This window comes from Emys orbicularis, chromosome 2 (genome assembly GCF_028017835.1).
Source record: "Emys orbicularis isolate rEmyOrb1 chromosome 2, rEmyOrb1.hap1, whole genome shotgun sequence".
NCBI classification, from domain to species: domain Eukaryota; kingdom Metazoa; phylum Chordata; order Testudines; family Emydidae; genus Emys; species Emys orbicularis.
Genome location: NC_088684.1, coordinates 140,659,048 through 140,930,908, shown reverse-complemented (window position 1 = coordinate 140,930,908; position 271,861 = coordinate 140,659,048). Strand labels below are relative to the sequence as shown.

Genomic DNA, 271,861 nt, shown 5'->3' with positions numbered 1-271,861 from the left:
AAGAACAGGATCCTTGTATATTTCACAAGCCTCCCTGCTTACTCCATTCCATGTGTGCACATGAATGGAGGGAATGGCACTACACAAAAAGTTAGGCTGGGGCTTGCTACATGTGACAGCGTCCCTTAACAAAGATGTCAGTCCATCAAGGATATTGACTGTTGGCCAGGAGAGTTGCAGGGAACAAATGTGTGGCTTTCATTTCTGCAGCTCAGGCTGCTGTTACTGCGTGCGAGTGACAGCAAATAGTTTCAGTGGCATATATGGTTTGGCTTTGAGAATTAGACCAGGAAAATTAAAGCTTCTTTCACAAGACTACAAACAGTATTTTAAGTAGCTTGCAGAAGATGTTAAATAGCAAAGGTACCTTGAACTTCAACAAAAGTCTCAATTTCATATGGTCAGTGGTGGGTTTGAAGTTAACAGCCAGAGTTACACACAAGGCATATAAAAGAACATAGTACTGTAGGACGTAAAGTGAAGCCTGTAGCTTATTAATGGAACGTGAAGGTCACTTGCAATATTTAGGGATTTTTTTCTTCACAAAATGTAATATTTTGACCTTGTAGAAGTCTGCTTTACCAGAGGGACTGTCCAAAGCTAGGGTAAGAACTTGGCTTTCTGAGTGAGTATGTTGTAGTCGAGTGCTGAATTGCATAATCCAGGTTGACTCAGGAGACAATTGCTCACACAGGTTCAAAGGACCGTAGCTGTAGCAATGCCATCTGTCATTCTTAAAATTGATATGAACTGAAGTAAATAATTTAAGCTTCCTGCATTTGTGTATCTTATTCATAGATCTGTTCGCTGCTTAGTTTTAACAAGAGCTGGAAGCATATGTTCAACTAAACCAATAATGACCTGAACTTGATTTTTCTTTAAATGACAAACTTGAGTACAGTTATTAATGTGTTGTATGTGGGCTATGATTTGTGCTGAGCTATTAATTTGTATTTAGGAATGAAGTAGTAAATGTAGCAATTTAATTCCTACAGTATTTGCTAATTTCATTAGACACCTCAGCCTGAACTGACAATTGAGACTTCCCCACAATGATTTACAAACAAGCAACATTTTTTGTATAGCCCAGCACTACATGTTAGCTAAAGCCAGTTTAACCTCAACCTTCTTTCTGATGTGACTTGCCTCAGCTTATGTTAGTTTAATTTTTAAAAGGGAGGGAGCTGCTGTTCAAGCAGTTTAAACTTGGAAGGGCTGAAGTCAAGGTGCAAGTTAAGATCCTATGTCCTTGTTTGCAGTGATTCTAATGTAAGTGAAGCCCTTAAAGGGGGAAGCTATTGTACCCATCAATTTCCTGGAGAGGAATTGATTTGGAGGTCTTTTTCCCTAATCAACTTGGAAAATTAGCTAGAAATGCTCGTCTAGGTTTGTACAGATGAGATTTTAGAAGTGGGACAGCTGCTTCTCTGGTGGTATATTAAGTATATGCTAGTTATATTTAAATATGAATTGCTACATGGCACAAATCTGATTGAGAACATTGATACAAAGGACCAAAGAAATAGGATACTAAATTAAAGAGCTGTAGTTTCTACAGAGCTGTTTTATCTTGTGAGATTTTATAAATATTGTAAAGTCACTCATTTAGTTTGATGATATGAAGAATAGGGGCTACCCATCCTAATTTTAACGCATGTAGCCTATAAGAATTACTACACAAACTTTTCACTAGTTAGAAATTGAGCAAAATTAACCCCAACCGTGTAAATTGCAGAGGAAGAGACTAAACCAGGGAACCGCATTAAGGTCCAAAGCTCAGCCTGCTAAAATTGAAATATATGTGACTAGACTATCAGATATTGCAATGTATAATAAGAATGTTATGGAACACACTCACTGTGAAGAATTTTTTTTGAATGATTATGGTATGATATCCTTAAAGCATCTCATTTTTGCCAATTGCCATGCCAGTGTCCTGAGAGTTGTATACAGGATTTTCTTATCTCGCTAGATATATTGCAGTTTGATGAAACAATGTTTGTCAGTCTCCTCTCCCAGACTAGTTTATCCTCCTGCTGCTAGCTGGAAGTTTTAGACTGTCTTGTGCTCTCTGAAATGAATGTTTAGATTACTGAGCCAGTAACATTAATTCCGTCCTAACTGATGTATTTAAAAAAAAAATAATAATAACCCTCTTAAAATTGAGCCTCAGATCAATCAAATGTATAGGCTCATCCTTGCTGTTTGACTATCAGCCATATACTGTTTGCATAAACTTGTCTGAAAAGCATTTTTAGTAAAAATGTAGCATATGTTCACTTTTGTTTTAGTGCATATACTCTTCTCCTAATCTATGTGCATAAAGAGTTCAACAATAACTCCTACTGCTGCTCTTTCAAGAGAAGAAATTGCCTACCAATTATTTAACAAATCCAGAGTGTTTTTAAACTTACTGAAATATAGAACTAGACAATTTTTCAGGCAAAGAACTCTGTTCTTCCCTGTGGAAATGCTATTGTATTTGCTAAGCAGGTCTCATTCAAGTTCACTCCTGGAACTTGGTGCAGGTATATTGATACCAGGGTATACAGTAGCAGAAGCATTGTCACAACTGGAAAAGGTTTAAGCCATTCTGTCTCCTCTCTCCTGCCTAGTGTTAGAGTATTGCATAAAAGACTTCAAGAGGAGGCCCTGTGTGTGTTTAAAATCCTGACATTTGCTGCCCTGCCATATTTACCAGTACAATGGCACTTAAAACCTTACCCTGGACATGCTCTAACTAGCACCCTCTGTGTTTGTGGACTAAGTTACTCTGATCTGTGGATATTCTTTGGGCCTCAACTTTTACTGAACAGCAAGATCCAAAGGCAACAACCCTGGCCTCTATTCTACTTTAAATTGTTCAAATGTTTTTAGGACAACCTCTTTATTGGCACAGTTTTTCAAATGTAAGTTAAATTCCAATGTAATCCCCACCTAGAAATAATGGTGATATGCTTCTGGCACCTGTGTGTTAAATGAAGTATCCTTTGACATGCTTGGTTTGCTCAAAGGCGGAGATACACTTTTTAAATTACCATTCATACGGGGGGGTGCGGGTGGTGAAGTAGCAGCTTTAAAAATCTTCACCCAACTTATATTTAAACACAGGAGACAAAATCTGTAGGAATGTTTGAAAAAAATCAGAGCCAAATTCCTATGTTCCAGAAGCAAGTCATGGGAACATGCTGGAGCCTGGTTACTAGACTGCCAAATGGGAGACTAAAGGTGTGTGTATTGCATTCAGTGATGTTACTGTAGAACTTTTAGGACATACCTGAGCTAGCATTGATCTAAGTAAAAATAGCGGTGAAGCTGTGGCTATACAAGCCCATCCAGAAGCCGGAGTCTGTGACCTGCAGCTACCCCATGCCACTGCAGCTTCACTGTTAGCAGAGCTAGCTTGAATAACGTTAGGTCTACATGTGCTGCAGTCACAACTGATTGCAGTGTAGACATACCCTGGGACTGGTGATACCTTCAGTGTGGGATGTTGTACTTCTTTTGTATAGCTCTTCCCTCCAGACCACAGGCAGACGTCAACATGGAAGATGAAGGGGTCTACAGACAAAGTAAGCCACACTAAAGTGGATTGTGAATGCTTAGTTATGGCAAAGGCTAGGTCCTTTAGACATTTACCTCAAGACATGGGATCCCTCCCCAGTGTGAGAAAACTGACAGAAAACCATTGGTATCTGTCTGAATTGAAGGCTAACTTAGTTTCCTTCCTTCTTCAGTGTGTAAATAGAAATTTGAAGTGGCAAATATTACCATATCTTCCCTTCTAGCATTGTTTTCCTTTGCATGTACATATCCAGCTGGCTTGGTTTATGGGGACCATTCTGTATCTGGCTTCCTGTTATATGCCGTGTGTAGTATTTTATAATTTGGGTTTTGTCTTTTGCTTACTTTTTGTATCTCACCCTTTGAATAAAATGAAGTGCCCAACATTAAGTGGAGAGATGTCATGTGAAATTTTCTATTGCTAAATAGATCCTGAGCACATTAGTAGAAGGAGCATTATTCTCTAAAAAGTTTTAACTGAACCCAAATATTCATTATATGATTGAAGATCTAGTGGGAGTCTTACAGACTCAAATCACTGATTAAGGAATACAACTTCACCCTGAGGGCATCTGTAACTTCTATGAATGTAGTAATTGCCATACTTAATCAGAAGAGAGCACTATCTGCCCCTGCTCACTGCTCCAGTTGGAAATAGAACAAGCTCCACAATGGACAATTATAGAATAGCCTGCCCTTAGGAAAGCTTCCTCCTAAACCATGTCACTTACAGATAGGTTCAAGCATTTTTATCTCTTCCACTCTAACCAAATATGGATAATGAATATAGATTTAAAAACCTGAGTTGTAGATACCCAGCAGCTGAACTGGTTACCGGAGGTATAACAGTAAAAGTTTGTAAATACAGCAGCAAAATATACCCCATTCCACCTAGAACCTCATGTCCCCAGAAGTGACTGATGCTGATTGAATCCTACCACGCACTTGGCCTCACTGATATCTTGTAACAGAGTTCCAAAGAATGGAGTCAGACCTTTCAGCGGGTTGGCTACTTGCTCTTGTAATACAGGTCTGTCGCATCTTACGCGCATTTAACATGCGCAAATTCAACTTTATGCGGTCAGCAAAAACAAAAAAACCAATTTAAATACTGTACCTATAGTGTGGGCGATTCTGCCCGCCATTACACTCAATGTAATTTTGACTATACGCGGTTTTCGCTTTACGCGCTGACCGCGGAACGTAACCCCAGCGTAAGATGAGACAGACCTATACACAAGGACATAAATAGGATAGGAGTCCTTGTGGCACCTTAGAGACTAACAAATTTATTTGAGCATAAGCTTTCGTGGGCTACAGCCCACTTCATCAGATGCATAGAATGGAATATATATACACACACAGGATAGGGGCATTCCTGCTGTGAGGTTTTTGTTCTAATAGAACAGTACAAAGCGCCAAGATCATGCCGTTAGTTGTAATTTCTCATAAGACAGCAGCTGAGGGATAATCAAGGTAGTTCACTGCTAGGAAATGCCTAGACAACCCAGTAAGTTAAACCCACAAAAGCAAGAGAGTCTAAGTCTGAAATTCCATCCTCCAAGTCAAACCATAGATATTTGACCAATGCCTTTTTGTGATTTACTGGCCTCTGGTATTCCCCCCTGCAAAGAGAGGAGTCTGAATCTCTCACCAGCTACTGTCGTTCCTTGGTTAGATGTACAGCATTTAGGGTTGCCACTTTGACAAGCAATTGATTCACAATATCAGTGTGAATCATCTTAAAGGCCAGCCTTTGAATGGCTTGTACCTCTGGCACCAAATTAAACTTTCAGTCTTAACAGCTGTGCCAGAGAAAAGCTAACCCAGAGCCTTCCCTATGCATTTAAAACACTACACTTACCCAACTATGAAGTATGGTGAATATATTACTAGCATTGCCTCTCCTACCTATGGCACAGGAGTCAATATGAGGGAAACTACCTTCTCTTAACCAATTACACTGAGCAATTAAGTACTACCGGATATGGCACTGACACTGCTTGGTCCTCTGGTTATTTGCATGCCTAATTCACAATAGTAACTTCGCTCAGGACCAGAATAGCAAGAATGTTACATTTGCTGTCACCTTATAATAGCCATCTAATGTAACCAGACAGATGTGTATTAAGGAGCCTTACAATAACTTGCTACAGTTAGAGAAGTCTTCATTTAAATTATTCTGTTGCACAGAGATCCAAAAGCTCACATTAAGCATAGGAACAGAGAACCTGGCCATATGTATAGAATGGGGGACTATCATGGGAAGTAGTAACAAAGATTTGGGGGGTGGCTGGACAATCAGCTCTTTGGTCACATTCAGGGCTTGTTTTCAGCTAACATGATTCAGGGAAGCTTGAGATTATTTGACCTCTGTTTGGCACTGGTGTGACCATTGCTGGGATCCTGTGTCCTGTTCTGGTGCTCACAATTCAAGAAGGATGTTGATAAATTGGAGAGGGATCAGAGAATGTTAAATAGATTGAGCTCTTTGATTAAACTCAACAAAGAGGAAGTTAAAAGGATGACTTGATTACAGCCTATGGGGAACAAATATTTGATAATGGCTCTTTGGTCTAGCAGGGGAAGGTCTAAAGCAATCCAAGGGCTGGAAGTTGAAGCGAGACAAATTCAGACTAGAAATAAGATGTACATGTTTAACAGCGAGTAATTAATCACTGGAACAATTTACCCCAAGGGTTGTGGTAGATTGTCTATCCCCAACCCTTTTTAAAAATCAAGATTGGATGTTGTTCTAAAAGATACATTCTAGGAATTATGTTGGGGAAGGAGTCAGACTGAGTAATCACAATGGTTCCTTCTGGCCTTGGAATCTAAAACATGGTTGCCAATACGCGTCACACGGTGACTGAAAAAACTCAGGTCCTGCCACTTGGCCTAGGGGAAAGTCTCTTACAGCAGCTGTAGTTCCAATTGAATCTAGTAGAGGGCAGTGATGCACACATTAGCCTGTGAATGCATGCCCTAAGCACTAACAGTTGTCAAAAGAAATTAATCATTGCTTGAGCATAAGTTTCAAGTGGCTGTTTTGACTCACAGCCAAATTCATTCCTAACACAACTCCATTGACTTAAAATGGACAAATCCCGCAAACCCCAGCCTAGAAGCATTGTCAGCTCACTAACCCGTATGAGTAGTTCTCAGTGATTTGCATTACAGATTTTGCAACATCTAGAAGCCACAACCAAGAGCAGGCCACCCTCACGCTAGGGCAGGGTATATACTAGAGCAGTGGCTCTCAACCTTTCCAGACGCCTGTCCCCCTTTCGGGAGTCTGATTTGTCTTGAGTACCCCCAAGTTTCATCTCACTTAAAAACTACTTGCTTATAAAATCAGACATAAAAATACAAAAGTGTCACAGCCACACTAGTACTGACTCCCATTTTTACCATACAATTATAAAATAGATCAATTGGAATATCAATATTGTACTTACATTTCAGAGTGTGTGTGTGTGTGTGTGTGTGTATTATATACACCCACACACACCCACACACACCGAAATATATAGAGCAGTATAAACAAGTCGTTGTATGAAATTTTAGTTTGTACTGACTTCGCTGGTGCTTTTTCTGTAGCCTGTTTAAAACTAGGCAAATGTCTAGATGAGTTGATGTAGCCCTGGTTGAGAACCACTGTACTATAGAATAATACACTCTAAATGTACCTATGTAACAGGTATATGATAGAAGGGGAAACAGACAAAGGGGTGTGTCTAAGGTGAAATAGTAGGTCAGTAGCACAGCTAAGGATGGAACTCAGATTTCTTGACTTATAGTCCAATCCCTGTTCACTTAGGCCAGGCTACCTCTGAAATCTTTGCTTGACTAAACCTAGTGGGATAGCTGCAATGAAGGCAGCATTGGGTCTAGCTCCTGCTAGCCCTTTTATGCACAGAGTGCCCTTTGAATTCAGTCAGAGTTCCATCCACTGCAGATTTGGGCCAGATTTTTAAAGGTATTTCATACCTGTCTGTAATGAGAGAAGCATCTAGTTGCCTAGCTCCCAATGAAATCACCAGGTGCCTATCTGCATCCTTAGGCTCCTAAATACCTTTAAAAATCTGGCCCTTTGTGCTTAGTTGTTGTTCCTCTAAATCTGAAAAATCCATTTATTTGATCGAAGATTTGCTGCTTTTGTCCACCACAAGCTTTTGGGGACTATAAAACAGTGCATCTTAGAACACTTTCACAGCACAGGTATCATCTTAAGGCTTGTCTACACAGGTGCAAGTTCCTCCAATATAGCCACATGGATTTATTTACAAAACCATTAATGTCAGTACCACGCACAGGTGTTAGATCCAATGCCCTGTTATAAGCAGAGGTTATGTTAAGGGATTCCACTCATGTAAATACCAGCAGTGTAGTCAGTGGTGCAAATTTACTGTACAAGAGGATAGAGCCTTAATGGGGAACATTTAGAAACACTCTAGAGAAACCTCTCAAGTTAGATGACTCCCACATGCTCATTCCTATTCATCTAGAACTTCTAACCTGCTGCCCACTGGGCCCCTGCATATTACTCCTTGCCACTGTCACTTCTAGTTCTAGTATTCCAAATCTTGAGTCACGGTGCTTCCAGTTCTCCCCTCATTTATCCTACTCGATTACAAACTGTACCTCTAACAACTGCGGGAGCTTGAAGGGCCAGTGGTCAAGGTGCTATCCTGGGATTTAGGTGCCCTGGATTTCCCTCCCGCCCCCTACTCTGCCATGCTCTTGGTATTACCTTTGGCAAGTCACCTAAGTCCAGATTCTCAAAAGATGTAGGCACCTAACTCCCGCTGAAGTCAGAGTTCGGCTCCTCAGTGTCTTTGGGCCTTAGCTCTGCCCTCTGTACAATGGGGATAATAGCACATCCCTCCCTCACAGGGGTGTTGTGGGGATAAATACACGTAAAGAGTGTTCGATACTCAGATCTCACAGTAACGGGGTCATGGATAGAACGCCAGGATGAGTGGACTAATATTCCATTCAACTTGGGTGCTGGTGTTTGTACATGGACTGCCACGGGTCTTAAAATCTGGGTCCCCAAGATTCGCTAAAAACAGAGAGAATCTGGTAATGTCAGGTGTATGATCAGATTCTGTAATAACTTCAGTGTAACAACAGGGGAAGGCCTGCGCGGTACTTCTACAAGGGGTGTTTTAGACTCAGATTTAGAGACTTTAAGGCCAGAAGGGACCACCATGATCATCTAGTCCAGTGGGTTTCAACCTTTTTTCATTTGCAGACCCCTAAAAAATTCCAAAGTGAGGTGCAGGTCCCTTTGGAAATCTTAGTCTGCAGACAGCTGGGGATCCCTGGACCACATGTTCAAAACCACTGATCTAGTCTGACCTCCTGAACATTGCAGGCCACAGAACCTTACCCACTCCTGTAATAGACCCTTAACTTCTGGCTCAGTTACTGAAGTCCTCAAATCATGATTTAAAGACTTAAAGTTACAGAGAATCCACCATTTTCATGTGTTGTTCAGACAGCAGGAAGGTGTAAAGGGTGTTTGAAACAAGAGGACTGATCTATCAGATCTGCCCAGTTTGTTCATGAGGAGCGAGATCCTCATTCACTCAGCAACAAAGGAACACTCGCTGTTGGGTGAAAAAGTTTGTAAATGTAAGATGAAATAGTGCCCTTACAGGTTAAGACATGCCAATGTAAACAGTTTTAAACAAATCTCTGTCCTGGTGACAATCCAAACACCGCTAGTGCACAAAACAATGCCTTGTCTATACTCATGGTCCAAGCCCACAATAATGCAGCACACTGAAAAGCAAGGCAGACTGATAAGTCCCACTCATCTGCTGTATTGGAGGAGCTTTTTGCTGCTTCACCAGAACACAGCATTGCTAAAGCTAGTGTAGCCAGCCTTAGGTGCATGACCTAGCATACGGGGATGGAGCTTCTGGTAGCACAGAGGTGATGTAGCAGCGCCAGTCCCCATCCCTCCAGTCAGCAGAAGGGGTGTGACCGGGGTATCCCTGTTTGCCAGCTCTTTACAGCTTCCACATAAGCCCATTGGGCTATAACCTAGAGCAAGCAGAAGGCTGCTCTAAATTATACAGCTGGGTGAACAGCAAGTCCCAGGTATGGAGGAGAAAGGGTGTAACACACAGCCCTTGAGTTATGCTCCTTAGGGATTCAGGGGCTGTATTTCCCCTCCCCCCCAGCTTTATGAACCTCTGCGCCCCCAGCAGCACTGGGAAAGTTTGGTTCTGGAAACAGGACGATGCTGCAGAGTAAAACTAATTCAGGCAAGTTTTTACAGTGTCTCCTCCCGGAGGGAGCAGGGTTTTGTTACATGCATCAACCAGTCATTTAAAAAACAAAGCAGATGCCAGCGGATGAGAAACGAAAACATTCTCATTCAGACTCTGATCACGGCTTTACAGGCCTGTTCAAGTGTAGGGAGCAGCAGCCTGTTTGGATTCCTAGGGCGCTTTCTGCCTGTACAGCGCCCACAGCATGCGAGTGAGCGCTTGCCTTCACCTCCTCTGTGGCTTATCTGAGACATGACTCATACTCCTCCGTCATGAGCAGACACCACAGGATCTGCCCCGACAGTTATTTCACATCCTATACATTATTACCCCTGGTTATCAATCACACAGCTCCTGCAATGCCTGATCTTTCCTTGGCTGGAGAAAACACAGCTCATTACTGGGTTTATGCTACCAAAAATGTGGTTTAATTCAATTTCTAGAGTCCTCAGGAGGAGGGGGGTTGCTACGTGGCTCTGTGTGTGTGTGCGCGTAATTCAGAGGCGGTCTCCATGCTACGCTTGCCACAGGGTAGAATTCCACATTCGCTGCAAAACCACTCCGCTTTAGCTGGGGAGAGGGCAGGTAGGGGAAACAGACCGTCTTTAAACTTGACCTGTACAGGGGTGGATTAAAACTCAGCAGAAGCAGTTACCAGCAAAATGCCACCGGACACATCTTCTAACCTAGATCCTTTGCTCAGCACAGCCTGCCTCTCTCACATAGACTATTCCTCCTCCTAGATAGATGCTTGACCCTCTATCCTGCTTCAATCTTTGACCTTCCTTCTAAGCTAAGCAGCCCAGTCACACTCCAGCAGGCAACAAGCCAGCAGCAATCAGCTGTACACCGTTCAGACTCCTGCTGCTTGCGCTCCCATTAATATCCGCAGCCACAGAGCAAAGATCATGACAATCCACCCCCCGGCATTTTAATTGAAGATTCCAGATTCCGTTGCTACACAACATCCTTCTAGTCCCATGGGGGTCCTCCAGGACTTAGGTTCTAGAGCTGTTAAGGAGGATGGATGCTGCTGGGCGTCTGTGAGATTTACAGCCATGCTCGGTCTTTTTTTAAAAAAGAAACCAAACAAGTCTTCCTTAGTCAAGTAGCCCCAGCTGGCCTGCACTGTAGGAGGGGTTGGGAGAACTCAGGGCGTACATATTCAGTGCCAGACAGTTATATTAATGCAACATTCGCACTACGAAGCCAGCCATTTCTAAAGGATTTAGGGGGCTGTGCCGTGCCAGGAATTGCTGAAAGCTGTGCAAATTCCCACCTAACCTCACCAAAAGTCCCAGCAGTCTCACATTTTTTTTGAATCAGGCAAAATAGGGGGTTTTGCTCACTAATCACTTTGCTAAGTAAGGGGTATCAGAGGACTGTGTTTGTTTAGATCAGTCTGGATTACAGAACCACTGCACCATGTAAGAACTTAGTCGGACTGGCAGACTTCCTGCAGGAAGGACTCAAGGACAGAGCAGAACATGAAGAAAGGCCACTTCTGCGGGGCATTGCCAGAGTTAGGGCAGGGGAGGCAAACACGTTACGGAGATGAAACCAACATGGCAGGCAATAGACAGCCATGCCAATAAACTGAAACTCGGCAGGAGTTCCTAGCACTGGACTGTCCAGCCACAAAGTAATAAGTGACCCAAACTCAATGTGAGCTTGCGGGGGAGAGACGGGTGTGAGCTCAACGTCTCGGGACTCTGAACACCAGATCAAGGGTGCGTGTGGGGGAAAAAGAGCTTGTAGGTTTATATGATTAATTCAAACACCAAGCTCCAGGGGTTCTCCTCATTCCCGGTACCCTTTCCTACGTCTCTGACCTGGCTTTAGTTCCTGGTGATAAATTGTAATCAATCCCTCGAGGACAACCCCCTGCGAACTGCACCTGCTGTGTCAGTCGGTCTGCCAGGGTCACACCCAAGCCCTGGACCCGAGCACCATCCCAAGCTGTGCTGCTCAGAACACGCCACGCAGGAGCTGCCAACCCAGCTGGAAAAGTTTCAGCTTGAAAATACTGTTGGACACAGGCGAGGCTGTTTCAATCTGGATGCTGCACAGACGAGTGAGGTGACATGAAGCGACCTAGAAATGGTGCGTGAATACAACATCGGAGCTCTTCTCTCTGAGCGCCTCAGAGAGCAGGATTCGAATGGCATGACGCACACCGTGCCAGCATCAGCTGAGATGCAACTGCCTGAATCCAGGGCTTTTGGGTTGCTCAGCAAAGAGTAACTTGAATGAGAAATGAGGGCCCTGGCCAAAGTCACAGAACCCACCACCAACTAGATTTTGAGGCTCAGACTTGCAATGAGTGTAGCTACAAATAAATCATCAAGAGACCTCAAAGCATTTTACAAAGGTCAGTCTCATTATATCCATATTACAGATGGGGAAACTGAGGCACAAAGAAGGGATGCGACTTGCCCAAGGTCACCCAGCTGGCCAGTGGCAGAGCTAGGAATAGAACCCAGGTCTCCCGAGTCCCAGTCAGAGTTTGAGGCCAGAAGAGACCAGATCATTTAATCTGAACACCTGCATAACACAGGCCACTACGACTTGCACACTAAATCAAATGGTTTAGTCCAGTCTTTTAGTACTCCCCATTTAATTTTCTAATAACTGCTTGTGTGCAGATACAGCAGCCATTTCCCCCTCCAGAATAGCTGCAGTCTCTTAAAAAGGAGATACACACACAGTGCTCTCTCTCATCACACACTTCTTTCCCTTATTCTAAAAAGCAAGCCAGGAGTTCTCAAACTTTGTCACAGTGTGGACCACAATTTAGTAGGGCAGTTGTCTCCTGCAAACCTCCCCCAATTTATATTTGCAGTGTTCTGTTCAGCCATTAGATGTCACTGTGGGTAGTCCCTGGTAAACAAGAGAGAGAAAGCTGGGACACAAGCCCGTTGTGCCTAAGGCTGGTTTTGTGTTTTTTTAAAAAAACATCCTTTAAGAAAAATTCCATATATCCTGACACTCCCCCTCCATATATCCTGACACAGCAGGTGCAGTTCGCGGGGGGTTGTCCTCGAGGGATCGATCACAACATGCCCAACTACAGACAATGATTCTACGGAAAAGTAATAAGGAAAGTCATGTCTTCAGAGTGGCCTTGAATTTAATGCAACAGCTGGAAACAAAGACGAGCCAGAACCATGCGACCAGCCAGTGCTGAGCAGAACAGCAGCCAGTACTTTATGGATAACTGGAGGTTCGTGGACCATTGCTCTGAAACAAATCCTTTTCGACTCCAGGTATGGGGCTGCTCTTTGCACACGGAAAAGAAACCTTTCAAAATGACACTAGAGGTGAGTCTTAACTTGTTGGTTCAAGAAACCCCCTAGTGAGAGGGGAACGAAGAGGTAAATGTGACATTGGGGCAGACTTTATAAAAGGAAGGATCGTCCCTGTTTTACAGATGGGGAAGCTGAGAGACAGGAGGGGAAGCGACTTGTCTAATGTCAGGAATTAGATTCAGACTTTAAGGCCGGGAGGGACCATTATGATAATCTAATCTGACCTCCTGCACATCACAGGCCACAGAACCTCACCACCCACTCCTGTAACAGACCCCTAACCCCTGTCTGAGTCACAGAAGTCCTTAGATCCTGGTTTAAAGACTTCTATTCCCTATGCTATTCCTTGAACCCAGGACTTCCCCTCCCCCCATCCCCTTATAGGAAAGGATTCCAAATTTGAATTTGTATGTTTCCCCTCTCTAGTAACTGGGCTCAGAGCCTCAGATGCATGTGCACATACATGCTTTACTAAACAAGCTGCATTAGGGAGTGGAGTCACGTTCTAAGCTCCATCCGCGTCATTACATTCCCATCGCCTTCCTACAGACTGTATGCTGCCAGCAGCACTCTCTATGCTGAATGGACAGCCCCAAGACTTAATGCAATTCAGCCTTCGGGAAATCCCAGCCGTCTCCAAGGCAGCCTGACACAACTGCTATCCTAAGCGGGTGCAGTTTGCCCAGCTTTGGCGCAAACAAAAACACAAGCCTGCATTCACCAAGGGAGTCCAAGGAGCTGAAGATCCATCTGCACGGAGTACTTAGGCCTAGTCTACACTAGGAGGTTATGTTGAATTTAGCAGCGTTAAATCTAATTAACCCTGCACCCGTCCACACAACGAAGCTATTTAGTTTGACATAGAGGTCTCTTTAAAGCGATTTCTGTACTCCTCCCCGACGAGGGGAGTAGCGCTAAATTCGACATGGCCATGTCGAATTAGGGTAGGTGTGGATGGAATTCGACGCTAATAGCTCCGGGAGCTATCCCACAGTGCACCACTCTGTTGACGCTCTGGACAGCAGTCCGAGCTCGGATGCTCTGACCAGCCACACAGGAAATGCCCCGGGAAAATTTGAATTCCTTTTCCTGTCTGGCCAGTTTGAATCTCATTTCCTGTTTGGACATCATGGCGAGCTCATCAGCACTGGCAACGATGCAGAGCTCTCCAGCACAGGTGACCATGCAATCACAGAATAGAAAGAGGGCCCCAGCATGGACTGATCGGGAAGTCTTGGATCTGATCGCTGTGTGGGGCGATGAGTCTGTGCTTTCGGAGCTGTGATCGAAAAGACGGAACGCAAAGATCTACGAGAAGATCTCAAAAGCCATGACGGAGAGAGGATACAGCCGGGATGCAACGCAGTGCCGCATGAAAATCAAGGAGCTGAGACAAGGCTACCAGAAGACCAAAGCGGCAAACGGACGCTCCGGATCCCAGCCCCAGACATGCCGTTTCTACGAGGCACTGCATTCCATTCTAGGTGCGGCCGCCACCACTACCCCACCACTGACCGTGGACTCTGACGATGGGGTATTGTCGACGGCCGCTTCCTCAGAGATGTTCGCGGACGGGGAAGATGAGGAAGGAGATGAGGAGGACGAGGCAGTCGACAGCGCTTACAAAGCTGATTTCCCCGACAGCCAGGATCTCTTCATCACCCTCACGGAGATCCCCTACCAACCCTCCCAAGGCGTTAACCGTGACTCTGAATCAGGGGAAGGATCAGTCGGTAAGTGTTTTAAACATGTAAACATTTATTTTGAACAGAACAGGAATGGAATATTAACAATGGGTTTTTCATGATTACTTTGCCCTAGGCGCTCTACTTGCCAGTGCAGCTACTGGAAAATTAGGTCAATATGTCCAGGGATAGAGCAGAAATCCTCCTGGGACATCTCCATGAAGCTCTCCTGGAGGTAATTTGAAAGCCTTTGCATCAGGTTCCTGGGGAGAGCGACCTTATTGCGTCCTCCATGGTAGGAAACTTTTCCGCGCCAGGCTATCAGCAAGTACTCCGGGATCAGTGCCTCGCACAGCATGGCCGCATACGGCCCTGGTTTTTGCTGGCATTCACGCAGCATGCGGTCTTTCTCAGTGTCCGAAATCCTCATCAGAGTGATATCACTCATGGTGACCTGCTTTGAATTAGGGGAATGTTAGTTTTGGGACTGATTGCCTGTTCCTTTACATAACTGTAACCGGCGGTTTACAGCCACGCAGTGGAGGCAGGACAGGGGCAGCATACAGGGATCTTTCCCGGGGACAGCCACGAGGGGGGTGGGACAGGGGCAGAGTTCATGCTGGCCGGATTGCCGGCAGCAGGAACTGGCCAACGCTAGGGGCATTGCTTTGAACGTGAAAGGAGGGCACTGCTATAAATTAAGCTTTCAGCAGCCAAAAGTCTACGGCTTACCATGTCCGCCTGCTACCCAAATTCCGCTGTCCTGCCCCGCTTGTGTGATCTGTACTCCAAGACCCCAGGTACTGAATGGGAAGGCCGAAAATTCGACCTTGTCCTGAGTGCGCATGTAATAGGTGCTGTGCATGGTCTTGTTCACAGAGAAAGACTATGTTCATTGTTCACAAAAATGTATCTTTGTGAGGAATTCACTCCCTTTTTCCCATCCCACAGCTGCGAGTGTCTCCCGACCTACCCCGGCATCCCCCTTCCAGAGGCTGGCGCGGATTAGGCGCCGAAAGAGAAGGACACGGGACGAGATGTTCTCCGAATTTATGGGCTGCTCCCGAGCCGAGGCGGCACAGCAGACCCAGTGGAGGGAGAACATGTCGCAATACCAGCGATCACACAGCGAACGGGAGGACAGGTGGCGGCAGGAAGACCAGCAGGCAACTCAAACGCTGCTTGGACTAATGAGGGAGCAAACGGACATGCTCCGGCGCCTTGTAGATGTTCTGCAGGACCGGAGGCAGGAGGACAGAGCCCCGCTGCAGTCTATCTCTAACCGCCCTCCCCCGCCACAAAGTCCCATCCCCCCCCTCACCCAAAGTCCCAAGAAGGAGGGGCAGCAGGGGCCGTGAAAACAGTCACTCCACCCCTGCAGACTGCTCAAGTACCAGACGGGCTCTCATTCCCAAAGTTTTGATAAGTCCTTTCCTTCACTCCAAAAGCACCTCACCCAAGCCCCCGTCCCAGTGTCATCCCCTACCTGTGTCACTGTTAATAAAAAATACGTTTCTTTTAATTACTGTTTCCGTCAGGTTCTTTTAGAGGAGAGTGTGTTTGAAGGGGGGTAAGAGGGTTGGTAATTGGAGAGGACAGTCACCTTTACCAGGGTACAAACACGGGGGCAGGCTCAGCAGCAGGTCACACACACGTTGCAGTCACTAGGCACCATGGTCAGTCTGGGAGGTGGTTTTCATGTTCTGTGGGGGGGGGGCTATGTGAGTTTGTGGTGGGGGAGGGCGGTTACAGATCTTATGCAGCGGTCCTTATCCTGGATGACAGAGCCACGCAGCAGGGGATCTGTAACCGTCCTCCACCGCCACAAAGTCACATAGCCCCCCCACACAGAGTCCCGAAAAGGAGGGGTGGCAGGCTCCATTGAAACAACCAGTCCACCACTGCGGACCGCTCTAGGAGCAGGAGCCTGTCATTCCTCGAGTTTAGAAGCATCCTTTCCATCACTACACCTGCTCCCCACCACAGTCTGCATCCCAGTTTCAACCCTTTACCACGAAACCCTTAATAAAGAAAACTGTGTTAATGAACAAAGTTCCATTTATTTTATTTTTAAAGGTGTGTTGGAAGGGGGGAAACGGGGTGAAGGGGGTATGTAACTGGAGAAGATAGTCAACATTAACTGGGTAAAGAAATGGGGGCAGGTTCAGCTTCTCTTTAAACAAACTTAATAGTCACAGGTTACCCTGCTCACTGTGGAACCTAGCTTTCAAAGCCTCCCGGATGCACAGCGCATCCCGCTGGGCTCTTCTAATCGCCCGGCTGTCTGGCTGGGCGTAATCAGCAGCCAGGCGATGTGCCTCAACCTCCCACCCCGCCATAAACGTCTCCCCCTTGCTTTCACAGAGATTGTGGAGCACACAGCAAGCTGCAATAACAATGGGGATATTGGTTTCGCTGAGATCAGAGCGAGTCAGTAAGCTTCTCCATCTCCCCTTGAGACGTCCAAAAGCACACTCCACCACCATTCTGCACTTGCTCAGCCGGTAGTTGAAGAGTTCTTTTTCACTGTCCAGGGAGCCTGTATAGGGCTTCATGAGCCAGGGCATTAGCGGGTAGGCTGGATCCCCTAGAATCACTATAGGCATCTCCACATCCCCAACAGTTATTTTGTGGTCCGGGAAGTAAATACCTTCCTGCAGCCGTCTAAACAGACCAGAGTTCCTGAAAACATGAGCGTCATGAACCTTGCCTGGCCAGTCGACGTTGATGTTGGTAAAATGTCCCCTATGGTCCACCAGTGCTTGCAGCACCATTGAAAAGTAGCCCTTTCTGTTAATGTACTGGCTGGCCTGGTGCTCCGGTCCCAGGATAGGGATGCGAGTTCCATCTATAGCCCCACCGCAGTTTGGGAATCCCATCGCGGCGAAGCCATCTATGATGACCTGCACGTTTCCCAGGGTCACTACCTTTGAGAGCAGTAGCTCAACGATTGCGTTGGCTACTTGCATCACAGCAACCCCCACGGTAGATTTGCCCACGCCAAATTGGTTCGCGACTGACCGGTAGCTGTCTGGCGTTGCAAGCTTCCAGAGGGCTATGGCCACTCGCTTCTGGACAGTCAGGGCTGCTCGCATCCGGGTGTCCTTGCGCTTCAGGGCAGGGGACAGCAACTCACAAAGTTCCAGGAAAGTTCCCTTACGCATGCGAAAGTTTCGCAGCCACTGTGATTCATCCCAGACCTGCAGCGCTATGCGGTCCCACCAGTCCGTGCTTGTTTCCCTGGCCCAGAATCGCCGTTCCACAGCATCAACATGACCCATTGCCACCACGATATCCACGGCGTGGGGTCCCGTGCTTTGCGAGAGGTCTGTGCCACTCTCAGACTTAATGTCCTCACCGCGCTACCGTAGCCTCCTCGCCCGATTTCTCAGCATCTGCCTCTGAAAAAGGTGGATAAGCTGCGAGGTGTTGACAACGGCCATAACTGCAGCGATGGTCGCAGCGGGCTCCATGCTCGCAGTGCTGTGGCGTCCACGCTGTCGCTCACCAGAAAAGTGCGCGAACTGATTGCCCGCCGGCGCTTTCAGGGAGGGAGGGCGGGAGTGACGGTTGAATGACGGCAGTTACCCAAAACCACCCTCAACACATTTTTTCCCCCCAGCAGGCATTGGGGGCTCGACCCAGAATTCCAATGGGCAGCGGGGACTGCGGGAACTGTGGGATAGCTGCCCACAGTGCACCGCTTCCAATGTCGACGCTTGCCCAGTTAGTGTGGACTCACAAAGTCGAATTACTGTTCTTAGTGTGGATACACACGTTCGACTTTGTAATATCGGTTCCACTAATTCGATTTAAGTAAAATCGAACTACTCTCGTAGTGTAGACATACCCTTAGTGAGACAAAACCCTGGGGGAGGGGCTGGGGAGGTTGAAAAAAGTCTTGGCCTTGCTTCTTGACTCTCCCTGGGCCTGTAGGTTTATGGGAGGGGCTGTTTCCACACGCCCCACTAGTTTTCCTGTTTCTAGGCAATGAATGGAAGAGCTGGACAGACAGATTGGAGACCTGATCCTGCTGCTAGTAAGATCAGTGGTGAGACTACCATTGGCTTTCGGGGGCAGCAGGATTAGACCCTTACCCAGCACTTTTTGAATGTAGCCATTTTAGGAATATCCAAGGGTCCAAAATTTCACCTCTCCCTGTGTGTGACTCCCCCGTAGCCACAGTTGGCTAGAAAAATGCCCTGCCCACCATACTTCTGAGACTTGTTCTTTTGTGGACAACTGGGGGGAGGGGGGAGAGAGGGAGAGAGAGATTTAGGGCCTGATCCTGCAGTCCTTACTTGGGCAAGACTCCCACTGGAGTCCCAGGGATGGAGAAGGGTTCTTTAGCCTAGTTGCACTGATACATGGACTATTTCTGGCTGGAGAGGAAGTCACAGCTCTACCTGCTGCACATTTTACCCCCAGAATTCCTGTCACATTATGTCCATTCTACCAGAACTGAGCACATATAGTGCTCCTTAAAAGGGAATATTTTTCTCACTGCATAGTTCTCCGTAATTAGCTTACGGAGTGAATATTACTGTAAGAGTGGAATTATTCTCCTCCTAGGCAGAGGAAAACAAGCATACCAAATTCTTCTTTGTTTAAAACAAAGAACTAAAACCAGTACAGATCTCGGATCTCAGAAAGCTTCGAAATAATGCATTATCTTCCCTGCTTCACATAGCACCACGAATGGCCTGATTTTCAAAGGGGCCCAACTTGTCATTCCTTAGAGGAACCTGATTTTCAAAGACCGCTTTTTGAAAATCAGGGCCTTTTAAGGCATCTCAAGTGGGTATCTCCAAAGTTAAGGCATCCAGGAGTCACTAGGCACTTCTGAAAAACTTGGACTAAAGATAAACATTTTTATAACAAGATCTCCATTCCCCACTCCCCCCCAACCATTAAAAAAAAAAAAAAAAGATTGTTTTAAAAAGAAAAAGAAGAACATTTGTGCTGAAATGCATCTTTCTTGGCTGTCTCCTACCCCTCTTGGCTTCTAGAGCCCAAGAAACACAGCCGAGGTCAGGAACTGCTTGACGAGTATGCAATGAGATTCGAGGTCAGAGACAGAATGTAGATGGTTTTGGTGCATAACTAAATTTTATGCCCTGGTTTAAATTCCATGCCTTTCCCCATGTTACAATGGCCAGGAAGTGCCTTTGTGGAGCTCTCTTAGGCTTCAAGTATTACTGATCTAAAAGCTGAAATGCAAAGACTGCCTAGCTAAAGGAAAAATCAACTCCAATCAGTGCGACATCATCTCTGTGCGAGAATTTGGAACGGGTTCTTCCAAACAATTCCACGTTCTTCAGGGAAGGGGAGAGGTCACTGCAAAATCCAGGAGTGAAATCCCGGCCTCCTTGAAATCAGCAGCAAAACTCCCATCGACTTCAATGGAGCCAGGATTTCACCCTCTGTCTGTTTAGATGAATTTATTGGAGATGAAAGCAGGGCCGGCTCTGGCTTTTTTGCTGCCCCAGGCAAAAAAGCCGCCGCCGCCCCCCCCCCTGCGGGGGGGGAGGGCGGAGCCCCGGCGGGGGCTCCGCTCTCCCCCCGGCAGCCGGGGGGAGGGCGCCGGGGGCTCGGTTCTCCCCCCCCCCCCGGCGGCCAGCCCCGGCGGGGGCAGGGCGGCCAGCCCCGGCGGGGGCAGGGCGGCCAGCCCCGGCGGGGGCAGGGCGGCGGGGGCAGGGCGGCGAGCCCGGCTGTGGCCCCGCTCTCCCCGGCGGCCCGAGCGCCACGCCGCCCCCCTCCAGGTGCCGCCCCAAGCACCAGCTTGGTTGCCTGGTGCCTGGAGCCGGCCCTGGATGAAAGGAAACCCTGAGGATCTAAACTCCTTTGTTTATCAACAGCATTGGGGCAGGGAATGACAATCCACATTTCCTCCACTAGTAGGCACCAGCCGTGAACTGATGGAGGAGAGGTTTTCATGGTGTTCTCAGGTTGCCCATCTCAGAAGGGGAACAACTAACAATTTCCTTTTTTCCTGTTCAAATACAGGATGCCTCCAATCCACTGCACTAACCACCCTGGGGAGGAAGGAGGGCTTATGGGGCTAGCCTGGGATTCATTCCCTGCTCCTCCACTGCGTGACCTTGGGCAAGTCACTTAGTCGTTCCGTGCCTTAGTTTCCAATCTGTAAAGCAGAGGTAACAGCCCTGCCTCACGGGGTGTTGTGAGGATAAATACATTAATGATTATGAGGTGCTCATAAACTACTGTAACGAGGACCATGTAAGTACCCAAGACAGAGAGATAAACAGAATCCACCCAACAGCTCTAACGTGCAACAGGAATGTTGGTTTAAAAGCAGTAAACACCCCCTGCCTCCCCAACTGACCCTCTGCCCTCCCCAGGAGGCCTTCCAAGCATGCCCGAAAGGTCAATCGATTCAGGTTGTTTCACACCAAGGAAGGCCCCAGGCTCCAGAGCTAAAGGGCCTCCCTGAGAATGCCCTGTGGGCAGCCCTGTCCTTTCTGCCATGAGAGGGATCAGCAGCATGGCGGGGCGGGGCGAAGAGGCGTTTTTGGGTAAGCAGGTTCCTAACCACTCAGAGCTTTATTCCTACAAGAAAACGCTTTAAAAACTCTGCCTGGGAACCAATCGGTGGCCAGCGCAGCTCTGAGAGCGTTGCTATCCCATGTTCCCGGCAGCGCTGGTTGTCAGGCGGCAAGGTTTCTGTGCCAGCTTGCATTACCCAGCGAATTGAAGCTGTGGCGCGCCCCGTGGGGAGCATGTTGCGGTGAGAGGAGCATGGATGACAGCAGCAGGGGCTGCCTTCAAAGGAAGGCACCGTGGGCAGACACAGCTGCACAGAGAGCCATCCTGCTGCAATGGGAGACAGTGTGGCCTAGTGGATAGGGGACTGCACTGGAAGCTAAGAGTCCTGGGGTCACCCAACTCTGCAACTGGATTTTTGAGTGACCTTGGGCAGGTAACTGCCCTGCGCCTCAGTTTCTCCATCAATAAAATGGATCATGATACTGCTCTCCTTCGTAAAGTGCATTTTGATGGAAAGCCCTGTAGAAGGGTACTATGATAATCATGTAAATGCCATGGCCAAACCTGAATGAGCAGGGGTGGCCAGGGACCAGCTCCTGCATGAGGACTTCCTCCCAGGGGTTCACCTGCCTCACTTCACTTCTAGTAGACGAGAGATCACTTGATCATTACCTGTTAGGTTCACTCCCTCTGGGGCACCTGGCATTGGCCACTGTCGGCAGACAGGATACTGGGCTGGATGGACCTTTGGCCATACTGGGTCAGGCCATTCTTATGTGCCTATGTCCCCTCCCAGGGATGGGGTGTCACTGCTCTAGGAGGACAGGCTAAAAGGCAAGAGCTGAGCCTGGCATTGACTCAGTGGGCGAAGCCCGGGGACCAGCTGCTGCCTGGCTCCATGGGGATACCCGGGGGAACATTTCTGGGGGTGCCCCTGAAGAGAACCTTAGTGGGCACACTCCGAATCCTAGTGCCAGCCCTATGAACGACCCAGCAAAGCCCCTGGCACACAAGGAATATCAGAGACAAATAAAGCTGCGTTGGAAGGGAAATTTGATTGCACACACCTCATTGTAAATCCTTCTGAGTATCTGTCTGGGTCACTTACTGGCTTTGGGGTTAGATTTATTCTGTCTGCTTACCATCGCTCTGCATTGCACAATTGGCTGGGGAGACGGAAAAAACCCCAAAGGAACCCCTAACATTTCTACAGAAGAAAACCAGGCTGGATGCCATTTCTCTTTGTTACCAGGAGATCCTGCCTTCTGAAAGTCACCCAAGGCCACTCAGTGATTTGCCCCCTGGCTCCACTCCTGGTGAGAGAAATGCAGCTGGAATATTTATGGCAAGCTCTTGGGATGGGAAAGGAGCAGTTGCTGTGCACACCTCAAGTTCAGGCCTTGGTAACAAGAGACATAGGAAGAATGCTCTTGTGTTTAAGCCATTAGGCTGGGATGCAGGAGATCCCTGGCCCGGCCAGACTTCCTGTAGGCAAGTCACATAGCCCCAGGTCCTCAACAAGTATTCAGGCATTTAACTCCCATTGAAATCAACAGGAGTTACGTGCTTTTAAGGCCAACATTCTCCAAAGCATGCGTCTCTCTGTGCCTCAGTTCCCCACCTATAAAATGGGGGTAAGATTTCATTTCGGTCATTGGTCTTGTTTATTTAGACCAAGTTCTTCAGGACAGGAACTCTCATGCATTTGTACAGCAATAAATACAACGGGGCACAGATCTTGGTTGGTGCTCCCATGATACAAATAACCACCGGATACAGGCAGGTCAGGCTAGTCCCGGCGGAGAAAGGAAGGAGATCACAGGATTTTAATGTTGTTTTAGCCATTGTGTGAGATAATGGTTTTTAAAGGCCCTGTAGATTCACCTGGAGCAGAGTAGCAGGGGCATTTAATCAAAATACGAGAAAGTCCCTCTGTCTTCTCTGCACTTTCACCACATCTGAGCCTCACTCAGGCACGGAGTCTGCGATTATATTGAGAACTTCAAAGCATCAATTGTTTCCGCTCTTCCTGAGTCCTGCCCGGCCCTCAGACTCGCCAGGGAAATGGCAGGAGCTGCATGGCTCAAGTCACTGCAAACTAGACTGGAACAGATCACCCTGGAGTGACCACGCCTGCATCAGCCTGGTGACCTCAGCTCTCCGGTGCGGAGTTATGATACGCAAAACACATCTTCCAAAAAGTGGGAGGAAAACCCTGAAAAGCAGCTGTTATTTTTCTTAGCTCCAAGTTTGCCGTTTGCCTGAGTGAGTTCCTCTCTGCTCCCAAACTGTTCCACCGCATCAGATCACAAAACCCATGTCTAGGAAAAGAAACACCCCCCCCCCCACGCTTTTTGCCCAGCTTATTCCCCTAAACTAAACCAAACAGCAGCCAGTTAGTTTTAAAAGCTCTTTTATGGGAGCCTCTACCTAGGTGCCTTCTTAAAAGGCGTTCCCTAATTCATGGTGGTCCAGTGCTTCACAAATATTCATCACCTCTAGAATAAAAAAAAAAAAGTTAGTAAAGCCTATTTCCTATACAGCACTTTCAATCAGTAGATCTCAAAGCGCTTCACAATCAAAGTTTTTTATCCTGAATGCTATTAGCCCCATTAACAGGTGGCAAACTGAGGCACAGAGATAAGGGACTCGCCCAAGGTCACACAGGAAGTCCACGGCAGAGCTGGGAATTGAAGCCCGGGCTCCCACGTCCTAAGCATCTCAGGGTATGTCTACACTGCAATAAAAGACCCACATCACCAAGTCTCAGAGCCCTGGTCAATTGACTGGGTCCAGGGGGCTCGGGCTGTAGGGTTAAAGATAGCAGTGAAGACATCTGGGCTCAGGCTGGAGCCCTGGCTCCGTGACCCATCCCCCTCAGCAGATTTCAGAGCCCAGGCTCCAGCCTGAATGTCTACACTGCCATTTTAGCCCTGCAGCCTGAGTCAATTGACCTGGGCTCCGAGACTCGGCACCCCAGGTCTTTTATTGCAGTGTAGACGTACCTAGGCAGGTAAGTTGGGGTGTAGAGGAGGAAACAGGTGCAAAGAGGTTTAAGGCCTGATTTCCAGAGGTGCTGAGCTCCAACAACTACAAGTCATTTGAGTTCTAGTCATGCCTGGTGGTGCTTAATGAGATCAGGTCTCCATTGTGCTGGAGGCTGGACATATTTTCTGTTCCAAAGAGCTTACAATCTAAATAGACACAACACACAGAGGGTGGGCAGGGGAAACAGAGAAGTGACTTGCCCAAGGTCACACAGTCCCAGCTCTTCCACTGATCTACTGAATCTAGATCTGAGTCCCTGTCCAGTGCTTTAGCCACTAAATCACGCAAGCAGAAACACAAACAAACACAGAAGCAGAAATCTTGCTGTCCTTGAAAACAGTGGAGTTATTCACTTGGATAAAACAAACAGGATTCGGCTAGAGTATTCTGCCACGCAAGTTACTAGCATTATGTATTGATGTTGTATAGTAACAATACTGACGCCTCCTTTGTCAAATGCTTTGAGAGCTACTGATGAAAAGCACTTTGTAAGAGCTAGGTATTATTAGAAATTGTGCAGAATAATTCCAAACACTCGTAAATCATGATATTGGCTTTAAAATTATGAGATTTGTTTTTAAATTGAGTTTTGGAATCTTTTTATTTGTGGGGTCACAGACAATAGGGGGTCAAGTTTTCAAGCTTCTTTCCTCAGCTGTGGGACTAAAATTATTTTTTTTTTAAATTGAAAGTTGAGATTCTCACATACAGTAGTCACCTGATCCCAGGAGCTGAGGCTTTAAGAAAATACCAAATATCATGAGAGCTGACAATAGTTACGTTCACAGCACACACAAGGGGGGGAGGGAGAGAAACATTTATAAAATAAATAAATAAATGGAGATATCCTATCTCCTAGAACTGGAAGGGACCTTGAGAGGTCATCAAGTCCAGCCCCCTGCCTTCACTAGCAGGACCAAATACTGATTTTTGCCCCAGATCCTTAAGTGGCCCCCTCAAGGATTGAACTCACAACCCTGGGTTTAGCAGGCCAATGCTCAAACCACTGAGCTATCCCTCCCCCACTCTTCCAATGGAACACTGCTTTATCTCTTAGAATTTAGAAAAGAGAACACACAACAACCAATTACAGAGAGACACAAAGCAGGCTGGTCCCTAAGGCAGAAAGGTACAACTCAAGCAACCTTGTTCTGGACAAATCACCCTTTTGAAGACCCAGATCGCATGCCCTCTTGCCTGCAAGCAGGATCAGAAAACCCCTCACAATGTAAAGTGATAGCTTGTAATGCTAACGTGGTTTCCAATACACCACACCCCTAGAGGTACCCAACCTTAAGATGGGAGCACTGTCAACCAGAGCAAACAAGCTGTGAGCCCTCCCTGCTCATGGGGACAACAATTTACCTACCTCACAGCCTAAAGCAGTTTCACGTTTAGAAAGTGTTCAGTGATCCCTGGATGAAAGGTTCTGTTCAGGCTCAGAGATGCCCAGGTCTTGCCAGAAATGAGGGTGACGGACTTTTAGTTATTAAAGCATGTTGCTGCTAGAGCTTAATCCTGGCGAGACTGATGGAGATAAGGAGTCAGTGTGGTTTTCCACTGCAAGCGGAGGGGAAATAGATTACACACCACGTATGTATCACCCGACTGGCTAACTCAGCTGTGTAAAGTCTGGCCGAGCCAGCGCTCCTCAAGGGTGCGGAAAGCTTCTGCCATCTGTGCAGTTCTGGGCTATTAATTTCCCCCCAACACACACTTGCCTGAGCATAGGGAAGGGATTGTATTATTCTGCTTGCAAATCTCAGTTCAAAGACTGAGTGGGAGCCACTAAAAAGTAAAAAAGTTACACTGGGCTGATCCCACAATGGAAGTATCTAATCCAATAGTCCAGTTACATCAATGGAAAAGCTCCCACGGGGGTTAGATCTGGCTCTTGCTGCACAGATCTGGATTTCTTTATCTGGTCTCGTCTGTTTAGATTGTAAACGGTAGAGGGGAATGACTGACTCTTCGGGTACATCTACACTGCAGCTGGAGGCCTCATTTCTCCAGAAGTGGATTAAGCTAAACCGCAAGCAGGCACTTTTGGGGTATGTCTACGTCGCACATTTCCTTTGGCAGTGTGCAGTGTACACACACGAGTCTTCCCCTTAGCACGGGTATAAATAGCAGCATAGATGGTGAGGCTTGGCTTGGGCAAGAAAAGACATCTGAAGGGTGTGGGTACATACCCGAGTACCTACCCTACACGGTTCTCTACTTGCCTAAATCGTGCTGACGTGTCTACTCTGCTCTTTTAGCAGTGTAGCGTTCCACTACCTCCTCCCGCCAGAGCCTTTCACCAACGCGTGTACCTACACACTGCAGTGTGTGGACCCAGCTGGCTTGTCATTGTGGCGTGTAGCTATGCAGACCCTGCATGCAGTTGCCAACGGTGCATGGTGTAGACAACCTTAGGCAACACAGTCCCATAGCGAAGATGCAGCCGACACTGATGGAAGGGTTTTTTTCTGCCAGAGTAGGACCACCACCTTCTGGAATGAGGTTAGTTACATTGATGGAAGCGCTCTTCCATCAGCATAGCTGTGTCTACACTGCGAGTTTTGTTGGCATAGCTATGTCAGGAGTGTGGTTCTTAGCTATACCAACAGGATATTTCACTGTGGGTCAAGCCTTAGTGCAGAACAAGCGTGTCCACATCGAGAGCTAGCACAGAACAGCTGAATGCACTTTAAATTCACACCCTAGCTTATTTTTCAATAGCTTCCCCACGCAGACAAGCCATAACTGACTGAAGCTAAACTGAAGAAAGCCTGGGTTAGAGGACAAGTGTCCACACAGCCTTTTATGCCAGTTTAATTAAACTGGTTTAAAAAAAGTCACATCTTAAGTTAAACTGGTGCAACTTGGCATGTAGACAAGCCCTTTAATAATGAACTAATTTACCTGAGAAGATGGAAAATGAATTACCAGTATATGCTTCCTTACTACATTTTAATTTCAGGTGTGGAGCCCTAATAATAATACCTAGCTCTTATATAGCACTTTCCACACATAGATCTCGAAGCACTTTACAAAGGAGATCAGTATCATTATTTCCATCTTACAGATGGGAAAACTGAGGCAGAGAGAGTCAATGTGATCGGCAGGCCAGTGGCAGAACCAAAAATAGAACCCAGGTCTCCTAAACCCCGGTTCAGTGCTCTATCCATTAGACATCACTGCTGCTGCAGCTTCACTGGTTGGGACCCGAGTTAGCTACATTAAAGCTACGTCAGGTACGTCTACTGCACTGCAATCATACCCAGCGACTGGGATATAGACGTACCCTTTGAATCTCTCCAACTTGCAAGCCCTGGCTCACACATAAGCCAACTGTTTGTATCAAGATCCTAATGCACCAGTCTTCTCCTGAAAGTCACTCTCACTCCCCGCAGCTCAAAGAAGTTGGGAGATTTTCCTGGTGCGTTGGCAGTTGAATGGGACGATTGTTTAGCTTTCTTGTCCTCCGTCTTCAGGGTGGTCCTGCTAACGGGTGCATGGGCAGGGAGCTAAGATACGATCTGAGTTTGCCAGATTGCGGTTCTCCCTCTAAACGGAGATTAGTAAACTCTTAACGTTTCCTGCTAACATGGACACATTAAGGGTTCCCCAGGCTAAACAACATCTCTGCCTACACTTCTGATGAAACTCAGCGGTTAACCCATCAAGTCAAGCAATTCTTCTCTGGCTAGCTTCCAGCAATTCATGCCTCCCTTTATGCTTGCCATATTCCAGTCTGTTTTCTATTTGTTTAATATTTATGTTGCGAGAACCTAAACTGTGCCCAGTAGATTAAACCACTGGTCTGGGTGAGCCAGCACCTGGTCTCTGCCAAAGCATGGTGCTTCAGCCAAATGCTTTTGGTGAAACATGGATTCAAAAGAGAAACAAAGCGAAGGCCAAATCCTGCAGTCCTTAAGCAGGCAAAACTCCCAGTGACTTCAAACCCAGGAGCGGAAGGATGGTCCAGTGGTTAGAGCATTAGCCTGGCATTCAGTTTATTTTTCTGCTCTGCCACAGGTCTCCTGAGAGACCTTGGGGTAGGTTGCCTAGACTCTGTGCCTCAGTTTCCCCAGCTGTAAAATGGGGATTATACTGCAGATTAACTACTACGGGTTAGGATTAAACTAATTCAAAATAAGGCATTCATATTCTAGAATAAGAACATCCACCCATGGAGTTAATCAGGATTACCTACTCCGGAATAACTCTTCATGCAGTATAAGAAGTGTGTCCACATGGGATTTGGTGCTGAATAGCTATTGTACTTCAAATCCAAACCCTAGTTTATTTTGTAACAACTTCCCCACGTAAACAAGCCCATAGTCTAATGCCTTCTCTGCCTATGAAACCATATCAGTGCCTGGAACTTTTGAAGCCTGTTCTCCAACAACTTTCCCAGTAACATAGAAGAGGCCAGTGTGTCATTGATAAGATTCAGCCTAAGAGAAAACCAATCAAGCTCTTTCTGTTGGATGGCCCTGGTGCCTGGCTTTGTGATAATGTGGGATAATGACTTTCAAACACTTTCTGCATATTTAGCATTCCCCTAACATTGGTGTTTATAGCATCTTGTTCATATGCAGGGGTAACCATGAACGAATCGTCCTGTTCTAAAACCGCCTGGTGACAGAGGATGCTGTGAACCTGAACTGAGAAAGGGAATTAAAATCAGCAAAGGGCCAAGCCGAGGTTGATTGTTTGGCTCCAGTCTCTGTTTCAGGGAGTCTGTAAGACTGGGCTGGGACTCATGAAAACATGTTCTCTCCCAAAGCCCCAGGTGCTTCTGTTTCCTCTCTCAGCTAGAAAGGTTGAAAGAACAGTCTCCTTTTCAGCACTGCTGATCCTACTCAGAACCCAGGAGTGTAACTTGCATGCCGGGAAATCCCCATTTAGCCGAACACTTTGGAGCCCCGGTGAAAGCTCCATGCTTGTTTTCAAGCGAGCTGCAGAGAGAGGCCTGAGCTGAGCTACACAGACGACTGTAACAGAGAAAAAGGGAGATTTCGTCATCTACAGAAGCTCCTGCTCATAGGGAGCCCGCATGGAAAAACAAAGCAAAAACAACACACATGAAAGACTATAAGGGACCTTCAAAGAACATCCCTGAGATGGCCTTCATGGCCAATATTCCCTACTGCTGTGGCCATTGTAAATACACAGAGTCTTGGGTCCTCGCAGCTGATAATGAGAAACACGTGGCTCTAACCCTTGAGCCTATAAACAATTGCTGCAGAAGTCCAGAGAGAGCAATATGTATTGTTATGGCAGGAGTCACCAGATGGTGCTAGGGCATGTAGTCCTACAAGTTCAAGAGAGATGCTGTCTTTCAAGGAATACTGTGTTAGTTGTGTGAGGTAGGTTCTCTGGAGGGGGGGGGGGGGGAGCTGTGGCAAGCAGCAAGGGAGTTTGTCTGCCTTAATTGTTCTAACCAGAGTATTTGTGGAGCAGAGCTGCTGTGGGAACTGGGCTTTGGACGGAGATCCCGGAAAGAAGGAATTGCCTGTGTGCTGTTGGTGCCCACCTCTGTTCCAGGACTGGTGTATACAATGTGCAACAACCAACTTACACGAAGAATATACCCAGTATCTGTGCCACTAATTTCTCCATTTCAAGGAAACAGATCTGCCTGGCCCCAGTATCAGCTACTGCTCAGCAGAGGGGAGACAATACCATCACACACATGCTCTGTTGTGTATTTCTGTATGTTTAGTTCATGATCTTCTTTGGGTTTTTTATTAAAGAAAGTACAGTCTGCTGATTGGAGCCCATGACCTAGGGAGAAAGGACCCAAGGTCTATCCTCTGGTTCCTTCATGGGGTAACCTTTGGGCCATTAACTTAACTTGACTTTACCAATCTTTAGAATAGGCAGAGATCCTCATTGTTTTCAGAGCACATCAAGATCCTTTGGAAAAAAGTGTTATGCTAGGTCCCATGCTACCTCTCATGCTTGGGAGAAGCACCCCATAGCCATCTGCAAAGGCCCCCAACTTTTAAAACACTAGCATTTGCCTTTCATTTGTTTCCATGAGCTAGACAGAGTAATCCCAGGGAATTTCAGTCTTCAGATGGAAACAAGACTCCTTTTGTATCAGTAGAGCCCCAAATACCCCTAATGATTAGCAGCCAGAGCAGGGCTTTCCTTGGTCGTTATCTCTGATGTCTTCCATTTCCAAAGGACGCCCTTTCAAACCTTGCCAATTTTGCCTCCAACAAGTAGATAAAGTTACTTCCATACGTGGAGCATTACCAAGTTTCCTCTGCTTGCTATAGACAGAGAATGCTGAGCTATTTAAAGAACTGGCAAACTTTTAAGGGGGACCGATCACTGTGTTTCTTTTTCAAAGACCTCCAATACTCTTGTGACGGTGACCTCTTTCCAAACCACCTTTGCACACGGAAAGCTCCTCAGAGCAGTCACTGGGGCCTAGATGGAGCTACAGCGATTTACACCAGTCGAGCATCTGGTTCCACATCCTTAGTGTGTCTCTGTGGGGCATAGAGCACCCTGCAGGATACCCAGGGAGAGAGTAATATGTTCTACAGGAGACGTTGCTGCTCTCCCCATGTTCTAGTTCTGCTCCCACGGACTTCAGTGGAAAATTGTGACCTTGAGATTCAAAGGGAGCTGGGGCTGTTGCGTCATAAAGAGTTTAGGCCCTGAAATTGGATCCACGTGGGTGCAAAAGTCTTCCCCCGTGGATCTGGGCCTTAAATATGCATCAGTTAGGAGTCGCTCTGTACTCAGTATGACCAATTGTTAACTAGAGGCGCTAACGGAGGATGTCTAGGAGGTGGTTGGCGAAGAACTTATGGGGTGGAAAGGGGGCTGGGAAGGAACATATTTGAAATACCAAGTAGGAGGGTCTTGGCAGTATCTTACTAAGCTGTTTGGCCTGGGCTTGGAGTTCCGGTCAGAATCAGGGAGAGTGCACTCAGAGTGCACTGCATCGTAAGAGCCACATCTGCTAGAAAAGGGTGAGATGGGGCACTTAGATAAAAGCACCTGATCTCCCAGGCATCTCTATCTGTCTCTGTGTGTGTGGGGGGGTGCACCTCTCTATCTGCGTGGGGGGAGAGGGGTGCACCTCTCAGCTTGCTCCCAGAGCCCCAGGGTCAGACAAGCCTCCAGGATTTGAAGCAGCTCACCGAGGACTTGGTGGTGGCTACAGTGCAACGGGTTTGGGTGTGGAGGTACATCGCAGCGGCCGGAGAGGCCTCCTGCCAACAGCACCCAGAAGATGGTAGAGGGCCTTTCAGGGAGCTAAGGGGTGGCTTTTACATGTGGTCTTTGCCAATACAGCCTGGTTCACCCAACTCCCCAGTGAACCATGGCCCTCCTTGAGCATGGAACACCTGGAGCGCTAGAATTCTGGCTGACCTCTGCGTACCAGGACAGGGATGGGTTGCCAAGATCCTGTCTCCCTCTCCTCTTGCACAGGCCCACAGAATCTTGCCCTGGGAGCCACGTCCTGTTGGTGTGAAACCTTCAAACCAGTTCACATCAGAGCGAACAGACTTGTCAGTTTTCCAACCACTTGTGCCCCAGGCCAGGCAAATCGCATAGGGGTCACCTGAACGTTTCGCCCCATTCCAACAGCAATCTAGAGAAATACCTCCCAGGGACCACGCCGCTGTGAGCCAGATCCTGCTTTCCCTGAACTTAATGGGCTCACTTTCCTGAGTGAGGCAAGCAGGACTTGACAGTATATTCTAGCAGGCAAGTTCCTGTTTGCAGGGCCGGCTCCAGCTTTTTTGCCACCCCAAGCGGTGGGGGAAAAAAAAAAAAAAAGAGAAAAAAGCAAAACCCAATTGAGCTGCCACCGAAGTGCCAGCGAAGAGGAAGAGAGGGACTGAAGGACCCGCCACCAAATTGCCGCCGCAGACCCGGACGTGCCGCCCCTTTGTATTGGCCGCCCCAGGCACCTGCTTCCTTCTCTGGTGCCTGGAGCCGGCCCTGCCTGTTTACATTATCAGTCCCACCTAGCTGTCCCAGCTGAGGTCAGGGCCCCATTGTGCTTGGCGCTGCGCGTGCACACACACACACACACACACACACACACACACAGAGATCACCCAAATTTTACAGATGGGGAAACTGAGGCATGGAGGCTTGCTGAACGGTCCATAGAAAGTCTGCTGCTGATGAAGAGATTGACCCAGTCTCCTAAGTCCCAGCTCACTGCTTTAACCACAAAGCACTTTTTCTCACCCTTACATAGAGGGTGAAATTCACTCCTTGGCAGAGGATCAGCAAAATGCCTATGCATGGGAATGGGATTTAAGTAGCGTACGGACCATTTGCTGGCAGTCAGTGGAAAAACTGCCCAGTCACACAGTGCTGGCTCTCTTAGCTTCCTGCTGCTACGTTGCATTAGACACACCTAAAAATACTTTCATGACTGGCCTATTATTTTCCCACCTCAGCCATTGCTGTAGCTACTGGAGAGACGTTCTGCCACTGTGAATGGGAAGGGGGAGGTAATTCACGCAGCCACGCACGGCTGAGGAGGTGGCCACAAGACAGCATCCTTATTAAGTTGTTGGTCTACGAAGAAGGCTTAGCACCCTGGCATTAGTCTGTTTATTACAACATTCTAGCCCGAAAGGGTGAGAACATTTACACTGCAAAAAGTACCCCACAGTACTGAGTCGCAGAGTCCGGGGCAACTGGGGCTAGTGCTCCAGGGCAAGAATGGCCATGTAGACATTCCCACTTGGACTGGAGCCTGGGTTGTGAAAGCTGGCAAGGGGGGTGGGTCTCAGAGCCCAGGCTCCAGCCTGAGCAGGACCACCTACACTGCTTATTTTTAGCCTTGTAGTGCAAGGGATGACCCAGGCTCTGAGACTCACTTCCATGGGTTTTTTTTTTGCAGCATAAATGTACCCTATATATAGATATATATGTCTACACAGTGCAGTAAACCAAGGCTTGGACTCAGGTTTGAACCCAAACCTCCCTTCTGTCCACACACAAATCAGTCTGACTCAGGTCAGTGAGGATTCAGGACCCAGATCCTAGGACCCTGCTGGGATGGGAGAGTCAGAGACCGAGTCCCACTGTGACTCACTTCTAAGCTTCATTTTGCAGTGTGGATGCAGCTCAAGATGCAGACCCAGATCACAAGTTCAGCGCAGCGCAGTATGGATGCGTTAGCATGTCTGTGAGATGCAGGTCCAGCAACTGTAAACCCATGTTTATAATGCAGTGTGGATGCTCAAGTGCGGGCTTGGAAACACACAGTCTACAAGCCCAGGTCCCACAGACCCAGGTTTACAATGCAGTAAAGACAGACCCTAAGGCCCTGATCCTGCAAATGACTGAAAGCACCATTGTATTCACATCCTACACACTCCTGCAATGACACCTGCACAAAATACGCCTTGTGAGGCATCATTTAAAAATTAATCACTCACAGCTCAATAATAGCATGGTGAAATGGGTGTAGCAACACTACATAAAGTAATGAAATTCCCCCCATATGATGTTATTAGCACATGTTCAAAACCACACAGTCCTGACTAGGCAAAGATAATTAAACAGGTCTATCCTAAACAGAAGAGTGTGTGTTTACTTCAATGCAAGTAGAAAACAGGGTCCTCCAGACAGCAGGGGAAGGAAATGGCAGGAGACAAAGCAAATTTGCATTTCAGCAAACACCGGAGAAAAGAAAGAGCATGGAACCTCCTTCACCACCAGACTCCAAGTCGCCTCCTTAACCATTTGAATAAACTTTGCTTTGAGGGATAATCTTCAGAAGAATCCACTTCAAGGGACAGAGAACCCCAAGTTCTCTCTTTCACCTAAGAAAACAAAGGCAGTTGCACCTTTGGCCCACAGGAGACATTGTGACCAAAGAAAGGGTCAGACAGCATCTTGCTGGATGAGTGGGAATGGTAAAGGCCATCTTAAATAAAGCCTTGAACCAAAACTTGCTAGGTTAAGTTTCAGACTTTTAGATTCCTGTTTTCACTTGTATTTGCTTGTAACCATTTCTATCTTTGTCTCGGATACTCCAATTCACTTACAATCCTATCTCCTTTTGTTAATAAACTTGTTTTATGTTTTAATCTAAACCAATCCAGTATTGTGTTTAAACTGAACTCCAGTTAAAGTAGCAATCTTTTGCATATTGACTCTGTACAGGAGCAATGAACCTTTAATATCTGAACTTTCCTGGAGGGGGCTGAACAGTGCAGAACTCATGGTCTTGGGGAAATTGGGGACTGGGAGTGTATCAGGCTCATCCTGCAAGTAGTAACCAAGACTGGTGGAAGCCAGAGTGCAGTTGGTGTGTTGCTAACAAGTTGCTGGGGTCAAAGGTGTTGGACTAGGGCTGTAGTTATACACAGATATTCAGGTACTACAACAGCAAAGCACCCCAAGGGTTGCAAGGTTGTGGGGCAGGCGGTCTGGTCTGGATTGCACCCTGGAATGTACAAGTACAGGGGTAAGCGCGTAGCCCATTGGTAACCGCCAGTAGCAAATATCACCAACGGCTGGTGATGGGACACTAGATGGGGAGGGCTCTGAGTTACTACAGAGAATTCTTTCCCAGGTGTCTGGCTCGTGGGTCTTGCCCACATGCCCAGGATCCAACTGATCACCATATTTGGAGTTGGGAAGGAATTTTCCCCCAGGTCAGATTGGCAGAGACTCTGGGGGGGGGTTCGCCTTCCTCTGCCATATGGGGCACAGGTCACTTGCAGGTTTAAACTAGTGTAAATGGTGGATTCTCTGTAACTTGATGTCTTTAAGCCATGATTTGAAGACTTCAGTAACTGAACCAGAGGTTAGGGGTCTATGACAGGAGTGGCTGGGTGAGGTTCCGTGGCTTGCAATGTGCAGGAAGTCATAGAACAGGGGTAGGCAACCTATGGCATGCGTGCCGAAGGCAGCACACGAGCTGATTTTCAGTGGCACTCACACTGCCCGGGTCCTGGCCACCGGTCTGGGGGGCTCTGCATTTTAATTTAATTTTAAATGAAGCTTCTTAAACATTTTGAAACCTTATTTACTTTACATACAATAGTTTAGTTATATATTATAAACTTATAGAAAGAGACCTTCTAAAAAGGTGAAAATGTATTACTGGCACACGAAACCATAAATTAGAGTGAATAAACGAAGACTCATCACACCACTTCTGAAAGGTTACCGACCCCTGTCATAGAATATCAGGGTGGGAAGGGACCTCAGGAGGTCATCTAGTCCAACCCCCTGCTCAAAGCAGGACCAAGCCAGACTAGAAGATCATGATGGTCCCTTCCAACCTTAAAGTCTATGAGTATCAGAGCCTAACTGAGCAGTCAGTGGCCAGCTAGAGGCAAGGAAGCTTTATTTTATTTGTTTAGATTTAAGATAATAAAAAGACACCTAAATCAAGGCTCCGAGCCCTAACACCCCATTAACACCGCAATAAATACAATGAAATCCTGGCAGTATTAAGATAAGAGGTGAAGTTACAGTCTAGTTAAAAGAGCCAATGGCTCATGAACAGCTTGGGGAAATAAACCAGCAAACTTTGTTTAGAAACAGTGTTGGTGGTGTTTGGCCTGAGCATGACAGATCTGCAGAAGTTCTAATTCTAACCGAATGGAGGCACTTTGGGAACCAAGAGGCTACATCTTCCCAGGCCATTTCTTGCATTTGATTGTTAAAACAATTGCTTAAATTTATGGGTTTGTCTACACAGGGAAAATGAGCGTCATAGCTATAGTGGAATAATGTTTCTGCTTTAGCTATGCCAGTCAATTTCCTCTTGTAGAGAAGTCCTTATAAACACCACAACTAGCAAGACATTTACATTGATTCAGCAATCACAGTCACCAACATCAGGATAAAAGAACGCAAACATGCAAGTGTATTGCTCTATGCTTTTTGCTTTCCAAGGAAGTCTCCAACTAGGAGCTGAAATGTCATAACCAAAACCAGATCGCATGTTATTTCATCTCCCTGAAGCAGTACTGAGACAACACAAAAAATATAAGCACTAAGAACTGCTGGACCTGACCCTGCCAACTGCTGAGCATCGTCTAAAAGCTGCTAAGTGCCCTAAACGCACAGTGACATACACAATCAGGCCCTCAGAACAGAGATGATATAGGGATTCTGAATGTGTATAAACAGTGGAACATCAATTCCTAATAGACTAGGAGGATTGTAAATTATGCCACACATCATATTCATTTCCCTGAACTTCTGTAGAATGGGTATTGTGACGGGTTGGATCACAGAAACCCCCTTGGGAGCTGCCACCCGATGTGCAAAGACTACCCCTGTTCCTGTTTTCCCTCCCAGCTCAGGACTCCAGCACCCTGTCTTGCTGAGCCAGACACTCCAGTCAGCTGCAACACAGACCCAGGGTCTGAATCACTTGCCCCAAAGCTGCAAGTTTACCTGAAAACAGCTCACAGAAGTGTGCTTGTCTTTAGCACTCAGATGCCCAACTCCCAATGGGGTCTAAACCCAAATAAATCCGTTTTACCCTGCATAAAGCTTATGCAGGGCAAACTCATAAATTGTTCGCCCTCTATAACACTGATAGAGAGATATGCACAGTTGTTTGCTCCCCCAGGTATTAATACATACTCTGAGTAAATTACTAAATAAAAAGTGATTTTATTAAATACAGAAAGTAGGATTTAAGTGATCCCAAGTAGTAACAGACAGAACAAAGTAAGTCACCAAGCAAAATAAAATAAAATGTGCAAATCTATGTCTAATCAAACTGAATACAGATAATCTCACCCTCAGAGATGCTTCAGTAAGTTTTTCTCAGACTGGACACCTTCCAGGCCTGGGCACAATTCTTTCCCCTGGTACAGCTCTTGTTCCAGCTCAGGTGATAGCTAGGGGATTCTTCATGATGGCTCCTCTCTCTCCTTTGTTCTGTTCCACCCCTTTATATATCTTTTGCATAAGGCGGGAACCCTTTGTCCCTCTGGGTTTCCACACCCCCCCCCCCACTGGAAAAGCACCAGGTTAAAGATGGATTCCAGTTCAGGTGACATGATCACATGTCACTGCAAGACTTCATTGCCCACTTGCCAGCACACACATATACAGGAAGACTCACAGGTAAATACAGCCATCTGCAGACAATGGTCCTTGTTAATGGGAGTCATCAAGATTCCAAACCATCATTAATGGCCTACACTTTACATAATTACAATAGGCCCTCAGAGTTATATTTTATATTTCTAGTTTTAGATACAAGAGTGGTACATTTCTACAAATCAGATGATCATACTCAGTAGATTATAAGCTTTGTAATGATACCTTACAAGAGACCTTTTGCATGAAGCATATCCCAGTTACGTTATACTCACTTATTACCATATTTTTTCTAAAACTATCCCAGTTACATTATATTCACTTATTATCATGTTTTTATAAAACCACATAGACTGCACAACGTCACAGGTATAACAATATCCCAAAGCATCTTTGGGAGCTACAGTAATTAATTAGTCTGTAAAAAGCATTGAAAATTCCTGCTCAGGCCAGGTTAGGGTAACCAGACAGCAAATGTGAAAAATTGGGACAGGGGGTGTAGGGTAATAGGCACCTATATAAGACAAAGCCCCAAATATCGGGACTATCCCTATAAAATCGGGACATCTGGTCACCCTAGGCTAGGGCATGCTTAGCTCAGGAGATTTTCTCAAATCACGGGCCAAGACAACACCATATGTACTGCAGCTTCAGAGCACACATACAAACACCTTTGGAATTAAGAGGAAAATATCCGCCTTACAGCAGATCCTTGAATCAAGAGACTCTCCCCTCCCCCTTTCATGATCAAATTTGTTTAGGCAGGATCCACGGTGACCTAATAGTAACCTGTATATTGTACAAGATGCTGGCAGCATCGAGTTCTGATTAGGTCTGACTTTACTCTTCTTCAAATATAAAAAAACAAACAATGTGTGTGCGCGTGTGTATATACCCCACCACACACAAATACCACACATTGCTGGGGAAAACTGCTCCAGATTTTCAGTGATTTTTCCACCCCCCTGCATGCAACAGAATTTCTTTGGCAGTGGGAACCTATTCTATTTGCCATTACGTTATCTACTAGTGCATGTTGTATAGACGTGTTTCTTTAAAGAGGGCATGAGCACCACTTAAAACCTCTTGGTCTTAAAAATTAAAAAACAGCAAAGACTCTGAACACATTTTGAATCCAGCGAGAGACTGCCATTGTGCTCCTTACAGAGCTATGAACTTAGCATGTGCAAACTGTACACATTATATATTAGAATTAGAAAAAAAATCACCCTGTTTCCTGCCCAGCATAGAATTCATCTGTTCTTGAGGTCAGAGTCAACTATCCTGGAGGGCTTTTAAAAGGGATAATATTTATGACTCAGGACAACTCTCATAACTATGCCCCCAAAGGAAAAACATGATTCCAAACACCCCTGATGTTAGGGAGTAGGGTGTTCAAATTATATTGCTCAGGCTGTCTCCAGACAATTTGCATGCCAAGATACATGTAGACAGCTCTCACGCTCCAGACTAGAAGATTGACACAGGGGTTAGGAAAGAATTATTCCCCTTCGCACCCACATGGGAATCCCTGGGCAATTGATCATGGGCCCGATCCAACTCCATTGGAGTCAGTGGGAATCTTTCCACTTACTGCAGTGGGCTTTGGCTTAGTTTGGGTGCGCATGTGGGAAGAGAAAGTGTTTGTGTGTTTGTTTGGCCTTCCTGCATGACTGCTGCTGGAGACAGAAATTTGACTCAAAGGCACGATAGTTTCATCTGTTATGGTAAATCCTCAGAAGTGTGGAGCTACTTTTAAAACAAGAGACTAATGGCTCCAATCTGTCTCCTCCTCTAGGACCCTGAGGAAACAGTCTCCTTTCCTTGTAATCTCAACTGCTCTGGGAAACTGGGAACAATACATTAGGGAAGCTAGGAATGATACAGTATAAATTAGACTCACCGCTCACGCTCCTTCAGATAGCGCTAGCAGTCTGTTCTTTGCTGTGCCCCCAAGCGGAATGGGGACTGTCTCTTGCTGCGTGTTAGCTTCTTTGCAGGCTGACATTCCCAGCTGAAAAGCAAAACCCCACACTGAACTACGCTGACATTCCCTCACCCAGCCCAGGTCTGCTTAACCTGGGAAAAGACAGCAGCTTCCAGGAGTTTCAGGCAAACTGTACTAGGGAAGCAAAGCACCACTCCCTGCTACTAGGCAGAGGCAAGCCCAGCTGGGGCTAATTGAGAGACACAGGTGAGTAATCAGCAGTGGCTAACAAGTAGCAGACCTCACAAAGCACAGTAGCCTGCTACAGGCTTTCAAAAGCAGTTAGGGCCAGAGATTTTCAAAGGCATTTAGACTCTTAACTTCTGTTGAAATCCCTAATGTTTTGGGGAACCTGAGCTGAGACACCTTAAGGGGGCCTGACTTGCAGGCAGTCCTCTGAAAATCAGCCCCCCTTTTAAGTGTGAACACTCCACATTACTAGTCAGACTTGGTCCTGAGAATGAAGCTGCTCCATCTCCTCAGAAAACAGGTTAGGGTAGGGCACTGTTCTAAGACAGAGGGGAGAGAATTTATTTGAGACTGTACAGTTCTTTGTGGTTTTGTTTCCCATGCTCTTGTTTGAGCACAGGAAGCATATACAATTTCTAATGCACTCCCCACAAAGTCCCCACCTATTGGCCTCAATGCTCAGTGCAGAGATGAAATGCCTGAGGAAAACCCTGAGTTACAATCAGAGCTGAGCAAGTTTAAATCTCGTGCTAAATTTAGGGCTGGGCCTACAGCCTATCTTTGATAGCCTTTTCTTGTAGATGAGGACAGCTTGCAATTGTGCTGTCTTGTGTTGTAGGGGGAAGGGCTGTGACTTTCTGCTGTCTTTCCCCTGACAAGCCCCAGAAATAAGGCTCCTTGCTCTGATCTGAAGAGCAAGCCACTGCAAGCAGAGTGAGTCTCCTCCCATTTCCTTGCAGTAGTTAGGGTCAGGTATGTTAGATCCAACAGCAAAAACTGGCCTAACCCTGCAGTGTTAAATATGCTGAAGGAAGCTGGGGGTAGGCCATAGAAGACCAGCCAGAGCCCAAATTTTCAGAGATGGCTACTTATTTTGGATGCCCAATTTTTGAGTCCCCACGTGAGACATCTAAGGCCTGATTTTCTGCAGATTTCAGTGGGATCCTCAGCACCTCAGAAAATCAGGGTTTTGGTGGCTCAGGTTGGGAAGGGGACAAAACAGAGGACTCAGAAGGAGGGGCTGTCAGATTCCAGTATATTGGGTGCTATTTGTTAAGCAATGGCAGGGTGTGTGTGAGTGTGTACTCAGCACTGTACAGGATACAACATAGAGGCAATTCCTATCCTAAAGAGTTTGCAGTATGAAAGGCTGCCCGTATTGAATAGAAGTTGCACTGGAAAAGCTGGCGGAGCTTTTAATTCATTGTTGTGGACATTGTGGCAAAAGTGAGTCTTTAGGAGGATATGAACGGATAGGTGGGTTGGAAAACTGGTTCTGGCAGGTAGTCTGCAATGAGGTGCAGCGCACAACCTGGCGCATTACACCCTGCAGCATTACATCCTGCTGAATGGTTCAGGAGAACGTTTGCATGTTCCCAGCAAATTCAATGCTGGCAACAAGACAGATGGAGAGACAGATTTGGCAAAGAATGTTGTGGCTTGTCAATTTGCAAGCTCCCATTCGCACACCGTGTGCAAGGAGGGCCCCTATTCAGCAAAATACTTCGGCACATTGCTTAAGTCTCATTTGGGTATGTCTACAGTGCAAACGGAGGTGCTATTATAGCACACCCATGCTAACTTTAATCTAGAGTAGACATGGTTGGGCATGGGCTTTAGTACAGGTTAGCTGCCTGAATACAAGCCCGCTAGGGACCTTGGGTATGTACTTGGGTTGCTGGCCCATGCTGAAGTCTGTACTCTCATGTCTATACTACCATTGTTACCCATGCTAGCTCGATTAAAGGCAAGCCCACCTCCATTTGCAGTGTAGACATACTCATTGAGGTCAATAGGACTCAAGCACATCCTTAAATTTATGCCTGTGCTTACATGGTTTGCTGAATCGGGGCCTTTGTCATGCCACTTATGCATCCATCTTCATCAATCTCCCTTCATGTCCTCCATGGAAGGAAATATTCTATTAGAAACCCACAACAGCAGAACACCGGTATGCCACATGATGAAAGGGAAGTTTTACATGGAGCAGGTTCTCCTGCTTTTCTCCTAGTGCGTTCGCCTTTGTCTAGTAAACACAACATATAGAAACAGGCATGAATTAGTGTAGTTCTTTAATAATAACCTCAAGATCAGCAAGGGTAATGACTGAATTTAACAAATGACACATGCAACAAACACAGGGAGTAGAACATCATCATTTAAACCTGGCTTAACTGTCTTCTTCCAACCAGTCCTGGGATATCAACACTGAAGTCAATATCAAAAAATAAAGCATGTTTCCTTTCCACTGCTGCATCATTCCCAGCTATTAGCAATATTCTTGACTCAAACACTGCTAGAGTTCTCAAAGAAACTAGACAGCCCCCTCCCCTCCCTTCCAGCTCCCCATCATCTAAATGATGACAGAACATGTTTTGACACGACATGGAGTATCTGGAGAATTTGGAAGATCACAAGGCTAATCTGAACAAAGGCTTCAAATTACAACCAGCAGCAGCTTGTAACTTTTCAGCATTTTGAAATGTTCTTAATCCTCGTCAAATGCTACTGCAGATTTCTTTCAGGCTGTTGGACACAGATTGATGTAGAGCATTGAATATAAAAAATGTACATGAATAAAGAATAATATAAGTCCCAGGCCTGAGTGTCCTATTCAGAGCAAATCACTCAGAGCTGTTCATTGCTATCAAGACCAATTCTATTACTTCTATATTTCTGCATGTGCAAGTGGTAAAAACAATACAAAAAATGAAACCCTAATTCCTGTTGAAACTGCAGAGCAGATGTTTCACCGTTCAGCTCCTTCCTTTTGTTCTGTAATGAACATTTGCCTTCAAATGGCTAGTTTGGAATGACAGCTTTGTAATATGTACAACAGGAAAGTTCTATCGGGAGGGGATACATAGGGTACCATATGTCTGTATACAGTACACCAGTTCATTCAACCTCATTTGCATAGCATTAATTGTCACTGGAAGGCGATGTGAAATTATGGCCAACATTGTCAAACCTGGTTGCCTAAAGTTTCATAAACCTTGTCAACACTACTAAGTTAGGCTGACCCACCTATATCGCTCAGGGGTGTAGAAAATCAACACCCTTGAGCAATGTAGTTAAATCAACCTAACCCCAGTGCAGACAGAGGTAGGTGGACAGAAGAATTCTTCCATCAACCTAGCTACTTCCTCTCTGGGAGTTGGATTACTTATACTGATGGGAGAACCCCTCCCATCAGCGTTAGTAGTGCCACTGTAGCATTTCGAGAGTAGACAAGTTCATAGATTCCAAGGTCATAAAGGACCACTGTGATCATCTAGTCTGACCTCCTGTATCGCACAAGCCAGAAAACTTCCCCAAAATAGTTCCTAAAGCAGATTTTTTACAGAAACATCCAACCTTGATTTAAAAATGGCCAATGATGGAGAATCCACCTTAATTCTGGTTCAATTGTTCCGTTGGTTAATTACCCTCCCTGTTAATTACTCTCATCATTATGAATTCCCACCTTATTGTCAGTCTGAATTTCTCCATCTTCCCCTTCCAGCCACCTTTCTCTGCTAGGCCCCTAACTCCATATTTAGGCACCTCAACAAAAGGAGTCCGATTTTTTTTTTTCAAAAGTGCCCTGCACTTGTGACTCCCCTGGATTTCAGTGAGGTTGGTGGGGGCTCAGCACCTTGGAAACTCAGCTCGCTTCTGCTAAGGTGCCCAAATATGAACGTAGGAGCCTAACTTTAAGCACGCAAGTTCGATGGGTTTTGGGCCCAAGCCTCAGCTGATCTCAATCACCATAGTCCCACTCAGTTGAAGATATGTCCTTTTGGTCTTAATTTCCATTCAGATTCTGGCTTTGGCAAAGGTGCCTTTACTCCCTTCCCTTTCCCCAATCTCTCCACCTGCCACACCTTAGTTATTTCCTTTTCTCTCTTCATATTAATGCAATACAATGAAATTTAGAGATGAGTGCAGCTACCCGCCTGGTTCCCTAAGACCTGATCTTTCATAAATTCACAGGTTCTAAGGTCAGAAGGGGACCTTTCCAATCATCTAGTCTGACCTCCTGCCTAAAACAGGCAGCAGAATTTCACTTGGTCACTTCTGCATCAAGCCCATCATTTCTGGTTGAGCTAAAGCATAACTTTAGGAAAGACATCCCATCTTCTAGTGATGGAGAATCCATCATATGCCCAAGTAAACTGTTCTAATGGTTAATTACCCTCACTGTTAAAAATGTGTGCCTTATTTCTAGTCTGAATTTGTCTAGCCTCAGTTTCCTGCCACTGGATTTTGTTACGCTTTTGTCTGCCAGATTATGTTTCGTGTACTACATGCTGGTTAATACATAAAAGGACTCCATGCTTGTAAACCTAAACTGGCCCTTTATTAAGAGAACTATTTACAGAGATGCTGAAACTGCAGCTAGCATTCCAGCCACGTGCACACAGGCTGACTTCCTGAAGCCTTCTCTGAACGCTTCCCTCCTCTAATCTGTGCTCCTGCCTCCAAGTTTCATGCAGGTTGCTACAGATTAAAGACCCATCTGCTATCAGAAATCTTCTCCTCTTTGGGAAAATTCATTTCAGAGCTTTAGGACCATCTCTTCGGAAACTTAGGGCCACACATTTGCAGGAGCACATGTCTGCAAAGAACCGTGCACCTAGATGTTTTGCACCTGCTGAAAGCCTCTTCAGAACACACAAATGGGCCTCTGCATACATGCACAAAGGTTGGTGTTTGTGCCGTGTCCCTTTCAATTTAGTACCTGCACCTACTGCAGCCCCAGAAAATGTGGCCGTGGTCCTGTGCCTGTTGAAGTCAATTGCAGAACTCCCATTGACTTCAGTGGCACCAGCCTCCAAACCTGCATAATTGTACACCCATAGGTTGATTTTAAATACGATACTGGAGGTAAATTCTGCTATCCAACATCTGCTCTGGTTTTGCTGAGTACATTTTACATGGTCAGGGTCTACTGAAAACAAGTAACTTAGATTACCCGTGGGCACTCTGATTCTATGTCCAGTTAATAACCTGCATGTTCAATGTCTAGTAAATAACTGGTCAATAACCAGTTAATGATTCTGTGTTCAGTTAATAAAAAATAGGCATTTGCTTATCACTAGGTGTTTCTATACACACCCACTGCAGTATGGCTACACACTACCCTAGATCCATGTGCATAACTCCCATTCAATGGATCGAGGAGCGTATATAGCCCATCGTCCTTGTAGTTCAATTAATGCTATGTAAAGCAGGTACTCGTCACTACAGGAAATATTTGTACATTTATAAAAAGCAATACAAATATAAAGAACAAAAATACAACAAGCACAGCTTGATACAATAACATGCCATGAAATATCATTGGCTTTATAATAATTTACTACAACTTGAAAAATGTTCTTTTATCCACACTGGATAGGAAATGCTTCCATCTAACATATGGTAAGCATGCAACAACAATATATACAACAACAATTTGGAGTTTGTTTTTACTCATGAGAAGGATTGTAGTACAGGGATACATTAAAATTATTTTTTTCTGGCCTGATCGAGCTTTTCTGTTACTCTGTTTAAGTTTGGGTTTTTTTTGGGGGGGGGGGGGGGGCTTTTTCCTCTTAAATTGTGGTAAAGAACTTTTTATAGGAATCTGCAAACACTACTTTTAGTCTTAGAGTAGTAAACTCATTTATTTTCCCCCAGCAGTTGTTCTGATTTACTGGTTGACACTAAAAAAATATATTTTTAATGTCATTTGGTTAAAAAATAATTTTCTTTCCAAACTTTTTTGTACCGTTGAGGATCTGTTAAGAGAAATACCTAGCAATCCCGCGGGACGTTATTACACTATTCCCAGTTATTACACTTTCCATCTTCAGCTATTTAACTGGATGGCATCCATCTCAAGGGGAAGTCCAACCAAACCTTTGCAGGGCTTTCCAAGATTTCCAGTCCCATTTGACAATCCTAACGTTGTCTTGTTGAACCGACCGTGGCCAGTACCTGCTACAATCTGAGTAGCGTCTAACCCAGTGAATGTCAAAAGTGGGGACTGCTCTGTGCTGCCTGCAGACAAAACAGTTGTGATGGTGGCTACATCGGCCCTTTCACAGAACAGCCCGCACATGGCTGCAGACCTCAGAGACATTGTGATCCCTGTATGAAGTCATTTGTTCCATATGACATAAGACACACTGACCAAAGGGTTGGTGAGTGCCAACTGGGCTGAATCTGAGCCTGATAGAAGGGACTGTTTATAAAGGTCCCTGACAAAAAATATCCCAGTTTGTTCCTTGACTGGGTCTTTATCTTTATATCTGCTCTGTTCCTCTTTCTTGAATAGCCTTTTCCCCTAGAAAAGCAATATTTCCAACAACACTGGAGTAACTACTTGGCAAAGCGTATCTGTGGTTGAAAAACCACCTGCTTTACATGAGTATGAAAACCCTTCGATATTCATAGAATTGTAGCTACAAAGATGATTTGTCTTTATGATGTGGCAATTTCCAGGGAGATATTCATGTCATGGGAGCTGATCATAAAAGTAAACTAGGGAGGCAGAGGTTTGACTTTAATCTTGATCTTGTCTATTTCTAGCACTGTGTTACAAAGGCAGGTGCTCAGGAAGTTTACTATAGGTTAAAACGTGTACATACGCAGTATTGTAAACTATGGGGGGAGGGTACCACTGGGAAAAAAATAAAAAGAAGGAGAAAACATGGAGAAATGCAGCCAGTGCATTTCTTCGAAGACTGATTCCCATCTCAGGCAACTTTGTGCATGACTTCGCCTTGGCCAACAACTGATAATGGAAGTGACAAGAGCATGATGTAGCCGCACTGTGTCCCTTTGACAAAGTGTATGGGAGACATCCAATGCTTATTCAGGAAAGGAAAACAAACATCAAAGCAGAGAAGTTGGTAAGGCGGAAGGGGGCAATTTGCAAACAAAAAAGGCAGGGGTGAGATTCTGTGAAACTGATGACAATTACAGGATTTAAGAAGCCTAAGGCGATTGCAGTTAAAAAAAAACTTAATAGAACCAACCACTCATTCCCACTTCAGCTGTTTCAGAAACCTTCATTTTAAAATGGAAATGGTCACTGAATTACTCTGCTGCACTCATCAGACAGGCACAGTTAGCGAAGCGTAGTGTAACGACTCTTCTTTCAACCTTCTCTTCCACAGGCTCCTTTGCTCAGTGGTCTCCGGACCCCTACAGCCTGCTGAGAACATGGAAGGCTGATCTTTCATGAACTCTTCTTCTTCAGGTGTGGGGTTGGAGCCCTCCTGTAGGTTTTCTTTTTCTTTTACATGTAATTCATTTTTCTAGTAGTACTTCAGCCTCATTCACCCACACTTCCACATAACAACATACACAAATCCATACACCAGACACCTACTCCAACACCCTCTTGGGAACTAAAGGATGATGGCCCCGTTCATTCTCCAGAACAAAGTCCATTGGGATGGCTGCTTTTTTTTTTTCAGATTCAAAATCAAAGCTCTAACACTCCTCGTTATTTTATCCTGCTGTTCGCAGGCATGTGAGAAATAATCAGCTTTCCATATTAATCTGAAGCACTGCAACAAGAAGAGAACTCACGCAGTTGTGGCAAAGTAGCCCACTGTGATGGCCACCTGGTCTGTAGGAAGCTTTCAGCTGTGGCCTTCACTGTGGAGGATTGCCCTGCAGTCTCTGAATTTTCTAAGAGCTAGTCTAATTTCCAATTTCTTCCAGGATCACTGTGGTAAATCACAGAGGATGGGAGGGCTGAAGTGAACATTAGTGATTTATGTTTCTCCAGTGGCCTCATTTTTGCAGCCCCCTGGATTTTCTCTCCTTGCTGGTTTGGCGAGACTGATGCATTATGGGATTATATATAAACAGATAAAAAGACTAATAAGTGGTTTGTTCTATTGTCACCCATTTCAGAATGTAAAGGCTTCCTATAAACCCCCCCCCCCAAGACAGGTTTGTTACAGTACTGCTGAAAGAGCCCTCTGAATGCTTCTGGAAGAGAGAGGGACAAGGCTGAGCCCCTAGACGGAAGGGCGAGGGGGGGGCCTGGAGGGAGGAGGGGCTCGGTTGGGGGCCGGGGCCTGGGGAGGCGGGGGCAGTGGAGGGAGAGTGGACGATGGGGATGGGGTGGGAGGAGTGGGGGAACTGGGAGGAGGTGGGGTATAGATCGGAGCAGGGGGTGGAGGGTTGTAGATCGGGGCAGGGGGCGGAGAGGAGGGTGGGTGTGCGTGGTTGAGTGGGTATTTCGGCGGTGCCTCAGCATTCTTCACTCGGGTGAAATTGATACAGCGGCCCTAAAAGAGAAACAAAAAGGTTATTGAGCGTGGCGGTGATGTAGGAGCCGAGGGCCATGTTGGTGGGTGCAGTGGTATTCCTACTCACAAATCAGCCGTCTACGTTTATTTCTCTGGGTGCACAGTTGGAGTCAAGGCCCCTTTATGGGCCAGATTCTTAACCCAATCCTTGTGTGGCTGCTCTGAGAAACCCAAAAGGATTCACATCTGGAGTGAACCATGCAGTAGCAAATGCAAGTTGACTAATCATGGATGGACCAGCCCTGCATCCGTGACTCCAGCTCGCGTGGTATTGTGAAAGTGCACACAGAACCATCCTTGCAACCACTGCTCACTGATTCTATTGCAGCCAGCATGTGCCTGTAGCCAGCGGCCATAGCATGTAAGGTCCTGTGAAGGGACATGAATAGGGCCCTACTAAATTCATGGTCCATTTTCATAAATTTCATGGTCATAGCATTTTAAAAATCTTGAATTTCATGGTTTCAGATAATTAAATCTTAAATTTCACAGTGTTATAACAAAATATGAATATGTATTTAAAAGTGGCAACATATAAATATGTAAAGCCCTTAAGCCAGCATCTCTCAAACTGGGGGTCCCAACCCAAAAGGGGGTTGCAAATCTATTGGAGGGTGATGGAATTGCCACCCTTCCTTCTGCACTGTCTTCAGAACTGGGCAGCCGGAAAGCAGCAGCTGCTGGCCAGGTGCCCAGCTCTGAAGGCAGTGCCGCCGCCAGCAGCAGCACAGAACTAGGGGTGTACTTTTGTATACTTTTACCTTATAGTATAGAGTAAAATCACAAAAAAGACCAGATTTCATGGGGGAGACCAGATTTCATGGTCTGTGACTCGTTTTCCATGGGCGTGAATTTGGTAGGGCCTTAGGCATGAATGTCAGCCAGGGCTGAGGCACCAGTGGTTAGAATGCCAGCAGGGCAAAGGAGTATTATGGCTTTGTATTTGTTCCTTCCCACAACACCCACCCCATGGCCACAGAGTTTGGCAAGACCAACCCTGGCTATATCGATGACTATGGCTGGATATCTAGATAAACAGGCATATCTGCTAATCTGTAGGCTCTTAGGACAGCTAGCCTTATGATCAACTCAGTCCACTCATGTAGACATCTGGCTAACAGTAGTTCATTCTAGCTGTCCAGGTGTGTGCATGACCACTATCACCCTGGGATCTCACTTACCCTCCATGAAAACAGATGCAGCCCTATTAAAATACTACACAGATGTCGCTACAGTTTCATACCAGACATTTGCTTATGAGTTCAGGCATGCTTTCTGCCAACACACCCAAAGGACGGGAAATAATCAGTGCAACTCTTCAACAGTGGACCAATATCTCCAGTAAGAATTCCCCTACAGTGTAATCTAGAGGGAAGACAGCTGTGAGCGACAGCCAGATTCAACTGTCAGATCTTGCTAGAAGTGTATCCACCCCCCGACCACATCTGTACACACAGGTGCTACAGACCGTGGGTGGCAAGCCTCTGAGATTAGATTTGAATTTACAATCGGTGCCATCGTGTGATGTAATAGATTTTGCACAACCTCTCTCATTTTAGCAGAGTTAAGGCAAAATTCTTCCCTTCAGAGTTTGTCTTTGGAATATATTCTGCCTACAGATCTGCCACAGGTGACAACGGAACCTACTGACCCTGCTGCAGAATACAAGTGATTCCCGGTCTGAGTACACTGATCCCACGGAGACAAGCCCGGGAGAAGAAATGGGCTGAGAAGTCAAATCATGGATTCAACAATATGGCCAGACTGAGGCACGAGTCAGCCCCCAGAATCAGGAGATAGCTTCAAAATAATGAGAGGGATATATTTGGGGTTTTTTATATTTGCTTTCTGAGCCTTTAGGATACACTTGGGTTACATTTACAAGCTTTTATCTGTAAGCAGGAGGGCTAGAAACCAACTTCTTGAAAAATGAAAGCTGAGATTCTCATGCAATCACCTGACTCCAGCAGCTGGGGCTTTAAGAAAAACACCAAATATCACATGACTCATGATAAAATCTCAAGAGCTGGCAACAATGGTTCATGCTTCCCCTTTCCTGCTGCTGTTAGAATTCTGGCTCAGAATTTTACCAGTGTTCCCCCCCTACCTTTGACTGATACAAAACTCCAGAGCCAAACGCCTTCCCCCTCCACCCCCTGCTTGAAATCTGGAATCTGTATCTTGCATCTATATCAAATATCACTCATGTCCTGCTTCTAACCATTTACCAACTGGACATGAGAGGGAGTATTATTTACCAAAGCTAGTTGCTTGTACCATGTCCTTCCTGAAAGAGACAAACTGTTAAGTAGAATGTCTCCTTAGCCTGCTGCCCATGTGAAGCCAAAAACTGCTTTCTGTAGCTCTGCTATAAAAATGGTGCTAAGTTACAGTTTGTTATGCATTTTAAACAAAACCTTTGCCCTCTAAGCTGTTTAGCTTTTTCTAATAATTTCCACCTGTGAAAGATCCCACAATAAATTCTCTACTGTCGGAATCCAAGTTATTATATTACAGGCTCATTCTTCCAGATATGAACTCATACAAAGAGACACTGGAGGGCTTCTGAGCCCACAGTTTGTTTTCCGTTTAGGGTGTTGGTGTGTGTTGGGACGGGGGAGGTCTGGAAGGTGAGGGGGACTAGGGGTGTTTTGCTTTTCTGTGTTTTTCTCTTTCCTTTTTCAAAGTAAATGTTAGTGCTGGTGAAAAGATGCCAAACAGAACAATGATCCCCGGCAGATGGGAGTGGTTCCAACGCACAGGAATGTGGTAGGATTTAAGGCAACTACATTAGGAGCTCTGAACCCTCTCTGTGCCATGGGGTAGTCTTATTATACCCATTTTACAGACGAGTAAACTGTAGAAGAGGGATTATAAGCAGCTCGTCCATACTATCATATCACATGGCTGATAAAGCAAGATTAGAATCCAGGAGTCCTGAATCTCAGTCCCCCACCCTAAACACTAGACACCACTGAATCCCAAAAAACAAATGCAAGCAAGCTACATGGAAGTTTTGCATCAGATGTCCCTCCACTCCAGACGCTTTGCATTTTTAAAATACTAATGGCCTGTTTTTCCAAAGTGCTGAGCATCTGCAACTGGGTCTCATGCTCTGGTGCCCTGCACCTTTTGCAGTCATTTACACAAGGGGTCAGTGGTGGTAAATGCTACCAGATGAGATTGGAGTATACAACCACCCATGGTGCCAAGTTGCCACTGGGGACAGTCTGGTCCAATGGGAGGAGCGGGTGCTTAGCACCTTTGGCCATCAGGCCGTAGATTTTAATTCAGTGGTAACTGTTTGATTCGTTGCACTGGCACAGGCTGCCAGATAGCGTGTCTTTATTTCAACTGCTGGGTTTGTCTCTTTAATTTTGATGCCTTCTAGTGGGTAGCTGGATATACATGTACCAACAATAAATCAGAAATAAAATGTTCCATTTCCTCCCTCCTCCTGCTCCGACGGCAGGCTGGAAAGGCTGAGAGAGAGGATTTGATGGGCTGTGGCGGCTGAGGGGAAGGGACTGATGTGAAAATAGCTTCAGACAGCTTCTATGCAAGTGCGCTGCCAAAGATATCATCATTGTTTGTGGATATTAAGAAACAGCTGTCTCAATCTTAGACGAGCAGTAGAGGAAAGTGGATTCTGCTCTGAGACTATAAAATACTCCGCACGGCCCACAGTTGAGGACAGCCTGTTTTGTGTGAACAGAGGTCATCTAAAGAAAACTGGGTTGCAGAAAGACTGTCAGTGCACACCCCGAGTCTGCTCTAAACTACACCATGGCTGCAATGGCCATCTGCTGGTAAGAGACTGGTGAAGCTTGCGAGGCTCTGGCCAGACCCTTTTGGCAGAACCCCAAGCTACCTGCTGAAATCAACTAGGCGGCCTCTTTGCGCTTCTTGAATGGTGGGTCTGCTAAGTGAGCCATCAGTGCACAGTGAGTGTTTTAAACTAGTTCCCAGTAACAGGCCTGTATTCATGCCCGTTCTCAAATGTGACCCTGTTTAGACTTGCCCTACAGCATTACAGTACACAAGGAGCCCTGTTTCCCCTCTACCCTGCCCCATGCATTGTCATTAAGGCTACATTTACACTATGAGCTGTGGGGGTGATTCCCAGCTTGCATACACATACTCTGTGCTAGCTTTCATCGAGCCAGCATGCTAAAAATAGCGGTGTAACCGTGGTAGCACGGGCAGCGGCAGGAAGGGGTAGCCATCCCGAGTCCGTATCCATGGGGCTCAGGGGGCTTTGTATTCGGGGCGGCTAGCAATGGTGCCCATGCTACCGTGGCTACACTATTATTTTTGGTGTGTTAGCTCAGTGACACCAAGCGTGAGTATGTCTACGTGAGCTGGGAATCATGCCCCTTCCTCCACAGTGAAGACGTAGCCTTAGGGAATGTCGACACTTCAAGCTGGAAGCTTAAACTCCAGCTCGAGGAGATACACCCACGCTAGCTCTGATAGTGTTAGCATGCTAAAAATAGAGCGTAGCAGCAGCGGCGCAAGCGGTGGGAGGAGTTTGCTGTCCTGAGCCTAGACCCGTCCGAGACACCGGACACATACTCCGGGCAGCTAATCTCTCGCACGGCCATGGATACATTCTATTTGTAGCGTGCTGGCTTGATCAGCACTAGTACGGGACTGTCTCCTCAAGCTAGAATTGATGCCTCTAGCTTGAAACGGAGATACACCCTTACATCTCTGCCACCATGGCGTGGGACACTGCTCTTCTGATCTGGTGGCATTTACTGCCCACTTTGCACAGGAATAAATGACAGCGTGCAGTTTAGGGTAATGAAGAATCAGGCCCGATATTTATAAGACCTGCCCCGGATACAAGTAAACCCGGGACATTACGCTGAAATATTGCACTCTCTTTTGCAAAGATCTTCACTGCATCTGTAACACTAGCTAACAAAGGGGCACCAGATGATAAAGCAGAAGAAGCATCTGAATTGAGGACACCAAGCATGCCCCAGTCTTAAATCATAGTGTCCTTGGTTTTATTTTCTCTCTGCGGGTTGGTGGCTCATCTTTAACATTGTTTTAATGCACTTTGCTGCAATTTTAAGTAAATACTGTGGGACAGGCCTGCTGAGTGAGTGAAAGTCTGAACCCAAGATTAACCAATTTTCTTCAGGAAAAAAACCCCCATAAGAATGTTTTCCTTGTGCTGGTTCCATCTCTCCTGCAATGTAACTTTAGCAGCTTCAGACTATCACTTGCATGGTCTTTGTTTATTTTCTTTATTTATGTTGAAGTATTTATTTTAAAAAAATGGGAAACTGGGCCAGAAAATAATGGGTCGTGATTATTTTGCCCAAAGAGTTACTTAGTTTGGCGATGTGATAGTTTTGTGGATCCGACTAGAACACAAATCACACTGTGGATCAGGACACTGCTGGCATCAGATATTCTTTTGGATCAAGTGGGGTCAAGTCTAGACCCCGGGCTTGGATCCTAAAAGCCATTTTGTTTCTTTGCCAGTTCAGCACTAGAGACTACAGAGAATAACTCAATCCTCAGAGAAGCACGATTCCCTCCCTGATTCCTCCAAGCTCTGGGGGGTGAAGGAAGTAAGTTGGCTACTGGCCTATACCAGTCAGAAATTACTTCCTCCTCTGTGATACCTGGTGCCTTGGGTGGGCAGAGTGATGGTTCCACCTACTCTGGGGAACAGTGGGCCTGAAGATCTGGGGAGGCTGCACAGAGACCCAGAGAGGGGTTCCTACTTCCCCTGGGGTCCCATGTGGGTGAGTCCAAACGATAATTGAACCCTGATCACCTTTGCAATTAGAGCCAGTTGAAAAACAGAATAATGTTTTCACACAAATTTCATCCTGTTTTTTTTCCCCCTCACCAGAAAGTTTGAATTTTGAACCCTTCCACCCAGGTTTATTTGCCTCAGTCTCCTATGTCAGTTGAGCAGCTCCTCTTGCTCCAAACTGCTTGTTAAGAGGCCAAATTCACAGGCAATGTGGTATCAGTTGACTCCCTTAGACTTTTCTCATGGCCACTTACTGATATGGGAGCGGTATGATTGCTCAGAGCTCCAGTTTGAAACTGGAGAAAAGCCTGTTGAGAGTCTTTGGGTTAAGTTTAGAGGCAAGAGCAACAAGGGTGATGTCGTGATAGGCGTCTGCTATATCAGAAGGATGAGGTAGACGAGGCTTTCTTCGGACAACTAACTGAAGTCTCCAGATCACAGTCCCTGGTTCTAATGGGGGACTTCAATCACCCTGACATCTGCTGGGAGAGCAATACAGCAGTGCACAGACAAACCAGGAAGTTTTTGGAGCATGTTGGGGACAACTTCCTGGTACAAGTGCCGGAGGAACCGACTAGGGGCCGTGCTCCTCTTGACCTGCTGCTTACAAACAGGGAAGAATTGGTAGGGGAAGTAGAAGTGGGTGGCAATCTAGGCAGCAGTGACCATGAGATGGTTGAGTTCAGGATCCTGAAAAAAGGAAGAAAGGAGAGTACCAAATTACGGACCCTAGACTTCAGAAAAGAAGACTTAGACTCCCTTAGGGAACTGATGGACAGGATCCCCTGGGAGTCTAATATGAGGGGGCAAGGAGTCCAGGAGAGCTGGCTGTATTTAAAGAAGCCTTATTGAGGGTGCAGGGAACAAACCATCCCGATGTGCAAAAAGAATAGCAAATATGGCAGACGACCAGTTTGGCTTAACAGTGAAATCTTTGGTGACCTTAAACTCAAAAAGGAAGCTTACAAGAAGTGGAAATTTGGACAGATGATTAGAGAGGAGTATAAAAATATTGCTCGAGCATGCAGAAGTGTAATCAGAAAGGCCAAGGCACAATTGGAATTGCAGCTAGCAAGGGATGTGAAGGGTAACAAGAAGGGTTTCTACAGGTATGTTAGCAACAAGAAGAAGGTCAGGGAAAGTGTGAGACCCTTACTGAATGGGGGAGGCAACCTAGTGACAGATGATGGGATGTTAGATGGAGTGGGATCTGAGTTACTACAGAGAATTCTTTCCTGGGTGTCTGGCTGGTGAGTCTTGCCCACATGCTCAGGGTTTAGCTGATCGCCATATTTGAGGTCGGGAAGGAATTTTCCTCCAGGGCAGATTGGCAGAGGCCCTGGGGGTTTTTTGCCTTCCTCTGCAGCGTGGGGCACGGGTCACTTGCTGGAGGATTCTCTGCACCTTGAAGTCTTTAAACCATGATTTGAGGACTTCAATAGCTCAGACATAGGTTAGGGGTTTGATACAGGAGTGGGTGGGTGAGATTCTGTGGCCTGCGTTGTGCAGGAGGTCAGACTAGACAATCATAATGGTACCTTCTGACCTTAAAGTCTATGATTCTATGATGTGGAAAAAGCTGAAGTACTCAATGCTTTTTTTGCCTCGGTCTTCACAAGGGCAGCTCCCAGGCTGCTGCACTGGGCAACACAGCATGGGGAGTAGGTGAGCAGCCCTCAGTGGTGAAAGAACAGGTTAAGGACTATTTAGACAAGCTGGACATGCACAAGTCCATGGGTCCAGATCTAATGCATCCAAGGGTGCTGAGGGAGTTGGCTGATGTGATTGCAGAGCCATTAGTCATTATCTTTGAAAATTCGTGGCTAGAGGGGGAGGTCCTGGAAGATTGGAAAAAGGCAAATATAGTGCCCATATTTAAAAACCGGAAAAAAGAGAACCTGGGGAACTACAGACTGGTCAGCCTCACTTCAGTCCCTGGCAAAATCATGGAGCAGGTCCTCAAGGAATCCATTTTGAAGCACTTGGAGGAGAGGATGGTGATCAGGAACAGTCAACATGGATTCACCAAGGGCAAGTCATGCCTGACCAACCTGATTGCCTTCTATGATGAGATAACTGGCTCTGTGGATACGGGGAAAGCAGTGGACGTGATATATCTTGACTTTAGCAAAGCTTTTGATACGGTCTCCCACAGTATTCTTGCCAGCAAGTTAAAATAGTATGGATTGGATGAATGGACTATAAGGTAGATAGAAAGCTGGCTAGATTGTCGGGCTCAACGGGTAGTGATCAGTGGCTCAATGTCCAGTTGGCAGCCAGTATCAAGCAGAGTGCCCCAGGGGTCGGTTCTGGGGCTGGGTTTGTTCAACAGCTTCATTAATGATCTGGATGAAGGGATGGATTGCACCCTCAGCAAGTTCGCAGATGACATTAAGCTGCGGGGAGAGGTAGATACGATGGAGGATAGGGATAGGGTCCAAAGTGACCTAGACAAATTGGAGGATTGGGCCAAAAGAAATCTGATGAGGTTCAACAAGGACAAGTGAAGAGTCCTGCAATTAGGATGAAAGAATCCCATGCACCATTACAGGCTGGGGACCGACTGGCTAAGCAGCAGTTCTGCAGAAAAGGACCCTGGGATTACAGTGGACGAGAAACTGGATATGAGTCAGCAGTGTGCCCTTGTTTACAAGAAGGCTAATGGCGTATTGGGCTGTATTAGTAGGAGCATTGCCAGCAGATTGAGGGAAGTGATTATTCCCCTCTGTTTGGCACTGGTGAGGCCACACCTGGAGTATTGCATCCAGTTTTGGTCCCCCCACTACAGAAGGGATGTGGACAAATTGGAGAAAGTCCAGTGGAGGGCAACCAAAATGATTAGGGGGCTGGGGCACATGACTTACGAGGAGAGGCTGAGGGAACTGGGGTTATTTAGTCTGCAGAAGAGAAGAGTGAGGGGGGATTTGATAGCAGCCTTCAACTACCTGAAGTGGAGTTCCAAAGAGGATGGAGCTTGGCTGTTCTCAGTGGTGGCAGATGACAGAACAAGAAGCAATGGTCTCAAGTTGCAGTGGGGGAGGTCTAGGTTGGATATTAGGAAAAACTTTTTCACTAGGAGGGTGGTGAAGAACTGGAATGGGTTACCTAGGGAGGTGGTGGACTCTCCATCCTTAGAGGTTTTTAAGGCCCGGCTTCACAAAGCCCTGGCTGGGATGATTTAGTTGGTGTTGGTCCTGCTTTGAGCAGGGGGTTGGACCAGATGACCTCCTGAGGTCTCTTCCATGATTCTATGAGTGTCTGTGTTGGAATACCTTAGTCCTTTAAAACCCACAGCTCTTTTCATAATTGTAGGGATGTTACCCCAACACATGCTAGCAAAATTCCAGTACAGGTCATTGTATCTGGCCTAGTTAAAGTCTCCCCAATGTCTCAATCAGGTATGGGCTGCTTATTCCTTTTGTGTCCTAAATTACTGCCCTGTGCTGTTGGACAGATGCTGCACTGAACCCCTGTGGTGGCTGCTGTTCCATGGAGAAGAAAGCCATATCCCTTACCTCCCTCACAAGCACGTGAGGCTTACTTAGTTGTCCGGAAAGGGCTTCGGACTCTTTGAATGAAAGTTGCTATAGAAGTACCAGGTATTATAGTATCATCATCCACAGCAGCAAATTAGGATACAGCAGATGGGACTTTCAAAGGGTTCCTGCACTGGCCTAGAAGTTTTATTGACTTCATTTGGGAGCAGATAGGCCAATGGTGACCCCTGTTGAACATCCCAGCCCATGTGTCTTTCAATGCAGAGCTGACTCTGGATAGCAGTGCCAAAGCACTAGGGCTAACCTGTCTTGAGTCATGCTTTTTTGTGTGTGTGTGGCTCTCATGCCAGTTTCTGATCAGTTACCCCAGTGTCAATATGGAGTAGCTCCAGTGACTTCTGCAGACTTTGGATTTGAACTGGCATGAAGGAGATCAGAATCTAACTCTCAGAATATCAATGAATCCCCATGACATCACCATGGAGGGAACAGAAATCAGGTTGAGGCAGGCTGGCAATATATTTTCATGTCATAGCTGGAATACTGTCTCAGTACAGAAGAGAGCATCCCCAGGATCTCAGATGAGCTGCTTATACCATTGAATGCTGAAGCATTCTGAGGCAGCACTGCTGTGACTCAATAAATGCTAAGTACTGAAGTCCTCTTGCTCTTAATGCCACATTTACTGCTGCTTTCCATTTACTTTTCATCATGCTACATGACTGCTTGCTAGTTTAGAGAGACAGTGTTGTCTTGGGCTCTCGGTGTTGAACTGAGAGAGTTGGCATTTAACTCCTGACTTCTAATTCTAGCTCCACCATGAACTCATCATGTGACCTTGTGCAACTCACCTGTACCTTTCTGTGGGCCAGATCACTGGCCTGCTTAGGGTTCCCTTTGGAGCACTCTAGCACCAACTTGCGCCTGCTTCATCAGCTGCACCAAGCATAAAGACCTAGCCTCATCTATCCAATAGCTATAATACTACTTTCTTGGGCCCCGATTCAGCAAAGCACTTTAGCATGAGCTTAACTTTAAGGGCGTGCTTAAGTAGATCTCTGTTCAGCAAAGTGTTTGTTAACGGTGGGATTTTCAAATAAGCCCTTAAACTCTGTTGAAAATCCCAGTGTTAATAAGCACTTCGCTGAATACAGATGGATTTAAGCATGTGCTCCATTGCTTTGCCTCAGGGTATGTCTACACTGCAATCATGGAGTTTGACTGCAGCCCAAGCAGACATATCTGAGCTAGCCTTAAACTACATAGCCAAGGTCCTGCAGTAGTGAAGCTGCATAATTACCCAGGGTTCCAGGCAGGCTTGTACAGTGCATGCTGAAGCATGTGCTGGCACGACTTACTGCTCCAGGACCTGAGCTAGTTAATATTTGCCCTATGCCTTGACTGTGTAAAGCAGTAGGGAGCATGGTCCTGGATTTGGTGAAGTCGTATGGAAAGACTAAGGAGTGAAAAAAGAACCCCGGCAAATTTAGGCTAGAACGTGCTTTCATTTTGAGACCCAGCCGCCATGTTCTCCATATAGATTGATGCCTGCTGAATTCATGAATAAAGGCAGAATGTGCTGTGTGAGCTTCAGCTGTGTAAACACAACAATAAATGCTTCTACTTTGCAAAAATATATGAAAAGGAGCTAAGTCAGCAGAAATCCCTCCCGTGAGTATGGTGGGAGGTGGAAGGAAAATGGCAACAGATGCTGATGTCATTTACTCATCTGAATACGAGTGAGTTTGTAAGCTGCTGTTTCCTGTCTACAGAGCGTTTCTAATTACACAGGAGGACTTGCGGCTAGATCTGCTAGCCTCATTGGTATTCTGTTCATGCAGGCATCAAAATTATGAATGTTGAGATTGTTTTTAAAAGTTGAGACTTTCCTTTTTGCCAGTCACTTCATATTTCTAGATCTTATTTCTCATGCAGATCTGGAGCTCTTTATTCAGAGATAATCCCAACACGATGACTCAGATTAATCCCTGGTGTAATTCAACTGACTTCAGTGGACGAGTTTGCGTGGGTATCTGACCAATGTGACCACAACTAGACTTTCAAAATGTAATTAAAATGCAAACTTAACCCCAGTGGAGATTATTTCAAAAAATGGACTCTATTATTAATAATGTTCTGCATTTCTATCACACTTTGGATTCATAGAGCAACTATAAAACACAGCAATCTCTAGGGGGGAGGGCAGCAATCTGCCAGTTGATGAGGAAAGGAAAGTTTCAACCAATGACCTCTTACAGAAAGTATCCAGGAGTATTTATGGCCTGATTTCAGAGGTTGTTTGTGAGTATTCGCCACCACTGAAGAACAGGATATGCACAGTGGATTTAAGGTATCAAATGAAAGATCCTTGCAACCCTGTCCTACTTAACAACAGAGCTAAGTATGTCCATTTCTCTGTTTCAGAGACTAGCAGAATTAAATTAATTCTCATAGGCAGTGAGTGATTTCATGGTTATGGAACAGTCAAATTCCAGCCTCTTTTTGATCTCAGTTACACCCATCTAAATCAGAAATGGCTCCATAGAAGCTTGTGAGGTACAGTGGTATAAAATCTCAGAACCGTCACAAACCCCAGTGCTCCTAATATACCACACCAGATAATAGATTACAGCTTGGGTGGGAAATGGTTTTCCCATCCTGTGAAAATTTTAATGATTCCAAAAAATTTCCAAACCCAAATCAGAACAAAAAAATTGAAATCTTCGCATTTTTTTGTGAACTAAAAAAAACAAAACAAAACACTTGGGGGGGGGGGGGGTCTATCGAAATATTTTGTTCTGATAATTTTGAAAAGTTTCATTTCAATGTTGACCTTTTTTTATATTTAGGTTTTTTTTACTCTAATTAGCTTACATTCCAAAAGGAGAAGTCATTTTGAATCAGAAAAGCAGAATGTGTTGTTTCTGATATGTCAAAATGTCCCATTTTGACAATTTCAAAACTTTTATTTTTCAAACATTTTTCAAGTCAAGACATTCATCAAAACCTACCCATCACAGAAGATTAGGGTTGGAAGAGATCTCAGGAGGTCATCTAGTCCAATCCCCTGCTCAAGGCAGGACCAACACCAACTAAATCATCCCAGCCAGGGCTTTGTCAAGCCGGGCCTTAAAAACCTCTAAGGATGGAGATTCCACCACCTCCCTAGGTAACCCATTCCAGTGCTTCACCACCCTCCTAGTGAAATAGTGTTTCCTAATACCCAACCTAGACCTCCCCCGACTGCAACTTGAGACCATTGCTCCTTGTTCTGTCATCTGCCACCACTAAGAACAGCCGAGCTCCATCCTCTTTGGAACCCCGCTTCAGGTAGTTGAAGGCTGCTATCAAATCCCCCCTCACTCTTCTCTTCTTCAGACTAAATAACCCCCCCCCCAAAAGCCTCTCCTCGTAAGTCATGTGCCCCAGCCCCCTAATAATTTTCATTGCCTTCCGCTGGACTCTCTAATTTGTCCACATCCTTTCTGTAGTGGGGGGGGGGGAAGGGGGCATGAATGGAGGGCAGAAATATAGCCCAAGCTTTCTCCTTATTCCAAGTGAATTAACAGGCTAAGGAAGTTCTTTGTGTGTCTCACTGCAGAAGAGAACTCATTGTTCAACATTTCTCTCACCATGGCTGTGATTGGGAAAAGCCAGATGGCAGTTTTCATACCAGAATGGCTCTTTTTGCAGCTGCATAGAAGAGGGCAAAGCCAACATCTCCTAGGGAAGGAACTGTCAGATCCAACGTCTGGGGAAAATTACCATACTATTTCACAAGAGAGCTGGAGAATGTTTTAACAGTGCTGTGAGCAAACATGAAAAGCTGACGGTGTGTGTGTTTGGTGATGGTGGGAAATGCTGCTTAGACCAAATAGTGGGATGTTAAAATAAACACAGCTTTTGGTTTGCATTTAACAATCTGATAATGGACACAGAAGCACTGAGGTTTGTGCTTGCCCGAGTGTAACCACAAGCCAAACAGGGAGTTATTTAATCCTATAGTACAGGACGGCATGGCTGCCTCCAATGGAATGGTAGGGTAAGCAACGCATAAAGACCCATTAGCACCTAGAACAGTGGGGTTCTGCTCCATGAGTGGGGCTGCTGGGCACTACCTCCATACAAATAAATAAATAATATTCACTGAACTGTTTCCTGGGTCTTAGGGTATGTCTACACTACAGGATTAATTCGAATTTATATAATTCGAATTTAGGAAACCGATTTTATAAATTCGAATGTATTCGGCCACACTAGGCACCATTAATTCGGTGGTGTGCGTCCAAGCTACCATAGTAGCATCGATTTCCAGAGCGTTGCATTGTGGGTAGCTTTTACATAGCTATCCCATAGTTCCCGCAGTCTCCACCCCCCTTGGAATTCTGGGTTGAGACCCCAGTGCATGATGGGGCAAAAAACATTGTCGCAGGTAGTTCTGGGTACAGCCTCCCCCTCCCTCCCTGAAAGCAACGGCAGACAACCATTTCGCGCCTTTTTTCCTGAGTGAACTCTGCAGACTCCATTCTGCATCAAGCATGGATCCCGTTGTGCTCCAGAACGCAGTCTTGAACATTATAAACACCTCGCGCTTTCTCGTGGAGTTTATGCTTACACAGGACCAGAAAAAAGAGGCGAGGAGGAGGAGGAGGCGGCGATTGCAGCGCAGCGACCAGCGTGATGAGGACATGGACACGGACACAGAATTCTCTGAGACCGCGGGCCCCGGTGCTTTGGAGATTATGATGTTAATGGGCCAGGTTATAGGCTTTGAACACCGATTCTGGGCCCGGGAAACAAGCACAGACTGGTGGGACCGCATAGTGTTGCAGGTGTGGGACGATTCCCAGTGGCTGAGAAACTTTCGCATGCGTAAGGGCACTTTCATGGAACTTTGTGACTTGCTTTCCCCTGCCCTGAAGCGCCAGAATACCAAGATGAGAGCAGCCCTCACAGTTGAGAAGCGAGTGGCGATAGCCCTGTGGAAGCTTGCAACGCCAGACAGCTACCGGTCAGTCGGGAATCAATTTGGAGTGGGCAAATCTACTGTGGGGGCTGCTGTGATGCAAGTAGCCAAAGCAATCACGGAGGTGCTGCTACGAAAGGTAGTGACTCTGGGAAATGTGCAGGTCATAGTGGATGGCTTTGCTGCAATGGGATTCCCTAACTGTGGTGGGGCAATAGATGGAACCCATATTCCTATCTTGGCACCGGAGCACCAGGGTACCCAGTACATAAACCGCAAGGGGTACTTCTCAATGGTGCTGCAAGCACTTGTGGATCACAAGGGACGTTTCACCAACATCCATGTGGGCTGGCCGGGAAGGGTTCATGACGCTCGCGTCTTCAGGAACACCAATCTATTTAAACGGCTGCAGCAAGGGACTTACTTTCCGGACCAGAAAATAACCGTGGGGGATGTTGAAATGCCAATTGTTATTCTTGGGGACCCAGCCTACCCCTTAATGCCATGGCTCATGAAGCCATACACAGGCAGCCTGGACAGGAGTCAGGAGTTGTTCAACTACAGGCTGAGCAAGTGCAGAATGGTGGTAGAATGTGCATTTGGCCGTTTAAAAGGTCGCTGGCGATCCTTATTGACTCGCTCAGACCTCAGCCAAACCAATATCCCCATTGTTATTACTGCTTGCTGTGTGCTTCACAATCTCTGTGAGAGCAAGGGGGAGACCTTTATGGCAGGGTGGGAGGCTGAGGCAAATCGCCTGGCTGCTGATTACTCGCAGCCAGACACCAGGGCGATTAGAAGAGCACACGATGAAGCGCTGCGCATTAGGGAAGCTTTGAAAACCAGTTTCATGACTGGCCAGGCTACAGTGTGAAATTTATGTTTGTTTATCCTTCCTGAAAACCCGCCCCCTTTATTGACTCATTCTCTGTAAGGAACCCACCCTCCCCCTTCCCCCAGCTTGCTTTCAAAGGAAATAAAGTCACCATTGTTTAAAAATCATTTATTCTTTATGAATTGATTATAAAAAGAGGGAGAGAACCTGAGTGGGGTTTGGGAGGAGGATCAGCGGGAAGGAAAAGCCCAGTAAAAAAAGGTTAAGAAAATGGCAGCCTTTTGCTTGGGCTGTCCACTGGGGTGGAATGGGAGGGTGTACGGAGCCTCCCCCCCCGTGTTCTTACACATCTGGGTGGGGAGGCTATGGAAAATGGTGAGGAGGTAGGGGGGTTATACAGGGGCTGTAGCGGCACAGAACCTGAGTGGGGTTTGGGAGGAGGATCAGCGGGAAGGAAAAGCCCAGTAAAAAAAGGTTAAAAAAATGGCAGCCTTTTGCTTGGGCTGTCCACTGGGGTGGAATGGGAGGGTGTATGGAGCCTCCCCCCCCGTGTTCTTACACGTCTGGGTGTGGAGGCTATGGAACATGGTGAGGAGGTAGGGGGGTTATACAGGGGCTGTAGCGGCACTCGGTTCTCCAGCAGCCGTTCCTGAAGCTCCACCAGACGCCGGAGCATGTCTGTTTGCTCACGCAGCAGCCCCAGCGTTGCTTCCCGACTCCTCTGATCTTCCTGCCGCCACCTCTCATCTCGAGCGTCTCTCCTCTCCTCACGTTGGTCCCTTCTGTCCTCACGTTGGTCCCTCATGTCCTCACGTTGGTCCCTCATGTCCTCACGTTGGTCCCTCCTGTCCTCACGGTCACTGGCTTCTTTCCTATACTTGCAAACCGTCTCCTTCCACTCATTCAGATGAGCTCTTTCATTCCTGGTGGATTGCATGATTTCGGAAAACATCTCTTCTCTCGTTTTTTTTTTACGACGCCTTATCTGGGATAGCCTTCGGGAAGGAGGAGGGAGGCTTGAAACATTTGCACCTGCTGGAGGGAGTGAAAAAAGGAGAGAATTTTTTTAAAAGATACATTTTTCAGAACAATGCTTATACTCTTTCACGGTGTATACTATTCACATTACATAGCACATGTGATTTCTGTGCAAGGTCGCATTTTGCCTCTTAATATTGAGTGCCTGTGGCTTTGCTGCTAGAGATCACAGACGCAGGTCGGGGCAACAGAATTCACCTTGCATGCTGCCATGGTAAGCCACTGTCTTTAGGCTTCTGCGCCCTGCTTTCCCACATACCAAGCAAAGCCCGTTGTGCTGCAGTTTTCCTGTTAGCTTGTTTTCTGCTGCTGAAGGTTAACACCCCCCCCCCCATCCAATTCTCTGGGATGAGTGCTTTATCCCTCCCCCCACCGCCTGGCTGGTATCAGGGAAGATCCCTGCAGGAACCAAACTAACACCCCCCCCCCACCCGCCATGAATTCTCTGGGATGAGTGCTTTATCCCTCCCCCCACCGCGTGGCTGGTATCAGGGAACATCCCTGCAGGAACCAAACTAACACCCCCCCCCCACCCGCCATGAATTCTCTGGGATGAGTGCTTTATCCCTCCCCCCACCGCCTGGCTGGTATCAGGGAAGATCCCTGCAGGAACCAAACTAACACCCCCCCCCCCACCCGCCATGAATTCTCTGGGATGAGTGCTTTCTCCCTCCCCCCACCGCGTGGCTGGTATCAGGGAAGATCCCTGCAGGAACCAAACTAACACCCCCCCCCCCACCCGCCATGAATTCTCTGGGATGAGTGCTTTATCCCTCCCCCCACCGCCTGGCTGGTATCAGGGAAGATCCCTGCTAGCAAAACGCGAAAAGCTCTGGGCCAATCCTCCCCCCCCCCCCTTGCACTTGGCTAAATGCAGGGAAGGATTTCTTTTCAGCCACAGGCAAACAGCCCAGTAGGAACGGCCACCTCAGTCCCCTTAATTAAATTCCCTTATTTCAACCAGGTTACCCTAAGCGATATCACTCTCCTGAGGATTACACAGCAAGATAAAGAACGGATGTTGCTTGAATGCCAGCAAACACCGGGACCATACGCTGCCAGGCTCTGTCAGGCAATGATACCAGATTACTTGCTACTAGCATGGCGTGGTCAAGTGTCCTACCATGGAGGACGGAATAAGGCTGCACTGCCCAGAAACCTTGTGGCAAGGCTTTTGGAGTACCTCCAGGAGAGCTTCATGGAGATGTCCCTGGAGGATTTCCGCTCCATCCCCCGACATGTTAACAGACTTTTCCAGTAGCTGTACTGGCTGCGAATGCATCCCAAGTGCTCAGGGCAAATTAATCATTAAAAATGCTTGCTTTTAAACCATGTTTTATATTTTAAAAGGTAAACTCACCTGAGGTCCCTTCCATGGGGTCATGGTCTTGGGTGCTGGCTTGGGAGGCTTGGGAGGGTACTTCAGTCAGGGTGAGAAACAGTTCCTGGCTGTTGGGGAGAACGGAGAGCTGGGTGCTCTCTGCCAGCTCGTCCTCCTCCTCCTCCTCTTCCCCTTCCGCGGAATCATCAGGTGTCCCTGATGAGATTATCCCCAGCTCGGAATCCACAGTCAGAGGTGGGGTAGTGGTGGCGGCCCCCCCTAGAAATGCATTTAGCTCAGCGTAGAAGCGGCATGTCCGCGGCTCTGACCCGGAGCGACCGTTTGCCTCCTTTGCTTTTTGATAGGCTTGTCTGAGCTCCTTGACTTTCACGCGGCACTGATCTGTGTCCCTATTGTGGCCTCTCTCCATCATGCCCTTGGAAATTTTTTCATAAGTTTTGGCATTTCGTCTTTTCGAACGCAGTTCAGCTAGCACTGAATCCTCTCCCCATATAGAGATCAAATCCAGTACCTCCTGTACGGTCCATGCTGGTGCTCTTTTTCGATTATCAGCCTGCGTGGTTACCTGTGCTGATGAGCTCTCTGTGGTCACCTGTGCTCTCCACGCTGTGCAAACAGGAAATGAAATTCAAATGTTCCCGGGGCTTTTCCTGTCCACCTGGCCAGTGCATGCGAGTTCAGATTGCTGGCCAGAGCGGTCACAATGGTGCACTGTGGGATAGCTCCTGGAGGCCAATAACATCGAATTGCGGCCACACTAACGCTAATTCGAATTGACAAATTCGATTTTGGCGCTACTCCGCTCGTCGGGGTGGAGTACAGGGCCCTTTAATTCGAATTAAATGGCTTCGTTGTGTGGACGGTTCCAGAGTTAATTCGAATTAAAGCCACTAAATCCGAATTAAAGGTGTAGTGTAGACCAGGCCTGTGTCATTTCAACTGGTAAATTGTTTGGAGGAAGATCAATCGATCAATCTATCCTCATACACCCCGTCATCTATCATCTATCTATCTACCTACTTACATTGGTGTCCATCACCATAATGTCGTGTAGAGTTGGACCTCGCGAGGGGAATTAAATCCAATAGTAAGAGGTTTTATAGCCATATAAATAGGAAGAAAACAAAGAAAGAGGAAGTGGGACCGCTGAAGCATGTAAATGGAGTGGAGATTAAGGATACTCTAGGCATGGCACAATATCTAAATGAATATTTTGCGTCGGTATTTAATAAGGCTAATGAAGGGCTTAGGAATAGAGGGAGCGGGATAGAGGGGAATAAAGGAGGGGCGATTGACATTACAGTATCAGAGGTGGAAACCAAACTTGACCAGCTAAATGGGACTAAATCAGGGGGACCAGATGATCTCCATCCTAGAATATTGAAGGAGCTGGCGCGAGAAATTGCAAGCCCCTTGGCGATAATTTTTAATAAATCTGTAAACTCGGGGGTGGTACCGATGGACTGGAAAATAGCTAATGTGGTTCCTATTTTTAAGAAGGGGAAAAAAAGTGACCCGGGTAACTACAGACCTGTTAGTTTAACTTCTGTAGTATGCAAGGTCTTGGAAAAAATTTTGAAGGAAAAAGTAGTTAAGGACCTTGAGGTGAATGGCAATTGGGACAAATTACAACATGGGTTTACGAAAGGCAGATCGTGCCAAACCAACTTGATCTCCTTCTTTGAGAAAGTAACAGACCTTCTAGATAAAGGAAATGCGGTGGATCTAATTTACCTTGATTTTAGTAAAGCGTTTGATACTGTCCCACACGAGGAATTATTGGTTAAATTGGAAAAGATGGGGATCGATATTAAATTCCAGAGGTGGATAGAAAACTGGTTAAAGGGGAGACTGCAGCGGGTAGTACTGAAAGGGGAACTGTCGGGTTGGACGGAGGTCACCAGTGGGGTTCCTCAAGGTTCGGTTTTGGGTCCGATTTTATTCAATCTATTCGTTACTGACCTCGGAACCGAATGTAGGAGTGGGCTGATAAAGTTTGCGGATGACACGAAGTTGGGAGGTATTGCCAATTCGGAGAAGGATAGGGATATTCTGCAGGGAGACTTGGATGACCTTGTAAATTGGAGTAAAAATAATAGGATGAGATTTAATAGTGAGAAGTGTAAGGTGATGCATTTAGGGATGACTAATAAGAATTTTAGTTATAAGTTAGGGACGCATAGGTTGGAAGTGACGGAGGAGGAGAAGGACCTCGGAGTCCTGGTTGATCGTAGGATGACTATGAGTCGGCAATGCGACGTGGCTGTGAAAAAAGCTAATGCAATTTTGGGATGCGTTAGGCGAGGTATTTCTAGTAGGGACAGGGAGGTGCTGCTTCCGTTATACAAGGCGCTGGTGAGACCTCATTTGGAGTACTGTGTGCAGTTCTGGTCTCCTATGTTTAAAAAGGATGAACTGAAACTGGAACGGGTACAGAGAAGGGCCACTAGGATGATCCGAGGAATGGAAAACCTTTCCTATGAAAGGAGACTCGAGGAGCTCGGTTTGTTTAGCCTAACCAAAAGAAGGCTGAGGGGGGATATGATTGCTCTCTTTAAATATATCAAAGGGATTAATACCAAGGAGGGAGAGGAATTATTTCAGCTGAGTAGTAATGTGGACACGAGAACGAATGGATATAAACTGGCCGTGGGGAAGTTTAGGCTTGAAATTAGAAGAAGGTTTCTAACCGTCAGAGGGGTGAAATTTTGGAACAGCCTTCCGAGGGAAACGGTGGGGGCGAAAGACCTTTCTGGCTTCAAGATTAGGCTTGATAAGTTTATGGAGGGAATGGTTTGAAGGGATTATGTGATTTTAGTCAATTAGTCATTAACGTGCCATCGCGGGTAAAATGAGGGTCCGGCTGTAGACTCTTGCCTGTATGCTCGGGGTACTGCTGATCGCCATATTTGGGGTCGGGAAGGAATTTTCCTCCAGGGTAGATTGGCAGAGGCCCTGGAGGTTTTTCGCCTTCCTCCGCAGCATAGGGCAGGAGTCGCAGGCTGGAAGATTCTGTTGTGGGTGGGTCAGCTTTTGTGGCCTGCATCATGCGGGAGGTCAGACTAGATGACCATATTGGTCCCTTCTGACCTTAAAGTCTATGAGTCTATGAGTCTATGAGTCTGAGTGCTTCCCACACGTAAAAACAATATAAGGCAGTACAGTTCTATCGCATTAATTATTGTTATTTATTTTCTCTATAATGATGGTGGGTCTCACCCACATGCTCAGGGTCTAACTGAACACCCTATTTGGGGTTGGGAAAGCATTTTCCCCCTAGTCAGATTGGCAGAGACCCTGGGTTGGTATTTGGGTGGGGGGGGGGGTTGCCTTCCTCTGCAGCATGGTGCATGGGTTACTTGCTGGTTTGAACTAGGGGTAACGGTGGATCCTTTGTAACTTGAAGTCTTTAAATCAAGATTTGAGGACTCCAGTAACTCAGCCAGAGGTTATTACAGGAGTGGGTGGGTGAGGTTCTGTGGCCTGTGACGTGCAGGAGGTCAGACAAGATGATCATGATGGTCACTTCTGGCCTTAAAGTCTATGAGTATTTGGTCTGAATATGAAATCTAACCTTATTTTCCCCTCCAGACAGCTATGTAGGTGAACTCCTCTTCGACAGACAGCGCCCCTCTCAGTGCAAAGTACAGCCCTCAGGAGGACCAGCCACTCTGTATTACTGAGTTCTTCATTTTTTTGGATTTGTATTGCAATAGCACTTAGGAGTCTATGAATTTATGCTGTATAGAGGTACCCATTTGAAATCAGGGACCCTTTGTGCTAGGTACTATATATACACTCATAGTAAGAGATAGCCCCTGCCCCGAAGAGCTTAAAATGTAAATAGAGAAGAAAGACACAGGGTGGGAGGAAGGGAATACTATTATTCCCATTTTACAGATGGGGAACGGAGGCACTGAGATTAAATGTTTGTACAGCACCTAGCACGTTGAGGTCCTGGTCTGTGATTAGGCCTCCTAGGCACTACAGTAATATAAATAATAAATAATAAGAAGTGACTTGTTCAAGCCTACAGTAGGAGTCTCTGGCGGGGACAGGAATTTAGCCTATGTCTCCTCAGTCCCACAGCAGTGCCTCAAACACAAGACTGCCTTTCATCATACCAGGAAAAGCTTATAAGTACCTCAGCAACATGGCTTTGAATATAAGAGAAGCAAATTCCATCTGCGTTTCTAGCAGGGAGACAGTAGTTAGACCGGCATAATTTATGAATCTAGATAGCAAGCCTTGAGTTAAAGGATTGCTCTTGCCAACTACTCAGCTATGTTTTATTTCCCTTTCTGCAGCTGCAATGCTTCAGGGGACAGAATCACAGCTGAACCTTAGAAGAGACAACTGAAGTAATATGGATACATATTAAGGTCAGAAATTCAGTTAGGTCAGCAAAAATGGAGGTGGTAATTCATTCTAGCGTTTCATTGTTTTTCTAGACAGCGTTGCTTTCAGGCACAGGGCAGTCTGAATTCCTCTGCTTGTAGCATTCCTGCTCCTTCCCCTTTTTCTGCTAGGTGCTTTGGCATTGAACCAGCCAGCACTGCACCAGAATAGCAAAGCACTCAGATGCTCCCATAGAAAGCTAGGAAGTCTCATCTTAAGAGACAGCTGCCTCACCCCGCAAGCCCTCAGCATGCAGAACGCCCAGAAGTTACATGCAGGGAGGATTTGCTTGGCCAAGACTTTTGTTTGTCACTTACGGTGGTGTTAATAGTGCATGGCTGCTAGCACGTGTGTGTGTAAAGGTCCGTGTGGAAGCAGCTGAGAATTAAACTGGACTCTGTGGAGGCTCAGTGGGTTGTTGGTGTCTCCACGTTTGGTCACAATCTCTCTCCTTTAGAGAGCATCTGTTCACCCTTGATAGAGCTGGAAAGCATGGCTGCAGAAAAACAGTGAATGCTCCATCCAAATAATGGCACCATAATTGGCACTTCTACAGCACCTTGGTCCAAGGGTCTCAAAGCTCTGTGCAACCTTGGGCACATCACTTGATGTCTCTGTTGACCCTCCCGCCCTTTATCTGTCTTGTCCATTTGGACTCTAAGCGCCTGGGGGCAGCGGCTGCCATTTATTCTGTGTGTATACAGCACCTGGCACAATTCATAGATTCTAGGACTGGAAGGGACCTCGAGAGGTCATCGAGTCCAGTCCCCCGCCCTCATGGCAGGACCAAATACTGTCTAGACCATCCCTGATAGACATTTATCTAACCTACTCTTAAATATCTCCAGAGATGGAGATTCCACAACCTCCCTAGGCAATTTATTCCAGTGTTTAACCACCCTGACAGTTAGGAACTTTTTCCTAATGTCCAACATAAACCTCCCTTGCTGCAGTTTAAGCCCATTGCTTCTTGTTCTATCCTTAGAGGCTAAGATGAACAAGTTTTCTCCCTCCTCCTTATGACACCCCTTTAGATACCTGAAAACTGCTATCATGTCCCCTCTCAGTCTTCTCTTTTCCAAACTAAACAAACCCAATTCTTACAGCCTTCCTGCATAGGTCATGTTCTCTAGACCTTTAATCATTCTTGTTGCTCTTCTCTGGACCCTCTTCAATTTCTCCATCTCTTTCTTGAAATGTGGTGCCCAGAACTGGACACAATACTCCAGTTGAGGCCTAACCAGCGCAGAGTAGAGCGGAAGAATGACTTCTTGTGTCTTGCTCACAACACACCTGTTAATGCATCCCAGAATCATGTTTGCTTTTTTTGCAACAGCATCACACTGTTGACTCATATTTAGCTTGTGGTCCACTATAACCCCTAGATCCCTTTCTGCCGTACTCCTTCCTAGACAGTCTCTTCCCATTCTGTATGTGTGAAACTGATTGTTCCTTCCTAAGTGGAGCACTTTGCATTTGTCTTTATTAAACTTCATCCTGTTTACCTCAGACCATTTCTCCAATTTGTCCAGATCATTTTGAATTATGACCTTATCTTCCAAAGCAGTTGCAATCCCTCCCAGTTTGGTATCATCTGCAAACTTAATAAGCGTACTTTCTATGCCAATATCTAAGTTGTTGATGAAGATATTGAACAGAGCCGGTCCTAAAACAGACCCCTGCGGAACCCCACTTGTTATACCTTTCCAGCAGGATTGGGAGCCATTAATAACTACTCTCTGAGTACAGTTATCCAGCCAATTATGCACCCACCGTATAGTAGCCCCATCTAAGTTGTATTTGCCTAGTTTATTGATAAGAATATCATGTGAGACCGTATCAAATGCCTTACTAAAGTCTAGGTATACCACATCCACTGCTTCTCCCTTATCCACAAGACTCGTTATCCTATCAAAGAAAGCTATCAGATTGGTTTGACATGATTTGTTCTTTACAAATCCATGCTGGCTATTCCCTATCACCTTACCACCTTCCAAGTGTTTGCAGATGATTTCCTTAATTACTTGCTCCATTATCTTCCCTGGCACAGAAATTAAACTAATTGGTCTGTAGTTTCCTGGGTTGTTTTTATTTCCCTTTTTATAGATGGGCACTATATTTGCCCTTTTCCAGTCTTCTGGAATCTCTCCTGTCTCCCATGATTTCCCAAAGATAATAGCTAGAGGCTCAGATACCTGAAATCTTTGCTGGGCCTTCCAGGCACTCCTGTAATAAAAACAATAATAGTAGTATCTTCTGCCACACCCTTACTATACATGCTACACTCTGCGGTCCTGATCCTGCACTCTGAGCTGCAGAGTCAGACTCTTACACCCATGTGGTATCTCATTGGGTGGGGCTCTGCATAGACACAAGCGTCCATCTGTGTGGATCAGCACGGAGCCTTCTGTAATATTGACTTTAAACACTACAGTTCAGCACAGCATGGTTTGGCCATTGCTCTGGAATGCTGTAGTATTTTTCTCTCCCCTCCATCTATCTTACCGTATTGGCTCCCATCACCATAGTATCTGAGCGTTTACACTTGGGTTGTCACCTTTTTTAGTATCTGCCTTGCTATCTATTATTCCAGCTGTTTTCGGTGATGTTCATGCAGCTGCACAAATAGAAAGTTAATTTGGGAAAGGGAAGTAGCCTGGAAGCATGTAAAGTTATGTGCTTTCCGTGGTAATAACCTGATAAGGTTGAAGAGCAAGATAAAGATAAAGATAAAATACATTTTTCTTAAGTAGAGATGAAATGTGTGTCTCTGTTTGCCCTGGTTTTATATCAACCTGGAAATAACCACCTGGAAAAACATCGACTTCTTAAGATCATAACATAGTGGGACTGGCTTCTGTGTTCCTGAGTTTTTAAAGAGACATTTGAAAAGGTTGGACCTTAATACCATTTTTCAGGGTTTATTAGTTATTAAAGATTTTCATAAACAATATTCCCCATTACGCTGTTGGATGGATGAAAGAAAGAAAGAAAGAAAGAAAAGCTATAGAACTGTGATTTGATTTCTGATTTCAAAAGCAAGCACAAAAAGTTGTTGGATCTACTGGTCATGAAATGAACATAGGTAGTTGTTAAATAGATGCAACCCTTATTGCTCATTTCTGGAAACAGATCATTGACTAGAATGTAGCTAACATTAACAGCTAGGCACGCACATTGGAAAGATTGAGGGAATCCTAGGCTAAATTGTATGGGCAAAAAACTCTTCCCCTGGATCCACACTTTGGAGCTCTGTTGCTTGATTTGAACTCAGTCCATGGGTGGAGCTTCCACAAACATCTCTGGGAGCGATGCGTGGGGGCAGTACAATCAAGGTTCAGTGGATCCAAAAGCAGCACAGTGTCTCCAGACCCTAGGGTGGCCAATTGGCATTTTGCTTGGCTACCAGACCTGTAAGAAGAAATCTTGCCACCTCCACTGCAGCTGTAGTGACCCTCGCCTGCAGCAAATCCAGTGCAGTTCTGCTGCATAGGGAGGGGGTCACAAGGCCCAGAGCCTTTGCAGATGGTGCTCAACAGAGTTCCTCTTTACAGAGGCACTGAAGTGGGGATACTGGGCGTGGACTAGAGTAGGTGGGTGGCTATGCTGGCCAGAGAGCACAACCAGAGGCGATGCTATTATTGGATAGGCCACGACTCTGCAGTCTAGGGGAAGGAAGGATTGTTGAGTTTTTGGATTCATGGAGTTTCCCCATTCCAGGCCCCTAAATCTGTTCAGGAGCCTGGCTTCTGGCACATGATCAGAGTCTGAATGTTCGAAACGTGCCTGATTCACTGATTTGAACTGGCAGTGCTGCACTTTGAAATCATGGCATCTGGAGACGGTTTTAGGAAACTAGCTTCTAGGATTTGTGAGCCAGCCTTTCAAAGAGAGTTCAATCTCTGGGCTGAGGGTGCTCTGTAATTCCTGGAAACAACGCCTGTGCAGAAAGTACAGTCATCCTATGGCTACCTCCACCTCTTCTGGTCAGCAGGCAACTGTTACAACTGTTTTATTTCAAGATAAAATATCCCTGCACTGAAACCCCCTCCATCTGGCTCTCATTACAGAATACAGGGCCTTGTACTAAGTGACATTTATAAGAACCTGGAAAACATTTCCCATGGCATTCCATTCACCTTGGGCATTCAATAAATGGTATATTAAAAGTCTGACCCAAAGTGCCTTTGGAGCAAAGGAAAAGATTTCCATTGACCTCAATGGGCTTCGGATCAGGCCCTAAATAAGGTTCAAATTTTCTGCATTTCTAGCATGTAAAAAGTGCACTTCAAATTAGGGATGAACTTGAAGCTCCTCCCTGGTGTAAATTGGCATGCTTCCATTGAAGGCAATCGAGCTACATCAATTTATCCCAGTGGAGGTCATAAGCACAGTATCCAACCCAGTGACAAGTGAATCTCAACAGGAAGATGGTTAGTGTATTACAGATGGATGGGAGGATGGATCAGGGTAAGAGGTTTCCTCCACAGCTGATCAGCATTCATCTAAAATTTTGGCAAAAAAAGAAGGAAAAAAGGATAAAAAGTTAACTAAACTTTTTGATGTCCCAGAAAAGGTTTGGTTTGGATTCAGTTCAAATTCTGGGTAATGGTTTGGATTTGTACTTATTTTATCTTGCTTGGTTCAAACAAACCTAAGACCAAGACACCTAGGGGGAGGGAGTTTCTTCTATTGCTTTGCAATTGATGCTTTTGTTGACATAAGACACCTGTCTATAATAAATGGCAGATGTAAAACCAATACTTTAAAATCATTAACATAATGTGGGTTCTCAGACTTTTCATGGGATTCTGAAATAGCAAAAGGTTGCAAGGAAACTAGCTTAGTTACATTAGTTTGCTGAAAAGCTAATCCAAGGATATTTGTCGTGGTAGTGTATTTGTATACAGCAGCTTTCACCTTGACAGCCCCCAGAGCACTTTGGTTTAGGACCATGTAGTGTAAGCCCTATGGTACAAGGACTTTTAGTTGTGTATGTACAACGCCTAGCACAAGGGGGTTCTGGTCCCTAACTGGAGTTCCTAGGCGCTACCACAGTACAAATAGTAAATACACAATGCTTTACAAGTGAGAGATGGGTCTGAACCAAAACCCTTCATTCACACACTGCCAAACTCTGGTGTGCTTGAGATCTGGGTCTACATTTTGCAGCTTCAACCCAGCTGGGAACCTACCAATGCTAGCATGAAAAGAAAACATTGGCTAAGGGCAGCAGAGCAAACTCCATTGCTTATGAAAAGTGAAACAGCATGTCACCAGGCTGCCATGTAGCCAAATCCGAGCCTGAGAATAAATCTCGTTTCTCAGCTACTGGCCAGAGCCAGTAGAACTGGGGTGAAATGGCTCATCCGGACCGAGAGAGAAAGAAAGAGAAGGAGAGAGAGAGTCCTGATTGCTTTCACAGCAGCCATATTTGGTTGATCTTCACAGCATCACTGGTGTCACTTCTAGGAAGTTCTAGTCTTCCTTCCCACTGTCTTACTGGAAAGATGCAGCTACTCTTAGAGAAACACCACATGATGTAAAAAAAGAGCTTCCAGATTGATGCGGGATGTTGAGTTTTTAAGCATAAAGCATAACCAACTCCAATGGCTGGAAGGTGAAGGCAGAAACATTCAAACTGTAAATCAGTTGCCATTTTTAAAATGACAGTGATAAATTATTGGAGTAATTAAGGGATAAAGTAAATTCCTCATCACTGGGAAGTTTTGAATCAAGCTGGATGTCTTCCTAGAAGATCCACTCTAGTTCATCCATGAATTAGGGGTTCGATGCAGGAATTACGAGGTGAAATTCTATGGCCTGTGTTATGCAAGAGATGAGACATTTTAGGGCTGGATGTCTGAATTGCACGGAAGTCAATTTACACCAGCTGGGGATCTGGCCCTAAAAGCTGAGTTGTCAGAGTCCAGCAGCATTACTGTATTTAAGCACAAAGTGGGTGACTATGGAATAAGTCAAAAGAGTTTTAGTTGTCTTTATGTTTGTGAACAGGCAGTCACCCCTTCTGGAACAGGAGGGAGTATTTTAAGCTCAAGCTTTCCACTACCAAAAATATTGTGTGTTGGCCCTGCTGTCTTGGAAGAAAATGTAATAGGAAACGACAGTGCATCAAACTGCTCCAGTCATGACGGGCTTGGAGCTGCCTTTGGTCTCACATGACCATGGAACCATCTGAGAAAAGAGGCACAAATCTGCATTTGGAAAAGAAGAGAAAGTTAGGGATCATGTACTATAAAACTCGCTCAGCCAGGGCTGTTCTCCTTCTGCTCCCTTCGGGTGCAATTCGCCTCTGTCCAGAAGGGCCAGCATGAAGGTTACACATCACTTAAGCTGTCTTTAGGATTTGAGCAATGCATAGGCCCTCTGCACGGGGATGAATTGCATCCTCTTTGTAGTCTGGCTGCAGTTAAGGGGGGTGACAGAGACACTGCAGAACAAAGTCTAGTCCAGACCAAGAGTTCTGATGGGTCTTATTTGAACAGAAAGGAGTACTTTCCTCCAGGTTAATGCTTGTTTAGCAAAGGGGGAGGGGAAGTTTGCTCCTAACCAGTGATTGAAACCCTGGAAATAAGACTGAAGTAGGTTGTTTGGAGCTTAGTAGTTTATTAGACTCTGTGACCAGCTCCTGCATAGATAGAAATGGGAGCATTCAGCACAATTAGACTCCTACATAAACATGCTGTGGGATGGTGGCTGCTGGATACCAAACATAAATCTCTGTTTAAATTCAGTCAATCCCTTTTCCATGGGGTTGAATTTCCCAAGAAATCATGAACCTTTTTTATTAGGATTAACACCAGGACCATAAAGAGGCAGAACCTGCTTTGGGGCTGTAGCCCCACTAAACCTCTTCTGTTACACTCCGGCTGCACAAGCTGGGGGAAGATTCAGATGATGACAAGAGGAAGTGGATGGCTCATGGATTCAGATGTTTGCCAATAAACCAATTCGGAACCCCTCTGCTAGTCACACACATTTGACCAATAACCAGTTACACTGTTCTAAAAACACTAAAGAAAGTGGCTGCTGTTTTAGGAAATGGTCCAATATACACAGGGAAAGAAGATAAAGTTTGATGCTTGGGGAGAAGAGCTCCTGGCCTGATGCTGGTGATTAGGAGAGGGCTTATTGCAGACTGGTTTATAGAAGACCATGTTTTTGTACGGTGAATTTGCACTTGTAAATGATGGCCTCAGTTTGGTCTTGCCTAGGCCAAGAAATTGCACCAGTCTAACATAAACTGATTTAACTAAACTAGTTCAAAAGCCTGTGTAGATGGTCTTCTTTCAATGTGATATCTACCTCTTACAAAGAGCTTTTCATCAGTAGATTTCAACTTGCTCTACAAAGGAGGTCATGATCATTATCCCCATTTTGCAGATGGGGAAACTGAAGTACTGATCAAGGAAGTGAGTTGCACAAGGTCACCCAGCAGCAGAGCTAGGAAGAGAAACTGGATTTCCTGAGTCCCAGTACGGTGCTCTAGCCACTAGGCCACAAGGGTTTCTACTTTAGCTTATGTTTCATGCCCTTTCATGCTACCAGAGTGATGTAAAGGGGGCATAATGAGAATCAGGCCCTTAAGGTTATTGCATGATAGCTAATTTAGTCAGTCACTCCCACTTCCCTTTCCTTCAGTCTAAACTTTTTTAGGGTGTAAACTATACATTAACAGTGCCATCTGCTCAGAAGGCCCTTGTCACAAACCACATTCTCCATCCCTGCATAGTCTCTTAACTTTCTTCCACTGGTCTCCTGTTAAATGAGACACAAGTCCCAATCCCACAAGCCCTTTGTCTGCAGGACTTCCATTGGCTTTAAAGGGAGTCCAGTGCATACAGAGCTTGAAGGAGTGAACTCAGTTCTGTCTGGTTAGAATGGTCCCTAGTATATTGATGGCTGGCTTGCTGTGTTTTATGAGCTGGCTATCCTTTCCCCTTCAGGAATATTGATACTGCAGGGAAGAATTCAAGAAAACAATGCCAGAGAGAGTGAGTGAGTGAGTGAGTGAGTGAGTGAGTGAGTGAGTGTGTGTGTGTGTGTGTGTGTGTGTGTGTGTGTGTGTGTGTGTGTGTGTGTATATATATATAGAGAGAGAGAGAGAGAGTAATGAGCACTCTGTTCTGTGGCAGCGCTGTAAGTTGATGAGCAGACGATCAGTGGAGCTTTTGGCTACCGAACTGTTAGTTCCAGGAAAAGAGCAAATGTTTAGATTAATTTTCCATGACTGTATATAATGGAAAACCACACCACAATCACATGAGCAGAGAGAAGGTTACAATTCCATTCCGAAACCCTGCAACCCGTCAGCATAAACCTATTACTTTCGGCGGATACCTTTTTCTGAAGGCAAGTTTAACAATAGTTTCTAATTAGCACGTAATGAGTGTATGTAATGAGATTTTTTTAAGACTGCAGGAAGAAGAGGTATCTAGTAGTTAGAACACAGAGGACATGGGAGTCCAGATCCCTGGATTCTAATCCCAGGTCTGGAAGGGAGTGTGGTCTAGTGGTAAAAGCAGGGACTTGGGAGTCAGAACTCATAGCTTCTGGTCTCAGCTCTTGGAAGAAGTGTGATCTGGTGTTTATAACTGAGAGTGGGATTAAAAACACATGGGTTCTATTCCTGATTCTGTGACCTTGGGCAAATCACTTACTCATCCTATGCTGCAGCTTCCTCACCTGTAAAACAGATGCCTAACTTACATACTAACAATAAGCCAGGACATGACACACTTCACTGAGTCATGGCTCTGATCTACTCCTTTTGGCATATGTGATTGGTCTAGGAAAACAAACCCGTGTCACATGTTAATACTTAATTGACTATGCAGTGAAATGGCCTAGTAGACCCTATTGGAGAGATGTGTTGGAGAGACCTGGGCTCAGAATAAGCAGAGGAAAACCAGAGAATATGATATGTAATTTCAATAATGTGAACACTGAAGTATAATGCTTAGGCAATACCAAAAACGTGGCTTCAAGTATCTGGGTTCCAGATTCCAGGAAAATGGGGAAGTGGAAAATGAGATTAGAGCTACGATAACAAATGCCTGGCTCACACGGCGAGAGATAAGTGGTATATCATGTGACAGGAAGATATCAGTACGATTAAAAGGGAAAGTCTATTCAATGGTGGCACATCTAGTTTTAATGTATAGTGCTGAGCGTGGGGCAACAAGAAGACACAGGTGCAAATGGTCTGCTCCACAGAACTGTGAATGTTGAGATGCGTGGCTGGTGTAAGCAAGAAAGACCATGTGAGATATGCTCCAAGTAACACCCTTAAACAAAAACATCAAGGGAATCCAGGCTCAGATGGTTTGGTCATGCAGTCCTAGACAACTATGTGGGTAAGAGAGTCCAACAGATCAAGACTGAAGAAGAAAAAAAGACTGAAAGGTTGAGCCAAGAAGAAATGGTGAGAAGTCATAAAGGAAGACATGTTAGCATATGGTGTGAAAGAGGATGTGGCACTGAAATAGCCTCTTAGAGTGGACCCCATTTGATGGGATGAATGCAAGGAAGAAGAAAAGTGAAACAGACTAATTCTTCCACCTTTATACCTTACTGATTTCAATCGGACCACTTGAGGAGGAAGGTATTACTCAATGTAAGTGTGGCAGAATCTGCCCCTAAATCTTCTATACTATTAGCAAATAGGTAGTGCTTTCAGAATCTTTTAATTGGATCCATGCACTTCAGATAAAGGCTACTGCTAACTGCTACATTCCCCGAGGTAGCACTAATAAGGTGTCCCCACAATTTAAAATGTACTCTGGTGTGCCGGCAATATTTAATGGGCTTTACGTTTCCTTGTGAACCTGCTGGAAACTGACTTTATGGCAAGTGAATAATGGCTGAAAACTAGTAGTGTGTGATTAACACCGAAACAAATTGCTCTACGGTCCCTAGAAAGATATTTCACCCTGATTAAATCACAGATTATTAGTCACCTGGGAGGTCACCTTTCAGCAGAAAAGATACACAGATATGCGTGTGGTTGGGGTGGAGGGCAGCTTTGAGGCAGGAACTCTTTGCACTTGGTAAGTTCCTATCCTACTCCCCGTGAGAGTTTTGCCATTGCTTGCTTGCCTGCCTCTATTGATAAGTTTTGTGTCCTCTCAGGACCATAGTGTCTAAGTGCTATGGTGGGAGATGGAGTTTTGCTCTGCATTTATAGTTAAATTGGAATAGGGCAGAATATATGTGGATATATATTGTATATATGGGCAACTATGGCACCCTCTGTGGGTAGTCTTACATAATCAGGCACAAAGCCAGGTGGAGTTTTTCTAGCCACTCAAGAAGTACAGTTATTGCTCTGAACTACACCACCTGCGCTGTCTTTATTGCTGCTATGAAACTGCATTTATATATATGGAATTTGTAATGCATATTAAAAAAAAATTGGAAAGCAGGCCCAGGCAATTACTGGGGATTACAGATGTGTGTCGTCACTGACCGCCAATGAGAAAAGTCCAGTTCTGTTCAATACTGCTTCTGTTATATGGCCAAAAATCCCATACCCTGATATGATGTAAGTGGCCTAACTCGATTTGCATGGGTTTACCAGATGCCCGGTGTGAAAAGAAGCCTGTAAATGGATGCAGAGCAAATATGTCACCATTAACCACCTAACAATCTGACCAGCTCAACCCAGGCCTTTTCCTTAAAGTTGGGTTCTGGGGTGCTTGTGAACCCTAGCGCTAAACAGGTCCCCTGAGCTTTCCTGCCAAGGGATACATGAGCCACTGGTGAAACAGCTGGTCCTGCTCAGGTGCATGCAGAGTCAATGGGAGCTACTACCCATTTGCCTTACTTGACTCATGTGAACACGATCCTTGCGGTTTGTTGTCTTTGGCTTTCAGGACAATTGATCCGATTCTTTTCCTGTCTCAGCTTCATAGCGTCATTTACAAGATTTGAGGTTATTTTACGCCACAGGTTCCATCCTAACCCTACAATCAGAAACAACTGATTCTTTGTGTGTAATACAAAAGTTCCCGACACAGATGGTCCCTAACCAAAATCCTGGAGGCCAAATGCTCCATGAACTCTGTGGAAGGGGCTTAGAAAGTTTAGAATCTGCATCCACAATTTTCAGTTCTTTTCTCGTGTGTATTTCTGGAAATTTACTACAGTCCCACAGGACCCAATGACCTCACTTTCCCTTCATGATAATGTAGAAAAGTTCCTCCTTTCCCCAGCTGATGTGTCATACAGTGGCCCTATCCGGGGTGAAATCCTGGCCTCACTGAAGTCAATGAGAGTTTTGCCATTGCCTTTAGTGGAGCTAGGATGTCTGTCCTAACATTTGCCTTGTGACATGTCTGATCTGAGGTCATGTTCTGTCATGTCTGAGGTGCTGCAAATCATTTGTAGTATCTTCCCTAACAATAGAGGAAGGGTATCCAGTAGTTAGGGCTGTAACCTAGGACCTGAGTTCATTCTCCTGCTCTGCCACAGACTTCCTGTGTAATCCCAAGCAACTGAGTGCCTCAGTTCTCTGTCTGTAAAATAGGGCCTTGTATACACTAAAGGGAAAAGTCGATCTAAGCTACGCAATTCGAGTTACGTGAATAGTTACATAAACCTTCACAGAATAGTGTAACTCAAATCGATGTAGCTTAGATCTATTTACCGCGGGATCCACACTACGCGACATCAACGGGAGACACTCTCCCGTCGACTCCCCTTAATCTTCTTGATCACGTGGTGTATAGGAGACAACGGGAGAGCAATCGGCAGTCGATTTAGCGGGTCTTCACTAGACCCACTAAATCGACCACCGATGCATTGATCGCCGCAGCATCGATCCTTCAGTAAGTGTAGACAAGCCCTAGGAATGCCCTACCTCACAGAGTGTGGTGGGGATACATGTATTAAAGATTCTGAGGCACTCAGATACTATGGTAAGGGGGGGGGAAATAAATAGTCGTTATAGATGTGTAAGGGGACTGTTGCCCCCTTACTAACATTCAGTGGGGGTGTTTTGGTTGGCTAGCTCCCAGCACTAAAAGGGGAAGGGTCGATGGCAAATCAGGAGCCTGAGACTGACAGTCCCCAGGAACAATGGGGAGAGGCCAATGCTCCAGATCAGCCTGATTGACAGGCTAATCAGAGGGTCAGGAGGCCAGGGAGGTCCCGTCCTCCGTGTGAGTTGGAATTGCCTGGGTCAGACAGAGTGGGGCCGAGCTAAGGAGAAAGCAGGGGCCCAAGCTGAGCTGGAGAGCAGAACCGTGCCAGATCCAGAGGGGCCAGAGCTGCAGCCCCAAAGCCAGAGCACAGCCAGGACAGAGAGGGGCCTGAGCTAAGTTGCTGGGAGCAGAGCTGCAGCCCCAAAGCCAGAGTTACAGAAGCAGCCTGCAGAGCAGACCTGCCCTGGGAGGAGAGCTGCAGCAACCAGAGCCAGAGAGGCCAGAGAAGCAGCCCAGGGAGCTGGAGGCAGAGCAGCAGCAGCAGCCGCGCTGAGGCAGAGTGGAGCTGGAGCTGGGGCTGGAGCAGTCCGGAGCTGGGTGCGGTGAGCAGCTGGGGAGAGTGAGGGGGACCCTGGCAGTGGGCCCAGCGCAGGGAAATACCTCAGCCAAGAGGCCTTGCAGGCCAGACTTGGAGGGGGATCGTAACCCTGACAGGGCGGGGGCGACGCTGGGAAGAAGGGTCCTGCCACCTAGAGCCTGAGAGCGTGTGGCCACCGCCAGAGCAAGTGTCCAACCCACAGCGTCTCTGCAGCACAGCCAGGGCCTGAGAAGGAGGCCCGGGACCTACAAGGAACAGACTGTGAACTGCCCTGACGTTCCAGAGACACTGCTTGTGATATTCCCTGCCTCAGAGCAGGGTGATGTGTTTCCTTTAACCTTTTCCATTTTTCCTTATTCTTTTTTAAAAGTAATTGTTAATTAAACAACTTGTATTTGCTTTAAATTGTATAAAATGATCAGTGGGTCAGGGAGGTGCCCAGTGCAGAGAGAGTACCCCGGAGTGGGGACACCCTAGCCCCTGTCCTAGGTGACCACAGCAGGGTTGGGGGTCAAGCCCCCCAGGAATCCTGGGCCCAGCCTTGTCGGGGTTTACGAGGACTCTGCCAGACAGGAGAGTGGAAGGGGAGTCCTCAAGGGCAGGGAGGCCTCTGGGTAAAGGAAGTGGGAGCGAGGACTCGGATCCTTTCGCTAGCCCACTTCACCGGGGTAGTGCAGAAGCCAGGAAAGTTCCCCACAATAGCGGGACCATTCCCCCGCTTACATAATTGGCGTCACGAACAGGATCCTATCCACAGGGTCCATCCCATTGGTTTTCTGGTTAAGTTCTAGTAGCACGGTCCGGGCCTGGTTGAGCACCCTACCATGGCTGGAATTGAAGAACTACGAACCCAGTTTGCTGAACTTCAGCGCAGATTATCAGACCAAGCTGAGGCATTACAGCAAGCTAGAACAGAACAGAGAGAAGCCTTATCACTGGCTAAGGCAGTGATAGACCAACAGGCAGCAGAAGCTAAGAAACCCCCTACTATTTATGTCCCACGGGAACGGAAGGTCACAGAGTTTGGTGGCTTCCCGACTAGACCAGGAGACATTACAGTAGAGGAGTGGGTCAAGTCTGTGAAGGCGGCTCTGCGTGTGCTAAGAGTACCTGAAGAAGATCATGTGGACTTCATAGAGGAGCACCTCAAGGGCCAGGCCAAGGCCACAGTAAAGTTCATGGCAGTGGCAGACAAGAAAGATGTGGAAAAGGTATTTGAATTCCTCCTAAAAGTGTATGGAGACAAGGTACCTATTGGAACCCGACTAAAGGAGTTTTTTGAGAAAAAGCAGGAGCCTGGTGAAACTGTCCGGGCATACGCATATGACCTCCAGGAGAGAATGAGCAAAGTGGAGCGGCGAGACCCTCAGCGAGTTCCAGACCCAGATACGGTTCTGAAAGAGCAGTTGGTGCTGGGGCTCCGTGATGACTCCCTCCGACGTGAAATGAAAAGGAGGTTTAAAGAAGAGCCCAGTAAGAAGTTCCATGAACTCATGCAGGCTGCCATTATGTGGTCAGAAGAAGAGGAAGTTCCTGTGGCAGAGGCGGCCAAGCCTAACCCCCATACACGAAGAGGGGGCCTAGTGAATGCAGCTGCTGGGGAAAAGGCCCTGCCCCAAACAGAGCTAACATTGGAAAGCTTAAGTGAAGCTGTCCAAAAACTGGCGGTCCAACAGGGGGAGATGCTGAAAGTGATGACCGAGTTGATGAAAGAAAAAAATCCCATTAGTATGCCAAAGTATCCAAGGGCACCGGGATCCCGAAGAGCCCCACTGAAGGACGAGCTGGGAAGATACATTTGTTACACTTGTGAAAGGCCAGGACATACTAGCCGAGAATGTCCACTGAGAAGGAGAACAGAGTCCCAGGCACTCGAAACCAATGGGGCACCAGGAGCAAGTGGTCCATCTACAGTAGAAGGCCAAGCAGTGGCAGAAGGATTCCTAGGCCTGTCCTTCGTGGAAAATCCCTCTGCATACAGTGTTGAGAGGAACGTGGGCAGTGCCAGCATATCTAGCGACTTCTGTAAGCGAGCATTTGGAGACTGTCTAACTGCTGAAGTATGTATAGCAGGGGTGAAGACCAGATGTTTGTTAGATACTGGCTCAGAAGTCACCACCATTACTGAGTCGCATTTTCAAAAATATCTGAAGGACAAGGACCTGACCATGCACAGCACACGGTTTGTACGTCTAACAGCTGTTAATGGACTGGCAATCCCAGTGGTGGGGTGCCTTGAAGCAGACATAGAGTATATGGGCCAGACACTGCCAGGAAAATGCATCTTCATCCTGAAAGACAAAGCCTCAAAAGGGAGCCATATAGGAGAAGGAGTTCCAGGGATTCTAGGGATGAACATCATTAGTGAGCTGAAGGAGCTACTCTTACCAGGAAAAGGGACCAGGAAGATGAACTGTCACGAGCACTCTACGAAGAATGCTGTGCTGAGTAAAGTACTGGCTCGAGCGGAGAGGCAGAGTCTTTCTCTGGGCCCCACAAGGCATATGGGAAATGTTAAAGTGGGCAGAAAATGGAAGACCATTATTCCTCCTTGGGGAGGGAAGATCCTTGACGAACACAGCTGTGTACCAGGAAATGAGCTGCAGGTGACGAGGGAGAAGGGAGGACGAGTTACCTTTCTTCAAGAAAGATGTGATGGGAGACTGCCAGTTCCAGTTCAAGCGGCACGCCAAGGGCTGATTCCTGCACATGTGGCTAACATAAGGGCGTTGCCAGAGAAGCATCAAGAAATCTTTTCTAAGGATGAGGTGACCAATTATGATGACCAGGTCAAAGGTCACCATGACAGGCTGAAGACAGCCTGGAAAGTTGCTCTCAGTACAACTAAAGACACAGCCCAAAGTAGGAAAAGGACTTATGATAGCAAGTCCAGTGGGGCTCTCATCAGATCTGGTGACTGTGTACCAGTTCGTAGCCGTAGACGCCGGAGATGTAATAAAATACAGGACAAATGGAAGCCAAATCCCCACACTGTGGTCACCCACAACAATCCCGAACTGCCAGTGTACGCTAACCAGCCTGAACGAGGAGGTCCTGAGAGAGTAGTACATAGGGACCAGTTGAAACATTGCACTCTTAGTCCAGATAGGGACCATAGGAGGCGTAGATCAGTACACCCCGAGGAGGCTGAAACCAATTGGGAAATGGTTCTAGTCCCACAAACCGAATACAGAGGGGGACAGAGTGGGGCAAACCCAAACCCTAACGAGAATGGCCAGATCCTTCAAACTGACCCAGTATTACCTGAGGATAGGGAAATAGAAAATATGGGTAACGAACCACCAGTCTTAAGAAGGTCCCAGAGGGCTAATAAGGGCATACTCCCTGTTAGACTTAAAAATAATTATGTTATTGGTTCTATGTAGTGTTTTAATGAATATTGTTATGTATGGTATTAAGAAGTAGATGTGGAATGTTAAATATGTTAAATGTTCTTTTGATAATTGTTAATGGGTTGTTGATATAAAATGATGTGGGTATATGTTGTTACTATGGGGCCCGGATGTACTGGTGTGAATATTGTGGATGTGGCAGTATTTTAGCAAGGGGGAATGTAAGGGGACTGTTGCCCCCTTACTAACATTCAGTGGGGGTGTTTTGGTTGGCTAGCTCCCAGCACTAAAAGGGGAAGGGTCGATGGCAAATCAGGAGCCTGAGACTGACAGTCCCCAGGAACAATGGGGAGAGGCCAATGCTCCAGATCAGCCTGATTGACAGGCTAATCAGAGGGTCAGGAGGCCAGGGAGGTCCCGTCCTCCGTGTGAGTTGGAATTGCCTGGGTCAGACAGAGTGGGGCCGAGCTAAGGAGAAAGCAGGGGCCCAAGCTGAGCTGGAGAGCAGAACCGTGCCAGATCCAGAGGGGCCAGAGGCGCAGCCACAGAGCCAGAGCACAGCCAGGACAGAGAGGGGCCTGAGCTAAGTTGCTGGGAGCAGAGCTGCAGCCCCAAAGCCAGAGTTACAGAAGCAGCCTGCAGAGCAGACCTGCCCTGGGAGGAGAGCTGCAGCAACCAGAGCCAGAGAGGCCAGAGAAGCAGCCCAGGGAGCTGGAGGCAGAGCAGCAGCAGCAGCCGCGCTGAGGCAGAGTGGAGCTGGAGCTGGGGCTGGAGCAGTCCGGAGCTGGGTGCGGTGAGCAGCTGGGGAGAGTGAGGGGGACCCTGGCAGTGGGCCCAGCGCAGGGAGATACCTCAGCCAAGAGGCCTTGCAGGCCAGACTTGGAGGGGGATCGTAACCCTGACAGGGCGGGGGCGACGCTGGGAAGAAGGGTCCTGCCACCTAGAGCCTGAGAGCGTGTGGCCACCGCCAGAGCAAGTGTCCAACCCACAGCGTCCCTGCAGCACAGCCAGGGCCTGAGAAGGAGGCCCGGGACCTACAAGGAACAGACTGTGAACTGCCCTGATGTTCCAGAGACACTGCTTGTGATATTCCCTGCCTCAGAGCAGGGTGATGTGTTTCCTTTAACCTTTTCCATTTTTCCTTATTCTTTTTTAAAAGTAATTGTTAATTAAACAACTTGTATTTGCTTTAAATTGTATAAAATGATCAGTGGGTCAGGGAGGTGCCCAGTGCAGAGAGAGTACCCCGGAGTGGGGACACCCTAGCTCCTGTCCTAGGTGACCACAGCAGGGTTGGGGGTCAAGCCCCCCAGGAATCCTGGGCCCAGCCTTGTCGGGGTTTACGAGGACTCTGCCAGACAGGAGAGTGGAAGGGGAGTCCTCAAGGGCAGGGAGGCCTCTGGGTAAAGGAAGTGGGAGCGAGGACTCGGATCCTTTCGCTAGCCCACTTCACCGGGGTAGTGCAGAAGCCAGGAAAGTTCCCCACAATAGCGGGACCATTCCCCCGCTTACAGATGCACCCAAAATTTGCTGGGAGTTTGTTCTGAATAAGGACTGCACTATATATTGGCACTATATAAGACATCCCTGAGGAAGAGCTGCTCATAATTTTTCATTCAAACCATCACTGCCAAAATTGCCTTTTTCCAAAGGAAAATTTTCATTTCTTTTGAAATTATCCATTTTTTTTTGCTATAAAAATGTTTCATTTTTGGAAAAACAGAAAAATTGTCAGTGTCTGATTTTTCATCAAAAAATCCAGAACTTTTTTGGATTTTTCTTTCTTTAAATGAACTTTTTTTTTTAAATTTCTTTCCAAAAATTTGTCACTGAAAATACTTCCTGTCTTCTGACCAGCTCCACCCTGACAATTTACTCCCAGCCTTTAGTCTATTTGGAAAGTTGCTGCAGAACTACTTACTCCACGTGAAGGAAAGTTTGACTAGACTATTCCATTGGCTGGTTTTCGCCTTCTTCACTTTAAAAAAGAAATCCCTTTATACTTTTCAGTTCATTATATGGACCTGCTCCTCTTCCCAGCGTTTACAGGCATCATTCCTTTCCCTAAGCTCTGCTGAGAAATGTAAAAACCTTCCCAGACTAAGAAATTTTCCTAGTAATTCACGACACTGGAAATTTCACAGTTAAATGCATAGATGGGGCAGTTTCATGCTTCAGTTAAAGTCGCACCTAAGTTAGCTGCTGTAATAATTTTGGTGCTGTAAAACCCCCCCACAGTGGCTGGCATTTATACAATGACTCAGAGGTGGAAACTGCAGGTTTGGGGTGGGAGGGAAAAGGAGTGGGAATATATGAGCCTGCAACCAGACTGAGAATATGTCTTCACTGCAACCAGAAGCGTGATTGCAGCATGTGCAGACATACGCAGACTCACTAGATTAAAGCTAGCTTGGGTATGTCTATATGGGCTGCAATCACAACTCTGGATTGCAGTGTAGACATACCCTGAGGGGGACATGAATAGGATAGTACCACCTTAGAGAAGACACAAGCCCATCAGATCCTCCCATAGTGGCTGTGTCTATGTATCTCCACTCACCTGATGACCCCAAAGCTCTCTACAGACTTTGCACCCTCCTTTACACACTCTGTGGACCACTCCTGTCTCACTGAGAAAAATTCCACATGGGGTAGGCTGTGTTAATGTAACCCACGGGGAAGTGTGCGTTACAGGTCACCCAGTGTGCCTGATCCACGGAGGATATGATTCTGGTACAGGGATCTGTAATGCACACTTATCAGTCGGTGACATCACATTCTGGCCAAGCTCAGTCCCATTGGCAGAGGTTTCATGGGAGTGGTACTGACGGGAGGTTGATGTAGAGAGACAGGCTGTCCTTGTGATTAAGGCATTGGATTGGGACTTAGCAGAGTGGGCTTCAATTTCCCGTTCTGCCACAGACTTCCTGTGTGAGCATGGGTAAAACTCCTAGGAAAGGGAGAAACTACTTGTAAACTGGGGATGATGATGACTGCTTGTCTTATCTGTCTTCTCTCTTCAGATTGCAAGGCCTTCATGGGGGCCAGTGCTTTCTCTGACTATAGGAGGTTTGTTAAGGCATTTACATGGGAACATTTTCCCACTGGGTGCACAGAAGAAGGGACCGATTTCACAAAAGAAATCACTGTTGATATAAAAAATGTCAGCATGCTTGCGGAGACTTGGCTGGTATGGGGTGGGTAAATCCAAAGAGGAGAAGGAATCTGTCCCAACTACCAAAAGCCATCGATTCTTGTATCCCTTTCTGATTTCCTTCTGCCTCTGCCATGGTGGTAGGTACCTCAGAAATAATCATAGCTATTAATTATGAATTATTATTATTAGTAGTAGTATTGGAGTAGTGCCTAGGAGACCCCATTGTGCAAACACATAACAAATAGTCCCTGCCCCCCCAAAAGTGAACCTCTAAGGGTAGTGCTTTTCATCTGTAGATCTCATAAAGCTTTAAAAAGGAAGGGATGTGTCATTATCCCCAATTTACTGATGGGGAAACAGTGATCCAGAGAGAGAAAACAACTTGCCTAGGGCCACACAAGGACAGAGCGTGACTGAAAGCAAAGTCTTCTGTCTCACTGCCTAGTGCTCTATCCAACAGGACACACTAGCTCCTTAAGCACATAAGATAGATGGATGGATTAGAGCCTGCTCACATAGATGGTTGTCCTGCTGTCTTCTGCTGTACTTCCCTAATGACACTATGGCCTGATTCCCATCCCATTGAGCTCAGTGCAAAGACTCACATTGACCTCAGTGGGCTTTGTACCAGGGCCTATTGGAACAAATTAAACCCTGGGGTAAGCTGCCACAACTCCACTGAAGCCAGCTGTTTACAGCAGCTGTAAAATTTGGCTTTAACATCATGATTAGGTTCATAAGAGGTATATCTGAAATACAGCATAGTGCAAAGTTATGGTCCCCATCCTGAAATAGCTCCTAGAGTGGGAACCAGTCCCTAAATCCCCTTACATGGCCTATATTTGAAATCTAGGTTCAGTTGGCCAAACCCTGCTTGGGGGCTAGAATACAAGGTGGGGCTTGGAGATGACACAGAGGCAGTGTGTGAAGAGTGCATTAGACTGATGGGTAGGGATTTAATTTATATTGACTTCAGCGGGCTTTGAGTCAAGCCCTTAATCTCCTATAAACATAACCGTTCTGCTTTCTCCAGTCTTCTTTTCTCTTATAGGTTAGCTCCTAAATTCCCTTATGCACAAGTTCACCGAAGCCACAGAGATCAACTGCCCTCCTCCATTGGCAATTTGCAACTTTTGTGCTGAAGATTTGATGTTACATGGGTGCATCTGCTTTGAATGCATCCCCTAAATATTTTTCACCAAGCTATTAGAAGCTGAGCACTTACTGAATGATATCTTTTTTTTTCTTTTTTCTTTTTTTTGTCAAGAATTGATCTAAGATTCTATTCATATTTCTTTGGACAGACTGACCTGTCATGCTGCACAGAGGCACTTTCACTGAGTTATTATAGTAAAGAGAGCTGGCAGTTTCTCGAGGAGACAATATTAAATGCATTACTGCTGTGACAGACCCAGACCAGTGGGGTACAGGAGTCTGGTAGAGGGCAAATATACTGGTCACTGGATGAGTAGTTTTCTGTTCCCTGAGTGACCAGAGAAGGGGCTGCACTAGAGTAATCAGGAACCTGCTAGAACCAGTTAAGGCAGGCAGGCTAATTAGGACACCTGGAGCCAATTAAGAAGAAGCTGCTAGAATCAATTAAGGAAGGCTAATCAGGGCACCTGGGTTTTAAAAGGAGCTCACTTCAGTTTGTGGTGCATGTGTGAGGAGCTGGGAGCAAGAGGCTCAAGGAGCTGAGAGTGAGAGGGTGTGCTGCTGGAGGACTGAGGAGCACAAGCGTTAACAGACACCAGGAGGAAGGTCCTGTGGTGAGAATAAGGAAGGTGTTTGGAGGAGGCCATGGGGAAGTAGCCCAGGGAGTTGTAGCTGTCATGCAGCGGTTACAGGAGGCACTAGAGACAGCTGCAGTCCACAGGGCCCTGGGCTGGAACCCGGAGTAGAGGGCGGGCCCGGGTTCCCCCCAAACCTCCCAATTGACCTGGACTGTGGGTTCTTCCAGAGGGGAAGGTCTCTGGGCTGTTCCCCAACCCACATGGTGAATCTCTGAGGCAAGAAAATATGCTAATAAGCGCAGGACCCACCAAGATAGAGGAGGAACTTTGTCACACTGCCAACTATTCCGATGCATAGGAAAGATAGAAAGAACAGTAAGAGGCCAATGTGACTCTATCAGGAGCTCTTTAATAACCTGTAAATCAAAAAGGAATCCAACAAAAAATGGAAATATGGACAAATGGCTAAGGAGGAGTACAAAAGAATAGCAAAAGCATGTAGGGACAAAATCAGAAAGGCTAAGGCACAAAATGAGTTACAACTAGCAAGGACATGAAAGGCAATAAGAAGAGGCTTTTAAAATACATTAGGAGCAAGAGAAAGACACAGGAAAGTGTAGGTCTACTACTTAGTAGGGAAGGAGAACTAATAACAAATGAGATGAAGGTAGAGGTGTTTAATGCCTGTTTCACTTCTGTCTTCACTAAAAAGGTTAATAGCAACCAGATATTCAACACAATTAATATTAGCAACAAGGGGGAAGGAACGTAAGCCAAACTAGGGAAAGAACAGGATAAAGAATAGTTAGATAAATTAGATGTATTCAAGCTGGCAAGGGCTGATGAAATTCATGCTAGGGTATGTAAGGAACTAGCTGAAGCAATCTCAAAACTGTTCGAGAACTCATGGAGGACAGGTGAGGTCCCAGAAACATGGAGAAGGGCAAACATACCACCTATCTTTAAAAAGGGGAACAAAGAGGCCCCAGGGAATAATAGACCAGTCAGCCTAACTTTGATACTTGGAAAGATTCTGAAACAAATGATGAAACAATCAATTTGTGAGCACCTAGAGGATAACAGGTTTATAAGTAATAGTCAGCATGAATTTGTCAAGAACACATTATGCCAGACCAACCTATTTTCCTTCTTTGACAGGATTACTGGCCTATAGTGGGTAGGCAGGAAGTGGTATACATTATACATCTTGATTTTAGTAAGGCTTTTGACATACTCCCACATGATATTCTCCTAAACAAACTAGGGAAATGTGGTCTAGATGAAATTACTACAAGGTGGGTGAACAGCTGGTTGAAAGACTGTATTCTAAGGGTCATTAGCAATGGTTCGCTGTCAAACTGGGAGGGCATATCTAGTGGGGTCCTGCAGGGGTCAGTCCTGGGGCTGGTACTAGCCAATATTTTCATTAATGACTTCAGCAATGGAGTGGAGAATAATAAAAATTGTGGATGACACCAAGCTGGGTAGGGGTGCACCTTTGGAGGACAGAATTCGATTTCAAAAGGACCGTGATGAATTGGAGAATAGGTCTGAAATTAACAGGGTGAAATTCAGTAAAGACAAGTACAAAGTACTACTCTGAAGAAGATAAAATCAAATGCACAACTCCAAAATGGGGAATAACTGGTTAGGTGGTAGTACTACTGAAAAGGATCTGGGGTTTATAGTGGATCAGAGACTGAATATGAATCAACAATGTGATGCACTTGCAAAAAAGTCTAATATTCTGGGGTGTATTAACAGGAGTATAGTGTGAAGACAAAGGAGGTAATTGTCCCATTCCACTCAGCCCCAGTGAAGCCTCAGTTGGAGTACTGTGTCCAGTTCTGGGCACCACACTTTAGGAAAGATATAGACAAATTGGAGAGTCCAGAGGAGAGCAAGAAAAATGATCAAAGGTTTAGAAACCCTGACCTATGAGGAAAGGTTAAAATAATGGGCATGTTTAGTCTTGAGACAAGTAGATTGAATGGGGACTTGATAACAATCTTCAAATATGTAAAGGGTTGTTATAAAAAGACGAGGATCAATTGTTCTCCAAGTCCACTGAAGGTAGGACAAACAGTAATGGGCTCACTCTGCAGCAAGGGAGATTTAGGTTAGATATTAGAAAAAAATGTGCTAACTGTAAGGGTAGTTATCTCTGGAACACGCTTCCAAGGGAGGTTATGGAATTCCCATCATGGAGGTTTTTAAGAACAAGTTGAACAAACACCTGTCAGGGATAGTCTAGGACAGGGGTCGAGCCGATTTTGAGTGGCACGCAGCTCCCTGACACGGTCCCGGCCCCCAGCCCCACTCAGCCCCCCCCCCCCCCCCGCCCACCGCTCTTCCCTGCGGGGGCAGGAGGCAGAAGCTTGGTTCTGCGGCAGCCAAGCTTCCCCCCTCCCCTGCTTCTTCCCCCAGCGTGGTGCTTTCCTGCCCCTCCTCCTCTCCTTCCCTGCGCCAATCAGCTGATGGCCCTAGCGAAGGGGGGGGAAGAGCGGCAGCGTGCACACAGCTCTGTAGAGGAGGCAGAGAGAGGTAGGGACGGAGCCTGGGGGAAGAGGGTGAAACAGGGCATATCCCTTCCAGCCCCCTGCCCTGAGCCGCTCAGGGCAGGGGGCTGGGAGCACTCCCATGAGCCGAGCACCCCAGCCCTCTGCCCTGCACCCCCCCACACACACTCCCCAGCCCTCTGCCCTGAACTCCCCCACCCCAACTCACACCTAGCCTTCTGCCCTGAACCCCCCACACCCCCAGCCCTCTGCCCTGAACCCCCCACACCCCAACACACACACAGCCTTCTGCCCTGCACCCCCAGCCCTCTGCCCTGAACCCCCCACACACCAACACACACCCAGCCCTCTGCCCTGACCCCTGAAACACCGCCCCCCCAGGTCTGGGGTCCTGGCCACAGGCCCTACTCAGCCCGCTGCCGGCTTAGGTGAACAGAACCCCAGGCTGGCAGCGAGTTGAGCAGGCTGGTGGCATAAGATCAGCATTTAAATTTAATTTTAAATGATGCTGCTTAAACATTTTGAAAACCTTGTTTACTTTACATACAATAGTTTAGTTATATAATATAGACGTATAGAAAGAGACCTTCTAAAAACGTTAAAATGTATTACCAGCACGCGAAACCTTAAATTAAAGTGAATAAATGAAGATTCGGCACACCACTTCTGAAAGGTTGCCTACCCCTGGTCTAGGAATATTTGGTCCTGCCTCAGTGCAGGGGGCTGGACTTGATGTCATCTTGAGGTCCCTCCCAGCCTTACATTCCTATTATATAATTCTATGATTCCTCTGTAGCATAAGCATCTTAGGCATCGGTATCACAGGCCTGGTCTACACTGCGGGGGGTGTCGATGTAAGATACGCAACTTCAGCTACGGGAATACCGTAGCTGAAGTCGATGTATCTTATTCCGACTTACCTCCCGTCCTCACGGCATGGGATCGACGGCCGCGGCTCCCCTGTCGACTCCGCTACCGCCGCTCACTCCGGTGGAGTTCTGGAGTCGACGGGGAGCGCGTTTGGGGATCAATATATCGCGTCTCGGAGACGTGATATATCGATCCCCGATAAATCGATCGCTACCCACCGATACGGCGGGTAGTCTGGACATACCCTAAGGTAGCTGTGCTGAGCCCATTGCCTATTATGCAGACCAATATTGTCTCATTGTGTCCTTGTGCCCTTCATCTGTCTGTTGTCTCTTGTCTTCTAAGCTCTCTGGGGAGCTAGGCACCTAAATGTCCTTAAAAATCTGTCCCTAAGTGATTTGACCAAAGTCAGACAAAGAGTCAGTCTCAGAGCTGAGAGCAGAATGGACGTCCCCAGATTCCCAGTCTAGTTCCCTAACCAGTAGATCATGCTGCTGCCACATGATAACAGTCTATATACGTTAACTGGACATGTTAGATCTGTCATCATAGTAGCTAAGATGAACATGAAAAGGGCTATCAATCCCCAGGCTTCATGGCCTCAGATGGTCACCAGCGGGGTCAAGCAAAAAGCTCCTTCCCCTCCCCATTTTGCATAATTGTGGGAATTTAGGCCCTGATTCAGCAAAACATGTGAGCATGTGCTTAAGTCCCTTTGAATTCAATAAGATGAGCACATACCTAAAGTTCAGCATGTGTTCAAGTGCTTTGCAGAATCAGGGCCTAACCAGGAATGGCCCACTGTTAGACGGACGATGGATCTATTCCAGTGTGGCAAATCTTATTCCCCAGGTTGTATGAAACATTCACAGTGAAACCATGCAAAGTTGAGGTTTTGGCCTTTCATTGTAACTTAAAGACATAACCTTAATTGGGGGTGGGGAGGATTTGGGGCATATTTCATTGTAAAAACACACTTGAGATTTTGTCAAAGAAATTTTTCACAATATTTCAGAGCCCCATCCTCCTCAGCTAATTAAACACAGTTTGTACCATAGACATTTCATTAATATCTAACAAGATACTAGTCCAAGTGATTTCATTGGAGAATTTGCAAAGAGTGTTTATCTAAAAAACTCTTCTCCCTGTACATTTTGGGTAAGAGTTGTGGCCTCTTTATTTATACATAATTTTGCATGGTCTTGTTATGCTTTTTCCTCCACCTACATGCACAAGTAATGCAAAAGCAATGCAAATTAAAAATATAAACATAATTTGTTCCCAGCTTTAGACTTTATAGGCCTTGTTTGAGCTTCAGACACATTTTTACAATTGACTTCTAAATTCCTGAAAAACATGGAAACACAACTGGCAACTTTCAAGTGCCACTAGTGGGCACCACTATAATTACTAGGATCCTTTGCACTAATGAGAGCTCTCGTCCAGAATGATAAAAGGGCCCAACGTGTTTTGTTTTTTTTTAAAATCCCATCTGATGATGTTTTGACTATAAAAATAACCTCATTAATGCAGACAAAAATGCAAACCTAGTCTCTCTAGAATGCAAGAAGACCACAGGAATCCCACGTTATCCTGACTTCCTCGCCTTATTAGAAACAGCTGTGTCTGTTGGTAACCTCAGACCATTTCCAGGTTTGACGCTGAGGAAAGAATTTCACAACCTCTTTGTGCATCTCAGCTTCTCCGAGTGAATTCAAAACAGGTCTTGCTTGACCCTCTCTTTTCCTTTTGCTTTCCAATGAAAAACACACATCAGAAAGACCCCTGCTATTGTAAACAAGGACTTGCTGCACATTTCGTTCTTGCGGATACAAAGTGGGATGTATGATCTGTCAAGGCAGAGATAAATACTATGGGTTGGATCCTCAACTGATGTCAATTGGCAGAGCCTCAATGGGCCGTTAGACAAAAAGACAGCTTCCAGAAATACTGAGCTCTGATAATCACATGATATTTATGTGTAACCCACACACCTTCTGGGTGTGGTGTTCTGACCCATCTAGTGGCACCCAGACCACTGAGAGAGAGAGGTAAAAATGAGTCTGCTCTACAGCCTGAGCTAAGAGCCAGTTGGCTTTTAGCTCATGTGGTAGAGGCTCATGCACTAAGCTCCAGAGGTCCCAGGTTCGATCCTGCCCGCCGACGATCGGGGTCTGTCGGTGTTACATGTGCACATTGTAATAATGCTGAGTCCTGCCGTAGTTACAGTGCCTTCCATCCCGGAGTCTCGCAGTCCCTTGCTAACAGTAATCACCCTTCACAACCCCATGAGAGGTTAGTATGCTTACCTTCATGGACAGATTAAGGGCCCGCTGCAGAGCCCATCAAGGCCAAGGGGAGTCTTAGGATCCGGCACTAAGGGCTAGATCCACAAAAGGATGGAGGCATCTAAGTGTTACTTAGCTATCTAAGTCTAAGTGTTAGCTCTTCCAAACCCCTGTACAGCTGCTGCCTCGCCCTGTAGGTGCCGAATATTCCTTGGCACCTACCTGTCTGCCAGTGGGCATACGCAAAGCCATCGCGAGGATTCACAAACTAGGTGTTCCCCCACTTATCTTGCCTGCAGGATTCACTCTGATAGGTGTTCTGAGAGCACATCTAACCCATAAAAAGTAAGGAGGAGATGGTGCCCCCCTCCCCTTCAAAATAGCCAGAGCACTCAACTAGGAGGTAGAAGGCCAGGGTCCAAGTTCCTTTTCTGACTCTGGCAAAGGGGGGATTTGAACTTACGTCTCCCACATCCATGGGTATAAGGGTGGCGCCTCCTTCTTTTTTATCAGAAAGGGCTGACCTGGCTCAGTTGCCTAACTCCACGAAAGGGGTCATGCTTCCGAATCCTAAGCAGAGAGAGGCTCCTTCCTCTGGCCCAGAGTCAGGTGCCTAACTCCCTTTGACCTGTGGGGTAAGTGTGGCCTAAAGAGAATGAATAAGATCTCTGGGGTGTGGGAGCTGACAGTGGGAGGAGGCAGCTGGGTTTAGGTTAGACTGATAGTTTGACCGGAGTTAAGATGCTCTGTATATATGTTAACCTGTTGTTAAGTTACTAGCAATGACTGATTATTAAGACTAGTGGATTACTTGGATATAAAACAACACGTGGTACCAGGATTGAAGGATGTGATAAAAAAGAACTGGAAGAAGGAAACTAGTGAAAAATTAGTTTGAATGAAATAAGAGGGATCAATTAAGAGTTCCCACATTTCTAAAAACGTCGAGAAATGCCGCAGAAAACTGGGAAAGGTTTAAAGAAGTGTTTGATTTATTTCTGAGGGCATCAGGATTTACTCATAAGGGAGATGAACAAAAGATTGCCATCTTTCTGAATAATGCAGGTACTGAAGCCATTTCATTATATAATTCATTGGAGCTTAATGTTAGGGAATTCACCACTCAGCATGCGGGCTTCTCAGAATCCCATTCTTAGGTGCTTAACTCTCCCCATGCATTGTATAGGGAGCCTGAGCACCTGATTTGGGGCAGCAGATCCCACTAGGCACCAGGGCGCCTAAACGGTAGGCATTGCAATGCTGAGCCTAAATCCCCTTGGCAGTTCTGACTCACTGCCCCAAAGGATCCCCCATGTATGGTGACCTGATTTCCATACTGACCTCTGCCACTTTGGTTCCAGGAGCACTGACAGGGAGAGACAGGGCAGAACTCAAAGGAGAGCCCAGGCGCTCCTGTCTCCCAGGCCCCACTCCGCTTCCTTCTCATTGTGCATCCACATGTACCCTGGCCATATTTATGTCCCTCTTCTGCCATGCTGCTTACGGTTATCACAGAACCCACTTTAACCAGAAGGCTTTGTTGTTTGTATTACAGCAGCACCAGGAGACCCCAGCCAAGATGAGGGTCCTATTGTGCAAACCCATATCCTAGGCTGGCATTGCACAAGAAGGGTGTGGCTTTTACACTGAGATACCTAACTGGAGAGAGATCTCAATGTAAAATCCTAATTGGGGACAAAGCGTAGGTAGTTTATACCTTGATATAGCTGGTCTAAGGAAACCCCAGGTGGAGGTATAGGGTTGAGCTCAACTAGCTGCATCAAGGTCAATAAAATTACCCCCCTGCCTTGTCTCCACCAGGATTTTATATTGAGATAACCATCACTAGCTAGCTATCCCTATGCACGAGCCACACCTGTTCTGCAGTGAAGAAGACATAGCTCTAGTATGAGACAGTCCCTGCCCCCAAAAACTTATAATCCAAATAGAAAAAAAGGTGGTGGTGGGAGGAAACTGAGGCACAGAGGGATGCTATGACTTGCCCAAGGTCACACAGCAGATCAGTAACAGAAGTAGGCATGGAGCTCAGGTCTCCTAACCAACTGTGTCATCCACTGGACCCCTTACTGGAGTTGACTTCCATACCTATTGCCTACTTGTTCTCTTTCTTCTAACCTATGCCTACTTGTCACAGCCATATGCTGTGAGCTCCTTGGGGCAGGGACCAGTCCTTCCTGAATATCTACCTAGCACACTGCAGGAGTCACCGTAAATACAGTAGAACCTCAGAGTTATGAACATCTCGGGAATGGAGGTTGTTCGTAACTCTGAAATGTCTGTAACTCAGAACAAAACGTTATGGTTGTCTTTCCAAAGTTTACAACTGAACATTGACTTAATACAGCTATGAAACATTACTATGCAGAAGAAAAATGCTGCTTTCCCTTTATTGTTTTAGTAGTTTGTTTAACACAGTACTGTACTGTATTTGCTTTTTGTTTTTGTTTTGTTTCTGCTGCTGCTGCCTGATTCCGTACTTCCGGTACCAAATGAGGTGTGTGGTTGTCTAGTCAGTTCGTAACTACGGTGTTCATAACTCTGAGGTTCTACTGTAAACAGTAATAACTTTGCAATGCAATGCTGAAGCAAGAACCATGAGGCACCCTGCTCATGGACTGGTAGTGCTTAAAGGAACTGATTCCTTCAATGGACTGCTTATATGAAAGTGGTGTCATCCTGGGATCTAGTCCAATTACTTTTCAGCCTCCAAAATAAACAGAGATTCTTTTCAGTTACTTTGCATCTTGCTTTATTTGTTTAGCTTTATACTTTTATGCTGACCGAGTGGGTGTATTAATGTGCCCATGTAGCTACACCAAGGGGTTGGGCATCAACCCTTTTTTGGGAGGGGGAGAAAATGGAGAGAAATAAGGTGCAAATTGCTTTCACAAGGGCCCCCTTGTAGCTCTTAGAAATAACACATGCTCAAGGGTTCCTGTCCGCAAATTTCAAGTGACTCTTTACAAGCTATTCCTTTTGCCTGCGAGGCTCCAAATACTTATCTAAGCCTTTCCTGAGAATACACAGTGCAATGTTTCTCCTGGTAGAGGAAAGACAGGGCTCAGTGGTAATGAATATAAAATGGATCCATTTTGAAGCTACTAGACTCAGAAGAGACCCTGTGGGGCTTTCTAGTTATCTCACTCCCAGACTGACTGACTGAGCCTGCGCTGCCTACGCTCACTACATAGCGTCCGGACCAGAGAGCAATGAAAGAGGCTACTGACTCTATGTCTTGAAGTGGCGCGGCAGATGAAAATATGCAACACTGTTCTGAGAATCAGCCGGTGCAGAGGGGAAAGTGGGCGTGCCATTGCTTTCATTATGGGGTAGCAGGAGATGGCAGACCAATGAGAATAATGAGAGATGGGTCCCGTCTCAGATTTGTATCAGAACTGGAGTTCTTCCCATGTCTGGGAGCGTTTGGATTTGGGGGATCCGCTCAGTTATAAAGATCAGGTCTGGACCCCAGCATCCCCACTGAATGTTCTGCGGGGCGCCCAGCTCTAGGGAGTGTGCGGTTACAGCGGAAGCCGCGGATGAGGACCTCGCGTCTGGTGGAACTCTTGTCGATGGGGTTGTATGTGAACGGTTTCAGTGCACTGCAATGTGGAAATCCCAGGTCTGGTTATAGGGAGCTTCTGCCTGGAGACATGAGGGACAAAGTAACTGCCCTGGACAAGGGGGACACTGTGCTCACGTAGGTGTAGTTTGACTTCCATATTTGGGGAGTAGGGGGCAACTCCAGTCAGTCTAACAGGACTGTGGTTCGGAGGCAAATTCCGCATCTGCCTGAGGCTTGCAGTTTGGATGGGCCTCCCCAAACAAAACCCATGTGTGCTCCCCGACAGCAGCTCAGGTGATTATCTTTGATAGTAGGGTTTTTTTCCTTTAGAGGAGGGTCAGGAGAGAATTTCTAAGCCAGCGGCTGACCTGCCCCATGCAGCAGTAGCGCTAAGCCCTGAGAGTTTGACTGCCTTAAGTTTCCTGCCTTCTGAAGCTAGCAAGGCCCAGCATTTACACACGGCTCCAGCGTATCAGGGCTGCCCTTTCAAACCAGCTGCGGCTCTGCTTTAAAATCACAAGGATCCCCTGGAATCATTGATGCCAGCAGCCTGGGTCTGTTTACTGACCTGCTGGCTGGAGCATTCAAGTACCAGCCCCTTCTGTCAGCACAAAGGACAAAAACAGGATCAAAAACAAATCCGTCATCGAGATCTCTGTGAAATACCCCAGGATTGCAAATCACCAAGCCGTGCCAAAGATTTCATAACCTGGTAAGAACAAAGCTCGTCCTTGCTGCTCCCAGCCACCACTGTACTGGCTGGTCCGAGTGTCTTACTCACAATCACATGCCACAGCCAAAGGTAATTACTTGCCACAGCCCAATTTGCTCATGCCAGGAAGAATCTCTCAACCTTACCGTGCTGGCTAATGTTTAGTGCTGACAAACCCCAAGCAAGAAACACGTGACTGTGAGAATGTGCCTGTGGGTGTCTGTCTGGGGAGGTGTGCGTGTGGGTGAGTGGGTGAATGTGGGGTGTCTGTGTGTGGAATTGTATGTGGGGGGGGTGACTGTGTGGAGAAGTATATGGGAGTGGATGAAGGTGTGGCCATATGGCTCTGTGCACACACATGATGCTGGAACAGTGGCCTCAGCTGAAAAAACAATTGCATGAAAATGCCAAACAGAATGTCAAACAGGATGTACTATCTTCCCTGCCCACTTCTGAAGGGGAGCTATCCATGACCAGGGCCGGCTCTGGCTTTTTTGCCGCCCCAGGCAAAAAAGCCTCCGGCCGCCCCCCCAGCGGGGGGAGGGCGGGGAGGGCAGCCGGAGCCCCGGGGGGAGGGCGGCGAGCCCCGGCGGGGACTCTGCTCTCCCCCCGGCGGCCGGGGGGAGAGCGCAGGGGGGAGTGCGGCGAGCCCGGCCGTGGCCCCGCTCTCCCCGGCGGCCGGAGCGCCGCGCCGCCCCCCTCCAAGTGCCGCCCCAAGCACAAGCTTGGTGGGCTGGTGCCTGAAGCCGGCCCTGTCCATGACGTAAGGACTGTGATTCAAAGGAAGAAACCAGATCAAAGCTCTCCAGCCAGACTCCAGACCACATAACTGTCCTGCCTTCCTGACCATGGGACTCTTGCTGTAGGGTTTGTTTACATCTATGGAAATTTCATGTCATTGTGATGTGATATGTGTTGCAAAGAAAACACACTGTTTGGTTAAGCAGAACTTCTGTGTGCCACTTTGAGCCCTCCCAGGCATCCCCGTGAGGGCTCCTCTGTAGGGCTTCCCCATTTTTCATTTTGAGAAGGGGAATTTTATTTTTTATTTTTGTCTTTAGGGAACATAAACGATTAACACTGACCCTGGGGTGTGTCTGTATTTAGGTATCTGGGAGGCACAGAGAGCTGCAGCCTGGATTTATGGCTGTTTCCACACTGCCACTCCAAACAACTCAGCACTAACCTTCATGCTGGATTTCTTTTCAGCGCTGGGTGCCAATCATACCAAGGCGGGGATGTCTTTTATGAACTAGTGTTTGATGTGTGCTGGCCCACGAAAAGAAGCTAACCTTAAGGTAACCTAGACTATGCTGGGTTTATAACGTCAGCTTCCACTTCCTCCACCGGAAAAATGACCAGAGAACAATAGAGGGAGCTCTGAAGAGATCTCAAAGGGCTTATTTTATTCATTGGCTTTAATTGATTACAAATAATTTTTAATTACATGCTTTTAAAATTTAACTGAACTAGCATCTTACTGTGCTCTCTGAGACCTTCACATACCTGAGTGAATTTAGCCTCACTGGGTGGGGCAGCGATCATCAACTGCACTTTATATATGAGGAAAGCAAAGAGAAGTTAAGGGACTTGCCCAAGGTCACACAGGATGTCTGTGCCAGGTTTTAAGACTCCCAGGTCAGTTCTTTAACCATCCTTCCTCCGAAGGTCAAAACATTACAGTCCTTTACACTGCAAGGGTTTTTGTCTGAGAATCTCACAGCTTCACACCTCTCTTATAGGTAGCAAAGTGTCATGATCCTCCCAATTTTGCTGATGGAGGAAATTGAAGAACAGAGAAGGTAAACAACATGCTCTTGATCACTTACTGAGTCAGTGGCCATAGAGCCCATGGGTATGTCTACACAGCAAAAAAAAAAAAAAAAAAAAAAGACCCATGGTAGCGAGTCTCAGAGCCTGGGTCAACTGACTTGGGTGCAGAGGGCTTGTGCTGCAGGGCTAAAAATAGCAGTATAGACGTTTGGGCTTGGACTGAAATCTGGGCTCTGAAATGCAGCGAGGTGGGAGGGTCTCGGACCCCAGGCTTCAGCCCAAGCCCACATGTTTAGACTGCTATTTGTTAGCCCCAGTCCTGCAAACCCGAGTCAATTACTTTGGGCTCTGAGACTTGCTGCTATGGTTTTTTTTGCTGTGTAGACGTACCCTATGAGTCCTAATTCCGATTGCCTTGTTAGCCACGAGGCTGTACTCAAACTCCCAAAGCAGGAGAATTTATATTGCATTAATTCAATTACACTTTCTCTAAGTGGCAGCATCTACTGTGCTCTCACTTGTTCAACACACGAGTTCTAGGGCTATTTTCCCCTCACTTTAGGTTCAGCCTGCAGCTGAAAAATGTGGCAAAGTTGGATGAACTTCAGGAAATGGCCCCACAGGCTTCACTAAGCATTCGATAAAGCACCAGCGCAGCAATGCCCATAAAATACCCACAGATATGCCATAGGCCCATAACAGGCCTACAGTCCCTGTACCCAGCTCCCATTGGCACAACTGGAAATGCCGCCAAGGAGTGGGCCATATGTACTGCTAGGTAAGACGACGTAGGCTACATCTACACTACAGGGGGGGGTCGATTTAAGATACGCAAATTCAGCTACGCGAATAGCGTAGCTGAATTCGACGTATCGCAGCCGACTTACCCCGCTGTGAGGACGGCGGCAAAATCGACCTCCGCGGCTTCCCGTCGACGGCTCTTACTTCCACCTTCGCTGGTGGAGTAAGAGCGTCGATTCGGGGATCGATTGTCGCGTCCTGACGGGACGCGATAAATCGATCCCCGAGAGGTCGATTTCTACCCGCCAATTCAGGCGGGTAGTGTAGACCAGGCCGTAGATTGTAAGCTCTTTCGGGCAGCGACCGTCTTTTTGTTCTCTATTGCAAGTGAATTAAACTAAACCAAATGAAGGCCACTTTAATTCTGAGAGACAGCATCCACACAGGGGTTTAATGTGATTTAAGTAATCCTCGTTGAATTCACACCTTTAGTTAATTTGGACTGGTTTTTCAGAGTGTCCTTGTCTAGACAAGTTGTTCCACTGCATGGACTTATTGGGATGCAAAACCAGTAAAAGAAAAGCAGGATCAACGCTGTGTATGTGAAGGCGAAAAGTATAACTGGGTTCAAAAAAGAATTAGAGAAATTCACAGAGTTCAATGGAGATAAATTCAATGGCTATTAGCTAACATAGCCAGGGACACAACCACATTCTCTGGGTGTCCCTAAACATCCATCTGCCAGAAACTGGGATTGGGGGACAGGGGACGGATCATTTGGAATTGCCCCATTCTGTTCATTCCCTTTGAAGCATCTGGCACCGGCTATTGTCAGAAACAGGATATTGGGCTACTGTTGGTCTGAGCCAGTGTAGCCATTCCTATGTTCCTATGCACATGGAAGGCTGGACACTGCTCTCAGTTATAATGATGTAGATTGCTACTAACTCCGTTGGCTTCAATGAAGTTACTCTGGATGGAGGGCAGAATCTTTCAACTAGCATAGTTTTAGCTTATCAACGTACAAGATCAATCCATATAAGAAAAAAGCACCACTTGTACTCAGATCTCTAAGGGGAAAGTTCATGCAAATTGTCTGCCATTAGCAATTTGTCGAGTGTGAACTCCTCCCAGAGATGGGCATCAAAATCTAAGCCATTTTTGCAAATTTTACCTTTGAAGGCAGAAAGCCAATGGAAAACTATACAGGGAGCCAAATATTACAGAACTATGGATCAATACCAAAAATATTACATGGTCGTTAGCACTGTTTCTTGTCTAGTTGAGTTTCCTGAAATCTTCTGAATGCTACACACCAATATGAACAAACTGAGCCAAATATGTTCCTGATGTAACACTACTGCACTCAGCTGATTTATGCTAGGGATAAATTTGGCCCTCTGTCTACTAACTGTATACATAATTAGTACAATTCATAGATGACTCAGTTATGCTGATTTAGCTATAAACAGACATATAATTGTGTGGGTGTATGTATACAAACACACGCATATAAAGATACACAACCAAACTACGATAGTGCACTGTTAATGTTGCAAGTTTGCACAATTAAAGTCACAAGAAGTCAGTAAATGCAAAACTTATGGTTTCTACAATTTTATCAGCTTGCCCATATTGCATGTCTTGTATGTACTCTGATATGTATTTTAGAATATCAACTACATATATGAATCTGTGTGTTTTAGCAGAAGAAAAATAGGAATAGAAAACACTTCATACATGAAATGCAACAGTTAACATTGGTATTGGTGCCTCAGCTTGTACCATTTCTCCTTTCACTTTCAAGTAGGACACACAAGTCCATTGATTTTAATGGATTTTACTATCCCGTTCTCTGAAGATGTGTGTAATCATAAGAACACATGAATAGATGCAGACTTATTATCTGTGCTCCTTCCTTCTATTCTATACTATTAATTATTCATGAAGCTGTGAGCCCAGGATCTGCTGTAGACAGAGCAAACATGAGAACAGATATTCCACCCCACTGCATTTCACACCTATCCCCTTCCATTATGGAGAGGTTTTTCATCTGCTAGAAATTAATATTGGAGAACCAACAGCTTTATGAGGTTCCAAATTAAGACACACAAAACCTGGATCTCAACCTCCAATTCCTGAACAGGAAAAACTCCAACTGACTTTAAAATTATGGAGTGAAATCCTGGCCCCATCACAGTCAATGGGAGTTTTGCCATTGACGTCAATGAGGTCAGGATTTCACCCCTGGAGTGTAAGATGGAGAACTAAGTCTTTGAGCAATGAGAAATGCATGTACATTTTTCTTCCGCATCCAAGGCTCTAGATAATTGAAAGTGGCCATAAAATTGTAACAGCAAAACGATATCAGATTGATAGTTTCTGCATAGATGGACAATTGCTATTGCAACGTGATCTATATAACTTAACCGTGTCAACAGGGCTCTGAGCCAAAGGAATCTGAACCCTTATGAATCTCAGTTGCAAACAAAGTTCATGCAAGTGGCTAAGGTTGTTTCTGAGATAGTATGTTGGTATATAACAACAGGGACAGACATCTCCCGGAGACACGACCATTCAGTCCCACCGGAGAAGGGACCTGGAAAGTTTGTGGGTTTGGGTGTTGTTGTTTTTTAAGTACAATAAATGTTATAAAAGGGACAGTACCTGGTCTCCAGGCTGTGGGCGCATCACAGACACACGATCATAGCCTTTCCGCAACAGGACCCAGAGAGCATCCAACTTGCCCTGCAATTACAAGAAATACGGTGAATTATTTTTGATACGCTCAACAAGTGTTTGGTGAATAGCTCAGTTCAGGGGCAGCACAGCTCGGACCTCTATTTTGATTAAACTGAATGCTGTGCTTGTGAAAGGTGCTGGATCATCAATCATGGAGCATGATGTCTTCTCTCAACAGAAGCTCTATCAGCACTTACTGTGGATTCAAAAAATGAAGTTTTCAAAGAGCAATTAGGCACTTGAGTCCTGTTGAAAATCAACAGAAGCTGGGTGACTAACTTCCATTTGTACCTTTGAAAATCTCCCTCAAATCTTACGGGCCACTTAAATACCTGAAAGGGTGTTTAAAGCATGCACAGTTCTAATGCAAACTTCCCCACTCTTCCCCCAGCCTTAACTCTCAGCTGGATGGGGACCATGTTGGGTTGAGGGGTCTCCATTGTCCATTCACTCCCTGGAATCTCTGCTGAGGTTGCTGGTGAAAATGCTATATAAATTCAGGAAACCGATCGGGTGCATTTATACATTCCCCGCCAGTTCCTCTTTCTCTTCATTAACTGGGATGGAGTAGTGGGTTTGTAAGTAGTGATGGGTTTCCTATTAGCAGTGCCAACCTGGTTCTAACTGCTTCCACTCTGCTACACAGATCAGTCTGATGGTTGCATTGTGATATGTGTAAATAACCTGCCTTGGATTCATTAATGGAGCAGAGAATGAAAAACTATTTATCCAACCATCCATCCTCCACAAGACAGCTTGGTCATGACAATATGCTATATAGAAACCCATTTAATCTTTCGTTTTAACTGCAGATTCATAACAGAATATCAGGTTACCAAAGCTCGTGTGCTCATGTCTCTCTAGCTCTGTCCCTTATGCCAAGTCAGTGTCTGTGACTTTTCCCAGCAATCACAAACACCCTTCAAAACCTTGTATTCCTGTATCCTCAGTGTCAGGGCTGGTCTACACTGGGGGGGTGGGATCAATCCAAGATACGCAACTTCAGCTACGCGAATAGCGTAGCTGAAGTCGAAGTATCTTGGATCGAATTACCTGGGGTCCACACGGCGCGGGATCGACGGCCGCGGCTCCCTCGTCGACTGCGCTACCGCCGCTCGCTCTGGTGGAGTTCCGGAGTCGACGGTGAGCGCGTTCGGGGATCGATATATCGCGTCTTAACGAGACGCGATATATCGATCCCGGATAAATCGATTGCTACCCGCCGATACGGTGTGTAGTGAAGACGTACCCTCAGTCTCCCCACAGCTATCAGCCTCATGCTGTAGTACCGTTTGTGGCAGCAATTAACCTCATTGTGTGGTCTTTCTTTGGCCTTAGCTAAAGAGAAATCTTACGTGCAATTGTAATTTCCTTCTAGCTGAAGGATTTCAACAGGGGGAATTAGTTAGAAATAGAGCTGATTGGAAAATGGATTTTTTTCCTGCAGAAAATGTCAAATTTCTATTGAAAAAACAAAATTTTTCAGCTTGCAGCTGAAAATGGAAAATTTTTGGATTTTGGCCTTTCAGTTTTCTGATAAAAAGCCAAAATTTTCCATAGAAAGTAGACACTTTGTGCACAAAAAATAAATAAAATAAAAATCATTTGGTCAAAAACCCAATTATCTGTCAAAAACAGTTTCAACAGGATGCTTTCGAGCAGCTCCCAGTTAGAGGCAACAGATTGACATGTGGGAATTCCTGCCTTTGTAGCACATCTGTGCAATCCCAATAAGGCATTCCTCTATTTCTGATTGGAATGAGGCAGTGAGAAAAGAGGCAAATACTGTGGTTGTTTTCCAGACGAGTTTAACGAGGCCAGAAAAAGTGTACAGCTGTGCACAGCACCATGTGCTCAGAAACATATATTCACGACCCAGGGATTCCCTGCATTGTTGTAATGTTCTTCCTGTCCCTTCTATAAGGGGCCACTCTTCCACTCTCAAAAATGAATCAGCTTCCCTGAGATCTGAAGAAGCGTTTTCCTGAGCGCAGCATGTTGGAATTTTTAATTTCCGGCTGAATGGAAGAGCACAGAGGTATACCTAGCATATTTATCAAACACTCTCTGCATTTCTGCCAATTGAACCTCTCCAGGCTGAATGCATGATACTGGATTTTTCTGGGTACTGCTACAGAAGGATGTTTGAAGACATTTGCAATAAAATTACGGTCAATCCTGGACGCTGCTTGCGATTAACTGAATAGCTGCCAGCAGTACCACACCTTTGTGTGGAACAATTTTTCAGGGAAATCAGTAGAAACCCCTATGCTGGAATCCTTCTACACATGGACTGCACAAACACGCAAGGCTAAACAGAGAGCCAGTTCAGATGATCTTATCCTTATCTTGCTGACAACTTTCACACTAGAGCAGGTGGGAACTTTTAATCCCCCCCCCACACACACACACAGAAAACGGACAATAAAGAAACAGTTTTCATTTTTGAAAAAATTTTAAGTGGAAAAATTTGACTTTACCAATAAAGAATCAATTTTTTTTTTAGTTTTTTAAAACCCAAAAAACCTAAAAAATTTCATCTGAAAACTGAAAGATGTGTAATTTTTAGCTGAAAATATTCAGTTTTCCAAATAAATAAATACATAATTTTCTTGTTGAGGAAAGAGAACATTTTTTGGTGTATAGCTGCAGACCAGTATGGGAGCAGAGGGCCAGACTGGAAGCTCAGACAAGCAGAGAGGGCTAGGGGTTGTATAAGGACAGCAGGGATCATGAGTCTGGAGGAAGTGGGGTAGACTGGGGTTCAGAGCTATGCAAATAATGAATTTTCTAGTTTGCTGCATTTCTCCCTTTCAGCTGGGCAAAGGGATTAGCAAACTGCTCTAAATGCACTGTTTTGCTTTGTTCCTTGGATTATTGAAGAACATAAGAACATAAAATGACAACCAAAATGGGTCTGACCAAGGGTCCATCTAGCCCAGTGTCCTGTCTTCTGACAGCAGCCAATGCCAGGTGCTTCAGAGGGAATGAACAGAACAGGTAGTGCTCAAATGGAGCCATCCATTCAAACTGGATTATACAGCTGATAAATTTTTAAACATCTGAAAGAATGTTTAAGGGGGGGGGGAGAGTCCATTTGGTACCATCCAAATAAGTAACAACACAAAAGTCTGCTGTCTGACAGCACTTAAAGTCCAGGGTATTTCAAGCTACAATATATCCACTCTCAACTAAAGGCAATCCACCTACTGGACAGACGCTCCTGTGGAAGCAAATGTAAAGGGAAGAAAAACTCCATCAGATAAAGTGACAAAAGCCAGGAAATTCCGAGTGAAGGATAGTGCTTCTGCGGCTGTGTGAAGCGAAGGATCATGTGCAAAGGAAGAGAGATGATCACCCCTTAAATGTGAATTTCCTGCTTAACTTTCCTCAAACATCGGTCCTAAGATTTGGTTTTGTGTTCTGCTTTATGAGGACTTTTGTTGTTGTTATTAGATTGCAACACGCACATTATTTACCTTCCATCCACTGAGTGAGGAGGTATTTTAAGCAGTGTAATAAAACCAGAGGGAATGGTATGTCTTGTTTAGCCAATGGAGTTGTGCGCACTTCGAGCACTGGGATGAAGGAATATTTAAGATGAACACCAGGAGACATTTCCAATGGGTGAGGCCAGTGAGTCTGTGGAATATCCTCCCACAGGGAACAGTGGATGGTGATGTGTTATTTTCAAAGCAGACTGGAAAAAGCACTGAAAGATACACTCGAGTTAGCAGTCCTGCTTTGGCTGGGCACGTGGACTCAATGACCTAATAAGTCTTTCCTGCCTCTGGCTTTTGTGATGATGTGAGCACTTCCCTGCACGACACAATGCAAATTCATCTCTATACGTTCATGTTGTCCGAGGAAAAGATTTTGCCAAGAGCAGAGTGGGGTGCTGGAAATTTTTCTGACTGGAGGGGAAGGGCAGTAGCAGATCATCAAGTTCCCAGAAACTGTTCCTTCTTTTCTGCTGAGTTCTCATGGATTGTGTTTAGGGAAAGTTTTGGATGCAGTTATTCCGTCTGCATACATTGTCTTTTGGGGGTCGTCCAGTGAGGGTGTGATGGAGATTAATAACTAAGTAAAGTCTGTTCTACAGATGGGCTCAAGCCACTCATTGCTGTAGTATGTGAACACCTTTCAGACATACGTTAAGCAGCATGGCTATCCTCTGTCCCATGTGGTTCGTTCTCTCACTCACCCCCTTCTGAGGGGGAGAAGTGTGCGTGCAGTGAAGTGGTTTGTTTTGGTTGGGCTTTATGTTAGTTGGTTTGAAATCTACCTGCTGCTCTGTGTTTATCTTATACCTATCTCATAGAACTGGAAGGGACCCCGAAAGGTCATAGATTCCAGCCCCCTGCCTTCACTAGCAGGACCAAGTACTGATTTTGTCCCAGATCCCTAAGTGGCCCCCTCAAGGATTGAACTTACAGCCCTGGGATGGTCCTTAGTTCTTGTGGGAGTTTGTTCCACAGTCTTGCACTGCCACAGCCTTAGCATAAATGAGAATCTGGCCCTTAGCTTCCGAGGCTGCTTTGAGTCGGCCAGAGAGCGTTTGCAGGGCATTCCCACCCCGGGGGATGGGCAAGCTGCCCTGCGGTGTTCCGAGCCCTGCCGACCATGGTCATTGGCCGTCATTCACTCTCTGCGCAACAGAATCAGTCCTTCATTTCCTAGGGGCAGCTCTTCCTTGTGGCATCTGGCAAGAATTATTTTTTTCTTCACCAGGCTAATTATTAAGTAAGAGCGGGAGCGAGGTTTCTCTCTCGCTGCACTCAGAGAATGGAAGACCTGCCTTTGCAGACTTTGTGGGGGCTTCAGGCATGAGTAGGGGAGAAAGCACTTTCGAAGGCTTAGCTACGCCCTGCAAGAGCCGAGGGCCCCATTCCTCAAGTGCATTCTGGCTGCTCTGTACCACTCCAAAGCAGCCCTAAAGCCAGCTTAACCAGCCCCTCTCCACTGCCTAGTGGAACCCTTGGGTAGTGGAGAGATGCTGCCGTGGTTTTTACATTGCAGATAGCATGGAGGGAGAAAAGAAGCACGACTGGGTCTCCTTTATACCGAACAACCCCTTGAGGCAAAGGCATCTGGTGCAAGTTAAAACAGCCTTTGGGTGGACTCCCAGGTCTGGGACAGGGAACTTTACACAAAGTCACTCTCACTGCTTTAACCTTTGCACATGAAAACTCTCTATAAGGCTGTATGAGTGTTTAACATGTATCTACTGGAATCAATCTATAGACTATGTACCTGGATAAGACCTACCTTGATTGGCGTGTACCACCTCCGGGGAGAAGAGGACCTGCGCATGCTATTCCCCAGGTTCCTGGGTTCGGGGAATTCATATTCTTGCTCTGGCATCTTCACTCTAGCATTCTTGGCTTTCTCTAGTTTAGCCCCTTCTTCTGTGGACCCCTTTTCTCCCCAGCGGACCTAAGAAGAAAAACATCGTTGGCATCTTAAAATAGCATCTGCTGTTGAACGTAAAGCTGCAACATTTGAATCTGGATTTAGATTTCCCCATTGTCCAGATTCACTTTTGAGAGAGGGACAAGCTGCAAAGTTTGGGTCTACACTGGAGCTTTGGGTGCTGGGATCTGGGGCTTTGGTTCAGTCCCATCTCTCCTGATTGCAGCTGCAAGGAGTTCCCACTCTGGGCATTTTGGCACATGTAGATGCTGGGTTTTCTAGAAATGGAGAAGATCATTTGCCTCAGAGAAGACAATTGTTGTACAGAATCTAGAGGTCTTTCCATACTTCAAACCTGATTCTGAAACCATCAATCCTCATTCATGCAGGCAGTCCCACTGGCGTCAACAGGGCCAGTTGCTTGAGTTGGGGTTGGTAGAAACAGCAGAAAATGCAATTGCAAAGGGCTAGCTACACCCCTGCGAGAATCCAAAGTCCCATTCCTTAAGTATATTCTGGATGCTCTGCACTTGCCCAGTGGAACAATGATTACTAAACCATTGGAACAGCTCACCATGGGATGGGGTAGATTCTCCATCACTAGAAGTCTTTAAATTGAGACTGGATGTCTCTCTAAGGTTACATCCGGTATGTAGAGTACAGACACTGCATGCCCAGCTAGCATGGGTATAAATAGCAGTGTAGACGGCGAGGCACGGCTTAGGTGAGTAGAGTGCCCTAAACAGCTGAAACCACAGGGTATGCACCCTACACAGCTCTCTGCACATCCAAGCAGGGCCTCCCATGTCTAAACAGCAATTTTTAGCAGTGTGATGTCCTGCTGACTCCCTGCTGCCAGAGCCTTTGTGAAAGACTCCAGCGGTGGGGAAAGGCTCTGGTAGATCCCCGCTGCCGGAGCTTTTCACTGTGATATGCAGCAACACTCAGCAGTGACCAGTGTGGACACAGCCTGCCTTTCAGTGTGGCGTGTAGCTACGCATGTAGTACCTGTACTCTACCCATAGGGTGACCAGATAGCAAGCATGAAAAATTGGGACGGGGGTGGGGGGCAATAGGTGCCTATATAAGAAAAAGCTCCAAATATTGGGACTGTCCCTATAAAACTGGGACATCTGGTTACCCTATCTACGCGCAACGGTAAGTGTAGACATAGCCTAAAAGATACACTATAGCTCAACCACAAGTTACGGGTGCTACTTTATGGCTTGTGTTATGCAGGAGGTCAGACTAGACAATAGTCCTTTATAATAATAGCCCCATAATGGTCTCTTCTGGCCTTGAAGTCAATGGGCTTCATTCTCATTGCCCTGTATCATGGGTTGTCATTGACACCAGTGCAAAGTGAGCGGTAAATGCTACCATTCTGATTGGATAGCGTTTTACTCCCCCGATACACTCATTTCGCACTGGCGTTAAGTTACTGAAGAGTAACAGAAAACAAGAAGGACCTAACATCTGTAGAGCATCAAAGCCAAAAACTCCCAAGGCTCTTTCTCCTTTGTGCTCCATTGACAAATGAGAAAATGGGAAAGGCAGTGTTATTACCTGCCACGACTGAATGTTATGGGCTATTGACAACGTGAGTTATTAAAAACAAACAAACAAACAAACAACCCAACAAATTCCATTTGGGTTTTTATTAAAAATTGATTCCTGACATGCATCCAACACAGTGCGGTTCTGCGGAATTCCCTTCGGGCAGCTCCAGAAGAACCAATACAGTGTTTTATGAAGACAAGGAAAGTACCTTGCACTCCAGCAGACCAATGTGGCTTAGGGCTTGTCTACACTTAAAACACTGCAACTGTGCCAATGAGGTGCTTCAGTGAAGATACTACCTATACCAATGGGGGGGTTCTCCTGTCAATGTAAGTACTCCACCTCCCTGAGAGGCAGTAGCTAAGTTGTCAGGAGAATTCTCCCATTGGCCTATTGCTGTCTACACAGGGGGTTATTTCACACTTCTGAGCAACATAGTTATACTGATCTAACTTCCTTGTGCAGACCAGGCTTTAGATGTGCATAGAAGAGGGCATAGAGCCCTGATTCCCAGGCTGCTTCCATGAAATCTCCTTCTTTCAGACCCTACTTCAGGGCTTTCCACAGAAGCCCAATTTTCTCCCTGTGGAGAACTTGGAGTTCTCAGCCCTTTTATGAGGCCCAGTTATTTCTCAGGCTGTCATCTGCCCCCAATTAGTTCTGTCCTTTTAGGCTGGGAGGCAGGTCATTATGGTTCAGGGAGGCCTGGTCCCAATTCCTCTCAAAGGATCCAGTCACAAAAAAGTGAGAGAAAGTGGTATGTTCTCCAGCAGAATGAAATGAAAAAATGCAGTGTTTGGAAAAACCTTTCAAATTTTTCATTTTGAACAATTTTTGGTGGGGTGGGGGTTGAAAAAAAAATCTTGATGAAAATGGACATTTCCATTTACTAGGAAAGCCATTTTGGGTGGGGTGGGGGTGGGGGGAAATCTGACCATCCCTTATGAACAGAAACTAGTCACTGGTAAAGATAAGCAGTCAACAAAACCCAAGAGAGCAAACCAAAGCATTCACAGAGCCTATTGAAGAACGATCAGCGACTTACACCAACATTTTCAAACATGATGTCTAAAGTTAGGCTCCTAAACCCATATTTCAGCTGGAATTTTCAAAGGAGAGCCTAAGAAGGGTAGGTGCCTAACTCCTATTGAATTTCAATGGGATTCCTGAATAAATGCCCTGATTTTCAGAGGTTCCATATACCCACATTCACCTCAGTGGAGTTACTTCCAATTAACACTGGCATCCCAGAGAGAGAGAGGTCACACCTCCTCTTTGTTTCCCTCTGGGAGAATGACAGAAGGATCTTGTGGCTGAGTTTACGAGTGAGTTTTCCTGGTACGTAAGCAAATATTTATTTACCTCCATCCTTTTAATGCCACCAACACCTCGCCCACCATAGTAAGAAGCATCGACTGTTGGCCACTTCTTCTTAGGAAGGCCATCGTCATCTTCTTCCTATCAAACAGAAAGGAGATAGATACTTTACATCACGGGGTTGCGTTGTCAGTGGACACAAATGGATGACTAAGTAAAGTGCAAACATAGACTGTAAGACCCCTTGACATGGGTTATGTTGAGCCAGCAAAAGCTGTACATGGGTTAGCTTGCTGAAGCTAGCTTGAATCTAACTAGCACTGGTAGCAACAGCAGTGAAGCCAGTGCAGCGTGGGCTTCAATGCAGGTAGTGTAAACCCAGCATGGACCCTGGATATGTACTTGGCTCACTAGCCTGCACTATGTTGCTTTCACTGTTATATTGCCTGCTAGCTGGACTCATGCTAGCTCAGGTAGGCTAGCCCATGCACAGCTTTCGCTGTGTAGACATGCCCATAAAGTGTCAGAGAGCTGTAAAGGGGTCTCGATCTTTTGGTGGTTATTTTTCAGGGGATGTGCATTCCTGTTAAGAAGATATTGTTTGGGTTATGAAATAACACAACTTGACAGGTACAATCCTGCCCCAGCAAAACAACTTGTTTTGTTTTAAAGAGACTCTGTCTTGCATCATCTCTGAATTCTGAGAAGTAAACGGGTTGATCCCACAACGTTTCAAGTTGCAAAATCATTGCTTGAAATCTGGTTGAGACCGCCTTAAAACAGAAGAAAGAAGAAGGAATACTGGGCCAGATCCTGAGGTATGGCCAAAAAGCACTCAGCACAGCTCAGGAAGGAGGCATGAAGGTGGCTTTAAAACATCTTTGCACTCCCCCAATCCTGGGGCCTTCTGGGTGCTGCTCTGGGTACCTATACTGGCTGTCAGTGGCAACAAGGAGCAGATCAGGGGCACTTATTTCCAATGCTGGTGAAACCCTTCTGCAGTCAGATAAGTCTGTTTAGGATCTGTTAGGATGGTGTCCCTAGCCTCTGTTTGCCAGAAGCTGGGAATGGGTGACAGGGGGATGGATCACTTGATGATGACCTGTTCTGTTCATTCCCTCTGGGGCACCTGGCATTGGCCACTGCCGGAAGACAGGATACTGGGCTAGGTGGACCTTTGGTCTGACCCAGTATGGCTGTTTTTATGTTCTTAAGGATACATATAGCAGAGTGGCCCACTGTGCACATTCGATACGAGACAAGTGTCAGCAAACTAAGGATCTCAGAGAACAGAAGGGGTAAAAAACTAAGAGGCAAGAGGGATTCACTCTTTTAGGGATTCAAACAACTTGCTTGTCCAAACGAAAATAAAAGATAACTACCGGGGTGTAAATACCAAGGAGGGAGAAGAATGCTCTGAAGTGGTTCAAGATGACATTACCAAGAAGAACAGGATGCAAGTGAGCAAATGTAGGCTGAATATTAGAAGACAGTCTTAATAATGATCTTTGACTTGTGTAATCTACGAGGGAGACTGCCCTTTAAAGACAGACACAAACACTCTGCTGGTGTGACTTCAGTGACTTTACTGGATTTATGCCAGCAGAGAATTTGGCTCACTGTGTAAAAATGGAAATCCTGATCCTGCAAAAGCTTAAGCATGTGCTTAGCTTTACACACAGTGAGTAGTTCCACTGAAGTCGGTGGGACTGTTCACTGTTCATAAAAGGGAAACACGTGCAGAATCAAGGTCTAAGTAAAGGCATTAGGATTTGGCCCAGTGAATTCTATTAAAGCGTGGTAAAATCCCCCTCAAGGTAAGTGACTGAGACTTGATTGCCTTAGTTATTTAAAAATGAACTGGAGAAAGCCCAAGAGGGGTTCTCAAACTGGGGGTTGTGACCCCTCACAGGATTACGTGGGGATCACAAGCTGTCAGCCTCCACCCCCAAACCCTGCTTTGCCTCCAGCATTTATAATAGTGTTATATATAAAAATGCGTTTTTAATTTATAAGGGTCTTAGGGTCACATTCAGAGGCTTGCTGTGTAAAAAGGGTCACCGGTACAAAAGTTTGAGAACCACTATGCAGTAGGTGACAATCCTGCACTGGTCCCAGGGCAATGCACTATCTGACCCCCATGGTTTATAATTTCCATGATTCTCAAATTGGGCTGAGAATTGGCAAAGCAGAAAAGCAGAGCTGGTTAGAAAAGGGGATGCATTTTCCAAGAAAAAAATGTAGGAAGAAATATTTTTTTTCTTTCTTTTATTTCTAAATGGTTCACAAGAATATTCCAGGGTTTTGATCAAAAAGCAAAAACCTCTTCAGGTTTCAAAAATCAAAAACAAGAAAAATACATTTTTTAACTAAAAAAATATTTTTAGTTTTTCATTGAATAATGAGAAAAAAATAGAATCATAGAATATCAGGGTTGGAAGGGACCTCAGGAGGTCATCTAGTCCAGCCCCCTACTCAAAGCAGGACCAATTCCCAACTAAATCATCCCAGCCAGGGCTTTGTCAAGCCTGACCTTAAAAACCTTTAAGGAAGGAGATTCCACCACCTCCCTAGGTAACCCATTCCAGTGCTTCACTACCCTCCTAGTGAAAAAGTTTTTCCTAATATCCAACCTAACCCTCCCCCACAAAATTTCAAAGGAAACTCAATTTTTCATTTCCAAACACAGGCATTCTTTTGTCAATTTTGTTTTTCAGTTGGAAAATTTTGACCTGTTCTAAAGAAAAGCTAATGATTAACTAAGAACTGCAAGTTTCTTCTTTGCTGAAGCCTCTCTCTCTTTGCTGAAACATAAGAACTTAATATCTCTGCATGAATTTTTCCATGAGGATTATTATTTTTTTTAATTGGGACCAAAGCCACCAAATATTTTCTTTCAGCGTCTTTCTTTCTTTCTTTCTTTCAGCACAAACTGGACATCTCACAACAGGAAATGCCAAGACTTAAGAAATCTTCCCCGCAAGCCCTTATTAGCTCTGAGAGTCTTTTCAGACCTTGAAAGGAGGCGTGTCTGCCAAAACAACAACAAAAGTAACACCCCCCCATCCTCCGAATGGCTACAGCATAGGCTTGGAAAGCAAGAGTCACAAGCCCACTGCAGGATGGGGCTGTTTACATGATTTGTAGGCACAGGCGATTTTGCAACACAAGCACGGAAAACACCCTTGATGTGCTTCAGACTTGGCCAGAAATTCAACAGGACATACGAGTAGCTAAAACAAAGGAAGCACAAATATATAGAGAGAGGCAGATGGATCGCAGGTCTGGGCCCATTAGTATCACTGTCCCTATTTTACAATCTGAGGTACAGCAGGGCATGGATCAGCATTCACGTCGCACTGCACTGGGCCAGGCAAGCTAATGATCCAACCAGCGGACCAAATTCAGTGATGAATCCTGGTCACGTGCCCCCTGAGGCATGTTGTGCATACGCTAAGGAGAATCTGAAGCACAGAGGGGTGACTTTCATAGATTCAGAGGCCAGAAGGGGACCATTGCAATCATCCGGTCTCACCTCTCATATAACACGGGCCATAAATAAAGTCAGACAGCAAGTCGATGGCAGAGTCACAAATAGAACCCAAAGGTCAGGAGCCCACTGCAGCCTCCAAACCATCCTTCTTCTCGGTTAATAATGTGGGGCCAAACACTGAAGTCCTTGCTCAATCATGAGTCAGTCCTTGTTCAGACCACCCTTCCACTGATGGTAACAGGAATTTTTCTTGCGTAAGAGCTGAGTCAGAGCTGAGAAAGGATTTTCAGGCTTTGGCCCAGCAGCGATAGGAAAACGAGAACCCTAAAAATCCAAGTGCGTTTCAGGAAGTTGGACAGTGACTGTATAAAAGTTTTTAGCCTTAGATGGAGTTTACCACCAGCTTTGGGCTGCATTCCCAAGCAACCCGACTCCAAGAAGACCCGGTCCCGGCGCGCCGGGGGCCGCTACCGGCCTCACACCATCCACGGGCACCTCTTAATGGTTTCACGCACTCTTGAACTCTAGAACTTTGAAGATGAAGAAAGAATTCAAGAGGGCGTGAAACCATTAAGAGGTGCCCGTGGACGGTGTGAGGCCGGTAGCGTCCCCCGGCGCTCTGGGACCGGGTCTTCTTGGAGTCGGGTTGCTTGGGAATGCAGCCCAAAGCTGGTGGAGAACTTTGAAGAGAGAGTTCAAGAGGGCGTGAAACCGTTAAGAGGTGCGCGTGGACGGTGTGAGGCCGGTAGCGGCCCCCGGTGTGCCGGGACCGGGTCCTCTTGGAGTCGGGTTGCTTGGGAATGCAGCCCAAAGCTGGTGGTAAACTCCATCTAAGGCTAAATACCCGCACGAGACCGATAGTCAACAAGTACCGTAAGGGAATATATAAAAGTTGGCATCTTTCCACCCCAAATATCTGCTTTAGATGGAACTGGAGTTAAATTAAACATAAAAGAAGATGCCGACACAGATAAATTTTTGGAGCCAGAGATCCATCTTCATAAACTGCCAGATGACAAAAAAACAAAGATCTTTGTCTCATATTTTGTACTAGGCTCCACGTTCTTCCACCCTGACCTGAGGGAACCTTATTTGTGGTTGACATAAGGATAATTCAAGCTCCCCTAGGGGCATCTGAAACACTCAGGGCAAGAATTCAAACTGAATTTGAACAGATATGAAAACGCTTGGAAACCTTCCCCTCTTCCCTGCCTTAATAATTATTTTCACAGTGGCCTCTGCACTGCTGGAGCCCCACCAGAATAACATTTATGCAGCACTTTGCAGGCTCAAAGCACTGTATAGCCATTGACAGCCCTGCTCCCTGCCACATGGCTGGGCATTATTATCCCCATTTTACAGCAGAGGAAACAAGGCACAGAGTGGCAAAATATGACTAGTGGAAGGCCAGTAGTGGAGCCTGGATTAGAACTCACTGTCTCCTCCTTCCCATCGTCTCCCAATCTTGCTGCCGCTTTTCCATCAAATCCCCAAAATGCCTCGAGAAAGGCTGTTCTCATGGGAGTGATGGTGTGACCAGAAGAAGGCAGCCCCACTAATCCAGCGAGACAACCTGTTCTCAAGAGACTTTTCGCTCAATTTTGCAGACTCCAACAGTTGGCATACGATTCTCATCAGCATCGAAAACCCAAGCCTGCAAGCCCTGTATGGGTGGAGCTCCCACTGGCTCCGGGAGTAGTTCTGCAGGCAGAGGGCTCCCATGCTCTTGCATTTACCTGCCCTAGCCCTCCACAGTGGGAATTCTGTCCTGTGCTCTGGGCATAAAGGGGCAGTGAGACACCCTAGGGAAATACCCCTGACTCCAAGGGGCTCTCCAGCACATGGAGAGATATCCTCACTGTGTTTGCAGTCCCTCAGAAGGAGTCATGCTAGGGGCCATATGGGGCAGGAAGAGGCATGTGTGAGTAGTAGGATTGCCAGGTGCTCAGTTTTTGACCGGGAAGTCCGTCGAAAAGGGGACCTGGCAGTGACCGGTCAGATGTCCTGACCGGACACCAAAAGCCCAGTTACTGTGGGGTGGGGGGAGGTGCCGGGTCATTAACCTGCGCCAGCCCCTGCTCACCTGGGGTTGCCTCCTACCTGCAGGCAGGCTCCTTGTCAGGCTGCAGCAGCTCCCATCCCAGCCCCTAGCAGAGGGAGCGGAGCTGGGTGGGGAGGGAGGTGGAGATGATCCAGTGAGCAATGAGGGGAAGGAGGGAGAGGAGTGAGCAATGGGGGCGGGGCCTTGGGAGAAGAGGCAGAGCGGGGGGGGCTTGGAGGAAGAGGCGGAGCAACAGGCGGGGCCTGTGGAAGAGGCAGAGCAGGGGCGGGCCTTGAGGTGAAGAGGCGGGGCAAGGGGCAGGGCCTTGGGGGGGGTCCAGTTACCAACAATTGGAAAGGTGGCAACCCTAGTGAGCAGTCCTATGCACTCACTATTCGCCAGTTGCCACAAGTCCTATAGAAATGATGCCCTAACCAGTGCTGGGGGCCAAACTGGAGCCCAGCTGCCCCAAGATGGGTAAGGCACAAGCCCAGTGCTGGGATGAATCTCCTGAGGTTCACTCCTGACCAGTATTCAGGTCTGCTCAGTCCTTGCCGGCTGAGCTCTGGCTGCCAGCCTGTGCAACGCAGATGGTGTCTTTCAACTCCATCACTTGCTGCCCGCTGTAGTTTCCTGTACAGCAGGTTCTCAAACTGGGGGTCGGGACCCCTCAGGGGGTCATGAGGTTATTAAATGGGGGGTCGCGAGCTGTCAACCTCCACCCCAAACCCTGCTTTGCCTCCAGCATTTATAGTGGTGTTAAGTATACACCTCTACCCCGATATAACTCGGTAAAGCAGCGCTCCGGGGGGGCAGGGCTGCGCGCTCCGGCAGATCAAAGCAAGTTCAATATAACACAGTTTCATCTATAACTCGGTAAGATTTTTTGGCTCCCGAGGACAGCGTTATATCGGGGTAGAGTTGTATTAAAAAGTGTTTATAATTTATTAGGGGGGTTGCACTCAGAGGCTTGCTATGTGAAAGGGGTCACCAGTACAAAAGTTTGAGAACCACTGCTGTACATGAACATAATTGATGTTTGGAAACAGAGAATTTTTCCTGAATTAATTCTGCAAATTTGGGATTTTTTTTTATAGCAAATGAAACAAATATATGGTTGACTGCTATTAAAAATCCCGAATTACAGAATTAGCTCAGGACAAATTCTTTGTTTGTAATATTATATATTTCAGCCAGGCCAGCTGGCTCTGGACAAATGGATTTATGTTGCTGAGGGCAGAATGAAGCAAGCGTGCAACATGTGGTGCCTATTAACTGAGTTGGATGCCATATTTCTCAGCTACCTGGCTGTCTTGAGAAAGATCAGAAACACTTAAGATTAAAGGCTGCATAAGAGATTCGTGCTTGTTTTAGTTTATTTTTTATAGGCTGTCTCGTCAAGTCATCACTATAAAAAAAATTAGCTGACCGACCGGCAGCTTCCGCCACTCAAGTGTTCTCCTTAACCTAAAGTAACTGAACTTTCCATCCCTTCAGCTCTACTGTTTGGGCGTCTTAGATCTCCTAACCTTAGACAAGTTGAGCTAGGTCAGTAATCGGAGGAGAGACCATCAGGGAAAAGCAAGGTACTGCATGACGGAATGTCAGTAATTTACAAGGAAGCACTCTTCTCTTTGAAATCAAAGGGGTCCTGCTTTGAACTCGCTAGCGCAATAACACTAGCAGTGAAGCCATGGCAGCATGAGCTAGCCACTCACTGGCCACACCCAGGGACCCGGGTGGGCTTGTCACAGTTTCACTGCTATTGCTATTCGACCCAGCTAGTTCAGAGCGAGTACAGGTTTGTCTACACGTGCTGCAGTCACATCTCTGACTGCAGGGTAGACAGACCCCTAGTATTATTATTTGTATTTGTAGCTGAGATCGGGACCTCACTATGCTAGGCACTGTACAAACACACAATAGGAAGAGACAGTACTTGATCTGAACAGATATGACAAACAAAGGAAATGCAATTATCCCCATTTGACAGATGGAATACGATGGTACAGAGAGATTAAAACACTTGCCCAAGGTCATGCAGGTAATTCTGTAGCAGAGCCAGAAATTGAATCCAGTCCCCTGGAATTATATAGTCCACTGCCTTAACTGTAGTCACGTTCCCTCTCTTTCAACCAATGCCCCCTTGTGGTGAGAGGTGTGTTGTGCTGCTGGAGATGTCGTCTCTAGCTGAGATGTAACAACGGTGGTCTTTGACATGTGACAAGTATCAGGGGGTAGCCGTGTTAGTCTGTATCCACAAAAACAACAAGGAGTCCGTGGCACCTGAAAGACTCCTTGTTGTTTTTGACATGCGAGATCATTATAAATCCCATAGTCCTTTCTATGAAAAAATTTAATTTAATTTAATATGATGTGTAGCCAATGATTTTAGTTTATTATTTATTTATTGTGTGATGTTATGATTAATTAACATGCTATATTATATATATTCATTGTATTTTAAATAGAGTTAATGTGTAGAATTATAGAAGTATAAGATTGATCAGTATTTAAAGGGAATCATGTATTAGATAAAAGTAAGACATGCTGAAATGCAAGAACCTGTAGGCTGAGGTCTGCAAGATTTTAGCCTAGCTATTTTAGGCCTTGGAGATAAGAAATGCTGACATAAGTAAATGACCGAGGAATAACCCAATGCCCTAAGATTATGGGAAAAGAGATACCAAGTGGTAATATTGCAAAAATTTAGTCGGAAGATTAATTTTAAATTATAAAAATGCTGTAAAAGCACATCTGTCTCCAACATGTGTCTTAACCACAGAATACAGGTGGGGCATCAATGTTAATGAGAATAAAGAGAACCTACACAGCCTATAGAATTCAGGGTTCTTTATGTTTCTAGGGGACACAGACCAATAAGAAAAGAGAGGATTGACGCTTTCATGTACATGTGCAGCATGTAGGTATAGACAGAATCACATTATAAAAAAGGGAGCCCAGAGCGGGAAAACTCCAGCAGGGACCATCCCTGTATTGATGATCAATCCATGAGAGACCCATCAGACTCTAACACCACCTAAGAGGATGTCAGTATGTCTGTAGTTATAACTGGTGCATGGATATATTTAGGAATTGTATATGCTGTGACATTCATAACTTTGTTGGCAACTTTAATAAAACTGCTAAAAGCTAGTGGACTTTGTTCGTGTGATTGTCTGTGTTACTTGCCTATGGTTTCATGTGTTCCTATGAGCTCTAGAGCTGAACTTGAGACTGTAGCCACTAGAGCCGAACCCGTGGTGGCATAATGTAATTTACATCAAATAAAATAAGTCTACAGATGTGAAAGAAATCAACCCTAATTGTCTATGCAAATTCTCACTTCAAGGGGGAGCTGACTTCTCGCTATCCTCTGCTCTAATCAGGTTTGCTGCACCAGTCCGCCATTCTGCCTATATGTTTCAAATTCAATTTGGCTATTTAAATCCTCACCTTCCACGCATAAAACCCACTTCTCCCCATTCCCAAAGGCGCCCAATCGATTTTCTCTTACACTTCTTTCTTCCTTCTCTTTCCTGGAAAGTTCCTTTCCCTCCCACTCTGCAATCCCTGGTTACTAGAGAGGGGGCTGAACGAAATATGCAGGCACACAACTGCAACCTGGCTTCTTTAAAGGAATACATTTCCTGCTTGGGTGTCTGAAAAAAATTCAGAGCAGACTCTCGCCCTGGGATGAGCCACTACCAGCTATTCTCTGGCTCCAGGAATGTGCTAGCATGTGCCTGGGAGATGGCTTGGGGCAGAACAAAGCAGTTCAAGGGGGAGAGATGAACAGAAGCTTTCATCTGATGGCTCAACAGCGACCTCCATGTGGTGAGTTAAATTCCTCTAAGAAGAGGACATAGGAGCCTGCGTGGTTTTGGAAGCAGACTTCCCTTGACAGTGATAATCATCACCTTCAGCCTGTCATAAATGTGCTGCTGAATGCGCCTTTCTTTCCAGGACTTTCTTGTGTGTGTTTGTTTTGATGTATGTGGGTAAGACGACAACAGACGTAAGCATTATCCAATTACGGGCTGGCTGGTGGCTTGGCCCTGGTGCTGTGCCGGGAATGACCTTACGGCTCGGGTGAAAAGGCTGATGCAGTGTGGAGAGAACAGGTCGGAGCTCTGGGGAGAGGGTGCATACTGTGGCAGTCTGTCTGGTTCTCGTGTCTGTGAATGTCTTGGGGAGAGAAGGTGTCACAATGGTGGGGAAAAGTTAGCTCCAAAATCAAATGCCAGCAGTACATCATAATACCTCTCCTTCCCCACCTCCAGAGCAGGGAAGGAACAGACTCTAAGAGGTACAATGTTTCTTGGGATTACTCCTTACACTCTGTCCTTTGCTCTATGGCTGTATTCACAATCTAGCCCTCTGTAGATCAGTAGCAGCACACTGGGTCTGGTAGTGAACGGGGAACCCGTGGCATATTACAAAGCACTGGCCTGACACATTGTCTTTGATTTGTCCTATGTAGGAGACAGGCTGCCGTGCTGGGTCCCAGATTCAGCTCATTGGTGAATTGCTTGTCCGGTCTGAATCGGAGGGAGTTGCAGTAAGTCCAATAGCCAGGCGTTCATCCAGCAGGACTAGCTGGAGCCTTCTTACCAGCTGGAGGTGGAAGCATGTGTGTTTTTGATCCATCAAGGCCAGCAAAGAGTCTGGCATACCCAAACAAGTGCATTCAACCTTAACTGCTGAAGGGCATATACTCCAATCAGAGAGCGATCGGGTTCTTACTAGCTCTTCAAGCCTTTTAGCTCTTCTGATTGGCATTACTTAGATCTTTTCTGGATGTCATTTAAACCATCTGTCCTTCATCCAGGCCCCCCAGTGCTCTGTACTATCCGTGGGACAGCATTTGTGATCTTGAGGTTAATCAATCAGAAATCTTCAGCTGATAAAAGTCTTCCTTTGCCAACAGCGAGTGTGTCTCCAATCTGTCTCAGACGTCCTTTCAAATAAAACCTTGGGCAGATTTCTGAAAGCACTGAGGCTAGTTCTTCATTATCACAGTATAATGCATTGTCCTTGCAATGCAAAGCCATCTGGCCTCAGCTTTTAAATCTGCTGATGCAAGAATTCCTCTTGTCTTATTTTTGCCAAGAGTTGGGGGGAGGGGGGAATTCTTACTGTAAATGTAATGCTGCTACTTAAGGGATTAGTACTGCTTCATGCTGGAGATGAGTGGTTACCAGGTTTTCTGTGGGGGAGAGAGCTATCTACAGCATGCTAAAAACACTAGACTGAATCCATCTTCCATTTATTCTTAGAAAAATAGAGAGAATGGGGCCCGATTCTCTCTGCCATGCAACGTGTTGCTTCCAAAGGCCATCCTCCTTTCAGGATTGGGCTCTATAATGGTAACTGAGTCCAATGAAATATACTTTGTCAAAATGTCTGCCTTCTTTTCCGGGCCTGATCCTGGGAATTGCTGAGCACAGCCTCAACTTCCACTAATTTCCTAAAGGTGTCTAAAGAAGTTTTCAGATTCTGAACTTTAAAAGATTTATGTCAATTATATTCCAAGATAGAGGGTGCTGGTTCACTTTAACATTAAGGCAATGTTACACCTTTCTGGTGGTGTAAAGGGGGCCCAAGGTGGGAGGAAACGATATTGAAGGCCGCTTTACTGCTAACGTCATGTAAAGTGGTCTTAGGGTAAATGAGAATCAGGTTTATAAAATTCTAGGCTCTGGAGGAAAGTGCTGTCAGATCAAAGGCTTTTTCCAACATAAGACTGACACTCACAACATGGACACCCCTTTCAGTGCCCCAAACCCCAGCACCTAAACACTTATGCCCCACATGACCTGCCCTAAATCATGGAGTCATATTTGGTTATGTCTACACTGCAGCTGGGAGCAAGCCTCCCAGCCCAGGCAGACAGGCTCACACTAGCTCTGCTCAAGCCAGCATGCTAAAAATAGCAGCATGGGCTAGCCACCCAAGTGTTGGCTGGGCTTGTGCTCGGGCATGCCATAATGTCCACACTGCTATTTTGAGCAGGCTAACTCGAACAGAGATAGTGCATTTCTGTCTATCCACACTGGGAGGCATGCTCCCAGCTGCAGTGTGGACACAGCCTTTAAGGGACCACCAGATCATCCCATGGTAAGTTGTGGCAGAGCCAGGAATAAAACCCCAGGAGTCAAATCCTCCACTTATGTAGTGTGACTAGAGCTGCTCCAGGTTACACCAGCTGAGGATCCATCTCCTGGGAGTCTTTGACTCCTAGAACGCTGCTATACTAGACTGCAAGCCAGATCAAATCTCTATCATTCATGACAATTCCCACCCCAACAGTGCCTCATGCACCTGCATAAATAAAATAAAGGTAGGGAAAACGCATTTTTTTTTGGTACATCTCTTTGTCTGGTGCACATACCCAGACAGTGTCTTCATTAGCTGTATCTTTGCATTTAAAGTAATTGCAGGATTTGAAACATCAAACCTCAGAATGTCTTTCTTCTTAATCTCAGCAGCTCTTTGAAGTTGCTGTGTTGTGTTGCGTGCTTCTCTGCCAGAGCATGTCGAGAGATGCTGCATTTACAATGGACATTACATGCTCCTTAGACCAGGAAGCCTTAATTCACGGTAGCAAAATTAAAAACATCCAGCACTATCACTTCCTGTTCAGTCCCACCAACAACTCAACTACGTGAGAATATATCCTCTCCATCAACAGTCACTTGTGTGGAGAAATCAGGTTACTCAGACCTTTGCTGGACAATACTGATCGCAGGGTTACAAGTTCTGTAGTTCCGTCTCCTAGCCAGCTCTGAATTTAAACCAGACAGCAATTGCTTTGAAAGCTTTGGATAACACTGAATGCATCCCTGGGATTCTCTTTGGTTTGGGATGGTTGAAAGTGTGACAGATTTACAATATCCTGAACAAACCTTATGAAATTAAGATACATTTTACTGAATGATGTTAAACCTTATTGAATTAGGGTTAACACCTTTGGAATTCATTGTATTACAAATGCAAATGTTTATGTACTCCTGTGAAATTGTATGGAACTGCTTTACCAGAAAGACAAGATTAATTCAATCTCTGGAAGGTCAGAGGAAGTTTGAAGGTCTTTTTGGAACTCTACAGTGTGAAGTGGATTTCCTTAGGAAATACCTTGAAGTGAGGGGAATGCAAATTCTCCTGCTCTGATGCCAACCTTTTGGAGATATTCCCTGAGGAGACAGATCCTGTGTATACTAACTACCTGCTTTGGGAAACTCCAGTTCAAAGACCCCTGAACTGTATAAAAAGGGAACTAAACATGTTATGAGGGGGCTTGTTCTGAGCTGCAGCTCTGATGAACTTGTAACCACAAGGATTCCCTTAGGGTGGGGTATTAAAAGGCTGTACTTGCCAGAACCCATGCGAGAGCTGGGATGAACTCTGGTAAGCTTATTAGCATGTGTGTGGGTTCTTTTATTGATTGTAATATGTTTTCTCTGAAATGTTTTTTACCTTATGCATAAAGTAGGCTTGCTTAGAAAGAACTGTGTGGTAATCTGCAGCAATTACAATGTTATCCATCTCTAAAGAGAAAGCGAGCAGGTGTCATAGGGCAACCTGTCTATGCCTGGATGACATAGTGAAGGTAGGGGACTGTCCTGCTTGGGAATACTCCAGTCAGAAGGGAGAGTGACACGTGTCTTCACCCAAAGGGGCAACAGCTGGGGAGCTGAAAGCCAAGATTGGGGGGCCCTTGCTGAACCACTGAGGGAAAATACAGCTGCAGTTGCCCGGAGCTGTGACAGAAAGTTCATTGGACACATTTCCCCCTCGAGGATTCTCTTCAGTGGTGGTAGCCGCTCAGCAGTTCATGCTTCTAGTGACTGACATGCTGTATGAGTCCCGTTGTGTCAGTAGGAAAACAGATAAGCTGCAGATACAGGTTTAGGTAACAACAGGAGCACATTTATTGAGGCATAATGTAGCGCCCTACCCCTGGCGGGGTTATCAGCAGTAGGGCCAGAACCTGGGACCTCTGGAGGTAAAAAGCATGAAAAGCATAAAAAATAAGGCCACTCCTACTCACCAATGCTGTAGCAAGCTCATCAGCCTCTACCTATGGCTCAGCCACCCACTGAGTGTGCGTGGATTACCAATATGCAGCGTACTTTGAAGGGTCCCTTACAATATGTGCTAACTACTTATGCCAAACAATCTGTTCCACCCTGCATTTTGCTGTGATGCTGGGAGTTCCTTTCCCGGACTTGAAGAAGAGCTCCGTGTGGCTCGAAAGCTCATCTCTCTCACCGACGACTGTTGGTCCAATAAAAGATATTACCTCACCTGCCTTGTCTGTCTATGGGTTACAAAGACAGTCCCAATGGAAGAGACTCCAAGCCCAGATCCTCAAAGGTATCAATAGGAGTTAGATCTGGGCCTTCCTGATAGAGCATGGTGAAACTGTCTGTGTAATCACAGTGCACACAGGTAGGTGTCAGAGGGGTCTGGTTTTCAGAGAGACAGCCGCCCCAAGTTTTATGTACAATTTCCCTACCCCTTCCAAGGTGCTGACACTGTGATTAGTCTCAGGCTTAACAAATGCTAATAACAAACACAACATTAGAAGAAAAAAAATCTCCAGTGAAAATAACAGGAGAAGGAAAATCTCTCTTAGCAAAGGGCTCCAATCCTGCAAGGCCTCCTCCATGTTTGCTCTGTGCATTGAAGGGTCAGCGGAAAATATAACTCAGGGAAAAAGCATCTTCACAGCAGTTTAATTAATCTCTTGTTCTTTAGTTCAGCTTCTGCCAAGAGAGACTGGCCAATAGAACCAAACAGAACTTGAAGCAAATGCTGCTTTATTTGCAAAACATTCGCAGGATTACCAAATGCCTCCTTATGTGCGAGACGTACATCCCCCCATTACACCAAGATGTAATTTCCCTTCCCAGTGTTTGGGCAGAGAGCTAGCATTCCAACCTGATGTATTTTAATTGATTTCAGCTATTGAATCCCTTGACTTGGAGGCATGTGGAGCGCAGAGCAGATGAGCCACATGCAATTTCAAGTGAATACATTTTCCCTTTCCTTCTGAAGCTGGAAACTGACAAAGTTGTTGGATTTACTTCGGGCCCAACAACAGACAGAGCTGATTAGGGAAGTATGTCAGATGGTTGCAAAGAGAGGCACGGATTGAAAACGCCATTATGAGAGATGAGCATTCTGATCTGGAGGCTGATTCAAATCCAAACTTTTGTGGACTTTGGGAGCATTATGACTTGGGTTTCTGCTTCAGAGCTACAAAGTCTCAGGTTCCGTTCCTGGCTTGGGCTCCAGCTATTCTGAGCCATTCCACTGATGGGAAGCTCACTGGCTTTCCCATGAGTACTACATCAGCAGAAGCGGAGCAGGATTCCGGAGAGGCTAATGCTTCTCAGCCCTGAGCATTAACAGCTCTGCCTTAGAGCAGAGAGTGCTCTCTGGACAGACTTCATGGGGAGTGGGGGAAGGCTCAATCCAGCAAACACATTTTCACTCGTGAGCTGGATGAGAGTCAAGAATACGTCTCCAGCAGCAAAAGGCAAGGGAACAAACCCACTGCACCACTCTGTTCATGGGCTTGAGTCTCCTCTCACTTACCCTGCTGTAAAGAGCTGATCCAAACTCCACTGAAATCAACGCTAAGAGTCCCACTGATGTCAGTGGGCTCAGGACAAGGTCTAGTCAGTCTAGTAACTGAAGTGCAAAGCAGTGGAAGGGAAAGAAGAATCTCTCTCACTGCTAGTTGAAAGCAGCAGTATGTGGATATGGCACAGAAAGGACCGGCATATATCAGGGAGGAATCTGTCCCAGGAAAGCAATAGTGATCCAGATTTAATCATCACACATGACTGGATTTGTACAGAAAGAATAGGTGGGTAGTAAGTTTAAGATTTTCACATGAGAGTTTTAAGGTTGCTTTTCTCTCTCCTTGAGTAAAACCTGTGGGCCCAGTTCGCTGGTGTAAAATGGTGCTGCTCCTCTGAAGTCAATGGAATTACACCAATTTACACCAGCTCATAATTTGGCCTTTGGGCTTCAAACCTAATTCGCTAGAAAGGAACATTAAGGAATAGCGCATACAGCCTTTACTCACACTGGTGATGTGGTGCAACTTAGTGCTCACCCATCTATCTAGATGACATAGTCTAGTGTGCTTATGTCTTCCTATTGAGTTAAAAGTTAAGCATGCACTTAACTGCTGTCCTGAACAGGGCTGATTTGCTACATTGCTCTACTACTCAAAGCAGAGAACAGTCTCTCTCTCTCCCGCCCCCTGTACACGCTGTACAGGCGCAGCTCTGACTGGCTATGGCTCGTTACCTAATCACTTTGTGAAAATAAGGTGACTGATCCCTACGTGAATGAAACATGCGCTGAAGACATTAATCAGAAAGCACAGTAGGCCCAAAACCTCACTTGTGGCTTAAACAGCCCCGTTTGCCTATTGGGTGCAAGAGCACAGGAGGTGAATGCGAAATGCTAACTCCTGCCTCCTGCTATGTTCTGTGTGCTACCTGCCTGGAAGCAAAGGCACAGTGAGAGCTGGTAATGCTGGTGTCACTTACCTCACTGTCCTCTTCAGGGGGTGGAGGGGGCTCTTTGATAATCTGGAAGGAACAAACAGAAACAGACAACCTTAAATCCACACTTCGTTCGTCGGCATGATGCAAAAGTCACTTTAATAGAGGATTTGTCCCTGCCAGCTCCTCGATCGCGACTGTGATGCATGTGGATTACATGGTTCCTACGTGTGCTAATTCTGTCGGGATAACCATGGGGATTCCTAATAAGCCACTGTAAAACCCTGCCATGCAGGCGTTTCCTAATTATAGTTCCCAATTAGAGTTTATATCACCTGTTGCTATGATCGCTGCCAATCGTGATGTCAAGGTGAATCTAACCAGTCTTGGAACTGACACTCCGGCTTTCTGATCAAGAACAAAATACTCAGTGCAGCTAAAAAACCCCTCAGCTGAGTAATAATGGGCTGGTCTAAACTAGAGAATTAGATCGACCCAACGATGTCGCTCGGAGGTGTGAAAAATCCCCGCCTCTGAGCGACGTAGTTAAGCTGACCTAAGATCCTGTGTGGTCAGCGCTAGGTCAGTGGAAGAATACTTCTGTCAACCTACCTACCGTGTTTTAGGGAGGTGGATTAACTACAGATACAGATTATTGTATCACCTAAAGGCTGCAGCTGAGATCAGCACCCCATGTGCTAAGCACTGTACATAGAATCATAGAAGATTAGGGTTGGAAGAGATCTCAGGAGGTCATCTAGTCCAACCCCCTGCTCAAAGCAGGACCAACCCAGAGGTGAAAGTAAGCCGGTACGCTCCGCCTGGGGCGCTCAGCAGTGGGAAGGAAAGCAGTTATTGCTTATTATCCTTCACACTGTTGGGCTAAGAAGTCACTCTCTCATGAGCTTTTTAATTAAAAAAAAAAAACATATAAGTTGGAGGCTCTCCCAGCATTTCTAACTAATAAAGCAATTGGGGTGAGGTTTTGGGCTGAGCGGGTGTATTCTCCATAGAAACCATTTAAATTTATGTGGGAGGGAGGCTATTAGTTCATGCATGAAGTTTGTATCTAGGACTCAACAAATAGCTGGCTATTATTACAGCTCTCCACTCCAAGTGCAATAGAAAGCCATCCAAAGGGACAGCTATTACATACAGGCATGTCAAACATCTCTCCCGAACTCCAAATTCATCCCTGGGGCATGGCTGTTGAAATCAGTGGGCTAAATCCAACCTTGGGGAAAGCCCAGTGATGTCAATGCGACTACACCAGGGATTCATTTTGTCCCATGGCCACATATTTATCTGAATGAAGGAACCCTTTCTTTAAACTGCACTCAATGGGCCAGAGGCTACAAGGTGCGGAGTGCCTCCTGCAAGGTGGCAAACACCCTCGGTTTCCCTGACTTCAACACGTCGCAGATTTGGGCCCTGGGGCACGTGTGAACTGCTGGAGGTTTGCTGCAGATGTGCTTAGGTCCTGGAGTTAGTCATTTTTAAAAGCGAGGCTCCACAAACAACTTGACTGTTTAAATAGAAAGGGAAGGAAAAATATGGCTGCTGCACAAGAGTCCCGGAGACATAAATATTTATGAAAATTCCTCTTGTTCCCTATTTTGCTTCTCCGATGAGCTCACTGTTTTTATTTTCCTCTCACAAGCCCCGAGTCATGCAACGTGGTCATTAATGAGGAGCATGTGCCCTCGTGTAACAATGTTGAAAGGGGCTGGCCAGGGGGTCAGGGTTATCCCTTTGTTTGTGGCTTGACTCGGAGCAGGGGTGTCCCCGAGTCACTGCAGCTACCTGTCCCTGGGCACAGTAGCTGCCGTTTGTTTAATTGGCCATTGCGAAAAGCTTTGAAGAGCTTGTGCGTGTGCACTGAAACCAAATCAACCCTTTGTGTTTTGTGTTTAGAAGCAAAAAGGCCATTTGGAAGGAAGCAATGACATCTGAAGAGGATTAAAGGAAGCACCAGCAAACCCAAGGGCCAGGCTGTGGCGGTGAAGCCGCTGGCCACATTACAGGGGAGGGTGCACAAGCAGGAATCCCCAGAGGAATTCTGGCTGACTTGCAGGTTGGAGCTAGCAAAGGTTGAAAGGCTGCAGCAAGTATAACCCAGTGATTAGTGTGTGTCACAGTGTCCCCGATCCAAAGAGGCTCTGAGTCTGTTACAGCCCCAGCTGCGGAGCCTTGTCTCCAGTTCAATTCCTGGTGTGTCAGCCAAGATAGCAGCGGTCATACATGCGCCCAGCAAACCCGAGGTCATGCACGTGTCAACATCACGTGCCATGAATGGGGACTGAACCAAGGTCCTTCACGAAACAATAATGGATTCTGATGGTTGAGCTAAAGGACGGCCACAGCTGTGACTGGCTCAGAACAGCAGGCGCCATTGGTGCTATTATGCCAGCCCACAATGGCCCGATCTCAGCACAGACTGACACAGTGGGTAGGCTTGCCGGAAGCAAGGCTAATCCAAACTCACACATGCAGATTTGAATGCTGCTGCGAGGGGGAGCCACTAACGTACGCGCGGCTGCAAGATGTGTTACATGCATGGTGGGTAGTGTGCTAAATTTCTCTAGTGTAAACAAGGTCATAGTTCCTGGAGCCAGCAAGTGTGGGAGACATAGCCACAGAGTCTAGTACAGTGAATTATATGAGCTGAAAGGTAGCAGGGACAAAAGGCCCTGCCTTCCTCCACTTCTCCCTGCACCCTTTGGGCATCCTGGCTTGGACAGTGTCTGTGCACTCCTCAGCATGATTGTGACTGGCCTTAAAGAGGCTTGGGACGTTTCCGTTTCCATGCACCTTCTCCCTCCCATGAATTGACGGGTAGCAAATCAAACAATCCTAAAGCAACAAGATAGTGCTCAGTCATCTACACTACTCTTCTTTAGCATAATACAAGAGTTAAAGATGAGAAGGACCTATAGCTTATCCGGTCAATTGTCTTGCAAGGGAAAGCTTGATACTGGGTAATGCTTATATTCTGGTTGCTCCGTCTATTCCTCTTGTTCTGCACATTGCTGAATTGTTTGCACTGTGTGTTGGCTGTACTCTGGGTGGTCTACATATTGTTTGCACAGCCTGTTAGGGTACTGTTTCAACTTTATGTTGTTGTATAGTGTACACCAGGGGTAGGCAACCTATGGCACACGTGCCAAAGGCAGCACGCGAGCTGATTTTCAGTGGCACGCACACTGCCTGGGTCCTGGCCACCAGTACAGGGGGCTCTGCATTTTAATTTAATTTTAAATGAAGCTTCTTAAACATTTTAAAAACCTTATTTACTTTACATACAACAATAGTTTAGTTATATATTATAGAAATAGAAAGAGCCCTTCTAAAAACGTTAAAATGTATTACTGGCACGCGTAACCTTAAGTTAGAGTGAATAAAGGAAGACTCGGCACACCACTTCTGAAAGGTTGCCGACCCCGGTGTACATTGTGTGTTGATTGCATTCTGTTTGTACTTATCTTGTTTGCACTGTCCTGATTGTGTTCATGTTGAACTGTATATTGATTGCAGTGTGTTGACTGTATTTTGGTTGTTCTATATAGTTTGCAGTGTGTTACTGTATTGTTTGCTTTGCATGTTGATTGTATTCTGATTGCATTGTATATTGTTTGTATGTCAACTGTATTCTAAATTCACGATGTACTGTTTGCGCTGTATTGTGGTTGTACTCTAATTGCTCCTCATATTGGTTGCACAGTGGGTTGCTGTATTGTTTACACTGTATGTTGATGGCATTCTGCTATCACACAGATCCAGACCATAAAGAGAGAATATGAGATGAGCACTGATTGCTGAGCAGGGTTAAAAAGTTCAGGACTAGCAGGATTATAAATTCACTCTGTTATCCTGATAAACAGGCCAGATTTCTATCAGCACAACTACACCTAAATCATTAGGGTTTGCATGGAAAGCAAAAAGAAAAAACCCTGGAAAACTTCTTGGACGAGAATCTGATGAAATGATTCATTGGAACCAAATATGGAGTAAAGCTGTTGCTTGGAGCACCATTTAGATTGTATTATGAATATAACTGAGCCGGGGAACAAGGTTACAACACAGTTGCCCAGCGCTAACACCCTTTGTATTGGCCTGTCACTGAGAAACAAGACTCCCCTCCCTTCCCATCTCCCTGGGCCCCTACTGCGCACAATAACATGCCTTCCTTTGAAGCAGCCCCACATTCCTGCACTCCTTGGCTACTGTCTGGGTTCTTCCGCCTCCCTGCAGCCCCTCATGCACGTTCCCATTCTGAGCGTTAGGAGTTAGGTTACGTAGGAAGTGGCGAGTCTTTCCAGGAATCCCACCCTGTCCAGCAGCCAGGAACTTTCCTCTCACCCTCCCTGATCCCCTATGGAAAAGTCATATAAGGAATGTAAATAAATGGGGCTCTATAGAAATTGAATAAAGAATGAGATCCCCCCTTCTGCAGTTTTTTTGTGAGCTATGCTATAGAAGTCTGTATCAGGGGACCTTTGGAAAAGCACTTAGGGCCAGATTTGTAAAGGTATTTGGGACCCTAACTTCAGTTGATTTCAATGGGAATTAGAGGCCTAAATACCTTTAGGCCTTAGGGCCTGATTCTTTGTTACATTAAGTTCCCTTTGTCCCACTCTGGGAGCAGGCAAAGGGGCCTTAAAATAATCATGAATGAACCAGGTTCAATTGGCTCTCTGTGTATCAGTTTCCCCATCTGTAAAATGGGAGAGATAATGCTTCCCTACTTCATAAAGGTGTTGAGGATCAATGCATCAATGACTATGAAATACTGCAGTGATGGGAACCATGTAAGGAGATGGATGAATTTGTCAGTAAAAGTGCAAAGTGTGATCATGTATTATTGTTATGTGTATTAGGTGTCATAACCGTGCTAGGCACTGTAAAAAACACATAATGAGAGACTGTTCCCACCATTAAGAGATTATAATCTAAAGAAACAAGATGGGCAAAAGGTAGGAGGGGGGAAAAAGGCAGACAAACATCTGACGGTAACACCTTCCACTGCAAGTGCCAGGCGCACTTCTTTGACTTGCCTTCTCTAACATAAACACAGAGCAGTGTGGATGTGTGTGTGTGTGTATATATATATATAAAATTCCCCCCTCTTCCCAAAAAACCCCTACCAAAACAAATCACTATACTCCACAAACAATTCTGTCTTCTGGGGAGAGGATGAGAAAGAATGAACTGTCAACAGATGATAATCATGTCACTTAATGCACAACTGGAAGGTGCTCAGATACTATGGTGATAAGGATGATATAAGAACCTATATAGATAAGAATAGATTAGGAGAGTGATTTCCCCAAGGTCAGTGACAGCTGGGAATATAACTCAACTCCCATGAGTACCTATCAACTGCACAATCCACTTGACCATGCGGGCTTTCATGTGTATTTATCAAGTTAGACTTGTTATTTGTATTAGAAGCGTAATCAAGGAGAATGGGTTCTTCCTTTTATTATTTCTCCACAGCTCGTAAGACACCCCCAAGCTGTAGGAATTTCCAGGTTTGCTAAATGGCTCAGGAAGGACAAAGAGAAAGAACAAATACGCAGATTTCCAATCCTGCAAGGGATCCAAGGCACAAAGGCACAAGATCGCAGAGGAGTGTGCTTGCTTAAACTGAGTGTCTTTATTCTCTGGCAGGTCTAGGACCACGGGTTCCATTAGTCAGCACTTTTGAATGTCTCAGACACACGGGCTCTGAATATATCAAAGGGCACTGCATAGTTTGCCAAGGGGGTTAAACCAACCCAGTGCCTTGGTGAAGGAGTTCAGCTTCTAATGGGTGAGAAAGAGCCCATATCAAATAGAACCTTGCTTTCTGGAGATGGAATTATGGGTTTAAGCAAGATGGTTTATTCAACGTGGTGCTCTTTGTTTTAAGAACACGAAGACGACAAGACCTCCGGAAAATGGCTTTTAACAGCACAAACGCTGTCCGTGCATGCAGAAGTTCCAAAGTCCACAGCGGAGGCTTTTCTAGCTCCGTTATCAGAAATATTTGGGTTTCTGGCCACAGTGGTGGGTTGAAGCTCTGAAGCAGACCCAAAACCCCAGATCCAACCTGTGGAAGTTCAGATCAGGGTCCAAAATTTGAGGCTTTTCATGACCCCTGAAAGATGCCTTAGGCTTGTCTCACACATTGTTTATACTGTGTGAGCCCGTTGAATTCAGTGGAGTTTCTCCTGGTTTGCACTGGTATATGTCTGCGGACAAACAGGCCCGGGAGGTTTGGCCAAGCTAAGCATCCAAACATTTATCTGCATAGCTGAAGTTATCGAAAACTGTTGGGACTTCAGATTGGGCTGGAAATCCAGAGAGAGGGTTTGAGCTATATGTAGTCTCTCTCTCTTGCTCACACACATACATCTCGTGTGCACAGACACACACACACACACACACACACACACACACACACACAAAATGGATGTAAAGTGGTACCAAATCAGAGGGGCAGTGTTTTACACCTGCTCACTTTGCACAAGCATAAAGTGACTTCCCAATACAGAGAAGAAACAGGGCTCCAGTGTAGTTGAGGGGTGCGAATTCGGTGTGTTGGGACAGGAGGATCAAGCCTGCTGTGGTTTGTACAGGGCTGTGAAGTGTAGCTCTCTCTCCCTCTCTCTCTATCAGTGTGTGCCACATGGGCCTGCAGAATGCAATCAGCTGGGAGAGTGCCTGGCCAAGCAAAACGCTTAGCCTAGTTTAGCTTGGCAAAGCTGAAGTGTTTGTTCATGTGTGTTGTAATTGTTTTTATAACCCCAGGCTATTTCTTCTTTCTTGGTGTCACTTGCTCCTATGGACCCTGTGTCTGATGGGGAGAAATGACCATCGTTCATCGACCATATTAGCTAGTTAGCCCATAGACACCTGCGGGCTTCTGCTGCATCATCATGTTATGATAATGCTTCCTTATGGCCGTTTTGTTTGAAAGGTAGCAAGGGCGGGTGGAGAGTGTAGTCATTGGCTTTTCTTGGCACAGGAAGAAGCTTTGAGATTTGTTGTCAGCCCATTTGCACATTTAGCTGTGAAAATTCAGGGCAATAAACTGATTCTTTGTCTTTATACCATCTTTCACCAAATGTTCTCAACATGCTTGTAAACTGACGGATGCAGAGCTCTCTTTCCTGACTCGCCCTGATGTCAGGTGCTAGCACCATGCAGAGAAATGCAGCTCTTTCTGCTGACCTGCCCTCTGTTAGAGCAGGTGAGCACAATCAGATACAACCTAGAAGTACAAAAGAGCGTGAGTGTCTGATTCTCCTCTGCCTAGGGGGAGTGGGTGTAAAATCCCATTCAATCCAATTTTTACACCAATTTTGCACAGGTGTAAATGGCTGCGAGAAGATGGAGAATCAGGCCCTGAGTTGCTGAGGCAGAGGGAACCAGGACTAGGACAGAGGAGGTCCTACAGGAAAAAACACCCCACTACAATTATCCGCGCTCTGGAAGAGATGTGAGTTGCATCATTGTTATTTCGGTTAGCAATAAAGGCAAACTCCAGGAACTGAGGGTAAACCTGAATCCTATCCAGTGTGTCTTCACGGTGTTAGAAGCTGAGTAGGATCTCCACCTGCTTGGAATGCTGTACATACTAACTCCTTACAGCGATATGTGATAAATAAGTGATATAGAGGCATCACATCATTTACCGCTGCCTCTTGGGTGGAACACAACAGATATTTCATAGCTTCACAAACAGTTTAAGGCAGGAAGTGAAGAAGGCTGTATCTAGCTGAAAGTACAGCAGTAATTTAGGAAAGGAGAATGGTATTACCTGAGGGGGAATTTGACCCTTATTCATACAGAAAGTCATAGAACACTAATACATTGTAGCCACTGTAAAACCCCTAATTTTTATTATTATTTTCAAACTGGTGGAAGCCCAGTGGTTCAAGACATTTAAAGCTAGATAGGGCAGAGCACCAGAGAATGGACTGTAGGGACCAATCTGCACTAGTGGAGTTAGAGGAGATGGATTGGGCATCAAGACCTAGCAGGTATGTTTCAGTTCTAATGTCTATGCCAGGTGTCCTCAGCATGGATGTGCCTTCAGTTTTTGGGTGTCCACGTTCAGGGGCCTGAGAGTGGGTGCTGTGCTATTTCTGAAAAGTCAGGCCCCTTTGAGATGTCTTAAATTGGGGACCCAAATCACTAGACACTTTTGAAAATCTGTGGCTGTGGTTCTAAGGTTCCAATCAGAGTAGAAACCTGAGGTTCAGAAAGCTGCCCCACTCCTTTACCTTAACTAGAGCCTTCTCCAAACTCTCAGGGGAGGGGAAAAACAACTGGACCTTACTGGAAATCAGTCCCAGCAAGGAAGCCAATTAGTCCAAATTTAAATCTGACCAATTCCATGAGGGTGGGAGCAAATCCAGGCATCTTAATATGAACCCCTCTAAAATTTGGGGTGGGAAACACTGTCTATTTTCAGATCTGAAACGGTGTCTGGCTTTTATTCTCATGTTGACATGCAAAAACAGACATGTGGCTAACTTTGTTTAATATTAATTGTGGTTCATGCCAAACTCCTCCATGTGTTTAGGGGAGACTAGACCCCACGGATTAAGAACCAAAGCCTTCCATTAATTAACCCCATCTTGGCTTGTGATGCAGTTTGCAGATGAATGGAGCTGACATGGAATCCCACAAGGAATGCAAATGACATTCCAGAATCTGCAAAGGGCACTCCCTTTTCCTAGGCTGATTTTCTGAACCGATTAGGCAGATAAATTGGGCCAGGTTCAATGGGTGTTGCCCCCAAATGTCTAACCCATTTTTTTCAAAATGAATATCTAAGTGAAATCCATTTGCAGAAACAAAACAAAAAAGTCATTACTAGTTGTCAGATCCAGCAAGCCTTGCTATGATCCAACTGCCTAAGGAAGGACCCAGTTTTAAAGCAATACTTCTCCTTAGACGGGGAGAACCAACCTCCTCCTGCAGATCTGAGAGCTGATACAATTGCAAAAAAGACTGATATCATTCTGGTGTGCATTAACAGAAATGCCATATGTAAGACACAGGAGGTAGCTGTCCCACTCTACTCAGCACTGGTAAGGCCTCATCTGGAGTACTGTGTCCAGTTCTGGGCTCCACACTTTAGGAAAGATGTGGACAAATTGGAGAGAGTTCAGAGGAGACCAACAAAAAATGATAAAAGGTTTAGAAAAACTGACCTATAAGGAAAGGCTTAAAAAAATGGGCACGTGTAATCTTGAGAAAAGAAGACTGAGGAGGGGAACCTAACAACAGTCTTCAAATATGTTAAGAACTCTTATAAAGAGGACTGTGATCAATTGTTCTCCATGTCCATTGAAGGTAGGCAAGAACTAATTATCATAATCTGCAGCAAGGGAGATTTAGGTTAGATATTAGGAAAAAAACTTTCTAACTCTAAGGGTGGTTAAGCTCTGGAACAGGTTTCCAAGGGAGGCTGTGGAATCCCCATCATTGGAGGTTTTTAAGAACAGGCTGGACAGACCCCTGTCAGGGATGGTCTAGGTTTACCTGGTCCTGCCTCATCACAAGGGGCTGGACTTGATGACCTCTCGAGGTCCCTTCCAGCCCTACATTTTATGATTCTATGACCAGCAAAAAGATAAGGGGTGGCGGGGGAAGAATTTTTCAGTTTAACTGAGGCAAAAAAAGAATAGTGCCTCCAATATTCAGTCAGTTACAGAGTGGTTGAGGAAACTGGGAGTCAGGATTCCTGGGCCTCAACTTTGGGGCAATTCCATTTTTGGGTGCCCAACTGAAAGCAAATCATAAGGGTCTGATTTTCAGAGGACAGGTGCTCAGCATTTTCTGAAAACCGGGCCCCTATAAGATGTGTCAAAATTGGACACCCAAGAATTAATAGGCATGTTTGATAATTTGGCCTCTCTGTGTCTGGATAACCCTTGCCTGACTGATGGGGCTATTAGTAGAGTTAATGTCAGTAAAGTGCTGTGGGACACCTGGAGGAAAGGTGGGTGCTAGATAAAATAAATTGGTTTAACCTCCCTCTGTGTTCAGTAGGTCCATATTATTTTATATCCCCTAGCAGGAATGCAGGGACTGCAACAAGGAAACAAGCTGAAGGAATGTCCTTTCTTTGCTTCTCACCATCTTTGCTCACACAGGGCCAGATTCTGTTCTCATTTATTTGGGCATAAATCTGGAATAACTCCAGTGGAATTACTCGCAGACTCACTCTGGTATAACCAAAAACAGAATGCGGCCTACTGCAAGCAGTGCACTGTTCCTGGCTATTATTTCCTTGATTAGCTGCATGTTTGACTCTTATACAATCCCCAGAGTGGCAATTTTTCTTTTCATTCCAGTTTATGTGCTTGGTGTTTCATTGCCTTAGTACACTCCCACACCCTCCGCAGCCCTCTCTGTGGTGGAAAGAATGTGTGTAATCTCATTGTCCTTGTCTTGATTTAGCTTGGGTTTAGTTAGCATGACCTAAATGTCACCTTTTTCCAAGTAGAGATGCAAGGTTACACCTGTGGCTTGATATTAGCTGGTTTGGTTGTAAACTAGGCTCCTGCCTAGGTGTTAGGCCTAGCAAGGGTACAACTCAACTAGCTATAAGGTGTTACCCTGAATCTCTACTAGGAAAAAGGAGTTAGGTCAGACTTAGCGACCTTAGCTAAGCTTGATCTAACCTGAAGCACTTCTCGTAGTCAAGCCAAGGCTGGTTTCCCCCATGGAATATTACAATGGCTTGTAACTTTATTGTCCCTGAGGGAGAGGAAAAGCCACAGATGCTGGAATTGTGTCAAAGAAAGAAATTGTCATTGTTGAGTCCTTTAGGATCTACTGTAGGGAAGCAGGGATGGAAACTTAGGGACAGATCTTTCATTTCTCTCAGTCAAAACTCATACTGACTTCAGAGAGGGTAAGAACTGAGGGCCAGATTCTGAGACCCTCACTCATGCCGGCCAGCACTGAAAGCCATGTGGGTCCTAGGGTACGTCTACACGGCAGCAAGTCCCAAAGCCCGGGACAGCTGACGGGTCATGGGGCTCAGGCTGCAGGGCTAAAAATGGCAGTGTAGATACTGGGGCTCAAGCTGGAGCCTCGGCTCTGAGATCCTCCCCAATCGTGGGATTTCAGAGGCTGAGCTTGAAACGTCGACAATGCTATTTCAAGCCCCACAGCTTGAACCCTGTGAGCTGGTCAGCTGACCTGGGCTTTGAGACTTGGTGTTGTGGGACTCTTATCATTGCTGTGTAGACATACCTCTACTAACTACAGTGGGACCACTCGTGGAGTAAGACACTATCCGGTGTGAGCAACAAGATAAGATACTCATCTGGCGTAAATCAGCACAGCTCCATTGACGTCAATGAAACTATATCAATTTACGCCAGGTGAGGATTTGGCCTTTGGCCCAGAGTATTAGAATCTTGCTCTGAGTGAGGACTGGAGGATGGGGTACTAAGAGAATGTCTCTCTCCATGTTAATATCCCTGTCAGGCAGGAGCGGCACCAGGGTTTTTGCCACCCTAGGCAGCAGCGCTCCTCCTCTGAGCATTTGGCGGCGGGGGTCCTTCCACTCCGCGTCTTCGGGGCACTTCGGCAGTGGGTCCTGGAGCGAGTGAAGGACCCGCCGCTGAATTTCCGCCGAAGACCCGGAGCGGAAGGACCCCCCCACCGCCGAATTTCCGTCGAGGGCGGCGAAATGCTGCCCCCCAAATCCTGCTGCCCTAGGCGACCGCCTAGGGTCGCCTAGTGGAAGCGCCGGCCCTGTTGTCAGGTCTTTCACTAGGTTGTTTGTATTTTTTTTTAAATCATCTTAACTGGAGAGGAATTGAGCCTAATTTTACAGATCCACGTGGGAATATATGAGTGTCAGAGTACATATAACTTTTTGTTATTCATGACTGACAAGTTGGAGGGAGTGGGTGTAAAATATAATTTTATGGCTCTTCAGGGTTACTGTAGACTCACACTCTGTGTTTCCTCCTTTCCCTCAAGTTTAACAGTGCTTCTTGCATCTTTCTAGCATATTTCCTGTTTTTCCCCCCTCCAACTTTTGGTTCCAAACACTTTGGCTGGCTGCAGTCCAGACTGAGAACCAAGCAAATTGCTGGATTCTTCCACACAGCCTTCCAGAAAGCCGCGGTAAAGCCGAGACTGGTGTAAGATGTTAGAGGTGTGGCCCAGCACCTCATTTAAATACTGTCCTCGCCCCTGTACTGAAAGAAGCTCTGGCACAGAGATGAGAAGGATTCACATGCCGAGAGTGGGGTCAGGTTCAGGCTATGTCTACACTAGGAGCCAGGGATATGATTCCCAACTCGTGTAGACAAACTTGCGCACCGACTCATTGAGCAACTGTGCTAAAAATAGTAGAATCATAGAATATCAGGGTTGGAAGGGACCTCAGGAAGTCATCTAGTCCAACCCCCTGTGCTCAAAGCAGGACCAACACCAAATAAATCCTCCCAGCCAGGGCTTTGTCAAGCCTGACCTTAAAAACCTCTAAGGAAGGAGATTCCACCACCTCCCTAGGTAACCCATTCCAGTGCTTCACCACCCTAGTGGTGTAGCAACGGGCAATGGCGGTGGCTAGCTGCCCTGAGTATGTACCCCCAGCGTCCAGGCGGGTTTGTACTCAGCACAGCTAGCCTCTTGTGTGCACAAACAACCATTGCACACGTAATGCACCTAGCTGTCCATTTGCACTTTCAATTATCCACTTTGCATGTGCAAATGTGCGGTGGAATCCTAGTCCCACTGGATTAAATGGCAAAACTCCCACTGATTTCCATTCCAACAGAATTTCATCTGTGGTGTTTTCCAAATAGATGCTCCTTTGGAAACCTGGCTTGTAAGGTCATTCTACTGTAGTTGGCATTTCATCTTCCATCGTTCTCTCAAAGTGCACATAGGTAGAAATGTCGATTCAGCAGAGCATCCTGGGCTAGTTTCATTCATCTCTGAACCTGCTCCTGTATGCACCTCCTGAAACCCTTTCCTATGTTAGTGCCTCACCCTAAGCCTTCCCATACCCATAACTCCCACTGATGTCAAGGGGAGTTTTGCCTCTATTGTAACTCCATGACCTATTTACTGTTCTGATGCACTGAGTGACCTTTGCATCTACTGTAAATAGAGTGATGAATTGCACACTTCATCCCAGAATCCTTTGGAGACCCATAAGCATGGATACATTTGGAAACAATGTTGCTTTTATATGGGTGGATGCCAAAGGAGACAGTGGGCCAGATGAATCCCTGGAACAAGTCCAGTGGACTTATTCCAGGGATGAATTTGGCTTGATATGTTGCCTGAGTCATTCCTATTTAATTAAAAAATATGCCAAGACGAACTTAAGTGTTTAGAAATGAGCTTGTCACTCAGAAATACTTTTATTCCCGGTAATAAAAACCCTCCCCCTCACTGCCCCGGATGCTCACTAAATTATCACCGGGCTTGACTCCACAGCCGTGTCTCTTGGTTTGCAGTTTGGTTATCAGAGGCTACTGCTTGTCAGCTTTCTATGTCTGTTGACCATGCCAGCGCCTCTGCTGTGCTTTCGCACCATGCCCCTGACAGCGCGGTTACTGCTACAGACAGACTGGGGTGGAAGTGGGGACTTACCACTGTGCAGCAGAGAGGCCAGAACCACCAGAGCAGAGCCAGCATCAGGAGAAGAAAGAGGATCAACAAGGCGATGGCCAGGATGGTCCCATCAGACTGCAAGGGGGAGAGGCAAAGAGAATGTGAGCTGCAGCAGGAGCTAAATACAAACTCCTCCCTCCCCAGCACCTACAAAGCATCCTGCATTGGTATGAGTGCACGCAGTCCTTTGCGCCCAGTAATTACCCTGATAGGCTCTTGCACACTGAGTTTATTTTTACTTACAAAGCATAATTTCCCAGACCCCCATTTCCCCTCGCCCCCGACACCTTCCCTCCTCCTCTCACCCACGTCATCACTCAATCACTTCAGTGCTAGTGGAAGCTGACACCCTCATAGCCCTGCAGAAGGAGGGCATCTCTTTATTCAGAGGACACGTGTAGCAGCTTTGCAAGAGGATCCACCTCCAGGGGCAAGAAAGGAGTTCTTGGCCTCTCAGCGGACCAATCAGAGCTGGTTTATTGAGTGATGTGGACATCTGCCTACTCTGCAATGGACTGAGACTACCAGTTCATTTCTTATAAACCTCTGAACAGCAGCCGGACGGTAGCCAGATTTAACCATTGAGGGGGGAGGTGTTTGACCACTATGACCAAGGCCTTGAGCCACCCAGTCCCACAGTTGATTTATCCGTCATGTCTAGATGAGTTCACGATAGTGGCTTTTTTGAGGTGAAAGGTTATTCTGGCTCAGAAGCAGCTCAAAATACCAGTTAAATGGTCTGTAGCCACATGGGATTCTGCAGTTGTCATCCTACTACATGTCATGACCACTGGGAATTGATTGGCAGGACTGGGAATAGAACTCAGATCCTCCTGCTCCAAAAGGTGGAGCTAAAGGTGAAGCTCATTAGCTCTTCTATTCTATTCTATATCGGTTCTTAGACAGTGCTCATCAGCATAGTATCTCAGCATCTTCCAGTAGTGCATTAGTTATTAGCAGTGTAGGGACTAGATCACAGAGTTGGGCAGTTCTGAAACCAATCAGTAGATGGCAATGGTGCACACCCACAGTAACCCAGTGGGTTTTCAATCTTTTCCATATCAGAACCCTATCTCCCCCCTAAGGATTCCCCTCCCATCTAGCTGGAACCCCTCTCCCATTTAGCAGTACGGGAAGGACAGGGTAATTGCAGCCCCCTGACACCTGTTTGCAAATCCCACTCTGAGAACTTCTGCACTATCCAACTCACTACAGCGATCAAAATTGAACATGACATGTCTCATTGCTTCCAGATTTAATTTGAGGGATAAGCTCTTAGCTTCCTGAGATAAGCCAGTGTTTCTATGCCATTCCTGTCTTCTATCATCAGGCTTTGGGATCAGCAAGCAGGCAATTCGCTTTGGCTGGAGTCCAGTTGAGATGTTTTTGGTCTAAGAGCCAGACAGTTTTTTAAAAAAAGACCAAGATTACAACTTCTTATGGAGGCCTCTCGTGACATCAGGTTGAACTAGAGGGTTCTGGAGGCTCTGTTATCCAGGTGTTTATTTAAGTAGCTGTCATTCATTGGCTGGCTGATCACCGATCACAATGTTATTGTCAGCAGTGTGAGCTCAACCAATGAAAAATCAGATCAGGAAGGTTTCTCAAACGTATTTGGGGAATTTAGAAATAATTGCTAGAAAACTGGCAACCCAATCCCCCAAACACAGAGAGATGGAGAGAGACAGCTCAGGCAAAAGAAAAATCTCCCCAAACCTTTCACGGGACCCCAACTAAACATTAATATATGCTGGGGAACCCTACGATCCCTGCAGTAGCCCCGGATCAGAAGGGCACAAAGTTGGCTTAAAGCCACCATAGCCCACCCCACTCACACCCTAGGCTTTGTATTCTTAGCTTCACTGTTAGAGGCACAGCACAGAATCTCACCCATTGTGCTCTCACAGGTAGCTACTGAGTGCTGGGCACTCCAGAAAAGATACCTCCCCTCCCACTGTCCCCTCATTGCATTAGCTGCCACGGAAGCACAGAAGAAACAGACTCAGGAAATCTTTAGGCTCTCATTGCTCTTAGCTCCCATCACTTCTTTGCTGCCTGTAGCTCACAAAAGCATCTTTTCATTAACAATAGCCTACAGTCTGATTGCTACAAAACAAAGAAAAATTAGAGCTTTTTATAATTGTCTGTTAACCACAATTTGTTTTTAGATTTTTCTTTTGCAATTGCCTGTAAATACCCTGCTACATTATCGCATCTGGTTTTGTGCTAGACATCTTAAGTTGCCAGATGTTATACTGTATCTCATAATACAAAAATAAATAAAAAATTTGGAAAGATTCTGTATGCGAAATCTTCACGTCCTTACTCAGGCCATTACTCTTACTGAAGTTCAGTTTTGTCTCAGTGAGGATTGCAGGATTTGATCTGATGTACCCACCAAAAATTCAACCTTGAAAAATGTTGGTTTTAATTTTTACAAACTTCAAAAGATTGAATCTAGAGTTTGTGACTACAACTTCTGAAATATATAATGTTTTATTTTACCAATTTACTGATATTCTCAGCCTATAAATACTGTGCACTGTGTACTCCGACACAAAACATATTAAAAATAAGAGTGATCAGCCTTTTGTCTAAATCTACATGAGTCCTGAGTGATTGAGCGAATCCAGACTGCTGAGACAGCTGTAAAAACCTCTGCCAAACACTAGCCTAGGTGTAAATCTTGTGTAATTTACTCCTTGACAACTGTTGAGATGCACCAACTATGCTTGGAGTGGTCTTTTATTTTTAAATGTCTTGCTATGATACCAAATAATTTTTAAAAAAAAATTAGCCTCTAATGTGCTGCAGATTTTATATGGTAGGACTCTGACGTCCAGACTTTGAAACAAATATGTTGGTAGAGAGAGCAAGGCAGATGTGGGATGAAACCATATTTTCACTGCCAAAGAGTCCAGCAAAGCCAGAAAATGCTGCAGAGTGTTGTTGGCAGTGGAAGGACAATGAAAACAAACACTGGAATATATTGTAATACATAAATTTGCTCTATTAATAGGAAATCTTATAGAAAACATACTGGAGGCATTTCCTAATAGATTCCTTCCTCCCCCCACCCTGAAAAATCATAATAAAATCCAAGAATTCTTGGCTTAGCGACATCAATAGTTGAAAGAATGCACTTTACAGAAAAGCGCACACATGTTAAAAACATATGGCAGGATCCATAAATGCAGGGTAGCTGTGGAAGTTTTTTCTATAAGGGAAACTTTTCACTTAAGTTCTATTTTGGGATTCTATTCTGCATCAACACTTCAGTCTGGTGTTAGTGGGTGCCGTGCCACTGGAGGTGCCCATCTGTCAGACAAGAAGTAAAACGGAGGTCCCACCACTTATTATTTATTATTTGTATTATCATAGTGCCTAACAGCCCCAGTCATGGACCAGGATCCCTTTGTGCTAGGCGCTGTACAAACAAAGAAAAAAAAATGGTCCCTGCAACAAAGAACTTATCATCTAAGTACTGGTCTTTAAGGATCCCATGGTACTCAGGTGTGTTCATAAGAGAGGAACCTGAACCAGAACCTTGGATCGCCTCACACTCAAATTTGGGTTTAAGGGTGGATTGAAAATTCAGTTCCATATTTAACAGTTGTGTCTTAGCTCTAAACTCTCACAATACGTCATTGAGATGAGTATTATCACTATTTTAGAGAGAGAGAGAGAAAATGGAGGCACTGCAAGGTTATAGCATGGCAAAGCGGCTCAACTACGTACCCAAAGTCCCAGGAGGGCTTTGACAGTCCGTGCGGCTACGGCTTCACTGCTATTGTTATTTGAGCGAGCTAGATCAAAGCTAGCTCAGGTATGTCCACATGTGCTTCTGTCACCCCGCTGATTGCAGCACAGACATGCCCTTAGACACTGAGGGGGATTACCTCAAACACTTAGAATTGGCCTAACTCCAACGCTCATTGAAGTCCATAGGAATTTAATCATTGGCTTGGTGTGAGCAGAGTTAGGCCAGTGTTTCTGAAAATCCCACTCACAGCTTTGAATGAACCTGGAGAGAAAGGAGAAACTTCTCTGTTGTTTAATTTCCTTTTTTGATGTACAGGGGAAGAGAGGATAATAGGTGAGCCTTCTTCTCACCCCAGATTTAGATGGCTCTTATTGTGAAGCCCCATTTCCATTCGACTTCACTGGGGACAGCTTTCGTTATGGAAGTGACAGCTGACATCTATCATTCTTTTTATCACATATGTATTAACTTTTGAAACAATCTGGTGAAACAATCTGGTCCAATAAAAAGGAAATGAAAACTCACTGAATGTGCTCTTTTTAGATTGCAGTTTGCTTTGATCACATGCTGTGTGCATCTTTTTGAGTGGCAGCCAACTCGGTGAGGGACATGACCATAAAATACCTGCTCTAGGCTCACCCAGTGTATGTAATCTAGTCTACCTTGCTATGAAGTGATATGCCCTATGGAAAAACCCAACTGAATTTAAAAGATGAGAACCTTTGTGTAGGCTTTTGGAGCATCCTCTGTTATTTGTATTCTGGGAGTGCTACAGGCCCTGCTGACATCAAGTGCTAGGTGCTGTACAAAAATATAGTACAAGATAAATAGGGAACTGAGGTCAGAGAGGACAATGCTCTAATCCTGCAAATACTTACACATGCTTAATTTTTAATTCAATGAGACTGTCCACAAGCTTCAAATTAAACATGTGCTTAAGCTTTTGCAAGATCGGGGCCTAAGTGATTTCCCAACGACATACAAGGAGTCGGTAGAAGAGCTAAGAGAGGAATCCAGATCTTCTGAGCCCCACGGCCACGCTTAACCACAAAGCCATCCTTCCCCCCCATGTCCTGCCTATAAAATTCAATAAGGAATTGTATCTCTGCTATATAATTTGGTAGGATGGTTACAAAAAACCTACACAAAGCTCAGCCTCCTTATTAAAGACTATAGGCTTTAATGATGAATTCTATAGATTTTCAGGTGGTTTTCCTGAGATCGACACCTCTCCAGTGAGAACTCAACGGCGGGTGTGTCTACAACGCAATCAGTTGTGACGGCAGCTTACCCAAGCTAGCTTTGAGCTGGCTAGCTGAGGTAACCATAGCAGTGAAGCCAGGGCAGAACGGACAGTGCTATTGTTCTTTGAGCTAGCTAGAACAAAGCCAGCTCAGGTGTGTCGACCCACACAGTCACGCCTCCGATTGCTGGGTAGACATACCCTGAGATCTACAAAGACATTTCCCACATTAGCTGCAGAACAGGCCTCAGATGTATTAAATGCCCCGCTCTTTCTATGCTAGAGGCTGAAATAGGACCATGCACTAGTGAACAGCTGCACACTTCAACTCTAGTCACGTTGATCCTTGTTATTTTATCGGGATTAATCAGACTTCAGGTGCTACAGTTCTAAAAGATTAACAGCCTTGCAGTAAGGAGCAGCTCTGATCAACATGAGCGGAGCCTCACAGTTGCTAAGTCTCAGCACTTTGTTTGCAGCAGTAGATGAGTATCTTTGGCCTGGTCCACACTAACCCCCCACTTCGAACTAAGATACGCAACTTCAGCTACGTTAATAACGTAGCCGTAGCTGAAGTCGAAGTACCTTAGTTCGAACTTACCGCGGGTCCAGACGCGGCAGGCAGGCTCCCCCGTCGACTCCGCTTACTCCTCTCGTGGAGCAGGAGTACCGGCGTCGACGGTGAGCACTTCCGGGATCGATCCAGGATCGATTTATCGCGTCTAGACAAGACGCGTCTAGACAAGACGCGATAAATCGATCCCAGAAGATCGATTGCTTACCGCCGGACCCGGAGGTAAGTATAGACGTACCCTTTATTATCTTCTTTTACGGAGGTTGTTACATTTCCCAACCCATTCCTTTTATCCTGGCATTAAGTGAGTGCTGTGGGATGGAAGCAGAGAAGTTGTGTGTGGCAACCTGCTTCTCTTAGGGCCAGTCTACTCACAAACTTGCACTGAAATAACTAACATCTTTTCCATGCAAGTCTGGGTGTGGGCATTATTATTTTGGAACAAAAGCAACGTATTTTGATCTCTCTTGAGCAGATAATAATAAAAGATATTACCTCACCTCCCTCGTCTCTCTGGATAATACTAGACTTTCATTTAGAAATCGGAGTCTGTTGTCCACACACACTTGCACCGAAATAACCAAAAATATTAATTAAAACCCATTTAGTTCTTATGATGCAAGTTTGTGCATAGGCCAACCCTTACTAAAAATATGCTACATCCATTTCTTTGGGCATCAATTGAAGTAATAGAAGCTATAGAAATGACAGTGGAAGAACAGATTTTTCTCACAATGGTCAGTGTTTGTGTTGATGGGTTTTATGTTTTGTGGGCTGCGGAAGGAAGAAAAATAACAGTTCTGAATGACTTGTCTCTTCATAGTTGTATGCGACGCCAAGTAAATTAGAAACTGTACTAGAGGAGTGATTGGAAAAACTTCAAAAGAATCTTCTCTCACTTGCCTCTCAGATTCACTTTTACAGCCCCAGTCCTGCAACTGGATCTATGCTGGTGGCCCAGTTTGCCTGCACGGAATCCCACTGAACTCCACACGAGTGCACAGATCCACCTGCAGGATCAGGACTAGAACTGATTAAAATAATTTTTTTTAAATGGAAAATGCTGTTTTCTCAAAATTAAAACATTTTGTGGGAATGTGTCAATTTCAAGAAAAATTTAGATGGGGGGAAGTTTCAGAAGGAATCATTATGACTGTCTCATTTTGTTTTGACAGTGTTGAAACATTTTATTTGTCAGGTAAAAAGGTTTTGTTTTGATGTTATCATTTCCATTAATTTTGTTTTGACTTTTAAAAGTAGTATTTTGCTATAATGTTCTATTAATACATTAAATATGATATATATGTACTATATTTCATATTTTATGTTTGAACATGATTGAAATGAAATTATTCAGTGTCATAGAAGCAAGATGTTTCAAGATGGATCAATTTGCAGGGGGGGGGGGGGTGGGGGGGAATATCTGCTTCCATGAAAAATTTTAACTTTTCTTTCTGATTCAGACCAGCTCCAATCAGGACCTTAGCTTGTAAGTGGCACAGGGCACGAGCATGCTTTCTGTGGAGTACCTAGCATACTTGTGAGTGCTAATAAAATAATCTACCTAGCTATGTCAGTGCGCAGACCAATTTCAGCAATTCAACTTCTAGTGTGATCTGTATTAGCAGAAAAGGTCAATGCAAATTATATTTGCAACGTAAAGTAATTAAGAGCAATTTATTTTAAAAACAAATTTGAGACCATATGCCCTATAGTCCCCATAAAGCACTCCCTCAACTAATAAGATACAGGTCAAGGGCCTAGGAAAATGCTCATTAAATGTAGTTTGCATTTCACAAAGCTTCTATTGATACAACAGTGCAGTTCACCTTAATTGCCTGTAGACTTAGGAACACTGATAATTGGCAAAGCCTTCATTCTACAGCCCAGAACAGAGTCAGAATTGAAAAATTCATTTTGAAAGGAATTGTATTGAAGAAAATAACCCCAGGGTGAAGGGGGCCTGTTGTTTTTAATACAGTCTGCAGTGCTTTTCAGAGTCACATGGGGTTTTTTGTTGTTGTTGTTGTTTAAAGATCAAATCCACCCACCATTGCTTAACATTTGAAAGTGGTTTAAGTTTTGGCTGTCTTCCAAATGGCCACAAAACCTATTTGAATGAAGAGGTGTGTGACGTTGTACAGTCTATATGGTTTTATAAAAACATGATAATAGTGAATATAATGTAACTGGGATAGGTTTAGAAAAATATGGTAATAAGTGAATATAACGTAACTGGGATATGCTTCATGCAAAAGGTCTCTTGTAAGGTATCATTACAAAGTTTATAATCTACTGAGTATGATCATCCGATTTGTATAAATGTACCACTCTTGTATCTAAAACTAGAAATATAAAACATAACTCTGAGGGCCTATTGTAATTATGTAAAGTGTGGGCCATTAATGATGGTTTGGAATCTTGATGACTCCCATTAACCAGGACCATTGTCTGCAGATGACTGTGTTTACCTGTTAGTCTTCCTGTATATGTGTGTGCTGGCAAGTGGGCAATGAAGTCTTGCAGTGACATGTGATCATGTCACCTGAACTGGAATCCATCTTTAACCTGGTGCTTTTCCAGTGAGGGGGGTGGAAACCCAGAGGGACAAAGGGTTCCCGCCTTATACAAAAGATATATAAAGGGGTGGAAGAGAACAAAGAGAGAGAGGAGCCATCATGAAGAATCCCCTAGCTATCACCTGAGCTGCAACAAGAGCTGTACCAGGGGAAAGAATTGTGCCCAGGCCTGGAAGGTGTCCAGTCTGAGAAAAACTTACTGAAGCATCTCTGAGGGTGAGATTATCTGTATTTAGTTTGATTAGACATAGATTTGCGCATTTTATTTTATTTTGCTTGGTGACTTACTTTGTTCTGTCTGTTACTACTTGGAACCATTTAAATCCTACTGTCTGTATTTAATAAAATCACTTTTTATTTAGTAATTTACTCAGAGTATGTATTAATACCTGGGGGAGCAAACAACTGTGCATATCTCTCTATCAGTGTTATAGAGGGCGAACAATTTATAAGTTTACTCTGCATAAGCTTTATGCAGGGTAAAACGGATTTATTTGGGTTTAGACCCCATTGGGAGTTGGGCATCTGAGTGCTAAAGACAAGCACACTTCTGTGAGCTGTTTTCAGGTAAACTTGCAGCTTTGGGACAAGTGATTCAGACCCTGGGTCTGTGTTGGAGCAGACGGGAGTGTCTAATTCAGCAAGACAGGGTGCTGGAGTCCTGAGCTGGCAGGGAAAACAGAAGCAGGGGTAGTCTTGGTACATCGGGTGGCAGCTCCCAAGGGGGTTTCTGTGATCCAACCCGTCACAAGGTGCATCAGAGTCCTTTTTCCTCCCAGTTTTACTTCTAAAATTGAGAGAAGATTAAGAGGCCCAATTCTGCCTTCCCGCTAATTTTAATGGGAGATACACCCATGGGAGAACTGGAATCAAAGTGCAGTTCTTATGGTTTCTAGAGTGGTTGGCCTGTAACATACCTTATTCCTCACCAGACATCCCAGGCAATTTGTTACTGGTCACCCCTGTCACCTCCATCGCGGTGTGGCGACTGCCTCATTAAAGGCAGATCTCTAATCCATAAGGCCTTCCATCTTCCCCAAGTTGGGGTCAGGTGCAGTGAGTCACAGGCACCCATGTACACCGAGACAGAGTTCCAAGGAGTTCTGAATTCCACAGCGAGGCTTGGCTTGGCTCAGCTGCTCCAACAATTCCGGTACTGCACCATTTTCTAAATGTGAAACGCTGCCCAGGACTGTCAGCTGCTGTGAAGGTGCTCGCTTCCTGGCTAGGCATTAGATCACTCTATGATTTTCCTCTCAAAGAGCCATTTGCAGCTTCAGAGTCTCAAGCTGTGTAACGAGCAGGGGGTTGTTTTTTTAATAGGTGCGGGATGGATCAACACCTTTGAAGAGATCAGTCACAGCATGTATGGAGGCAACGTAACCTTCCTCCATGCTGCCTCTAGCTAATGTGCCTCACTCGTGAGCAGGCAGGATCCCCTTTCCAAGTGAAAGCGTTGCTTATTTTTCCATGCTCATTCAATCCATGACCTCCCTGCTGAGACTACTTGTTGTGACATCGGAAGATGTCCACTGTGAACTGGAGTCACTCCACGGGCCACGGAACTAATGGCAGATCACCACAACTCAATAATTGCTCTAGTCTGTTCACTCCCTCTGAAGCAGTGATTCTCATGCAGGGGTACACAGAGATCTTCCAGGGGTGCACATCAACTCATCTAGATACTTGCTTAGTTTTACAACAGGCTACCTTAAAAGCACTAACAAAGTCAATACAAGCTAAAATTTCATACAATGACTTGTTTAGACTGCTCTATATACTATACACTGAAATATAAGTACAACATTTATATTCCAATTGATTTATTTTATAATTATATGGTAAAAATGAGAAAGGAATCAATTTGTCAGTAACAGTGCGCTGTGCCACTTTTGTATTTTCATGTCTGATTTTGTAATCAAGTAGTTTTTAAGTGAGGTGAAACTCAGGGCTACGCAAGACAAATTAGACTTCTGAGAGGGGTACTGTAGTCTGGAAAGGTTGAAAGCCAATGCTCTGAAGCATCTGGCATTGGCCACAGTCAGAAGACCGCGTACTGGACTAGATGGACCATTGGTCTGACCCAGTATGGCCGTTCTTATGTTACTGACCTTGGGCAGATCTGAATGCTCAACCTAGTGTTGAAAGGTTCTCCTGTTCCTTCACTGACTCTCTGAGCCATCCTGTCCCTTTGCAAAGAAGTGCTTTACATTTCTCCTTAGGTGAGGCAGGTATAAAGTTGCCAAAGACCTTAGTGCAAACAGCTGCAGCACATGTCCTGCATGCATTCATGTTCGTCTGGGCTGCTGGAACTTAAAGAAGCACTAAATGATATTCGTACCATTGACACTGTCACACTGCAGGGGACAGTACAACTAAGTGCATGCAATTGGCAATGAGCTTCAATCCATATCAAAGGGCCTGATCCTGAAATTTGCTGAGGGTGCTCACCTGACATCGTCGGGGCCACAAGGAAGGATTTTTAAAGTGCTCAACAATGCCTAACTCTGCTCCCATTAAAGTCAATGATCAAACACTCATTGACTCCAACAGGAGCAGAATTAGGCCACTTTTGAAAACTGCACTATTAATTACCATCGGTCACAAGATGTAGCCTCTGGGCTCTCTGATTAAAGGGGGAAGAATGTGGAGCAGTATGATATCTGTAGCATAAATACCAGCTGTCAAGTTCCAGATTTCTGGGTCTGGAGACTACATGGATCCTTATTTTCTATCTCAAATAAAAGAATATATTTCTTAGGCAGACATGTTAAAAGGCCCTGGATAAACCCAGTGTTAAATACAGCAGGGATGGAGTTGGTAATAGTCATAAGAATAGAAAATCACAGTTTTTCTTGGTCTATGCAAATACTCCAAGCCATTTATATATTTAAAAATTATTCCTAACTGTGTCCTGCTGTCTCTTCAATCCAAACTGAAATCACTTAGGGCTTGATTGAGCCAGGGGATACTTTGGCTTCTCTCAGCACAAAGGCCTTGGTAGCAGAAAACAAAGGAATCTCCTAAAAACAAAAAGGCCCACCCTGGAAGACATGTACCTTTCTAGGACACTGGAAAACAGGCTGGCAGCAGCCCGCTGAGACCAAGAACAATTCTAGTATGTAAGAAAACTAGTCTTATCTCCCAAATTATTAGATTGTAAGCTCTTTGGGGGCAGGGACTGTCTTTTTGTTCTGCGTTTGTACAATGCCGGGCTGTGGTCCAAGCCTGGAAGCTTCTAGGTGCTACTGCAGTACACATAAATAATAATTACATTCATAATAAATGCTGAAGAAAACTGGAGGTTTCTTCCTACCCCCGATCCCACCAGGAATGGGTTGAGACACATTCATAGAACCATAGAATATTACAGTTGGAAGAGACCTCAGAAGGTCATCTAGTCCAATCCCCTGCTCCAGCGGCAGCGTGGAGGATATTGATTATTAAATATTATTTGTCCTACAGAAGTGCCTATAGACCCTATCGGAGATGGAGGCCCCGTTGTACCAAGTGCTGCGCAAACATATGGTGAGAAATAGTCCTTGCCCCAAGAACTTACATCCTAAATAGACAAGACAGGCAAAGGACTGGAGAAAGGAAGGCCATAGATGGGAAGCTCTTTAGAGCAGAAAACATCTTTTTGTTCTGTGTTTGTACAGTACCTAGCACTATGGTGCTACAAATAATAATTATCCTCATTTTCCAGATGGAGAACTGAGGCCTAGAGAGATGAAGGTCCAAGGTCACACAGGGACCTGTGGCACAGCTGGGATCGAGCCCAGATTTCCTGAGTCCCAGTCTAGTGCTCGAACCACTGGGTCATCCCTTCCCTTTACCCCTGCTCCTTCTGTCCCTGTTCTTTGTCTATACAGAGGATTGAAGTCTTAGGGCTGTATACTTGGCACCTTTCCCTAACACTAAATTCACACATGTTGGCCGTCTTTGTCCCTGTGTTTCTTTTTGCTTCAGGTAATGCACAGTTTTAGAATCATTCGTGGAGATGGGGAGGATTCTTTCCCCTGCTTTCTACATGGGGACAGGAAGTTTTCAAGTCAAAGAAAAACAGTGCTTCCTTTTTTAAAAGGTAAAAGTTTAGAAAAGGCAACTTTAAAAAAACCTCCAAGACAAACAAATGCATCAAATATTTCCAGCCAGCCGAGCCATGTCATACTGGAGATCCTGGCATCTTATCCCACAACTAAGTTTATAAACAGCCCACTGTCTCTGGGACTTTAATAATGCACTCACGCCAGCCATTCCCTTTTCTGATGGGGTAGCTGCCAATGGCCAAATGCCACCTTCACTTAAACCCATACCACAGCTACTCAACTTGAATGGAGTTGCATGACAGTAAGTGGGGGCAAAACTTAGCTCTTTGTCCACAAACACCCCCCCCTCCCCCGGCTTTACGCAGTAATTTCCCCTTGTTACTGAAAAAAAGCCAACTTTCTAATGCTTGTCATCACCAGCCAAAACACAGCCATCCTCAGCTTTGGCTTGCAGCTAGCAGAGCCTTGAAAGGAAAACAAGAAATATGGGTTTGGTCTGAGAAAATTGGGTACAAGCTTAATATTTAAAAAGACAGAATCTCCCTCCACCCCCAGCAGCCCCAGTGCTCTCTCATATAGTAGAACGGGGGTACCCGAATATTGCAAGACCGAGCACTGCAGTAACAGCACATTGGGAACTGAAGGGTTTCATCTGCGTTCCATAACTTAATAAAATCAGCCTGGGAATAAGGCGTACATTTTTAACAGTGAGGGTAATTAACCATTGGAACAATTTGCCAAGGGTTGTGGTGGATTCTCCATCACTGGCAATTTTTGAATCAAGATGGGACATTTTTCTGAAAGCTCTGCTCTAGTTCAAACAGGAATTAATTCAGGGAAATCCTATGGCCTGTGTTATACAAGAGGTAAGACTAGATAATCACAGAGGACCCTCCTGGTTTGATGATCTATGAAAATGCCCTTGGGTTTGTATTGCATTTGATAGAGGAGCTGAGATGGATATATGGGCTGACCTCACCAGTGATAAAAACCTCTCTATACCCTGAAGCTACAGGGAGAGGTTGGTGGCTGGCCTTGCTTTATAGAATCACAGAAACGTAGGCCTGGAAGGGACCCTGAGACATCATCTAGTCCATCCTCTTACACCGAAGCAGGACCAAGCAGACCTAGACCTTCCCTGACTCTGGACTTTGCCAGCTGCATTTGGCTCTTTGGTCCTGCTCCGGGCACACCTGGAGGATGCGGGAATAGGAACAGAATACAGGCCTTCTTGAAACATCTCATTTTCCCCAGCCAGATTCTGCCATCACTTCCCTCTGCTCAGCCCAACCCTGCGATCTGCCAGAGCGTGCTCTCTCTCTAACCAACTAAGGGTAGGTATTGGCTAATTAATTAGGTCAGGCTCACTTTATAACCTGGCAAGCATTGGATACGATATTCCTGGCCCCTCTGCAGGATACGCTGATTTTCCATTGCTGGCAGATGGAATTCTGCTCTTAGGTTTAATGATCTCGCAGGTGTGTGGCATGGACCAGCCAGGTTTCCTGTTATAGACTTCAGCCCTCAAATATCGGAACAGCAATAAGATATTTAGACACAACAAAAACAATCTGTGACAGAGTAATACTGAGGGGGTGGGGTATTTAATTTAAAAATCACAGTAATGAGATTTAGAGGGAAATCTCTCCTTATGTAACTCCAGTTCTAACTTATTACAATTATGTAATCCTGAATTAGAGCTAAAGAGATTCCAAGAGCTCTGAACCTTGGGAAAGTTTGGATCCAGATTTCACAGCTCACTCCTAACTCTATTAAGGGCCAAACTTAAATAATGTATCAGCTCTGAACACAATCTCTCTTTCTAACTTTGTGGAAGTTCAGATCTCAGCTTTGTAGCTTGGGCCCCTATATTGCTGGGACACCAGCAGAGCTGACATAGAGTAAGATGAAGAGTGCTGCTCAGAGTGTCAGCAATGGTTCAGATAAAATACAGACAGGCCTGAATCAATCTTCACTCAGAGCTTGAACCAAAACATCTACTGGGGCTAAAACCTTCCCTTTGCTTTGTTGTTATGCACTGCTGCACTTCTTGTGTCAGTCCAGAAGTGAAAGTACTGAAATTCCACATCAAACACAGCTCCCGCTTTACCCCAGTAGAGAATTTGGCCTACAGCTTTTCCTTACATCTGATTTCTCTCTGTGCTAAAGAGAGACTCGACTCTGTAAAAGCGACCTGTGGAATTCTAGGTAAATGTCTCTTATTGTCTCCAGAAGGATATGATCAAATGACAACTGAACCTTTGTTTAGCCAAGGGTCATCCCTGCCATGAGATCTGAAAGTCAAGCTGGGTTCTTCCTCACTCCCACACCCTCATCAGTCATGCATTTGGAACTTGGTTTATTCTGCTAATGGATATGTGCATCTCTAGTCAAATTCTGGACGACCTGATACCTAGCACAAGGCATTTAAAGGGGCTTCATGTATATAACTAACTTCTCTGTCTGTAAGAATTGCTTTTGAAAATCCATTCTGTGATTAAGATGTAAGAAGGAAAAATAAAATCTTAAACCACTGACCTCCTGCAAATTATTTCACATCTCAGGCTTGGAAATAGCCAATTTAAGCCAATTTTATTTTTTTTAATGTAGACTTTGTACAGTCCAGATCACGTCTTTTTGTTTTGTTTCTAGGTTATTACATTTTTCCAAAAACATACTTTATTATGGAAACACTGACAGACCCTTGACTGCAAATGCTTCTCTTTGGAAAAAATGCATTTTTTTTTCCATTTTTTAAATGTTTTACTCAGTAAGCCATGCTTATCTATGCTATATTAAGAACTGGATATATTATCATCATTTCTTCTGAGAGACAGAGAGTTCTAGTGGACTATAAGCAAAGCATGGGAGTAAAATTTCGTAAGTGACTTAGGAGCCTTTGTCCCATTTTAGTCACTTTTGAAAATGGGATTTAGCCACTTTTGAAAATTATGTCCTCGCATTTTTGGTTCTGTCACTGCCTTAGGTCCTCATTCAGAAAAGCGTTTCTATTCAGGAAGAGTGCTTAAAATGCTTAAACTTTAAGCATATTTTAAGTCCCATTGTGGCCAATGGGATTTTGCTTTAATGTATAAAGATGGACTTAAGCACATGCTTAAGTGCAGTCCTGCAAGGTCTTGACTACACAGAGACGTCGTGAATGGTAAATCGGGGTGTGCATCTACAGTGCTCTAGCCTGCCATATGCTCTGTGGCCATGTGGACCATGCTAGGGTGCACTGAATGTTCTGTATAGTAGGGAACGTTTAGTGCACAGTAGCAGGGTCCACATGTGGTGCTGTAGTGAAGACCCTTCCTACCTCTACGGAAGGGTTTTTTCTGTTGCTGTAGTAAATCCATTCTCTCGAGAGGTGGCAGCTAGGTCGACGGAAGAATTCTTCTGTTGACCTAGCAGTTTCCAAGCTGAGGCTTAGATAAGTACTGATTATTACTGGGGAGGCAGGCCTAGACCTAAATCCCAGACCTGAGTATCCCTCAAACTTTGCAACATTATCCCCTCTCCAACAAGTGAGTAAGTTTGTACAATTTCTTTAGAACTGTGGGAGGCAGAATCAATGGCGTCAGTCCTTATGTCAAGCTTCCACTGTGCCTGTTTGCACATGCATGTGCAGAGATTGCACACATAGCCTGCAGCTTTGAAGGTTGTTTCAGCTCTATACTATAACAACTCTCTGTTGTCATGATTAAAAATATATATATATATATATATATATATATATATATATATATATATATATATATATAGCTGTGACTGATCTGGGACTGACAGGTATTTGACAAGCACCATCCCTCAATGCTGGAAATGAGATCTATTTTGGGCTTCCTAAAGGGCTTGGAATTGGACCAAGCTAGTCATCACATACACTTTTTACTCCTCGTCTTCAAAATGTTTTCCTCGTTTTCTATTCCCTGAAACGTTGCAGCAGATTTCACACTGCAGGTGGAGAAATGCAAGGAAGGCTTATGTTAGACTCTATGCGCTCATATAAAGTTCTGCCTATCCTCAGAGGGAGTCTGCGGAGCTGCACCAATTTACACTAGCTAAGGATCTGGCCCTCTATTTCAATGATCACTGTATTTGGAACCACAAAACAGCACGTACACTGCTAGCCTGTCTCCCCGGGCTAGGAGGGAGTGGCACCGTGCCCAGAGTCTGGCTCAGGTTTCTTTTACTCAGGACTTCAGCTTTGTTTCTTCCACATAAAATTCATATAGCACATCAATCATCCTTTCCCCGCTAACCTGGGGATTTCTGCAGGGGCCTCTCTATTCCCTATAGGCCGGAGGGGGAGGGTGTTGTCCTGGGCCCTGCACTGCTCTAGGGATGGCCCTGCCTCACTGGATCACACTTCCTCATGAAGGGCCTAATTTACCATTGGCATGCACAAGTGCAAAGCTCTATCAAACCAGAATGGTGGCATTTTATCCCCCTTTTGCACTGGTGCAAATGACTATATGCAATGGTAAATCCAGCTGTAAGTGCCTGTTCCTAAGGAACACAATGGGAGTTTTACCATTGACTTCAACAGGAGCAAGATCGGACTCTAATGACACATTATGGGCAGTAAACACCTTGATGTGCAAACATAACAGGAGAAAGATATAACAAGATCCAATGGCTGGAAGTTGAAGCCAGACAAATTCAAAATAAGACTCAAATTTGTAACAGTGCCAATAATTATCCATTGGAACAACCAACCAAGGGAAGTGGTGGAGGCTCCATCTTTTGATGTCTTCAGATCAGGACTGGATGCCTTTCTGGAAGATATGCTTTAGTCAAACAGGTGACTGGGATCCACAGAGGAGTAACCAGGTGAAATGCTATATTCTATGTTATATAGGAGGATGGACTAGATGATCGAATGGTCCCTTCTGGCCTTAAAAATCTACAAATCTATGATTTTTTTAACATGATGTAACAAATCAAATAAACAGAACTCCCTGCATCTCTGTGAGCTCCCAGGCAATTATGCTGAATATGTTGCCCAGAGGGCTGCCGAGGTTTGGCTGTGCTGCCAGCACCTCACTGGAAATTGGTTTGGCGTGGGTTTTTCAATATCACTTACGGCTCCTTCCTAGGAATGTCAAAATTTTCCACTCTTGCAAAAACTGAGTCTGAGTATATTAAAAAAAGAGGGTTTTTTTCTTTTGAATTAAGTATTTTAAGGCTAAGTTTGTTAGGGTTTCAGTTTTCTTTACAGGAGCAGATAAAATCCAAAAGGAAGCATTGGTTACATTTTTTTTCTTGAAGAGTGAAAGAATAGAATCAATGCAAACAAAAACAAGGCAAATTAACCTAAACATATGCAGTTATAATAGCTAGGCAAGGGGCCCACAGGTTTTACGGATACAGCTGATATTTTTGTTTATTTACATTTAGAAACACAATTCCTGCAAATTGTACAGGTCGTTAATTCATGTGTTTCATTGCAGTTACCTTCTTCTTCCCTGTTTGTCTGTTATATCCACTCAGTGCATCTAGTCTTTCATTAGGGTCAGATTGTCAACCCTGAGCACATACAGTGATGAGCAGTTACTTAATCCCACAAGTTACTTTAATGGAACTACTGGTGTGAGTAGTTGTTGATTGTTGGGAGTAAGGGATTCACAATCTGGCCTTTACTTTGCAAGCTCTTTTGGGGGAAGGACTGTTTCTTTTGTACAGCCCCTAGCACAATGAGGACTTCTCATCCTGATTTGGGTTTTACTGCCGTACAAATATTAAATAATAGTAATTTGGAATGAGGTGTTCATGTGTTTGATTAAAGCCATCAGATGAAACATCCTGGTTACTTAAAACAAATGTTTTTATCAAATAGAGAGAATATTAGAGCTAGTGAATTGCACCTCAGTCCAGTGAAATGTTCCATACATGTTCCATATACACTCATATATATTTCACTAGGGCTATGTTTACACTGTGAGTTAGGAGTGTGATTCCCCTGCTCATGCACACAGGCTCACACTAGCTCTCATCCAGTTGTCATGAATGTAAACAGCCGTGTGGCCACAGTAGCACTAGTAGTAGTAGTGGAGGCACAACTGAGCCGTGCCAAGTACAAACCCACCTGAAAGCGGTAGGTATATACTCAGCATGGCTCAGCCGTGCCTGCACGGTCACTGCTAGTGCCACTGTGGCTACACGACCATTTATGCTTGTGCTAACTTGATAAGAGCTAGAGCGAGTATGTGTACACTAGCAGGGGAGTCACACCCACAGACATAGCTTTAGGACAGGGGTTCTCAAACTGGGGGTCAGGACCCCTCAGGGGGTCGCGAGGTTATTACAAGGGGGGTCGCGAGCTGTCAACCTCCACCCCAAACCCCGCTTGCCTCCGGCATTTATAATGGCATTAAATATATTAAAAAGTTTATTTAATTTATTGGGGGGGGGTCGCACTCAGAGGCTTGCTGTGTGAAAGGGGTCGCCAGTAAAAAAGTTTGAGACCCACTGCTTTAGGAGTCACTTCCAAAGTGATCTGGTCATTTAGGTGCCTAACTCCCGTTTAAATCATCTCCTGCTGAAATCAATAGGAGTAAGGTGCCCTAATATATTTGAGAATCTAAATCCTAAGTGGCTAAGGGCCAGATTTTCGGTGCTTAAAAATGGGGAAAGGCGCTGAGTAAGATTTTCAAAAATGCCGACACAAGTTAGACTCCTAACTCCCAATGGAATCAGTGGCAGTTAGGAGTCTATCAGCATCTTTAGGAGTTAAAATACCTTTGAAAATCTGGCCCCAAATCCCTGCTGAAAATGGGACTTAGGCTCCTAGACATTAAATGCTTTTGAAAACTTTAGCCTGGATCTAGTATTCTCATTGTTTGATAAAATGTTACATATCTAGAGAGATTGCAGGGCTGGGAGATAGATAGATAGATTTGTCTCTCTCTCTTCTCTATGAGTCTTTAGATGCTGGACACAGGAGGCAGACCCTAAACTGTTAAATTAGCTTAGTTCCACTGACATCAGTGAAACTGCACCAGTTTTCTCCAGCTGAGAGCCTGGCCGAGGATTTCAGGCAATGGGGTGTTATAAAACTTTGTCAGGCAGGAGTGATGGTGCCGACAGATTCAGTTAGTGATCGGATGATGGCATTAATCAATGCATCAATGATTTAGGAGTTGGGGAGATTTTATGATGCCTTGTATATTTTAGGTAATTGGTTGCTAAGAGTGCAGGTTTACGTGAGTATCAGTTCTCCTCTTAATAGCTGTTCATTTCTCTTCTTTGAGAAGGGTTGTAGCATTACCAATGAAATGTTAAGAACAGTTAATCCTTGGGTGTCATGGGTTGGATTCTCTGAAAGATTCAGAGCTAATGCTCTGGATGATGGGTTTTGACAAAAGTGTTAGCGGTGTATATTCCAACAAAAGAAATGTATCTTTGATGAATGAGTCCCGTAAGAAACAATGTAACACAGAGCAGTTACAGTAGCACATTTAATGTTGGGCTCTAGAAGCACCCAGGGAAATCTGGCCTGATAATACCTCTTTATACCACTGTGGCAGCATAGAGGGTCTTAAAATGGTATAAAGGGACATTAGCATAACTGAGGATCGGGCCCATCGATTGGCATTTTCTAAAGAGCCTATGGGACTTAGGCACTCACTTCCCATTCAAAGCCGATGGGACTTGGGTGCCTAACTCCCATAGCTCCCTTTGAAAATCCCATATTAGTGGGTTGTGTCTGACTGACATTGCCCAATGGGGAGATAGTTTAAATTGGCACCATAGGACTGGATACAGTTCAAATAGAGTGAGATGTGCCAGGCAATTTTGTTCAAACAGCACAGAACTCCACGGGAGAGAGAAAGGGAACGTCTTGTTGAAAGATAATTAGGGAATCATCCAAATGCCAATTGCAGGTTTAAATCAAAGCATGTTCCTTTCAGACCTCTGTAACTTATTGCGGGGAACTCCCATGAAGTTGGACCCATAACTTCCCTTGATGTCTTTGAAAATCTCCCCCCGGGAAAGAGAGAGAGAGAGAGAGATTGCTGGTCAAACAATGGAAAAGAAATTTCAGAAGAAAAAATATTTCTTTTTTAAAATCAAAATGTCTAATTTCTCAAAAGGATTAGATCAGCTCTGAGTTTTATATAAATTCCTTTCCATCCATTGATGGACTTTAGATAGTTTTGTATGAAACATCCTTCTTCCGAGAGTTATGGGGGAAATGACAGAGTCTATCTTGAAGATCTCCAAGCCATGAGAATGTGTTGTAAGAATGTGTTGCTATGTTGTAGAATCGTGTAAGAAAGAAGTGGTAAAGCCCATTACAGTATTCAGTCCCTTTATTTGCAGGTTTGTTCCTTAACAAGCTATTTTCCAGGGTTTTCTGACATCTACATTTAAAATGTCCGAACCACCTCCTTTGGGAGACTACTCCACAGCTAATAATCTCACTGATATCATGATACACATATACATCTGATGAAGTGGGTTCTAGCCCACGAAAGCTTATGCCCAAATAAATTTGTTAGTCTCTAAGGTGCCACAAGGACTCCTCGGGTTTTTTTTGGTTTTTTTGCTGATACAGACTAACACAGCTACCACTGAAACCTGTCACTGATAGGAAGGTTTCTGAATATAAACATTCCTTTTGAAAGTTTATACCCACGGGCAACAGCCTCAGATATTCACTCCCCTCTCTGATGTTTACGGCCTTTACAAACTGGCAGTTGCGTCCCCCTGCTCAGAGGTCATTTTGCCATGTTATAATATGTTATTCCAATCTTTCATCATAAGCTCTTCCCCTCTCGTCCCTGTGAGCCTGATCCAATGGTGAGTCTTTCCATTGGCTTTAATGGGAGTTGGATGTTGGCCAGTTCTTTGGACAAATGCTTGCTAGAAAGAGAGCTAATGCTAATTGTTTTCTGGGGGTATGCTTACACTGCAGCTGGCACAGAGCCTCCCAGCCTGGGGAGACAGACACATGCTAGCATCAAGGGAGGTGATGCACTAAAAATAGCAGTGTGGACATTTGAGGCTCCAGAAGAGCCTCAGGCTAGCTACCTGAGTTCAAACCCATGAGGCTGGGTAGGCTTGGATTCGGTAGCTAGCCCAAGCCTCCACCAGAGCCACAATGTCCACACGGCTATTTTTAGCACACTAGGTCAAGCTAAACTAAAGCCAGTGTCTACCCACAGCTCTCTCCCAGCTACAGTGTAGACATCTGTGAAACCCTAGATAATGCTTCTAGTGTGACTGACTGGATCTTTATTTTTCAGTAATTAATGCTGGGCCTGCATCTATACAGCCTCAAATATGGGACTCAGGTGGGTGGAGGAAAATCTGAACCCAACTCCATGTTTACAAACAGTCCCAGTCTTCAGAACAGAACAAAGCTCCCTGCATCCAAACACTCCTGACCTTCAGACTGCTTGAAATCTGGATCTGAACTTCTGGCTAGAACCCGTCTCCAGCCGGAAGGATTGTTACTATGATTTCTTGAGCTATTGATAGAATTTCAAACTTTGCAGCTCACCAGTCACACTGGACTGGGAAATGAGACAGGTGCACCACACTCCAGTTGCTGATTCTCCAGACTTGGGCAAACACATATATTTTAAAGAAGCATACATACATTCTGGCTCCTCAGAGGTTTCACATAGCATGGTGCCACCCACTTTCATCTTCTGAGTAGGAGGCCAGTCCCCAAACCTCAAGAAATATGGAAACACTGGTGTGGGCATCACTTTCTGAATGAAACCTCTATTTGCTGACTCATTTGCCCAATAAACCGCAGCTTCTGGTGAGCAATGGTTCTGAGAGTTAAAGCGTTTGCACAAGTGCCAAACACTGAGCTGTTGTTGTGATCCGGGTGGTAGATGCACAGACGGGAAGAATTTGTGGTACGTTCAGGACATCGTTCCAGATCTAGGGCAGTTTTTGCATGCCGTCTGCAAAGAGCTTCACTGACATGCCATGGAGGAAAGATTTACTTCAGTCTTTACAAACGACCTATTCCCTTCCCTCCCCTCCAAGGTTTGTTTGCAAAGTGAGGAAAGAAGCTCTCTCTGCACTGTGCTGTCACCTCCTGCTGCAGCTTTCCAAATTTACTGGCTTTGGCGTGATTCTGCAAACACACATGTGCTCATCTTTCAAGCTTGAAGCCAGTCGCTTCAAGGCATATTCATCAATTGCCTGAAGTTATGCACGTATGTAAGCATTTGCAAGATTGGAGCCCTTGTTTTAGCTTTCTTTAAAGAGATCAGAATCTGAGAAATGATCCCGGTTACTATGTCTACAGCGGGTGCTATTTAAACACAGACAATAAATAAACCCCTCTCTTCTCCTAGAGTGACCAGATGTCCCGATTTTATAGGGACAGTCCTGATATTTAGGGCTTTTTCTTATATAGGCTCCTATTACCCCCCACCCCATCCCGATTTTTCACACTTGCTGTCTCGTCACCCTATCTTCTCCAAAAGAAACTTTCCAAACAATTTAAGAGACATTTACAACCAAATTTTCAAAGCAGGTCACTGAGTTTGAACGCTATGCTTGACACACCACATGCAAACTACATTTTCAGAGATGCTGGAATTGATCTGAATTGGGAGTTGGGGTTGCTCAGCATTTTTGGAAAACAGGCTTATGGTTTCACAGGTTGGATACTCAAACTCAGAGGTACTGAAGATTAGCAGGTATTTTTGAAAAGGTGGCTGTCACCGGGAATACTGCCAGAACCAACAAAAGCTTTCAAATTGGAGGAAATTTTCTATGCACCCAGTGTAGGTGAAATGATCACCATTATGCAGCCTATTGCCTGGAAATAATTCCCACAAAAATATTAGGGGAAGTATCAGTGAAAAGGTTGCTACAGTGAGTTCTATCCAACTATGTCCCAATTAAGTGATGAAAGCTCCATACTTAGGATCAAATTTGGGTCACTTAGAACAGGCAGAGATACAAAAATATACTGTACTATACACTTGTGCAGTGCCATATCTGTCTCTCCATCTACGAGTCTCTGAAATCTATACCACTATACACACATTTATAGAATGAACAAGCAGATTTAAATAATTTGTGTTTACCTCTTGATATCTAGACATACCGAATCTGCTGATTTTTACCTTACTCTGAATGTGTTGGCTGAGTAGCCTCCCGATACAGAACATATGGAAAACCAGAAATTCAAAGGAAGAATTTTTTTTTAATTAGAATGTTGAATCCTACAAATCTTGTGTTTTAAATGTTCTCATGCTTCTTGCATGAAGCATCATCCGACAGGGACTGCACTAAAGGAAGAGCTCATTGCTTTTATCCTAAATGTTGCAAGCGAGAACAGTTATGGGGGGGAAGGGATAGCTCAGTGGTTTGAGCATTGGCCTGCTAAACCCAGGATTGTGAGTTCAATCCTTGAGGGGGCCACTTTGGCATCTAGGGCAAAATCAGTACTTGGTTTTGCTAGTGAAGGCAGGGGGCTGGACTCAATGACCTTTCAAGGTCCCTTCCAGTTCTAGGAGATAGGATATCTCCATTAATTTTTTTTTAGTGTCCATCCCCTTCTTGGAAATGAATGAAATAATCAAGTTCTGCTCTCACAATTCATATGTGAGCTGCTCCATTGAAGTCAATGGGGCCAATATTCCTTTGGTGTAAATTGTCACAGTGCTGTTGGAGCTAAGACAATTTATACCAACTGAGTATCTGCCCCATGTTGCAGATGTCAAACAGCTGCATTTTGCTGTCTGTGTTGATCATATCCATATCTTGCTTCAAAAGGCAAAGCAGAAAAATTGTACATCGTTTTCTCTCACACACACACACACACACACACACACACACACACACACACACACACTTACTTTCACCATGGCAGCAAAGAGAACTTGAATTGAAATATCAAATCCAGCTGAAATAAAAGCCCCTCTCTCAAGGCATAAAGATGCCCTTGTCAATTGCAGAGAAATAAGCCTTCATCTCAGCTCTGAAAACTGATGTGTTAATCGTGTAGACAATGCTGGTGTCTCTAGACAATCTTGTCGTTGTTGCGACAGGTGAAATGGTACAGGAAATATTTTCCCCCTAAGCCTGTGCATCAGTGTTCATGGATCACAGCTGAATAGTCTTGGTATGTGGATATTACATAACTTGGCCTTTCATTAGCTCCACATAGAAACATGTTGCAATTTTGTTTGGCAGATTTGAAGGGGGCAGGCAAAGAGACCTGCCATAAAAGTCTTCAAGTCAAATCCTGCAGTCCTTTCTCAGCCAAGACTCCCCGGGAAATTTTGGCTGAATATTGACTGCAGGAATTGGTCCTTCATATGAAATTTATGACAGTGCAGAGGGCCAGCACAAGGCGTAAGAGCAGGGCATAGGCTTTATGCTGGTCTCTCTGAACAGCGATGAAGTGAAGAAAGCCAGATGTAAACACATCATTGCATGAAGAACGAAGTTTTAAATGGCATCAATATGGGTGTCGATTAGTGATGCTTAGAGATCCAGGGCCAGACCCCAAAAGATTCTGAATATCTTTTGCTAGTGCTAAGGGTCTCAACTCCCACAGGTTTCAATGGTAACCTAAGGTGCTTAGAATCACACAGGAGGCACTCAGCACCTGGTAGGGTTGTGCCCTATAACTGTGACCTTACCTTAATAAAACAGCTTATTTCAAAGCAACAGTATATAACAGAACCCCCTTTTCACTAGCTTAAGCCCACACAGGTCAGTCAAAAGGCTTGACCAAACTTATGAATCTCACATGCTATGTACATGGGTCCCAATCCTACACATTCTATTCAGTCAGAACTCCCACCTTCTCATGAGATTCCCAATATTTTCTGTTTTCATGAGCACAAAGTAAATTCCTCCCAAATCTCCTTTATCCTTACTACCGTGAGGCCTCCCTTCCCAATGGTCTCACTTTAGCAGAATTAAAACCCCCTTCAAGACAACGGTGTTATTAACTGTAAGAAGTTGCTTTCCTTTGCTCCGGCTGCTGCAAGAGGCTTATGAGAACAAGTGACTCAAGCATTGCTAGCAAAGGAGGATGTGGGGTCAGTGCCGGCTCTGCACTTGTGCAGAGCTCCCCAAACTTCTGGGGGGATATCGATTTATAGACAAAGGGTCTGATTGTCACTGCCTTGCGACTTGTGCCATCATTTACATCTATGCAAAGTGGGTTTAAACAGCTACCACCGGTGTGAGTGGACATGTCTGATTAGCTGGTGCAATTTGCACTCACCGTGCAAGGAGCAAAGCAGTGGAGAACCAGGCCCTGACACCTCTGCTATATCACAAAACCACTTCCTCGTCTCCCATACATGCTCTATCTCAGATAGAGCACGAGCTGCTTGCTCCAAACCCACATTAAGATGCACACCACATGGGGAATGGTAGTGCATGAGGGCCATGCATAAGAGCTCACCACTAAGGCAGAGAGGTGCCTCCTTAGCATACCACTCACCCAAGCCTCAAGCACCAGTACTAGCACAGCTTATATGTGGTTTAGAACCCTTTTGCTACTGAAAAATTTTATGCACAAAAGTTGAAACTTACACAGTGTGTGCTGGAGATGATGACAGAGCTTGAGATGAAACTGAGGCCGTCATTCATGCTGACCTGAAGAGCTGCCTCCCTGCAAAAAAAACAAAAACAGGACAGCCATCTGCCATGCTGCATCAGACACGTGCCCCCCTTGAATCTGGGATCCTGATATCAGGCTCTGGCCAGTACCTGAGGTTTCAAACATAGGCTAATTCCCCCCATCCTCACTGCCCCATACCGCCATATTGTAATGCACTCAGCCAACTGTGCAATGTATTATATGGAGAAAAAATTGACACCACTGAGAAAAGAAGGGAGCAAAGTATCACCTCTTCATTCCCTTAGTCCTAGGCCCAACCTAGCCTTAGCACAATTTAGAGCTGCTCTATATTTTCCTTAACTGGCTGTATTATCTGGTATCTCTACTATCTGCTTCCAGGTTTGCTAGATCCTACCTGCTACTGACAAGTCTGCCTTGTGCTCCTTAATCTCACTAGTCATTAAATGTCTGTACCTTTGGTTAACAATTGTCTGTTTTGTTTATTAGGGTCAGAACATACATACAAACTACCTCTCCAGCATAACAACAGGGTATTCCCCACTCCCATATAAAGAACTGTTTTCCCTCTACTAATTGACACGGGATTAAAAATTACATCATCTTCCTCGAGCTCTGTACTTTCTATTCCAATTGGGAATAAAAAAAGCACTTGACCCTCTCAGTTCATCAGATGAGAGGACGTCACAAATATGTCAAGAACTGCGGAGTACCGAGCGCAAAGCCCAGAACAAGGGACATGAGAGCTGGGGACAAAGCATTCTCTAGTGAAGGGTTCCTGCTATGGAATGAATTTCCAGAGGAGATTAGACTAATCTAGAATTTGCCTGTCTTTAGGGAAAGTTGCAAAAAACTCTCTCTTACTACCATATCGCATTTCCACCATAACCAGAATGACATTTACATCATCAGCCCCACTCTGCTTGCTTCCCACACAAAATGAAAAACAGAAATGCCTTCCTCAAGCAGAATTCCTATAACCCAAAAGGAAGAGGAAGGAATGACTCCATGAACTCTATTAGGGACCTTGCTATTGCCAATCCAATGCATGTGAAAAGAGAGGAGATACCTTGGTGATGGACAGCAGTACAAAATCTTTGGATACAGTGGAAAGTTAGGAATGCACCTGCCTGCCTTATCGTTATGGTGATGTTACTATAGGAGAGGCAGTGGGAAGAGGCAATGGGACACAAACAAGCAACACACATTTTAAAAAAAAAAAAATGGTATGAGCTCTTAAACCTATTAACAGGCCAGATTCACAGAGTCTGCAGGTGATGACTGATTTCTCGCAGCTCCAGCTGCAATGCTTCACAGTAGTATAACATTTAGTATAACACTGTGCGGAAGAACTGAGCAGATGCAGTGACTGCTGTCCAATAACAAAGTGGTCTCTTAAAACCCAGGAATGATGATGCACTGCAGAACTTCTAGAGCTGTGCAGTATGGGCAGTCAGAGACAAACTAATTCAGCATTGTCTTCCATGCTTTGAGCCAATCATGCCATCCTTCTTCACATAAGTCAACGGTAACTGAGTCAATGCCCATTCAAATCAGTTGACTTGAATGGCTCTGGATCTGGATTTCTAAGTGAGAAAGGGAAGCAGGACTGGGCCACTTCTGTCTTATGACCAGTTCTCCCCCTTTTTAACTGTCTCCCAACTCCCAAAGATCAGCAGATTTTCACAAAATCCCATTGTTTGGATCATATCTTGAGTCACAGGAGCACTGGAGGCTCAATACCCCACTGTGTAGCGTTACACTATTGAAATAATTTCAGAGAGAGCTTTTGAGGCTAGGTCTACACTATGGGGGGGGGGGTTTGACCTAAGATACGCAACTTCAGCTACGTGAATAGCGTAGCTGAAGTTGCGTATTTTAGGTCGACTTACCTGGCTGTGAGGACGGCGGCGAGTCGACCGCTGCCGCGCCGCCGTCGACTCCGCTTCCGCCTCTTGCCGCGGTGGATTTCCGGAGTCGACGGCAGAGCCATCGGGGATCGATTTTATCGCGTCTTCACTAGACACAATAAGTCGATCCCCAATAGATCGATTGCTACCCGCCGATCCGGCGGGTAGTGAAGACGTGCCCTAAGGCTACTGGTTTACAATTAAGATAAGATCTAGTCAGTCCTGCCATGTCCATACATGACCAACAGACTGTGGTTCAGTTTTCCTGTGTGGAATTTGTGGGATAGGAAGTAACTGTGGCCCAGTTTAATAGTGAATACAGGGATGTATGTTAGTTAAAAGCAGGCAAATCAATTATTCTTCCTCAGGCAATAAATGGGATCAGTCAATTTCAAATGCTGGTGGATATCTCTAAGAACTTACATGCCAACTTCTCGTAATACAGGTGCTGGGCAGAGCAAATAGGTATCTTCTACCACGAAAGGTTTCTCATCTGGAGAAAGAAAGAGAGAAAGTGGTCTGATGTGTGAGGAGATTGGTAACGCACCATTTATAAATTAGGATTACCATAAAATTTACAACATCTTAATTCTCTCTCATGGCATATAAATAGGCTTTGAAGGATTAGATTTTTAATCTGTAAACATCAGTAAATGTCTGTTTCGCTGTACACATACAAACTGATGAGGAAATATTTCCACTGATAATAGCTTAAATGTAGAGTTAAACAAAGTGAGAAATATGGTGCTTGAGAACTTAGAGTTTAATGTAAAGATATTTATTTTGTATAGTTTGACATGCAATGTTGACAATTTGTGTTTTAATGGTTATCAAACCTTAATTTTTTTTAATATCAGCATCAAACTGTCATTAAATAATTATTGGTTGACCCTCCCCCAGGCGACAACCCCATTAATTTTCCACTGTGAAAATTTAAGTTGATGAAAATAGGGAAAATATTGCTTAAAGTCCATAGTCTTGTGCAACTGTGAAAATTTAAATAGATACAAATAAAAGGAAGATTAAAAATAGATGTCTCTCAAAATTATTTTTTAAAAAATTGAATTTTGCCAAACCTAGATATAAACACATGGAGTGGGGGTGGAAATCTAGTGGTCAGACTGCATTGAAAACTCCTGGATTCTATCTCTGGCTCCCCGCTGACTCGGTGTGATGACCTTAACCAAATCCATTTTACCTCTCTGTGCTTCAGTTTACCCACCTGTGTAATAGGGATAATACTACTTACCTGCCTCTGGGGTGTTGTGAGGCTCAGTTAATTAAGAGGAGCCCCATGCATGCATGCCTAGGTGCGTTTAATATAGTGCTCTCTCTGCTATTGCACTATGCAGTTACTAGAACCGGGTGAAATTTTCAACAAAAAATGCAGATTTGCCAAAACACACATTTCACCAATTTGTGTCAGTTTTCCTGAACTGTTCATTTTGACAAACAAACCAAATAAATTCAGAAAAAGTTGACATTTTCAAAACAAAATTTTTCAATTTTTCTCTGTTTGAAATGACTTTTTCTTTCAAAATTCCCTTCAATTGTATTAAAAAAGAATGTGAATGTGTTAAAAATGCTCAAACTAGAAATGAAACGTTTCATTTTGGATCAAACAAAACATTTTGTTCAAAACAATTTTTTTTTTATTTTATGATTTGCTGAAAAATTTGTTATTCTCAAGCTGTAGAGGTTGCTGTCCATCAAGGATTGTAGGCTTCTGAACTGCCCCATAATTAGAGACGTGCAAACCTCAAAATGTTCAGAGGTGATTATGCCAAGCTCTTTGGTTCAGAAAATCTCACCAAAAGTAGGCTCAAAACCTTGAGATTCCAGGTGCTTCCTTGGTTTTAGCTAGACCGGAAATACTGCAAGAGTAGCTTTTTATGAATTAATGTGCTGGTTCTGCTTCCAATCCCTGATGAAATCAGGATGGGTAGAGGTTGTAAGGGAATTTAGATTGGGATTTTCAAAGGAGCCTTATGGGAATTAGGCATCCAACTCCCATCGACACGCCTAACTCCCTTAGAACTCTTTGGAAATGGTAATCTAAATTTTTGACTTTTCAACCCTCAGAAAGGATTAAGGATTTGAGCAGGGGATTGGATTAGATGACCTCCTGAGGTCTCTTCCAACCCGAATATTCTATGATGCTATGATTCTAAGGTTTGAATGAGGTTCAGGTAATCTATTTCACCTGAACTGATTTCCTGGCTCAAGAGAAAAAACAGTCAGCGTGTGCACGCATCTGTCTAGGCATTCATAACATGCTCATCACTGTAATATCTCTAGTATAACCATTAAAGCCTACCACTGGAAGTAGGGAGATCTGGCTTCTACCAGATCTGGTAGTTCCTGATTCTGCCAATAAGTAACTGCGACCCATATCTTAGCAAAGCAGCTATGCAGATGAATAACTTCAAGCACATGAATAGTTCCATTGAGATCAATGGAACAGCTTACATGCATAAAGTTACCCACATGCTTAAACATTTTTCTGGTTTGGGACCTGTCTGACCTTGGGCAAATTATATAAATGCTCTGTGCCTCAGTTTCCCTAGCTGTATAGTGATAATTATCTTTATCTTTATTGGGGACTTGATTCAGGTTAGTAAAGTGCTTTGAGATCCTCAAGTAGAAAGCAAAACAGAAGTGCTCTGTACTAAAGGTATCCTTTTACATAGCTTATAAAGGGTTCATTAATGCTATATTGAGTGATTCCCAGCATCACAATAGGTTGCTTATAACTAGAAGTGGCCAAAAAAGGAAATTTCCGTTTCATGGGAAATTTCATTCAACCTGACACTATAGCCTGAACCCTACATGACTGAATGCTACTCTCATTGCTAGAACACAAAAATTGTCTTCACAGCCCAGGACTGGACAATATGGGCTAGATTCTCTCCCCCTGTTCTGGCCACTTTGCCCTGCCTGATAGAATCTGGCCCTAAATGGCTAGCTGAGAATCCCCCAGTGCAGGGAAGCTCCCAACTCATATAAATTGACAAAGACAGTTCCTATGCCAACTCCCCTATCCTGGCATAGAGGGGACATGATGAGAAAGGGAAGGGGTGGATCTCAGCAAAAGAGAGAATCTCTCTCTCTCTCTCTCTCCCTCTTTATATAGCTGGTTGCTTCTCAATCATGGCAATTGGTCACTCAAAATTTACAACAAACTGGCCAACACCCGGGGGTCAAATTTTAAGAAATGGCCAGCATCCAACAACTATTAATAATACCTAGCACTTTTCATCAGTAGATCTCAATGCATACTACAAAGGAGGTCAGTATAATTATCCCCATCTTACAGATGGGAAAACTGAGGCACCGAGCAGGCCAGAGACTTATCCAAGGTCACCCAGCAGGGCTGGGAACTGAATCCAGGGCTCCTGAGTCCCAGTCTAGTGCTTTATCCTCTAGGCCACATCACCTCTCGCTAAGAGCAACAGCAGCTGGTAGGTATGGAACATCCCTAAAAAAAAAAAAAAAAAAAAAAAAGGTAGGATCCTAAACAGGAGTTGAGCTCTTTTGCAAATCTGGCCCTCTGTTTTTAGGGAATCTTGAGCAAGTTGGAATTCCGAATTGTCTATCAGTATTTGTTAGTTGTATGACCAGAGCTCCTAGGAACCCTAGTCATGGACTAGGACCCCCTGCTCTTTTCGCTCATCATTCTAGGTGCTGTACAAAACACAGAACCAAAAGATGGTCCCTGCCCCAAAGAGCATCAGAAAGAGGCAAACTTTGAAGCTGAACAGAGTGCTGCGAACGTCCAGGAGAGACTTTCTTCAGCAGCTTCTGACCTCATTTAAACTTTCATTGGTCACACTGCAACTGTTTCCCCCAGTGCAGGCCAACCCACAGCAACAGCAGAGCCCTCTGTGAAACCAAGGCTCTCTCCTCAGTGGTTAGCTCAGCAGGGCTCACTGGGAAATGAGGCAGTACAGCATATTTTGCTGCAACCCCATGAAGTTCTGAGGGGGTGAGGCAGATACTGATCACGGGGTTTTTATGGCCCTGCAGCTAGCAACATAAAACCCTCTAGGGGCTGGAAGCAAATAATAGCAGAAGAAAATTCTCTCCCTGACATTTCTATGGCAGCTTTTCTTATTGAAGATAAATATATATTATTTTGCAGTATTGTTCCATGGGTACCCTCCCAGTGCATATGACACCCTCATGTGTTTTCCTGATATGGCAGCATTTTGAAAGAGGATTTTCCAAAGCCGGTTGGGAAATGTTTATTTTTATTCCCATGGAAATTTTCAACAATAATGACGAAAAAAGTTAGTTTTCACGAAATTTTTCTTAAGAAGTTTTCATGTTTTCATTTAAAAAAGCAGGGAGAGGGGTTGGGAGGCTTTCTGCAACAACAACAAAAAGTTTTAGAGGTTTTGGGGAGGTTTTTTGACCAAAAAACTCAAAAATGTTGCCAAAATTGGACATTTCCCACACATTTCCATTTTTGTCAAAAATAAGTTGTGAAAGAAAAATTTCGATGAGCTCCATTATTTTCAGTGATGGGTCAGGTCTTGGCATCTGGATTTTGTGCACACAGCTCAGCGGATGAGAGTTGGTTTTAAGCCACTGTTACTCTCCCCTGAACCTGTGCCCACCAGGTGCTAATTTGGTGCCACGCTTACTCTGCCCATAGCCCCAAGGGGATTGCCAGGGTATAGGGAGATACACTGACAACCTTCTTGCTTTGGGAGAATGTGGGGGTGGGTTGGAAGGAGGTTGGCAAAGAGGCTGGCTTTACAGCATCAGAGGATTTCCCAACACTAGCTACAGACCCTTTAAGCCATGTGTAAGCCAAGTGGAGATCAGAGTTGGACTGCAGGCGGTATACAATCTATAGGTGACCTTTCGCATCCACCTCACACAGGCGTAACCGGGACCCACAAGGTGCAAGACAGAGGAGAATCAGGCCCTGGGACCATAAACACCCTGAGGAGCCTGATTCTATTCTCACTTATACCAGTGTAAATCAGGAGTAACTCTAGGGAAGTTAATGAATCATATCAATGCATGTGACAGCAGAATGAGGTCTCATGTCAGTCAGATGGGCCATTTTCTTCTTCTAAAACATCAAGGTAAAAGGCAAAGAACATGCACTCTCCAGCATTTAAAGCACTAAAAGCTGCTTTCGTTTTGCAAGACCTTTTGCTGAGAATATTTCACAAGCATTTTGTTTCTCTCCTCTCCTCCCCACTCCATTTCTTCTCCCGAAATTAAATCTACTCTCCTCTAGAAAGTTTATCGGTCTTCTAGTCCCCAGGGCCTACCCTAGCTCATAGCTGGCAGGTTTAGCTATGGGGAGGGATTGTTTTGTTTGGAGAATGTTTTTGTTTCACCACAGAAATGAGTAACTTTAACTCCCCCCCAACAAAAGAAGATCCTTTTGGTTTGCATAACTCCAGCCATCTGACTCCTTCCTGGAAAACTGCATTGGGAAACAAAACAAAAATGCCTTTCATCTGCTATTCAGTTTGTCTGTGCAGGATGCATTTGAAACGATGCTGCTCCTCTTTGCAGGCTGCAGAAAAATGGGCTGTATTCCTCTGCAGGGAAAGACGGGCCAAAACATTAACAATCTTTGGACTTTGTGGCTTGGACCTGTCTCAGTTCACAAGATACATAGAAGAACCGTTGATGGTAGAGTAATCAGGTAGTCAGGGCATTAGATGGGAGACAAAAGACTTGAATTCTATGCCTGGCTCTGTCACGGACCAGCTGTGAGTCCCTGGGAAAGTCACTTCACCTCTCTGAGCCTCCATTTCATTGATTTAGAATAGATCATAAGCTCTTTAAGGTCAGGAACTCTCTCTTAATACAGTCCTGCCTAAAGGCCCCATTGTGCTAGATGCGTTATCCACATATAATAATACAGATTTCCTGACCTTACGAGCTTACAAATCTAAACAGGAATCAGTGCAATAGTTCACAATGTCCTTGTTGGCAGTCTCAGTAGAGAAGACAAGGTGCAATGGGTATATGGACACTAACCAACCGTTTAACTGAGGGGTACATTTCCAGGGCAGTGTGTGTATGGGAAGCTTTCTTGCTGCAGCTCACGCAAATCTATTCTCTGCATAGAGGCCCTCATGCAATAAGGAACCTTCCACCAGCACTTAAACTCATGCAATCTACTCATAACCTTTAATTCGCACTTCTCTGGCTCAAAGAATATTTACAGCCTGTAAAACCAACTGATCCTCACTTGAAGACCATTCCTTTCTGCTTCTGACCTTGGCGAGCTTCTGCCAATTGCCTTCCACAGAGCCAGCCCTCTTTTCAATCTGTAACCTTAGGGTGAAAAAAATTCCAGACACACGCTGGATTTCACAGGAAGCTCAGAATGGATGTTTTGATGGAACATAAAGGAGCAAAATGACCCAAGCAGAGCCACCAAAAAAAGGTAGAACTACTGTCATATAACCATGCAGTGCAGAAGCAGGCCAGCTTTGGGCTAGAAGCTAACTCTGTAGAGACAATTGGAGCACAGACCGAATGGGGACTGCATGAAGGCTAAGACAAGGATTTTAAAAACTAACCATGCGTCTGATGAAGTGGGTATTCACCCACGAAAGCTTATGCTCCAATACATCTGTTAGTCTTAAAGGTGCCACAGGACTCTGTTGCTTTTTACAGATCCAGCCTAACACGGCTACCCCTCTGATACTTGTAACCAGTGATTGTTACTGTTTATTATTTGGGCCTGGTCTACACTACGACTTTAATTCGGATTTAGCTGCTTTAAATCGAATTAACGCTGGACCCGTCCACACAACGAAGCCATTTAATTCGAATTAAAGAGCCCTTTAATTCGATTTCTGTACTCCTCCTCGACGAGAGGAGTAGCGTCTAAATCGGTTTTGTCAATCCGAATTAAGGTTAGTGTGGCCGCAATTCGATGTTATTGGCCTCCAGGAGCTATCCCACAGTGCACCATTGTGACCGCTCTGGACAGCAATCTGAACTCGGATGCGCTGGCCAGGTGGACAGGAAAAGCCCCGGGAACATTTGAATTTCATTTCCTGTTTGCACAGCGTGGAGAGCACAGGTGACCACAGAGAGCTCATCAGCACAGGTAACCATGCAGGCTGATAATCGAAAAAGAGCACCAGCATGGACCGTACAGGAGGTACTGGATTTGATCGCTATATGGGGAGAGGATTCAGTGCTAGCAGAACTTCGTTCGAAAAGACGAAATGCCAAAACTTTTGAAAAAATTTCCAAGGGCATGATGGAGAGAGGCCACAATAGGGACTCAGATCAGTGCCGCGTGAAAGTCAAGGAGCTCAGACAAGCCTATCAAAAAGCAAAGGAGGCAAACGGTCGCTCCGGGTCAGAGCCGCGGACATGCCGCTTCTACGCCGAGCTAAATGCATTTCTAGGGGGGGCCGCCACCACTACCCCACCTCTGACTGTGGATTCCGAGATGGGGATAATCTCATCAGGTACACCTGATGATTCCGCGGAAGGGGAAGAGGAGGAGGAGGACGACGAGCTGGCAGAGAGCACCCAGCTCTCCGTTCTCCCCAACAGCCAGGATCTGTTTCTCACCCTGACTGAAGTACCCTCCCAAGCCAGTACCCAAGACCATGACCCCATGGAAGGGACCTCAGGTGAGTTTACCTTTTAAAAAATAAAACATGGTTTAAAAGCAAGCATTTTTAATGATTAATTTGCCCTGAGCACTTGGGATGCATTCGCAGCCAGTACAGCTACTGGAAAAGTCTGTTAACGTGTCTGGGGATGGAGCGGAAATCCTCCAGGGACATCTCCATGAAGCTCTCCTGGAGGTACTCCAAAAGCCTTGCCACAAGGTTTCTGGGCAGTGCAGCCTTATTCCGTCCTCCATGGTAGGACACTTGACCACGCCATGCTAGTAGCAAGTAATCTGGTATCATTGCATGACAAAGCCTGGCAGCGTATGGTCCCGGTGTTTGCTGGCATTCAAGCAACATCTGTTCTTTATCTTGCTGTGTAATCCTCAGGAGAGTGATATCGCTTAGGGTAACCTGGTTGAAATACGGGAATTTAATTAAGGGGACAGAGGTGGCTGTTCCTACTGGGCTGTTTGCCTGTGGCTGAAAAGAAATCCTTCCCTGCATTTAGCCAAGTGCAAAGGGGGGGGGGGGAGGATTGGCCCAGAGCTTTTCGTGTTTTGCTAGCAGGGATTTTCCCTGATACCAGCCACGCGGTGGGGGGAGGGATAAAGCACTCATCCCAGAGAATTCATGGCGGGTTGGGGGGGGTGTTAGTTTGGTTCCTGCAGGGATCTTCCCTGATACCAGCCACGCGGTGGGGGGAGGGATAAAGCACTCATCCCAGAGAATTGGATGGTGGGGGGGTGTTAGCTTGTTTTCTGCTGCTGAAGGTTAACAGGAAAACTGCAGCACAACGGGCTTTGCTTGGTATGTGGGAAAGCAGGGCGCAGAAGCCGAAAGACAGTGGCTTACCATGGCAGCATGCAAGCTGAATTCTGTTGCCCGGACCTGCGTCTGTAATCTCTAGCAGCAAAGCCACAGGCACTCAATATTAAGAGGCAAAATGCGACCTTGCACAGAAATCACATGTGCTATGTAATGTGAATAGTATTCGTCACCGTGAAAGAGTATAAGCATTGTTCTGAAAAATGTATCTTTTAAAAAAATTCTCTCCTTTTTTCACTCCCTCCAGCAGCTGCAAATGTTTCAAGCCTCCCTCCTCCTTCCCGAAGGCTATCCCAGATAAGGCGTCGGAAAAAGAAGACGCGAGACGAGATGTTTGCAGAAATCATGCAATCCACCAGGAGTGAAAGAGCTCATCTGAATGAGTGGAAGGACACGGTTTGCAAGTATAGGAAAGAAGCCAGTGAACGTGAGGACAGGAGGGACCAACGTGAGGACATGAGGGACCAACGTGAGGACATGAGGGACCAACGTGAGGAGAGGAGAGACGCTCGAGATGAGAGGTGGCGTCAGGAAGATCAGAGGAGGCAGGATGCAACGCTGGGGCTGCTGCGTGAGCAAACAGACATGCTCCGGCGTCTGGTGGAGCTTCAGGAACGGCTGCTGGAGAACAGAGTGCCGCTACAGCCCCTGTATAACCCCCCTACCTCCTCACCATGTTCCATAGCCTCCTCACCCAGACGTGTAAGAACACGGGGGGGGGAGAGGCTCCGTACACCCTCCCATTCCACCCCAGTGGACAGCCCAAGCAAAAGGCTGCCATTTTTTAAACCTTTTTTTAGTGGGCTTTTCCTTCCCGCTGATCCTCCTCCCAAACCCCACTCAGGTTCTCTCCCTCTTATTATAATCAATTAATAAAGAATAAATGATTTTTAAACAATAGTGACTTTATTTCCTTTGAAAGCAAGCTGGGGGCAGGGGGAGGGTGGGTTCCTTACAGAGAATGAGTCAATAAAGGGGGCGGGTTTTCATGAAGGATAAACAAACAGAAATTTCACACTGTAGCCTGGCCAGTCATGAAACTGGTTTTCAAAGCTTCCCTAATGCGCAGCGCTTCCTGGTGTGCTCTTCTAATCGCCCTGGTGTCTGGCTGCGCGTAATCAGCAGCCAGGCGATTTGCCTCAGCCTCCCACCCTGCCATAAAGGTCTCTCCCTTGCTCTCACAGAGATTGTGGAGCACACAGCAAGCAGTAATAACAATGGGGATATTGGTTTGGCTGAGGTCTGAGCGAGTCAGTAAGGATCGCCAGCGACCTTTTAAACGGCCAAATGCACATTCTACCACCATTCTGCACTTGCTCAGCCTGTAGTTGAACAACTCCTGACTCCTGTCCAGGCTGCCTGTGTATGGCTTTATGAGCCATGGCATTAAGGGGTAGGCTGGGTCCCCAAGAATAACAATTGGCATTTCAACATCCCCCACGGTTATTTTCTGGTCCGGAAAGTAAGTCCCTTGCTGCAGCCGTTTAAACAGATTGGTGTTCCTGAAGACGCGAGCGTCATGAACCCTTCCCGGCCAGCCCACATGGATGTTGTTGAAACGTCCCTTGTGATCCACAAGTGCTTGCAGCACCATTGAAAAGTACCCCTTGCGGTTTATGTAGTGGGTACCCTGGTGCTCCGGTGCCAAGATAGGAATATGGGTTCCATCTATCGCCCCACCACAGTTAGGGAATCCCATTGCAGCAAAGCCATCCACTATGACCTGCACATTTCCCAGAGTCACTACCTTTCGTAGCAGCACCTCCGTGATTGCTTTGGCTACTTGCATCACAGCAGCCCCCACAGTAGATTTGCCCACTCCAAATTGATTACCGACTGACCGGTAGCTGTCTGGCGTTGCAAGCTTCCACAGGGCTATCGCCACTCGCTTCTCAACTGTGAGGGCTGCTCTCATCTTGGTATTCTGGCGCTTCAGGGCAGGGGAAAGCAAGTCACAAAGTTCCATGAAAGTGCCCTTACGCATGCGAAAGTTTCTCAGCCACTGGGAATCGTCCCACACCTGCAACACTATGCGGTCCCACCAGTCTGTGCTTGTTTCCCGGGCCCAGAATCGGCGTTCCAAGCCTATAACCTGGCCCATTAACATCATAATCTCCAAAGCACCGGGGCCCGCGGTCTGAGAGAATTCACGGTCCATGTCCATGTCCTCATCACGCTTGTCGCTGCGCTGCAGTCGCCGCCTCCTCCTCCTCGCCTCTTTTTTCTGGTCCTGGGTAAGCATAAACTCCACGAGAACGCGCGAGGTGTTTACAATGTTCATGACTGCGTTCTGGAGCTGAGCGGGATCCATGCTTGCTGCGGTATGGAGTCTGCAGAGTTCACTCAGGAAAAAAGGCGCGAAATGGTTGTCTGCCGTTGCTTTCAGGGAGGGAGGGGGAGGCTGTACCCAGAACCACCTGCGACAATGTTTTTTGCCCCATCATGCACTGGGGTCTCAACCCAGAATTCCAAGGGGGGGTGGAGACTGCGGGAACTATGGGATAGCTATGGGAAAGCTACCCACAATGCAATGCTCTGGAAATCGATGCTAGTACGGTAGCTTGGACGCACACCACCGAATTAATGTGCCTAGTGTGGCCGAATACATTCGAATTTATAAAATCGGTTTCCTAAATTCGAATTATATAAATTCGGATTAATCCCGTAGTGTAGACATACCCTTGCATTGCAGTGGCGTCTAGGAGCCCTGGTCATGGATCAGGGTCCCATTGTGCTAGGTGCTGTACAAACACGGAACAGAAAAAAAAACAACCCCTCCCTCAAAGAGCATATACAACTCTCAAATGATTTGGGGTGCCTCTCTTTCTGAGTAAGACACAATGCAAAAGGGCCTGAAAGCTCACCACTTTCTGAAAATCGTGTCTCTTTACTGTTTCTCAACTCCCTACTAATCACGTCTTTTCATCTTGGCCTCAGTGCTTGAATCTTCATTTATTTCACTTGCCTAAAGCGTATCTTCCCAAGGATCATCCAGCCTTGATGTGACCCACTGTTTCCTTGTTTGATAATTGGATTGTTTGGGGGGCAGGGATCATCTATTGTATAGTGCTATAATTCAAATTCTAATAATAGTCACTGCAGTGACTCCTGAAGCAACAGGCTCCCCCCAGGAACGTCTGCTCTGTGCTGCATCCTAGATGCTTCTTCAGGAAGTGTTTAAGACTAGCCTATCTTGAGCCTTTTAACTCTTCAGCTATTCCTTCGATACCAGGCAGAGATTAAAAAGAAAAAAAAGGGGGGTCAAGAAAATACCTTGGAAATCGTCATGCCATCTACCAAACAGTGATCTTTGTTTATCCTAGCTGATTTTTTCCCCTCCCACTCTTCTGCTTAGGGTAGCCTTCCAAGAAAAAAAATCCTTTTTTTGACTTGAAACCCGTTTGTGGGGAGGTAGGAATGCAGAAAGAGAGACACTGTTGTGTTCTCAGAGCTAGAGAAATTGCCTATTAAAAGACCCCATCAGTAAGAAATGAATGTTTTGCTAATGCTATAATGAAAGCCATGCTGAAATCATGCTATAATTTCCCTGCTTTGTATAGGGAGCCACGCTTTCTGAAACCCAAAGCCACTGCAAGGCGATTTAGGGAATGTTTGGAGGGGGAATGGGTAAAGTATAGAACTGTGATGTCACATTCTGCATGATTTGTAGCTAGAGTGAAAGGATCTGGATGGAATCTGTTTTCTCCGATCGGTTCATCTGTCATGCTTGGGATTTTATTTTAAATGACAACACATGCTTTAAAAAGGCTGCTAATGAAACTTGGCAGGCATTGTATTACCACGGGGCGAATTTGCTTTCACTAATAGCTGATGGCTCAGAAGGATAGCGCATGCTCTAAATAAGTGTCATTCCTTAGAAGAAAGCTTTAAGAACTCCAGAATGCTACATTTCCATCATGGTCCTGTAGAGCTGTATCACAGCATCTCCATACCTACTGTTGTTATTATTAACAGACGCTGCACAAACACAGAGCGTGAGACAGTCCCTGCCTTACAGAGCTTACACAGACAAACAGAGAGAGAGGAACTGAATTGCCTAAAGTCACACAGCAGACCAGTGGCCAAGCCCAGGCCTTCTAATTCCCTGGCCGGTACTCTATCCGTAGCCTATTCTGACGTGGTGCATTACTCCAAGCTAAATACCATAACTTCATGCACGCGTAATCTGTCCTGGGAAAGGCAGCTGCATTTCCTATAGCATTGTTCATACAACCTGGATCCCATTACATTGTATGGCGTTTGCTCATACCGTTATAGAGTTCAACACTGCCATGACAGAGAGAGAGGACAATTAAGAGGCTTAGGCAGGGGAAGAGAGAGACATATTCAGTAAAGGCTTAAAGCGAGATGGTGAGTCAACCAGGCAGACACAGATTAGAAAAAAGGAGCTGTGGAGCAAAAGGCTCTTGCGCTAATAGTGGCCAGGCCGCATGGAGCTGTGGAGAGTAAGTCAGTGTGAGGCAGCCAGAGGAAGAGGGAAGACAGGAAGTCCGTGGAAGGTAAAAATAAGAAAGTCAGGAGGAACTGCACGGGGAATTGGTGGATATGCTGGTCCGTGCAGTTTGGACCATAAACCTCACTCCCTGCTGGTATCCAGCACATACATATGTGGTCCTGTTCCTGTTGTTTCTCGCCTCTCTTCTGACGCCAATTGCACTCATGGAAACAGGATGTCATGTCTCTACCCTGAGATATTTTCTCCTGCCTTGTTACCGGTGCCACGCCACGGCTAGCTCACTCTGCTGCATTAAGGTAAGGAGCCATTCGGTCCTGTGGACCAAGTGCTTACCTAATCATCAGAAGACATAGGTTCTACCCCTGGCTCTGCTACTAACCAGCTGTGTGACCTTAGGCAAGTCATTTCACCTCTATTTTCCCTCACACTCTTTGTCTGGCTAGTCAGCTTGTAAACTCTTTGGTGCAGGGACTGTCTCTTGTTATGTGCATGTACAATGCCCTGAACAATGAGTCCATTATTTTGTTTGGGACATCCAGGCGATCCTGGAGCTTAAGAACGGATGAGAGGCTTTTAGCAACATAAGTGATTCAGGTAGATTGTAATTAGAATCTCTCTGGATAAATCCATTTGAGCCCGTACAATTCATAGATTCATAGATTCTAGGACTGGAAGGGACCTCGAGAGGTCATCGAGTCCAGTCCCCTGCCCTCATGGCAGGACCAAATACTGTCTAGACCATCCCTGATAGACATTTATCCAACCTACTCTTAAATATCTCCGGAGATGGAGATTCCACAAGCTCCCTAGGCAATTTATTCCATGTTTAACCACCCTGACAGTTAGGAACTTTTTCCTAATGTCCAACCTAAATCTCCCTTGCTGCAGTTTAAGCCCATTGCTTCTTGTTCTATCCTTAGAGGCTAAAATGAACAAGTTTTCTCCCTCCTCCTTATGACACCCTTTTAGTGAAAAGTGTTTCTAAGAGTTCCTGCCATCTGCAGAAAAATCCTGCTGGTGGATGTACAGCTGATCACAGGCCAGCTCAGCCGGTCACTCTCAACTTTAGCAGTCACAACTTTTTCTCTCTCTTTTTATTTTTCATCTTGTAACTATGAACATTACAAGTTGATTCTCTCACCTCTCCTCACCATCATCCCTCGCCAATAAGTAACGGGCTTAATCTACAGCAAAGAAGATTTAGGTTAGATATTAGGAAAACCTTTCTAGCTCTAAGGGTGGTTAAGCTCTGGAACAGGCTTCCAAGGGAGGTGGTGGAATCTCCATAATTGGAGGTTTTTAAAAACAGGTTGGACAAACTCCTGTCAGGGATGGTCTAGCCTTACTTGGTCCTGCCTCGGAACAGGGGGCTGGACTTGATGACCTCTCAAGGTCCCTTCCAGCCCTGTATTTCTATGATTCTGTGTATAATCCCAATAAAATATATACTGAAAATCTATTAGCTCCATGGCTTTAATGACCTCAGTGAGTCTTGTCCATCTTGTTTTGGGTCTCATTTCAGCTGATCTAAGGTTTTAGGAACTGCTGGCTTCATCTTATCTTTAAGATAAGCATCTTGCCTGATATAATCAGATGCTGAGAGGTTTCAAACAAACAAAACAGCTGAGCTATCCAGCCCCCCATATGGTTCCCATTAATCCCTAACTGAGTTAACTCATATTTTAAACCTGTTACAGCCAAGTATCACAAAAACACATCAAGAATGCAGGCTGGGCCTGCAGTGCTGTATTAAAAATAACAACAGGCCAAATCCTCTCTGGGTACAAGTCAGCGCAGCTCAAAGCTACAATAGCTGTACCAATATTACACTGGTAGAGAATTTGGCCCAAGATTGGCCCAAGAACCCCAGACAGAATCTGTTGAGTTCCAGTACAAGGAGGTCGCTCGCTCACAGGTCTTAGCTTTTCTCCTTGGCTTGGCAGTGGGGTGAGCGACCTTTCACCTCTAGGTTACCAAATCAAATCCAGACCAGGGCTGTGAGAAACTAGTTGACGGATCTCGGTCCAGTTCCTAGTATCTGCCTCAAAATAATCAGCTGCAAATAGCACAAGGTGCCAAGGACCACCTAGGAGAGACTGAGCTACTCCCTTTGCCCCCAGTGGACTTCTCTTCAGATCAGGGTTGATGCATATTGGCTGGGAGGGGACAACTTCTATGGTCACTATACCTGGTCTCTGGGTAATAGAGGACTTTGGCTTCACATTACAGGGGCACTGGAAGGAGATGCTAGATGTGTAGGCCCCTGAGATGTTGTGATAATAGAGGTTTATTCATTTTTAAGAACATAAGAATAGCCATACTGGGTCAGACCAAAGGTCCATCCAGCCCAGTATCCTGTTTTCCAACAGTGGCCAATGTCAGGTGCCCCAGAGGGAGTGAACCTAACAGGTAATGATCAAGTGATCTCTCTCCTGCCATCCATCTCCACCCTCTGACAAACAGAGGCTAGGAATACCAGATAGATAGATGCAGCAAGCAAACAAAAGTGGTGGAAGAAATCCTCTTCAACCCGTCTAAGTACCAGGTCACAGTGTTTGGGAGTGAGGTTACATTCACTTCAACTGGTTCCTCCTCTTGGCAAGCTACAATTTTATCTCTCAATGAGCAGAATGCACTGAATAGCATAAAGCTGACTGACGACATTACAGTTTCATAAAAGATGTTTGGACGTTTCCTAGAATGCCTGGCCTCAGAGCTAGCCAAGGCCAAGGCAGCCAATTATGGAGGCGAGGCAGGTTAAAATACAGATTGTGTGTCACAGTTAACATCGTAGGGTGATAGATCTCACAGCTGTGGTGAGACGGTGCTGATGGTATTCTCTAGTCTGCTCCGGAGGAAAACGGGAATAAATTACTGGAGTCTTCACAGAGACTTGGGAGAAGAAGAATGGTCTAGCAGTTAGGTTGCCAGTCTGGGACTCTAGAAAGCTAGGTTCTAGTCCCAGTTCTGCCAGTGACCTTGGGCAAATCACTTTGTCTCTCTATTCCCTATCTGAAAAATGGGGATAATAGCACTGCTCTGCCTTACAGGGGTGTTGTGAGGATAAATATCACCCCAGGGGCTCTTTACAGTAATAAGAGCCATGCAAATATGGCTCACAGAGAGATAGCTATGTAGGTAGACAGATGGGAAATCTCCTAGGAATGGAGAAAGTGTTTCAGAAAACCTGAACACTAACTTCAAAAGGGATGCACCAGAGACCACTGGCTAGGATAACAGCCTGGGAGTTAGCACATGCAGTTTATTTTCCTAGATTTGCCACTGACTCATTTGGGGCAGGTCATGGCCCCCTCTGTGCCTCAGGTTCCCCATTTCTAAAATGGGGGTAGTGAAACTTATCTGTCTCTAGGAGGTGTTTTGATCATTTTGGATGAAAAATGCTAATTATCTTCAATATTTCAAAAAAGAATTAAAGTTCAAACATCAAGATAAGGACCATATTTCCAATTGCCCTGGAGTGCAAATTCAGAGTTCTCGTTATGAGTCCCAGCTCTTGAAGCAGAAGGTTGTTTCAAAACAGCAACTTACAAACTCAGGGCAAAAATTAAAAAAAAAAAACAAACAAACCTGAAATTCCTTCAACCATCACTCTAGTCAGGGAAAAAGAGCAGCAAGGAACATATATGGAAACACTCTTCTCTCGATTTACTGAATCTTCCTCATTAGTCACTTAGTGGAGCCACGTTCCCATAGCTCTGCGCAATCAATGCCCAGCTGCTCCTTGTTCTTATGGAAACTAGCAAAGCAGATTCACTGTACTGCTGCCATTGTGGAAACTAGATGGAGTGGAACTGGTACTGCTATTGTTAACTAGGGATAGATGAAATGGCTCATATAAAATAGACAGCAGCTGGACTTTCAGTTTTGACACTTAAAGTTTTCTTCACCCCCCTCCACCCACCCACACACCCACCCACACACCCACACCCACACTTACTTCTGCCCATTGTTATTCTGGATTTTCTTGATTCTGGCCATCACACTTACTGACTAAAGATGGGATCAAGCCATAAAACTTGGAATTGGACACAGGGTATGAACACCCCAAACTCTCGGGGCAGGGTTTGGATTCCTAGTTATGGTTCAGACCTAGCACTGTTAAGTGTTCAGAATCTACAACACAACAAGGATTTTGTCCCCTCAGCCATGGGAAGAGAGGGAAGAACTAGATTACAAAACTGCCTCTTGCTCTTGCCAATACCACAAATCAGTTCACAGTTTCACTAGATCAGAAGGGTAGCCATGTTAGTCTGGATCTGTAAAAAGCGACAAAGAGTCCTGTGGCACCTTATAGACTAACAGAAGTATTGGAGCATAAGCTTTCGTGGGTGAATACCCACTTCGTCAGACCCATGCATCTGACGAAGTGGGTATTCACCCACGAAAGCTTATGCTCCAATACTTCTGTTAGTCTATAAGGTGCTACAGGACTCTTTGTCGAGTTTCACTTGAGTTTTCTTTATTAAACTGGTCTACTCAGGGTTGATCTAGAGCTCACTGAAGTCAACAATAGAGCTGATTGTCCCTCGGGAGATTTCAAAAGGTTTTGCTGTCCTGGATCATGATGAAAAATCTAAAACTCAAAAAGTTTTGTGAATCAATAACCCTGAAAATATTTCTGATAGGATCAATTGAAAATTTCATTTTGATACTTTTGAAACATTTTATTTCAATGTCAACCTTTTAATTTTTTTTAAAGTATAATTTCACTAAAATTTCAAAACAAAGAGTTGTTTTGAACTGAAAAAACTAAACTTTCCATTTTGAGAATGACAAACTAGGACATTCCAACAATTTCAAAACTTATTTTCTTTTTCAAAATGTTTTTGAATTAGGAGACTAGTTAAAACTGGCCCTTTCCTGTAAACAGTTCCGGTTTTGACAAATTGGCATTTTCAAAATCTTTTGTCAGAAAATCCCCAATCAGCTCTAGGCTTCGGATCAGGCTCTTCGTTTTGCATCTATCTCTTCAAAACTCCGTATTTTCTTCCTGCCTGTTGCACAAAAAATAAAAAACAACACCTACAGTCCCAGAGAGGCTCCCTAAATAGAGAATAATAAAAATTAGCAAGGATTTGCTCCTTTTCCTTGTTTTCTGGCAGCCTCATTACTGGATTACCCCTCTAATGCCACCGTGCCAGTCCATTGTTTGCTTTGTGATGGTGATGCACATGGATATGTAGGGTGGGATGGGGGTCCAGCAACTTCCGTTAAATAAAGCAAGAAAATAAAGAAATGTATCAATTTCCAAAAACCTCTGGAGTGGAGTACAACATCCCAGGTGTCCTTCCTGTCCCTAAACTGCTGTGTTTTTAGTTACCACATCTCCTTTCGGGAAGGCACATTTTCCTGCGCACTCACTTCTGCCGTTTGATTTCCCTTGTACACTGAAGACTACATGTTCTCTTCCTGGATGCTGTTTGTGCAAATTCTATTGCAATCTGTGGGAGGCATGGAGGTTGGAACTTGTCCCTACATCACTTTAGGTCAACAGGAAAATGCCCATTACTCCAGGGTCTGAGAACCTGAGAGCTGGGGAAGTGCTGTTGTTCCCATTTTACAGATGGGGAACTGAGGCATGGAGAGACTAAGTGACTTGACAAAGGTTACAAAAGAAGTCTTTGGTGAAGCAGTGAATAAAACCCAGGTCTCCCAAATCCCAGAATAGCAACCTGACCACTGACCCATCATTCCCCCCCACTCTGAGTTCTAATTCTGAAACTATCTGTTTAGATTACGGCTGCCCTGCCTGGTTTTTATGTATGTAGCAGGGTCTGATTGCTCATGGTCATCAAAGATTAAATAGCGCGTGCTTGCAAGAACAGGTTGTCTGCTGCAATGATCTTGCCAGAATCCAGATGGGCAATTACACTCAGTCTACCTGTAATTGTCCCTGTAATTTCCACTGGATAAATTATTCCTCACTTTCTGTCGTGTAGCGTTGGGGTGCAAGCATAGTGTTATCCTGGCTGCTCACCTTCCACCTCCAAAACAGATGCATTTCACCAATGGATTTAGTGATTTTCTTCTCCTACATTGTCTGTAGAGTGATTTGGGGATCCACAGATGAAAGGTACTACAGAAGGGACTGCCTCTAACCCCATGTAATGTGTTGTTATACCAAAATGACTCAGAAATTATCACGTCACTGCTCTAATTTTATCTCTATTATTTATAGCACATTCTGTACTGGAATTTAGCTTTCAAGACAGCAGCTAGGCACTAACTCATTGTCATGCAAGTCTACTGTCACTTTCGCTGTTCTTCTAGCTCAGTTAAATGCTTGCAAGGTTGGTCAAGGCCCAGGGGTGGGAGTCAGATGACCCAAGTCTTACTCTCAGCTCTTCCACAGATATTAGGGAAGTCACTGAAGGACAGATTCAGATACAGAAGGCCTGGTTCTTCACTGTGCCCGAGACATACAAATAAAGTTGCAGTTGTATGTGCATTGGCTGCTTTGTAGGTCTTAAGCAATGTCTGTTGACCACCATGCCCAGAAGACTGCTCGCACCCCAACAACCACCAGCGTGGCTTGCAAACAGGAGACCAAATATAAATCAGACTTCTTCCAGAGAGCCCCAACTGCCTTCAGGTTTCTCAGCCAAGACTTTTTAGTAAACATTGCTTCCATTCAGAGCTGTAGCTCTTCCAGCATAGGACAGGGTTTACAATAAAACAGCTGCATTGTAAGAAAACTGCTGTGCTTGTTTCACAATATTTCATATGATTCTGTGGAGCCACCAATGGGATTAGGGTATAATTTAACAGCCAGTCCGATCCTTAATCTCCCTCCCCCTCCCCCCCCACCACACACATGCGCTTCGCGAATCCTCCCCTTGTGTGGTCCCAAAATTAGAATGCCACTGAACATGTTCATGTGACTATTCTTCTAGAAGTCAAAGGGCCGTGAGGCCTTGGGCCTCCGAAAAGCTCTCAGGCCCAGAGGATGCTCAGGAATGAGGCCTTGGAATAAAGGAGAGAGTCTCAAAATTTTCCCATCAACATTTTTTGACAAAATGGAAATTTTCACAGAGAGAGAATCCTGTTTTTGTAGAAAATGTTCATATTTTCATTGAAAGCAAAAAACAGAAAGCTACAATAATTTTCAGTTTTCAGCAACCAAAACCTGATTTTTTTTGGCTTTATAATGACTTTTTTATTTTTTAATAAAAACCCAGACAAGATTCTAAGAAATTTTTCAGCAAAAAATGAAACCAAAGATTCATTTTCCTTTAAATTTGAATGGTAAAAAAAAGTAATTTCCTTCCCAGCTGTAGAGCAGAGCTATGTGAGACTTTATAACAGAGAGGGGCCCAAACCAAACCCTTGATCTGAACTCCACTGAGCTTTGGAGCACTTCAGATCTGAGCAGGACACTTTGTGGCTCAGCCGCATCATTGGGGTAGAAGCCAGACCAGGCTCAGTGTTTTCATGTGGCCTTGATCCAGAGCCCAGGATTTTCCAATAAGTGTCAGTTTTATTTTGGGGGTTCATAACGGAAAGCAAGAATCCGAGAGCCGGCTCTGCAGTTCTTCCTCTTGAAACCCACCTCTCCCCTGTTGCACCCAGTATGCAGCTGCAGCTCCCATCGCTGGCCAGTTGGCACAACTGATGCTGATATCTATGTGCTGACCAGCCACCTCTTCAAGGAGCCCCACTCACCCTGGGAGTGATTTTGCTTGCCTCTCCTTCCCCAACTCACTGTTCCAGCTTTCCCACTGACAGCGCTCACCTGAGCCCTACTACTTCGCTTCCTACTATCTCAGAGAAAAGAAATCCAGGTTGGAAACAGTTAACCTATGACCAACCAAATATTCTGCTTATAACCAAGCAACATAACACTGGAAGAATCAGGAACTTTGCCTTCTAGGAGTGTCTGGCAGACCAGTAGACACAAGTTACACTCCTTAAGTCTCAGACACACAAGCATGTTCTGACCTCTTACCCCTATTCTTTGCAAGGCAGACAGCCACGGTAAGCCGCTCTTAGGTTTTAACTAGCAAATTACACAGACACCCAAAGGGAGAAGTGGGACCTTCAATGTGCTCAGATGAGTTCTGTGTGCAAGCGCTTGGTTTTAATTTCCTTTGAATCAGCCAATTAGCTCAACACCGTTCAGCGCCATCATCAACACTTGGGCTATTACAAGGATCAGGAAATCTCTGCTGCCAGGAAAGCTGTCCAGCTTGATGCAGCTTTGCCAAACAAAAGTGAGCAAGTCCAGTGCTCGGCCATTTGACTTTGATGTATTGTCAGAGATTTTTTTTTTTTTTTTTTAAATCTTATTCTTTGAAGGGTCAAGCCCTGTTCTCAATCTACCAGCTTTTGCATTGATTCCACATTATGCAAGATGAATTCTCCCCTCCCTTACGGTGTTAGAAATGAGCTATGCCATTTGGTTCTCAAACCCTAGTTGACTCACAGGAATACCAGAGCAGACAGAAAATAAAAATATCTATGACTCAATAGCTCCTTTCACCTTGTTACGCACTGGGCCTAACTCTCTCTTCTACTAGTATAAAGTAAGAGTCACACCACTGAGGCCAATGGAGTTATACTGGTATAAGGCAGATCTTAGGGTACGTCTACACTACCCGCCGGATCGGCAGGTAGTGATCGATCTATCGGGGATCGATTTATTGCGTCTAGTGTAGATGCGATAAAATCGATCCCCAATCGCTCTGCCATCTACTCCGGAACTCCATCGCGGCGAGCGGCGGAAGCGGAGTCGACAGGGGAGCAGCAGCGGTCGACTCGCCGCCGTCCTCACGGCCAGGTAAATCAACCTAAGATACACGTAGCTGAAGTTGCATATCTTAGGTCGACCCCCCCGCCCCCAGTGTAGACCTAGCCTAAGATTGTCAACTCTTTGGGGCTGGGATTGTCTTTTTGTTCTGTGTTTGTGTAGTGCCTCACACAATGGGGTCCAGATCCATGACTAGGGCTCCTAGGCATACAAATAATAAAAAGCAAGAGGAGAAACAGATCCACTCTAGACTCACACTTCCCACAGTATCTACACAGGAACCCTCATATACATACATAAGGATATCTTTCCCCCCCACGATTTAAGTGTCTCCATTCATATACTCACAGTCACAGGTCTAATACAGGCAAAACACTGGGTTTATTGTGTGACATGAACGTCATCTCTTACTGATGGAACTCCTAAAAGTGGATCAAATCTTTCTTGTGAGCACAGGGATGGGTAAGGGTCCTATTTCCATTTTCCTGATTGAGGTCTGGGGTCGGGAGGAAGGATGAGCGTCTCTCAAATTTTGCTGCTTGGCATAATCTGTTTAATTTTTAAACCAATAGAATAGGCCGCCTTGTCTTTTGCCCATATTGGACATAGCAGCAGCGAAAAGAGTGCTGAACTATTCAGTGCATCTGGAGCCAATTTATGCAGTTCTTAGCTATTAGCTATTAGCTACAAAATCCACTTAGGGCCAGCTCTGTTCCACCCATGCAAGATGCAGCAAAGGCTGCCGTGGTTGCCAGGAAAACTTAGATGTGTTTTTATTTGGGATACAGCATTCTGCATTCACACTGCCTGTCCACCAAACTGTGTTAGTCCCTCATTGGTGTGCACCTCCCTACTTATTAATACCTGACTAAGCCATGCCCAGGGAGAGGTTTTCTTTCAGTTCACTGCAACACAGGCACTAGCCCTGAGCTGCAACATCCTACATTCAAGAGCTCTCCCTCTCAGGACGATAACCCCCAGAGAAACTAAACTGTCAAAGTCTTTTGGAGGAAAACAGCCACTAGTAAAGGTATAATAACAAACTACTCACTGACAGTAACCGTTTCATTGATCCTGAAGCTGCAGAGCACTCGATCGACATTCCGGGTGTGTCGGAAACCATTCCCTCTCACCACGACTTGGAACGACTCTAAGGCAAAGATGAAATGGATTATTTGCCTTGCATCAGTAATAACGGGGACTGGTTATAGCTGGTCAGACAACAGACAATTTCTTCCTGAAAGAAATTTCTAACAAAAAGTCCTGGGCCTTGTCTACACTCCAAAATTAAGTCAACCTAACTTATGTCGGCATACAGCCGCCGCAGTAGTTACATCGCTTATGCGTGTCTACACTTTGCTCCTTCTGTCAGCAGTGCATGTCCTCACCAGGAGTGCTTGCATCGATTGTACTGGTAGTGTGGGGCATTGTGGGATGGCTCCCGAAAGCGAGTATCAATCGATGTAAGCAATGCAGTGTCCACACTGACGCTGCGTCAACCTCACTACATCAGTCGTGACTCTATGCCGCTCGTGAAGGTGGTGTTACTAAACTGGCATAGAGAGGCAGTTACGTCATCGGGAGCCAAATTTAAGTGAAGACACTTCCACAGCTAGGACAATGCAAGGCAGCCTACATCAACCTTACCCTATAATGCAGGCCAGGCCTTGGTTTGAAATTTTTCAGTCTAAGGTTCTCAGTTTTCCCCTGGCAAGTTTCAAATTGATTTTAAAAAAAAAAAAAAAAAAAAAAAGATTTTCATTTTGAATTGACATTTCAAAACAGAATGAAATTTTTTGTTCTGTTTCAACTTAATATATTTTGGGGTTTTTTAACCAAAAACTTGAAATGAAACATTTTAAGTGGACTTGAAACAAAAATTTTCATTTCAACATCTTCTGCAGGAAAAATAAAAAGTTTTCACCTGAGCTGACATTTCCCTGTGGAAAATTTGGTTTTGATAAAACCGTATTTTTCAGAGGAAGGAAAACTTCCCATATGGCAAATTTTGACCATTTCCCTAGAAATTTGCCAAACTGTCCCAGTCTCCATGTGTCTGTCCCATACTCTACAATACTAGCTTGCAAGATGGACACAAATGCTTAGCTAGACTGTGTCTAGTCTTGCACCGGTGGGGAAATCTAGCATGCTTGGATGGGCATGCTAGTCACAATCACAGCCCTGGTGCTCCCCAAGGCTTGCTGACGTTTTTCCTACTGCTGCATACTACCCCTGTTCATCTCTACTGGTGGGTAGCAGAAAGGGAAGTGCTAGCTTAGACATTTTAAGCACCACAGTGAGCAGAGACCTGCTTTGAGCAAGCATGGTTAGATAATGTGTGGTTAAAGCACCAGCAGACTCCTGGATTCCTGGCTACAATCTTACTTCCAGTGTTGCTGCAACTGGAGCTGAACCAACAGTAGCAATGATGGGAAAGACTGATGACATTCTTGCACACACAGGGGATGCAACAAGGGTTACCCTTGTCCATACTCCCAGAAACCTCTTGGTGGAGTCAGGAAGTTCTGCAGCTCCATATGACCCATGGCTATGGGCAGCAAAGCTACTTTTGTAGCTGAGTGTGGCAAATGGCCAATGCTATTGTGGTGGGTCCGTGCTTTTCCTTGGTGCGGTGGGTCAGGGTTAGGGTTAGCCCTAGTCTTGGGCTCCTCAAGTGCTCTGGAGGGGGAGAGAAGGAGAGCAGGGAAGGGACCCAACTTCACCCCCCTACTCCGGTCCCAGCCCCTTCGGCTTCACAGGTTTCTTACCCTCTTCCTCCTGGGCAGGGTTTCTCTTGGTTGTCTGTGCTGGGGGAGTCCCTCTGCCCTGCTTGGGCGGGGGCTCCCTTCCCTTGGTATTCTAATCCTCTGATCAACAACAGTACACCTCCAAACTACAGTCAGCTCTCCTTCCATCCTCCTGTCTCACTGAAGCAGGGGTTTTTATTAGGTCTCAGGTGGGGCCTTAATTGGCTCCAGGTGCTCTAATTAACCTGTAGTAACCTTTCCTTAGTCTACAGGGAATAAGGCTCTGATCATCCTGGGGTTTATATACCTCCCATCAATCACTCTCCTGCTGCTCTCTGGCCCTGCTGTATCACATGAGGTAGAGAGTAATAGAACAATCTGTGCTCTGTATCCTTTGTGTGTCACAACTGAGCAGTGCCATGTTGTATTACGACATAGAATCATAGAATATCAGGGTTGGAAGAGACCTCAGGAGGTTATCTAGTCCAACCCCCTGCTCAGAGCAGGACCAATTCCCAACTAAATTATCCCAGCCAGGGCTTTGTCAAGCCAGGCCTTAAAAACCTCTAAGGATGGAGAGTCCACCACCTCCCTAGGTAACCCATTCCAGTGTTTCACCACCCTCCTAGTGAAATGGTTTTCAAGGTCCATAGTGTAGACATGGCCTGTGGCTCACCTAGACAAAACATTTACAATTTTATGTCCGAGGAGATGCAGGAGCAGTCAGTGTATCATGACCCGAGCTCTGTATTAAGACTCCTCTTTGCCATTTAAACTTCTTAAGCAGCAAAACCGATCCAAATTTCTGCTGATTCAAAGCTGTTCCTTGTACATTACAGAAGCCACCTTATCTAATTGCCCTCAGGGACTCCTGCACTGTAGCTGTCAGAATAGCATATTCGCTCTGGAATCTGGGCTGTGTTCCAGGTCTCATTTTCTTATAGCCAGGAAGAAGTCAGCTGCAAACAATCCCAGCACATCTATCCAAGCAGGCTGCCTTTTAATCCCATTGTGTATTGTCCAAGCTCATTCAAGAAGAACAAAGGGAGCAATGCTGAGCTCTGGAGGGTGGGGGGATGTAAAATCGTTAGGCGCAATTATGGAAATCGTATGGGATGGGATTACAAGTACAGAAGAGTACAAAAACCTTTCTGATAATAACAGGAGTACTTGTGGCACCTTAGAGACTAACAAATTTGTTAGTCTCTAAGGTGCCACAAGTACTCCTGTTATTTTTGCGGATACAGACTAACACGGCTGCTACTCTGAAACCTTTCTGATAATGTATCCAGTCTGGAACTGTAATTAACAAGCCCAGCGATGACTATCACATTTCTATATTTACGCAAAACCAACAAGTATGGAGACTAACTTTTCAGAATGGGGCGTCGCTGCTGCTAACTGACCTAGGCTAGGGTGGGGGTGAGGTGTGTGGTATTGGGGACTGTGCCTTTAAGGGCTGGGCTTCCCAGACTGAATGTCTGGGAGTGACACTGTGAAGCTCTTCTTAGGCACAGGCCATTGGAAGTGGACACAGAATAAAGCAGAGCTCTTGCAAGCACCTTCAGTACTGCATGATCACTGAACACCACAAGATACAGCTCTCAAGCCGCAGTGTTTGGAGCCAGTGTGCCAGCGTAAGAGTAATGTCTACCCTGCAGCTACAGCACATGTAGACATACCCGAGCAAGCTTTGGTAACTAGATCAAAACTAGCTCGAGTAACAACAGCAGTGAAACCAAGGCAGGATGGGCAGAGGCTCTCACATATGTTCCCAGGCAGCCGGGGCTAGTCCTTGCAGCCGTCCATCCTGCCACAGCATCACTGCTATTGTTACTTGAGCTAGCTTTCATCTAACTACCTCGGGTGTGTCTCCTGATTGCAGTGTAGACATATCCTAAATCATAATCCTCCAGGGTACCAGAGAGAGGACAGGAAGGTGTAGCCAGCCCTCCTCACAGTGATGCCATTCTAATACGTACAGGCTGTGGGGATCACGGCCCGATCTAGTCTAGATCCTTTCTGGGCCCCCACCTTGCATTCCCCAGGCTTGCAGCCAAATTACAGCCATGATCTACATAAGCACACTAGGAGGAATAGTGCCCTCTCTCACACAGACCATGAGCTATAGTTGCCATAATTCGTCCCTTTGTAATTCTCAGAGGAACTAATTCAATTAAGATTTATATAATTCTTTTCATTTTTACTAGCTGTGAGCTCAAGCTTGAAATCCTCACGCCGGGGAAAACTCCCACTGCACTTTGAACTCAATACAGGTTTTGTCTGAACCCAGACTTTAGGATTTTGGGCCCCATGTCACCCACCAAGCAATAACAACTTGCTGCTCAAATTAGCGTTGCTGGCACATTGTGTGATTATTGAATTGGTACCCAGCATGTGCTGAGAGGCACCACACTGTGCAAGATGCTCTCTTTCCAAAAAGGCATAACACTGCGGTCTTGGATGAGTAACCGCGCTCAGTAAAAAGTCCCTTGGCAGTTTTCAGGGTTAACATCACTCCCCCTGTGGCAGCTTGGCCAATTTCTAACTTGAGTCATTACATAATGTCTTCCAATATTTTCCTTCCTACTGTTTCAATTGGATACAGTATTCAGTCACATTAAGGCTGCTCCATTTGTAAATGGTTTGCCTGTGGCTAATAGATGTTACAAGCATGTTAGTGACATGATTTATAGATGTAGTGATGTAGATAGTTCTAAGCACATAAAAGGTGTTGCAAATTATAAACCATGAATATAAGTAACTTATGGACGCTATAACCATCTATTGCAATTGATGAACTAGTTAATAAATCGCCTGTTAAGTATTTATTAACCCTTCATAAACTATGTATAAATGGAATATAAAGTGAGACCTAGTACTCTTCTTCACTTCTTTCCCAAAACTTTTATACATTGTTACTATGCTCTGCCAAAGTCCCTGTTGTGTCCAGCCCAGATTCAACTGCATTTCAGTGGTGAATAGAGAGTTTCCTGTATATCATTTGAATAGCATTTTTTAAATTGCTCTGTAGTCCTTTTGGGTGAATGGTTCTCTGTAAATGCAAGAGGTCATTACTGATGCAGTCCAGATTTTCAGCAAGAATGCTTTAAATGGACAGAAGGGGAGAGGGGGGGCAAATAGCAAAATAATAAGCCTTAGACAAACAAACTCAAATCAACTAAGTCTCGGCATTAACTAAAACCAAAAATGATAGTAAGGATAACTGAATGCAAAAGTTATCTGCATTTTCTTTTCAGGACCTTGACTTTGCTATTAAAACACGATCATTTCTTTATTAAATACAACTTAGTATCAATTCATTGCTAGCAATGCAGATGCCCAGTCACTCCAATAGTGGGAAACTCAAGAAGGATGAATCAAACAGATGCTTCTGAACTGAAAACACAAAGAACTTATTACAACTGGCTTTCCTATTTGGGCTACAAAATTATGAAATGGAATTTTTTTTTGGCAGAGTTCACCATTGACTCGTTGTATTGCTCTGCACACTTTGGCTTTGGTCCTGGCCCCTCTATCTAGTGGACTGTTCTGCATTAAACAACTGGGATCCACTCTGCAAAATTAGCAAAATTCATGGGGAAAAGCTGGATCTGGAATCATATGGAGAGTAGATGGACAATGCTGAGAGCATCTCTCAAGCTCCAGTCTGAGGGGGTTGGATTTTGTATGCAGTGTAGTTGTAGCCATGTCGGTCCCATAATATTCAAGAGACACGGCAGTGAAGCAATAACTTTTATTGGAGCAACTTCTGTTGGTGAGAGAGACAAGCTTTTGAGCTTACACAGGGTGCTTCTTCAGGTCTGGGAAACTTACTCAGAGTGTCACAGCTAAATACAAGATTGTACAGATTGGAGTTGGATTTTGCTGAACACAGAAATACTTCCCAGGGACTTTTAATCCACAAAGTAAATGGCATAACTGTATTAGAATGAGCACTGGGAAAGGGATGAGCACAATTCAGTGTCAGTCAAGTGTATGGTGTCTTAACTGGCCATTTACAATCATTCTGAGGGGTTCCAGCAAATTTTTGTACAACCATGTGTTCAAGGCCCACCCCGGCTAGGGAGTTTTAGCATTCACCTTAATGGGAGCAGGGTGAGACTAACTCGGAGTGCTTTGGAAAAAATCCCACACTTGATTTATACTCTGACAATATATGAAGCGAGACTAACCTAGAGGGGTTTGCTGCTTGCCAGCGTGTATTGTTTATAGTAATGCAGATTATAAGAAATATTCACAATGAAATCTGAAAACCTCCAAATCTGTCTCCTCACAAAGATGATCTCATTTTGCAGTCTGGCTTTGAAATTTCACAGCATTTTTGCTTAAAGGTTAGCACTGTTTGATGAAAAATGGGCTGCTTTGAGTTAAGGTCATAATTTAGATCAAACAAAGATTCGTTTTCAGAACTGAGCATGATTGTTTTTAATTTCCTTCATTTTGAGACAAAAAAAAAATCTTGTTTTGTGAAATTTCACAAAAGTAGCAAAATATTTTAGAAATTAACTCCAGTTAACTCAATCATTCTGGGCTCCTTATGGATCAGGGATGGGTGGATAGAGACAATTGCACTGGTAAACACGGAGGACTGGTTTAAACTTACCTCCTGCACATATACTGGAAGGCTCCGCTGCAAGAATCTCTATACATGATTTCTTCAAAATCTAGAAGCCAAGAAAGGAAGAAGAAATGTGATAAAATATCTTGGAGGACTTTTTATGTAGGAACTCTACCTCCTTGAGCAACGGTAGCCAGGTCAATGGAAGCATTCTTCTGTCGACCTAGCCATGTCTACACCAGGGGGTAGGTCTGCATAGCTTCAGCGCTAAGGGTGTGCAATTTTTCACACCCCTGAGTGACATAGCTTTATTGATCTAACTTTTAAGTTACGTAAAGGCATAACAACAAGGACCTTTGTTCTCATTTACCTTAATGCCCCTTCACACTGACAATGACACCCATTTACACTGCCAGAATGGTGCAAATGAGAATCTAGCCCCCTAAGCCTACAGTCGAGGGCCTGAACTTCACTTAAAATTAGATCGACCTAGCTATGTTGCTCTGAGCTGTGAAAAATTTTGCACCCTGAGCCAACCTAAGCCCCTATGTAGAGGTGGATAGGTTGATGGAAGAATTCTTCTGTCAACCTAACTACCACTTCTCAGAGAGGTGGATTGACTACATTAATGGGAAAACCCCTTCTGTCTGTGCAAGAAGTGACTGCACTACAGTGGCACAGCTGCAGCATCGTAGCTGTGCCTCTGTCATAGATGTAGTGTAGACATACCCTACGTTTAACGGCTTGTCCACATGCAGATTTGCACCAATTTAACTTAAGGTTTGTTTTTAAGCCAATGTACCTGTGGGTGCTCTTATTTCAATTAGAAACGGTTTTAAGCTAAACTGAAATAAGTGAGTGTACACAGGTTTGCACCGGTTTAACTAAACCGATACAAGTTTGTGTGTAAACAGTCTCTGGGTATGTTTACACTGCAATTAGACACCCTTAGACTACTGACGGTGGATCGTGGGGCTGTTTAATTGTGATGTAGCTGTTGGGGCTTGGGCTGCACCCCAAGTTCTGGGACCCAACCACCTTGCAGGGTCCTAGAGCCTGGGCTCCACCTCAAGCCCGAACATCTATACTGCAATTAAACAGCCCCGCGAGCCTAAGTCAGCCGGCATGGGCCAGCTGTGAGTTTTTAACTGCAGTGTAGACCTATCCCCTAAGGCCCAGGTTCAGTTTCAAGCTATGCATACCTTTGGAACGTTGGGCTGAGCGTATCGCCAGCCATTCACTAGGTTGGGAGTATTACTATTCAAATACCGTGTTAGAACTGATCCAGCTGTTCTTTGCCAATGACAGCCCTGATGCTGCACAGCCTGATACACATGCTTCACTATACGCACTGTGAGTTGTTCCACAATCACATGTGTAAGTCTCTGCAGGTTTGGGGGCCTTAACCAGGAACTGGGACTGCCCAGCCCCATTCTGGAACGGGACATCGGAGAGGCAGCACATAAGCTAGCCAGCTCTGAGAGGCCGGATAATGTTGGCCAAGCAACACAACTCAATCCAGCAGCAAAATTGTTTTCCCAACCTTAAACTGAAACATCTGTAAGAAACAAACTACAGCTAATATGATAAATTATGTTAAGAAAATAGACAATCCAGCATTTCACTGTAATTAAGGCTCCATGCGTCAGAAATACCTGCTTGCAAAAGGTGCAGATATAGTTATGGGTTTGTTTGGGGGTTGTTGTTTTTTTTGAAGGGCTTATTAGTCACTCAGAAACAGTGATGCCAAAGTCTTCTGGGATACCAGGGACCGAAGAGAACCAGGTCCTTCTGAGCTGCTGACAGATTGACAGTGCATGGGGAAAAGGAGAAGCTTTGGAGGAACAAGGCCAGTCACATGGAACTGCAAGGGAGAAACAAAGAGAGAAAGAGAGAGAAGCAGCAGTTACACAGTCAAGAGCACAATCGACAAGCAAAAGAAGGCTCTGAAAGCAGAATCAGAGAAAGGACACTCAAGATTAGAGGTGGGTAGGTGCTGTAATATGCTGCCTGCCAGATACCACACGGGTGCTGTCTAGCCATTCCTAAAACCAGATTTTGGGACTAGCTTACTCCACAAGTGGCCCCACTGACCATTCATGCGGGGGAGATACTAGTCAGCGTAATACAGCTGGTTGACATTTTTCTAAGGAAAAAATATTCTTTTCATTGACAAATGGCTCTGTTTCAAAAATGGAAACTTTTCACACACTTTTGTCTATTCTTCTTAAGTTTTGCCTTTTTTCAGTGGAACCTCAAACCAAAAATCTTTTGGTTTTCAATTTTTCCTTTCCCTATGCCCCCTTTTCAGCAGTAAAATGGAAACATGGAGGACGAAGGGAAAAGGTGAAAAAGGAAGGGGGGGCAACAAACCTTATAGCTTGATAAACACCTTCGCAACAAAGTGCAAATAAAAAACAATAAAATTAATTCCTTTTGAAACCAGCCTTATTTCTGTATTATTTTGTACTCTGTAGTACACATTTTTTTTTATTTTGTCCACCTCTGAGCTGGCCTTTAGGACTTAATAGAATACCTATGATAATATTTGTTTGCATTTATTTAGATTTTAAAATAATAAAAAGACAAGCATCCATGACTCTAAGTACCCTAACATCATTAATAAACACAACGAAGTCCCAGCAGCATTAAGTAATCATTCCAACAGTCCTCACCTTTCATCATTATGAGAAGCAATAGTATCAAAGGACTTCACATATAAGTAAGATATGCCCTAGTAGGCTTCATGAGGTCTGCTGCTTTCCTCCCTTCCAGGGTGGTGGAAGGCTCTTGCTTGCATTGCATGTACACTGCTGGAGGGATTAGGTAACCTGGCTCAAACAAGCCAGTGAAATAGTGTCTGACAGCGTTCAGTCAGTTGCCAGGCAGAAGACCTAGTATAAATCACTCCTACAGTGTGCTCAGTACAACTGACCTAGTGGTGAATCCTACTCACGAAAAATCTAGCCTCGTGTTTGATTGGCGAACCCCGTCGCTCCAGTCCTGGCTCATTCAATAATGCCTTTCTGTGTGGCCTTTGGGCCAGGGGAAAAAAAGCAAGAATGCTTTAAATGGACAGAAGGGGGGGGGGGGGAGGGAGTGCTTAAATTCCATTGACTTCAAATGCACGTGCTTAGAGAGAAACACATGCTTAAGTGCTCTCCTGAATAAGGAATCTTAGGCTCAACTGCCTCAGTTTCCTCATGTATTCCCAGGGGATAATAAACATGTCCCTACCTCACAGGGGTTGGTTAGTTAATGTTTGTAAACAACTTTGAAAATGTAAATATTGTATAATGTGTTCTCACGGAAGATTGATACTTAAGCACTTTTCATGGCTTGCTCATATCACAGGGTAGAATGGCCCTTTAAGAGAGGCAGGCTTAGCCCTACCTGTGACTAACCCACAGCCTCACAGGTGAGGGGTCTGAGGCCAGGGAACAGGTGATAGCCTGTAGCTCACCTGGTCCTTAGATCAAGGCCAACAAACAGCTCAGTTGGGAGAGAGATCTGCAGAAAACCCTGGGTCCGAGGAAAAGAAACTGGTTGACTTGTGTTGGACTGTTTTGTTTTGAGGAATAAACCCATCCCTGAAGAGGGACTGAAACTCAGATGCTGTTGGGAGCTTTATTTGATGCACTGGCTGGTGAGTTGGCCCACCAGTTTATACCTAGGCTTCTTCGGCACAGCAGCTGGAGGACGTTTTCTATTAACGGGGGTTTTATTGAATTTGGGTTTTTTAATGAGCAAACAGGATGTGGAAGTTTAGAGGAGGGGTACTGCATATGTCTGTTAGTGTGAATGACCTGTAGTCTAAGTCTAGGTACTGATTACCCAAGATTTGGTGAATCATTGCAAAACAAAGTCTGTTGCCAATTACAAAACAGTAATTTAATTCTATTTATACAATACTTCCTTTCCAGCATCGCTAGCATTTGGTACATCAAAAAACAACATGCTTCAGAGATGATTTGGGGGAAGAGGGAAGAAGTGTCAGATGTGACCACACATCATGCTGAAAAGCAATTGTAAACATTAAACATGTCATAATGCACAATATACACACTTGGTCCAAATTTTCAAACTGGATTCTTAAGTATGCACACCCCGTGTGTTGCAAACTAGGTAACTGTCTCTCACTATCCTTATGTGTGCATGCTCATCTGACTTGTACATGTTGGTGGACACACAAGAAACATTTGCATGTATAGTTTTAGAGGCCCATTTGAAAAGCTGGCCATAAGATGATCTCAAGAAAAGATAATGGTGCATCTTAGATTTGGCAAAGGACAAACAATTTGGTTTTTCGGATGCACATGCGAGATTCTCACTGAAATCAGTGGATTCTGGGATAAGATTTGTCCTTTGGGTATATCCATTTTCCTATAGGAGTTCAGATACCTGTGTAACATACAGCACTTGGAGAGTTTCATTTTCCATCTTAAAACTTTCTATGGCAAATGTATATGCAACACTGACAGAACAAATTTAAGAGCTGAGATATGAAGAGAGATTGGGAATGCAGTAGAGACCAATAAATCCTATGTGGGTATAAAGTTGAAATGTAATGAACAAGCAGGGTATTAAGTTAAAGAGGAGAAATAAATTATGCAAAGGTACCAATCAATAGGAATATAGATGATTGGATTCTCTTCTAGATACAATGAAAGATTAAAAGAAGTCTAATATAATTCTGCCTCTAGTTCCTTTTTTCACAGCTGCCTTCTTAACCTCACATACATAATTTGTACAGTCATATATGGTTAGTATCTTGTTTTCATTTTTGGTTTTCGAGATACAATCCTTTCCATGTCTGAAATGAGTTTTCAGCTGCAGCAAATTGCAAAGACCTGGGAGCATTCCTGCTTCCGAGTCATAGTTATGTTACTAAATTGTTTAGGTTACAGTCTATAAGGGAGATGACAAAGGTATCCTATCCTAACTTTCATGATGTTCTATATTTCACAGCCTGGACCACACCTCATACCAGACAAAGAAGTCCTGAGCAGTTGATGAATTTGAGCTTCAGGTTTTCACTCTAGGTCTTGCTCCGTTTGCTTTAAATTGACAAGTTACGATCTGCAGAAATTCCCATGGAAACCACAGTAACAAAAAAAAGCTATAAAATACTTTGTTCCTCTAAATTGTTGTCCAGCTCATAGGGACCAGGTGTCTGCCTTATTTTCCTTACTCCTTAAAAAGGAAGCTGTGCATATCTTCCTCCACACTGAGGGATGGGGTAATTTTTATGAGCTTACGCTGTACAGTTTTCTGTGCAGCGCAAGACAATACAATTGTCAGTTTACACTCCAGAGGAGGTGAGCACTTAAGTGCTGGGCAATTCCCTAGCTGAGTCTTCCCATGCAGAGCTGATTTCAGTGTCTGTATCTTTCTGCAGCTGGGTGTGTCCCTACATGTGTGTGCGCTGGAGGAGGCTTGAGGGCCTGGCTCAGCAGGACAATGTAAGGGAGCCCCAACTGGTGAAACAGACAAGCTCAGCGGTAACCCGGTACATCAGGTGGCACTTCGGAGTGGGGGGTAAGCCGTCACAGCGGTGAAAAGAGGTTCACGCAACATTGCCGGCCCAAAGCTTCGCCTGAGATTTGAATAAACCCAGAAACCCACTTCTGAGGTTTGAAAATAAAAAATTCTGATGCGTTCCCCTGCCCCCCAGCCACAGAGTTTTCCATTTGTTTCTCTCCGTTGTTCAGAAGTGATCCTGAACCAGTGCCCATGCGCAGTGCTAGGTCTCACTGCCGGGCTGCCAGAGGTGCACCCTTTCAGCCGTGAGCAAAGCCAAGTTTCAGCCAACTGCAGGTGCCTTGTTTGCTTGCTTTGCACTGAAGTGTTCAGTTCCGCAAAGGTAAAACCTTTACGTTCTACACTGCGATAAGAACCCAAAGGTAGTCTTCAAACTACCTGTCCTCCCACTGCTTTGTAGTCGTGTTACAATTCCTTCAGCTTGAACCTTTCCAGGTTCTGACATTCTTTTGCTGCTAATTCCCTACTGCACTGTCCATGCTGCTGCTGTTCTGGTGATGCCCCCGTTAAAAGTGATGAATAATCAGGGCATTCGGTGTATTTGGAAGCATTTGTGGCACATTCTGGCTATACAGTAGGAATCACCAGACAGCATAATCACCTGGCAGGGAATTTCCCATGGTTTTTCAGACAGACCATCATTGTCTGTTCACAATCCCACCACAAACTTACTGCAGCAGTTATGCTTTTTGGTGTAGCTGGTAAATGGAGCAGCACTTAACTGAATTAGCTCTGAATTAGGCTCCCAAGACTGAAATCTTATGTTTTATGATATACAGCCACAGAGAGAATGTCAGAGAGCCACCTCTGGATTTCATTAAAGACAGCTGCAAAGAGACTGCCAGGCTGAGAACCAAGATTTTAAGAAGATAGACAACACCTGATCATCCAAGAGAAAATTTGGGGAAAGCAGCTCCACATTTGCAAAATGTCAGGAAAACGAGTAATATGGAATCATATTCCTTCAGCAAGAGAAAGAGCTGGGGAAACAGAGCTTGTCTTGGAAAGAATCGTTTTTGCTTGATACCATGTGGTCAGGATAGCATGTAACTATTGTAAAAAACAGAAATCCTAGATCCCTTTTATGAAGCTGACTTTCCTTGCTCTGGGTTTTATCAACAACAACAACAAAACATACCAAATGGCCAGTACATAGACACACATTTAAAAGGATTCCCCATCCGGCATCATAGCCCTGGGAAACTCAATCCGGTTAGAATAGCTATGTGTTCCAAGTGAGCAAAGGAAAACTAAAAAAAAATCCCAAAATAGATCCTTTCCTAGAGAACATTCGGAATATTTTACACTTTTTTTTTTTTAAATTAATGGTCCAGACAGTCCCTCATATGCTGTTTCCCTGCTCTGCCCAGGGAGGCTTTGGAAATGCATTGAGTCAGACAGGATTACTCAGAATTAAATGAAATTTAATGTGGATAAATGTAAAGTAATGCACATTGGAAAAAATAACCCCAACTATACATACAATATGATGGGGGCTAATTTAGCTACAGCTAATCAGGAAAGAGATCTTGGAGTCATCGTGGATAGTTCTCTGAAGATGTCCACGCAGTGTGCAGCGGCAGTCAAAAAAGCAAACAGGATGTTAGGAATCATTCAAAAAGGGATAGAGAATAAGACGGAGAATATCTTATTGCCCTTATATAAATCCATGGTACGCCCACATCTTGAATATTGCATACAGTTGTGGTCTCCTCATCTCAAAAAAGATATACCGGCATTAGAAAAGGTTCAGAGAAGGGCAACTAAAATGATTAGGGGTTTGGAACGGGTCCCATATGAGGAGAGATTAAAGAGGCTAGGACTTTTCAGCTTGGAAAAGAGACTAAGGGGGGATATGATAGAGGTATATAAAATCATGAGTGGTGTAGAGAAAGTGAATAAGGAAAAGTTATTTACTTGTTCCCATAATATAAGGACTAGGGGCCACCAAATGAAATTAATGGGCAGCAGGTTTAAAACAAATAAAAGGACGTTCTTCGTCACACAGCGCACAGTCAACCTGTGGAACTCCTTGCCTGAGGAGGTTGTGAAGGCTAGGACTATAACAGGGTTTAAAAGAGGAATAGATACATTCATGGAGGTTAAGTCCATTAATGGCTATTAGCCAGGATGGGTAAGAAATGGTGTCCCTAGCCTCTGTTTGTCAGAGGGTGGAGATGGATGGCAGGAGAGAGAGATCACTTATGAAACCACTGGAGTCAGGGATGGAAGGGCCCTACAGGTCCCAATCCTATTCCCATTGAAGTTAATGGGGATATTTGCATGAGTGAAGCAAGCGTAGCTGGAATGTGTACATTAGTTCTGGGACCTGTATGCTAGTCCAGGGTTTGCATTACCATTTTCTACAGCTCTCTTTGGATCCTGATACTGCTGCCAGGGAAGCACATGGCAAAACTCCTATTGATCAGGACGGGGACTGTTGACTCTAGAGTGTCACCACCTCCAAGAGGAGGTTAGTTTGGTTTTTGGCTTAGTGCTGGTGGCCTGTGATATACAGAAGGTCAGACTAGAAGATCTGGTGGTCCCGTCTGGCCTTAAACTCTATAATTCTCTGAATTCCCTGACTGCTTTCTATTGCTGCAGCCAACACATGGGAATCCCAGGCAACTGAACAACTCTAGAGGAGAAATGTAGCCAAGCAGAGAAATGGCCTGTTTGCAGGGAGGCCCGACCCATGAACCTCTGAGTGAGAATGGCTGGCTTTTTAGGACTTCAGGCAAGCTAGGAAAGTCCATCTCTTATTTCCCCATCATCTTCATGCTCTGCTTTCTTTAGCAAAGAGGAGAAATACCACAGAGAACCAAAACTCAGAGCAGCGGAGTATATCTGCCAACAAAGGAAGGACACAACAAGCAGCAGGAGGAAAAGCAGAATGGAGCCCCTCTTTGTTTCAGGAAGCAGTGTGTTTCAATGGTTAGGCCAGGGGACTGGGATCCTGGAGTCTACTCACAGCTCTGCCACTGACCCACTGTGTGATCTTGGATAGGTCATTTAAGCCTCTCACTGCCTCAGTTTCCCCCGTGTGTAAAATGGGAATACCAGCACTTGCTGTACTTACAACTTCTCACAGGAATGAGTAATTCTTGTAAGGGATGGGGAGACTAGAGGTAGGCAAAATGTTTTGACGTTTGAAATTTCAGTTACTTTGTTTTTGGGGATTCAGAGGGAAGGAAAAATCAGGAAAAAATTTCATGATTCCTTCCCCCCCCCACACACACACCTTTTTTTTAAACCAGATCAGATGAGAAAGTACCAGATACTTCCAACGTGGTAATATTAGAATCAGATTTGTCCTCCAGCTAAAGCAGAGAAAGCTTAAAAAAGCAATACAATAGCGATGACCTGTCACTTAGAGTATGATAGACAGGTTCTCCCAGCCACCGCACACACGCATACATGTCCACACACACACAGCCAAGATTAATACTCACAGAATCTATGATCCCCTGCAGGGCTTCAAAGCCGTCATTCACTGGGAAGACATGATCCTTGCTGTCAGCGATTCGAGCCAACTGACAGAACAGCAAAAAATAGAAAAGCCAACAATGGTATAAATTAGCCAGCCGTCAGCAAATTAAAAGGAGTTCTTCAAATGCATACAGTTGCAAATAAAAATCAATACTCAATGGAGTGTGAATTGCTAATACGCTGTAATGCTTTGGAAATTAGCGAACAGTAATACCACGGGCCTGGTTGATTTTAAGGGACCTGTGGGAGTCAGAGAAGGTTTCCTGAAGTTGGCAGGTGAGAAGCAGAGGCCACATGCCCAAGGGTGAATGATCACAGAGCCAGCAGCAATAGGAAAGTGGGTAGGTAGCGGGAGGCGGTGGGTCTGTGTGAGGAGGGTGGGAAACAAAGCACAGGCGGCAGATGAGCATGTTGTGGTCCCCTTTGGCTGGAGAGAGAGAGGCCAGGAATGCCACACTGGAGGAGGTGAAAGACAAGTTTATTTGCCTTTGGTGCGCTAGGGATTAAGGAGAATGGTGAGCCCGGCTCAGGAGTCAGGAGCTCTCCATGCAGCAGCTGGAGCAGAATCAAGTTTTATTGCTGCGACGGTGACATTTGTTTTAATAATTCTCTCGAATAGCAGGAGTAACATCGCCCAACTGCCTGGGGCTCGGCCTCCCCTGTAGCATTGCAAATTGGAGGCAGAGAACTAGCCACACCCTCATCTCTAAGCCCCGCAAGCCTCACCCCCCGTCGTCCGGGTCGATCAGTTCGATGTATAATCAGAATTAAAATAAACATTTATAGACGACTCTTAAAACAAACAAACACACCCTCCAGGTTTGTGCCCATAGGGAACATCCCAGGCTCTTGGCTTCCCTCTATGAAGCAAGGTAATTAAGTTGCTTAGGGATCATAAACCAAGATATAGCAGTTACAGTCAATGGGTGGATTTATAGTTTCCTGAATTCATTCTCTATGGTCTTTCTGCTGGAAGCTTTTGGGGTTTCGAATAACAGTGGGGCTTTATCATCGAACTCGAGTTAACCTCTCCAATGCCTTGATGACTTCAGGCTGTGCCCGTCTCGATGGCCGGTCCTCTCTCCTCTATATTGGAGATTTTTGCACCGATGGTAAATGCACCAGTGCAAACCTCTAATATAGAGGTGCTTCACCAGTGTAAAAAGTGTCATGTACCACTGCAGGTCTACCCTGGTTACAAACCAGGGAAAGCTGCGAGCTGTCTGCACGAGCGGTCTGCCGTGGGGCAGTTACCATGCCACAACTGCACAGTAGACAAGACCATAGAGAGGGAATCTAATTTCTCACCACCTCCACAAATACTCTTATTTTCTTGCCTCATCTTACATTAGGGATGGGATCTGAACCACAACCCTGCACCCAAACACAACCACAACCACATTTTGAAGTTCGGATCCCAATCTTCATTGCAGACCAGGCCCATCTTTGGATCTTGCTGGCTGTTTTTAGAGCTGTGCAATACTCAGTGATTTTGGTTCACAAGAGTTAGTAGAAAGCTTTTCTTTGTGTTTCTTTTGGGCAGGGGTGACATGGGGTTTAAGCTGCCTTGAGGGGAACCCATTTGAGGTTCAAATGAAATGCCGAAGACTCAGACTTGAAACCAGTAATAACCAGCGAGTTTTTCCTTGCTTACATCAAAACAATGAAACCCCCACTTGTCCCACATTAACTCAATCCTGGTCCCAAGTTCATTGGAAACCATCAGGCTCTTCACTGTACCTTCCAACAAGCTTAGCCCGGGTCTGTAGCTAAATCCACAATGAGATGAGTTTGATAAGTTTCTCTTTCTTCATTAACGAGATTCATTTTTATTATTCGGGGAGAAAGAGCACTGGGTATTTTGGACTGGGGACTATGGCAAGCAGGGGCGGCTCTAGGCACCAGCAAAGCAAGCACGTGCTTGGGGCAGCCCATTTGCAGGGGCGGCAGCCGGGGGATCCAGCCTGGGAGCTGAGAACCAACAGGGGGCCCTGGGAGCTGTAGTTCCTTGGTTAGCTCCCTGCCTATAGAGCCAGCCCTGGAGCAGGGAAAGAACTACATTTCCCAGCATTCCCTTGGCCACTACCAACAGGAAAGAGGGGGAGGGAGTGAGGTAGCTGAGACCTCATGCTGCAGTGAATGGAGAGCTGCACTGTGAGTAGGGATACCATATTTTAACATTCAAAAAATAGGACACTCCACGGGGAGGGAGGGTAGCCCCACCCTGCCACCATCCACTCCCTCCGACTGCCCCCCACAGAAACCCCAACCCATCCAACCCCTCCTGCTCCCTGATCACCCCCTCCCGGGACCCCTGCCCCCCAGGATCCCACCCCCTATCTAAGCCTCCCTTCTCCTTGTCCCCAACTGCCCCCTCCTGAGACCCCCACCCCAACTTCCCCCTTAGGACCCCACCCCCTACCTGTCCCCTGACAAACCCCCGGGACTCCCATGCCTATCCAACCACTGCCTGTCCCCTGACTGCCCCCCCAACCCCTGACCCATCTAACCCCCCCTTCTCCCTGCCCCTGACTGCCCCCCCCCCGAACCTCCGCCCCATCCAATCCCCCAGCCCCCTTACTGTGCCACTCAGACCAGCGTGTCTGGCTCCATGCAGCGCCAGACACACTGCTGCATACATGCTGCTGTGCTCCCCCGCAGAGCCACAGCCCCCCCCAGCACCTGCCTTCCAGATTTGAACACTTCAAAATTCAGGAGTGCTCAAGCTCAGTTTGGGCAGCTGTTACTTCATTTCTCCCAAATCAAATATACTGATCCACTGTAACTTGCTGTAGAAAAAGTAGGATAAAATTGAGCAAGAAATGCTTCCCAGTGGTTATTAGGACTGGAATTGCTATTTTCAACAGCCATTGCCTTGTTTGTTTGTTTGTTTGTTTAAAAGGAAGACAGTGATATTGCATTGGCAAATTCTCCATAGAAAGAAAGAGTGGAACAAAAGAATAATAAAGGCACCTCAACTTTTCTTCATTTATGTAGGACAGTCTTATAATATGCATCCAGATATCCTCCAATCACACAAGCTGAAAATTCTTCCACTTTACTGCAGTTCTGTAACCATATGGGAACCAATCCTGTCTGTGTTCTGTGCACATCTAAAATTCCTGCTGAATGACCTGCCGTGGGAGCGAGTTACCAGTGACCCAGGGCTGCGGCGGAAGGAGGGTGCAGGTGGGGGGGGAGAGAGCCCAGGGCTGGGGCGGCAGGAGGTGTGTGTGTGGGGGGCAATGGTGGGGGGGAATGAGAGAGCCCAGAGCTGGGGCGGCAGGGGGTGTGGGTGTGGGGGAAGAGCCCAGGGCTGGGGCAGCAGGGGGGTCCGGTGAAGAGCCCAGGGCTGGGACGGGGGGCAGCCAAAAAAATTTTTGCTTGGGGCAGCAAAAAACCTAGAGCCGGCCCTGATGGCAAGTCCTAAAGGAAGCAGAACTCTAGAAAGATTTATAATAATTAGGGGGAGTCAAGGTTATCAGAGTTTAACAGATGCTAATAATTCAATTGAGATCCCAGAAGGGATATGTATGGGCCAGATCCTTAGCTGGTGTAAATAGGAATTGTTCCATTGACTATGGAGTTACATCACTTAATGCTAGCTGAAGGTCTGGCTCTTGTATGGACATGAACAGCACCTGAAATTGCCCCAGCTAGGCTCAAATGAAAAGTCCACTCATAGCTGCTGTATGTGAACTGACAGCATATAGTCCACCTTTGCCAGAATTCCAAACAAAAATTACTCATTTACCTGTGTTTCATTGAAATCTTTCACCCCAACACAGTACACTGTGGCTCCCAGGTCACGAGATCGATTAGCCTGGAACCAGAATGCAAAACTTGTAAATAAACAGGTACATGTTACAGATGCAGATTTCTGTACATTTGTAATTGTATTTTTAATATCTCCGTCCTGCTGTCATTCTATGAGTGGAACTCGCCTCAAAATCAAGGACTGGGGGCATGATAAGGGATAGAATTAAAAGCCTTAGGGCCAAATTCTTCTCTCAGATCTGGATAGCAGCTCTTGACTCTAACATTCTGCTCTCCTGCAGATGCAGAAGTTTGTCTATTCCTATAGTAGCTACTTGCATGGTAAACAAAAACATTTATCCATTCTTTTACCAAATAAATCCAATTTCTAGCCATTCCAACTTAGCAACATTTGCCCATTGAAAGTGTGCAGTATAAAACAAATGAAACAGATTCAGCCCTCAAAGTTTATATCATTTCTAAGGACAGTGGAAGCCCTGAAAAAAATGGTATGTATTGCTCCTGGGATCTATGATAACCATGGTATCGCCTCATACTTAGTGTAGGAGGCATTTCAGTACAATAGCTGTTTGCAGAGCTATAGCACTTAGTTATTTACAATATCATTAAAAGGGGAGGTGGAGAATTTGCACACAAAAATTCTTCTCCTTTCAATTTTCTTTTTAAACCATTTATTTATAAGTATTCTGGTATTCAAAGTCCATTAGGAAAACACTTCTCTTTCAAGGCCTTGTTACTGAATTGGTGACTTTCAGGGCCAGCTCTTCAAAAGAGCACAGGGCCAGATTTTCATGTATGGAGCATCAAGAATTGGGGTCAAAGTTTCCAAAAGAGCCCAGCAACACTCAGCAGCTCTCACTGTGACACTTACAGACATATTTTCAGAAGCAATCAGCACTCAAAGTGCTTTTTGTAAAACTTGAGCAGAAATCTTGTGGTCTGAAAGCCTTGCAGAAATCTTGCTTCTATTAGTATTTATCCCTACAAACACATGCTTCCTTAGCATACATATCTTGTTTTGGCAGAAATGACAGAAACTCTGGTACTGCGGTCTCAAGAACATGGACCATAAGGGTATGTCTACACTGCAATCACAGGGTACATGTAGATATATCCAGGGTAGCTTTAATCTAGCTAGTTCAGATACCACTAGCAGTGAAGCTGTAGCATCACAGACTTCGACACAAGCTGTACAAGCCCACCCAGAACCCTGGGTAATTACTCGTATGGCTAGCCCATACTACTACAGCTTCTCCTCTCCAGTACACAAGCTAGCTAGATTAAAACCCTGCAATTGCATTATAGCCAGGCCCTGAATCTCTTACCTCACGCTCAGCGTAAAAGAAGAGGTCTTCGTGGAGTTCGCCATCCGTCAGTGCAATGATGACACTAGCAGTTCTGTAGCCTACATAAATTAAACAAAGAATCTTTCACAAAAAGAGCTCATAGGACTAAATTGGTGCGCCAAACACCTAGCCAGTGAGCCGGTAGTGGGCTGATAGGGTCAGAAGTGATATATTCCAAACTTTATATCCTTCACCTCTGTTTAACACCCTACATTAACAAGGCCCCAGGTTTCAATGGAAATTTTTGACCACTTTTAATAAAGCACCTCCAGGATTGGCCTGGAGTCTCCCAGAATCGGCATCGATCTCCTGGTGACTACTGAAAACAATCCGGAAGATTTTAGTAGGATATTTTAAGAAAATGACATTACGTCATGTTGGGGGGGAAAATCTCCCAGAATAGCTTCAGTCAGAGTTGGCAACCCTACTACTGTATCTATCAGACTTCTGGGCATTTATATTGTGCTCCTCCAAAAGATGTCTGAATCACTCTAAACTGAGAGCCTAGTAAACAAATATTTTAATATTTCAAACAGATTTGACTGATTGCACGGCAGCCATTTACAAATTTCTTGAAAACATTTCCAGTTATTTCCTGCCTTTATGCATGCTATCTATCCATTCTCTAAACCCACAGAGATTTTCAGTTTATAGTTAGGTCTTATAAGGCTAAATTGGAATTTAATGAGACTTTGGTAGGAAAATTATTAAAAAGCTTAATTCCTCTTCATCCTTTCAATCATATATACTGACAATGGAGTTGTAACAAGAAGACTGTAATCTTCTTTTATAATATCGATTGTAGCCCAGGCTTGTATGGGCTTCTTTCTGTGTAAATTTACAGCAGCACTGAATGGAATTAATTTGGGTTTCTGGCAACAGACACTTGGTATAAATCCAAAACAGCTGTGCGGTCATGCATTACACGTGAACATTGATACTTCACTTTAGTAAAAGCTAAATATAATTTGAAGGTTGTTTCTGAAAATGTGAAAATCTGGCTAATTAATTTTTAAATGTCCTAAATCATCAGGAGGATTTTCATGCAGTTATGAACAGATGGGCATTTGTCTGTGCTGATGAAGAGGAAAAAAACCAACTTTTGCTGGAATGATCTGGTTTGGGTCCATTTGCTTTTGCAGACAGGCACAAACTTTCCTTCTGTTTCTGTGACCAGACTATCACACAGCCTGTGCCAGGGTTCCTGACCTTGGGGAGTTATAAATATGGAAGGAGGAGCCTGTACTCATGGGACACTGAATGTCCTTATAGAAATGAATGAGGGTGTTATATGGTAAGACTGTGAATTTCAAAGGCACCTACAGGAAATCAAGTACTCAACTCCTGCTGAAAGTCAATGGGATTTAGGCACCTATCTCGCTTAGTCTCCTTCGAAAATCCCAGCCTACACTAATAAAAAGGTTCTCTCACACAATCATGCAACAATAAAAGAGCAATGACTTGATGGAAAGCACAATGAGTACAAAGAAAACAGAATGCCAGGCCTCGTGAAAATACAAAATGCATAGGCCAATATTTGCAGAATTGTGTGTCTGATTCTCCACTGGTTTGCACATTGCATCGTCATTTGTACCTCTGCAGTGTGAGAGTGTGTGTGTGAGAGAGAAAAACATTACCAAACCGGAATGGTATAGTTTCATATATAGATATTATATATATGGGAAAGGGGGGAGTTAATGGGGCTGAGCTTTCCAGACAGAGTCTAAGACTGGCACGGTGAAGTTTTGTTGTTATGCACTGCCATATGGAACCGGACACCGAATCAAGCACTTTAAGCACTGAGAGATCACTAAACATCACAACACCAATCTGCCTCTTTACACAACTGGCCCTCAGTCCTCAATATGAAATGTATTCAAAGTCCTTTATTGCTCTTCAGGGGAAACTGCATTGAATAACATTGAATTCCTGCAAAAAGCAACAGTCACACCCTTGTCCTGTAGCAAGTTTACGCTCCAGGACTGAAGTCAACCACACAGACAAAAAGCGAGGGGAGCAGGGAAAACACACTCTTACCTTGCACATTTTCATAGTAAATCTGTTCACTTGCCTGAAATTAAATCCAAACAGCAGCATTAGCAATAACTGAATAATACTTAGTGATTGCTCCTAACTGACCTGCTAACAACTTGGAAGTGGCAGCAAAGATACCAAATTTGGAGGCTGCATTTTATCACAGGCGACATTCATTCTGAAATTAATGTCCCCTTTACATTCTGTAACCCCATGCAAAAAACTTTTGCTGCACAATTTTGTTTTCAATTTTACATTTCCCACTGCTTAGGCTCAGTTCCAAGAGCCGGGGGTTCACATTGCATGTATCCTGACACTGTTTTGTACCTGTGTTCCGTTTGCCAACCCTTGAGATGGACATTATAGCATATCTCATCATTTACTTAGTGTGTCACAGTCAAATTTAGCATCACCGTTGACTGTAATCAATTTGGGAGCCCCAGCCTAATGCCTGGGCTAATTTTAGCGTGCTCTTAATATTATTATGTCTATTGCTGTAGCACATAAAAGCCGCAGTCATGGACCAGGGCCCCATTGTGCTAGGTGCTGTACACATAAACAACAAAAAGACGGTCCCTGCCTCCAAAGAGCTAACAGTCTAGGATAAGACAAAAGGTGGAAGGAGACACACAGACAGACGGGGAGTACAAGGATACCATGTGCACCCTACACTCTAATTCAGCTCATCCAAATGGGGTGAGCTAGCAGAAGTTGTGTTAATCTTATCTCAGGTGGAAATTCCTCTGTCTGCATCTTACGCTTTACACATGAACAAGCAGATTTTGCAAGACAGAGGTCAAACACTTCTGTGTGTATCGGAGATTGGAATTAAGAGATGGGTCTGCATCTGGGCTTTGAACTTCTCTTTGGAGCTAGGATTCTGGTTGCTGAATTTGGATCTGGCTTTGGATTTTGAGCACCCCTGCAAGGTTTGGGGGTGTTTGGGTCTGGGAGTTTTGTTCAGGCTCATTTCTGGCTAGAACCAAATCTTGGCTAGCTCTCCTTGCAGCCTGGAATGCACTGTAATTTTCCCATGTGCTGGATTACAGGAATGCAATTCATCTTCATCGGGGGGCATAATTGCTTTCAAAAGCCTCTAAAATGTTTAGTGAAGGTGGGAGACAGAGATAAAGAAATCCTGTGCGGTTTGCATGCAAATGTTTGAGCTAATAAAGTCTGCAGCAGGGCAAGGCAAGAGGGAGAAGAGACTACAAGGTGGGGTGGCTTATCCACCCCATGGAACAGGCTGTGAGGCCAGCCCTCAAACCTAGCCGATGACCTGCAGGATCCACTCAAGGCCAAGGTCATCCACACGAAGGCCCTTGCTGGCTTCAGGGTCTCCTGCAGCTTGCCCCCCTTTAGCAGCACAGCTCCAAATGGAGCTCCGTGGACAGGGTGCAGCTGTCCTGTGCCCTCGATCGCTCTCCTGAAGAGGGAACGCCCAGCACCGAAGACAGGGACACAGGAAGATACTATAGCCTGAGGAGATAATATTCCAGCCTAAAATCTGCAGGGTGAATGATGTACACCCCTCCCCACATAGCCCAGTTCCTCAATCTTTCTGCCTTCAGGATCCCATCCGTTAAGACATGGATAATTCCACTTACCTCCTGGGGGCGGTTCTATGGCTTCATGAATTAATTAGTGTTTGCAAAGCACTCTGAGCCCCCCCTGCCGAAAGATATTGTAGAAGCACTTTAAGATTCGTTTATTTACCCTTTCAAATCCTTCGTGCATGTAAGTGTCGCCTCCCGGCAGAACTTTCTGCAGCTCTTCTAGGCCTTGACGTATCTGATCCCTGAAATATTAAGACAGACGCTCCCTTAGTTCTCATAGACTTTAGACTTTAAGGTCAGAAGGGACCATTATGATCTTCTAGTCTGACCTCCTGCACAATGCAGGCCACAGAATCTCACCCACCCACTCCTGTAACAAACCCCTGACCTATGTCTGAGCTACTGAAGTCCTCAACTTGTGGTTTAAAGACTTCAAGGTGCAGAGATTTCTGTTAGCAACTTTAGGTTGGTCAGGATCTGACATGCGGGCAGATGGGTGGAAGGCAATGGGTACATGCATGGAGAAAAGTCAGGCTATGTCTACACTACTACAGCCTTTGTCAGCAAACTTATGTCACTCAGGGGTGTGAATATTCCACCCCCCCGAGGGACATAAGTTACACTGACGTAAGCACTGGTGTGCACAGCGCTATCTTGGTCGGAGAGCTTCTGCTGACACAGCTTATGCCACTTGCGGGGGTGGTTGTTTTTTTTTATGCCGACGGGAGAGCTCTCGTGTAGTGCGTTGTGCATGTAGACATAGCCCAGTCAGCTCAGGTCCTGCAGTGGATTGCAGCACCCACCCACTGACATCAATAGAGCTTCCGGAGCATGCATCCCACTTCCAACAAGGCACTTAAGGCTGGAATGCTCAAAAAAACCAAAGGGAGCTGAATTTGGGCATCTAAATCCCTGCTTTAAAGGCAGGTATTTGAGAAAGAAAATTGCTATGTTTCGGAATGCTCCTAGTTCCCTCCTCTCGGCCATCTATCTGTGCTACTGTAAATAACAAAGAAACATTTTATTCCATTGGCTACATAATGGCAGGTCAGGCAGTGAAGTACAAACTTTGGCCACAGTCTTGGTAACCTAAGAATTAAAGGCTTTTATTTTTAAGCGGTAACAGGGGAACACTTGACTGCCTCTCTCTCTAGGGGTGTGAAAACTAGACCAGAGTCGATATTCATTGGTAGTCTCACAGCCTGGAGAAAGCATCACGACAGAAACATCTCCTATGATATTCTGGCATATGTATTTCTCCACACTCATACTCCCTTTACAACCCCAGTATATCTTGTGGCTAGACAAGTGGAGCTGCTGACTTACATCTGGCTCTTATTCTTTAGTTGTGCTTGGTGATGACACAAGCTGAATCAAACAGCCAGGAATGTGATATCGATAATATAAGATCATCCGTCAGGCTCCAGTATATTTGGACACGATGCCTTCCACTCCCAGCCAAACCCAGCTTCAAGATTAATGAGCTAATGGAAAAGGCTTTAAGATTCAGGGTGTCCCATTTAATCTTTTGGAAACCCAGGCATAGTGACTGATCAATCAGAAGCTAAGGGGGTGGGGGGGACGGACATGTTTCACTGAGTTGCAGACACCAACGTGTAAGAGCTGAGTACAGTTTAGATGTTTTTATAAAGCCCAGATGAAGTTTTTGTGGTATGCAGGGTATCTCTGAATGAACTAATGCTATCTTCATGGGAACTAGATTAAATCAATTTGTATGCAGGACCACACTAACTCTGCAGGCCTGAATGCCAGAGATATTTAGCCACATGGCTCTAAATCTCTTTTGCTGTATGGGTCCAGGATTCTTCCAGGAATGCAAGAACCAAAAATGATTTGGGGATAAAATTTCCATGCTTCCATCTATCTGTACCATTTGAGTCTTCAAATTTGGGCAGCGATTCTCTGAGAAATGAGCTCACTTCTGAAAATTATGGGGTTACTGCTCCCCAGCTGGAAATACAGGCTTTTTCATGAGTTTTAGGATATAGTGAATCACCCAAATAGGATATAGTGAGGCTCTGAATTTCAAAAAACAGACTGTCTCAGGATACTTTGACCCTTCTATTGGTAGATCTTAAAGGAACAAAATATAGAAAAATGAAAAACAAGAATTGAAAAAGTGATCTGTCCTAAATACACTAAAAAATTCATAAGAACCAAAGAACGCTCATACTGGGTCAGATCAAAGGTCCCTCTAGCCTAGTATCCTGTCTTCTGACAGTGGCCAATGCCAGGTGTTTCAGAGGGAATGAACAGAACCGGTAATCATCAAGTGATCCATCCCCTGTCACCCATTCCCGGCTTCTGGCAATTCAGTTTGGCTTTAGATAAATTGGGCCAAATTCATCTCCAATTATTAAAGGGAGTTAATTCAAGGATGAGCTTGTCTTAACGTTGATAGGCACTTTCAAAATAGGATAGGATGAGCTGGAAATTCCAGGATATCAGATCTTATTTTATCTGAACTGGATTCCCCATCCTTTAACAAACAAACAAATTTTCCCAAAGGAAAATTTTCAGAACGATTCAGCTTCTTACAAGCACTAGGTATTCATATGTTTTCATTTTAAAAGGTTCCTTTTTACGGTGATAACATACTCTGGTTATTAAACCCCAGGTAATCAAAGCTTCTTTGATTTGTAATATACATGGCACTGTCTGGCCCTGAGTCTGCAATTGGATCTACATGGCTAATCTATGCAGAGCACCAGCAGGGTGGTGAGGGGAATCTGCCCTTGTGGAACGGATTGCAGGACTGGGGGCTGAATGAGTCATTGTCACCTGTGACACTAAAGGCAAAGTTGGATGGGGGATGGAGTGGGGGGAGATTTTCTCAATACAAATTAATAACAAAGCCCAGGGTTACTATGCCGACCAAAACATTTTCTGCATTAATATCGATCAGCAACGTTTCAGTTTGGAATTATGATTTTTAAATTCACATGCTAAGGTTCCTCCCACCTGGCATGTACTCTGGGTTCATGCTCCTTGTTAACAGCTCAGTCCTAGAAGAGACCGAGAGCCTCCCAAGAGTGTCCGTCACTTCCAGATGCCCTTGGACACTGGTGAAGCTGAACACTTAGCAGGAAGCTGAGCATGTTCTTTAGAGATGTCCTGAATCAGAGCATCAGCACTTCGCAAACGGGGCTTCAGTGCCCCATTCACTTTTTCTGCTGGGGATCTCACATGCACTGGCAGCATCCCTTTTCCAAATGGGCTCATCCAAACTATCACCCAAAGATGCTTTTTTACAAATCCAAGTAAAAGAAAAGGCCATTGCTAATTACAGCCTTTGCACACAGCTATACATTAGGAAGGCTGATGATACATGCCAACAGACCCTCATTTTACCTGTCAATCCTCCAGTCGAAACAGAAGACTTACATCCGCCAGCATGCTGGATTTTAGCTAGTGCCACACTACCGTCCTGCCTGAAATCAACATCATTTCTAGGTCTGTTGGGTAAGTTTATACATTCCCATATGGAAACAAAGGTTTCACGTACATAAGTAGCAGGTCTTCTTATGTATGTGACATGCAGCCTTGCAAAAGTATCCTTGCCCATTCAGTAGGGGGGTGGGTTTTCGTCTGATAATCGAGTTAAATAAAATTAATTTTCTCATTGTCCTCCATTGTTATTGTAAATGGCAGAGGAGTAGATTTCATGCCCCAACTGGCCAGTTTTAATAGCACTTTTTAGGCTGGTATGCATGTAGACTATACTATAGGAAAGTGGCCAGTTTCCTATTAGTTCATAAACAGGAGCTATGCAATCTCAGAGAAGTCCAATATGTAAAACATATGCTATTCATACAGCATTCGCATGTGTTACACATTTTTTCTTCCACGTGGCAATGAAGTTAACAGAGGAAACTGTAGTGATTAAAGGGGCCTGATCCAACTTACACTTGAAATCAATGAAAAGACTCCCATTGATTTTCTAAGAGGGAACAATGGGAATACTTTCCAAAAGTGTTATGCTTATAAACTGGCCCGGTCAAAAACCACCCAACCCACCTAGATCCTCTGCTTGCCTGTGTTATAGCTCCTTATTCATTTCAAAGGCTTCTCATTAATCTTAATATCCATCACAAATGCCTCTAAGTAATTATACAGATCAGTCAATTCCAACCTCTCACCCACTTCAAGGCACTTTCCATAATAGTACAGGGACCCCAAACAAAGTGTCTGGAAAGAGGTGAACTGGAGATGAGAAAAATAATGTTTGGAAAAGCACTGGGCTTCTCTGCACTGGCGGTGAAAGCAACCCCACTCCTCCCCTTCCAGCATGGAGAAAAGGCAAAAAAATCAAAGGACAGGCCTATGATGGGGGAACAAGGATTGCTCTGATTTCTCTCTTTCTTCCCTTTTCAATACGCTCAAAGTCAAGCAACCAGCATGTGCACTTCAGACAGATCAGAACTGGCACATATTCAGCTGTCCAAATCTGGCACACAGGTGCTTCCTCTGCTATTAGGCAGTTATGAAACCTGCTGTCAGGGTGTTTTGGTTTATGGCAGGGGGAGATAGGTTATTTTGTGGGGGGGGGTTCCTTTTTTTGAATGGTGAAGGAACCACCTACAAATGTTTCTCAGGAGACTGACCATAGTTCCCACACTTTGCACAAACAGAGACACTCTTCTTCTGTCCATTTGCTCTCTCGCCCCTAGAGCAGAGGTGAGTAAACTCCATGAAAGGTCCTGAAAGGTGAGAATAAGATCCTGAAGCGGAGGGTTATTCTCTGAAGGTGAGATTTTCAAAGCTGCCTGAAGGGATCTGGATTAACTACAATGGAAACTGGGCATCCAGATCCCTTAGATAGTTTTGAAAAATCTCAGCCCAAGTCTTTAGAGTTTACCCTTCCACGGGCTAGATCCCACTCCCACCCTGCACTCCCAGTTCTACTCAGAATCCTCTAGAGAAAGCAAGACCCCAATAGAATTCCTGTTGGTGTTCTTGCAGTTACCCACACAAAGAAGATCCTTTTCAAAACAATTGCTCCAAACTTGATCTTTCTGATGTTCCAATTCAACTGCTCTACTGGCCACAGATTGGTATACTGGCTCACTTTATTAATATAGGGTTATTAAAAATCAGGTACGAGTGCGACAAATTTACACAATGCTTTACAAAACTGGAGTGAGACCTCTTTTCTGCTCTGAAGAATCTGCAGGTTCAGATAGATCGGAAAAGCAGGGACAAGACAAGATGTAATACACTAGTGAAGCATCCCCCCCAGTAACTGAATACTCTCTAGACGAGAATAGCCTACTACTGCTGCCAGCTAATGGAGTTACTCTTTTTTGCTCAAGTTGCAGAGGTCTGTGCTTTGGTGCTCAGTGTCCCAGGTGCTGAGAACCCATGGTAGGGATCATTACAAAGGCATGGGAGAACAGTTCAGGTAAAGGAAGGCGTAGGGAGGCTTGTCAATGAGGCAACCCAAGTACTGAGTTATCCTAGAAGAAGTAGATTTAAGGAGGGGGACTTCACCTAGGTTGCCAAGTAGAGGGGAAACAGTTTCAAGAGCCAGTGGTAACATAACTGATGGTATAAAGCTGGGAGTAGGAGCAAGAGAGGAACAACATGGTAGGAATTGGGAACAAGATGGGGAATAGGGGGAAGTTAAAGCAGAGGGGTAGATTATGGGGAGACAATACAAGACTCTGAAGAAGAGGACAAAAGAGCATGAGTTTGATGCAAGAAGAGAAAGGAAAGGATTCACTGGGACTCAATGGCGGGGGAAGGAGGGGGAATTACTGGCTTCCCCTTCCTCCCCAGTCACCCATCTCCATGGCCCATTTAGCCCTTTGCCTCTGTACTGAAACACTAAACAAAAGCCAGGTTTTGTGACACAAAGGCGAACCACTGGACAGAAAATGAAGGGGGGATGGAAGAAATTTCCACAGAAAATTTCAAGTATTTGTCAAAACAAACAACTTCGGGTTTCAGCTGAAAATTTTGGGTTTTTCAATTTTCTTTTCTAATGAAAAGAATCAAACATTTTCAAGGAAAGCAGACAGTCTCTGGGTGGGTGGGTGGGTGAAACAATTTTCCACCAAAAAACGGTGTTGATTAAAATTTTCGACTGGCTCTTCCTTTAAGAGCCTAACATGCATATCAGATGTTAAATACAGCCAAGTGATTTAAAGTTATCGAGTCATTTGATATGAAGTCAGAATGCACTAGCCAGAAATAGGGAGAAAGTGCAAAAGGAAGGACATTGCTTTGTGCTATTGCCCCAAATTCTTCTTACCTGTCTTCAGTTAACCTCATTAGAGTTGAGCCTCTAGTTGAGAAAACAATGAATGACATCCTCAGCTGGGGACTGGAGACGGAGAATAGACAGAAATGAGAGTGAATGATTTGCAATCCATTTCTCCATTCATTCACCTAGTCAGTATTTCTCCTCTCTCTTGCTTTACCCTTCTGGCTCCTCGCAATGACTCTTCCTTGTACCACTGCTCCCCTCCAACCCTTTCTCTGTCTTGTCTTCTTGTAAGATCTTTAGGGCAGGGACTCTCTCTCACTAGATGTATGTACAGCACCTAGCACAATGGGGGTGCGATTTTGATTGGGCCTGTGACTGCTACCATAATAATAATCAACAGAGGGTCCTGTGGCACCTTTAACACTAACAGAAGTATTGGAGCATAAGCTTTCATGGGTGAATGCCCACTTCATCAGACGCATCTGATGAAGTGGGCATTCACCCACGAAAGCTTATGCTCCAATACTTCTGTTAGTCTTAAAGGTGCCACAGGACCCTCTGTTGCTTTTTACAGATTCAGACTAACACGGCTACCCCTCTGATACATAATAATAATGTAATCATAAGAAGATGGAGGCCTAAATAGAGCCGGCTGGAATCAGCAGATGGGAGCCTTATGAAGTCTCATTCCTCCTTGCAAAACCATGCAAATTCCTAAGCAGTTCCCTCTAGAAGTGAATGCCATTCCTGTTTGCATAATTTCCACAATGAGGTTATGCCACAGAAGCAAGTTTGTACACTTCAGTGCCCCTTACCACTATGTGGAGGTGCGAGGAGACTAGCCTGTGTCTTTTCACTTCTCACATTGGACTCACGACCCACAGGCTCGCCCCCCAGCTACTCGAACATTCAAGGGGTTTGGAAAGACATTGCTCCTGATCGCTTCCTGCAGAGGCAAACTCCACTCCCCCTCTTCCACCACATGGCAGCTGAGAGCCTTAGAGGTATCTTTACCCTCCCCATGGTACTTCCACAGGATGGTATAATCTGACCCATAGAAATTAGAGATAGAAGTGATTTATTTGCTCATCTTCAGGGGCTCAGTGCATTTGCGACAATTGCTGCTTACCTCTGGAGTACTACCATTGAAATCAATGGGGCATCTTGCATAAAAAAAGTGAACAGGACTCAATCCCTTTAAAAGACCTAGGGTCTGACTGTTGGCTGGTATGAATCAGCATACATCCTTATGCACCACATGGGATCTGACTCCGAGTTCGCAGCTCACATCACCCAGTTGGGTTTATCTGCAAAACCAGTATTTCTTACCTTATGAACTTGTGGGCAAGATGTTCTACGAAAAAATAGATTTCATTCCAGTGGTGCAGGACGCTTCCTGATCTGGGAAAACAATCATTGCAGGAAATATTAGCTTAATTTCATATAGTTAGGCCACTGCTTTATTATTTCCCAGCCTAATGTATTGTTATACATCTGTTCATCTCATTATTTCTTTTACAACTAAAACTACACCTAAACTTCTACAACTAAAACTCCTTTCTGTGTTTCCTTAAAGTGGGGTTAGGGAGTGGGGGGTGGAAATCGCATCATATCTCAGACACAGCTTTGAAACGCGAAGCATATAATTTATACTTAAGTTGAGCATTTGAGGCTGCTTCTTGACAAGAATATATGGCAGCTCCGTTAGACCTTTAACTTGGCAGTAAGCAAATAACCCAGGGTTAGCGCTGATCTATGTCACTGTCAAGTATTTTGGGTGGATTCCATTGGCTTACTCACCGTGTCATTGTGCCTAGTTATCAACTTGAGTGCATTTGGGGAACATAATGCATTTGGAAGGAAGGAAAGATTCTTAAATCTAAACCACTGTTTCCATTGTGCTGGTGACAATGAGAGGTAAAATATCTTAGACCTATAATTCAGCCATAACTGGTGTATTCTCTAGTAAAAGACTGTAATACGTTGCTGGGATACTCAGCGCTGTGGGCCACAGAGTTACCTATCCACCTCAGCAAGAGTGAGTTTTGCTGGAGATGAGACTGTCTGTCAGCTCTCTGCCACACCAGTCTGTCTTCTTCACCAGAGGACTCCTCAAGGCTCTCCCGGCCTAAACCTTACCAAGCAGGTGGCAATCAGTGAATGCCAGCACCTGAGCTCCTCAGAGATTTTTTTTTTTTTGCAATGCACAGCCCCTGCTGCTGTACATTGACAGAAGATAAGTGCTCTGTTAAAGAGCCTGTACATCACAGCTTCTTAATTTAACAGGGTAAATATACCCTTCCCTTCAAGCACAGCAAGGAATTAGTTTATAGTAAAAGTAAATCAAGTTTATTAACAAAAGGGCATGGATTAAGTGATACCAAGTAAAAGAGATAAAGGTAGAGATGGCTGCAAAAAAATAAAAATGAAAACATGCATCCAAAAGTCTAAAACTTAAGCTAGCAAGATACAGTTTTTGTTCAAGATGGTCTCTCTCACACAGTCTCCTTTCCAGCTTTTTTACTGGCCAGGACCCACCACAGAGATCAAATCACTTGGTTTCTTTGTCTCCTAAGATGAAGGATAAAGATGGAGTCTCTCTTTGCTCCTTATAGTCCTAAAGAGATTGCCTTTTTCTTACAAGTCAAGAAGGTCTCCCGGGGATTCAGTCTTTTGTCTCTCTCTGGGGTACAGGAGCCATGTTAATTCTCTGTCTCTCGAGTTCAGGAGCAGGATAACCCCCAGTGGTTTAGTTTGATAGCTTCGGTTACAGCTAACATGTAAACTGAGGTAAAGCCACATTCCTTTATCTAGGACAGACCTGTTTATCACCTTTACCTACACTAGATTGTCTTGTCTTAAATTTGTCCTACTAACATCATGCAGAGGGAATTCACAACTTCACATATAATATTAATACATGCATTTTACAGTGATATTAATAACCAGTATGTTATTAGCTTTCATATGATACCTCACAGGGCCTATTTCATCAAGATATTATTGCAGTAGTGGGTAGGGTGCGAATATAGGGGTACCTAGGGTCACACCGATTGGGCCTTAATCCTGCTCCCAGTGCGTTCACAGGGAGATTTGTCATTGATTTTTATTGGATTGGGACTGAGCCAAGATTTTTCCTTTTTACATTGATAAACAGCAAAAAAGCGAGGTTAACTAGACAATCTACGCAGCAAGCCTGCTTATCAGTCTATGCATAGATTTGTGCAATCCTTACTAACACTGGTGAGCACTGACACAAGTACTCTTATTGAGTTTACATTGTTTCAATCCGCTCGGTTGGGTTTTTCTTTATTCTGCTGTTACAGAGTCTTACAACTGAAAGAGCAACAATATTCCTGTTAAAGTCTGAGTTGAATATCATCCAAGAGACTAGAAATTTGGAGGTTTGGGGCTGGGCGTGGATAAGCTTTTGAAAAACATGTAAAAGTATCTAACATTTCTCTGTTATGTCTCCTCTCTGGGAAACCAGACTGAGAGCCATAAATGAAATCATCACAACATGCAGAAGCTGGTGCATACAAGTCCGGCCTGGCTGTTAATGACGTGACATCACTTCCCTGACTAAGTGCAATGCAAAGCCAAGCCACAGTGTATGGATTATTCATAGATTTGCTTCATTTTTGTTCACAGCAACTCAGTAAAAGCCTGATTTACTTTCTTGTTCTAAGACCCCGAACCGTAGTTCTGCTACATGGCTTTGTGAGCTCTTCACTTTAGTCAATGACACTGCAGTGCTTTCAGGCTTGCATGTAAATTCATAGTTTCAGATGAAACTTGATCATGGGGCCCTCTTTCTGCTCTCAATGAAATCACTGGGTGTTTTCCCATTGACTTCCATGAGATCAGAATTTGGACCCTAATAATAATACCTAGTTCCAATACAGTACTTTTCATTGGTAAATCTCAAAACACTTTACAAAAAGGGGGGTCATTTACAGATGGGGTAACTGAGGCACAGAGAGGCGAAGTGACTTGACCAAGGTCATAAAACAGGCCAGTGGCAGAGCCAGCCAGCTCTCCCAAGTCCCAGTTCAGTGCTCTTTCCACTAGGCAACACTCCCTCTCTCTACCAGAATCATCATCTACTGACCATTGTTGCATTGTATTCCTATGTTCCTATTAGAAGCCTCTGAACTAAGCTGGTTTTCATGATTTTTTTTCTTAAACACAGTGAGGCAGCTGCAAATGAGGAACAGCCACAGAGCCCATATGGTATGTAGGTCGTTATATAAAACAGTGCCATTTTCCATGGCTCAGAGAAGTCCTGGGGTTGGTTTTTATTTCTTTTTTTTTTTTTTTTTTTTTAAAGCACAGCATTAGCCAGAACTGAGTTTAAAACCTAGTTGCTTGTATGCCAGTTGCCAGCAAACTACATTCTCTGTTTAAATGTTTGCCTTTGTGATTGTTGTTCCACTGGACTTGGTTTTAAGTGGTTTTGGAAAAGGCAGTTTTCTCAGTTACGCACTGCTTTTTAATACTCCACATAAGCTGCAGTTTCAATTTCACCCTCCCCCCATCCCTTTGGAACAAGAATCCAAACATCTAAAATTACAGCTCTTCTTTTTCCATGAAACCTTCCCACACATATATTCACACAGAGGGGAAGAACAGCACAAGGTCCAAGACCGGCAGAGATTTCACATGTGGGTTTAGCAGAGCTTCTTATCCTTCTCTCTATGATGATATTTATAAAAACAACTCACTGGCCCCCTGCAAAAAGGGCCAGATTCTCATCTCAGGTAGGGAGGCGTTAATCCAGACTCAATCCATTGTCTTCAGCAGAGTTACACCACTGTGAGGTCAGAACTGGTTCCCCAAAATTAAATCTTTTGCATATAACTGACTGTATGCCATTGCTTCTAGTACAGGGCTTCTCAATGTGGGGGGTTTGCCCCCTGCCCTACTGGGGTAACAAACACATATTAGGGAGTCTAGTTACTGCTGAAAGGGAGAGGGGTCCCTGCTAGATGGGAAAAGGGTGCTCCATGTATGCATGTGGTGTCACTATATGGAAAATGTTGAGAATGCTCATTTTACTCCATGACAAGCACACATCATCCTTCCTATTATACAGTCATTTCTACTTTCAAAACTCTTCACAAGCTCCAAGTAACTAATTGTCACGACAGCTCTTGTCTAATAGGTAAGGACTGTTATACCCATTTTTACAGAGGTGGGAAAGACATAGAATATCAGGGTTGGAAGGGACCTCAGGAGGTCATCTAGTCCAACCCCCTGCTCAAAGCAGGACCAATCTCCAAATAGATTTTTACCCCAGTTCCCTAAAGGGCCCCCCCCCCCAGGGATTGAGCTCACAACCCTGGGTTTAGCAGGCCAATGCTCAAACCACTGAGCTATCCCTCCGGTTTCTTGGATGTTAAGTGCCTTGCTTGAGGCCTGACAGAGAGAGAGAGAGCGAGAGCAGGTATCCAAACTGGTACTGAAGACCAGTAGTTGCTGGTTTCCCAACCTGTTCTCAGACATTTGACTTATCAAAAAGTCCATTATCTAATGTTAGTAGCAGATCTCTTACCCTCTCTCTGGGCCCTCATTAACTTACACACACAATGCCAGTTCGTTACACCATGCTAGCAAAATCCAATCAAGAGCTATTATACTATGCATGCATTGAAGAGCTTGTTGATGCTGAATTCACAGTCCCAGACACTAGTACCAAATATTGTAGTTCCACCTTCCCGTATATTATCCAGTAACATGGCTTCTGGGACTGTGGGTTGCCCACATGACCCAGTGGAACTGTTTGCTATTGGTACGCTCTCTTCAGCCGGGCAAATTGGCATCACAACTGTGTTTACAGATGCAACAGCAGCAGCCTCACCAGTGACGAGATTTTCAGTTCTCCTCCCTGTACATATTGTAATGTTGATTGGTTCTCATTTCTGAGCTGTGGTTAGAGCCGGGGACTCAGAGTCCGGTCTCCCAAGTTCTAGTCCAGGTGCTCACAACCGAGGCCAGATTGTCAAGGGAGCTCAGCTCCCATCCAAGAAACTAAAGAAAGGTCCGATCTTCCAAAAGCATCCCTCATTGTGGCACTTGCTGCCAGATTGACAACAGAGCTCAGCACCCAAATGTACATACAAAGGGCTGAGCACTTTTGAAAACCTAGCTACTTATTTTGGCGCTTAAATGGCACCTGAGCTCATATGAAACTCTAACCCCTTAAGTTCTCCATGCCTCCATTTAAAATGGAGATGGTGATGATCACAGGGGCATTGCAAACCTTAATTCATTAATACACATAATGCACAGCGGTATCTGCAGATGAAAGGCACTGTGCATAGGCCAAGTATTATTTTGTAATGACAATGAAGCCTCTTCGACTATCCACTTCTCAGGTTATGTCTATATTGCAATTAAAACCCTACAGCTGGCCCATGCCAGCTCACTCGGGTTCGCAGGGCTTGGGCTAGGGGCTGTTTAATTGCAGTGTAGACATTCTGGCTCAGGCTGGATCCCGGGCTATAAGACCCTGTGAGGTGGGAGGGTCCCAGAGCTCGGGCTGAAGCAGATAAACATCCCCATACTCCCAGCCAGCTGGTACGGATCGGCCGTGGGTGTCTAATTGCAAAGTAGACATACCCTCAGTTATTCAGCCACCCCTGCTTTCTGCTCTTCCTCTTTTCAGAGCGTCTTCAACCTGACATTTAGCCATGGCAAGTCCTACCCTAACAGCTGCATCAGACATGGTTTTATTGGGAGCTGTTTACTTCGCACTGTTTGTCGTTTGCTCTTTATCCTCAAAAAAAAACCAAAAAGGCAGCAAAATCTAGAATTCAAAGGCTCACTTTTAGACAAAAGGTCAAATCCTTCAATCCCTGCTTGCGACCTCATCTTGCTCACGCTGAAGGCGATACGAGTTTTGCCATTGACTTCAATGGAAGGAGTACCAAGCCCCCTTATTATTATTCATACTCTGCGGGGTTGGGGGAAATCTCATTGAGATCAATGGAAGCTTTGCCTAAGTAAAGACTCTTATATCTCTGAAAGGACCCCTCGAATCTAATAAAAGAACACAGGACTAGCCAGAGCAGTGAGTGGTTTTGGTTTTTGCGTCACGAACACACGTCAAACCAGGAGGGGGTCACAAGATCTGGGTCCCATTTAGATGATCCCCCTAGACTTTCAGGAGGTTCAGATATTTGGTTCCAGTTTAGCTCATATCAAATAGAGACGAGCATGGTTTTGCTCTTGCAAGCTCAAAACCTGGTGCAGTTTGGATCCATGTCTCAATTTAACCAGGGAGCAGTCATTAAAAAATTAACAAACCCCAAACCCAACAACTGTTATAATCAACCATAATAGCACAAAATGCTATAGCTTACGATTACGTTACTAGCAGTCTTTTGCACCATTGCTGCAAAATGATATAATAATTTTTTAAGTACCAATCAGTAAGTTGTCTGAATGGGCTAAGCATTTCTATAAAGCCTAACTGTTTAAAATAAAACATCTGAATTTGTTATGTTTATAACTGTAGATCTAGCAAGAGGAACAAAATGCCCAACCAGACAACATGATGCAACCTTATGGCTTGTACAGTATGTGTGCAGAACAGCTAAGAAATATCTTAATGAGAGTGCCAGGACCTCTCTTTACTGCAGAAAAAATGCATACTTGGAGTAAACTTAAACCATTATGCCTGTAGCAAGTAGGTAAATTCCACTATCAACGACATTAGCATTTGGTAAATCCAAATGAGGCTAGAAGACTTACACTGGTATAATGAGAACCAGATCTGGCTCAGAGTTTCTACCATTGCATGGTAATGCCCTGATTCAGGAAAGTAATTAAGCATATTCTTTAGTCCCATTGACATCAATATTTAAAAGTATGCTTAAAGTTAAATATGTGCTATAGTGTTTTCCTGAATTAGGGCCAAATTATTATTCATGCTCTTTACGTCAATGTCACCCCACCACACACAGTGTCCAATTCCAATCACACTTGTTTCCACTTCCAATGACACTTGTTCACACTTACACTGGTTTCCTCTCCTCCAATGATGCCAGTGGAGTTACACCAGTGTATGCGAAGACAGAATCAGGCCCATGGACTTCATGCAATCAGTGATCACAATGGCCCCTTCTGGCCTTGGAATCTACGAATCTAAGCTCATATCTACTTGTACGTACATGCCAACAGCGGACAAAACAAAAAAGAAAGGTGTTTGGTTTAGAGATTGATGGAGGTCAGATTCTTCTCTCAGTTATGCCAGTGCAAGAATGGAGTCACTCCACTTCATTCCATGGCTGTCAATGAGAGCTGAATTTGGCCCAGGAAATTTTGTTGCAGCATCTTACTGCGCTCTTTAGAGATCAGTACGGTTTTATTGGAAGAGCCAGCTGCTTCATTCCATCTTCCCAAGTATTCCAAGAGACATTTGGAAAAAGCCAATAGGTTTGGACATACCCCATCACTGTTAGCAAAGTGATTTAACTCTATTGTTTGAGCTGCACGAGGCCTGTACGTATTGGGGTGGTCACCCGCTCCTACCCTGAAGGGCTTGAAATCAGCCCTGAAAGAGGGCTGTAGTTCTAAAAGCTGGGCTGTTTGGGGAAGCGGCCGCAGCTGGGCCACACCCCAATCAGGCCAGAGCTGATATAAGAGGCTAGGAGCCAGGAGCTCAGCAGTCTGTCTCTGCATTCAGAGAGAGAGAAGGGCCTGGCTGCAGGGAGCTTAACCAGGTATCTGGAGTGGAGCAGGGCTGGGGAAAGGCCAAGAGAGCTGGGGAGCTCCGGCCTAGGAAAGCCCCAGGCTGCAGGCCTGGTAAGGCCTATTAGGTACTGGGTTGCAGGGGCAGCCCACGGATAGCCAGAGGCAGCAGGTCCAAACCCCTTTACCTGTGATGAGTGGCTTATACTGCAGTCTGCCCCAGTGAATGGGGCTAGATGGAGACTGGGCAGTAGCCAAGACTGAGGTGAAGTGAGGACAGTGGGTGAGGGTTCCCCTGGGAGGGGGAGACCCAGAACTGTGGGGGTACTGCCAGGGGGCAACACCCAGTTAAAGGGGCACCGGGGTCCTGGGAGGGACATGGGGGCCAGCAGCGGTAGCGGATCACCGGCTGACAGAGGGCGCTCTGAGGACAAACAGCAGGAGGCACCGCCGGGTGAGTCTGTGCCCGCCTACACGGCCACTCACTAATAAAGACCAACCATTAAACATTGTAGTGTGATGTGTGATCTGTGTTTCAGGGCTTGCTCAGGTGCAACCAGAGCAGAGTTTTGTCTTTATAACCAAATGCAGTCCAAGTCTAAGAGAACAAGAATTCCACTGAAGTCAGTTAGCCTGTGATTATGTCACAGCTGCCATCATGTTAGACATCAGGAATTGAACTGCAGATCTCCAGAGCTAAATGCAAATATCTTTACAGTTTGAGCCAAAGAACCAGGCTGATTAGGTGTGAATCTGTTACAGTTCCTCATCCTTTGTAGATCAGGCAACAGACACTACCTACCAATCCATGGCGCACCCACACCTTGAATGCTGCCAGCAGTTCTGGTTGCCCCCTCTTCAAAAAAGGTATCTGTATGTTTTCCCATTTTAATATAAGGGCAACAAAAATGATTAAGGGCATGGAACAGCTTCCATATGAGATTAAAAAGCCTGAGACTTCTCAGCTTGGAAAAAGAGACAACTAAGGGGGGATGTGTTAGAGATTTATAAAATCATGAATGGTTTGGAGAAAGTGAATAAGGAAGTGTTATTTACTCTTCATATAACACAAGAACCAGTGGCCACCCAGTGAAATTAATAGGCAGCAGGTTTAAAACAAACGGAAGTACTTCTTCACACAATGCAGTCGACCTGTGGAACTAGTTGCCAGGGGATGTTGTGAAGGTCAAAACTATAATGAAGGTCAAAAAAGAATTAAGTAAGTTCATGGAGGATAGGTCCATCAATGGCTATTAGCCAAGATAGTCAGGGATGCAACCCCATGCTTTGAGTGTCCCTAGCCTTGGTTTGCCAGAAGCTGTGGTTGGATAACAGGGGATGGATCACTTGATGATTGCCCGGTTCTGTTCATTCCCTCTGAAGCACCTGGCATTGGCCATTGTTGGAAGACAGGATACTGGGCTAGGTGGACCATTGGTCAGTATGGCCATTCTTATGTTACATTTATCCACAGAACAGGTACAAAGACAGCTGAACTACAAGCTTCTCCACAGTCCTGACAACACACCTTACACCTAATGTTAAAGAAACACATATAATGGGCAGCAAGCAGGAAGCTCAGCCTATATGCCTTGGTCAACCTAGTGAGACAACCAACAGTTGTGCCAACTGTGTGTGGTAGACACCAGACCATTACAAACTGGATTGAGACCTTTCACAATGGTCACCAGTCATCAGATAGTAAAAAGCTTTTGTCTCAAGTGACCTGGGACAGATTTGAACTGGTTCCTTAGAGGCAAAAGTGTCTTCATTCCACAGAGCCTGTATCTCTGGTGACTAAAACAGCTAGACTAGCACTCTGTTCCAGAAAGTTCTGTGGATGGATTTTGCTAGAGCTTTTGTTTCTCCCCTGGGAAGAATCACCCCCCTCCCCACAGGAAGTGGTTCCTGGAGGACAGTCTTGTCTCTATGTGATGTCAAATGCTTCTTATTTTTGTCTGCTTCCCATCACTTGGTGAGCTCAATTTCCCCTTATTTATACTGGTGCAAATGAGGAGTTACAGGAGTTATTTAAGTCAACAGAGTTATACCAAGTAAAGCTAGTATAAGGGAGAGAAAGATCTAGCCCTTTATTTGTTATATGTACTTTTAATAGCGGGAGTTCATTTCAATGCAGTTTGTTAAAAATAGAATAACTGGCTGGATGGACAATGAAAGGATCACAGGAAATGGCTCAGATTTCTTGCCTCCCTTCATCACTGTTCTCTTACTGCCAGATTTTTCATCTGGCTCATGCAAATCTTTGCATGCGCACACCTGTTTGCATGCATTCACCGACAAATCAGTTTCATGCATTTGTTCATGTGGGAGGGTATAAAATGCTGGCTGTTCTGAGAAGTCCCCTTTGAAAATAAGGCCTTTAACCTTGGGCTTGTAAATGACAGAAAATATTAGTGCCAGGATTTATTATTCACCTCTTGAATTGCAAATCAATGGTTCCGTGAGCCTCTCCTAACCAGTGTTCAAGTGGCTGGTGCCTAGGTAGTCTGGTGCTAGACATATTGTACATGGGATGGATAAATGCATTAGTCAATCATATGCTGTGACACCTATATGGAGATATACCTATCTCATAAAACTGGAAGGGACCCTGAAAGGTCATTGAGTCCAGCTCCCTGCCTTCACTAGCAAGACCAAGACTGATTTTGCCCCAGATTCCTAAGTGGAGCCCTCAAGGATTGAACTCACAACGCTGGGTTTAGCAGACCAATGCTCAAACCACTGAGCTATCTCTCCCCCCAAGTTTGTTAGATAATAGTGAATGGAACAAACCAAACAAAAGACTGGTCTGCCTATCATGCTGACCAATATCTTCTCGTTGTTTCCATAGGCTCCCCTATCTGTCTGTAGCCTCCTGTTGTCTCTTATCTTAGACTTAGATTGTAAGCTGTTTGGAGCAGGGAGCATCTTTTTGTTGTGTTTGTACAGCACCTAGCACAATGGGGTCCTGGTCCACAACTGAGTCTCCTAGGCAATACTGCAATTCAAATCATAAAAAGGTGATGTGCCACAACCACTAATGGCTGTGGCTGTCCCAACCACTAATTCACACAAACATCCATAACTACACCCAGCTTCTTTATTTCCATAATACTCAGGTCCAACATAATGAGATACCAGGAGAGATTTCTTCATGAGTTCCATTATCGCACCATCTAATTAATTAATCCAAAAGTAAATACAGTACAATCTAAAAACACCAGTGCTAAAGAACATCAGCCCCCTCTAACTGCACTGCGCAGCAATGCAGTTTATGCTGCATGATCAAAAAATATCTGCCTCCGGGTACATTTTGCCAATAACCCCATAAAACCAGGGATGAAAAGAAGTTCCTGTTACTTGCACACATCTGTGGAAAACATTCTGCAGTCAGAGAAATCTCTGATTGGTTCAGCACATTGCTAAACAATAAACCAGCCAGTCCAAAAATTCCCTTTTTTTCCTATCCAAATAGTTGTTCTCACTGATGGAACCTGTTGGAATGGGCACTGCATACTATATGGTGATAGTATGTACTTGAAGGGCTGGGATAACTTCATATTTCTTGCCTAAGAAACCCCTCTCCTCAAGGAAACCAAAAGAAAAGATATAGATTGAGATTTTCAAAAAAAGTCTAGGGGATTTAAACCCAGATCCTGCATTAAAACTAATGGAATATCTGGGTCTAAATATCCTAAGGCAACTTTGAAAACCTGAGCCCATGGAGTATAGGGCTCAGACCCCACTAGCAACGAACATCTCAGGTAATATTGAAGGTCCTGATTTCAGATATTGATCTTTTTCGCTGCAGAAGTACAAATATCAGGATTAAAATAAACCACAGTGGAAAGTCATTCCTTTCTCTCACTGGACCAAAGCTTGAGTTCCTAATGCAAAATTCCTAATCCAAAGCCTAGCCTCCTTTCTCAGGCAATGTTACAAATGGCTAAATCCTGAGTGGTTCTCAGCATGCAGAATATCCATTGATGTCTCAGGAGTGTGCCCTTTGAAATCAATGGGAGTTTTGACTAAGTGAATTAGGACTCAACCCTCAGATCTATAACCTAAGGGATCTTTGACTCCTCTCTTGCTCTGCACATCCAGACTGCATCCAGATTTTGCTGCTGCTTCTGTAACATTTCTAAGAGCAATTCTTTGTGTGCTGTTCAGAGAGTCAAAACTCTTATCCAAGCCTTCCTCGTCTCCTGTCTTGATTATCATAAACAACTCTTCTCTGGCATACCTGACATCCCGTTGTACCCCTTCGGTCCACACAAAACCCAGCTAATAAGGTTGTCTTCTTTCCCTGTCATTCTAACCTCCTTCGAGAGCCTAATTCAAAGCCCACTGGGAATCTTTCCATTGACTTCAAATCTCTCCATTGTCTCCCTCTTTTTCCAACACAAACTCAAGCTTGACTTTGATTCCTTGTTCAAGCTTCATTCATTTTCAAGACCCTTCACAAGTTTTCCTTCTGTCTTATTTCCCCTATTTCATCCTGGGTCCTCTTCTCCATTGGTAGTGCTAACCTCGTCTGCCTGTTTGCTAGCTTCCCACCGGGACCTTCTTCCACACTGCCCCTTATGCATGGAATGCCACCCCTCATCTCTTCTGTACTACCCTCTTCACCTTCAAATCTCTTCTTGAGACCTGTTTCTGCAAGATGCCTATAAGAAATCCAGCACTGGCAATTGATGAGTCTCATGATATTTGGTGTTTTACTTAGATCCAAGTGAATACAGGATCACCTCAGCTGCTTTGTTGTTATTGTTTGTTAAATAACTTTCTAGCCCTCCTGGTTACAGAGAAAAGTTTGAAAATGTGACCTGACCAGAACTCTAAAGGCTCAAACACCAGAAGAAATGTGTAAGAGTTTGTAGGATTGGGGCCTCAGATTGTAAACTCAACTAAGAAAAAATTGATTGGACATTTATATAGATATCATGAATATTCTGAGTGTTCATAATTATCATCATCATCATCATCATCCTTTTGGAAAGGATATTAAACTTCAGATCACCAGCCCATCTCTAGCTATTAGAGATCAGGATGAGACGTAATGCAAACGGGTAGATTATCCCACATCTGCTACCGTGGGGTTCTCAGTTCTTCCTCTACTGTATCTGTTGCTGGCCACTGTCAGAGACAGGAGACTAGGTCTCCCAATTCCCACGTTCTTAACTCTTCAAGGCAGGAAGCATGTTTTCATGTGGGTTTTGTACAATAGGGAACAGTTCCTGGTTGTACTTCTAAGTGCACCAGGACGTGAATAGCAATGAGATCAGGATCTGCTTCACTGTCTTCCTTTGGATCTACCTTAAAAATAATTAAAGCCCCAGTGATAAAGGACCCTTATCAGGAACGGGGAAGAGTTTCATTCTGAGACATAAGAAATAATATTAAAAAAATAAACACAGCCCTGGAAGTCAAGCAATGCTGGAGCCCTCTACTGTCTCCTCTGCCTCAGTGCCTAATTAGATTTATTTCAGGTTTCAGAGTAGCAGCCACAAGTACTCCTGTTTTTTTAATTAGATTTAGTATCCATTTAAATCCATGTCATGCCCTATAACCATGTTACTTGTACAACATGGCATGGCTGTTGATGGTACTGCATGCAGAATCTCATGTCAGAACCCTGACTGGCTCTCAGAGCTTCCCTCAGAGTCAGACTACAGCAAAAAGGATATTTACAATGAGCATGTAATCTGTCATTGAAAAAAAATGGTCATTGCAGGCTATGCTCAGAATCTGTGCCATCATGCCTTGTCCTTGCGCAGAGGGTTCTGCATTATCATTATGGGGTCCTGGCTACTCACTTGATACACTGTTGAACTGAACGTGTTCCCCCAGACCATGGACAGGAGAGGCATCCAGGTTGCAGACAGAATGGTCTGAAACCCTGCATGCAAACTGACCATTTCACATGGTGGCCGGATCAAGAATAATCCCAGTATTCTCCTTCTGTCTTTATGCCCCAGAATGATAACATGAAAGTAGCAAACTGACTGACTGCCTAAAACATGTGGGGTGACCCTGCTAGGGAATCACTGAGGCCGGTTGTTATTCCCCCCACACGTCCTAAGATAGTGTGTAAAGGTTTCCTATAATTTTGGCAGCAATGGATACTTGGTGAAAGCCCATCCTTCTGAGATCTCCCCCTCCCACCCATCCACCACAGGGCCACATGACCTTGGGTTGCTAAACCCTGTCCGGAAGCTGAACAAGAATGACCCTGAGATCAGCAGGATGAAGAAAAGATGCAATTTTAAACTGTGCCCTCCCCACCCCAAACAAAACGACACCTAGACACCGCTGTCAGTAGGTGAGGAGTAGACTGTGAGGTTCACCAGGTACACCACGGATCACTGCTCAGCCACACAACACATATGGGCAATTAACCTGATAGGATGACAACAGACAGCATATGAACATGGGGCCAAATTCAGACCCATTGTGCCTGACAGCAACTCCACAGAAGTTGATGGAATTACATACACTTAGATCAGGGCTGATGGGGACCAGATAACCCATTTTTTGCAAAACATAAAGAAGGTATAAAGGAGGTGGTAGCTCTGGCCATTTCTTGCTACTCTCTATCTAAGGTGTTTGGGTGACCCAATCCTGCAGGGTGCTGAGTACCCTTTGTGAGGTGCTGATCATACCCATCTCCACAGAGGTGCTCAGTTTCTTGCAAAATCAGGTCCACAGAGCATCCAACATGGTAGTATCTAAGCACTGTGAACCTGCTCCTAAGCCCATGGAAATTTTTCAATGGGTTTTGAATCAGGCCCCATCTGTGACCCTTTCTACATTAAAGAATTTCGCACCAGTGAAAAAACCAAATGTAGAGAAGCTGCACCAGTGCAAAATGAGGCTTACGGAAGTGTAACATGAACCAGTGATATACATGTACTGGTGCAGCATTTCTACCTTTGGGGTTTGTACTGGCTGAGCAAATTTTCACTTTTCCACCCAAGTTCACAATCCTCTTAGCAAGTCTAGCAGGTTACACTTTTTGTGTCATAAGAGGATGCCTTCGATTTAGATGAATGGCTATGAAAATTAAACTAACTCAGAGGTATAACAAAGCATCTCTACAGAGAGGGGAAAAACCTCCAGCCACCTCAACTTTAACCTTAGGGGAAACTTGGTGTATGTAAAGTCATACTCAACTTTTTTTCTAAAAGCATTGCTATGAAATCTGGTGATAAAAGGAACTATTCCAAATGACAGAACAGAATGACCAAAGCAATAAGAAGCTGTAGGTGAGAAGAACTTTTTCATTGGACTAAGTAAAATGAAAATAAAATCACTTTTTCCTTGAGTATTTAACATTCTGGTTTTCCTAAATATCCAGTGTATTTATCTTTTTTTTAAATCAAGTATCTTGCTGCATAACTAATTGTAATTTAGAATGGGCTTTTATACTAATGGAATCTGGGAGCCACTGCAAAATAGAGATGGGGTTAACTAGTTTCTTTTCCACACTTTTTTGGAGAGCTTCCTATCTTTTCGACTTGTATATAGTGCAATTTGAAGGTCTTTAAATTACAGCAAGAAGCCACCAATGCAAAAACAATGACGTATCATATGAGTGGTAAATAACATGAGTAAGCATTTATCCTCACTGTATACTATTGGTTAGTTAAGCAGTAAAAATATGCATTTCATTAACTGGGAACAAAGAAAACCTGACTGAGAGCTGAGAAAAACTGGCTGACTTTAAAAAAACACCTTAAGAAAGTCTATATATTTTCCATCACAGTGACCAAAATCAGATTTTCTTTGAAACAGAGTATTCAGCCGTTAAAGAATTGTTTTGTTTTTTTTATCAGCTAGTCACTTAAACTGGAACATTTGGATCTAATGGGGAAAATGGTTGAACAGTAACATTTCAGTCAGACTGGCATTTCCTCTGTAAGAGGTGAGCTAAAAATTAATGCCTCTGGTAACGTTCCCCTGCCATCTCCTTTTAGAAGTGCCTCAACCCTTTGCAGGTCAGAGAAAAAGCAGATATAACCAGGTTTTTTTCCCTCCCTCCCATCCTTCCCCATTGCCAATTTTAGGACACTGTAAAGTATCCACTATAGCATCTACACTAATCACAATAACAAAACATTTCAATTCACAAGGCTGGGCAAATCTACTATATATATCATTGCAGAAAGACATATTGTAGCTACTGTAGAAGTTACCAAAACAAAAATAAAGCCATAAGAGTAGAACCTTTTTCAGGTCCCTTGGAGACAGGATGTCTTTTACAAACCCGAAGTCAAGCCTCTTTTAAGGGCCAATTGATAAAATGTCCATGCCTTGGCGAAGGATTCATCTAAAACAAAAACAAACCAACTTACTTGTCTAAAATGAAGTACAAATCAAATCCTCCATAACAAGCAGGACCTCCGTTCTCTTTATTTCCACCTTGTCCATCACAGGCTAATACAAACGTTGCGAAGAAGAGAAATCTGAAGCCGAATCTCAAGACTCTTTGCTTTGCAATTGCCATTATATCCAGAAAGGGGGGGGGGGGGGAAGTTCTCTTCTTCCAAAGCTCCCTTATTTCACAGCCTTCTCCAAAAATGCCATTCAATGGCTTTGAAATGTACATACATATATTTTGCTCCTTAAACTCCACTTGCAGCAATTGTCCTCTGAAATTGCAAGACTTTTTCCCCTTGTTTCCCCTGCAGTTCAGTTTCTTGGTTTCAGATTTCAAGATGCACAATACTGTATTTCGCTTTTTTTATTTAAAGGGACTTCTCCGTCACTCTCCCCTGCAGCTCTCTGAAAGCAGTATCATTGTTTTGCAACAGGAGAAACTACTTCCTGACAATTCTTGCTTTGCCCCAGATTTCAGAGAATCTGAGGAGGGTTTGGAGTGTTTCTTCTTAATTGTTATTGTTATTGTGGGTGGTGGGTTTTGTTGTTTCTTACAAAAGAAAGTTCAGAGAATGCCATCTTGTGGTGAAGTCCTGACGAAACAGACTGGAGCCTCTGAAAGGATATTAATTAGATAGAACACTCATGCCCTGAGCTTACAAAGTGCATACTGCAGCAATTTTGGTTGCATACATGTGACCTATCTTGCATACACTGATGCACGGGCCTACCTGGGACTACTCACTTACATAACATAACACACATACATTTTTGGTGTTTGCCACCCATTTAGGTAGGGGTCTGAATTCTGTTCTCAGGCACATAAGTGTAAAGCCAGAGTTACTCCAGACTTACAGCAGCAGTAAATGAAAGGGAGTTTGGCCCAGTGTATTTTTCTAGTCATTAAACATGCAGTTATTTATTAAGCACACTTATCTCCCTACCTAATCAAGGAGGTGCCTTTCCAGAATTTCCCTTAATGAGCTCATTTCAGCACCTGAGGCTACAGCATTTCTCCTGCCTGGCTGATTAGCCAAGAAAACTCAGCAAGGTTCTGTAGTCCCACTCATTCTTTGCTACAAGATGGTTTCTTGGAATCTGCAAAGGCAGTTCTGTGGGTTTAGACAGGTGAATCCTGTCTGAGCCCATCTGTATTTTTGTATGCTAGGGAAAATTCTCACTGTCAGAGCAAAGGGTGCTGAGCCACCACTGGGAATAGGGAGTGAATCTAGCAACACAGCAAGATAACTTATGAACCCCCATCTACCAAATACCTCTCAAGAATTAGCAAAGCAACAGCAGTGCAGCTGAACATTAGAATCATAGAATATTCGGGTTGGAAGAGACCTCAGGAGGTCATCTAGTCCAATCCCCTGCTCAAAGCAGGACCAACACCAACTAATTAGCCCACAAAGCCCTGGCTGGGCAGCTTCAGGTGTCTGTAATGAACTCATTAAGGAGAGTGACATAAGGGAGTTTGCCTGGTTTTAAATAAGGAAGATAGATGGGGTGGAGGAGCGTATTACAAAAGAACTAAGCTAGCCTGTGGGATCATTAAGCTTATGTGTTATGCTATTGTTTAAACATCAGCTAAGCCTAGTTATACCACAGACATTGCAATAGCCTCGCATATCATTAGTAGTAGAGACAACCCCAAGCATTCAAAAATCATGAGGTGTGGGTTTTTTTGAATGACACATTGTGGGTCCTTTTTATTTCACCTTGATTTCTGAGCCTTTTAGCTGTGCAGGGGTTGGCTTTTAAGCTGTTTCTCTGCAGCCATGAGGGCCAGACACCTCCTTATTTTTAAATGAAAGTGGAGATTCTCATGTAAATATCTTGACTCTAGGAGCTGGGGTTTAAAGAAAAAAACACAAATAATCAATGAGATTGCAAAAGTTGTTCAACGCTGGATTAAGAGCAAGCAACAGGCACCTATGTCTGGATCCTAATATTCACAGAATATGTCACCCCTTGAATCTGGGTATCATCCCCGTTAACATACTAGCCTAAATGCTTCCAGAACTTGCTCCGCATGCATGTTAGGCCTGCCCTCCACTCACCTTGACCTTGCAGAGTCCCTGACTCCCTACTCCACCTCCAATGTGGGGGGGAGGTTAACAAGCAAGCCCTACTGCCCCACAGTCCATGCACACCCCGGGGGAACTCTGCAGTGCTAGGGGAGAGTGGCTTTTTTCTCACCTGCTGCTATGGCTGTCGCTGCTGGATTGAGCCTGAGATGGTACTACTTGTGGTAAATAAGCAAATCTCTTCTGAGTAGTTCTGTGCTCACCTAGCTGTGGTCTAGGGAGGCCTGTGCTGGGAATCAGGAGAGCAGAGTTCTATTCCTGACTGCACCAATGGCTTCCTAGCTGGCAGCAGATCAACCTGTAGTTAAGTGGCTAGGGCACCAGTGTTGGATTCAGGGGACTTGTGCGCTCTTCCCATCTCTGGCAGTGAGCTGCTGGGTGAGTTTGGGCATGTCACTTCCCTGCTTTCTGCCTTAGTTTCCCCATTTGTAAAGTGGGAGTAATGATACCGATCTCCTTTGTAAAGCTCTTAGCGATCTAAACATAAAAAAGAACTAGGATTATTAAGGTTGGGCTTTTAAGCCCATACCTCAGCAGCTAAATAACTGTCCTCACCCACCTTGTCTCTCTAATATCCTGGGACCGACATGGCTACAACAACACTGATTTCCAGAGGCATTGAGCTCTCAACAGATCTCATTTAAGCTAGTTATTATATTTTCACCAATCTGAATCCTTCCAGTGCCATCAGACATTGCTTAGGACACATACAAGGTTACACCATCCCTGTCTATCCTGGGTCTTTCTGCATTTTCTCTGTGTTGTTAAGTCCCATGAGTTTTTCTTTTCTAAGTACTTTTCAGTGTAGGGATTCTTTCACCCAACCCCTTTTATATGTTCCTCCAGCTACCCCATGGCACACCTGCCATGGCAGATGCTTTGGTTTCATTCTTAACACATGTCCCACATATGTCCATCTTCTCTTCTGGAGAACTTTAGAGATAAGGAATTGTTGAACTCTTTGACAAATCTCAGAATTTCTTATAAATTCAATCCATCAACTATCTAGTATTTTCCTTAGCCATTTGCTTTCAAAGACATTTAGATGTCAGCCTGTGCCTATGATGGATTCCCAGGTTTCACATCAATGTGTTAGGGTAGAAATAACATTTGAGTTGAAGACTCAAAGACTCGGCTTTAAGTTGTAGATTTTCAATGATCAGATCTTGTTTAAGCCATGTGTGGCATTTTGGCTGCTTCAGTACTCTGCAGCCACAATAACCACTGGGTGCTCTGGAGTGCAGCTATAGCTCCTGTAGCAAGGGTATATGGACACGCAGAACAGAAAGGATCTTGCATTTGAAAGTGTCACCTGGGAGACCCTTCTAAATCTAATAAACATACACTTGAGGGACTTCCGCTGTGAGGCCGATGTTGAAAACACACCGGGCAGCTGTGTAAAAGGCTGGTGCACATGCCTAGGTGCGGTACTGTGTTGGAGAGGGAGGCCTGGCTTGTGCATGAGTTTAGACATTTGATGAAGAAAATGATCTGAATACAAGAAACAAAAATTCCTCTAAGTGGGAAGGGTGAAGAAAAAAAAATCCCTTGACGAGCTTTGGCCAGATTCTGGTCTCATGGTCACCACCGTAACTTCACCAAAGTCAGAAGAATAGCTCCGGGCTTCCGCCATCATGACTGCAGTCAGAATCCAGCCCTCAGCCTGTAACCTGCTAAAAGTGAAAAGCTAAACTGAAAAAAAATTATATATATTTAGATTCGTTTCCAGTTGGCCCTGAGATGAGAAAAAGCAAGCAATGAAAATCCTGAAAGAGCCTCAGGAAAATAAGTTTGGCCAGAAGCTCTAAGCGAGCAGAGAAAAAAGAGGGGAAAGGCAGGGAATCATATTCCCTATATGCATCTATGGATTCAGGCTGACAGTCGGCTCAATATGGCTTGGGAAAGAGCCAGTGAATAAGGCATCTGAGAAAGCTTGAAGCAGTGATCAAGATGGGGAGAGCAACTGATAAAGTGAAAAGCAGTTCATACTGTGCCTTGGCTTTGGGTTTTCTTTCTTTAGAGCTATTTCTCATCCATTTGTTCCTCTCTGCAAGCCTGCTTTTTTCTTTGTGGTCAGGTGACAGTGGCAAGATGATTGTGCCTACAAAAAGAAGCCCTGGCTCTTTTACAGATTCTGGCAACCATGTTCGAGGAGGGAGGGTGGGGGGGCAGGATGTCAGAATTTCCACCTCTCTCTGTCCCTCACTCACTAAAAATGCTAGACACGAAATGTTGTAGAAAAGCACAGTAGAGCTTTGTGTTAAAGACCTACTAATTTTGGGGAAGTGGATTTCATGGGCTGCAGTATGTGTGTGCGTGAGACAGAGAGAGAATTAACACATTCACTGTCGCACTGCTGTATGTAATTATGCTACAGCTGGTGCCGCTTGTGTGTGAAGCTAATTTCTGTGTGTAAATGATGCGGGGGGGGAGAGGGGAGAGTGCTGTAGGCTGCCTGTCTGCCCCTCCCCAGTCTTATTATCTTCCCCGTTGTACTGGTCATGAGAGCCCTCTGAAATTTAGAGCCCTAGTGTTATTGGTTTTGCCCGTCTCTTACCATGAATGTTTTCTTTTATGAAGTGAGATGTGCAGTGAGCATATTGCCCTGTTCTCATGGGAGTTCTCATACACAGCATTGTGGGAAGCTTGTGAGCATACAGCACACTAAACTGCTGGGCACTAAGTTGGCATATGGACCCTGCTGATGTGCACTAAAAAGTTCCGCAGTGGGTTTATCACAAGAGATGTTAGGCACAGTAGCAGCAAAAATTTAACAATGCCTTATTAATTATTTGAAAAGCCAATCCTCGAAGGACTGTGTTCAACATGCTTGACTTTAAACTTCAGTCTGTCCTTTGTGGTTAAATTAACATTATTCATTTTTATTGATAAAGTACCTAACACGTGCTGAGCTAAAGAGAACAGGTAAAATCCTGACTCCATGAAAGTCAATGTCAAAACTCCCATTGACTTCAATGGGGCCAAGATTTCACCCACAGTCCCCACATCAAGGAGCTTATGCTAGACCCAGACTGCATGGAAACCATGAAATTAGCTCAATGCCGCAATTTTTCAGTGCCTTCAGTCCACCATTTTAGATTGGGTCTCCGCCGGTGCCATTAGAGCAGAAGAAAGAGCCAGTGCCATCATTGCTTGGAAGACGAGCAGCTAGGGTCTCAGCTGGGAGGTGGAAGCGGGCATCTGCATATGCCAGAAAAGACCACAATTGCACGGTCTTGTCACCTTCCTTCCGTACAGATTCTTTCCCTAGCCTGCAACAGCGTCATGTCAGAGCAGCAGTTTGGGAGGACCCAGTGGCCTGGCCTTATGCATGGGAATGTGGCAGTGCCCTTCTACTGACTACATTCCGTGCATATTCCGTGAGATGTAGTACTTTATCCCTGACTCTGCTGGGAATTTGCTTAAAAAACAACAACACGTGCTTAGGCACGAGGTCATGAGTCAGAGCAACAAAAAGAAGCAGAGAAGGAGAGAGAGGATGAGGGTTACAATAATAACATTCAGTGGTTACTTAGGTTCATTGGGCCAGATCCTCTGCTGGTGGAAATCGGCATAGCTTCATGGACACCAATGGAGCCACATCAGTTTATAGCAGCTAGGGATCGGGACCCTTATGTGCATGTCATGATGGGGCTGCTGTTTAATTTAAAAAAAAAATCATATTCAAATAAAATGTGGTTCAAGACTGGCACCCAGTGGCCAAGTGGATTTATTTCCCTCTAGGTCATTCCTGTGTTCCAATGGGTTGGATGAATTCTTCCTCTTCGATTCATCTGACTTTGTTTCTGCAATATTTGGCCTCTGCTATAATATCCGGGCACCCTGGTCCAGTGTCTTTCTATTGATTAGAGCTTGTCAAATAATACCACTAATTCAATGCATGTATATTTAATGTCTTCCTGACAGTGAGAGGTATTATGCTGTGGTGTAGTCACCCAAAAGAAGTGGAGGAAGCCACATTGCTTGAGAAATTTAATACTAGACTGGCCAAAACACTAGAAAATGAGCCATAGAGAACAGTCCTGCCCTGGACAGGAAATGAAGTGAATGGTCTCATAGGTCTTTCCTTTTTCTAGCATCTCCATTTCAACAATTTTGAAGCACTTTACCTGCATTCATGCCTTCTCACAACAACACAGCAATATAGTGAAGCAATTTTTATAAACTAGATAAGCAGAAGTTAAGGCAACTATTGTCAAAAGTGACCTTTATAATTTTGGGTGCCTCTGATTTTGCATAGCCTAATGGAGATCACTAGGGTCCAGCTGATTCCCACTGGTACCTTGCTCCTACCACTCCAATTGTAGTTAATGGGAACTGAGGGTGCCCAGCACTTCTGAAAATCAGGCATCTAAAGTGGGTCACTCAAAAAAACCAGACACACTCAGAATTGGAAGCAGCTTTTGAAAATTTGGATGTAGGGCTGCCAGCCTGTGTCCTCCAGACCCAGAAGGACTAACGCCACATCCAAGTCTCTTTCAGGTCCTTCGCTCAGTACAGAGTTTATTAATTTACACACAAAACTCTCAAAGTAACACAAACAAAGATCTCAGAGTGATACCTTGTTGATGTTCCCTTGACCAACACAGGCTGCAGGGCCTACGGGCCTTTCCAATTGCACTTCTATCTCTGCTCTAGGGCCAGTCGCAGAGAGATCTGAAGGAAGAAACTAACCAATTTCAGCCCTTTATAGGCATCAAGGGACCTCTTAAGGTCCCTTCCAGCCCTACATTTCTATGATTCTATGATCATCTGACCCCTTCCTAGCTGGGTCTGATAATCAAACAGGGCTGGCTGTCCCCAGGCCCCTGACCCTCAAAGGAGCACACCATTTAGTGACATTGGGCTCAAATGATTTACTCAAGTTTACCCAGTGACCTAGAGCCAGATCCACAAAGGAGGTTAGGCACCTAAGTCCCAGTTTTAGGCACCACTGCAAACATCAAAACCCGCTCAGCTGCCGTCAAACGCTGTAGGCGCCTAAAGTCACTCAGCATCTAAATTCCCACTGTAAAAATTCCCTCAGTGCCTAAGTTCTGGGCATGCGCACTGCTGCCTCATTCTAGGTGTCCAGTCACCTGTCATACCTAAGCCCCAGCCTCAAACCAGGGTAGGGCAGGATCCAGGCGTGACAGAGCCAAGAATAGAACCCAGCTGTCTTGACTCTCAGTCCCTCTGTCAATTATTAGCCCACACAACCTAGTACTGGGTTAACTGCAGTCTTCACTAGTCAAATATAAGTGATTAGTTAATTCTTATGGCATTACATATCCCATGTTTGGTACATGGAGATATTGTTGACATAGTATGAACCCTGTAATGCTCAAGTCTAAATAAGGCAGTAGCATTTAACTAGGCAATTTACATCTGATTGTGGTGTAATGCATGAGTATGCAAACAGCACCAGCAAAGCACTGTGTGTTCGAATAAGCATTAGGTCCTTTGAATTGATGTTCCAAAGGATTTAAAGTAAAAGGCTCATCACCTATGCTCAGCAAGAGGGAGCAAACCAGCATATAATAAAACATTCAGATTTGCAGACTTCAGTTTACATAATCCTGAAGAGCTTAAAAAAAAATCCTACTGTATTTTATTTTAACAGCAAAAATAAGCTGCAATGTTAGAGGTGTTTTAGCAGCTTGTGAGGAGTCACAGAGTTCCTGTTAGCAATGTGTGACTGAAAAACACCTCCACTGTCAGGTGAGAACTAGAGAATACAACCTTATTCTGCCTAAAGCCCCATGTTCAAACAATCATCAGTGTCTGACTCATCCCTTCCAAACTGCAGCGTAAAAATAGACTTGGAGAAAACCTGACAACCATGTTATAAGTAAAGAATTATTCATTACTCTTTATCACTTTCAGACTGTAAGCTTTTTGGTATAGCACCCAGAACAATGGGGCCCTGATCTGGTTGTACCAGTGCTACTGCAATCTAAATGTTAAATAATAAAACTAATAAGTAGAAAGGATCATGGTCTAGTGGTTAGAGCACAAGGTGTGGAGTCAGAAGATCTATGTTCTATTTCTGTCACTGACTCTTATCTAATAATGGTTTTGCAGCTCTGTTGGTCCCAGGATATTAGAGAGACAAGATGGGTGAGGTACTATCTTTTATTGGACCAACTTCTGTTGGTGAAAGAGACAAATTTTGGAGCTACACAGAGCTCGTCTTCTTTTTGAGACCTGAAGAAGAGCTCTATATAGCTCGAAAGCTTGTCTCTTTCACCAACAGAAGTTGGTCAAATAAAAGTTGGTCCAATTACCTCGCCCACCTTGTCTGTCTCTTATCTAACAAATCATTTATACTCTGCAGAACACTGCCATATGTGAGCACCTAACAAAATGATCATCACCACAATACAAAAGCAGTCATAAGAAGTGCTTTCCTTTCGCCTCCTTTGGAGGCATCTGGGAAATATTTTTCTCCTCCTACTCCAGCCCAGGTGGGACAAAACTAACAACTTTTATATGAACACCCCACTCCAGAAATTGGATGATTAAGATAAAATGAGCCATGGATCCTAAGCATTGCTGAGTTTTGGTTTGGTTTTGTAAAGTCAAAACCTAACCACAGAAGTTTTGCAAAGTCCAAAACAAAATATGACCTCTTCATCCTCTGTCTAAGCAAAATCCAGGCTGGGATTTCACTCTTTCTCTGATGGGTATGTTCAGATCTGATCTTTGAGATTCAAGGAGCATATTCTGTAAGAGTGCAGTCATTATTTGTTCTTATGGTGTCCAAATAATAGCATTTATCTTGATGAAGTCTTTGGTTACTGATGTGGAAATGTGTCATTTTGGAGCAATTTCCCTGTAACTACGTTTCCATAGTAATGGGCTTGAGGTCACAAAATGACAGCACTGGGCAAGGAAAAGAAAAAAAAATGATTTATTTTAATAATACAAGGTATCCATCAAGGTATACTGCAATCTTTGCTCAGGCAAAATTCCTATTGATTTCAGTGCAATTGCAGTCAGACTACAAAAGAATTTAGGCAGATAAGGGCTGAATAAAGAGCTTAGATACTATGCTACTGAATGCTGTTATAAGTACTGGATAGATAGATACAGATATACTGCCTGGCAGGCTGGCTGACTGATTGAAAGATTGAAAGATCAGCCAAAGGAATCTTTACTGCAAAGCATTTGTAGAAACTAACAGCAGAGTTATCAGACTTATCTTCTTTCCTTTCTGACACATATAAACACACATGTCATTTCAGCTAGAGACAGGCCCCGGCCACAAAATTCCAATCCAGATTTCAAACTCTCCAGCAGCCTGGTGTATTCAGATTAGGGGCCCTTCAAGGGTTTGGTTGGTTCAGCTCATTACAGAGAAGGGAACAGGTGTGAAATGTGATATCTGGTGTGGGTTAACTGTGAGCATTCACAAGTAAAGCTGTGGATTCCACTCTTTGTTCCAAATATTGATGCTGTCAGAAATTGTATTGGCCATGGTCCGTATGTTTTTCCAATCATCATTTTATTTTTATTCCCATTCACAGTTGGAGTGTTTGCTGTGGCTGCATGTCAGCACAGGCTTTGCAAAGAAGAGCCAGAGATCAACCATTCTCTGGAATGAGACTGAGTAAAATAGTGGTGAGCCGTGAGGCTGAAATATTATAAGCTTCTGCTATGTCTCTTGGTTAGAAGAGCTTAAGGCCGCCACACAGGTTCACATCCAGAATGAGGAGTTTAACACCCACGCAGCCAGTACCACTAAGTAAATTTTGTGGTCCTATAAAATAAAGACAGGATAAGTCATCCCAGCAACAACGACAACAAAACCCTCAAAATCTTTGCATTCATAAAAACATCTGAAATGCATTGTTCAAATAAATGCAGTTCTAGTAGAAACCACTAACCAACCTCTTAAAAATTAATCTCCTAAAATGCCAACCACCTTCATTCCTGATCTTGTGGCCTTCTGTGTACATATTAGTATTTATGAAATACTAGGCTACTGTACCCCTCATTAATAGAAGCATGGGACCTGATCAAGCACCATGTAAGTCCAATTTTACATTGGCGTAACTAGAGCTGGTAAAAAAAAATTGATCGCAAATAATCAGAGCCACAGAGTTGAAGTCCAGAAGGGACCGTCAGAACATCTAATCTGACCTCCTGTGTATCACAGGCCACCAAACACCAAACAGCACCTGCACACTAACCCAACAACCTATGTTAGACCAAAGTATTACAGCCCACAGGAGACCAGACTATTATGTGCCACAGTTTCCAACAAGTTTCTCTAATGGTTTTCATAACATTTTTGATAACAATCTCATGATAAAAATTTGCAAAGAATGAAACATTTTTAAAGCCAAAGGTTTTTCAAACCGATTTGTTTCGGGGGAGGGAGAAAGGCAGTTTTTCAATGAAAAAAAATACGTTGTTGGAAAAATTTCAACCTGATGTAGGTATAACACCACTGGTGAATCAGGCCTAGGAAGTTTTGACCACTAGTCATTTGAATGTAATCAGTAAAGGTTGTTTCAGATGCTGAGTGTACACTTCCGGCCAATTTAAAAAATCATTACATACACTTTTCAAGGCTGCTTTCAGTAAATCTGTTTAGACTGCAAGCTCTTTGAGGGGTAGGGTGACCGGATGTCCTGATTTTATAGGGACAGTCCCAATTTGTGGGGGCTTTTTCTTATATAGGCACCTATTACTCCCGACCCCCGTCCTGATTTTTTACACTTGCTATCTGGTCACCCTGTTGAGGGGGGAACTGTTTTTTTGTTCTGTGTTTCTACAGTACTTAGCACAATGTGCTTCTAGGCACTACCACAATAATCATCATCATAATTAATAAATACATTTCTCGTTAAGCTCAGGCTGAACTCACTGTCATATTCAGTAGCCCAGTAGGTGGAAAGTCCTCCACATGTTGCCTGGATGGGTGCCCCAAGTCCAGCTACATTTCTGACATAGATGCGGGATATCCCATAGCTTCTGTGGAGGGAATTCAGGTCCTGAAAAAATGATGGAAGATTAACCACTTGCTTTGGCCAAAAGCATGAATCAGCCCTGACATCTAGCTGGCTTCCCAGCTTCTTTTGTATTGTTAATAATACTTACGATGGTAATAATGCATTTATATAGCATCTAATATCTTGATGGATTCCCTAAACCACTTCACAGACTACAGGCCAATTTATCTCTGCAGATGAATATGAGAGTTGTGTGCATTCACTTCTGAGCATGATGGGAACCTACAAGCCTGATTCTCCTCTCACTTACGCCAGTGGAAATCAGCAGAAATTCCTTGAGGTCAGTAAAATTATACTGTTATAAAACCAAGAGAACTGAGTGGAAAACCAGACCCTAAACTATATGTACAGAAGGATCCTTTCACCTGTTTCTAAAATGTAGCCACCTATGTCTTGGAATGTGGCGTCTGTTCGGCCTCATGGTGCAATAGTTTAGAACAGGAAGAGAAGAATACCACATCTGATTGAAAATGCTGGGGAGAATTTAGACAAGTTGAAATTTGGTTAGGGCACTAGGATTAATAACCCTATAAAAAGTGCCAAAGGAACTTTAAAAACCACCGGTGAGTAGGCGCTCAGTTTTACAACTCATTTGAAAGACAGTATTATATTGATCCAGTGGCTGCCAACCTCTGTGTGTGTGTGTGTGTGTGTGTGTGTGTGTGTGTGTGTGTGTGTGTGTTTTAGGGCTACCATATGTCCGGATTTCCCCAGACATGTCTGGCTTTTCAACCTATAAATAGCCCTCCGGGGGGGATTTCTAAAAAATCTAAAAATGTCCGGGATTTCCCCCCGGTCGGCTATTTATAGATCGAAAAGCGGCGCCGCTCGGCAGCCAAAGCCCCTTCTCGGCTCCCCCCATCCCCTGCAGTCTTAGCACGCCCCCGGCTCCGCAGCTGTCTTCCCCTTCCTCCCCTCCCCTGAATGCTCCGCCCCCCTGCTCCTCCCCTGCTTCCTGCGAATCAGATCTTTGCGGGAACTCTGAAAAGACGCAGGGGCAGGCAGGCAGCAGCAGGTAAGCTGGGGCGGGGGGGACGCAGCGTGGCCCAGTCCGGCCCTGGCCGAGCGGCTCCGGCCCCAGCGGCTCCGGCCCGGCCCGGCTCGGGCCCTGGGGCACCGGCCCCAGTTCCGGCCGAGTGCGCCGGCCCGACCCCAGCGGCTCCGGCCCAGCTCGGGCCCCAGGGCGGCGGCCCCAGTTCTGGCCGAGCGCGCCGGCCCCGGCCCCAGCGGCTCCGGTTCCGGCCGAGCGCGCCAGCCCTGACCCCAGCGGCTCTGGCCCAGCTCGGGCCCCAGGGCGGTGGCCCCGGTTCCGGCCGAGCGCGCCGGCCCCAGCGGCTCCGGCCCAGCTTGGGCCCCAGGGCAGCCGGCCCAGCCCCAAGCCCCGCGACTCCGGCCGGAGCGCAGCCCGATTCCTGGGCTCTTGTTAAAGCCGGCCCTGGTCAGGGGACGGGGGGGGGGGTTGGATGGGTCGGGAGTTCGGGCGGGGCTGTCGGGGGGCAGGGGTGTGGAGAGGGGTTGGGACAGTCAGGGAGCAGGGGGGGTTAGATGGGTCGGGAGTTCTGGGGGGGCTGTCAGGGGGGCAGGGGTGTGGAGAGGGGTCGAAGCAGGCAGGGAGCAGAGAAGGTTGGATGGGTCGGGAGTTCTGGGGGTCCTGTCAGTGGGCGGGGAGCAGTTGGATAGGGCATGGGAGTCCCGGGGGTCTGTTTGGGGGTGTGGGTGTGAATATGGGGTGGGGGTGTGGATAAGGGTCGGGGCAGTCAGGGGACAGGTAGGATCCTATGGGGGCAATTAGGGTGGGGGGTTCTCAGGAGGGGGCAGTCAGGGGACAAGAAGCAGGGGGGGCTTAGATAGGGGGTGGGGTCCTAGGGGGCAGTTAGTGGCAGGGGTCCCAGGAGGGGGCAGTCAGGGGACAAGGAACGGGGCGGTTGGGGGTTCTGAGGGGGGCGGTTGGGGGTTCTGAGGGGGGCAGTCAGGGGGTGGGAAGTGGGAGGGAGTGGATGGGGGCGGGGCAGGGCAGGGGCGGGGCTAGAGCGGGGCTCCTCCCCCCCGTGTCCTCTTTTTTGATTGTGCAAATATGGTAACCCTAGTGTGTGTGTGTGTGTGTGTGTAAAAATATAATATACACACTTAAAGTGAGATTAATGTGTAAGGAAACAATGTCTTATTCTGTTCCTATTGAGTTCATTGGTAGTTTTGCCATTGACGTCAGTGAATCCAGGATTTAGCCTAAAGAGGTGTAGAAGCATATACCACATATAACTATTATTTGTCTTAGTTACCCTTTGATTATTGACCATATCCTCAAGTTGGTTTAAAGTTGGAAAAGTTGCCCTGTTCATTCTGGAAACAACACATATCTTCTTGTATGGCATGTGGTAAGCAATTATACCCTGTGAAACACAACCACAAGTTTCAGCAAATCTTCTTTTCCTTTCATTTCCAAATAATTTATCCTATTTTAAAGACTCTTGCAAATCAGGGTACTTGAGATATTTACAAGCTGCTTCACACTTGCACTTTGCTTCTAGTTTGACAAGAATCAGAGTTCAATGCACTGGTTGAATTCATCTCTTGTGTAACTCTATGGATTTCAATGCAGCTACACCACAGACACATTTGTGCAATGTATTTTGCTTCTAAAAATACACTCATGCAACCTCCAAACAGCCTTAAGGATTATGTAGCAAATGACAGTCTGCCCAGGTCAGATGGTAGGTCCAGCAAGAGAATCAAGACACCTAGGCTAAAATCTACTTATATTTACACTGATGAAAATCTGGAATAATGTCAGAATGTGACTCCAGCTGGCCTTTGTATGATTTTACAATCCAATGTCTTCACTATGAATTAATTTTGAATATATATCAAATAGATGAATTCCAAAGCAGTGGTGGTAGGGAATACCAGTTAAATATTAGATATTTTGGCTTTCACTTCTTGGAATTTAATATAAAGACCTAAATGCTCAAAAATCTGCTTGGAAAATGAAAATATCTCTAAGAAAAGGGCATTTATTTATTTAATGTTTCAGGAGCTTGCACATCTATTGCACAGGTCTGTAGGGCTAGGTCTACACTACAGCGGGGGTCCGACCTAAGATACGCAACTTCAGCTACGTGAATACCGTAGCTGAAGTTGCGTATTTTAGGTCGGCTTACCTAGTGGTGAGGACGCGGGAAAGTCGACCGCTACCGCGCTGCCGCCGACTCCGCTGCCGCCTCCTGCCGAGGTGGATTTCCGGAGTCGACGGCAGAGCGATCAGGGATCGATTTTACCGCGTCTTCAGTAGACGCGGTAAGTCGATCCCCGATAAACCGATTGCTACCCGCCGGATCGGCGGGTAGTGAAGACAAAGCCTAGGAGACTGAAATATGCACTTGACTCAAATGCCTGCCAGCTCTGTTGGCCACCAGGGACTACACTGCCTCTTCCATGTCCCCTTTGGGGTGGTTAGTCCATTAAAGAATGCTAGCAGAGAGCAGTCCTTGCACGGAGATCAGAACAGTCCTTAACATGAAGGACATCAGAGCAGAAAGCTCCTAACACCACCTTATGCCCTGGTATAGAGGTCAAGCAAAATCCAGCATTACAGTTAACATGGTCACACTGCATGTTAAGGTTCCATTTAAAAAATATCGATAAAGGGTTAAAAAATGATTAATAGGTGTTATAAGCATTTTACAGACTTGAGTAGTATGTGCTATAGAAGGTTGTAAGCACATCATTAGAAGGTGCTATAGATGGTTATAAGCAGCCTATTGACCTTTTGGACTCTATAACAATCTATAACAATTTATTAATCATTTATTAAAACTTCTACTAATAATTTATTAACCCTTAATAAACTATTTCTAAATGGAACATTGATGTAAGTGTTATCATTTACATGTATAAAATGGTAGTTTGTCTTTTGCTCTATTCATAATGGAATTTTGTATTTTTTAACACACATAGCTTCCATGCCTGTCTGTTCATTTATTAAGAAATAATGTCCGCTGTGGGGGTAGACAAAAAATTATCTTAAGAATTTAACCAGGGGGCTAGCTTCTTTCCATATGATCTAAAAAAGATGCTAAATTACTTCATCTTTCAATAGTGGATGGATTATCCATTTGCTTTCAAGTCTAATGTCATTCCTTTCCAGTGAGAGCTTTCAGAGAAATAAAGCACATCTTTCAAGTTGCTTAAAGTACATATTTTTATTCTATTTGCAGTGAACATTATGTAAGCTGAACAAAGCAACCAGATCACCTCTTTTGACACTTACATGGTCGTAGTCGAAGATTGCATTGGAGGAGTGTGCTCCGGAATAAAGGTTGAATGTAACAACGTTCACATTATGATTGATGTTCACTGTCTGGTAGACAGTTCCCCCATCATTTCCCTGATTTATGAGCTGGATATTCTAAAATGAAAGATTTATTGTCAGATAACATTGTATTGCAACCTAAAAATGTCTCTCAAACAGTTGCATCTAACAGAGAAGAATGGTGACATCAGAATAGTAGGGAAGCTAATACATAAAAGTCCAACTCAGTTAGATTACCCAATAGTGGGGAAAGGTCTGATTCAGATTTACATCCACTTCTAAACAACTTCCACTACTCACCCTATGGCTAGGGTACAATTCGGTCTAGGGTTTTGATTATAGTTAGGTTTATATTTACCGTTTGGCCCAGGATTAGGATTAGGGTCATTCCTTGCCTGAAGGCTAAAGATAGGGTTAGGATTACTGCTTGGTTTATGGATAGGGTTAGGTTTAACCCAGCTGTTCCCAAACTGTGGTCTACTGAATATTTGCTGATGCCCAAAGACTTCATTGGCCATATGATGCTCATTCCTTTTCCTTATTTCCACATGAGAATTGCATTAAATGAAAGTAAAAATAATTAAATGTAATTAAAAAATTGTGTAAGCAAATGTTGCTGTTGCCCGATGGATGCGTGGTGGTTTGTGTAATGACTAAGGGAAGCAGGCTTCCACAAGACAAATCCCTCCATTAAGATGTGACCAATGTTATGAAAAAGTTGGTGAATCTCTGCTCTAACTCCTACTACCAAAGGATCTATTGGTTGTGAAAATGTAGGAAGTCTAGCCTATTTGTTACGAGTACTATCTTTTCCACTAGGTTCTAAGGAATGGTGCCTTAGATTTCCCATTCAAGATCATCTCAGGCCATTGCAGAAATAAAATGCATGAAACTTTGAGGATGGTTATAAAGGAAGCTGTTCCTTCCAGATAGCTTTTAGGGGGTACGCACCTGCTAGTCTATCCCTACCCATATAGAAGATCAGCCAGCTGCATGAGATTTCAGTGTTATAGCGTCATTTTTATTAATTAACACAATAGCTAGGAGAACCATAGATAAGTACTTTAAAGCAAGCAAGCTCATTGCCTACTATTGTCGCTAATGAGCCAAGTTATAATGAAGAAAAGTACTGGGAGAGTTCAACTTAAGTTTATTTGTATATAACTTGGCAATGCTATGTTTTTCAAATAAAATATGAGCAAATGTTTTTTGCTTTTGGAGACTGATTTTTACATGCTAAGCAATAGCAGGAGTGTGGAGAATTTAATGGAAACATTGTCATAAATGTGTTACATTAATTCACATATTAGCAGAGAGTGACTCATAAAGAAAGATCCATATTTTGATCTAATAAGGATGGTAATCTCATAAACAATATGGCAAAGCAGATCCATGAAAGAAGAATCATAAAACTTGACACATGGCCCTCTACTTACATTACTCGCAAAGACTGGATTCATAAAGATACCCAGAACGACAAGAAGCAGAATCTGTAATACAGCATGGAAAACATTAAGGGAGATTTCTATACACTCTGCAGGTCCTTTTTAATTGCCAAATGCAACTAAAATCACATGGTAATAAGCAGCTCCTCAGTCTTTCTGATTTTCCACAAATTCACGTAAGTTACTGAGTGGGATTTTATAATTCATTTATTTTATCTTTTCTATTCACAAGGGCTACATAATACAACTGTACTTAGGTGGATCATTCTAATTAATAATGTAACACCTGTAAGGCTAGATTCTGAGCTCAGTCCCCAGAGTGATTCTATTGTTACTCCAGTTTTATACTAGTGTAATTGAGATTGGAATTTGGTCCATTAAGTAGAACGGGATGCTTCTAACTTAACTCAATAGCTATTTTCCTACATACAGCACTATGGGATTTCTTCCTCAATTAAGTGTCATGTCCTGTCCCCCAAAATATTTAAAGTATGATTTAATTGCTTGACATGCTAGCATTCTCCATGCAGCGTTCTTGATTATTTAGAGAGCATTTTTAAAAAAACCTGGAGTCAAATCCTGCAGTCCTCACTCAGGTCATGTTCCTGCCCACACTTTATGCATGTACTTAAGTTTATTCATGTGCCTAGTCTCGTTGGTTCTCAGGAACAGGGCATCAGTCATCACTCGGCAAGGAAAGACTGAGTACAGGCTTCACGGTAAAATTCTGGCCCCATCGAAATCAATGGGAGTTTTGCTAATGACTTAAACAAGACCAGGATTATACCTTGATGTATTGTTGCAGGATTGGGGGCCTTCACAAAAGGGCCTGAGATAGGCACCTACCTCCCATTGACTTTAAATGGAAGTTAGACACCTCTCCTGCTTAGGAGCTTTTGTAACATCCATTAGGTGCCTATCTTCATCTTTAGGTCCTGAAATAACTTTGTAAATCTGAGTCCTGTTGACTAAATTTGAGTGTGGGTGCTTGGCATGTCTCAAAATCTGGTCCTCAGGATCTCAAGTTGGACTCCAAAAAATTGGGGCACCCCAAATTAGTGGCCACTAATAGTGAAAAATTAGGCCTAAGGGCACAGTCTTGTCAGGTGCTGAGTCCCTTCCCAATCCCATCTCCCATTTTCTTATATCTTATCTATCCCATTGACTTCAATGGGAACCATGGACTCTCAGAACAGCCCAGAGTTGGGCCCTAAATCTACTAAAATACAAACCATTTAACAGAAAATGTAGGTTGTCAAAACTACTTACAAGTGTCTTCATTTTGAAGCCAACCTGGATTTGATGCTGATTTGACACAAAATGCTGAAGAAAATGTATTTATATGTCTTGAACTGACCTTATATATTTTATCAAGGTTGGATCTGAACAAAAGCCCCCAGATAAAATATTTATTTTTCTCATTACGAACAGAAGTGAAACACTGGAGCAAACTAAATATTTTCTGTGTTCTATATTTATCTATGAGGCTGGGTAACACATATTCCCTGTCAACAGTCTTTATCAAAGCCTTCTGTTTGAGATGATTAATGATACAAACATGAGCATTAAATAGACCATGGAGTTTGGTTCAATGCAACCAAAGGAGAATTTCCCCCTTTTCTCAGTCTGTTTTCATCACAGTCTTATTTTCAAAACCCTTTCGATTAAGTGTTGTCTAAATCATGTGATGATACAAATTTTCAGAGCATTCTGTGAGAGATCTGAGTTGAGGGGCTCATTCTCTGCTTGCTTGTGGTCTGGAGGGCCCTATTCAGCCTGGCACCTACTGTGCACTGTGTCAGAAATGTCAGCTACTCTCTAGAATGGTCATCTTCAGACCAGTGCTGGAAATGGCAAGAAGCACATTTGCATATATGCTAACGGGGGGTGTGCATTGAGGTACACAAACTTTGGGAAGCGGCAAAGTGACATGAGATCTTTGTTTCAACCCTGGATAGAAAATGGAAGGAAGGGCCGATGGATGGATTAAATTTCTGTAAATCCTCTTTTGGATGTGGTTTCTTGAGATTCTTAAGGGACTTGGGCCCTCATTCTCAGGGAGCTAGATGACAGATGGACAATGGGTTTTTTTGTTTTGTTTTGTTGTTGCTGAGCAGCATTTCTTTGGAGCTGGGGTTTGATAAGTGACTGAAACCTCCATTCTTTAGCTTGTGCAAACTTTGGCTTTAAAAATAAATACTTCTAAAAACCTTCCTTCTAGTTCCTGCTAGAGGGGGAAGTTATGCAGAGAAATACCAGTAAGAGAGCAAAGTGGGTCATGGCACAAGTTTGAAGATTCCTGAAGGTGCTGCATAATTCCTCCAAAAATAAATGAAAAACCTTGCTGCACTTTGATTCTTGCCTTGTTCTGTCATTTTTTGCATCACAGCATCCTGTGTAAGAAGAGAATTGAGGCTGTGTACAGGGATTAAAAATGAAAGTCTAGTGAAATAGCCACAAGAAAAGAGCTGACAGCAGCTCAAACTGTAAAAAATAAAAAAAGAAAAGTCCGTCTCCCACTAGAGTTAATTTGTGGTCATTTAGACACTTTTCTTGAAATGCAGGCCGGTGTAACCAAGCAAACTCAGTCTGCTTCCAAACTGGTGGAAGAATAAAACCCAAAGGGATTAGTAAAAATCTTAAAATGTGTTGGGAATGGAGGAATTGTCTGTGGCTGGCTGTTTTCTCCTGGAATTCACTGCTTCATAGATTATAAAGTTCATGAGTTCATAAGGAAAGCTTTATGATCTGTGAATCATACACTATAAGTATGTGCTAGGAATCTGTGCTGTATCATGCGTGAATCATGTGGAGAGAAGAGTTCACTCTTCTGGACTCTCAATCTGGACCCTTTTACAGACTTTAAATTTATATGAAAAATTTTAATTATAAGCCCTTCCCCTAAAACCCCCCCTCAAACCCCAAATCAGGAATTTTTCATTTACGGCCTCCGTGCCAATCTTGGCTTTGCTTTCTGTATACCTTAATTCTGCCCTCAGTACACCCACTCTCCTTATCGGAATCAAAGAGCCATTCTTCCATGTACCCTAACCTCCTTCCACATACAGGCCCTTTACATACACGTACTGTATGAATCATTGTATAAAGTTTGCCACAAGAACTATGGACGTTGATGGGGTATGTCTGTATTTAAGACTTGAACAGCTCTGTATAGCTCAAAAGCTTGTCTCTTTCATCAACAGAAGTTGGTCCAATAATAGTCATTATCTCACCCACCTTGTCTCTCATGTATTTATCAAGGCTTTTACAAGCAGCAAAGTACAACCATTCTTTGCATGGCCTGATTTTTTAAAGTTCGTCACATCACATCTACACTTTGTGATGCCAAATTAAACAGAAAAAATAAGCTAAATAAGAAATAAGCCTATATCAAGAACATGGTTTATTCAATACCAGGGTGACTTTCTGAAAAGATAAGGTTGGGAAGGGGCACATGGCCATTTGAGTGCCTATCTTGACAACCACTGATCCATCTGTTGGGCCACTAAACCAGTTATTTCGATGTCTCTGGCTTGGCTTCCCCCTCTTTCAGTTTTCAGTAGAACTTATTCTCTTCTCTGTCAGCTTTAAACTGGCTGTCCACAGTTGTTCTCTGTCTCAGGTACAACGCACTACATTAGGCCAAATAAGCAATATCACATTCATCATACGAAATAATGATATTCTAATCCTGGGCAAGAAATGAAGTTCCTTAATATTTCAGATACATTTTTAAAGCTTGGGAAAGATAAATGATGTGCTTCAACTAAAAATAATTCCACTGCTCAAGAGTTTAATTGTCCACAACAGCCCTTTAACTTGAGAAGCCTAAAAAACCCTAACTTCCTCCAAATTTTGTAATTCACCTAGTTCATCAAAGCTTCTCTAGAGACAGTTTGTAGTCCAGCCTTAGATGTCCATGCAGGGGAGGAAGGAGGAGTGAGATCCCATGTCTGTACTCTTGCATGGGGATATGGTTGTACCCCTTGGGGGAAGGATAGAGTGTTCCCTCATGCCATGCTTGAGATTTGGTTCAGTCCTGACCCAAAGGTGTGCACCACAATCAGTAACCTCATTTCCTGAAACTTGCTGGGTTTCCTTGAATATCTCCCACCCACATATTGACCGGGTCCAGCCTTGACTTGCATGTGAGATCACATCCTGACTTGTATGACTAAGGATATAAAAGATGAGAAACAAGACACAGCTGATTCCAATGCTAAATGTATTTAATTGACAGACATCGTAACAGCCTAGGTTTTTCTACACACAAAGCATAAAGGGAAGACAAAGACAAAACATCAAGAAAATGGAGTGTCACGGGAAGAATAATGACAGAACTGATTTTATCCAATCAGCGGACACATTGTCAGACCAGTTCCAAGCAGTGAAGAATTTACTACTTGAATGACATGTCACAGTAGCCAATATTAATAACCCACAGGATGCTAGCATCAACACAGGTTAGAGAGAAGTAGTTTGCTCCTTTCACTCCTTAATGAAAAGAAAAAGAACAGTTATTGTCAGGTGATGCCTGAAGTGGATGTTAGGAGATCTGTGCATTCATTACAGTTCAAGCCACACAGAACCCTGCACCTCATATAGCCACTAACACCTGCACAAAGTGATCACAAAGTAGGTGTGAAATGCTACCCAATCAGAGTGGCAACATGTGCAAGGTAATGGAGAGTCAGACCCAGAAAATTCCCACTGTTCTACAGGATTGATTCCTTGAATAACACTGAGTTCCTGTAACAAGGAACTTCTTTCCTGCAGAACAAATAAAAATTTTATTGAGATCAAGTAGGACAAGACATAGCAGCCACCTCAGACAGTGGATGATTTGTCTCTGCATGGTTTGTGACCTCTACTATTTTTGGTAACAGTTCAACAACATTTGTTATAAAAGAATATATTTCTATTACTCTGGTCAAAGAATCTTTTTAATATAAATTTTTTTCAAATGTATAAATAAAAGTATAAAAAAAATACAATCAATAAAGCCAATTGGATTTTTGCCTCAAAAATGACTGACCAAAAATTTGTGCTAATTTGTATTCTTCAATGATCCCTAGCTAATTAATCCTCTCAACAATCATGTGTGGTAGTTAAGTAATAGCTGTTATTCCCATCAAGAACCTGCAAGGTGCTAAGAAATGTGGCCTGATCCAGCAAAACGCTTAAGAACATGTTTAACTTTAGGCATATGAGTAGTCCCACTGTAGGATTGAGCCCTCAGCAGTTTTTCCATGGCCGAGTCAGCAGTGAATGGGTTAGAAGCTAGTAGTTCCTGAATCCCAGCACCAAGTTTACTCTACTAAACCACACTGTCTCTCTTCTTTATCTTAGAGATAGATCCAAGGTACAAAATTCTGTACCAGAGTTTGAACAACCCAATGTTTGGGAGTGTTGGAATCTGAGCTTTTACCATTATAGAGGTATAGACTGACTGCAAAAAAAAAAAAAAAAAAAAAAAAAAAAAAAATCAGATCCAGAGTCTAATACCCTTCTGAAGCACACCAAGTTCTTTGTTCTTGTCCATCTCTACCTAGGACAGTAACATTCATTCCATGCAGGAAATGCAACTCAATTCACTTCATGAATAGTTACTTTAACTTGCACTCACTCTCAGCCTCATGAGCCACGTAGGTAGGAAGTCCTCTGCATAAAGCTTCAATGTTCTTTCCATAAGGGGTCAGATCAGGGACTCTGGTCTTTGAGACAATGAATCTCAGTTCCTTCGGAGGAGGAGCTCCGGTCTTCTAAACATCCGGAAAGCAAACTCAGAACAATGTCATTCAATAAAACTGAGGACTAGAATCATTTATTACAATTTATGTTCCTGTACTGACATTTCTGACACAGTGCACAGTGTGTGCCAGGCTGAATAGGGCCCTCCAGACCAGAAGCAAGCAGGGAATGAGCTCCTAAACTCAGATCTCACACAGGGGCACAAAGTGGAGGTAGGGACAGAAGACGCAATCATGCATTATGAGAAGAGCATTGAAACTCCATAAAGCTGACTGCGGAAAAGAGAAAGGTAATCTATACTTTACCTGGGCCTTCTCTCTAAAATATTCCCTTAATCCTATGCTCAATCCTGTACATGGGTTTGTAGATAGGAGAAGTGAGGGGTTGGGAATCTATTAATTTATTTTCTCATAACCATAACAAATGAGAAGGCAGGAACATGTGTATTAAACACATTTGCTGGAAATGTTTACAACCCGTTCTTGAGAACGCTAATGAATATATTGATAGAACGGCATATTGTTTGGTAGAACTAAGTGAAAATTGGAATTTCCATCCCACAAAAAAACCTGATGTTTTAACATTTGTTTTCATCATGAATTGGAACAAAAAGTTGAAATACTGAAATTTTTCAAGGAATATAAAATTCCAGAAAATTTTTGATTTGGGAATGTAAAATTTCATTTTGCATTTTTGATCAAAAAGGAACATTTTGATATTTTTGAATCAAATTGTTTTTCTTCAGTTTGTTGAACTGACCCAAACTGCTGTCTTTTGTGTCAGTTCAGCATTAAACTGTACTATCCTATTCTGGCTCATTGCCTCATTGAAGCTGTAGATCAGGTTGCCTGATGTCCCTGTTCTCCTCTGTGGGCAGGCTCTCTGACTCAAGTACATGTCCCATGATGCACCTGCAATGATGTGACTCCCATGACATGTAATGCCACTCAGTCAGAAGAAAAACTCTGTTGCATCATGAGAGATGTAAAATTGAACTGACTCAAAATGAAGCATTTTGGGTTAAACTGATCCAAAACAAAATAGTTAGTTTATATTTTCCCAATAAAAAAATGAATTAATCAAAAACAAAATTTCCCATAGAAAATTTCAATTTTGCAGCAACTGCATTTTCCATCAGAAAATCATTCTGTTGAAAAATTCCCAGCTAGCTCTATTGTTGAGCTTGGGTTATTTGAAGCAGTGCTGAAGGCTGTGATGGACTATGATGGGGTATCTTCCAATAAGGAATTTTAAAAACACCTCAAATCTGTCCCTAATTCGGTGCAATCTGGTCTTCTCCAGAGTGAGAAAGTATGTTCTTAAGGAATATTTCGATGAGCCCCAGAGTTATGTCATATTTCGCAGGGAGGACTGAGAAATATCCCTCTAGTTGTATGGTGGAATTGTAACAAGGGGCTGAGCTCTTTTGAAAATCTAGCCCCAATTGTGTGTTCTGAGCCATTGAAAATATGTCCTTGAGTTCCTTTGAAAAATTGGCCGCCTCTAAAGCCTTGGAGAAAACCATGTTTGGCCAGAGACATTTGTTCCCCTCCAATTTCAGCTGTTCAGAACATGGATTTTATCTGATGTGAAAAATTTTGAAATTTGATAGTTTGTTCATCCTAATTAGGATGAAAAACCAAAATTTTGAATTTTTTCATGAAATGAAATTCTGGAAAAAATATTTTCAGTTGTATTGTTTCATTTCAATACATTCAGAATGTTTCATTTTCATTCTGACCCTGCTGGGTTTTTTTATATATATATATAAAAAAATAAGCAGAATCAAAATGAAAATATTATATATATATTTAAAAACAAAGCTTCAAAAAAACTTTTTGTTACAAAAATGTCAAAACAGGACTCTTCTAAAGTTTTTTCATATTTTTTCTGAATAAAATTTTGTCAAAATCAATATGATATTGTAAAAATTTTCAGTTTCATCTAAACAGGAATTTCTGACAGAAAACTGTTTTGATGAACGTTTTCCTACCTACAACAGCTCTACCTCCAGCATCTTAAGATGATTCATTTGCACAATTAGCTTTATGCTACTAGGGTTTGTTTATATGGGGACACTCAGGAAAGTTAAGATGAATTCATTAAAGGTGTGAAGTTAATGTGCATAAATTAAAGTGTGTTAACACCCCCCTGCCCCCAGTGTGGACAATCTCAGAAAATGGCCCAAGTTTGTGGAGGATTAAACTACAGTGAACTAAAGCCACTTTTGTCATGAATGAGAGCATGTGTGGGGGTGTAGACAAGCCCTTAGAAAAAAGCAACCTCACTCCCACCCATCGTTCCAGCATTCCCTTCCATCTTACCTTCCTTTCTCTAATCAGTTTGGGAATGACTGCAATATCAGGCATGGCATTTTTGTTCATTTTAGCAATGATGCAAGATTTCTTGGAAAATACCCTGGTTGCCATGAAGCCCTGTAAAATAAAATTACAAAGAGCTAGACGTTTTGTTTGAGCGGCTCCACAATAAATGAGACTCAAATCAGGTTTGTTTAATTTTGAAGTTAAATAACATTTAATACAGATTTCCCCTCCCCCCCGACATTTAGACCAATTTTATAAATGATAAATTATTAGTAATTTCCATGCATTATGACTAATCATTTAGGCACTACTCCAGTCAGTGACTCCATAAGTTTCCCAAAAATGCATGTTTGCCACTTACATTGCCGTAGTCCCAAACAGAATTCCATGAGTTCCAGCCATTGTTTGTGTCAATGTTGGCCACGTGCTTATCGTTGTTGATGTTCACAGTCTGGTGTGAATTTCCACCGTCGTTTCCCTGATTGTTTTCGTTCACATTCTTGGATTTAAAAACAAAAAGTGACAAACATTTAGGTTTTTCGGGTTTCTCTCCGTCAAAAGGGCTTTGGAAAATCATTGCTCTTAAAATTATGTTATAGTGATGTAATGAAGTAAGCCATGCCTAGCCACGCAGAGGCTACTAAAGCTTTCATGCCAAACTCTGACATCTCTTATTCTATCTTATGCAGCCCTTCTTCAGCAAATGCTATTGATACAAATCTAGAGCTGGAGTTTTGCCTGAGTGAGAACTCAGTAAGAATTTGTCCAACTGGCTTCAGTTAAAATATAGCTAGATCATTCAATCACAGATCATCCCTAACAGATTTTCCCTTCCTGCATGGAAGTAAGGGGTCATCTGTCTTTGCAGGACAGACCCTCACTTTTCCAGATCCTACTGACGGTGCTCAACAGGGAGAGAACTCAATCATCATCATCATCATCACCACCAATGATAAAAACGATTTGTTTGTTTGAATTATTGTAGCATCGACAAGCCCCAGTCATGAATCAGGACAATCATGCTTAAAAGCCTGTTTGGAGATGGGTTTGTTGTTTTCAATCACATTTATAGTATAATGAATTAAGTTTCTGCAACGGACAAGAAACTCTTTGAAGTTACCATTGGGTTACATACATTTGTCATTGTTTTAACCTATTGTTATGGGGCAGTCAGAACCATTCCTAAATATTAACATATCTTTGTTATCAAATTTCCATCATTATTAATATACTCAGTAGTTTCCTACGGTCTGATTCTCATTTACGCTAAGGCCTTTTTACACCAGTCTGACAGTAGGAAAGGACCTTAAATTGTGTGTAAATTAAATATATGCCCTTTGCAAGGACTGTTTATACTACCTAAGCAGCATAACAAGGAGTAAGTATAAATGAGAATCAAGTTCATAATATATATAATGGTATCTCAATGGAATTTTTTCCACTGATGGAACAAATATTCATTTTCCCACTAGGAACTCGATCAATACCCACAACAGCTTGACAATGGCAGAACAATACTGATGCATTGCGATAGATATTACACAATTTTTCCTTTCATGTTTGGTCTGACATGCAGTAAAGTTAATAGCAAAATCATTCTCTGAATAGGTTAGCTGAATAATTATTTTCTTTAGAACACAAATCCAGTCTTGTGATATTGCATTTTTATGTGCTAAGGACATTTTAGATTTTTCTTCAGAAACATCTTTCAGAGATGTGAAAATTCATGAAGCATAAATTAAACAAATTGACAGGAGGAATATTATGAAACATATTTGATCTTTATACTCACATCAGTAGCAAGAGATGGAGTTAGGAAGACTCCAAGAAGACCAGCAATCACAATCTGAAATAAACATTGAAAGCATATCAGTATAAAGGCTGATATGGCTAAAAATATAGTAAGAAGAACCTTGACACACACCTTTCCTCCAAATTGATGTAAAGTAACGTATCTGGACTGCTTTCACTCTCACACTGGATGCATATTACTTCAGTGGATTTATGTCTTTGCTGACACTAGTGTGAGATGAGATTCAGCTCCATTGCTTTAATTTTTTACATATCAGCTATTTAAGATTATTTAAAGATTCTTCAGTCCTCGCTTACATATTAGCTTGGGAAATACTTTTTTGCTTGAGTAAGGAGAGCAGGATTATGCTCATACTATTTAAAAGTTACAAAAAGTGGGCTTGATCCATCACTGTGTTACACCAGTTTTCTGATGCTATAACTTCATTGACATCAATTGGCACTGGACCATGCCCCATGCCCTCTGCATACAATACAATATGCATCTAAATCTTATTCAGCTTAATGTGGTCTGATAAGTTGCATTTCCGGACGCAGTGAAATCACTGGTGACCCTACAGCCCTTGCACCAATGCAGCTCCCATTGAAATGTCTGGTATTTCTGCGTGTGTAAAGACTACCCTTTTTGGACCAACTAGAGTGTCAATACTATATTATTTTGTAGGAAGCAAATAGTAACTATACTCACGGAGAGCTTCATTTTGACAGCAGAGGAGGTGAAAGATCTGCTTGAGGAAGTGATACAAACCCTTCCACTTTATATACATCAGGGGCTCCCAAAATTAGGTGTGGAAAGTAAACTTATCATACTCGCATGTAGCCATTGATATGTGACATTGCACATTATCTCCTGGTGCAATTACTATGCAAACAAAGGGGTTTGAAACTGGCCTGATAGAGTCAGTCACCTGCAGCAGATAAGGGTCAGTGATACTTAATCGAGATCAGACTTTCAATCCCTAAAGTCAAACAAGATTCCTGGTGCAAAATAGTGCCTGCGTGCCAAATGCCTCGGCCCAGCAAACATTTTTCTCTCTATAACTTATAGTATTGATAAAGTATGATGTCATCTGTTTGTGCCAGGGACCCCTATGGGTCTAGTCCACCCCACATGTAAAGGGAGAGTTAGCTGCCTTTATGGCTATGTGTTGGCTCCTCTGGCACTGTGAAGGGCCATCTCCATGTGTTCGGGGTCTGCCCTGAGCGAAATGGTAGGTCCAAGGCATGCTGGGAGCAGAAATAGATGGAACAGGGACAATGCTGGGGAGACCACAGCATCCTCCTTCCAGCTTTATGGACCATAAGCAGAAAAAATAATATGTCCTAAGACCATGTTATCTTTCCCTTAGCCCCCAAGGCCAGAATCTGGCGTGAAATGTGGCCCGGGAGTATCCCTGGTTACTACTGCCCAGGAACTGGCAGTCCTACCAAGGGTTAGAGCAGTGGTTCCCAAACTGGGGTTTGGGAACCCCTGGGGGTTCGCAAAATGTTACAGGGGGTTTTCGGGGAAAAATTCCCTAATGGCGGACAGAGTTGTCCCTTGGGACTCCGGGTAGCATGGGGCCAGCAGCCCGGAGCCCTTGGACTTCCAAGAGTTAAGCAGATCAAAGCAAGCATATCTATCACACTGAGGAGATTTAAACTTCAAGACTCCTTATAAGAAATGGAAAGGGAGGTGGATATTTTTTGCTGTTTTTAAAATTAAATTGGCAGCTAGTATTGTTTTTAAAATTATTATGAAGAACAAGTTTAAGCTTTGTTGTAATGTGCATTGTTTGCCTGGACTGCTCAAGACCTGAATGCTTGTGTACGAGGAACTCTTTGAGTTGGCTTCTTAAATACCTTCATGCTGTTTCACATCTGATACTCCTTGATGAAACATAGGAGCCTTGTCTTATAACAGACTTATTCAAAGTGATACAAGCTATGAAAGTGAGATCTTGGAAGAGTGTTGCCGTTTTCATAATGTAATAAAAATACTGTAATGATAAATAATAATTAATTATAAATAGTGTGTAATAAGCTTGTCATAAAAAAATATATTTCCAAGATCACTGCTTTTATAATTTATACTCAGGTAAAGGAGAAAATCCCTGGAAATATTCATTTTTAGGAGGGGGTTTACGAGACTTGACATTTTAGTGAAAGTGGTTCACAGGTTGTTAAAGTTTGGGAACCACTGGGTTAGAGCCATGGCAGATCCACCAGACTTGGCTCCTCTTCCCAGTCCAGCCCCAGTCTCCAAATCCTCTAATTTTCTGCCAAACATTAATTTTAACATTTACTGGTTCCTATGAGAAGGGCATCAAGGAACTGAACGAAGCAACGGGATGCAGCTAATCTCTGTGATGCAGTGACTAAGAATGCTTCAACAACCATAATTGTTTCAATTGCCACAGACAACATGTGCCTCTTAGAAATGTCGATCTCCAATCCCCTTTAGACTGTTGGTTGCTCATTATAGTCTATCTGTCAAACTTGCATTGCTGGGCCTCTGGAGTCTGTGACAAGCTTTGGAAACTAATTCGATTCACAGAAATCAGAGATGGAAAATACTTTGTTGCACGATGTCCCATTCCATGACCAATTCAGGGTTGTTCCCTATAGCATGGGCTTTAATGCTTTGCCAAAAATGTTCTCTTATGGTGTGCAGAAGGTACCTAGGGGCAGGCAACTGGACCTGGATAAGAATAGATTCATAGATTATAAAGCTAGAAGGGACTGCTATGATCATCTAGTATGGCCTCTTATATAACACAGGCAATAGGAATTCCCTGGATTAATTCCCGTTTGAACTAGAGAATATCTTTTAAAAAAAACATCCAATCATGATTTTAAAAGATTAATGAAGAATTCACCAAAGTCCTTGGTAAGTTGCTCCAATGGTTAATTACCCTCTCTGTTAAAAATGTGCACCTTATTTCTAGTCTAAACCTGTCCAGCTTCAACTTCCAGCCATTGGATCTTGTTAAACCTTTGTTAGCTAGATTGAAAAGCCCTCTATTACCAAATTTCTGGTCCCCATGTAGGTATTTAGAGATTGTAATCAAGTCAGCCCTCTCTGTGATGAGCTAAATAGATTGAGCTCCCTGAGTCTCTCTCTATATGGTATGTTTTTCAATCTTTTAATCACTCTTATGGCTCTTCTCTGAATCTACTTAAATTTCTCAAAATCCTTGAACTTTGGACACCAGAACTGGACACAGTATTCTAGTAGCAGCAGGGCCGTCCCTAGCAGGGTGGCGGGGCCCGGGTCAGAAGTGACGAATCTGTCACTTCCAGGACCGACCTGTCACTTCTGGGACCGACCGCGCCGGACAATCACGCCGGCCCCCCAAAATGTGGGTCCCGGAGCGGTCGCCCCGATTCGTCATACCCTAGAGATGGCTCTGAGTAGCAGTCACACCAGTGCCAAATACAGAGGTAATACATAACCTCTCTATTCCTACTTGCCTGTGGTCCATCATGGGGAAAGGGAGCCTACCTCCTAAAGGAGAATTGGAGCATGAAGCACTATGGCTGTATTTCCAAATCAAAATATTTCTGATTTAA

At 44.7% G+C, this 271,861-nt stretch overlaps 3 protein-coding genes across 3 annotated transcripts; all 3 read right to left on the bottom strand.

Moving 5' to 3' along the window:
- Window positions 1-47,637: 47,637 nt before the first annotated feature.
- ANTXR1 (ANTXR cell adhesion molecule 1) lies at window positions 47,638-241,791 on the bottom strand. The gene is made up of 18 exons (XM_065399001.1): window positions 241,534-241,791; window positions 225,815-225,886; window positions 224,531-224,602; window positions 218,417-218,498; window positions 216,704-216,737; window positions 214,646-214,725; window positions 213,298-213,366; window positions 209,507-209,587; window positions 200,559-200,619; window positions 194,236-194,334; window positions 171,923-171,992; window positions 169,544-169,622; window positions 143,782-143,877; window positions 130,201-130,242; window positions 114,138-114,233; window positions 111,072-111,239; window positions 105,729-105,809; window positions 47,638-47,910 (listed from the first exon to the last, which is right to left on the bottom strand). Exons 1-18 carry the CDS (start codon window positions 241,785-241,787, stop codon window positions 47,638-47,640), a joined length of 1,809 nt encoding a protein of 602 aa, XP_065255073.1. The 5' UTR covers window positions 241,788-241,791.
- Window positions 241,792-251,318: 9,527 nt separating this feature from the next.
- LOC135873588 (gastrokine-2-like) lies at window positions 251,319-259,703 on the bottom strand. Its single transcript, XM_065398211.1, has 6 exons — window positions 259,692-259,703; window positions 258,414-258,467; window positions 256,936-257,073; window positions 254,948-255,058; window positions 252,524-252,650; window positions 251,319-251,410 (listed from the first exon to the last, which is right to left on the bottom strand). Exons 1-6 carry the CDS (start codon window positions 259,701-259,703, stop codon window positions 251,319-251,321), a joined length of 534 nt encoding a protein of 177 aa, XP_065254283.1.
- Window positions 259,704-262,821: 3,118 nt separating this feature from the next.
- LOC135874980 (gastrokine-1-like) lies at window positions 262,822-269,009 on the bottom strand. The gene is made up of 6 exons (XM_065399946.1): window positions 268,998-269,009; window positions 268,290-268,343; window positions 266,859-266,996; window positions 266,498-266,608; window positions 264,049-264,184; window positions 262,822-262,916 (listed from the first exon to the last, which is right to left on the bottom strand). The coding sequence occupies exons 1-6, from the start codon at window positions 269,007-269,009 to the stop codon at window positions 262,822-262,824; spliced, it is 546 nt and encodes a 181-aa protein (XP_065256018.1).
- Window positions 269,010-271,861: the final 2,852 nt, after the last annotated feature.

Bases quoted from the DNA above. Each gene is read 5' to 3' on its own strand.
- ANTXR1 (XM_065399001.1), bottom strand. From the start codon at position 241,787: ATGTACATTTCAAAGCCATTGAATGGCATTTTTGGAGAAGGCTGTGAA. The intron at 200,620-209,506 runs GTGAGTATTAAT...CTTGGCTTCTAG, and splicing joins TGCAGGGGATCATAGATTCT to ATTTTGAAGAAATCATGTAT. The intron at 171,993-194,235 runs GTGAGTAGTTTG...TTCTTTCTCCAG, and splicing joins CAATGAAACGGTTACTGTCA to ATGAGAAACCTTTCGTGGTA.
- LOC135873588 (XM_065398211.1), bottom strand. The intron at 257,074-258,413 runs GTAAGTAGAGGG...CTTTCATTTTAG, and splicing joins ATCCAGTCTTTGCGAGTAAT to AATATCCAGCTCATAAATCA. The intron at 255,059-256,935 runs GTAAGTGTCAAA...TGTGTTTCACAG, and splicing joins CAATCTTCGACTACGACCAT to GGTATAATTGCTTACCACAT.
- LOC135874980 (XM_065399946.1), bottom strand. The intron at 266,997-268,289 runs GTGAGTATAAAG...TTTAAATCCAAG, and splicing joins CTCCATCTCTTGCTACTGAT to AATGTGAACGAAAACAATCA. The intron at 264,185-266,497 runs GTAAGATGGAAG...CCGGATGTTTAG, and splicing joins AACTGATTAGAGAAAGGAAG to AAGACCGGAGCTCCTCCTCC.